General features: G+C 37.0%; 14 protein-coding genes, 2 long non-coding RNA genes and 1 pseudogene across 19 annotated transcripts; 10 read left to right on the top strand and 7 right to left on the bottom strand.

Moving 5' to 3' along the window:
• Nucleotides 1-40,114: 40,114 nt before the first annotated feature.
• On the top strand, nucleotides 40,115-41,047 carry LOC311607390 (olfactory receptor 4C15-like; the record flags this gene model as incomplete). The annotated part of the gene is made up of 1 exon (XM_084799044.1): nucleotides 40,115-41,047. One exon carries the CDS (start codon nucleotides 40,115-40,117, stop codon nucleotides 41,045-41,047), a length of 933 nt encoding a protein of 310 aa, XP_084655170.1.
• Nucleotides 41,048-54,712: 13,665 nt separating this feature from the next.
• On the top strand, nucleotides 54,713-55,648 carry LOC311606835 (olfactory receptor 4C15-like; the record flags this gene model as incomplete). Its single annotated transcript, XM_084798244.1, has 1 exon — nucleotides 54,713-55,648. One exon carries the CDS (start codon nucleotides 54,713-54,715, stop codon nucleotides 55,646-55,648), a length of 936 nt encoding a protein of 311 aa, XP_084654370.1.
• An 11,173-nt stretch (nucleotides 55,649-66,821) lies between these two features.
• Nucleotides 66,822-67,757, bottom strand: LOC311606841 (olfactory receptor 4C15-like; the record flags this gene model as incomplete). The annotated part of the gene is made up of 1 exon (XM_084798250.1): nucleotides 66,822-67,757. The coding sequence occupies one exon, from the start codon at nucleotides 67,755-67,757 to the stop codon at nucleotides 66,822-66,824; it is 936 nt and encodes a 311-aa protein (XP_084654376.1).
• Nucleotides 67,758-68,585: 828 nt separating this feature from the next.
• On the bottom strand, nucleotides 68,586-74,088 carry LOC311606879. Of its 2 annotated transcripts, none has more exons than XR_014782439.1 (3): nucleotides 73,901-74,088; nucleotides 71,900-72,159; nucleotides 68,586-68,799 (listed from the first exon to the last, which is right to left on the bottom strand). It is a non-coding gene; the product is annotated as an uncharacterized lncRNA (long non-coding RNA). The 2 variants fall into 2 exon arrangements; XR_014782440.1 differs by having other exon boundaries at nucleotides 73,920-74,088.
• Nucleotides 74,089-78,434: 4,346 nt separating this feature from the next.
• Nucleotides 78,435-83,863, top strand: LOC311606880. 2 transcript variants are annotated; one of them, XR_014782441.1, is made up of 3 exons: nucleotides 78,435-78,603; nucleotides 80,355-80,614; nucleotides 83,646-83,863. It is a non-coding gene; the product is annotated as an uncharacterized lncRNA (long non-coding RNA). The 2 variants fall into 2 exon arrangements; XR_014782442.1 differs by having other exon boundaries at nucleotides 78,435-78,622.
• Nucleotides 83,864-84,739: 876 nt separating this feature from the next.
• On the top strand, nucleotides 84,740-85,884 carry LOC311606840 (olfactory receptor 4C15-like; the record flags this gene model as incomplete). Its single annotated transcript, XM_084798249.1, has 1 exon — nucleotides 84,740-85,884. The coding sequence occupies one exon, from the start codon at nucleotides 84,740-84,742 to the stop codon at nucleotides 85,673-85,675; it is 936 nt and encodes a 311-aa protein (XP_084654375.1). The 3' UTR covers nucleotides 85,676-85,884.
• Nucleotides 85,885-89,602: 3,718 nt separating this feature from the next.
• LOC311606877 (selenoprotein H-like) lies at nucleotides 89,603-90,305 on the bottom strand (annotated as a pseudogene). Its single transcript, XR_014783673.1, has 2 exons — nucleotides 90,134-90,305; nucleotides 89,603-90,043 (listed from the first exon to the last, which is right to left on the bottom strand). The product of XR_014783673.1 is annotated as a selenoprotein H-like (transcript).
• A 4,193-nt stretch (nucleotides 90,306-94,498) lies between these two features.
• Nucleotides 94,499-95,434, top strand: LOC311606836 (olfactory receptor 4C15-like; the record flags this gene model as incomplete). The annotated part of the gene is made up of 1 exon (XM_084798245.1): nucleotides 94,499-95,434. The coding sequence occupies one exon, from the start codon at nucleotides 94,499-94,501 to the stop codon at nucleotides 95,432-95,434; it is 936 nt and encodes a 311-aa protein (XP_084654371.1).
• Nucleotides 95,435-107,728: 12,294 nt separating this feature from the next.
• On the top strand, nucleotides 107,729-161,719 carry LOC311607389 (uncharacterized protein; the record flags this gene model as incomplete). Its single annotated transcript, XM_084799043.1, has 2 exons — nucleotides 107,729-108,643; nucleotides 160,727-161,719. 2 exons carry the CDS (start codon nucleotides 107,729-107,731, stop codon nucleotides 161,702-161,704), a joined length of 1,893 nt encoding a protein of 630 aa, XP_084655169.1. The 3' UTR covers nucleotides 161,705-161,719.
• Nucleotides 120,193-121,128, top strand: LOC311606834 (olfactory receptor 4C15-like; the record flags this gene model as incomplete). Its single annotated transcript, XM_084798243.1, has 1 exon — nucleotides 120,193-121,128. The coding sequence occupies one exon, from the start codon at nucleotides 120,193-120,195 to the stop codon at nucleotides 121,126-121,128; it is 936 nt and encodes a 311-aa protein (XP_084654369.1).
• Nucleotides 161,720-178,338: 16,619 nt separating the features above from the next.
• Nucleotides 178,339-179,265, top strand: LOC311607388 (olfactory receptor 4P4-like; the record flags this gene model as incomplete). Its single annotated transcript, XM_084799042.1, has 1 exon — nucleotides 178,339-179,265. The coding sequence occupies one exon, from the start codon at nucleotides 178,339-178,341 to the stop codon at nucleotides 179,263-179,265; it is 927 nt and encodes a 308-aa protein (XP_084655168.1).
• A 9,278-nt stretch (nucleotides 179,266-188,543) lies between these two features.
• LOC311606864 (olfactory receptor 4C11) lies at nucleotides 188,544-189,467 on the bottom strand (the record flags this gene model as incomplete). The annotated part of the gene is made up of 1 exon (XM_084798269.1): nucleotides 188,544-189,467. The coding sequence occupies one exon, from the start codon at nucleotides 189,465-189,467 to the stop codon at nucleotides 188,544-188,546; it is 924 nt and encodes a 307-aa protein (XP_084654395.1).
• A 20,701-nt stretch (nucleotides 189,468-210,168) lies between these two features.
• Nucleotides 210,169-211,098, top strand: LOC311606857 (olfactory receptor 4P4-like; the record flags this gene model as incomplete). Its single annotated transcript, XM_084798262.1, has 1 exon — nucleotides 210,169-211,098. One exon carries the CDS (start codon nucleotides 210,169-210,171, stop codon nucleotides 211,096-211,098), a length of 930 nt encoding a protein of 309 aa, XP_084654388.1.
• An 11,393-nt stretch (nucleotides 211,099-222,491) lies between these two features.
• On the top strand, nucleotides 222,492-227,201 carry LOC311606861 (olfactory receptor 4C16-like). The gene is made up of 2 exons (XM_084798266.1): nucleotides 222,492-222,577; nucleotides 226,130-227,201. The coding sequence occupies exon 2, from the start codon at nucleotides 226,169-226,171 to the stop codon at nucleotides 227,093-227,095; it is 927 nt and encodes a 308-aa protein (XP_084654392.1). The 5' UTR covers nucleotides 222,492-222,577; nucleotides 226,130-226,168; the 3' UTR covers nucleotides 227,096-227,201.
• A 6,787-nt stretch (nucleotides 227,202-233,988) lies between these two features.
• On the bottom strand, nucleotides 233,989-234,945 carry LOC311606793 (olfactory receptor 4S2; the record flags this gene model as incomplete). The annotated part of the gene is made up of 1 exon (XM_084798205.1): nucleotides 233,989-234,945. One exon carries the CDS (start codon nucleotides 234,943-234,945, stop codon nucleotides 233,989-233,991), a length of 957 nt encoding a protein of 318 aa, XP_084654331.1.
• A 13,587-nt stretch (nucleotides 234,946-248,532) lies between these two features.
• Nucleotides 248,533-277,822, bottom strand: LOC311606484 (olfactory receptor 4C3D-like; the record flags this gene model as incomplete). Its single annotated transcript, XM_084797759.1, has 3 exons — nucleotides 248,533-248,562; nucleotides 249,023-249,085; nucleotides 276,977-277,822. 3 exons carry the CDS (start codon nucleotides 277,820-277,822, stop codon nucleotides 248,533-248,535), a joined length of 939 nt encoding a protein of 312 aa, XP_084653885.1.
• A 6,063-nt stretch (nucleotides 277,823-283,885) lies between these two features.
• On the bottom strand, nucleotides 283,886-284,836 carry LOC311606483 (olfactory receptor 4C6-like; the record flags this gene model as incomplete). The annotated part of the gene is made up of 1 exon (XM_084797758.1): nucleotides 283,886-284,836. One exon carries the CDS (start codon nucleotides 284,834-284,836, stop codon nucleotides 283,886-283,888), a length of 951 nt encoding a protein of 316 aa, XP_084653884.1.
• Between the last annotated feature and the right edge of the window lie 3,522 nt (nucleotides 284,837-288,358).

Below are 288,358 nucleotides of genomic sequence, written 5' to 3'. Positions count from 1 at the left end.
TGAGTTCAATTCCCAGCAACCACATGGTGGCTCACAATCATCTGTAATGAGATCTGCCGCCCTCTTGTGGCCTGCAGGTGTACATGCAGATAAAACATTGAATACATTAATAAAATTGAAAAGAAAAAAAAAAAAAAGAAAAAAAAAAGAAAGTTTAGATCCGCACACCATATCCAGATTTACTCTGTGCTTCAGATGCTGCAGGTTGAGAATGTGAGCTCTGAGCTTCCTGCTGTGGCTGCCATGACACTTGCTGCATTGCCACTTTCATGGTGATCCCTTTTGCCATCTTAAACCAAATTAAACTTGTATAGCATTGATTTAAATAAAGAGAGACACCATAATGCTTGAACAGATTTTTACGCTTGTCATGTTTCTTCTCAGTAAACAATCTTGTGTAACTGAATGTAAGTGGTAAGTGTGTTGGCCTAGGATTTTACCAAATCCTTGATAGCCCTAGATTCCCTTGTGTGTGAGTTCTTTCAGGTCCTCGATGGCTACTGTGACACGCAGGGGCTTTCATCCGCTTGCTTACACACGGAAGGTTTTTACTCTTCCGTAAGAAAACAAAGTACAAAACTTTACCACACTAACTACATTTAGGGGTCTCTCTGAAGTATGATTTTTTTCTCATGATGACTAAAACTGTTGCCACACACCAAGTCTTTACCACATTGCACACGTTTTCTCTGCAGTGTGTGTTCTTTTATGTATTTGCAGGTAACTGTGTTGTGAGAAGGGTTTGTGACATTGGTTGCACTTTAAGGTTTCTCTTCCATGTGTTCTGTCACACATTCAAATATGTGTATGACTGGTTTCGTATACAGTTTCATTACGGGTATGGAACTATAATGATTGGAAGTTCTACTGCATAGCTCAGGGGCTAAGAGCACTGATTGCTCTTCCAGAGGATGCTGGTTCAATTCCCAGCACCCACATGGCAGCTCACAACTGTCTGTAACTCCAAGATCTGACACCCTCACACAGACATAGACGCAGGCAAAACAGCAGTGCACATTGAAATAAAATTAAACAAGTTAGTAAAAAGATTACTTTTTAAGATAATTGATCCTTTCTTTGTAATCACAAATTGCAGTCTGTCAGTGAAAATCAGCAACTGGCTAAAAAATTATCTTGCTTGCTTTCACTTTGTTGATCTATAACACGCTGCTTAGTCTGAATATATGTAGGTTCTTGGGAATAATTTGTTTTCTTCACCTGCAATGTCAAAAAGGTTTTTGTGTAAAAATATTGGGGTATATACTGTTTTTACATGGCCATTCATTAAAAGAAAAACAGAATGTAATCACATTATAATTTTTTATAATTTATAATGCTTGGAAGGTATTTGTTGGGATAGGTAAGCTATAAGAAAAACTAAAGTTGTTGGAACATGCCTTGCTTCATCTACTGTGTGTGGGCGTGCGTGTGTGGGTATCTGTGTGTGTGTGTGTGTGTGTGTGTGTGTGTGTGTGTGTGTGTGTGTATGTATGTGAGAATATTCCGTCCTTTTTAATTTTCTTCTTTGCTAGTGACAAGCAAAACTGGCCCCCAGCTGCTGGCCAAAGGGAGAACTGGATCCAGCACATCAAGCCAGATTCCATCAGACAAGCCTGGTGAGTGATCAGTCACCAACTCTATGTCCTGCCTCAATTTCCCCTGTAGTGTTCAAGCTGGCCTTCGATGGAATGGGCAGAGGCTTCACCTTATTAAATACACTCACGGGGTTTCTCTCCATTATGAACTCTTTCATGCCTTTGAAGATGACTGGGACATGGGAAGGCTTTACTATACTCATTAAATCCATAGGGTTGCTCCCCAGTATATGTTCTTTTATGATATCGGAAACGACTGTGATGTGCAAAGGGTTCACCATATTAAATACCTTTAGAGCAGCTCTCCACAGTGAATTACATCATACCTTTGAGGATGGCTCTGATGTGCGAAGGCTTTACGACATTGAGTATATTCAAAGTGTTCCTCTCCCATGTGACTTCTTTCATGCCTGCAAAGATAATTAGAGCATGTGAAAGCTTTCCCACATTCATTACACTGAATTAATTTTCCTCTGTGAATTAATTTGACAGTTGGGTCTAATGGTAAAGAGGAACCAGATCTGAAGGTTTTATCACTTTAGGTTCATGGTGTTCCCCTTCTTTATGTGTTGAGTCTCTGAAGATACCTATGGTAGTGAGAGCATTTATTACATGCCTCACATTTACAGCATCGTTTTTCTGTATGATGTTTTTCATATATTTGAAGAGAACTGGAAAAATTCAGAGTTTTGACACTGACTGCATTCACAAATTTTTATATAGTGTAATTTATACCACATTTGAAAACTGAACCAGGACAAACAGAAGATTGTTCACATTCTTAGTACTCATAGAGATTTTCTGTAGTGTGTTTTTGGATGTTCACGATGATGTTGGAAAACCAATTAATTTTAACTTGTATCACATTCATAAAGTCTAATCAAAGGGGGAACTCCTACTTATCTTCTACTTGTTCAGGAGAGAGGTATGTTGCTTCTTTCAATATCCCTATGCTCACATGGCTTATATCCATTGTGACATACAATACACCCATTAAGAATAAAATATGAAAGGTTTCCACATTGTATTCAGTTTGATTCCTGGCAGATATAGTATGTGATTAAGGTTTCTCAACAACAACATTCATGATTATCATAAACTGCCCTCTTACTGATCTTAGCAACATTGCTACAAATCTATGTCTAATACTAGCAATGCTGTGGACTTTTTGCTTATAGAAGGTTTGGGACATATACCTATCACATACTCATTGTGTATTCCTTTTGCAATATCTAAGTGGTATGAAACTAAACAGACTGGCAGTTCTACAGCACAGCTCTAATCAGGCTGTGATTCAAACAGTTACATCTGTTAAGTCACTGTTTCCTTGTTTCAGTTCTAAATGTCTTAAGAACACAAATCAGGGCTAGAGAGACGGCTCAGAGGTTAAGAGCACCTATTGCTCTTCCAGAAGTCTTGAGTTCAATTTTCACCAACCACATAGTGGCTCACAGCCATCTATAACGAGATCTGGTGCCCTCTTCTGTTTAGGAGATGTATATACAGGAAAAAACACTGTATACATAATAATAAATAATGTCGAGTAATAAATAAATAGAGGAAAGGAAAAAAATACACAAATCAGACTCTTGACACTGAGGTGCGTGGTTTAGTGAGAATGTAATAAACGTCACTGAACGTAAAACAGTGGGGCTCTGGTTTTCTCGGGTGTTTTTGTTCATTTATTTTTTATTTTTGGTTTTTGTGAGGGTTTTTTGTTGTTGTTTTGGGTTTTTTTTTGTTTGTTTTGTTTTGTTTTTTTTGAAGAGTCTGAGTTTTATAGCAAACCGTATTGTACAGACTTGGGAGTTTAGGGGTCTAGACTGGCTGAGTCCCCCACTTGCCCCTAGCCGGGGTGCTTTCTTCCCTCCCTCAAGTGCCACCAAGGTCAAGCCTTTCTCCAACCCCAGGCCACCCACATCTGCCTTTGGTCTGCCCAACCCCCACCCCAACTCATGCACCTTCCTGTTATCTGAGGTATGTGGATAGATTCCCCTCTCCCACACCCATGTGGTACAATCCAGTTCCCCCTGGCATAAATTGAGTGGGACCTGGACCCAACTCCTCCCTCAGGCTCTCGAGATTCCACCCCCACACTGGAAGAAGGAAAGGGGTGGGGAGAGGAGAGAAGGGAGGTGCCAAGAGTCTGTTAACTAATTTCCCACAGCAACTAAGAGGGACTGTTTCCAGTCTTAGCGCTGATTTCTGGAAGGGTCCATTGGCTGCTATTTCCATGGCAACCAGGAGTGGCAGTTACCTAGGCAAATGGGACACAAGTGTCCATGACAATGAAAGAATGGGATGGGCCAAGCTGGAGGAGTCCCATCTCACCCATCTGTAAGCTGACATCCCCCACCAGGTCAGAGTGGTGGAGCTGTTAGAGACAGTAATGTAAGAGAGCTGGGGGTGGGACAGTCCAAACGGGGTGCCCACTAGCCCAGGTTAGGTCAAGCTGGTCCCCTCAAATCACAGTCCCCCAGGTCCCAGAATCCCCTGGTTCAGTACAGATTAATGTTCAAGTATTGTGTATAGAGCCAAGCAGGGGTCTGGGCTACCCCTCACCACTCCCCTGGGCCACGAGCTGAACAGCAGGTTGACTCGCAGCCCCCACTCCTTGCAATAGCTGCCATTTTCAGTGACGTTCAAGGAGTCAGGGTCAGGGAAAGAACTGAAATCTGGGCAGAGGGAAGGGAGAGGGGTAATCCCACAGAGAGGGAATGAGCCCCACATCTGCTCCTCTCCCAGCCACCGGTCCTGGCATTTCCTGGTTTGTATCTGACTCCTGGATCCCCAACTGCTCCTCTGGTTTCCCCTTTTTGGACCCCCATCCCATCCAACTGGTCTTTGTTCCCTGAACCCTTGTTGGTCTGCTCTCTGCCCTCCCCACACCCATGCATCACCTCCCACAGCCCCGTGGCTCCCAGTATCCTGCCTCCTCACTCTTCTCTACTAAAGACTTGCACCTTCACCACCTCACCATCCCTTTGGCTCAGCATCTCCCCTGTACCTCTTGACCCACGCCCCCAAGGGGATGGACAACGAAGCAGGTGGAAGTCAGAAATGGGAAGCAAAGATCACCAAAGATATCAGTGCAGGTGGAAAAGGAGAAGGCTGGCTCAAGTCCCTGGGCAGAAATTCCAAGATATTAAACTGAGGAGTGTCAAGTCATGAAGAAAATAACCTGGCCTCACGTTAGGGGGTGAAATGAGGGCAAGAGGTCCAGGAACTGGGAGTCTTTAACATCCTTAATCCAGTGGAGGTCCAAGAGGCCCGGTGCAGGCAGTGGGGTGGAGCCCAGGGCAGAGGCGGAGTGCCAGGACCACTCAGAAAGCACCAACTCCTGCAAGCCTTACAGTCAGTTCAGAAAACACATGAGCTGCTTTTTGTGGAAAGACCTGTCCAGCTGAGGTCCAGAGCACATGACTGGCGGCAAACCACCCCATTAAGCATGGGTGGGGTCAGCGGCTTCCTCCGGCTTAGGTCCATCCGAGGCCACAGAAGCTTGTTGTAGCACCAGCAGCTCAAAGTCCGGCAGACTCGCATGCAGACACATAACTCTTGGAGTCCAAGATGCTGGAAGACATGGAGCCATGCAGCCCGAGGCAGCAGCAAAGGCAGAGTGCCAGGCTCAGGGCTTCAAGGGGGGGCGTGTAACTGTGGAGGCCATGGTGGTGGGGCAGGGCCCAGGGGACAATAGAACAGTGGTCCCCCACTGCCAGGGCATTTAGCCCACCATTACCCCGTGGTTTTCCTTCTCACCAGAGCTGCCCCAGGCTGGCTGAAGGCCATTCCAGGCCTCCCCAGGAGCTTTGTCCTCATTAAGCGATATGTCCTAGAAGTCTGAGTCTGTGTCTGAGTCCTAGGAGGAAGAAGAGGTATCAGGCACCCACTCTAGCAGCTGGCACATACGCTTAAAACACTAAAATTTCTCCCTCTGTTGTGATGGCACTGCCAGGCCCTCAGCAGAAGCCATAGGTGGCTTGGGTTTCTCCCAGTTCTCGGGAGAGAGCCCAGGATGGCAGGTTGAGAATGTCTGGCTGGGATTCAGGACCCAGGGTGGGGCAGAAGGCCAGGGCTGCCTGGGTCTGCTCCTCCGAGGAGGCAGGCATCTCCATCCACCTTCTTCAAGTGCTTCTCTTGGCCTCCTTTCACCTTTTTCCTTGGGGTGGGGGTCTCATTCCCTGCCTCCCACTCCTTCTGTTTGGGGACCCAGACACATGTTCAGGGGGAGGGCCAGCAGGTAAGGGTCCCTTTCTTCTGGGCAGAGGTGAAGGTGGTGGCTCCTCTGTCAGCTTCCATCCACCCCCTCACCACTGTCAACTCTATGGCACCCTGGACCCTCAACTGCATCCTTGTCCATACTGGGTACCATGGGGGCATTCCCAGCAGTTGGGGATCTCTGAATTGATAGCACCCTCATCCTTTCCCATCTTCAGGCAGCCAGGGTGGATGATCCCATTGCAGACTGTACGCTCTATGAGGCTCAAACCAAACTTCTCTTCCTCTCCATCCGCCTTCCTCCTTCCAAGCTTCCACACATAGAAGGCATACAGCAGTGTGTGGGAGCACGGGCGCAGTGCACTGCCAAAGCAGACACGAGTGCTTCATGTGCCTGCACCGCCGACGCCCTCAGCTTCTTCATGTCTACTCAGAAATGGCAGTACCACACTCAGTTCGCACACGCATACAGCTGTGTGTGGGAGCATGGGCGCAGCGCACTGCCCCACCATTTTGGGGGTTCAAACCCTTCCCACTGCTGGTTCACAGGGGAGGGGGGGCGGGGTCGCTGCAACCAGCCACCCTCCTCTGGGTCCCCCTGACCCACCGAGACAGGGCATGCAGAGACTGGTTGGTGTTTTCGTTTTTTTAACACTGTTGCTTTTCTTTAAAAATTGCAGGGAACATTAAAATTTCTTTTGCAAGACATGTATCAGTTTGCACATGAAAATTACCACCCATGTCTTTTAGAACTTGACAACGTTCTCAAATATTATGGTCTCCCAAATTATAGCTTAAAATATAGTACTAGAAAATATATTATATACTATTGGAAATTAGGAAAATTAAAGTTATTATATCCAGAGTCTCTAAGAACCATGCATGATTTCTTTACCTCATTCTTCCACAATCTCATTTGAAATTGCAGAAGAACATCAGTAACAGAGAAACATTTGTCCCATGACTTTAAAAAGAAAAAGATAATTCAGTCCTACCTACAGCAGCTTGGTTTGTGTAGGTCTCCAGCATCACATCCTTGTAGAGACTCTTCTGTGCAGGATCCAGCAAAGCCCACTCTTCCCGAGTGAAGTTCACATGCACAACCACGAAGTCATTAAAGAAGGAAACTGAATAATGAGGTTCATTTCCATCAAGGGCCAGCCTTGACACACATGGCTAGTATTTGGACAGGACACAGTGTTGGCAAATTCCAAAGAACCATCTGATGCTTTATCAATTGAGCTATTTGGTTTCTCTGGCTCTTCTGCTGCCAAAGCCACTCCTTAGCTGTGGAGTCTATTGTTTAACAGCAGGTGGCTCTGACAGTTTCCCCGCTGTAAACAACAGGAGGTTGTAAAAGAAAAACCTTAGTCTGGTTTTAAGCTTAGTGGCTGACTTGGGCATCCAACAGTGGCTTGCTGGAAGCTAGAAACCTGAAAAAGGCCAAGGAACAGTTCTGGACTGGTTTTCTTGTGGCCAGCTAGACAAGGAGAAGGGGGAAAAAAAGAGGAAAAAGAGACTTTACACATACACTCATACAAGTAAAATAAACATGGGCTTTGAACAGCAGATTCCCACAAGCTTTCCTGTGGTGATGGTGTTGATTTTAGCAGTCTCTTTTGCGAAGAATGCAGCAAATCCAGGCCATCCTTGGGGGAACCAGGGCCCAGCTGTGGCTCTTCCACTATATCAGCACAGGTAAACAATGAGACATGCAGACAGGTACACGTTCATACCCACAAGGGAGTTTCCAATTTTACACACACACACAACAACAACAACAGGTAGACATTTAAACATGCGTACACATATCTATTCACATGTGAACATATATACACAGACACATGGTTAATGGGTAGGACAGGCTCTAGCAAGCCCCTCTCTCTTTTATTCTTGTCCTAGGTTTTTATCCCCTATACAATCATTACAGAAAAGAAGTACAGTAGGACTATTGATTTTAAGTTACTTCATTAGAACTATATCTAACTAGACATTTTTTGCTCATTAAAGTTTAAAGAGTAGTTTTATCTATAAGCTCACTGAGTCCCTAGCAGAAGCTTTATCTTTTTCTTATTTCATATGTACATTATGTGTTCCAAACGAGAGTTTTTGGTGTCAAGGTTGTTATCAAGAAACAGTTGTCTGTCCTGTCTTGTATAGAAAACCATTTGTTCTTTGTCTTTATATTCATATGGTCTTTCTTATTGTGGAAAACACCTAGAACTCAATCTGCACTAAACCTAGAATGAATGCATTCCCTTGATCATTAATGTGGTTCAATCTTGGTTTTCTTTCTGGTGTAACTCATATGGTTCGCAGAACTCCTAGCAGTTTTTTTGCTAATTTGTAGGAGGGCTAGAAGTTACTTGAATCTATTCAGAAATCACTATCAGAAACTGTATAATCACCTTCATAAGATTATGCAGGAAATCTACATAATGCATTATGCCTGACACAAGAGAAAAGCATGGAAAGACAGTGTAGCAACAGGAAGCGGTTTTGAGGCAAAATCACTTAGGCTTTTCCTAAACCAGGGATACAGCTGTGAAAAATGAGTGGGCTGACTCCAGAGGCTCACAGGCTTGATTTTGCCAATCCTCCATAGCTATTGGCATTTGTCATTTCTTTGTCCTTTGAACAGGAAATAGCCTTGCAAGAGAAATCCAATTAACAGACAGAGAGAGAGAATCACACAGACACATCAGAGAAATTGTAGGAACAATTACTAACAACAAAAATGATGAGCAAGCTGGGTATACTTGTTCATGCCTTTAATCCCTGCACTCAGGAGGCAGAGGCAGGTGCCAGCCTGTTCTATGCCATGACGTACATATTAAGATTCTGACTCCCTTCAAAAAAAAATCAATCAATCAAACAAACAAACAAACAAAAAATGACAGAAAGAACTCAGAGGTCTTTACTGAAGTTCCTACAAAGAATAATACATTCACTCCTGTTTGATATTCATCTTCCATAACCCTGAGGCATCCCAGTTTACACTGTAATATTAGTAAGACTTTACTAAAAGGGAATGCATGTTTAAACATTTATAAATGAACAGAAGGAATTAATAGCAATATAAATGTAATAAATATAAATAGCAATATAAATAAACAAAATAGGGCAGGAGAGATGGCTCACCAGTTAAAAGCTCTTGCTAGTATTGAAAATAATTGAGGTAAGCTGGGCATTGGTGGTGCATGCCTTTAATCCCAGCACTTGGGAGCCAGAGGCAGGCAGATCACTATGAGTTCGAGGCCAGCCCAGTCTACAAAGTGAGTCCATGACAGCCAAGGGTACACAAAGAAATACTGTCTTGAGAAAACAAAAATAATAATGAAAAAATAAATTAAGAAAAAGAAAAAGAAAAGTGAAGGAAAAAATAATTGAGGTCAATTGTCATTATTTACATAGGGATCACAAACATTCATTATTCCAAGTTCAGGAGTTCTGACAGCAGTGAAGAGGAGGCACACATGATATACATGTTCATGCATACAGGAAAAATACTCATATTCATTCAAAAATTCAGAACAAACACATGTAGGAAGAATGTCACATGCCTGCAATGCAATGACTCAGAAGGCTCAGGTTGTATTAATATCATGAATACATGCCATCCTAAAAAACAGAAAACACTCTCAGCCAAATTTCAAAATTCAAGATGTGGATGAAGATCAGCACAACAGCATATGCTTCCTTGTACAAAAACCTGCATTCCAAGAACTTCCACTAACTTTATTTAAAAATAAATAAATAAATAAATAAATAAACAACAGGGAGCTAGAGAGATGTCTCAGAGGTTAAGAGCACTTACTGCTCTTCCAGAGGTCCTGAGTTCAATTCCCAGCAACCACGTGGTGGCTCACAACCATCTATAATGTGATCTGATGCCCTCTTCTGGCATGCAGGTGTACATGAAAGAAGAACACTGTATACATAATAATAAATAATAAATCTTAAAAAAAAAAAAACAGCCAGACATGTTGGCCCACATCTAATCCCAGCACTCTGGAGCCAGAGTCAGGTGGATCTCTAAGTTTGATGCCTGTCTGGTCTACATACTTACTTTCAGGAAAGCTAGGACTATACAGAGAAACTTTGTTTTCAAAAACGGAAACAAATACAACAAATTAAAAAATATAAAAACACCAGCAATTTATCTTAGCACTAGGTAGCAATTGCTTCTTCTGTATCTTATGTGATTTAGCGATAGAGTGTATACTGATGCAGGCATGACAGCATGAGAAGGAAACTGACTGATCCGTTTTAACCACAACACAGTAGACACAAAGAACAGGAAATGGATTGAGTCTATAGACAAATTTCATCCCCAATAAGGAATTTTGTTGAATAGTTATTAATATTTATAATTTTAAGATAATCAGTGCTTATCCATTAACCGAAACACCACACAGAGAGACTAGGATCTGTTTAATTAGCAGAGAGCATAATACTAAGCAATAATTACCCTATCCTAAACCTCCAAGCTAGTATATCTTCCTCCAATTCAGATTTCCCACATTATACTTGCTTTTTACTGTCTCCTAGGTCCAGTTCATTTCTCCTGGTGTTGCCTGGTCCTCTCCACAGGCATCCTTCCTTTCCTTCCTGATCTTTCTCCTCCCCTCCCTGGACCAGGATGTCCCACCTAGTCTCTGTTATTGCTCAGCACTGGCTAGTTGACTTTTATTGGCAATAAAGAGAACAAAAGGTGACAAAACGTGACACAAACTTGACACCAGAGATACCTGAAATAAACATCACAATCCAAACTAGATAGTGGGGTAAAGAAATCAGCATTTGAATGAACAGGAGTAAACGATACACAATACACCAACAGAATCTAGAAAGGCTCCTCCTACTAAAGCATCCATAAGCTCAACAAAGAAAGACACAAAGGCCAGACAAGTGTTCAAAGACAGCCTCTAATCTAGGAGCTTTTTGACTCAAACAACTGCATTCTCACCCTGGTTACTATAGGTTTATGGTCACCCTGTGATGCAAATGCATTTAGTATAATGGAAATGATCCTATTAATCTGCAACAGCCTGTACACACACTGTGCAAATGCCCAAAGCAACAGCCTGTACACTGTCCAAATGCCCAAAGCAACAGCCTGTACACTGTGCAAATGCCCAAAGCAACAGCCTGTTCACTGTCCAAATGTCCAAAGCAACAGCCTGAACACTGTGCAAATGCCCAAAGTCGCTTCTGATGATTACAACAACCTCTTGATTCACACATCTTATAAAATCATTACACAAGTTCTATCTTTCAAACACACAATGGCACAGAATAGTACTTCTCATTCTGGGAAATATGAATGTGTACACAGTGAGGAAAGATTAGGCCAAGGCAAGAAACTCAGCAGGGCAAACACCAAACTATGCAGCTCTGTCTCACACACATGGATCTTCACGTCAAAGGCCTTAGATGGCCCTATTCCTGTACCTTTTCATACATCCCTCAGTTTGGCTACTTCCTCTCCCTATCTGCATCTCTCCTTGCAGATTTCTCAATGGCTTAGGTGTCTCAGCATCTTGTTTGTGGTCTCAAAATGCAACTCAGGCTTCATCCTCACAGCTTCAATGCAGTGACCTCTCACAGTCTCCTCACTGGGACTATGAAGCTGCCAAACATAAATAGCTGGGACATTGCTGAACTAAAACCACAGAGGAAGAATCTTTGAATCTTGCATCTTTCTTGTTTCCAGAAGCAGCACAATAAGGTGATCATATCAAGATTGACTTCTATGTTTGGATGGACCCTGCCACGCTTGGACCACAGTAGCAGTAGGTTTTATATAAAATTTCTTCCTGGGACTAGGACTCACTTTGCATACTCTTTCCACTTATTTAAGGCTTAGCAGGAGGAAGTATTGCCCTTAAGGCACCTTGTTAGGCTTCCAACCAGATCAAGGGCCCTCTTTCTTTTCTCCTTGAAAAGTCCTGCCTGTTTCAGCATCTGACTGCCATCTGAAACTGCCTTGTGCTGTTTTTCTCTACAAACTGCAGACTTTGTGTTTACTTCTGGCCCACGTTTCACTTTTTTTTAAATGTAGTCCTGAGTGAGTCACAGGTTTTAACCATTCAAAAGGTTCAATATTCCATCTAAGAATCAGCCCACTGATTTTCAATTCTGTCTCAGGGCATGAGCAGAATAAGAAACATTTTGGGAAATACCACACAAATGTCCTCTAGCTAAATTTTTCCCGGGGTCTATTTTCTGCTGAATCCCTATGACCTTAACTTCCTCTTTCTGCACTACTCAAAACACTCTGACCTTCCAGATCCGACAAGAACACCCAATTAAGCTCAATTTCTAATATTTTCCACATTCCTCCCAAAGAGAACTTCCCAAGATCTGTCCAACAGGAAAATCACTTTTTGCATACCATTTTTTGTTTTAACTTGCTCTATCCTCTAATCAAAAGCATCTCAGGTAGTAAGTGGGAGTTTGGGATGGTTCTGTCAGGTCACGGTCCATCATTTTGGGAGCTCAGGATAGAAACTCAAGCTAGAAAGTCAAGGCAAACACCATGGACAAACATTGTTTCCTGGCTTGCTCTTTTGTAAGGTTACCTTGTCAAGTTCGGCTGCCCCAGGCCCATTGGCTTAGGGATATTGCCTCACTGGAAGAGCCTTCTCAAATAAATTGTCAGTCACACAATCTCTCACAGACATAGCAACCATTATGATGAGAGCATGCTGTCAATTGAAGCTCCCTCACATGGCTGTGGGGTCTAAAATGTTGAAAGCTGAAGTTAATTAGGACACAGAGAAGTTAATATATGAGAAAGTTTGAAAACCCCAAATCAATATGTTAACCATATCAATCACTCAACTGGAAAACACAGACTTGCCAAGAAATGAGAGGCAAACCTTTATGATCAAGAGACAACTAACACTGATTCTCCGCATAGAGTTCACAAAGTAACAAACACTAAAGGAACTCATAACACACTCAAAATCAACTAAACAGATACCAAAGAGAAGAGTACAAAGAATCGGGGAGCAGCTGCAGCACCTGAGGCAGGGCACTGAGCAGTCTTTGGTGCAGTCTGGAGCCCTAGCCTCCCTTTCTATTCACATGCCCAGCTCCATGTTCTATGATAAAGATGGAGATCTGGGTCACGAGTTCAGGGCTTCGTGAGGCTGGATTTCCCACCCCCACCCCACCCAAATCCACGTGGATTTCACCAATGATGAAGTGTGAGCCTGTGGCATGGCAGACACAAGCACCCACTGCCCCAGCAAGAAACTCCCAGACTCAGGAGTCAGGCTGATCCCCCAACCCTGAATAAACTAAACTCTGTTGCACCAGAAAACAAACACAACAAAGAATCAATGAAACAAAGCTGATTCATTGCAAAAAAACAAAATAGACTAACCATTATCCACACTAACTAAAACACAGAAGAATATGCAAATTTTAAAAATCAGAAACAGAAAGGACATACAAGCAGACAATGAGTAAATCCTGAGAATAGTTAAGGACGCACTTTAAAAACCTGTACTCCGAAAAATGGAAAATCTAAAAGAAATGGATAATTTAATTGATAGGTAACTCTAACCAAAGTTAAATCAAGATCAGATAAACAACTTAAGTAGACCTATAACTGCTAGTGAAACAGAAAATTTCATTACAGGACTCCCAACCCGCCCCCCCCCCCCAAAAAAACAAAAAACCCAGGGCTGGATGGTTTTAATGCAGAAATCAACCAGACTTTCAAAGAAGACTTAACACCAATACTGCTCAACCCATTATGCAAATTAGAAACAGAAGGATTATTACCCAAGTCACTGTATGAAGCCACAGTTACCTTGATACCCAAAGAAATCGACAAAGAAAGAGCACTGCTGACCAATTTCCATCATGGATATAGATCCAAAAATATTTGCAAACTCAATCAAAGAACAGATCAAACAGATCACACACAATGTTAAAGCAGGTTTCATCCCAGAGATGCAGGGAAAGTTCAACATACAAAAATCAGTAAATGTAACCCACCATATAAATAAACTGACAGAAAAAAGAAAAACACACAGGATCATCCCATTTGCCACCTACCAAGCCTTTGACAAAAATCCAACACCAATTCATGATAAAAGTCTTGGAGAGATTAGGGATACAAGGGACATACCTGTTGTGGTTAATTTAATCAGTATAAACTAATAATGTTTATTATTAGGCCTAAAATTATCATTATGGTGGTATTCTCTAACCTGCTAGCAACCAGTCGAGGTGCAGACACCTGTTATATTTTAAAACAGCCTTAGTTAACCTTGGGCAGGGCAGATATTAAATACCAAAAGTACTTCTTATGCCATCTGCTTCTAATAATTTCTATCAAGCTACCTCCCACCCATAATCCCAAATACTTGCTAATTTTCAGTATCTGGACCAAATCTGCATCATGCTGGCCATCTTTCTCCTTCATACAATCCATGGCGCAGCTTTCTTCTGCCTCTCCTCTCCTCCCAAGATTTTCTGTGTCTCCCAAAGCCGGGGAACCTTAGCCACTCCCATCCCATTTGCCCTGCCCTGGGATGATGGCCTTTTATTAGTCAAACAGGTTAGGCTCTTAGGCAAGATACAAGCAGGCAAGCAGTACTTAGCATCAAAATACACCAGACCCACCTCCAACACATACCCAAACATAATAAAGGGAATCTGCAGCAAGCCTATAGCCAACATCAAATTAAATGGAGAGAAACAAAAAACAATTCCACTAAAATCAGAAACAAGGCAAGGCTGTCCATTCTCCCTACATCTATTCAATATTTTATTTGAAGTTCTAGCTAGAGCAATAAGACAACTAAAAGAGATCAAGAGAGTAACAGACCCTATGGAACTTGAGTTCTGGAAAGATGTCAAGTCCCCAGGCAGACACAGGAAACTGAACCTGGAAACGGCAAGAACAACTACTGCCCTTGACTGCTGAGTCACATCTCCTGCCCTGTAATGGTTCCTTAAGCAGCTACTGTGGACTCTTAAGTCAATGAACAGTGAGTCAGACATGATGGAGCTCCAAGGACGTTTTCCTAGAGCATAAGAGAAGTGACAGCTCAGGAAAGACAATCTCACAGAAGTGACAAAGAGAAGTCAAGAAGTTTGGCAGCAAGAGGCTCAGGTTATGAAAGATATTTGCCCAGAGTTATGTGCCTGAGGGCTTTACAAGCATGTAAACAAGTCAATCTGAAATACTATATAGAAAGAAAATAGTAAGGCTATGCAGAGATTAATGAACTAGATAGAGACTCAAAGACAGTACAATGATTCAACATAACAGACCGGTTTCAGAGCAGAGACTAAAGTACCAGCAAAGCATCATTCACCTAATTCAAACTGGAAAAGTGAATTTATATGTATTAGAAGTAGAGCTAACAGGGGGATACTGCAAGATTTGACAAGGACTTCCGTGTTACCTTGTGCAGTGCTGTGGAAAGTCGTACACACATAAACCACAACTGAAGAAGACATGATGAGTTCCTAGAAACAAGTGACTAAATCAGCCTCCTACATGATACAACTACAACACACAGCAAGCAGGTGCTGAGACTGAAGCAGTAAGAGTTTTCACCAACTGTGTCTGAGGACTGGACACATTAACATGGAATTCCCCTTTCCATTGACAAACCTTATACTAATGACAAAAGGAGAACACTGCATAAAACACAAAAAAAGGAACAATAGAAAGTCCTCATGCAAAGCTGGCTTTACCTCAAAGCACAAAGCAGGTGAGCCCAAACAAATATATGCAAAAGATTAAAAAATCATAGAGCAGTTGCCAGGATTTACACAGACACAGAGATCATCTCTAAATAACACAGAAATGGAAAAATTGAGTTCACACCAAGAGTGCAAGGCTGTTTCAACACCTACAAACAAATCTATGTAAGACACCAAATATCTAAACTCAGTGAGAGAAGGAAAATGGCTATGTCAATAGAAACATTAAAGCCCTTGGTAAAATATGACATTTGCTCAATATAAAACCTCTCAAGGTATGAGGACAGAAGGAACAAACCTCAGAATAATACAGACAGATGCAAAGCTAAAGCAACAGTGTAAAAAAAGGACAACTGGAATAATTCCACTCTAATCAGGACTAACTCAACACAGTGCATCAGTGAGTACATGGTTCTCTGAGAGAGAAAAATGTAAGAGGACAATAGAGTCAGAAATCAAATGGATCTCCTTAAAGGAAAAAAAAAAAAAAAAGAAACAACTCAGGCCAACAGTGATGGCATACACTGGGGAGGCAGAGGCAGGTGGATTTCTGTGAGTTTGAGGCCACCCTGGTCTACAGACAAGGCTACACAGAGAAATCCTGTCTTGGAAAAAAAAAGGAGGAGAAGAAGAAGAAAAAGAAGAAAAAGAAGAAGAAGAAGGAGAAGAAGAAGAAGAAGAAAAAGAAGAAGAAGAAGAAAAAGAAGAAGAAGAAGAAGAAGAAGAAGAAGAAGAAGAAGAAGAAGAAGAAGAAGAAGAAGAAGAAGAAGAACCACCTCAATCAAACCACTCACACTGTCTTCAGATATCTTGGACTACATAGTAATACCATTGACAATGTCAGAAACAGCTATGCAGACTGAGGAGGAGGGCAGAGTCATCAGTGGTCACATCCCAATTTGGATCCTGTGTGCTACAATCCCAATCTGTCAGACATGCCCACTGGAGCCATACTGGCAAGACTATTATTAGTAACAGGTTTTCTGGTTCAATATGAGGGTAATTGCACAAGGGGGAAAATACACAGATTATACTTGGAAACTGACCAAAGCAAATGATAAGGAAGGTCACAGGCCCTAGAAAGGAATGCACTATGACATTTGCTACACACGCAAATGGCTCAGTTCACACCCAAGACCAGGTGCTGCTTTCAGTCTCAGAGACTTTGTTTTCAATGAGCAACAGTTATTTCAGAGACTCAAAACTAATCAATTTCAGGGAACTACTGAATGCTTAATGAACTACCTATAATGGGGAATACATTTTACCACATCTAACATTATTCTCAGTGAAAATTTCCAGAATCACTAATGAAACAGAGTCTTGCAAAATCAATTTCATGTCCTGTTCCTTTTGTCACTTCAGAGCCACCTCACACCATGCTCAACCTGTCTAACATACCTGCATCCTTTGCTACAATCGACTCTGTCCTCACTGTCTAGGGCTCTTAGTTGTCACTCACAGGTGAGCAGATCTGGCTGAGCAGTGGGAGACCCGCCCATGGGAAAGAGGCACAAAGCACTTTATTGGAACAAAACTGAAAAATGCTAACACCTGCCAAAAGGATAACCAGGAAGGAAAGAGAAAATATCATAAAAATATCTCTTCTTCACTGAGGATTTCACTTAGTCTATGAGATGTGAGACTCATTCACCCAGTTTACACACATGCAGAGTCATTTTCTCAGGTAGCCTGAGGAAGGAAGACTGCAAGAAAACTGGACTCTGACCCACAGAATCCAGACTGCTGCACCACTACAACCGGAGGTCTTGGATAGAAAGCCCTGAGGCCAGGGTCCAGGCATTCCCACTCCTGCAAGAAGTCTACAGTAAAAAAACTCAGTGTTAACAAGCCACGAGTTTAAAAACAAGAGTTTGGCCACATGTGCACAGGCACAGTGATTTCCTTGAACCAAGGAAACATATTTCTGATTTAAATTAGCAATCAAAATCACTCAAAAGGTGTATTCTAATTTTGTTGTAATCTATAGTGAGTTTTCTATCTATAATAACAGTGTGGCCTGATGTCATGCTCTCACAGCATGCATAGTGGGCTGGGCTCTCAAAGAGACTCAGGACAAAGGGCTACCTGAGATTAACATGTTAAAGGAGACATTTTTGGAGAGGTGATTTCTTGCTGCCTGGTTCCTCTCTAAACTCTAGTCTCTCCTCCCTTCTCTTTCTGCCCCCATCTCCTTCCCTCTTGGTCCTCTCATGAGCTGACTCAGTCTGGACCCTTCTAGATACATCTGGCTGTTTTCTCTCTCATACTGTAAAACCAAAAATTGACCTGCAAATACCACCTGCCCAAGAACCAGATTAGCTACCTGGAATGCTGGGAGTTGTAGTTCTTCAAAATGCCACATGGGAAAATATGGTGGCATATAGGTTTGTATTCACAAGCCCCTGTAGCTCTTGACCAAAGTCCATTTCTTGGTCAATATTTACTATTTATCATAGTATATGCTCCAGTGAAATTGGTTTTTCTCCAGGGAATCTCAGAATGAACATAGAATAAACCTCAACCATACCCTGGAGCAGTCAGATCTTCAGTTTTCATAAGACCCAAGGTATAACATTAATAAATATGCATTGAAGACACATTTCTGAATACTGTGCTCACATCAAAGATGTTAATGTTTCCAACCATAACTATGGTGCTTTATAAAGTATATTTTCTGATTCAATCAAATCTGCACTGGTTCCACATATGACCAACATGTACAAAGCTTTCTGTGGATGCCTACTCCCCAGGACAAAGAACACGCTCTTAAGTAGGCAAATAGAGGAACAGGGCAGTTAAGAAAGCATGGGTGAATTTGAATTTGAGGAGATTTGTAACTGCTGTAGCAGTGAACTCAGTGTCCAAATACACATACTGCAAATGCTCCATGCATGAGATGATTTTATGAAAATTAACCTGGCAACCATAAAAGAAATTACAAAAAAAAAAAAAACACAAAAAAACCAAAAAAACCTCACAATAAACCCCCTACCCGACAATGGTAAGATATCCTCAACCGAATTGTGATAGTGGCATCCTTAAGAGCAGGAGGCAGAGGCAGGCAGATCACTGTGAGTTCAAGGCCAGCCTGGTCTACAAAGCAAGACTAGGACAGCCTAGGATACACAGAGAAACCCTGTCTCGAAAAACCAAAAAAAAAGAAAAAAAAAAAAAAAAAAAGAAAAAAACCAAAAAAAAAAAAAAAAAAAAAAAAAGGCAGCTGAGGAAATCACACTGCTCCTCTCCTTCCATTTCCCATCCCACAGCCCCTCTGACCTGGGAGAGTCCAGGGCCACCAGGCTGCTGTTCCCGCCCCTGTGCTGCTGACTGGTGACTGTCCCAGGCCAGCAGCCAGGAAACTGCGTCTATGGAGAGTTGTTGGGTTTCTGTAAACAACCTGCCCCCACATGCCGCCCATCCACAGAAGGAAATGGTGCATATTCATAAAGACCCACCCACTATCCCTCAGTTCAGCCACATGGTTCCCCTAAACCTTTTCAAGAACCACTCAGACTCTTTCTCTTCCTTGTCACTCACCTGGTTTTTAGTGTCCCTGCCCTGCAGAGACTGGCCCCTCCCACTCCTTCTCAAGTTGCAGGCCACACAGCTCTGTAGGCTCAGTTCTCTTAACCAATATATTTTATTACAACTTATTAACTGAACCTACTTCACTTATAACCCGACTAACAAAAACAATAGGAAAAGAGGATTAAAGAACACGATAACAATACTGTAAGGATATCAGTTCCGAGGAATGATTCTCCTGGTGTAATCAGCAGGATTTCTTGTGCTGGAACCTGGAGTAACCAGAACCCAGAACCTCAGCAGGAGCCGGAGCCCGGAAGCCTTCCCTAGAGTGGTTCTCTCCAGGAGGGTCTCAAAGTGGAACACTGAACAGCCAAGACTATCCCAAGTCTCCAAAAGCGCTGTCTCCAGTTCTGGGCTCCTTTATATACCTCCTCCCAGCGTCTGGTCACGGGATCTTTTCAGCTGACAACAATCAAGCTCCTGCAGGAGGCGGTTGGTCTTCTAGTGGATTAACCTCACCTGTTCTCTCACAAGACCATTCCGATCCCACACTTGGGATCAAACAGGTTAATCTCTCCTTCACAGCTCCAACTGTCAGGCTGCCCTCCCAGCATTCTTGCTGCCAGCCTAGACCAGAACTGGGTCTAATAGGGTGCTGCACCCCAATATCTGAGTCCTATAGTGAATTCTGAACCCTTCATATAAAAGATAAGCAGACTAACTTCTTAGCTTGGAATACAAGCCTCCTAGGCTAAAAAATGCAGGGCAAAAGACATCCAACACCCCAATTCCAATTTCTTTTGTTCTCATTCACAAAACAAATTATTTTTAAAAAAGTACTAAGTGACAATCACAACCATAGCTGTATCCCCTAAAAAGAGCAATTTAAATAATATCCAACATTCAAAACACAGTGTCATGAAGACAAGCGCAAGGAAAATGGTTGATGGTATGGAAATGTGAGGAAATGGACAGGGGAACTGAGGACAACGTAGGATAAGAAAACTGCCGGGCATGGTGGCACACACCTTTAATTACAGCACTTGGAGGCAGAGGCTGGTGGATTGCTGTGAGTTCAAGGCCAGCCTGGTCTACAAAGCAAGTCCATGATGGCCAAGATAACATAGAGAAACCCTGTCTTGAAAAACCAATAAATAAATAAATGGCTACTATCAAAATATGTAAAGGGAAAGCCTTTGTATATACTGTGAAGGGCACCAGATATTGTCTAACACCCCTTTCAAAAAAACATTTTTACACAAATGGTAAATTTATTTGTTACTGTTACATCTCAGGTTGTTTTCAATTTTTTATACTAAAAAGATTTATGTAAAAATTAAGGTGGCTAAGTATAATCAAAGGCGGATAGCTGAGAGTTCGAGGTCAGTCTAGTCAACAAAGGGAGTCCAGGACAGCCAAGGCTACAAAAAACAAAAAACAAAAAACAAAAAACAAAAAACAAAACAAAACAAAACAAAACAAAAAACTCTGTCTCAAAAAACAAAAAATACCAAACCAAACCAAACCAAAACCCCCTCTTGTTATCTCTTTTTAAACCAAGGAGATAACAGCAGGTCTCCAAGACACTTTGGATTAGGACGGATTTTTATTCTAAAACTTTTATTTAAAAGACCGACACATTTAATAAATAAAACATACTTAATATATAAGATTAATAAAGTCCTAACATTTACACAGATTAACAATTACTAACTTAGAGACTACACGACATTCTAATGTTCTCTAATACTACACAAGAATAATAAACAAAACAAAGTTTCCAATCATTTTGTGAACTATATTTATGGTGTTATAAAATTACCAGTTTCTCTGCTGCTCTCAAGCAAAACTCCAGGCAACGCAGGAGCCCCAGGTTCTGTGTCTCAGTGTGAAAACAAAACTGCACACTTGTGATCTGAGCCAGCAAAGTCACACAGAGGAACCTGGAGTTCCCTCCTGCACTGTCCTAGGACACAGGACTTTCTTTCACCTTCTCTGTTCTCCCCTCTTCTCTCCTTTTTCCTTTCTGGCAGTGAGAACTGAACCAAGGGCTTGTGATTGCCAGGCAAGTACTCTAGCACTGACTGTAACCCTAGCTCTGTTACTTCTTAAAATTAAATATTCTGGATTTTCTCTAAAAGTTAAAGTACAAGGAGGACACTAATAAAGTTCAGTTACCTCCTGTATATTATTCTCTTTAATTCCTATATTTTTCTATTTCAAATAACACCCACTGGAATGTTAGCTCTGGACAGATAGGACATTTTCTGTCATGTAGCTGCTCCATTCCTAGGACAATCAGCAAGCACTGTGACCGATGGTCAACAAATGTTTACTGAATGAATTCTGAACGCATAAATGAACAGTGAGGGAAGGGTAGTGGCTTAGTTTCTGGGAAGAGTCAGGTTAACATAAATAGGTTAGTGCTGCTAAGGCCTTTGCTCTGATGTATATGGAGAGCGGCGCACACAGAGACACAGATAGCTGGGCAGACAGGTGTGAACTCTGTGGAATGGAGAGAAAACACTGTTGAGGAGGCTTATTTTAGGATGAATGGAGAGCCTTGCCGTGGAGCAGGAAGGTGCTGAAGAGGGAAGAGGGTTATCGATGGGTTCATCCCCAATAGTTAATGCAATCTTATTCTCCCCTTTGTAATCAAATCAGAAATTTTTTTGATATATGTCTTCAACTTCTTCTTTGTTTATTTGCTAGAAAAATCCATTCCATGATCCTGTCTTCCCTTTGCATAAGGAGCCCAGTAAGTGAATGTTTTGAAGGCAAAATAACCAGAATGCAACCAAGTTTTGGATCAGTTCTATCCACATATACCTTTTGTAGTTTTTGCTCTACCAGAATGAACTCCTTTTCTGCTTCAGCCATTAAACACCTTGGACTGTTTAAATCTGAATCCCCTTATAACATTTGAAATAAGTTACTTAACTCATAGGTAGCTAGTCCAATTATAGGCCTTAACCAGTTAATGTCTCCCATACATTTTTGAAAATCATTTAGTGTCTGCAATTGATTTCTATGGATCTGTACCTTTTGTGGTCGAATTTTTTGCTCAGTTATCTTATAGCATAAATAGGTAATTGAATCTTCTCTTTCTATTTTTTCTACAGCAATTTTTAATCCCCAGCATGGAAGAATGCTTTGTACTTCTTTAAACATTTTTTCTAAAGTCTACAAATCAGAATCAGCAAACAGAATATCATCCATGTAACGGTAAATGAGAGAATTAGGAAACTGCTTACGAAGTATTTCTAATGGTCTTTGAATGAAATTTTGACATAAAGTGGGGCTATTTAACATTCCCTGTGGGAGCACCTTCCAATGGTATCTCTTTATTGGACCCCTACTGTTCAGTGTAGGTACTGAGAAAGCAAACCTTTTGCTATTTTTCTCAGGCAAAGGTATCATAAAAGAACAATCTTTTAAATCGATTACTATTATAGGACAAGACTTAGGTAACAGAGAAGGTAAAGGAATTCCAGGCTGTAAATGACCCATTGGTTAGATTAACTTATTTACCACACTCAAATCTGTTATTATCCTACAGCTGCATTACTTTTTTTTTTTTAACCACAAACACAGGGGAATTCAAAGGGCTAGTAGACTCTTCTATATGCTTAGCCTCCAGTTGTTCTTGTCCCTGACCCTAATACCGACCCTGACCCTAACCCTTAATCCTAACCCTGGACCTTGACCCTAACTTCAACTCTAACCCTCACCATAACCCTAACCTAACCTTAACCCTGACCCTGACCCTAACCCCGACCTGACCCTGACCCTAATCCTGACCCCGCACCCTAACCGTAACGCAGACCATGACCCTGACCCTAACCCTAACCTTAATTCTGACCCTAACCCTGACTCTGACCCCTAACTCTAATCCCTGACCCTGACCCTAACCCTAGCATTAACCCTAACACCAACTCTAAACCTCACTATAACCCTACCCCTAACACTCTAACCCTAACCCTCTAATACTAACAACAACTCTAACCCTTACAACAACCCTAACCCTCATCATTATTGTAACCCAGACTACATGAAAGAACATCATCAGCATCACATAACCTTCTTTTGGACTTGTCTTCAAAGGTAGCAAACCAGCCACTGGCGAAAATGTCCTCATTTCTACCACAGACAGAATTCTTCCTGAAAATGGTAAAGCTTAGATGCAGGCAGAGTCCATGGCGAACTCTGCCAAGACAGGTTACACAAGTCCACAATAGTTTTTGCCTTGCAAATGTGTCTGTCAGATATATTGGGCTGTAAGGCTGAAGATGATGATCCAATATTATAGAAAGTGTTGTGTGATAGTTCAGGCAGTAACGTGTCTCAGTGGTTCTTTCATTTTGGAAGCTGCTAACCGACACTTCCAGTTCACGCAGATATTCCCTCTCAAGTCTCTGGTTGAAGACCAGATAGTTTAGTCTTACAATTAAGCTTAGTTGGTTAGGGGTTAAGATGATTTTAGATCAAGATAGATGTTTTAAGTTAATAGAGATGAGATAGGATAGATGTTGATTTTCATTCAGAATTTTAGAACCATCAAGATAGGAAAGATGTTTGCTTCAAGTTTGCCAAATACAAATAGCCAGATCACTAAGAATGTAATATTTATATAATTCCTGATTGTCTCATGGTTCTTCCTATTTTATGTAGTTTATTTTATTCTCATGTAATAATATAAGTGTATAGGTTAAAAAAGAAACATAATAACTTTTTAAAAGGGAAAAGATTTTAAAAAATATTTTGTTAATTTATTCATATTACATCTCAATTGTTAGCCCATCCCTTGTATCCTTCCATTCTTCCCTCCCTTCCACTTCCCCCCTACTCCCTTCCCCTATGTCTGTGACTGAGGGGAACCGCCTCCCCCTGTATATGTTCATAGTGTATCGAGTCTCTTCTTGGTGACCTGTTATCCTTCCTCTGAGTGCCCCAGGCCTCCCCATCAAGGGGACATGGTAAAAAATGGGGCACCAGAGTTTGTATGAAAGTCAGATCTCACTCTCCACTCAACAGTGTCCTGTCTCCATCGGCTAGGTCTGAGTAGGGGTTCAAAGTTTACTGCCTATATTTTCCTTGGATGGTGCCATAGTTTGAGCAGGACCCCAGGACCCAGATCTGCCAGTCATAATGTTCTTCTTGTAGGTTTCCAGGATCCTCTGGATCCTTCTATTTCCCCATTCTCCCATGCTTCTCTCACCTAAAATCCTAATAGGATGTCCTCCCCTCTGATCCACTTTCCTGGTAAGTAAAGTCTTTCATGAGACATGCCCCTTGGGCTAGTCTCAATATAAGTGAGTGTATACTATTTGTCTCTTTTTGCTTCTGGGTGAACTCACTCATTATGATAATTTCTAGTTCAATCCATTTGTCCATAAATTTTGGGAATTCCTTGTTTTTAATAGCTGAATAGTATTCCATACTGTAAATGTACCACAGTTTCTTTATCCATTCTTCTACTGAGAGACACTTAGGCTGTTTCCATGTTCTGGCTATTATGGATAAGGCAGTTATGAACATCATTGAGCATATGTCCCTGTTGTATGGTAGAGCATTTTCTGGATATATTCCAAGGAGTGGAATAGCTGGGTCTTGAGGAAGCCCTATTTAAAAAGGGAAATGATTTTTACCAACTATAAATCCAACAAAGGGCTACATCTAAAATATATAAAGAACTGAAGAAAGACATCAAGAAAATGAATAACCAAATTTTTACAATGGTATACAGATCCAAACAGATAATTCTCCAAAAAGGAAACTTGATGGGCTGTGAACCATGTAAAGAAATGTTCAATATCTTTAATCTTCAGGGAAAAGCAAATTAAAACTACTCTGAGCTCTCCTTGCCCCTCTGTGTTCTCTCTCTCTCTCTCTCTCTCTCTCTCTCTCTCTCTCTCTCTCTCTCTCTCTCTCTCCCTCTCCCTCTTTCTCCCTCCTTATCTCCCTCTATCTTTTCTTTTCCTGATGTGATTGACTTTCTATTCTAAGTAAGCCACCCTTACCAGCTGCTGTCTAAGTTTCTTCCTTGTCCAGGCCCCATCAGGCTTTCTGCCAAGAGTTGTGGCAGCACCACGGCAAGTCCCATTCCAGAGCAGAGGTGGTTCCTTTTCTGGGAGCCATGCAGAATTGAGAGACAAACTGCCCAAAGCTACCCTACCCTCCGCTGTTGGGTCCCAAGCTCTCTTGTGGGATGCTATCTGTAGTATTTGGTTTCCAGCACAGGCTGGGAAAATGAGCTCCTCTGGGTCTAAACCCAATCCTCAGATACCCCTTCAATGCCTGCTGTGAAATTTATCCAAACTGAGATGGTCTCAGACCTTAAATTCCTGATTTTCCTTTTTTTTCCTGCGGCTTCAGTACATTCGAGACAACCAACCTAAATGGCCAGCAGAGGGCACTCTAGACTTTAGCGTCTTCACCGATCTTTAAAATGTCTGCCAGCATAGGGGCACATGATCCGAACGCCCAAAGTCCAACTATTTTTGGGAACTGCACTCTTGTCCCTCCCTCTGTAGCTAATATTCTACACTTCAGGTCCTACTAGCATGATGGTCATGCCAGCAGACCATTGCCTCCAAGAACTCAGACCACAAACCCAAGTCCCGTCCCTTGACTGAGCCTCATCTTACCCTCCCCCTTGACTGCAACACACACACACACACACACACACACACACACACACACGCACACACACACACACACACACACACCTCTTCTAGCTGCAACGGCTGCTCTGAACCAAGGTGCTCTCCCTGCCCCCCGCCCTTCAATCTCTTTCTGTACACATTCCAATTTTATTACAAGAGCTTGGCCTCATTCAATATCCAGAGCTTAGTGCATATGATTCCCAAATTGCACTGCCATGACAAATGAGTCTCAAATATATCTAAAATTGCTCTGCAGTATGTTCCCAAAGTCTCTTATTTTTAAGGTTCTACTTCCTCATTCTTAAAAAAAAAAATCTTTATTCTCTGATTTCTTTGTACTCTTCTCTCAAAAAACAAACAAACAAACAAACAAACAAAAAAACCAAACCTTAACATTGTGCCGTAAACTATTATCTAAGGATTTATAAGTTGCTCATTGGGTATGGTTTAAAAATCTACATAATATCCAACAAGACTTGGGTTTAAACTTATAGCAAAGGCTTATAATTATAAATCTACACATGAATATATATATATATATATATGTGTGTGTGTGTGTGTGTGTGTGTGTGTGTGTGTAGACACATACATATAAAAAAACTCTGTGTGTATGTGTTTGTAACCTGAATGCAACTTTCATGAAAAAAATGTATATAATAGGAAAACAAATGTTTTTAAAGAGCAACCATGTAGTTCTCCTTCATCTTGGCTGGTGGCCTCACCAGGATGTAAGTGGCCACAGGGCTGGCAATCTACCATGAGATTTCACCATCTTAAGGTGACCACATGGGATAAAGCAATAATCATAAAACTTCTTAGTCCCAATGAACTCTTTTTTTATTATTGTATCTCCTTTTAGACTAAGAAAGCCACAATTCTCAAATATTTTAGATTAGTTTAGATTTAATATGATGATAGAAATTTAAGGTTATATTTATTACAACATACTGTATAAGTGATTCAAATCTGGCTTAAAATATATTGTATATGATGAAAAAATTAATTTTATAAAGGCTTACTCAAATTAATAAAAGCTATTTTAAGATATATGTCTAAGTACTATGTGTTTGCTAATTGCTCAACACCGAGCTGCTAAAAATGCAGATAAGTAACAATATGTTTGATGAATAAGGTATATTTGATAATCAAGATTTATAAACTCCTAAGGTCTAGTGGGTTCACTGCAGTGTTTATCCAGCTTCTTTGTCCTTTAAACTTTAGCTGTTTAGATAAACTAAATCACACAAAAAAGCTGTAATATTTTAAAATGGTGTATCTGATTCCCCAAGAAAGTATTTTCACAAGGTCAGGCATTTAGACAAAAGCCCCATTCCCTCAGGGGCTTGAAGAAACTTCCTACTTGCTAAAATGGGAATCCTTCTTTTTTATCTGTGTCAGGAGGAACTTGTGGCCCTTCTATTAACATAAAACCCATTAACCTGTCAGGGTCAATGCTGGCCACTAGGTTTTCTCAGAACCTGTTCACAAGCCCAATCCCAGCACATAAGCCTGACTCCTGCTCACAAGCCCCACCTCGGTTCACAAACCCCCTTTCTACTGGACAGCCTTGATTGTGGGAATGGCTATTTTGGTTTCTTTACTGTGCCCATTTTTATGATCAGTAACTTTGCCAGTCTCCCTATGAAACTTATGTATGATTAAAGTTTTGTTTTGATATCAATTGAGCTTCAATTCAAAGACTTTTTGTTTTGTTTTTCAGAGTCAAGCTTTCTCTGTGTAGCCTTAGCTGTCCTGGGTTTGCTTTTTAGAGCAGGCTGGCCTTAAACTCACAGAGATCTGCCTGTCTCTGCCTCTCTGAGTGATGAGATAAGCATGGGCCACAATTTATGGGTTACAGTTTATTTATAAGGCTCAAACTAAACAGGAATAAGTCTGCAAAATCCTAATTTTATATAAGCTACTAATTGTTAAGAATAATTAAGAAATGCAAATTAATAGTCAGTACCTTGCAAATGATCAAATCCTTTAATGACTGTATATAGTCTAACAAATATGGTTGAGCATTATATTTGTAGTCACACTAAGTACTATTGTAATTATTTGCAGGAATAAGCCTTATTTAGCCTCCTGAATATGTTTTGAAAATTAAGCCTAGGGCAGGTAACTAGAAACAAGCAATTTGTCTATTCAGTATGCTTTGATTTATAGGTGGTCAGCAAACTCTTTAGAGATCTTCAGAATACTGGATTTAAAATGTTTAGTAAAAACGTTTTTCATGATAAAGTGATATCGGCTCCTGGCACACCCCTAATCTCCTCCAAAGATGGTGGGCACAGAAGAACCTCCACCTGGAGCTTGCTTTAAATGTGCCAAAGCTGGCTACTGGACTGTAAAATTCCCTTTATATCAACTGCTGACAGCATGGTGTCTGTTCATTGTGGGAACAAGCAGGACACTGGGGAGTTGATTCCCTCATTTTGCCTAGGCAAAGTTGGACAGTCCACACAAGTTCCTGCTTCTTGGGAAAGTCTGTTGGATTTTCTAGGCCTGGCAGCCAAAGGCTCATGCTGTGCTATTAACCATGGAGGAACCTGTAAGTCTGTCACTTTAGTGCTTTCACTTTGCTTCCTGTTTACTCACTTGGAATGTATCCTTCCTGGGTTTCTGATGGGTTTGAAGATTAGACTACTGACTGAAAGATCAGTTTAACAGCAGACACCAAGGCTTAAGCTGCCTTCCTGTTTCTCTTCAAGGCCTCAAGTCTCACTCTCCTAGAGTTACTATTACTAGGTCTAGACACAGTCTACCTCATTACCAGACTCAGAAAAGAAATGTCAGTGTAACTTTTTACTGCTCCTTTATCTGAAGGAACTCACTGTACAGTGACTGCTCCCAGTAATCAAGCACCTGTGTCTCATGGTGAGTGATTGCATAGAAAATAGGTGTAAAGTTTATGTAAGATATGAGGATATGAATTCTTGCATTGTGAGACTCAAAGAAAGTGCTTTAGGACCTAAGAAGGTGTTTTAAGTAAGGTGGTAAGTGCAAGTTAATAAAAGCATAAATAGTCATAAGAAAGTGATTTAAGATACATAAGAGGACTGAAAATGCTTCAAATTTCTTCATGCTATGTTACCATTGTATTAAGACTTCTAAGTAAAGAAAAAAGTAGTAATAGAAAGACTCACAATGATATTCTATTACACTCATAGATCAGTGCCTTGTTCAGCCACATAAGAGAAACTTCCTCTTGCAGCGATGGGAACAAATACAGAAACCCACAGCCAGACATTATGCAGAGAGTAAAAGACCTGGCAACACTGAGGCCCAAACATGATGTCTCTCTATCAAATCCCTTTGCCTCAAGTTTGGGGAACCCTGTGGAAGAGGAGGCAGAAAGAGTATAAGAGCCAGTGTGGGAGGGTAGCTCTTATGACCTCACTGAGACTGAAGCAGCCTGCACAGGAACTGCACTGGTCTGTACCAGGTCCTCTGTCTGAGTATATATTATAGTTTCCAGTTTAGTGTTTTTATGGAACTCCTGAGTCTGTGAACAAGTGGGTCTCTGACTCTTGTGTTTCCTCTTGGGCTCTTTTCCTTCTGTTGCGTTGTCTCATCCAATGTCAAGTTGATGGTTATTGTTTTATCTTACTGTATTAAATTTTGTCATTTTTCATTTTTTATCTCTTCAAGGTTTTTTTTAATTTGTAATGAGAGACAAAAAGGGGGTGGATGTGGAGGGAAATGGAGATGGGAGGAAGTAGAAAGACTAGACAGAGGGAAAACTGGAATCAGGATGTATTATATTAGAAATAAATCTATTTTTATTAAAAGTAAAAAAAATTTTTTTTGAGATGGGGTTTTTCTGTGTGTAGCCCTGGCTGTCTGAGAATCAATCTGTAGATGAGGCTGGCATAGAACTCACAGAGATCCACATGCCTTTGCCTCCTGAGTCCTGGGATTAAAGGCGTGTGCCACCATCAGCTAGCTGAAAATTATTTTTGAAATCACACTTACTATCGTCATAGGTGGAGTTGGATGGGTGTGGAGGTGGGGAGAATCTGGTAGGAGATGAAGTACAGGAACCATCACCAGAATGGATATATTTTATGAAAAAATACTCAAAATATGTGTATTTACTGAGTCATATTATCTCTGAGTATTTCTTTCTATAATTTTCTGCTTCTGAAGTTTTAGTCTATGTAATTTTACAAAATCATTTTCAGAAGTTTTCAAAAATTAAACTGTTCATCTTTCCAAAAATTTATTAGTTTTTACAATTTTAATACAGGAACATGGGATTATAAATTAGTAGGAAATTATGGGATTTAAGATTAATTCTAAAGAGCTGACTGCAATGTTGTATATATTTTCTGTCTTGTGACTCTCTATTCCTTTTTACATTTATTGTTTAGAGTTTTAAAATTTTAACTACACGAATGTTTTGGCTACTTATGTGTAAGTGCATCATGTGTGTGCCTGGTGCCTGCTGAGGTAAAAAGATACAGGCTCCCCTGGAACTGTAAGTGCAGGTGGTAGGTAGTGAGTTACCATGTGAGTGCTGTAAATCACACACAGCCTTTTTGAAAGAGCCATAGTGCTCTTAACTGATGATCCATTCTCCAGCCCCCTCTTTCATTTTTAGTTTTATATTTAAACTTAAAAATGTACACCACTTCTATAATATGAATGCATGTTACAAGTAAGTATAAAATATTTCTTCTATTATCTTTCCAAATGCACTCTCAAAGAATTATTTGCATTTTTACACTCTGCTTTTTTTTTTTTTTTTAAAACAGAACTAGGTGGCAAAGATATAAACAAAGTAGGGGAAGGTTAATATGATTGTGTTAACTCTTTGTTAGTAAGTTGCTAGTAATATAAATTGAGCAAGATACAGAAATTGTTAGTCTCTGAGTGCTGAGCATTTCAGACCACATGTCACCTATTGTGGTATGTATTCATGTCAGGTGATATTTGTGTGCTGGGGCATAGATGTAGCATTTAAGTTAAAGGAAACAAATCAATTCATCTTATGTTATTGGCTGTCAATGCTGGTGCTGCTTCTGAGTACCATTATTCACAATCTTTTCATGAGTCTTATTTTCTACTTTTTACCCTTAAGATAAACAGATACAAAAGGGTAGGAATCAATTCTTAAGAATGGTAATTTAGCATACCCTTCAACCTCTAGAAACTCTACATTTGGATTTTAGCTTATAATACAAAACATGGATTTTGGGAAGCTAAGACAGAAAGATTGCTGTGAACTAAAGTTCAACCTGGGCTATGGGAGGTAATATATAAGCTTTGCTTCCATCCCCCAAATGCTACAGACACACAAGCTCAAGATGCTCAGGGTAAGTAAATAACATTCAAATTAACATATAGCTTGAAGTATTGTTTCTCATAAAATGTTTTTATTTCAGAAGTAGTCTTTACTACTTTATTTCTCAAACAATACACATTTCATGTAGGGATTAGTGTAGGAATTTCTTTTTTTTCTGTTTCTTTTTTTTATTATTAATTTATTATTGTTACATCTCAATGGTTATCCCATCCCTTGTATCCTCCTATTCTTCCCTCCCTCCCATTTTCCCCTTATTGCCCTCCCCTATGACTGTTCCTGAGGGGGATTACCTCCCCCTGTATATGCTCATAGTGTATCAAGTCTCTTTTTGGTAACTTGCTGTCCTTCCTCTGAGTGCCACCAGATCTCCCCCTCCAGGGGACATGGTCAAATGTGAGGCACCAGAGTACGTGAGAAAGTCATATCCCACTCTCCACTCAATTGTGGAGACTGTTCTGACCATTGGCTAGATCTGGGCTAGATCTGGGTAGGGGTCCTAGAAACCTACAAGCAGAACATTATGGTAGGCAGATTTGGGCCCAGGGGTCCTGCTCAAACTGAGGCACCATCCAAGGACAATACAGGCGGTAAACTTTAAACCCCTACCCAGATCTAGCCAATGGTCAGGAATTTCTTTTTAAAGACCCCAGTCACCATGTTTGGTGAATATCTATCATTTTGCTTAAATTTAGGAGAGAAACATTGTATTCCATCTATTTTACAGCACTGTTCTTTTTCTAAATATAGTGTCATATGAAATCATTATCATATAGGGACTTGATAAATAATTCAATAGAAAAATAGCATCAATGGACATTAAAAGTCCTATTTAAAAAAAGAAAATTGGATATGAAAGACAAAAAATACAAAAGTCTTTCTAGTGACAAATTTAAACATTACAAGAAAAAAAACTTGAAATAGCATTTTACAAAAATTAAAATCTTTCTAACTATGGTAATAAAAAGTGATTTAAACAAGCAAGTGCAAAAGCACAAACATTGTGTCATAAACTCAGCAGAAAGAAATCTTGAAAACCCAGGGGAATAAGATCAGTCTCCTAGGCTGGTGACATCTCAGGGAAACCTCTATAAACTCCAGGAGGGAACTTGGGCTTCTTTGTTTATCTTGTGTCCTGAGACCATGCTGATGGCTGGACCAGAGAAGCAATGCTAACATTTGCAACAACTTCCAGAATCACTGTTCTCTCTCTCAGAGGTGGAGAGGAGTTGGATACAAACAAGTGTGGCCACCACTCAATGGGCTACTCCACAAAGAATAGGAGATGCCTGTTCTGAGACATTTCACCAAACGATGCATGGTGATATATGTAAGGTACATTTTGACATTTTCAGAGATGATTTTAAATTATAACAGAGTACCTTAAAAATGGATGCTGTGTGTCAGGCTATTGTGTTTAAAACAAACAGGGAAAATCAGTGCATAACTGGGGGAATCCTGGAAAGCTCCAGAATGTTGTGCCTAGGTTACAGACTCCCAAAAGACCACCAGGACTCAATACTGATGAATACTGGGATTGAGCTCAGACGGCAATCCTTCCTGAAGCAACAGGATAGGAGAGTGGCACAGAGCTTCAAGAACAATGGGTTTATAAAGGGAAAAACCTTAAGTGGGCATTGTGTGTTACAGGAATGTTGACCTTTAGGTATGTCGGATGGAGGCTAAATCACAAGGGAAAGTCTTTTTTTTAATATCAGAGGAAAAATGGGTATTGATTATATCTATTCACCTGGGTGGGGTTTCTGGAGGCTTCTGGCAGATGCAGTTTATGGCAGTATGAGGTCATTCCCAGAATGCAAGAAGAAGTAAGGGTCACCTAGAGGACAAGTTCTCACAGAACGTACATGCCACGGACTGTCTCAGTCAGGTATAGGCCTTTGGGAACAGGAGTTCTTGACACATTGGTGGACAAAGATAGGTGAGGTAACAAACAGACTAACCCAGGGGAAGTTTGATCTGTGTGTATTTTGTAGGCAAGCAAGCTAGATTTTTATACACACTTTTTAAATGGGGAATATTTTTGTGGTTACATTTTTTTCATTCAAGGAAGTCAGTGAAGCAATCAGGTACACACAGTTTAAAATACAGGATGAAAAGTAATAATGTTGTCATCACTCTTAAGTTACCGTTCTTAAGTCATTAGCTTGGTATCAGTACACATGTGTCCTCTTTATCAAAGGTCAATGTTCTTTCATTATGTCAAATATCTTTGTGCTAAGACAGCCTTTTTTTTTAGTTCTTCTTTTTATCTGAGATTCACTATCTGGAGCTTTTGTAAAAATTTTATTTGTAAGTCATAATATAAACTATTAACTGATGGTTAATCCTTAGGCATGTTTGTTTTAACAAGTGGAGCAGAACTTGGTGGTAAACTCCAGGCCTGAATGACCCTTGGCTGCAGTCCCAAATTAGGGCATTTCATAGCAACAAAGTCATGTTTGGAAAGTTCTGATATGAGAGTAGGTTAGGAGAAAAACAAAGGCAGAATATTCCAAAACAAATGAGTAAGAAAAAGAGGCGGGGGTGGGGCAGGGGGAGATGCAACCAGTTACTCCTGGCAGGGATAGCAGACCCTTCAGGAGGCTCTTTCTGGGCAGGGGTCATTGCCTTGGGTTGTGCAGTAACATTTGTCACACAGACTCCACTGGAGGAGTCCTGACACATATAGACCACAACATTAATTACAGAACATAGAGAACATGGCATTAGTTTGGTCCTTGCACTAGGCCTCAGTCAATGACATTTAAACATACTTGGAAGATATTCCCTCACCCATAGAATAATTAAGTACTTTTTTTTTCTTTCTTGTGAGAGGACCCCGCATTACTACATATAACTGAGATACTGTACCACTGTATATAAATTAAGTATCCTGGTACCCTTAGGCCTAGCAAATCAGACACAGTCATCTCAAACACCTCCCCACTATCCAATGTTTATAAGTAAAGGTGGGCTGGCATGTTACTTGTCAGGTGCTTTCCATTCCTCCAATATGACAGTCTAAAACTCCATTTATTCTAATGGAGAACAGCCACTGGATGGCAGAACTGCCATAGCTCAGGGCTGACTTCTAGTGAAGAGCTGCCAGGTCTGCATCTCACTGGACATGCCTTCCAGTTGGGCTGGTTTGGGGCTTTACCCTGCCATGCTTAGCACATAGGGCTGTAACACTTTTTGTGTCATCAAAGGCTTGTGGAGCTCCCAAGTCTCCACTGGCTTCTGATACCAGCAACCTCTTTCTAAGAGAGCTAAACTATTGATCTTAGAAAGCTTGAGCTGTTGGTATTATGTTCAGGAAGTTGTCTTCTGTACCAATGAGTTCAAGGCTGTTCCTCACTTTTTCTTCTAACAGAGTAGTGTGTCTGGTTTTATGTTGAGGTCTTTATTAATCCACTTGGGATTAAAGTTTTGTGTAGGGTAATTCATTGTATTAATTGATATAGAAAGAATAATTTATCATTCTACAGCATCAATGAGTTATACAATATCAATGGTCAACCCAGAGTTACTTCTTTTTGTACTGTGTTATAGTTGGTGAATAGACTCACAACTCTTCCAAGTACAGACAAATAAATAGCTGTTCAAAGCTCAGCCCTAAACAACACAGCTATATTACCCCCTTCAAAACATAGAAAGTATTTTGAAAGGGAGAAAAGAAAGAAATTGAAGTGAGAGAATATTATAAATAACATATTCTGAATATGATACAAATTGGAATCACAAATAAATAGCACATGTCAAAACCTATACAATACTGGTACATGAATCAATACTGTAACATTGCACTGTGGATAAGAGATGGAATCATGTGTTCTCTCTTCTCATTGAGGAGGTATTGGCAATTAAGGATTTATTGAGAAAGGGTATCATTTTCTTTAAGATTGTAACAACAGTAAAGTTGGACAAGCTCCAATACATAATTCCCTGCCAATTTTGTGATCCCACAGGATAGTAGATACACTCTGGATTATGGTATGGTCTGGATGGAATACAGACATGTCCTTAGTACACATCTTCAATCCCTGACAGTGAAGGTAAGGGTAGTTTGTAAAAGGATGCAACCATGTTTGAAAGTGACATCTAACTAAGTGGCAGACTAAGTGATAAATCAGAGGAAGTTTTGACAGAATGAGTCAGAAATAGGATATGTGTACTAATTCTAATAATATCAGACAGAAAAGGGAGGGGAGTTCTATTGAGCTCAATTCAGTGCAGCTAGGTACAGTTCTGCTTAATGCAGTTGAAATCAATTAAGTTCATGTGGTTCCTTCCAGTTCTGCCGAGCCACCTTAAGGCAGTATTTTTATTTTATTTTATTTTTTAAATTTAATGTTATTAATTTATTCATATTACATCTCAATTGTTATCCCATCCCTTGTATCCTCCCATTCCTCCCTCCCTCCCATTTTCCCCTTACTCCCCTCCCCTATGACTGTGACTGAGGGGGACTTCCTCCCCCTTTATATGCTCATAGGGTATCAAGTCTCTTCTTGGTACAGGCAGTATTTTTAAAACCACACAAACTATTCTCATACAACAATTGGTAGATTTCTGATGACAAAAAAAATCAGCTTTTATTTTGGCTGGTACACAGCATTATACTTAAATTCTGCACAGAGATTTGGTATTCCATCTATTATATGTACTTTATTCCTGATAAAGATACTTCATTAAAGATAAATGTGTTCATCTTATTATTTAAACTTGACTTTGGATGAGAATGAAAGTCTTATAAACACTCACTCAAGTAAAAAAGTATACTTATTTATGCCTTGGATACTCCTGGGGCCATACATCATACTAGCTCTCTGGGAGCCAGGAATAGGTCTCACATGTGGATCACCTCTCAAGAAACCCTCATTAATTTCCATTCATTATTAAAGTGGAATCTTGGCTTTTTTTCATTTTGTTTTTATGGTTAAAACACAATGAAGACAACTCGAGAGAAGCATTGATAACATTCTCTTCCTACACTGTGAGAGCTACTCTTCTGTATTACAAATGGAAGAAAGCATTGGCTACAGTGTTTTGGTTACAAGTGAATAGACTGTACTCCTCAGAAAACAGAACATGACTGTCTTCAGGTTTTTTTTTATCATAGAAGTGACATATAGTTAGACATATAAGGTACATTTTTACATTTTCTGAGATGATTTAAATTGTGATAAAGTAATTTATAATTTTGGTGTTGAAGTCAAGAAACTGTGTTTAATTCAAACATTGTTTTTCAATTCATAAATGTGTTTTTGAGAGAATTATATATTCTCTAATGATCAGATTTCTTATCTTAAAGGGGCATTTTATTATGAAAACTAGAGCAAAAAGAAGTCAAGGAAAGTGATACATGTAGAGCAGAAAAAAAAGCGCTTAAAAGTAAGAGCTACTCAAGTGTCCATAAATAACAGTCTTCATATTATAAATTTTTCCCTTCCATCCTCTTTCCACTCCTGTCCCTACCTTTGCCACTTCTTTCTCCTACTCCTTCTCTTTCTCCCCTTCCTCCTCCTCTTCTTTTCTTTCTATTCATTCTTCTTCTTCTGGACATTTCTTAGTTTCTTCTTTTCCTATTCTCTGATGATCATGTATTTCTTCAAGTTTAATGTAAATGATCATTATTTCAAAATTTCATCTTTGTGTTGAAACCAAGTAATGCATTTTACCACCAAGATTTGTGTTTTCTATTATCCCTGCAATTATATGTTACTTCCCCTAAATATATGATTATTTATATATAAATATGCTATCATTATGATACTTGAATGTATAGGTAGGATGCTTTGTAGTTTTGTAAAAAACAGTGATTTAGGTTTATGGCAAATTGAAGTACTATTAAACTCTATGTAATATTAAAAATGAATATTAAGACCATATATACTATACCTAAACATGGCACAAAGAAGGATATTATGGTCAAATTTACCTATGTTACAAAATAAAAGGGCTTCTGATTTATGGCTACTTAAGTTCTCTTAAGTGTTAGGTTTTTGCCTCAGAAACCTTTAGGAAAATCTAAACTGAAGCTTTGAACTGCTTTAGTGTTGGTAATCTTGCCTTGATCACTCTCTCAAAATGAACTGATTCATCAAGTCATCAAAGATGACTTTCTGAGATCCATTAAGGAGATGAGAGGGAACAGAGAATAGTACTTTCTCCAACATTTCAAAAATACTACAATAAGAAAGTGGAGACAATTAGGAACATTAGTAGATTAACACCAACAGAAGAAAAAAATGGATTAGTTATCTTTGGATAACACATTTCCCAGAGAGCTGTATAAAAATTTCTCTTGAGACATAGACAAGAAATACTCCTTTTATTGGTAACTAGTAATCTTAAGTGAAGAGGGTGCACTTGTGGATTTTAACAAGAACAATTTCAAATAAGATTTAATTCATGTTTATAATTTATAATAACAATATTTATTTTTGAAATACATTTCAAAACACCTAGAATAACAACCTTTCTTCTCATCACGCTTATATATTTTAATTTTACAGATATTTATATTAACAAAAAATTCTGTCCTTTGCAGAATTAGCTGTGATGCCAAATTAGTGGGCTCTGCAGATATTTGGGCACAGGGAGGCGAACTTCCCAAAGTTACTGCTCAAAGTTACATTGAGAAGTCTGTACACGTAGACAATATATTTGGTTTTATCGCACTTCCCCTATGCTTCCTAGACTCAAACAGCAGAAACCAAATACTTTAAAAATTTTTACTCTACTTTGTATTTGGTCTAATTTTAAGTTTATGCAAGTAAGGTAAAATGGAAGGCTTCAAAATATCACTGGCATTGATTCACTTGATATGGTCACACAGCTCTACTGTGTATAGATTTATCAAGATAGTAAAGAAAAATGCAAAAATTTATCTCATCTAAATAAATAAATATTTGTTTAGATTAATTTTTAACTATTGTTCTTTTTATGTCACAATGTTCAATTTAATTGAATACCTTATGTTTATCACTTAAATGATATAAAATCACAACCCTGTGATCATAACCACATAACTGTAGTCTCAATTTTGTATGCTTTAATATGAATTGTGTAACTTATTTTATTAGAAAAATGATAGCGTCTTTTTTGTTGTACCTAATGGGAACCTTAGATAGAATGTAAATGATGATGTTAAAATTTACTTAAATTTCAAATTAACACTGAACCTGCTTATCCTGGAACCTATCACTCAGCAATTTTTTCTTTATATTTTACCATTAATTTTAGAGAATATTAAAAAATACTGTGCATTAAAGCCATTTTATTTTGCATCTATGAAATCAAGTATTTTGCCTTGTGAATAAATATGATGTATAGCACTTATCAGCTTTGACTATACAAATCAAGAGTTATATCTAAAATTAAATTCTTTGGTGTGTCATTGTTTAGGGCCACTTATTCTTAGCCTTTACTATATCTTCCTACAATTTTTTGGTTTCATAACTAATTTTTATATGACCACCATAAAACCTTTTTTACTTCTCTCTATGAAATCTTTTTGTGCAAGTGAAACAATGAGACAATACCCATGAGTGACACTTTGACATTTTTTGAACCTCTGTATCATCTTTAGAAGAAAGTGGATGAGCTGTTAATAAACATGTTTTGTAGTTAATTCATACAGATTCCACATCATATACATTGACAAACTATATATTCTGAAAAAGCCATATTGTGTTATAACTGGCAAGTAATTAGGTCCCAAGAGCCTAAATTCTATTCAGTGAGTATTCTCTCTTCTTCAGATATATGCAGCCACCAGCTTTCATGTTTAGCTGATTAGTCTCTCCCTTCTGATTCTTCACCATTTATTCTGTTGCCTTTATCAAGATGCCTTTCCCATATGAACAATGTAATAACGATATTTAACCTGAACAGAGGGAGATGCTACTCTGAAGCTTTAGCTGAAAAAAAAAAAATTCCATCTTTACCCAGCTGGCTCTGAAGAGACCTCCTGGGTGTTGGCATCTGGGTCTTTTAAGATCCCAGAATAATCATCTACTCTTTGTTTCTTTTTAACAATTTCATTATAAATTTTAAATAAATAAGGTAGAATTAATAAACTTTGCCACATGCTTTGGCTAGGGGTAAGTCCTGAATAGCATATAGTAATGTCACTAATTTCATTTAGTTTTCATAAAAGCAGTCTGATTTATTTTTTAGAAGATTCTGGTCACATTTGAAGAGGATGAACTAAAAGTGAAATTTCAACATTTGGAACACAGAAAACAGACAGAATTTTCTTTATTAAAGTGTAAATTGATTCATTTGATGTTTCAATACCCTACATAGTTGTAAAAACATTCGTAGTACACCCAGACTTTCAAGTGAATGATTTACCACATCTTTCTCTCTTTTTAAATTTTAATTTATTATAATTTATTCAGACTACAACCAGATTATTATCCCCTCCCTCCCTCTTCTACCTTATTCCCCAAACCTAGACCTCTGAGAGAGGGGACCTCCTCCCCCACCATCTGACCACAAACTATCAGGCTGCATCTGGATAGCCTGCTTCCCTTCCTGGAAGTGATCAAATCTTACGAGAATTCATGTCACTAGTCTTATCGTTAGATAAGGCAGTGTTCTGATTATTCATTGAAGATTACCCCTCCTGGCCTAATGCATGCAGTATCAGATAAGATGATTAGGCTGCGATCTTTTGTTCATATCTAGAGTACAGTTTCTAAGTGTTTTTTAACTTAAGGTAAAAAAAAAAAGCCAAGATAGTGATAAAATATGACTGTTCAAAGATATATTACTTCTCTTCTCCACTAGAAAGTAGATGCTTTCATCCTCAGTATTTAAAATGTGGCTATTTTATGGTGGGCATTCAAGTTTACATTCCCCTCAATTTTACATGTTGTACAGCTTTACAAACATTCCAATTTTCTGTTTTTAATATTAATAAATAAGTTGACAATTTTGACAAGGGACACACCAATTTGTTCATAGTAATTCTGTAATTGCATTAAGCATTTGTTTTTTCATAATTGTAGACTTAGTTGAACATATCTTACTTTGACCATCGGCTATGAATCATGAAAAACCAGAGCTTTGTCACTGAGTTCATATTCCTGGGCCTTTCACAGAACTCGAAAATTGAGAAAATACTATTTGTTGTATTTTTGTTGATCTACCTTGCAACTATTGGGGGCAACATGGTCATTGTGGTGACCATCATCTACAGCCCTGCACTGCTGGGCTCCCCCATGTACTTCTTCTTGATTTTCCTGTCTTTACTGGATGCATGCACTTCTTCTACTGTCACACCCAAGATGATTGTAGACTTCTTCTATGAGAGGAAGACCATCTCCTTTGAGTGTTGCATGACACAACTGTTTGCTGTCCACTTCTTCACTGGGATGGAGGTGATTGTCCTTTCAGCCATGGCCTATGATCGCTATGTGGCAATTTGCAAGCCCCTTCATTACTCTTCCATCGTGAATCGGAGGATCTGTGGCAACCTTGTGATGGTTGCGTGGGCAGGAGGCTTCTTGCATTCTATCGTACAAATTATCTTCACTTTGCAGCTGCCCTTCTGTGGACCCAATGTCATTGACCATTACATGTGTGACTTGTTCCCGTTATTGAAGCTTGCCTGCACTGACACACATGTATTTGTCATTTTGGTGTTTGCCAACAGTGGGTCTATCTGCATCATAATCTTCTCCATTTTGATTGTCTCCTACGGTGTCATCTTGTTCTCACTAAGATCCCACAGTTCAGAAGGGAAATTTAAAGCTCTCTCCACTTGTGGATCCCACATTACTGTGGTGGTTTTGTTCTTTGTCCCATGCATATTAACATATGCACGACCTACATCTGCATTCTCCTTTGAGAAAAATGCTGTTGTATTTACCACAGTCTTGACACCATTGCTTAATCCTATGGTTTACACTTTTAGGAATAAAAAAATGAAGACTGCAATCAGGAATATATGGAAAAAATTGATAGTTTCTGACAATTATTAAAAATTGCCCTTATGATGCTGTAGAAATGGATTTGTGGGTAAGAATGCTTCATGCTGTGCAAAGACTAGGACATAATTTATAATTTCCAGCACCCATATCAGAATCCAGGCATCACAAGGCCCTTTAACCTAGCGTTGTTTCAATGCAGATAAATTGATCTCAGATGCACAGAAGACTGCTAGTCTATTCAAACACAGAGATCTAAAAGTTCATTCCAGAATTTTCCCAGGGCAATAAGGTAGTTCACAGCAGATGAACATAGCCAGTGATGTGTCATGTATTTGTATGTATGTGCAAAAGCACAGGAAGCATCCTAGCCTCATGTCTACAAACATATATGCTATCTACTTTCTCATCCACTCATCCCCATCCAGATATGAGGAAACAAAGTATACACTTCAAGGATAATGGAATGATAAGCCAATAGTTACCTATGCAGTTAGTACAGTATCTAGGTAACATATAGAACGAAATGAAATCATTCTTTTTAGGGACCTTCAATGTTTGAGGTGTGACCTATTTTATGTTACCTTTTATTTTTGATATTTTAATACAAATATATTACTTTTCCTTTACCATTTCTCCCTTCAAACCTTCCCATATGCACCTTTTTGCTTTCTTTCCCATTCATGGCCTTTTTCATTAATTGTTATTATGTGTATATTTATCTCTCTCCTACATATGTCTCATATGGTATTGGATAACCAATTGGTGTGCTTTTTACAGAAGAAGACTATTTTTTTTCACTGTCTGTCAAGTATGGTGACACACACTGGTATAATATGCTGAAGAGGCAGAAACAGAAGGATTCCAAGTATCTCTTTTTGAGATTACATATTTACTATGAATTGACTATTTAGTATTTTCACATGGCAACACTAGTTCATGTGAATAAAATCACTTGTCTCTACTCTCATAAATCTAATGAAACATTGGAAAAAGTTTAACTATCAGAATCTTGCCATTAAAATAATTCCATATTTAAAAAGTAAGTTGACAAATGTAATGTATATTGAAATTAGAAAAAAAAACCCAAAATTATTCCAAGAGAAAAACAGAATTCTAAGTGGCTTTTTGAGACACCAGAACTTGAAAATGCACCAAAGCATAAATACAACCTAAACTGAATGCTCCTGTATCATTTGATTTAATTTTATAATTGGTTCCATTCTTGTCTGGTAGAATACTCAGAGAAACCAGACTCAAGATTAGTTTTCATAAGAGTAATATATTTGAAATTATTGAGTGGTTTTATATTACTTTAAATTTTCTTTATTTTTCTTTATTTAATTTTTGAACATATACTTTTATATTATTACATATATACAATAGATTACCTATGCAAGAAGAATGATGATACAGTCAGGAATTATATACATGTTACACTCTTAGTGTTTTGGCTATTTGTATTTGACAGCCTTGAGGACATCCTATTGAGACTTTAGGTGAGAGTAGCATGGAAGAATGGGGAAATAGTAGGACCCACAGGGTCCTGGAAACCTACAAGAAGAACTTTATGACAGGTGGATCTGGGTCCTGGGGTCCTCCTCAAACTAAGGCACCAGCTAAGGAGAAATAGGCAGTAAACTTCGAACCCCCACCAAGACCTAGCCGACGAACATGATATTCTCCACCGTTGAGTGGAGAGTGAGATCTGACTCTCACACGAACTCTGGTGCCCCTTTTCTGACCACATCCCCTGGATGGGAAGGCCTGACGGCACTCAGAGGAAGGATAGCAAGTTACCAAGAAGAGACTTGATATTCTTAGAGCATATATAGGGGGAGGAGGTCTCCCTCAATCACAGACATAGGGGAGGGGAGAAGGGGGGAAGTGAGAGGGAGGGAAGAATGGGAGGAAACAGGGGAAGGGCTGACAATCAAGATGTAATATGAACAAATTAATAAAAAAATGGTAAAAAAAAAAAAAAAAGAACACATATTTTGCCATGGACCAGTTCAATTGGGGATAGGTCCTTGGGATCGGGAGTTCTTGGAGTGTCGGTGAACAGAGATAGGCGAGGTGATGCACAGTTGAATTTTCACGTCTGAGTGTATTTTGCAGCTAAGTAGTTTAAGTTTTTAAACATTCATTTCAAAAGCAGGAGAGCTAGTGGTTACATTTTCCCACAGAGAAGTTTCAAGGAAGTCAGTGAGCAACCAAGTATATACTGTACAGCTACAGAGTGCAAGGTTTTTGTGTTGTCATATTCTGAATTACAGCTTTGAATGAAACAATACAAGGTACAGAACACATAGCAGAAAAGACGTCATCACGTCTAAGTTACCGGCTTAGTATCAATATGTATGTGCTTCCTTTGTCCAGGACCAGCGTCCTCTCCCTAAAGAAACTAGTGCCCAGCACTGTGTGCCAGGGCATTTTTTTCCTTTTCTATTTTTCTTGTTCCTTCTACCTGGAGTTTTGAAATACTCCATTTCTTTGTAGGCCATAGTATAACTTATTAACTAATGATTAATTTCTAGTCACGTTTCTATTAATAAGTGGAAGTGAAGCAGAACTACTTTGGCCAGGGTCTCATAGCAACCATTGTTACGCTTGAGAGTCTTGCTTTGGGAGTGAAGTACAGTTAGAATTTAGAGAGAATAGGAAATAGTTGCCAGCAATGAGAGTTCAAACTGCAGTTTTCTCCTGGTAGGAATATTGACCCCATTCCAGGAGACTCTCTCCTTTTCAGGGGTCTTAGCCTTGAAAGGGGATTTTAGTCTCAGGCCTATGTAGTACTTGTCACACAGACTCCACTGGAGGGGGTGACAGTCTTTCCTATCTTGGTGCATCTAAATTTCTGAATGTGAGTCAGTCTCTATCACATATTGTCATTATCAACTTAGATCACCTATCTAGACCTAAAACATCTTAACCCCTAAACAATTAAGCTTCATTGTAAAACTAAGCTACCTGGTCTTCAACTCCCTCAGAGACTTGAGAAGGAGTAAACTAGATTATATGAGTATGCCAGGAGTGCAGGTTAGTAGCTTTCCAAGTGAAAAGATGACAGAGACAGTTTTCTACCTGAATATTCACCCCAAACTCTATAGCATTGGAGCATCTTCTTCAGCCTTCTGGCTCAATATATCTGACAAACATATTTGTGAGGCAGGAACTATTGAGGACTTGCTTACTCTGTCTTGGCCATCGACTCTGCCTGCATCCAAGCTTGCCCCCCCCTTTTTTTGCAGACAGAATTCTGTCTGTGGTAGAAATGAGGACCTTTTGCCTAGTGGCTAGTTTGCTACATTTGAACTATCTCCATAATGACATTCTTTGATGCTCATCATCATCTTTGAAGTAGGCTGGGTGTTGCCAGGAGTTAACCTGCCTCATTGTCAATGAATCTTTGAAGTAATAAAAACCTTTTTAAATGGCACATTCTGCATGTCTCTGGGGATTTTGATGACCTTGTCTTTCGAGAGAGTTATATCTATCTGCTGTACCTAAGATGTATATTTCTGTGATAAAAGTAGACTAACAACTGACATGACCATGATTTAATCTACTAACATTTAATTTGTATAACTTATTTCTCCTAAACAGCTTGATAGTACTTTCAATGTCCAGTATACTGCAAGGAATGCATCTTGTTAGGTCTGATCCAATGTCAATGTCTGGTTCTTTTGTTCTGAAAGCATATAATTTCTCACAAGCATTATATAGTCCTAAAATTATAAGTGTATAAAAGGTGTGCGTGATGCATGGAACAATTAAGGCTGGATTTCTGCTCTTTGTATGAGCAGGGAAAAGAAGACATCTGTAAATCTTTATTCATGCCATATGAAGAATGTCATCTAATAATAATTCATAGGGGTTCTGTAGTCAGCAAGAATCCTTGTCTATGCCTAGACATTCACGTTTCAGCCAGTCTCAGAGCTGTTCCCATATGGTGGGGTTAGCAATATAAGTTAGCTGATTGTTCTGCAGTTTAAATTCTTTATATCCTGATTGTAGCCCCTTCCCTCATTCCCTCCAGATCCCACCTCCCTCTCCTTCCCTCCCTCCACTAGTACTCAGACACAGGAGCCTTCTTCCTCTAATATCTGACCTCAGCCTATCAAGTCTCATCTGTATTAGCTGTAACCTCTTCCTCTGTAGCCTGGCATGACCATTTTGTCAGGGGGAAGTGATCTACGTTCGGTGGCCAGAGTGCCTACTCTCCAGATGTGGGATCCACAAGGAGACTGTGCTACTACATCCAAGCAGTGGGTCTAGGGCCACATCATACGTGGTCCTTGGTTGATGTTTCTGACTCTGTTTTGTAGTGTAGTTATCCTGTATTATGTGGCTAATGTCCGATTATGAGTGAGTATATACCATGTGAGTCTTTCTGGGTCTGGGTTACCTCACTCAGGATGATCTTTTCCATTTCTATCCATTTGCCTGCAAATTTCAAGATTTCCTTGTTTTTAATAGCTGAATAGTATTCCATTGTGCAGATGTACCACAGTTTATTTATCCATTCTTCAGTTGAGGGACATCTAGGTTGTTTCTAGATTCAGGCTATTACAAATAGAGCTGCTATGAACATTGTTGAGCAAATGTCCTTGTTGTGTGGTGAAGCATTGTTTGGGTATATTTCTAAGAGTGGTATGGCTGGGTCCTGAGGTAGAGTTATTCCCAGTCTCCTGAGAAAGGACCAGATTGATTTACAAAGTGGTTGTACATGTTTGCACTCCCACCAGCAATGGAAGAGTGTTCCCCCCTCTCCACATCCTTGCCAGCATGTGCTGTCACCTGCGTTTTTGATCCTAGCCATTCGTATATGTGTAAGATGGAATCTCAGAGTTGTTTTGAGCTGCATTTCCCTGATAACTTTGGATGTTGAGCATTTCTTTAAGTGTTTCTCGGTCATATGATATTCTTCTATAAAGAATTCTGTTCAGTTCTGTACCCCATTTTAATTGGATTATTTGATTTCGTGGTATTTAATTTATTCAATTCTTTATATATTTTTGGATATTAGCACTTTGTCCGACGTTGGGTTGGTGAAGATCCCAGTGTGTAGGCTGTCATTTTGTTCTGTTGACAGTGTCCTTTGCCTTACAGAAGTTTTTCAGTTTCATAGATCCAATTTATTGATGGTTGATCTTAAGGCCTGAGCTGTTGGCATTCTGTTCAGGAAGTTGTCTTCTGTGCCGATGAGCTCAAGAAACAAAAATATTATTATAGGAAATGAATATTTTTATTAATGTATGCATCCTTAGATTTTATACATAAATTGTTTCTTTAATGAACAATTCTTGTTAAAGTTTTCAAAAAAATAAATATTATCCTTACAGATTGATTGATAAATATCTTGCAACAGAATTCAGAGATCATTATTGTTGGTGAGTATGTGAGACTTTTATATAAATGATACACAGGGAAATTACAATCTACTCAGTACACAACTGTTTTCTAATCCTATAAATGAAGGTATATGAAAACGTCTCATGTAGAACCAGACACAAATTTTTTTTAAAACTTTGGAGGGAAATGAAAGTATTACAAACTCTCAAGCAAGTGAAAAAATCCACAAAATTATGTCTCACCATACTCTTGAAGCCAGAAATTGTCTAAACCTTTCTTAGGAAATTGGGAATAACTCTACCACAGGATACAACCATACCACTCTTGGGAATATACCCAAACGATGCTCCACCATACAACAAGGATATTTGCTCAGCAATGTTCACAGCAGCCTTATTTGTAAGGTACGAAGAGCTATGAATAAGTTTCACAGGTAGACGATCTCTTAGGGAACACCCATTAAACTCCAGGTGCAGTTAGGGAGTGAATTTGTGTCCTTCACTTTCCTTTTATTATTAACTTATGTTGAATATGGTATTAATGAAACACTTATGACATCTTCCACATTCACTGCCATAACTGATCTTTTCTTTTTTGTTTGGAAGAGCAAGTTGGCTAAAACATTATATTTTGGTCATCATTATATGAACTTACCTCAGTAGAAAATATGGGATGGTTGTCTTTAAGTGTTTTACACACAGTCAACACAAGGTGAAACTCATAAGCCACATTTCTGCATCTTTTGAAGATGCTTTTAATTTTTAAATTGTGACCAAACACTTTAAAATTGGAACTGAGGTCAGGCTTCTGTGATGCAACAATTAACTTTTCAGTTCATAATTGTGTTCCTGGAAATTTCTGTCAACTGTGTTGTTAAGATTCCTATATTTAATGGGGATTTTTATGGTCAAAGTTATTGCACACAAGAGTGAATGAAATGATACTCTAGGCAACCAGAAAATAGCACTTAAAAGTAATAATTGCTCAAATGCCTAATAAGTTGTCAATGTGTAATCTCCTTGCTTCTCTTCTTCCTTCTTCTCTCCCTCACTCCCTCTGCTCCTTACTTCTTTTCCTCACTTTCTTACTTCATTCTCTTCCTTTTTATGTATTTCTTCAAGTTTAATAAAATTAAAATTATTTTAGATTTCAAATTGAATCCAAATACTATAAAATGTACCACTTTTTCTATACAGTGTCCATTTAGGAAATGAAGTGGTTGAAGCTCTGAACTGCTTGAGTAGTAGTCATGGCCTGGCCTCTCAAGGTGAGCTGAATCACCTAGATATCAAAGGAGCAGTTTCAAAACTCAAGTAGGAAGGAGGTAGGAGAAAACAGCATTCCCCTATATTACAGAAATAGTAAGAAAAGTGACAAACTTGAAGTGGCAAACTTGAAGTAAACATCTTTCCTATCTTGTTGAGTCTAACATTCTGAACGGAGATTAATATCTATGATATCTTGTCTTTATTAACTTAAAACATCTATCTTGATCTAAAAACATCTTAACCCGTAACCTACTAAGCTTAATTGACAGACTAAACTATCTGGTCTTCAAACCCATCACAGACTTGAGAAGGGATAAAACTTAAATACTTGAGTGAACTCAGAGTTCAAGTTAGCAGCTGCCAAAATGAAAAGATGACTGAGACAGTTTACTGCCTGAACAGTCACCCAACACTGTCTATAACATTGGAACACCATCTTCAGCCTTCTGGCCCAATATCTCTGACAGACATATTTGTGAGGCAGGAACTATTGAGGACTTGCTTAACTTGTCTTGGCAGAGTTTGGCCATTGACTCTGCCTGCATTTAAACTTGCCCATTTTTAGGCAGAATTCTGTCTGTGGCAGAAATGAGGACATTTTCCCCAGTGGCTGGTTTGCCATATTTGAAGCCAACTCCATAAGGAGGTTTTTTGGTGCTCATCATCTTCTTTGAGGCAGGCTGGGTATTGCCAGGGGTTAACTTGTCTTGTTGTCAAAGAATCTTCAGAATAATAAAAACATCTTTAAAACCTATATTCTATAGGTCTCTGAGGTTTTTGAAGACCTTATTTAATTATTTTACTTCATATATATATATATATAATCATATGTATCTATTAGACCTAGAATATATATATTCTTGTGGTAAAATTAGACTATCTTTTGACATGAGTATTATTTGCATCAATATACAAAATTTAGTACCATTGAATAAAAAAATAACCTTATTGCTCTTTTACAGAGAGGAAACTAGGTTTGACTCAGTGACGTATCTCTTCTCCTTTATCTTTCTTTTGTAGGTAAGGAGATAGGAGCTGAAAAGAAAGAAAGGGGGACAAAGAAATATAGAGGGAGGATAGAACAAAAAGTAGATTATTGGATCTACTCCTCATCTCAAGGCCCTATTTGTTACTTACAAATAAAAACTTCTTAAGAACGTTCTGCCTTGGTGGCTGGATTTTATAGTTCCAGAATAGGTTATGCAAGTTGTTTTGGGAGAACTATTAATGGTCTTACCAGCTGTGGATATGTCATCCTTGAATAGTGACCCATAAAACAAGACACACCTACTCGTACAATGATAGCATGAATGTTTTGAGGTTAAGCAGTAAGTTTCGGAATAGATTTGGGGCCTATTTCACAAAAGGTATCACATGGCTGTCCTCTAAACTTGGTCATAGGTCTATGAAAAGAAATGTTACTAACCCTACAAGAGCATTTATAGTTGTTTTTTTAAAAGGACAGTTTATAAAAATTTTATGTGTATACCCATTGTCTAGTGTACTTCTTAGATATTGTTTTGAGTAGCTTCTTTTTGCAGTGGGGGCTTAATGTACAGTCTCACAGCTCTGACATTCTGAATTTAAGTCCCTGTTAAATGCTCATTACTCGATGGAACAGCTATGTCATTCCCTCCTAGGTTCAGGAAACATCCTGAATGAGAAAGCAGAAAGAATGCAAGATTTGGAGTATAGGAAAGGATGTTATGAAGTGATTCCTTCTGAATACAACGTCATTGTAATTATGGAAAACAGCACCTTTAGAGAAATGCACAACAATGGCATAAAATTTGGCCTTTCAACATTGCTGCATGGATAGGGAGACACTAATGGCTGCCAACCCTTCATGGAAGAGCTTTGGACAATAAAATATACTTGAAAAGAGATATAATTTTCTTCAGGTAAGTAGCCAGATGAAAGTTTCTATTTTCTACTAGCCATTTTGAGGATTAACTTTGGTTTGAAGTATCATCAATACTCAGGCAATTGCCAAAGTGCACAAACTTATGTCTCTGAAACTCCTGGGGCCATAAATTGTCCAAACCTTTGGGGAGGTAAGACTAAGTCTCATAGGTAGATGGCCTAACCTACATTAAACTCCACTTGTAACTATAAAAGAGATTTTGCTCCTTATTTTTCCTTTATTCTTAAACCACATTGAGGATAGCACAAGAGAAACATTTTAACACTTAATGTATTAGAATCATCTACATTCACATCCAGGATTCTTTTGTTTTAAAAGTAGAAGAATTGGCTACAGTCATAGCATTTTGGGCGACATTGAATAGACTGCTCTCTAGAAAATAGGAGACAGCTTTTCTCAGATTCTCAACAAACTGACACATGGTAAGATTCCTAAGTCATATACTGCATTTTCAGAGGTAGTTTGTGTGTGTGTGTGTGTGTGTGTGTGTGTGTGTGTGTGTGATGAAACACTTTACATTTTGGGTTTGTGTTCAGTTTATTGCAATTGATAAAAATATTGACTTTTCCCTTTACTACTGTCTTCTGGTGTTCAGATGCTTTTAATGGGGGGGGGGAATCTTATGAATAGAATCAGAGCATAAAGCAGTGAATAAAATGTTACACAGGGAGCCCAGAAGATAGCACCTAAAAGTAAGAACTGTTTAAATGTTCAGTAAAAAACAATTGTTGCAATGTAATCTCTCCCTTCTCTAATTCATTCCCCCCCCCCGTCCTTCCTTCTTTCCTTCATTGATCTCCTTCTTCCTTGATAGTTAGTTTCCTTTCTTCCCTCTGAACATGTTTTTACTTTTGTTTAGTTAAATTAAATGTATTTTCAGCTTCATATTAAAAGCAGAGAAGGAAGGCATCAAATTTTTTCTATTGCCTCTCAAATAATACTTGTTTTTTGTTTGTGTAATAAATCCTCATTTACATACTAGGACAATCACTATTCTGATGTTTACATAACTTTGGGATTGTTTAAAGGATGATGATATAGAGTCACAGTAGATTAAAGTGCTGCCAAACTCTCTATAATATTAATTATAACTATAAAATGTCCTATATCCACAGTAACACTTGTACAGAAAGGAAGAAGTTTACTTTCCAAGTGACTTAATTGATGAAATGAATTGCTCTGATTTATAGCCACCTACATTCTCCTACGCATTAAATTTCTGCCTCTAACCTGTTAGGAAAAACTGGATTGAAGCAACGAACTGCTTCAGTTATAGCAATATTGGCTTATCTCTCTCTTAAAATGAGCGGAATCACCAAGACATGAAGAGATTTTTGATAACCCATTAAGAACTAGACCGGGGAAGCAGAAAAGCCCTTTCCATGCATTTCAAAAATGTAAGACAAGTAAATTTCAGATATTAAAGAGACTCAGCAGAACAGCACAGAGAGAAACAAGATTGGAAACCTGAAGAAAATACATCTTCTAGAGAGTGATGTATAGCTACACAATAAGATTTTTCATTGGTAGTTAATAACCTTAAATAAAATATGATGGATTTATGCAGTTTATCATAAGAAAACTTTGAAATAAGATTTTAATTTATGATTCTCATTGCAAAAATATTTACACACTTATTTGAAATATATTTAAAAGGAAAATACTTAAAATGACAACTGCTTTGTTTATCCTTAATGATTTTAAATGTTATATATAATTTACATTAACAAAGAATTTCTTTATCTACAGATAGAATAGTGTAACAACTAGTTTTGTGGTGAAATTAATGGAAAGGAAATAGTGGAAAATATAGACAGGTGGACACATGGAATCATGCTTCCTAAGATCACCTGCCTAGGAGATGACACAGTGACCATGGTTCCGGCCATGAGGGACCCTTGGCTAAGACGGGGCTAGATCTTGATATTTTACTACGTAGTTATTAGGGATAAAGCCATGGGACATTCAAGGGAAAAATAGAGACAGAATAATTTGTTTCTGTGTGGGAAAACTGATTTAAATTCTATGAGTACATGATATTGGATAGGGTTGTCTCAGAATTATGGTCACATAGAAATAGTGTAATAGTACAAATACATTAAAGTGAGGTGTTATGCTCTTGGCATCAGAGTTTGCTGTTGAGACGAATGGTCTATGTTTCACAAACTTTTTCAAAACTTTAAAGTAAATCTGATTTTTTGGGTTTTTATATTGATGTTTAATTTGAAATATTTTTATAATAGTTACAACACATATTGCAAATAAATTTTATTTTATTTAGACAGGGCCTCTATTTGTAGCTTTTAATGTAGCTCTGGGTGTCCTGGAACTTATTGTGTAGACCAGGTTGACCTCAAACTCACAAAGATCCACCTGCCTCTCTTTCCTTATTGCTAGGATTAAAGGCATGTGCCACTATGGCTGGATAATTCTCTGATATTTTTTGTTCTATCTTATATAAGGCTGTAGATACAATATGAATAAATGGGAATTTGATATTCATATCCTTTTCTCATTAAACAATAGAAAACTGCATCATAGTTCAAATTCTTCTATTGGTGTATAACTTATAGTATCATGTGATTGTAATTTCTAATAGTCTTATTTACATACCATACATATTATGAATGTCTTAGTCCTTTGTTCAATACTTTGTACTGAATCACATTCTAATACAAACTTTTATTTTATTTTTAGAATAAAATTTGAAGACTGAATTTATTAGTTCAAGAACTTAAATATGCTTATGGATTTGGGGTTATTTTCTAGTATGTTTTTTAAAAGTATTACTTAAATAATCAATATCATTCTAATTTGTATAATTTTTCAAATGTGATAATAAAACATTTTTCTTTGAATCAGTTTTTATATAAGCATTTGTGTAAGTGCTGTTTAAAGTAATACCGACATCAATATTTATATCCTTTTATATAGTCTGCAGAATATCTTGACATAAATTATAGATTTGGCTGGTTATAGTGACACAAGATTGGAATGAAGGAGAGAAGATCTGGACATTAGAGCTTTTCTAGGGTAAACAGTGATTGGGAGTCTAACCTAGACTACATCAGAATTGTTCAAGCCTCCACCAAAGTGAGGAGCTGGTAGTTTGTCATTCATGGACCAAAACCTGAAGTCTTCTAGTTTGATCTAATTCTAGTTCCTATTACATGTAAAGCCATTTTCAATATTTTTTCTATTTAGGATTTGTGTGTGTGTGTGTGTGTGTGTGTGTGTGTGTGTGTGTGTGTGTGTTGTCAAAGGAACTGATGAATATACATCATATACTTACTATAATTTTAGGTTAACAAAATAATATAGAATAGAACACTCTGAGAATTCAGATGTATGGATTTATTTGATATTGTCAAAATGTTTTATTGTGCATCTTTGAATCAAGATTATGAAGAAAACATGGATACCTTTGGCTAGTCTACATAACAGTGTTTATTTATTTATCCTAAATTTCAACTTTTGCTCTTTTTATGTTATGAGATTCAATTTATACTACACTTTGTATTTGGGCAGTTATCTTTCAAATAGTATAAAATCATCACCCCTGGGATCATAAACTAGAATTATATTGTATTCCCCATTGTGGATATCCAAACAAAAGCTTTAGAAATTGTTAATAATGGAGATATGACAGTGCCAGTTTGTTTGGAATGAATGGACAACTAAAACAATGTGTAAAAGATAAAGCTAAGATTCACTTAGTATTAATAGAAACATTTGTCCTTGTTTCCCTTGGAACTGCTCACTCAGTTTGGTTTTATTTGTAAAAGAAGGTTATCTGAATCAGGATTCCCTTTGAGCATGTTCCATTTACAAGTGAATAAATTACCCCAGAGTTGTAAGATTACCTTGACACTAATAACATTTTGACATGTTCTACTGGACTCTGACAATTTTTGTAGATGAGGGATAAGCTGTTTACAGACATTATTTTTTCATAAATTTATATACATTTAAAATAATATTTTTAGAACTGTTTTTCACTTAGCACAGTATAAGTAAACATTGTATAAATAAGTAACAAACAAGTAAATGTCAAGATTGTAAACTTTATTCAATGAATTGTTTCACCTTTTCAGCTTTACATTTCCACCAAGTATATAGCTGGTTGATCCATGGTCTCTGATTCACCATCATTTTATTTTGTTGCCTTTTTCAAGATGCTGCATTTAAACAGTCACAATGTAAGAGGCTTTGATGCTGATAAGTAGGATCGGCTGGAGTGGAATAGCCCACACACTGAAATTCTTAGTATAAAAACTTCCCACCTTTTCTGCTGTTTATACCTTGGTGAACTCATAGTTGTTAGAGCCAAACTCTAACTGTCTCAGGTTAAGCACCTTTGGTTAATTTTTTAAATAAATAAAATATCAACAATAACCCCTGCAATGTACAACTGAGTAGAATCTTGAGAGCTGAGAGGTAGCTTTTTAAGGAAACATTTCACTTGGTCGCGTAACAACATAATTTTAGTAAAGTTCTGCTCATGCTCTCAGTTGATAATTTTAAAGTGAAATTTCAACACTTAAAATACATATAGCACATGTAGAACTATACAATTCCCCAACAGAGTTTCCCATTCAACAAAAAGAAGATTAATTTATTTGAAGTTGTAATACATGTGCTTGTGAACAAATTAAAATGTAGGTGTTGCTGTCACATATTCCCTACAGGATATTTGATTCTTCTTGTTATTGGCAGGCGAGGCAATGCTACAGTGAATCAGTCATTATAGGCTGCTTAACCCTGCCTATATCATGCTGATAGCAGGCAGGGTTTATGAATTCCATGTTTTGTTCATATCTAGGTTTAATTTCAAATGACATGCTAGTATTTTACTTCAAAAATACTCTAGAGGTTGATAAAAGCTGAATATTCAAAAGTAATCTTTTTCTCCTCTAGCAAACATAGTTTTCACTCAAAATTTGAAACGTAACAATTTAAAAATATTTCATACTTTGTCTCAATTTTCATTCTACATCCTATACCAATTAAAACAGTTTTCATATCCTACTCTAAATGTTAACAAAGTCAGTTATTATAACTTTGCATAAGGATGAACCAACTTGATGGTAATGTTATAAATTAAATGAAACATTTTTCCTTATAATTACAGATTTACATGAACATAATTTTGCTTTAATCTTCTTGAGAATCATGCAAAACCAGAGCTTTGTCAATGAGTTCATACTCCTCAGTCTTTCTCAGAATACAAAAGTTGAGAAAATATTGTTTGTTGTATTTCTGCTGATCTACCTTGCAACTATTGGTGGCAACATGGTAATTGTGGCCACCATCATCTACAACCCTGCACTCCTGGGATCCCCCATGTATTTTTTCTTGATATTCCTGTCCTTTCTGGATGCATGCACTTCTACTGTTGTGACACCCAAGATGATCTTAGGCTTCTTCTCTGAGAGGAAGACCATCTCCTTTGAAGACTGCATGACACAACTGTTTGCCATACACTTCTTTACTGCGGTAGAGGTGATTGTCCTGTCAGCTATGGCTTATGACCGTTATGTGGCCATTTGCAAGCCCTTGCACTACTCTTCTATTATGAACAGGAGGCTATGTGGTGTTTTAATAGGTGTAGCATGGGCTGGGGGATTCTTGCATTCTATCATACAAATTGTTTTTACCTTGCAGTTACCGTTTTGTGGACCCAATGTTATTGATCATTATATGTGTGACTTGTTCCCGTTACTGAAGCTTGCCTGCACTGACACACACATTTTTGTTATCTTAGTGTTTGCAAATAGTGGTTCTATCTGCATCATCATCTTCTCCTTGTTGCTTGTCTCCTATGGTGTCATCTTGTTCTCTCTGAGAGCCCACAGTTCTGAAGGTCGTCGAAAAGCCCTCTCCACCTGTGGATCCCATATTACAGTTGTTGTTTTGTTCTTTGTCCCATGCATATTGATATATGCACGACCTTCATCCCCATTCTCCTTTGAGAAAAACACCCTTATATTTGCCAATGTCCTGACACCATTGCTCAATCCTATGGTTTACACATTTAGGAATAAGGAAATGAAGAATGCCATCAGCAAAATGTGGAAGAGATTGATGGTAGTTTCTGATAAATATTAAAGAATATTTTTACAGTGCTGGAGAGATGAACCAGTGAGTATGAGCATTTGGTGTGCAGTCAAGGGGACCTGAGATCAGTGTGAACACTGATGCAAGAAGTTGGAGATGGTAGCACACCTTTAAACCAACAGTGTTGAAGTGGAGATAAATGAATCTAATAGGTGTGGTGAATAGCTATTTTACTTGACAAACAGCAAGTTCAATGCTCAGGACAGACTTTGACTCAAGAAAATAACGTAGAGGCAGTAGATGGGCATATATAATGCCCTTTTTGATCTCTACATTCATGTGGACAGGCACAAACACCATCCTTAAATCATGTGTACAAACATGTATAAGTAAACCCAACTGTCTCCATACACAATGAGACAAAAACAGTCACACTTAGAACAGTTAATGTAAAAAATATTCAGTATTTACTCACACAGTACATCATGATTTACTCATAGAGAAAAACATTATATTATTTGGTAGAAAGTACATCAATAGTGGGAGTGGTAAATCTCTGAGATGACACATATACTATAAATTGGCTATTTAGTATTGTTCCAAGAAAATTAAAACCATTTCAATTTCATATTCTTTCAAATCTAAGGAAATGTTTGAAAATTTTAACAATTGCAATGTTTGTCATTGCCACTATTTTTATTTAAAAATGTTTAAAAATAAAGTACTTGTATACCTGAAATAAGGGAAGAAACACAAAAAACTATTCCAAGAGGAAATGGGATTCTGAGTGATATTGTGAGATATCACAACCTTGAATTGCAGAGAGTAGGGCAAAGGCAGAGCCTTAAACCTACGTCTTTTGGTGTCAGTTGATTCCATTTGTAAGATGGGTTTCTTCATATCTGGTAGAAAACGTGAATAAGTTTGTCTCTTGCATGATGTAACTGTTCCATCCCAATAAATTCGATGGCCTGATTTCATATAGAAATACCCATGAAGCGCCCTGTTTTATAGATTAAAAAAAAGGCAGATGTTGGGCACCACTTACTGTTAGTAGCAAGACAATATGCTCACATAATGAATACATTACTCCCACTATTTACAGAGGGAATACAGTCCAGAGAATCTATACTTAAAATTAGTATTAAAAAGAATAATACATTTTAATTTTTGGTGATTTTAGGGTTCTTACTTTGTGTATAAATATGAAAATCCTTACAGTCAAGTAATTATCAATAGAAATCAATGGAATTAACACAGATTTTATGTCACTTAATGATTATGTGTTATAAAGTCAACTACACAGATAAGTAGAATGTACAGGAAGTAAATTTAATTACATATTTTTCCTTCATAACCAAGAACACCAGCAGGCCAATTGAATTTTATATGCAAAAAACTAAAAACTCATACTGTGTTTATGTCTCCTTTTCACTCACCAGAGCCAAAGTACATGGCCTTGCAGAGGATGTGTGTCATTGTATTGATTTCTCATTAGAAAGTGTTTAAAGAATTAAGATATTGGTAAAGAAAAATATAGTATGAGAATAAAGTGTGTTGATGAGACCAAATGGTTTTTAAAAAGCATGTATGTATTAGGGTAATTTGCCCATTAATCTGTGTGTATGTCACGTGTCTGACCCATATCAAGTGTGACTTCTTCATGTCCTCACTCTACACATAGAAGCTCTTAGTGTTAAATCACTTATTTGTTCTTATGCATTAATTTTTAAAATGCAGATCTGTTATTCTGTGTTCAATTGATTTATGAAGCTGTGACTCCAATTTTTGAGATGAAAATATGAAATAAAATAATCTAACCACAATCTAATGTTTGACATAGATTTTTTTCATCATGTCAATTTCACATATTACTTTGATTATTTAATTTATTTCCAATATCCAATAGTGGACTCTGGTAAGAATATTCCAGGAAAAAGAAAGTACAAATTTTAGACACAAAATACCACTGAAAGCCATCTGCCTATTTTCATAAACTAGTTTAAAGATTAGAATTTGTTCTGGTATATTGATTTACAGTCAGACTTCTAGACACACCAAAATAGGAAAGATGTTTTCTTAAAGGTTGCCAAATACAAATAGCCAAAACACTATGAATGTAACATTTATATAATTCCTTATTGTTACTTGCTTTTTCTTGATGTAGGTAGTTTATTATATATATGTGTAATAATATAAATGTATATGTAAAAATAATTAGAAAAATAAATATTAAAATGGAATAAAATTTACTTAGATTTTTGGAAGTGAAAAAAAAGAATTTGTTAATATTATCCTAGCAGTTGTAGCTTCAGCCTTTTTTATATTGAAAATACATTTTTAATACAATAGATTCTTACCATGCTTTCTCTTCCTCTAACTTCTTCCAGATCCTCCCCACCTCCCCACTTACCCAAAGCCCACACCATTTTTCCTAAGAAAAGAGTCTAAAAATAATAAAACAAGAGAAAATAATAAAATGAAAACAAAGAGAAAAAAGGACAAAACAAATAAGCAAACAGATGAAAAAAAAAAAAAGAGCCAAAGAAACAGATCAGTAAGATTAAACAAACAACCAAAAAGCCCAGGCAAAGCATTATGAGATAGAAAACCTTCCAAAAAGTTCATTTGTGTGCCTGTATACTGCTGGGCAAAGGCTCCTGAACTTAACTATAGTTAGTACACTAGTGAGACTCCATTGTCGAAAGCTAATTCTTCCTTTCTGAGTGGTTACCAATTTGAGATAAATCTAGGTAAATGTAATTTGCCTGTGGTCCAATAAAAATGCCTAACTATGCTCATGCAAGATACTGCCCTTAAATCCAGTGGCCAATAGAGATAAGCATATAGTGGAAAGATCAGCTGACAATAATAATAGGATCCAGAAGATTGGAAAGAGGATATGAAAAAATTATGGGTAGATACTATGATCACAACTCAGTATATAAATGTATAAAATTATAAAACTAAGTGAAAAGTAAAACAATATTTCTAGAGGAAATAAATGATATTCCTATTAATATATACCACATATATTTATATATCTTTATATATAGTGTTTTGATAGTGTTTCACAAAACAATATATAATTTCCATATAGATAAATTGATACATTATTACTAAAAAGAAGAGAAATTACATTTCATTTATTGTAAAATAGTGTACTATTTTTCAAACTAATGTTATAATAAACTATTAACAAATAGAAGGCTTCCCATAAAAAAGAAGCAACATAATTTTAGACACAGGTGTATCATACTGCATGTGGCTTGAGCCCTAGAATCCTGTCTATGGACAGTGAAGGAATGAAGAAAGGACATGCACACAGATACGTACAAAAAGCTGTGTTCAGGTGGGATGTGTACCCTGTTGAAGCTGAACTTACTACCACCAAAACCTGGAACCCTAGAATGTTCGTTATAAACAGTGCAGAGGAAAGGCTTGGTTGAAATCTGTAGCAGGTTTCTGTAGGTGAGCAGTTTCAGGCTTTAAACATCCAAAGCTGTAGTTCCTAGCTTTTGCACACACTGATTAATCATAAAATCATGTTTTTACTTGGGTTTCTGAAACTGTGGCGGGAAGCGGGCTCTTGCCAACATCCTATGGATAGTATGCCTTGGAGTTCTCTGTATGGTCATCCCTATTTAAAGAAAAAGCACATTCTTTCAAGATTTCACTAACTCAGGTCTTCCTTTGCTCCTTATACACATAGATTCAAGTAAGTTTAAAAAATGCATTGAACTAATTGTGTCTTTGTATCTCACAGGGAAGGGACATTACAAATCCAGAGAGACTAAGAATTCATCTTATATGTTCATGATGTCTCAGGGAAATTTCTTCCAATTTCAGTTGCAGTGAGGGGGGAATTTGGAGCCATCATTCTGTTTCATGTAGCAACCATGATGACAGCACTTGTGAAGCAGATGTAACAATTCCCACCCTCAAAGCAGAGCATCTCTCCCTTAGATGTGGAGGGAAGAGAAAGAAACAAGCAGAGAAAATTGGTCAATACTGACCGGAAAGGATGGATCTCTTTTGTTTGTTTTTCCACTAAAGAGACACATGGTGTGACATGGAAAGTATGTTATGAATTTTCAGAAATGATTTCTTAATTTGTGACAAGGTGATTTAACAATTGGGTACTGTGGGCAGTCGGCTGAGCTTAACACAATCAGGGTCTATTTACTTCATACCTACTTGTTCTGCAAAGAATAGCATAAACCCCAGTGCTTAGATTCCTTTCCTTAATAGATTGTGTGACCAAAATCAGTGTTATAACTGATTAATATGAATAATTAATTGACTAATGATTCTGATTAATATGAATAAGATGATACAAATGTGAGACCAATCCTTCACAAAGGATAATTGAACATGTGCTCACAGGGCTCAAATAACTGTACTTGATGGTTGAATTGAAAAATAGTATTCTTTGATCTTGTGTGTGACAAATAATAACATAGGGACATGATAAAATGAAGTGCTCCTCTGCCTTACAGATGTACTGATAGTAAATTCAAGATGTTCTGTTTCCACAAATACACCTAACATGATCAGGGAATGTCACTAATAGAAATTATGAAAGTCACAAAGTGAAGACATCTTGTTTGACCAATTCCACTTAATTTCCCATAACCATTGGTTTTTATCTTAGCACTCGGACATCTAAATGTTTAAAGTTCTGAACTTCTTCAGTGTGATATTTGTGACTTGGTCTCTCTCTTAAAATGAAAGGAATCACCAAGACACCAAAGAGGACTTTCAGAAATCCATTAGGAAAAACATGAAAGGAGATGGAGAATTTATTTCCCTTACATTTCAGAACCAGTAAGAGAAATAAAGTTTAGACACTTAGGGAAATTAAAAAGCACTATTGAGAAGAGGCAAAAATGATATGAAGAGAATGCTCTTCTACAGAGTTATGAAAAGAAAATTTCTTATCCACAAACACACACAAAAAGTGCAACTTTTATTGAATGATAGTATTCTCAGATAAAAATTGTGATGGGGGGGGGCTGGAGAGATGGCTCAGAGGTTAAGAGCACTGTCTGTTCTTCCAAATGTCCTGTCCTGAGTTCAATTCCCAGCAACCACATGGAGGCTCACAACCATCTACAATGAAATCTGGTGCCCTCTTCTGGGGGGCAGGAGTACATACATACAGGCAAAATACTGTATATGTAATAAATAAATAAATTTTAAAAATTTTGACGGGTTCACTGAGTTAAAAATATGGGACAATTTGAAATAGGATTTCATCATTCATAATAAGAGTATTTTATTGAAATACATTTAAAACCAACATTTGATGATACCCACTCTACTCATACCTCTGATAATTTTGCATGATACATCATATAGTTAACAAAAATATTATTTTATATGTGGATAAATTGATCCTATAATTAACGTTGAATGGGAAAGAAATAGTAGGTGATGTGCATGGTAGAGCTGAGGGGAGGACACACTTCCCTAGGTCACTACTCAGGAAATGGCTTAGTGACTTTACCACAGTTTCTGTTGTGCAGGTATCCTGAGCCAGATAAGAGACAGATACAGAATATTCAAATACATGACACTTGGAGAAAATAAAGTATACCAGAACTATAGAAAAAAATGAGTTGACTTTTATGTGCCAATATAGATTGTTATCAATAAGCATTGTAGGGGGAAAACGTTGAGTCCGTAGTATGGTCATTCATGGAAAGATGACAATAATTTAAAATGTTCATTATAATATGGCATGTAATGTTAGCTCAATTTAATCCATTTTTGGTTAATCTTGTGAGTGGTCTTCAAGTCTCTGGAATTTAATTTTTTAGGTGTAGTTATGTTTAATTTTCAATATTTTGATTAAATTATTTATCATTTTATGTCACCCTAAGTATAAATATATATTATAGAACATATTACATATGTTTATGTATGTATGTTTAATTTTTCTTTTATTATCTTTTTTCCTTTTAAAATTTTGTTTATTGACTTTACCTCCTGATTGTGACCCCATCCCTCCTCCTGGCCTGGTCCCATCCTCCCTCTCTCTCTTTCTCATGCCCCTCCCATTTTCCTCAGAAAAGGGGAGCCCCCTTCCTATCCACCCCAGATCATCAAGTTGCATCAGGAATGAGAGTGAATTCTCCTGTAGGCTGGCAGGGCAGTCCCACCAGGGGAAGTGATCAAAAAGTTGGCAACAGAGGCCATATCAGAGACAGACCCTGCTCCCCTTATAGAGAACCCACATGATATCTGAGCTGCCCATCAGCTACATCTGTGTAGGCTGCCTCAGTCCAGTCCATGTGTGGTTCTTGGTTGGTGCTTCAGTTTCAACAAGCCACTCTGGGCCCTTGTGTGTTGTTTCTGTTCATCTTCTTGCGGAGATCCTGTCATCTCCAGGTGGTCCTTTTATCCTTCCCCCAAATTTTCCACATGACTCCCTGTGTATCACCCAATGTTTGGCTATGAATTTCAGCATCTGTTTCAAAGTGCTGCTGGGTGAAGGTTCTCAAAGGGCAACTCTGCTAGGCTCCTGTGTGCAAGCATAGCAGAGTATCATTACTCAATAGTGCCAGGGGTGGGCTCCCTGCCATGAGGTGGGACTTGGTTTGGGCCAGGCATTGGTTAGAATTCCCTCAATCTCTGCTTTATCTGTTCTATCTTTATCCCTGCACATCTTGTAGGTGGGGCAGACTTGGAGTCAAAGTTTTGTGGGTGAGTTGGTGTTCGCTTCCATTATGAGGAGTCTTTTCTAATTAGAGTGAGTCCTCTTTAGTCTCTATGGCCTCTGCTAGTAGGAATCTCTGCTAAAGTCTACCTCATATCCTCCTAGGAGGATATTCTTGTATCTGGTGAGACTTTGTGTGCAAGTATATGGACAATTTTAGAGAAAATTATGTTAGGTGCTGAGAAGAATGTATATTCTTTTGTGTCTGAGAGAAATATTCTGTATTTTCTGTTAGGCCCAATTGATATATAGTATCTCATAGTTTCATTATTTCTCTGTTTAGTTTCTGTCTGGATAATCTGTTCATTGGTAAGAGTGGGGTGTTGAAGTCTCTTACTTTTAAAGTGTGGTGTTCTATATGTGATTTAAGCTTTAGCAATGTCTTTTTTATAAATGTGAGTGCCCTTGCATCTGGGGCATAGATATTCAGAATTGAGAGCTCATGTTTTTCCTTTGATGAATATGAGGTGTCTCTTTCCATCTCTTTTGAATAATATTGGTTGAAAATCTATTTCATTTAATATTAGAGTGTTTACTCCAGCTTGTTTTTTTGGCCAGTTTTCTTGTAAATTCTCTGTCCAGGCATTTTCTGTGAGTGTCATGACCCCTGCAGTGGAGTCTGTGTGACAAATGCTGTTGCACAACCCGAGGTGATGACATCCTACCCAGGTAGAGCCTCCTGAAATGGGTCTGATGTTCCTGCCAGGAGTAACTGATTGCAACCTTCTTTTTTCTCAATGTGTTGGCATATTCTGTCTTTATTCTTTCTCCTAACCTTACTCCCATCCCAGGACCCTTCAAACATGACAACGTTTCTGTGAAATGCCCTAACATGGGACTGTAGCCAGGGACCATTCATGGCCGGAGTTCACCACCAAGTTCTGCTCCACTTATTAAAACAAACATGGCTAACAATTATTCATTAGTTAATAATTTATATTATGATTTACAAAGAAATAAAGTGTTTTAGAAAGCTCCAGATGGTGGCACTCAGATACTAGAAAGGAGAACTAAGAAAAAAAACTGTCTTGGCACACAGGTGTTGGGCATAAGTTCCGTTAATGAGAGAACATTGACCCTTGACAAAGACGGCACATGCGTACTGATACCAACCAGTAACTTAAGAATGATGACGTCTTTACTTTGCATTCTGTACCCTGTACTGTTTCATTTCATGTTGGTAATTCAAATACGACAACACTATTACTTTGCATTCTGTACTTTGTACTGTGAATGCCTGATTGCTTCATTGACTCCCTTGATTCTACTCCATGGGAAATGTAGCCACAAAACACTCCCTGTTTTTAAAAAATGTGTATAAAAGTCTAGACTGCTTGCCTGCAAAAGACACTCAGATTCAACCCCCCCCTGAGTTTGTCTGTTTGTCAATTTGCCAACTCTTTGTCCACTGATGCTTTGAGAACTCCCATTCCCAAGAATCTATACCTGACTGAAACAGTCCATGTCATCTGAGTTAATGTCTATATTTGTTGCTGAGGTGTGTTTCTTGTATGTAGCACAATGATGAAACCTGTTTTCTCATTCATTCTGTTAGGATAGGATGTGTCTGTTGATTTTGAGAGATATTAATGACCCATGATTGTTTTTGTTTTTTAGAAGGAAGCTGTATTTCTAAAGTACTGTACTTGAGTCACAAGTTTCATTACCTTCCCATCAACTTAAGCTTCTGAAAGCAACATTCCATATAGGTATTAAGATACTCCAGAGTATGTCTCCAACAATTTTATTCTATGATACACTATTTAGTATCATTCATTAACTTGTCAAAGAAGCACTTCTTTACCTTTAAACACATTTTAAAATAAAAAATCAGGTTAAATATTGAGATATTCTATACTCTTTCTCCTGGTAATATCCAATAGTATCACTACTAATTGAAAGTAAGAAATATGATCAGAATAGTTAGCTTAGTAGATGATTTGCCTGCTGGTTTTGAAGTTGGATTTAGAGGCAGCTTTAATCTTCAATCTTCACTGATATTTTTTATACTTCTGCTCTCTCTCTCTCTTAGACAGTGCATTCACTTTATGATGTTCTATAATCTTTGGTTAAAACATATTTGTACAATTAACTAAACTAGTACCTAACATCACTACAAGTATGATTATTATATGTAATTATTGTTAATTACTATTGTTTTAATGTTGGTGTGTGCATGCATGCATGAGTGCATGTGTGTGTGTGTGTTGTTCTTTTCCCTTCTTTTGGTTTTGGTGGTGTGGAATTGTTTATTTCCTGTGTTTTCTTGGGTGTGTTTAGCCTGCTTGGGTTGGGTTTTCCCTTCTACTATCTTCTGTTGGGCTGGATTTGTGAATAGATACTGTATAAATTTGGTTTTTTATCATGGAACATTTTACTTTCTCCGCTTATTCATGATTGAAAGTTTTGCTTGTTATTATAGTCTGGACTGGCATCTGTGGTGTCTTGGAGATTGCAAAACACATGCCCAGGTTCTTTTGGCTTTTAGAGTCTCTATTGAGAAGTCAGATGTAATTCTGATAGATCTGTCTTTATAGGCCAATTGGCCAATTTTCCTTGCAACTTTTAATATTATTTATTGTTATGTACATTTAATGTTTTGATTGTTATGTGGTAGGAAGATTTTCTTTTCTGGTCAAATCCATTTGCTGTTATTTAAACTTCTTGTATCTTTATAGACATCTCTTTCCTTATAGGCTTCACCTTCTTCTTCTTCTTCTTCTTCTTCTTCTTCTTCTTCTTCTTCTTCGACTACTACTACTACTACTACTACTACTAACTACTGTTATTCTTAAGCTTGGTCTTTTCATAGTGCCCTAGGATTACTGGATGTTTTGGGTAAGGAACTTTTTCAATTTAATATTGTCTTTGACTAGAGTATAAATTTCTTCTATTATATCTCCTATGCCTGAAGTTCTTTCTTCCATTTCTTGTACTTTGTTGGGGATGCTAGCATCTCTAGTTCTGCTCTCTTACCTAGGTTTTCCAGCTCCAGGATTCCCTTTTATACTTCTCCCACTTTTTCACTAGTTTGCAAATGCTTCACACAATGTTTGGCTGGGAGTCTCAGCATTTGTTTCCAATTGCTGCTGGGTAGAGCATCTCAGAGGAAAACTCTGATTGGCTCCTGTCTGCAAGCATAGCAGAGTATTGTTAACAATGTCAGGGTTTGGCTTTCTTTCATGGGGTGTTGATTGTGTTTTTATGATATTCCATTTAGTGATCTGGGGTTTTGCAATTGTTTTTAAAGTTTATTTTGGATAATTTTTGGATGTTTTCCCATTGGTTTCTGTTTTTTCTCAGTCTACTGGTCTGAGTGGCCTGGAGTTCCAGTCAGTGACTAGTTAGTCGTTAGGTCTAGATGGTGTTTTCCCTAAGGTTTTGTGTGCTTCATAGCCTCTGGGGTTTTGGGTGCTACTCTTGCTTCTGGTGTTCTGGTGGTGGCAGGACACCATGAAAGCAAGCCAGGTTGTAGGGTGGAATTTGGAGTCAAGAGGGTCAGATCCAGTTAAAGCTAATGTATGTATTTTAGGAGTATATGGTGGGCAAGAGCTTGGGACCAGATCTTATCTGATTGTCCCTAGTGACAACAGGACTTCGGGAATGAAGGAAGAATTGTGGGAGAAGATAAGGGAATGAAAACCACAATCAGAATATATTGTATGAAAAAAGAAAAAATTATGTTTTAACAACAGAAAAAAAAGTCAGATGGTAAAGGTACACCTAAAGGTCAGGTTCTCTTTTAACATCTCTACATTTCTAGGTTCCGTAGTCTCAGGATGTCATGTTGTTTTCTGTTGGAATAACTTCAATATTTTTCTTTTTTCATTTTCAAATACACATTTATTTTGCCATTAGTTTTAACTAAACAGTGTAAATAATAGTCATTCAAATACTTAAACTTTCTCAAATATTTAATTAAGTAAATGAGAGGATAATGTTAACTTAATTTTCATATAAAAATGCTTAGTGGGGTTTCCAAAATAGAGTTGTGAACTCAGAAACAGAAAATCTCACTCCAACTATCTCCTCTGTACTGAAAGATGCCATTATTTTACAAAGAGTTAACAGCATAGTGTATCTCAATAAAATATTGAAAATTTTAATTCATTTCATTGAGTTTCTTAGGTGCTTTGTTTGTTGGTGTTTATGTGGGATATGTGGGCATATCTCCTTGTATGTTATAATGCATATGAGTACATGTGATGGGTGAAAAGTATTTGTAACTGTTAACATTCATTTAGAAACAAAAGAAGTCACTGTTAAAACCGCCTATGGTGTTCTCCCTCATTTTCATAGAGTACGTCTCCACTGAATCTTGAACTCATTGTTCAGCAGATAAATCAACAATGAAATAAAACTCAGATATCTACAAATTTCCTGTACACCAGTACTATATTTAAAATGTACATCTTTGTTTAGTTATGAAAAGTTTCTGAAAAGGAAATCTCAAACCATCATGTTCATATAGCAAGTGCCCTTGCCCACTGAAAATGGAATATTTTAAAATTTATCAGAATCTACTCTCAATCTTTTCCACATTTTTCTGATGGCATTTATCATTTCCTTATTTCTGAAAGTGTAAACCATAGGATTTAGCAATGGTGTCAGGACGTTGATAAATATAAGCATGTTTTTTTCAAAAGAGAAAGCAGATGTAGGTCTTACATATATTAATATACATGGAACAAAGCACAAAAGCACAACAGTTACATGGGATCCACAGGTAGACAGAGCTTTTTTCCGACCTTCAGAACTGTGAGCTCTCAGAGAGAACAAGATGACACCATAGGAGACAAGCAATAAGGAGAAGATGATGATGCAGATAGCCCCACTGTTGGCAACCACCAGAATGACAAAAATGTGTGTGTCTGTACAGGCCAGCTTCAGTAACGGGAACAAGTCACACATGTAATGATCAATGACATTGGGTCCACACAACGGTAGCTGCAATATGAATATAATCTGTACAATAGAATGCAAAAAGCCTCCCGCCCAGGACACCAGCACCAAAACGCCACAGAGCCTCCTGGTCATGATGGAAGAGTAGTGGAGTGGCTTGCAAATGGCCACATAGCGGTCATAAGCCATGGATGCCAGAACAATAACTTCTGCCCCAGTGAAGAAATGAACTGTAAACAGTTGTATCATACAACAATCAAAAGAGATGGTCTTTCTCTTGTAGAAGCAGTCGATAGTTATCTTGGGTGTGACAGTAGAAGAAGTGCATGCATCCAGGAAGGACAGGAATGCCAAGAAGAAGTACATGGGGGAGCCCAGCAGTGCAGGGCTGTGGATGATGGTCACCACAATGACCATGTTGCCTCCTATTGTTGCAAGATAGACCAATAAAAATATAACAAATAGTACTTTTTCCACATTTGGGTTCTGTGAAAGCCCCAGGAGTATGAACTCAGTGACAATGCTCTGGTTTTGCATTATTTGTAAGAAGTCAGTAAAAGAAGACTTTCTTAACATAAAATTCCCATTATGAGAAAAATTTCTTCCATAAATTTGTCATATCACCATCAATAAGATGGTAAATACTTAAAAATTATCTTGATTTAGTCTATTCTAATTGAAAATAAAATGTGAAAATTATTTTTTTTTGAAGGCTATAGTTGTTTAACCTGAAGAATTGAAGTAAAGATGCATTATAAATAGTTGAAAATAGTCAAAATTCAAATATTTTATACAAAGATCTTTACTTCTGTGAGTAGAAATAAATATCTCATTTTGGAATGAGATGGGTTTTCTTCAAGAGAAATATTAAACAATAACCTAAATATAAGCAAAACACAAGAATTTATAAATATTTCCTATAGGCTTCATGGAGTGAGCCATGAAAGAGTAGCTTGCAGTGTCTTTTCAGAGCACTCCTTATATAACAAGATAAGAAGAGGCACAATGAACTTTTGGGTGTTCACAAAACCTTGACCACTTTTAAAGCTTATTTTACCCAAGGAAGCAGATTATTACCACAAATGAATTATTTTTCACAGACACACAAAAAGAACTGTAGGAAATGTCTAGTACTCCAATAAATGAATATATTAGAAGAGTTGAAATTTCAGTTCCATTCCATTTAAAGTGCGACTATAAAAATATGAAAAATACTGTGTTGTCATCACAACAAAAATACCTCCTCTTCAACAAAACAAACAAACAAAACCATAAAGAAATAAAGAAAATGTTGCTGCTCAAGTCTCAAGCTCTTGGTCAACAGTATGTGACTGAGGTTGTTGTTATTTTATTTATACAGTGCATTAATCTAAATTATATTACAAACAAGATATTCCTAATCTCAGATTTTAATAAATACATATTCCAAGACTCTTGAGGCCTTCAAGAAATCAGTTTTTTTGAAAAGGGAAAATTTTTCCTTAGTTGTTACTGCGTTGATGGACATTCTTTCTATTCTTCTTCTCTGTATTAACACAAAAGCATCTTCTTATGTTCTTTATTGTGTGAATGAGGCATCCTGTAAAAGGTAACAGTAAATGATAAATGTTCAGTTGATTGACCAAATGAAAACTGGTGACAATGCATATTTGTAGAAGAGAAATTATTCATTGAATTTGAATTAGACTCTTGAGATGTAATTATTTGCTATTTAATTAGGTACTGTTTACTTGATAAATAAATATTGTTGGTAAGATAAGATACAAAGTTGGAAATTTGTATGAGATTACCTATAAAACATTCTCATAAAGAGTTTATGTGCTCATATTTAAGGATTATGAAAAGGGTCAAATTGAAAATGTGAGAAAGTGATGTTGAAAACTAGAGTAATGAAAATTTCTTAGAATGTTCCAGTTTAACTCTATCAAACACTACTAGTTATACAGGACATGAAAATGGAACTGCTCGTCTTCTATAAACAGCCAAGGCACCAAGTGCGGCGATGGGGACACCAATCAGCCACAAAACATTTGACCTACAATTTGTCTTGCCTGAAGAGTGTGCTAGGAGTGGAGCCTAGCACAATTATCATCAGAATAAGACCACATAGATTAGCAACTGATGGGAATAGATGCAGAGTCCCACAGTCAAACATTAATCATAGCTTGGGGAGTGTTGTATATTAGGGGAGAGGGAAAATCATGGCAGGAACATCACAAGAACATGTTATACTGTGCTTGTTTGATGTCCCTGGGAAGCCTCCTATTGTCAGTTAGAGGCAGATATAGGGAGGATATAGGGAAAGGGAAAGTGGGGAGAAGAGTATAGGGAGAAACGTGGGAAAGAAAATTCAGTCAGGATATAATAATATATGAGATAGGAACAAAAATAAATACAAAAAAATTGTTTCTACAACTGAGTCTCTCAGGTATATAAACCATGCTTATAGGCCCATACCAGGTAGGAGATGGCCAACAAATCTAACTCACTGCCATTTAGAGAGGCTCTTGTTTCCCCACCGTATGCGAACTTAGCTTATCTATTACAACTTCCAGGTTTATCTTTGAATGGGATTCTTATGTGTTGAAGTAGTGTGTCTCTGAGTCAATATGTCTGATTTTTTTCAGTTTCCTATTCTTTTTGTTTATTTAGTTTTATTCCAATTTCTGTTTTGCTGCTGCTGTTGTTGTTGCATCTCATTTCATTACTGTAATATTGCTGAGATGTCTATTTGCTTTATAAAGAAACACATTAATGGTGTAGATCTGTACAAGAAAGGAAGTGGAGGAATGTGAAGGAGTGGCATCGTGGAAACCATAACTGGAATACACTGCATGGAAAAACAATATACTTTCAGGAAAGAAAAAGCAAAACAGAAGAAAAAGTAAAAAAGGAATAAGTAGCCCTAAAGAATGTGATTGATCGCCAGGCATGGTGGCACACGCCTTTAATCCCAGCACTCGGGAGGCAGAGGCAGGTGGATTTAACAACTAATGATATATCCATATATGAATAGAATTTGCATTTGTATTTTTCCTTCATTATCTTGAAAGTGAATGCATGGTAAAGTAGTGTGGCAGTATAAAAAGTATTCTATGTAAGATACCACCTGAACCCTCTGTTCTGTGGTATTTATATTAATCGAAAAATGGACTAAATGAAATATTACTTTAAAATTAAGTAGCTGTTTCTGTACTGCTGTTGGAGGAGCTAGGATATGATTACAACACATTGTGCCAAAATTAATAGAAAATATTCTATAAATATGGTTAACAAGCTAATTTGAAGTGTGATAACAATGTGCTAGAAAACAACTGACAGCAGCCAACATAAATGGACTTTATTCCAATGGTAGGAGAAAAAAAATTGATGTAGCCCAGGACGGACACAAACATACCATGTAGCCTAGGATGGTTATAAATGTATGATCTTCCTACCTCTGCCTCACAGTTCTGGGAGTATAAAGTTCTGTGACTACATTCAGCCAAATGTATAGACTTTTATCACTATAGCTTAAAACCTATTTATTAAAAATACATGTCAATATTGACATCAGCATTGTTTAAAAGCTCCTACCTGCCTACAAAAGCTGAAGAGAAATATTAAATGTATTTAATATTACCTTTTAAAATGAACTCTAATTACTTTGACATTGCTTTATTTGTGCAATAATTTTGGAATATCAGTAAGAAGTAATCATAATCTTAAAATGGTTTTATTTTAGAAACAGTATTCCACCCCCAGAGTTTTATTCTAAATATAAATAATATGAGAGCATTTTACAAAATAATTAATACAGTGTCTAAAAAACTGAAAACTGAGGTAAATGTAAAACAATGATAATAATTAGTGTAGTTAAAGGACACTATTACAAGCCCTACACTAGGGAGGCAGAGGTAGGCAGATCATTGTGAGTTCGAGGTCAATCTGGTCTACAAAGCGAGTCTACGACAGCCAAGGCTACACAGAGAAACCTTGTCTTGAAAAACCAAAAAAATAAAAAAATTTAAAAAAACACACTATTACAAATTACTATCATATAATTCTATAAATAAAGCACCAATTATATATCAGATGGGAGGCTTTTTAAATGTTTTATAAATAGGTGGGCTTGGTGGTACATGCCATTAATCTCAGAACTCAGAGAGGTGGAGAAAGGCGGAACACTGTGAATTCTAGGACAACCTGGACTACAAAGTTAGCCCAGGATAGCCAAGGTTACACAAAGAAACTCTGCCTCAAAGAAAACAGACAGAAAAAATTTTATTGGTGAGAAAATAAGAGAAACATTAAATCACCATTGAATTGTGTGTGTGTGTGTGTGTGTGTGTGTGTGTGTGTGTGTGTGTAATTTTCTAGAAGGAGCTTAAGCTGAGAAACTCCATTAGTAAGAAATATGTTGTTGTTATTTTAAAAATGGAAACTAAACACCAAGATAACATTCAGGATATCTAATTTCTTCTCAGTTTTAAGACCCATGTCTGATTTTATTTCCATCCCTCTGATTAACAAAATTGGAAGTAATGAGTTCACTTAACAGAGCATCTTATAAGGATTACCCCATTATATTATAATATTTCCATTAATGCTCATATATTGGATTTGACCCTATCCCACTCATTGTTCCTTGGTTTCAAATCCATACTCTATTACGGATAACTTCTTTTCTCTGTACTTACCCCAAAATACTCTGTGGTCTTCCCATAGCAGCCATGCATTTGAAAATCCTTCAGGGATAAATTATCTTGCTCAGGGAACACAAAGCAAAAGCTGTAGTCACCGAGTCACGTCCTAAGCAAAGGCCTAGGGAAGGGTGCCTTCCTGGTCCACCATCCACGTTGTCCACTATTTCCTTTCCGTTCATTTAAGCAGTTCAACTAATTGCAGTGGTAGTATACCCTCAGACAGCAATTTGTCTTCATTAACTGTGTGTCATAGACTACATTAAGAATCGTCAAAGGGAGGACAAGAGGGTTATTATTATAAATAGGTGTTTTAAATATATTGATGTCTTTAAATAAATGGCTACTTTTTTTTATCCTTTTCGTACCTATTCCCTCCCTCCACTCCTCCCAGTCCCACCGACCTCCCCTCTCTCCAGGTCCACTCCTCCTTCACTGCCCTTCAGAGAAATAAATAAGAGCAGGCTTCCCAGGGATATCAACCTAACATGGCATAACAAGTTACCTAACACTAGTCACAAACCCTCACAGCAAGGCTCTCAGGAGCGGAACTGGAACACCAGCTCAGCCACAAAACCTACAATCTGTCCTGCCTACAAGGCATGCTGGGGAAGCAGCGGTGCAGAACTCATGGGAGTGGCTAACCGATGACCGCTCCACCTTGAGGCCCCAGAGACCCTGGATAGAACCCTGGATAGAATGAAACACAACTAGCAAAACAACAACAACAACAACAACAACAACAACAACAACAACAACAAACGAAAAAAGAAAGAGAAATAAACAAAAAGGGCAGTTTTCTTACACAAGATGATAGTGTATTAAAATTTTGCATGAAATTTTTCCATATGTTTAATTTCATGAGTCCATCCTCTTTTCAAACTAAAATTATTATCCATCAGTAAAAACCTTCTCTCTTGTGGCTGTGGCTAACCCAGTTCATTTCCTTGACTTTCTGGAAAATACATGCCTTCAGATTACTAGTTTGTTTCTGCCTACCATGTTACTCTTGATTTCTCTAAGTGTCTCAACTTTACTTGCCCTCCTATGTCTGTAATGTAGGGGATAGAGATTTTTTTCTTTCTTTTCTTTCATGTCCTTCCTGGTGGACTTCTGCCGCTTCTTTGATGTCATAGTGATTCTGCTTGTTTTAAGGGAGAGAACAAGCCAGGATCCTAGCACTAAGGCAATCAGAGCCTCATCCACTTATCTTTCCTAAGATCTCAGAGAAAGGACACCAATGCACTGAGGAATCCAAGTGGACGTGCTAGAATCAATGACTTCACTGTGTGAGTAGAGACACTTTCTTACGTTACATTTCCTCTGTGTAACGTAACTAGTGTGTACCTGTAGAGCTAGAACATTTTACATTTGACTTCTACAGATATTTAGGGTAGAGGGAGGATGCTATCTATCATGTTCTTGTGTCAGCATTCTTTATACACCCTCAAAGCATTCTGTCTTTCATTGCAAACTTCAGAATAGTGAGTTACATGAGGATGTTTTGAGATAATCAGTGTACTGCCCAATAGATAGTAGAAAAATATATTCGTGCTGCATTTATAAATTGTTTGATTTTAATATGAAGATGAAAATTTGAAAATATGTTTAATTTCATTGACCCTGAAAAAAAGGGAATGCTTAAATAATTATCTGAAAGGACTTTCATGTATGGATAAATGGATTGAAGGAGTTTGCACCATAACAATAGTTATTTGAGCCCCATGGGATCTTGAACAATTATTATAAGGTGTTAGTCTCTTGTCACCTCACATAACACTTTATTAAATTAATAAAGCCCACCAACTTTGGCCATAAAACTTCTACCAAGATAAGTAATCTGAGCATCAGCATTGATAAAACTCTCTCAAGAATAAACAGTTGTGAGGTGAAAGACACATGATTCTAAATTCAGTAGGCTACACACAACACCCACAAGATAAATAAATCACTTTATCAAAGTTTAAAAATCTTTCATAAAGGTACATAATGTCTTACTTTGCCTCAGCAAATGTACCTTCTGTGAAAAATCTGAGGATAGCTGTCCTTTTTATTCAGTGGTGACCAAGAGTCTCTTGCTTGTTTCTAGCTCTTCCTTCCACATCTGAGGGACAACAGGAGAGCAGCTCGGCTCATCAGTGAGGGAGGAAGATGTTACCTCTGCTTCTTTGTTCCTGTTTTCCTCATGGTTGCTGAGCAAAGCAGAATGAAGAATCCAAAAATTCCCTCCTCATTACAACTGGAATTTAAAGAGGACTCCCTGAGACATCATGAATCTCTGAGATTAATTCTTAATTCTCCCCGGATTTGCAAATTTTATAGCCACAAGAGATTCCAAGAAACCATTTGTGAATTTTCCACTGGTTCCAAAATGTACAGTGCTTTCATGGCCATCCTGTGTTTTTCAATTTAGAGGCGGTTTTATTTGACAATAAGTTCATAAACCATCATTTTTAAAAAGCTTAGACTATTTTCTAATGGATGGCATAGTGGGCTTCTTGCAGAACCTTAGTTAAAATGCTTTCTGTCAAAGGTATATATCAGTCGATAAGCAAAGAAGTATGCAAAACCTGTTCACTAATAAAATATATTTATTTATAAATGCATGTGATACACATAATAAGAGGATCTTTTCCCAGGGAAGGGGCAAAATGAAGGCAGATTCTTAGTCACAATTCCACTTAAAGCTACCTTAGTTCAGTGGCTGATATAATCCTTCTCTGTCTCATGAATCTCAGAGTTGCTCATCTGTACTGACTAGCTCTCAGAGTGCTAGAAGCTGTGAGGTAAGCTATCAGGGGACAAAGCTAAGCATCAGTCTCACCAAACTGTGATACAGAAAGATTTGAAAATTACTGTCCTGAACAAGATACATCCACTGGTGCAATATGGGCATAAAAGCTACTCAAGTAACCAATGATTTTTCTGGTTGTATTTTAGGACTTGCCTCACCAAATGGCACCCCTGCCTCACACTGTTGATAACCAGTAGTTAGATAGGCCTCAGAGATTTAGGAAAGCCTATTATTATTCTTTTAAGTGGACGTTATATTGAAATTATTCTAATGATTTATTGCTATACCCAAGATTAGCTAAGAGATCATTGAAGAAAGTGTGTAGAAAGATTATAAGAGCCACAAATAATGGATCGATGAAGAAAACAACCATTTTCAGACACAACAGAATGAAAGCACGTATGAAATCACATCAGTTATTACAGTCTGCTCATAGAGAATTATTTTCCTCCATTTATTCATTAATCACTTTACATCTCTATTCTACCCACTTCCATCCTCTCCTTACATTGCCCCCTCTCCTTCCTGCTAGATAAGGGAAGGCCCCCACCTAGTAGGAATCCACCATGGTATCTTAAGTCACTCTAGGCCTAATCACATCCTCTCCCACAGGGATGTGACACGGAAGCCAAGCTAGGGTAAAGTGACCCAGCATGAGATAGCAGATTCAGATCCAGGTTTCCTCCTATTGTTAGGACTGCCACACAATGACTAAGCTGCAGATTTGTTACATGTGTATAGGGGTTCTAGATTCTGTCCATGCATGGCTTTGTCTGGTGGTTCAGTCTCTTTGAGTTCTTGAGGGCTCAGGTTTGTTTTCTCTGCAGGTCTTCTTGTGGTGAACTTGACTCCTCCAGCTCCCTCTATCTTTCCTCCCACACTTTCACAGCACTCCCTGAGCTTGGCCCACTATTTTCCCTTCAGCCTCTACATCTCAAAAGGACACTGTCAACTGAACGAAAGGACAAGCTAGAGATTGGGAAAATATCTTCACCAACTCCACATCTGACAGAGGGCTAATATCCAAAATATATAAAGAACTTAAGAAAATAAACAGCAACAAAATAAACCAATTAAAAATGGGGCACAGAGCTAAACAGATAATTCTCAACAGAAGAATCTTGAATGGCCAAAAAGCACTTACAGAAATGCTCAACACCTTTCATCATAAGGAAATCAAATCAAAACAACCCTGAGATTCCTTTGCCTGTCACTCCTTAGTGGTGATATTAAAGGTGTGATCCACTATGTATTAACAGAATGTTTGTAAACAAATCACAAATATGAGAATGAAGGCATGTATGAAGATCTAAGAAAGGGCCACAAAGAGATGGTTTATAATCAATAAAATAACATGTTTCAGAAAATGCTTCTTAAAATATAAATTAGAGAAAAACAGTGCTTTTGTAAAAAAAAAAAAACCTTTAGTAATTATTTCCCAGGGGATCATTACCATTAGCATAGATTTTCTTTTTCTTTTTTTTTTAATTAATTTATTCTTGTACATCTCAATGGTTATCCCATCCCTTGTAACCTCCCATTCTTCCCTCCTTCCCATTTTCCCCTTTCTCCCCTCCCATATGTCTGTGCCTGAGGGGGATTACCTCCTCCTGTATATGCTCGTAGGGTATCAAGTCTCTTCTTGGTAGCCTGCTATCCTTCCTCTGAGTGCCACCAGGTCTCCCCCTCCAGGGGACATGGTCAAATATGAGGCACCAGAGTACATGTGAAAGTCATACCCCACTCCCCACTCAACTGTGGAGAATGTCCTGTCCATTGGCTAGATCTGGGTAGGGGTTTGGAGTTTATGGCCTTGGCTGGTGCCATAGTTTGAGCAGAACCCCTGGGCCCAAATCCGCCCATCATAATGTCCTTCTAGTAGGTTTCTAGGACCCTCTGTATCCTTGTACTTTGCTATTCTCCCATAGCATAGGTTTTCAATCATCCACACACCCATATTCTCTCTTATTCTATAACACTTCTTCCATATCTGTTTTAAAAAATATAAAGTATGAAAATTTGGAGGTGGGAGATCATTCATTTGATAAAGTACTTGCTACAAAGTGTGAAAATCCAGGTTCAGATACAAAGCTCCCATGTGAAAAGACAGGAATAATATAGCATACCTTTGATGTTAGTGTTGGGCATAGCTGAAGTATTGAGGGTATGTTGAAGAAAATCCTTTTCTTCAAAAATATGGTTAAAAAAGAGAAAACAACTTATGTTTTAACTCTTTGAGAATTTCATGCAGTGTATTTAATCATGTTTACCATCCGAACACCTTCCAGACCCACTCCCATCTCCATAGCCACCCAATTTGCTTTTCATTAAAACAAAACCCAACAACTTCAAGTCTACTTTGTGTTGTTCAAGTATGAGATATGCCCTTGAGAATTGTTGACATATACTGGACGACAACCTTAAATAAAACTGACTTGCTAACTCCCATCAACTTTCAAATAGCAATATCGCCTTAGCTTGGGTGACCCTCCACTAACTCCATTCAGGGATTTTTCCCGACTTACTCTTTTTCAGACTGTAATAACTGATGTGATTTCATACGTGCTTCTGTTCTGTTGTGTCTGAAAATGGTTTTTTTCTTCATCCATCCATTACTTGTGGATCTTACAATCTTTCTAAACACTTTCTTCAATGATCTCTCAGCTATGGTGTAAGGAGTGTGATTTAGGCATCCTATTAGGGCTCAGCACTCGAACTGCCAATTCTCTTATTCTTTACAAACTGACCATTTATAGGTATATGTGTTAATTGTCATCCACTAACAAGCTTCTCTGAGAATTGAAAGATGAGAAAATAAGAATAAAAAGGTGCACTAATCTTGGGTATAGCAATAAATCATTAGAATAATTTCAATATAACGTCCACTTAAAAGAATAATAATAAGCTTTCCTAAATCTCTGAGGCCTGTCTAACTACTGGTTATCAACAGTGTGAGGCAGGGGTGCCATTTGGTGAGGCAAGTCCTAAAATACAACCAGAAAAATCATTGGTTACTTGAGTAGCTTTTATGCCCATATTGCACCAGTGGATGTATCTTGTTCAGGACAGTAATTTTCAAATCTTTCTGTATCACAGTTTGGTGAGACTGATGCTTAGCTTTGACCCCTGATAGCTTACCTCACAGCTTCTAGCACTCTGAGAGCTAGTCAGTACAGATGAGCAACTCTGAGATTCATGAGACAGAGAAGGATTATATCAGCCACTGAACTAAGGTAGCTTTAAGTGGTATTGTGACTAAGAATCTGCCTTCATTTTGCCCCTTCCCTGGGAAAAGATCCTCTTATTATGTGTATCACATGCATTTATAAATAAATATATTTTATTAGTGAACAGGTTATGCATACTTCTTTGCTTATCGACTGATATATACCTTTGACAGAAAGCATTTTAACTAAGGTTCTGCAAGAAGCCCACTATGCCATCCATTAGAAAATAGTCTAAGCTTTTTAAAAATGATGGTTTATGAACTTATTGTCAAATAAAACCGCCTCTAAATTGAAAAACACAGGATGGCCATGAAAGCACTGTACATTTTGGAACCAGTGGAAAATTCACAAATGGTTTCTTGGAATCTCTTGTGGCTATAAAATTTGCAAATCCGGGGAGAATTAAGAATTAATCTCAGAGATTCATGATGTCTCAGGGAGTCCTCTTTAAATTCCAGTTGTAATGAGGAGGGAATTTTTGGATTCTTCATTCTGCTTTGCTCAGCAACCATGAGGAAAACAGGAACAAAGAAGCAGAGGTAACATCTTCCTCCCTCACTGATGAGCCGAGCTGCTCTCCTGTTGTCCCTCAGATGTGGAAGGAAGAGCTAGAAACAAGCAAGAGACTCTTGGTCACCACTGAATAAAAAGGACAGCTATCCTCAGATTTTTCACAGAAGGTACATTTGCTGAGGCAAAGTAAGACATTATGTACCTTTATGAAAGATTTTTAAACTTTGATAAAGTGATTTATTTATCTTGTGGGTGTTGTGTGTAGCCTACTGAATTTAGAATCATGTGTCTTTCACCTCACAACTGTTTATTCTTGAGAGAGTTTTATCAATGCTGATGCTCAGATTACTTATCTTGGTAGAAGTTTTATGGCCAAAGTTGGTGGGCTTTATTAATTTAATAAAGTGTTATGTGAGGTGACAAGAGACTAACACCTTATAATAATTGTTCAAGATCCCATGGGGCTCAAATAACTATTGTTATGGTGCAAACTCCTTCAATCCATTTATCCATACATGAAAGTCCTTTCAGATAATTATTTAAGCATTCCCTTTTTTTCAGGGTCAATGAAATTAAACATATTTTCAAATTTTCATCTTCATATTAAAATCAAACAATTTATAAATGCAGCACGAATATATTTTTCTACTATCTATTGGGCAGTACACTGATTATCTCAAAACATCCTCATGTAACTCACTATTCTGAAGTTTGCAATGAAAGACAGAATGCTTTGAGGGTGTATAAAGAATGCTGACACAAGAACATGATAGATAGCATCCTCCCTCTACCCTAAATATCTGTAGAAGTCAAATGTAAAATGTTCTAGCTCTACAGGTACACACTAGTTACGTCACACAGAGGAAATGTAACGTAAGAAAGTGTCTCTACTCACACAGTGAAGTCATTGATTCTAGCACGTCCACTTGGATTCCTCAGTGCATTGGTGTCCTTTCTCTGAGATCTTAGGAAAGATAAGTGGATGAGGCTCTGATTGCCTTAGTGCTAGGATCCTGGCTTGTTCTCTCCCTTAAAACAAGCAGAATCACTATGACATCAAAGAAGCGGCAGAAATCCACCAGGAAGGACATGAAAGAAAAGAAAGAAAAAAATCTCTATCCCCTACATTACAGACATAGGAGGGCAAGTAAAGTTGAGACACTTAGAGAAATCAAGAGTAACATGGTAGGCAGAAACAAACTAGTAATCTGAAGGCATGTATTTTCCAGAAAGTCAAGGAAATGAACTGGGTTAGCCACAGCCACAAGAGAGAAGGTTTTTACTGATGGATAATAATTTTAGTTTGAAAAGAGGATGGACTCATGAAATTAAACATATGGAAAAATTTCATGCAAAATTTTAATACACTATCATCTTGTGTAAGAAAACTGCCCTTTTTGTTTATTTCTCTTTCTTTTTTCGTTTGTTGTTGTTGTTGTTGTTGTTGTTGTTGTTGTTTTGCTAGTTGTGTTTCATTCTATCCAGGGTTCTATCCAGGGTCTCTGGGGCCTCAAGGTGGAGCGGTCATCGGTTAGCCACTCCCATGAGTTCTGCACCGCTGCTTCCCCAGCATGCCTTGTAGGCAGGACAGATTGTAGGTTTTGTGGCTGAGCTGGTGTTCCAGTTCCGCTCCTGAGAGCCTTGCTGTGAGGGTTTGTGACTAGTGTTAGGTAACTTGTTATGCCATGTTAGGTTGATATCCCTGGGAAGCCTGCTCTTATTTATTTCTCTGAAGGGCAGTGAAGGAGGAGTGGACCTGGAGAGAGGGGAGGTCGGTGGGACTGGGAGGAGTGGAGGGAGGGAATAGGTACGAAAAGGATAAAAAAAAGTAGCCATTTATTTAAAGACATCAATATATTTAAAACACCTATTTATAATAATAACCCTCTTGTCCTCCCTTTGACGATTCTTAATGTAGTCTATGACACACAGTTAATGAAGACAAATTGTTGTCTGAGGGTATACTACCACTGCAATTAGTTGAACTGCTTAAATGAACGGAAAGGAAATAGTGGACAACGTGGATGGTGGACCAGGAAGGCACCCTTCCCTAGGCCTTTGCTTAGGACGTGACTCGGTGACTACAGCTTTTGCTTTGTGTTCCCTGAGCAAGATAATTTATCTCTGAAGGATTTTCAAATGCATGGCTGCTATGGGAAGACCACAGAATATTTTGGGGTAAGTACAGAGAAAAGAAGTTATGCGTAACAGAGTATGGATTTGAAACCAAGGAACAATGAGTGGGATAGGGTCAAATCCAATATATGAGCATTAATGGAAATATTATAATATAATGGGGTAATCCTTATAAGATGCTCTGTTAAGTGAACTCATTACTTCCAATTTTGTTAATCAGAGGAATGGAAATAAAATCAGACATGGGTTTTAAAACTGAGAAGAAATTAGATATCCTGAATGTTATCTTGGTGTTTAGTTTCCATTTTTAAAATAACAACAACATATTTCTTACTAATGGAGTTTCTCAGCTTAAGCTCCTTCTAGAAAATTACACACACACACACACACACACACACACACACACACACACACAATTCAATGGTGATTTAATGTTTCTCTTATTTTCTCACTAATAAAATTTTTTCTGTCTGTTTTCTTTGAGGCAGAGTTTCTTTGTGTAACCTTGGCTATCCTGGGCTAACTTTGTAGTCCAGGTTGTCCTAGAATTCACAGTGTTCCGCCTTTCTCCACCTCTCTGAGTTCTGAGATTAATGGCATGTACCACCAAGCCCACCTATTTATAAAACATTTAAAAAGCCTCCCATCTGATATATAATTGGTGCTTTATTTATAGAATTATATGATAGTAATTTGTAATAGTGTGTTTTTTTAAATTTTTTTATTTTTTTGGTTTTTCAAGACAAGGTTTCTCTGTGTAGCCTTGGCTGTCGTAGACTCGCTTTGTAGACCAGATTGACCTCAAACTCACAATGATCCGCCTACCTCTGCCTCCCTAGTGTAGGGCTTGTAATAATGTCCTTTAACTACACTAATTATTATCATTGTTTTACATTTACCTCAGTTTTCAGTTTTTTAGACACTGCATTAATTATTTTGTAAAATGCTCTCATATTATTTATATTTAGAATAAAACTCTGGGGGTAGAATACTGTTTCTAAAATAAAACCATTTTAAGATTATGATTACTTCTTACTGATATTCCAAAATTATTGCACAAATAAAGCAATGTCAAAGTAATTAGAGTTCATTTTAAAAGGTAATTTAAAAATACATTTAATATTTCTCTTCAGCTTTTGTAGGCAGGTAGGAGCTTTTAAACAATGCTGATGTCAATATTGACATGTATTTTTAATAAATAGGTTTTTAGCTATAGTGATAAAAATCTATACATTTGGCTGAATGTAGTCACAGAACTTTATACTCCCAGAACTTTGAGGCAGAGGTAGGAAGATCATACATTTATAACCATCCTAGGCTACATGGTATGTTTGTGTCCGTCCTGGGCTACATCAATTTTTTTTCTCCTACCATTGGAATAAAGTCCATTTATGTTGGCTGCTGTCAGTTGTTTTCTAGCACATTGTTATCACACTTCAAATTAGCTTGTTAACCATATTTATAGAATTTTTCTATTAATTTTGGCACAATGTGTTGTAATCATATCCTAGCTCCTCCAACAGCAGTACAGAAACAGCTACTTAATTTTAAAGTAATATTTCATTTAGTCCATTTTTCGATTAATATAAATACCACAGAACAGAGGGTTCAGGTGGTATCTTACATAGAATACTTTTTATACTGCCACACTACTTTACCATGCATTCACTTTCAAGATAATGAAGGAAAAATACAAATGCAAATTCTATTCATATATGGATATATCATTAGTTGTTAAATCCACCTGCCTCTGCCTCCCGAGTGCTGGGATTAAAGGCGTGTGCCACCATGCCCGGCGATCAATGACATTCTTTAGGGCTACTTATTCCTTTTTTATTTTTCTTCTGTTTTGCTTTTTCTTTCCTGAAAGTATATTGTTTTTCCATGCAGTATATTCCAGTTATGGTTTCCACTATGCCACTCCTTCACATTCCTCCACTTCCTTTCTTGTACAGATCTACACCATTAATGTGTTTCTTTATAAAGCAAATAGACATCTCAGCAATATTACAATAATGAGATGAGATGCAACAACAACAGCAGCAGCAAAACAGAAATTGGAATAAAACTAAATAAACAAAAAGAATAGGAAACTGAAAAAAATCAGACATATTGACTCAGAGACACACTATTTCAACACATAAGAATCCCATTCAAAGATAAACCTGGAAGTTGTAATAGATAAGCTAAGTTCGCATACGGTGGGGAAACAAGAGCCTCTCTAAATGGCAGTGAGTTAGATTTGTTGGCCGTCTCCTACCTGGTATGGGCCTATAAGCATGGTTTATATACCTGAGAGACTCAGTTGTAGAAACAACTTTTTTTGTATTTATTTTTGTTCCTATCTCATATATTATTATATCCTGACTGAATTTTCTTTCATACGTTTCTCCCTATACTCTTCTACCCACTTTCCCTTTCCCTATATCCTCCCTATATCTGCCTCTATCTGACAATAGCAGGCTTCCCAGGGACATCAAACAAGCACAGTAGAACATGTTCTTGTGATGTTCCTGCCATGATTTTCCCTCTCCCCTAATATACAACACTCCCCAAGCTATGATTGATGTTTGGCTGTAGAACTGTGTGTCTATTCCCATCAGTTGCTAATCTCTGTGATTTAGCTGTGAAGATAATTATGCTAGGCTCCACTCCTAGCACACTCTTCAGGCAGGACAAGTTGTAGGTCTAATATTTTGTGGCTGGATTGGTGTTCCAGTCCCTCTACTTGTGGCCTTGACTATCTATAGGAGATGAGCAGTTCAGTTTTCATGTCCTGCATAACTAGTAGTCTTGGATAGGGTTAAGCTGGAAAATTCGAAGAAGTTTTCATTGTACTAGTTTTCTATCTCTCTCACATTTTCAATGTGACTTTTTCCATAATCCCTAAATATGAGCATATAATCTCTTTAAGAGAATGTTCTATAAATAACCTCATACAAATTTTCAACTTTGTATCTTATCATCTTATCAATACTATTTATTTAGCAAGTAAACAGTACATAATTAGGTAACAAACAATTACATCTCAAGAGTCTAATTCAAATTCAATGAATTTTTTTTTTTTTTACAGAATTGCATTGTCACCAATTTTCATATGTGGGCTTTTGGGTCATCACCTGACATTCATCAGTTACTGCTTCCTTTGTCAGGATGCCTCATTCACACAAGAAGAACATAAGAAGATGCTTTCATGTTAGTACAGAGAAGGATAATAGAAATCAAATCAGCTATAACTAAGAAAAAAAAATCCCTGTTAAAAAAATGATTTCTTGAAGAACTCAAGAGTCTTGGAACATTTATTTATTCAAATCCCAGATTAACAATACCTTGTTAGTATTATAACTTAGATTAGAACATTGTATAAATAAAACAATAACAACTACATCTGTCACATATTGCTTACCAGGAGCCTGAGACTTGAGCAGTAACATTTTCTTTATTTCTTTATGATTTTTGTTTGTTTGTTTTGTGGAAAAGGAGGTATTTTTTATTGTGATGACAACAGAGTATTTTTCATATTTTTATAGTCATACTTTAAAATGGAGATGGAGTGAAAATGAAAGTCCAACTCTTCTAATATTTTCATCTTTTGCAGTGCTAGGCACTCCCTGCTATTTTTTGTGTGTGTGAAAAATAAGTCGTTTGAAGTTATAATCTTTTTCCTAGTATAAAATAAGTTTTAAAAGTCATCAAGATTTTGGTGTAGAATGGTGCTGTAAGAAGACAATGGAAGCTACTCTTTCATGGCTCACTCCATGAAGGCTGTGGGAATGATTTATAAATTCTGGTATTTTGCTCATATTTAGGTTATTGTTTCAATATTGTTTTAATATTTCTCTTGAAGAAAACTCAACAGATTTTGAAAAGCTGATACTTCCAAAATGAGATATTTATTTCTACTCACACAAGTAAAGATCTTTGAATAAAATATTTAAATTGTAACTATTTTCAAGTATTTAATAATCCATCTTTACTTCAGTTCTTCAGGTTAAACAACTATAGCCTTCAAAATATTTGTAACTTTTTTTTCAATTGGAATAGGCTCAAACAAGTTAACTTTTAAAATATGTACCATCTTTTGATGATGATATTACAAATTAATACGAAAAGATTTTTCTCATAAGAAAGTTAAGAAAGTTAACTTTTATTGACTTCTTATGAATCATGCAAAACCAGAGCATTGTCACTGAGTTCATACTCCTGGGGCTTTCACAGAACCCAAATGTGGAAAAAGTACTATTTGTTATATTTTTATTGGTCTATCTTGCAACAATAGGAGGCAACATGGTCATTGTGGTGACCATCATCCACAGCCCTGCACTGCTGGGCTCCCCCATGTACTTCTTCTTGGCATTCCTGTCCTTCCTGGATGCATGCACTTCTTCTACTGTCACACCCAAGATAACTATCGACTGCTTCTACAAGAGAAAGACCATCTCTTTTGACTGTTGTATGATACAACTGTTTACAGTTCATTTCTTCACTGGGGCAGAAGTTATTGTTCTGGCATCCATGGCTTATGATCGCTATGTGGCCATTTGCAAGCCACTCCACTACTCTTCCATCATGACCAGGAGGCTCTGTGGCGTTTTGGTGCTGGTGTCCTGGGCGGGAGGCTTCTTGCATTCTATTGTACAGATTATATTCACATTGCAGCTGCCGTTGTGTGGACCCAATGTCATTGATCATTACATGTGTGATTTGTTCCCATTATTGAAGCTGGCCTGCACAGACACTCACATTTTTGTCATTTTGGTGTTTGCCAACAGTGGGGCTATCTGCATCATCATCTTCTCCTTATTGCTTGTCTCCTATGGTGTCATCTTGTTCTCTCTGAGAGCTCACAGTTCTGAAGGTCGGAAAAAAGCTCTCTCCACCTGTGGATCCCATGTAACTGTTGTGCTTTTGTTCTTTGTTCCATGTATATTAATATATGCAAGACCTACCTCTGCTTTCTCTTTAGAAAAAAACATGCTTATATTTGTCAATGTCCTGACACCATTGCTAAATCCTGTCGTTTACACTTTTAGAAATAAGGAAATGATAAATGCCATCAGAAAACTGTGGAAGAGAATGAGAGTGCATTCTGATAAATTTTAAAATATTCCATTTTCAGCAGGCAAGGTAACATGGTATGTGAACATGATGATTTCAGATTTACTTTTCAGAAACTCTTCATTAGTAAAGATAGATGCACAGGAGACTTGTAGGTATTGGAGTTTTATTTTATTGTGGATTTATCTGCTGTGCATGAATTCAAAGTTCAGTGGAGACTTATTCTAAAAAATGAAGGAGAACACAATAGAAGCTTATAGCAGTTATTTCTTTTCTTTCTAAGTGAATTTTAGCAGTTATAAATACTATCTACCCTTCACATATACTCACATGTGTTATAACATATATATAGACATGCTCCCACCTCTTATATGACACCAAAAAACAAAACATCCGAATACTCAATGAAATGAATTATAAATTTCAGCATTTTATTATGAAAATAGTATGCTATAAGCTCTTTACAAAGTAATAGCAACCTCAATACAGAGGAGAATAGTGAGAGTGAGAATTTATGTTTCTGAGTTTACATTTTAATTTTGGAAAACCCATTGAGCATTGTTATAAGAAAATTGAGCTAGTTAACATTATTCTCTCATTTATTTAATTAAATATTTCAGAAAGCTTAAGTGTTTAAATGACTGTTATTGACACTGTTTAATCAAAACTAATGGCATCAATAAATAAACTAACCCAATTAGAAATTGGGTACACATCTAAACAGAGAATTCTCAACAGAGGAATAACTAATGACCAAGAAACATCTAATAATGTTCAACATTCTTAGTCATCAGGGAAACTCAAACCAATAGGACTCTGAGATTCCATCTTACCACTTGTCAGAATGTCTAAGTTCAAAAGTAAGTGACAGCACATGGTGGAGAGGCTGTAGAGCAATGGGAACATGCCTTCATTGCTGATGGGAGTGAAAACTTGTACTGTTACTGTGGTAATCAATTTTGTGGTTTCTCAGAAAATTGTGAATAGTTCTACCTTAAGACCCAGCTATGCCACTTTTGGGCATAGACCCAAAAGATCCTCTACATACCACAAAAACACTTTCTTCACTATGTTCATAGCAGCTTCATTAATAATAGCCAGAAACTGAACACAACATAGATGTCCTTCAACCAAAGAATGGATAAAGAAAATAGGGTACATTTACACAATGAAATATTACTCAGCTACTAAGAAATAACATGAAAATTTCAAAAAAATGAGTGGAACTAGAAAAGATCATTCTGAGGAAGTTATCTAGACTCACGAAACATTCAAGTATTTACTCACTTATAAGTGAATGGTAGCCCTAAAGTGAAGGATGATCATGCTACAATCCACAGACCTAAAGAAGCCAAGTAACAAGGAGGTCCCAAGAGGGAATGCTTGAATCTCACTGAGAAAGTGTAATAGAATAGACATCAGGGGTGGATGGGGGGAGGGGTTAGAAAAGTGAGAATGAGGGATCAAGTTGTAGTAGGCTAGCGGGAGAGAATGGGGTGGGGAAGAGAACTGGAATTGGTTGTGGGGGCATCTCTGAGAGGACCTAAAACCTTAGGACAATGGAAACTCACAGATATTTATGTGCTGACCATAGCTAAGACTCCTAGAGTGGGAGCTATGGAAACAGAAATGGTCATCTCCTGTAACCAGGCAAGACTTACATTGAGGGATTTAGACTACAGCCTTGCCACAAAACCTTAGTCCAACAACTTCTCCAGACAACAAGTTGGGCAATGGTAAAGATGAAGCAGAGATTTTAGAAATAACTACATAATGACTGGCCCAGATTGAGACCCATGTGATGAGATTATTAATGATTATTAGTAATCTGAAATAATTAATGATATTCTGCTATACTTGCAGACAGGAACCTAGTACAATAACCATCTGAGAGGCTTCACGCAGCAACTGATAGAAGTATCAGAAAAACATTAGGCAAAGCTTGGGTATTTCTATGGGAGATTGGGAGGAAAGACTGAAGGAGCCAGAGAAGTCAAGGACACCACAAGAAAACAAACAAAATCAACTGACCTTGGTCCATAGAGACCCACAGAGACTGAACTACCAAAGAGAGAGCATGCACAGGACATATCTGAGTCCTTGACACATATGCAGCAATTGTGCAACTCTGTCTTCATGTGAGACTCTTAACAGCAGGAGCAGGAGCTTTCTCTGATGTTATTGCCTGCCTTTGGATCCCTTTCCCCTAACTGGGCTGCCTTGCCTAGACACAATAGAAGAAGGTAGGCCTAGTCCTACTGCAACTTGATATGCCATGGCTGGTTGATATCCATGGGAGACCTTCCCTTCTTTGAGGAGAAAAAGGGAAAGGGGAATAGGGTAAGTAAAATGAGAGGGAGGGACTGGGAAAAGAAGAGGGAGTATAACCTGTGTTGCCATGTAAATTAATAAATAATAATAGTAATCAGTCCACTCTTCCTAAAAATGAAGTATATGGAGTTATTTTCATATAGAACCCTCTAAAATTATAATAGCATAGAACATAACTTTAGATGGACATGGACACACTGTAAGTTTGGAAACAAGTGCACAGTAGCACAAAATTATGTCATGAATTCTCATGGGAACAGAAAAGTACAAACCTTGGGGAACTAAGAATTAGTCTCAGAGATTCATGATGTCTCAGAGAAACCTTTTTAAATGCCAGATGCAGTGAGGGGGTGGAAGAAATACTTAGATTCTTCATTTATTTTTTACTCGGCAACCATGATTAACACAGAACTGGAGAAGCAGAGGGAACATTCTCCACCCACATTGCCATAGCTCTTCTCCTGCTGCCTCTCAGATGTGGAAGAAGCTCGAAACAAGCAGAACATCTTGATTAAGTCTGAGTGGAAGGGATGGCTGTCTTCAGATGTATGTACAGATGTGACACTTGGTGAATCAAAGTAAGCACATCATGTATGCATTTTTATAAATGCTTTTCAGTTAGTGATAAAGTTATTTAACATCTGGATATTGTATGCTGCTCACTGTAAACTATGATCCTTTAACTTCAAAACTATCTATTCTTGTGAGAATTGTGTAGTCCCTTATGTTTAGATCACTTATCTTAGTAGAAATATTATGACCCAAATCAATGTTTTATTAAGTGAATAAAATATTACATTAAGAGATCAGAGAATATCATTTCATAATATACAATTGTTCAAGTGTCCACAGTGCTCATATAGTGCAATCTCCTTCCATTAATCCATCCTTCCTAGAAATGTCTTTCTATTAATTCATTTAGATCGAGAAGGACACTTTGTCCTAATCAAAGGAAAAATCCACCAAGAGGACATCACTATCCTGAATATCTGTGCTCCAAATATTAGGGCACCTGCATTTGTAAAAGAAATACTTTTAAAGTTTAAATCCCTCATCGATCCCAAAGCAACAATAGTGGGAGACCACAACACCCCACTATCACCAAGGCAGATCCTCAAGGCAGAAATTAAATAGAGAAATAATTAAGCTAATAGAGGTCATGATTCAAACGGACCTAATAGACATTCACAGAACTTTTTATCCAAATAGAAAAGAATATAACTTCTCTGTGCCACATGGAACCTTCTCCAAAATAGACCATTTAATTAGTCACAAAACAAGCCTCAATAGATACGAAAAATTCAAATAATCCCTTGCATCTTATCAGACCACCATGGCCTAAAGCTGAGCATCAATAGAATTAACAAAAAGCCTACAAACACATGGAAACTGAACAGTGCTCTACTCAATGACAACTGAGTCAGAGATGAAATAAAGAAGTAAATCAAAGACTTTCTAGAGTTCAATGACAATGAAGGTACAACATATCCAAACATTTGGGACACAATGAAAGCAGCGATAAGAGGAAATTTCATAGAACTTGCATTTTTTAACATTTAATGAAATTAAATGTATTTTCAAATTTTTACCTTTACAAAAATAAAAAATTAGAAACCAAGCACAAATATATTTTTTCACACACTTTAACTTTTATTAAACCAATTAAAATACTTTTACAGTGCCTTGTTAGAGGGTGCCTCACAACTGAGCCATCACTTCTGGTGAGGAAAGCCGTGGCTTCAGGCACATAGCTTAAGTTTGTCTATGCACCATCATAAATGCTTCAGCATCTCCAGGGACTGAAAACTCAGCGTGGGGACTCCTGCCCAACGGCCTTAGGGAAGGTACTTCTTCAATTCTTTAACTACCTCTTGTGGCTCAGGAAATTTGAGCTTCTGTGGAGGGCCCTTCTTAATACCAGTCCAGAGTTCAGCATGGCTGTTGTCCGGGCGTAGCAAAGTCACCTCGAAGCTGCCCCTCCGCGGCTTGGACGGGTTCACCTGCACAGGCAGCTCTGGGGCCTCCAGCTGCAAAGCCTGGCTCAGGGCAGCAGCGTGGCGGCCGTACACGCGTCAGCTAGTGCTGCGGACACAAGACATTGCAGATGGGGTCTCAGGCCCCGGCGACAGACAGGCCTACGCTTCCGGCCCTCGCGGACTGCCCACCGCTTACCAGTGCTCAATGACCACGGCGGCGCCCTCCGCCACTTTCCTTTGTTTGTCTGCCGCCCCCCCCCCCCACGCGGCCTTACGCTTCCTTCCTAGAGGGGCCATGGCACCTACCCTGGGGTCCCAGCCCGTGTGGGGATGGGGCGTCGGCGGAATACAGTGACACGCAACCCCAGAGCAACCGCACAAATGTATTTTTCTCTTATCTTTCTGATAATACATTGATTATCTGAACATAGCCTCATGTAACTCACCATTCTGAAGCTTGCACTGAATGGCAAAACGCTTTGAGGTTATATAAAGAATGCTGACATAAGAACCTGATACATAATAACACCTTGTACCTTTATTATCTATAGAAATCAAATGTAAAATGCTCTAGCTCAACAAATACACACTAGTATATCTTACACAGAAGAAATACAATGTAAGAGAGTCTGACATAACTCACGTAGTACAGTTTTCTGACTTAAGCATGTCCACTTAGATTCCTGAGTGCATTAGTGTTCTTTCTCTGAAATCTTAGGAAAATGAAGTGGGTGAAGCTCTGATTGCTTTAGTGCTAGGATTCTGGCTTGTTCTCTCTCTTAAAACAAGCATTATCAATAGGACGTCAAAGAGGCTGCAGAAATTCATCAGAAAAGAAAGAAAGAAAAATCTCTTTCCTCTACATTTAGACATCAGAGGGCAAATGAAGTTGAATCCTTTAGGGAAATCAGGAGTAATATTGTGGTCAGCGGTAAGATTAGTTATTTGAAATGAACATATTTTTCAAAAAGTCAACAAAACGTGTCTGGTTAGCTACAGACACAAGAAGGGTGTTTAACCTCCAGTATTTCAATTACAGTAACGGCATGTTTATCTCTAATAAACCCTATCATATTATGCTTCTTTCTAGAAAATAGAATGTATTTATCATCTCATATTCTCATTCTTACTTAACAATGTTTTTAAATGCCTCTTTTTATATTTTATACTTAGGTTTTTATTTGTAGTATCATGTGATAGTAATTTGTAATTAATAGTCTTAATTATGTATCATAGCTCTTATTATTGTTTTATATTTTTTCTTTTAATATTTACACAGTGCAACACATTATATGGTAAAGGCTTCTCAGCTCCCTTAATATTTAGAATAGAAGTTTAGGGAAGAGCTCTGTTTGAGAAATAAAAAACATACTTAAAGTTCTTTATAATATCTAATATGTGTCCTACATTTACTGAATTAGTAAAGTGCTGTTAAAGTTGTAATTAAGTTTAAAGTGTTATTTTTATAAAGACATTTTCTTTTGACTGATTCAATATCTTATTTGACATTAACATATATTCATTTGTCAAGATAATGAAGAAACATGTGAACATTTATCTGATCTTAACAGCAAATTTTACTTATATTTGGATACATTTTTACTATTATCCTTTTTAAATTGTATTTACTTTTCAAATTGAAATATTCAAGTAACATTCTTTTTCCTTTTCTACCTCTAACCCACCCTATGTCTTTGCTTCATTCTTTTCATATCTTCATTTTCACCACCTCTCAGATTGATGGCCCTTTAAAAACTAATATCGTTAGGTAATATATAAATGCAAAAATTTAAAACTACAATCTGTGCATTCTGTTGATTGTTGCAGGGTTTTGAATTATATCAGGGCTGACCACTTGCTGTTTGACACCTAACTGAGAGCTCATTCTTGGGAAAGAGTAATTCTAACTTCTTTAGCAGTCATTGTTTGCATGTGTTCTTTGTCTAAAGGTGGGGCTGAAGAGCCTTCTCCTTCCACATTAGCATGACTATTGCTGTCTTCTCCATTAGTCAGGTCTCATTTAGGCAGCCATATTGCTGAGACAACATAGGTGTAGCTTCTCTGTCATTTCTAGGAAACACTTCTCACAGGAGAGTTTCTTGTACTGTAATTCTTACAATTTTTATGTACCTCTCCAAAAATGATCCTTGAACCTTAGCTGTTGAAAGTGTGTGGTAGCTGTATCTGTTGGAATTTGGTTCTCCATGAGTAGTCTGTCTGTATATTTTGATTGTTTTTTTTGTAGTGGTCTCATTTGCTGCAAAGAAAAACCTCATTGGTGAGGGGTGAGTTCTACACTTACCCGTGGTTTAAGGATAATTTTTAGTATTCAATTAGAAATTGAGCTGGTCTAGCAAAGAAGTAATAATAAAATTTCCTCTGAGACACTAGTTGGCTAGTAAATGGGCATAGTTTTGCTCCTATTGAATTTAGTCTTTAAGTTCAATTAGAGAGCTGCTGGTTATTGCTAAAATAAGAGTGCCTCATTATTCTTCTAGCATGTCTTACCACATTGACCATTGTTGTCCATAAGAATCAAACTGATTATGACAATTGATTGCTACTCCACCTTGCAGCTTGACAAACAAGTTCCGGCCTAATGAAAATTAATATTCCAGGAGGTTGTTTTCAGGTCATCTAAAGCTTATATCTTACTATTATCTTTTTTATTTTGCAGTATTCCATTTAGATTAATACTGTATCTTGTGTCTAATTGGCATATCTTTTAACTGTTAAAAATATAATCATAAACCATAAGTACACTGTACTCCCATTTCATATATTTTAATGATAAAGAACATTAGGATGCTAAGACAGTACATCATTGTAGATAAAGTGTTTGTGGCTGGGTTGGTGTTTATATTTCTCTTTTCATATCGTGCAAAATATGTTCCTCTATAAAAGATGCTGAGTCATAGGTGTGAGAAGTCTATGTAGGCATTGACTCAACTTCTCCATCTTTAATGAGTTGTGTAGATTTTCCAAGTAATATTGTCTTTCTTTTGAATTGTTGTCATTAAGATTACTATAATGTTTCTTTTTTATACAATTGCATTATTTTTACTCACAGATTTATTTTGCCAAGAAATATGTATAGTATCTATGTATGTATCTATATGTATGCATTTATAAATCAGGCAATATTCACAAACTGAAATATTATTTATAATGAAATTCAGTTATGTAGATAGGAAAGGAAACAAAAGGCCTTTGAAACTATGAGTAGGAGGGCAAATGAATGCAAGATATAGAATATTCCCTTAATTTCTATTAAAGAGCCTACTATGTGTAAAGCATACATTTTTCATAAATGAATGAAACCTAGAACTTTTAGGTTATGTGATCCTGAGAAACATTTTCACATATTTGATTTGATTTTTTTTCTGATCTTTGGAAATGAGCAGTTAAGCTCTTTATGAAAATGTTTATAATAAGCTTGCATAGTTTTCCAATCATATGTCTTATCAAACACTTGATTAAACAACTTAACATAGTATCAGTAAGTAATATAATTTTGTCTTGGATCTCCAAAATTAACTCAATAAATAATTTCTCTTTTTCAGTTATGTGATATAATCAATTTTCCTATGTGAGGTTTTGGTCCATCACCTTCTGAATCTTCATCATTTGCTGTTGCCTTTGTCAAGATATCTCATTCACCTAGGAACAAAGTAAGAAGTTGCTTTCATGCTAATTCAGAGAAGGAGAATAGAAAGAACAATTATTAGTGCTGCAATAACTGAGATAAACAATCTCACTCTTCACCAAGTTGATTCCACGGAGACCACATGGTTCTTGGAACACATGCCTCTTAAAATCCCAGGCTGATTGTTTCTTGTTTCCTTGGTTTATACTTATATTTGAACATCAGACAAATTAAAAAGTAACAGTGGCATATACTGTTAACCATGAGCTTGAGACCACAGCAGAAGACTTTTTTTGAGGTTGTATTTCTTAGATTTAATGGCAACAGGATTATTTTCATAAGGTTATGGTCACACTTTAAAGTGCAAATTTAACCCTTTCAACACACACATGTTTATTTGAAGTTACAATACATTTTATATGTTTAAACAAAATTCAAATGTAGTCAGTATTTTGGTGTGTGCTCAAATGTACATTTTGCCTCTTCCTCTATTTCTGTGTAGGGCAGTGCTCTGACAAGTCACTGCAGGCTACTTAACACTGGTCTTTTATTCACATCAAAGCTATGATTTAAAAATGTCCTTTAATATTTATTTCAAGAAAACCAAAAAGATTTTTACAAAAGCTGATGATTCAATGTTACACCATTTTTCTCCACTCATACAAGTGGATGTATTCATGACTGAAATTTGACACATGGCTTCTTTAAAATAATCAATAATTTATCTTTTCCTCAATTCAGGTTGCATGACTATATCCTTCATTTTTCTAATATTCTATTTTAAATTGCAATAGGCTAAATCAAGAAAACCATATCCAATTTACATAAGGATATATTATCTCACTGATGGAAGTCTTTTTTCATATGTGAAGTTTTACGGGAAAAAAGTTTACTTGCATTGTTTTCTGGAGAATCATGCAAAACCAGAGTTTTGTTACTGAGTTCATAATCTTGGGGCTTTCTCAAAATCCAAAAGTTGAAAAAATATTGTTTGTTGTATTTTTATTGGTCTATCTTGCAACTATTGGGGGCAATATGATAATTGTGGTGACCATCATCTACAGCCCTGCACTGCTGGGCTCCCCCATGTACTTCTTCCTGGCTTTCCTGTCCTTCCTGGATGCATGTGTCTCTACTACTGTCACACCCAAGATGATTATAGACTTCTTATATGAGAAGAAGACCATCTCCTTTGGCTGTTGCATGACACAACTGTTTTCAGTGCATTTCTTCTCTGGGGCAGAAATGATTGTTCTAGCGTCTATGGCCTACGATCGCTATGTGGCTATTAGCAAGCCCTTGCACTACTCTTCCATCCTTACCAGGAGCCTCTGTGGCATTCTGGTGGCAATATCCTGGGCAGGAGGCTTCTTGCATTCTATCATACAAATTATATTTACATTGCAGTTGCCTTTATGTGGACCCAATGTCATTGATCACTACATGTGTGACTTGTTCCCATTGCTGAAACTTGCATGCACTGACACTCATATATTTGTTCTTTTGGTCTTTGCTAACAGTGGGGCTATATGCATCATAATCTTCTCCTTGTTGATCGTCTCCTATGGCGTCATTTTGTTCTCTCTTAGAGACCACAGTTCTGAAGGCCGACGTAAAGCTCTCTCCACTTGTGGAGCCCATGTTACTGTTGTAGTTTTGTTCCTTGTTCCATGCATATTAATATATGCACGGGATACATCTGCATTCTCCTTTGAGAAAAATACACTTATATTTGTCAATGTCTTGACACCGTTGTTAAATCCTATGGTTTACACTTTTAGGAATAAGGAAATGATAAATGCCATGAGAAAAATGTGGGGTAGAATTAAAGGGTTTTTTGTTAGATTTTAATATTGCTTTTACACTGTTGGAGAGATGAATCAATGAATAAGAACACTTTCCATAGCAACATGCAGATATGAATTTTATTTTCCAGAACTGATCTCAGAGTCCAAGCATGCAAGCTCACTTTATTCTAGGACTAGTGAACAAATTTGTGAATACCATGGCTTTACTTCACTGAAGACATATTTGACAGTGAGTAGCTCAAGTTTCAGTGGAGTCCTGCCTTAAGACAATAAGGTATACAATGCTGTAAGTGCTCATAGTCAGTCCTTCTTTTGGCTCTGCATGCATGTTCATGAACATCATGTTTTCTAATGTGTACAACACACACACACACACACACACACACACATACACACACACACACACACACACCAATATAAGCAAACAAATATACAGTTAAATATAAAGAATAAAGAGCTCAATATTTTATTGGGCAAATAAAACATTAAGTTTTTTATGAATAAACAACATAATTTGATACAGAGAATATCAATAGTGGAGTTGCAAATATATTTCTATATTCATATTTTCATTGTGAATAGGCTACTCATCATTGTTATGTAAATGATTAAAGGTAGTACAATTTTTATATTCTCATTTATTTTATTATATATTGATGTGTTTTAACTGCTTCAATGCTTTCTATTAACAATCTAAGCTTTATTTAAAAATTTGACAAAATAAATGTGTATTTGGACAAAAAAACCTCTAAAGTCATTCCATGAGAAAATAAGTTTATAAATGACACATTGAAACTTTATAACATGTAAATGAAGAGAGAGAGAAACACAGAACCTAACCTCTAAGTGTTCCTGCACCATCTGATGCCATTTTAAGCTGAGTCCATTCATGTCTGCCAGAAAACCTGAGTGACTTCCCCAAGCTAGAGAAAGTACATGAGATCAGTTGGGATTTCTCTTGGATGATGTGACTATCCTATTACAAGTACAGCTGTACTTGACTACAGCTCTAATACAACAAAAAATGCTTGTAGGTACTACTTTCTTAACCATGCCAAGAAAATTATATAGTGAACACACATTCCCCACTCTTTGCATAGAAATTAGAATCCAGAGTAAGCAGATTTAAAGTTAGTTTCCAAAAAATGTCAATTAATTTCAACTTATTATGTGATTTTAATATTCTTAACTTTGTATATACAAATGATAATTACAGTTTTAATATTTATCAATGGAGATTATTTATATCACTTCATGGTTAGGCTTTGTTACATTGTCAAGATAAATTTATAGGAAATAAACTTACTGTTAAACATCTGCTCAGAATCAACAGCACTATCTAGCACTATTTGGTTATGGCTAAAATAACTCCCTGTTGAATGCTATTATTTGGTTTGTCATTGATTTTAACTGCCTGAGACAATACATGTGAAGCTACAGAGTACGCATGAGACTTCCCATTGGGAAAAAATACAGAACTAAAGTTTGGCGTAATAGTTAATGATTAAATAAACCACACAGGAAGTATCAATATGTGTAGATATCACATGAAGGGCCAGAGACTTAAACTGTCTTTTGGAATAGTTTGACAAAAAAATGAGCTCAAAATTGAATTCTTCATGTTTCTTCCTCTTTTTCTGCCTGTCTGTAGATGGTGGTGACTGGTGTGTCTGTTGTCCGTTGTGTGTTGTGCATGTTTCGATTCCACAACTGCTGATCTCCTCTGTGTCTATTCCTATGGAAGGGGCTTGCTCTGTGTTCATTGAAAAGCACAGAAATGTGATACAGGAAAGAAATAAGAGATTTTTACAACAAACTTTAACAGAATTTTACAGAGGAAGAAGTTACTTTAATGACTCCAGATGACCCAGAAGATTATCAAGTTGCATGTATATGTTGTCGGCCTATATGGGCATGCTTTTTCAGCATTTATAGATTTGTTGATGTTGTTGTTTAAGATTGTTTTCACCTTTTGGCTATTTTCAAAAAATGAATATCACAACACAGACATTCATTACTCTTTGTCTAGGGCATAAGAGGGTATATAATATAGTATTAAATATATGAATTTATCTTAGAATGAGAAAGCTTATTACATAGGAAATCCAAAAGATAGTATAGTAATTTACATTTTTGTCACAGAGGCAATTTAAACTTGAACAGGCTGAGTACACATTACAGAGAAGGTTAAACACACATTCAAATGATCTCAAAGAACATTATTACTAGCTTGGTTGAGATACAGCAAAATTTTAGTCTCTCTGATATCAAGAAATATTTTCAGAAAAATATCACAATTTGTGTCAATAATAGTTTCTGAACAGAATATATAGAAACTATCCGAGTCAAAGTATTTTCTTATTTTCAGATTATATTATTCTACATGCACGCACACACACACACACACACACACACACACACACACACACACACACACACCCCAAGACTTTTCTGTGCCTGATTAAAAATATTCATGAAAGTAGCAGGACATAATACAGACATGCACAATATCAATACCTTTTCTATACCTAAACAAAAAATCTACAAAGGAAGAAATCAGGGAATGAATATTACTCAAAATGCTTCAAAATCCATCTTGGAATAAATATTACTAAGATGTAGCTGAAAGGCAGTTCACTCGCCATGTGGGTCCCCTAGTAAGGGGAATGGGGGCTGTCTTGGCCATGGACTCTGTTGCTTGCTCTCTGGTCACCCCTCTGGCAGGGCAGCCTTGCTAGGCCCCAGAAGAGGATGCAGGCAGTCCTGGTGAGACTTGATAGAGTGGGATCATCTGGTAAGGGAGGAGGACTCCCTCTTTCTGAGGATTCAGGCAGGGAGATGGGGGAGTGGGAGGGAGGGTGGGGCCAGAAGGAGACAAGGGAAGGGGCTACAATCAGGATGTAAAGTGAACAAATATTAAAAAATTTTATTTGAAAAAGAAGTAAAAATTATTTTTAAAAATTCAATTGTTAATAAGTTTTTGTTTTGTTTGTGGATAAGTTTTTGTTGTTGGTTGTTGTTGTTGTTGTTATTGTTTGTTAATTTGACACAAGATAGTCATCTGAGCAGAGGGAAAATTAATTTGGAAAATGTTCCATCATATTGTCCTCAAGTCAAGCTTATGGGAATTTCTTGACTGATAATTGGTTGGAAGGGTTCACCCACCAAAGTAGAACAGTTCCTAAGCACAGGGTCCTGAGTTTATAAGAATGCAAATCGAGCCTTCTAGGTGTGCATGCCTGTAAGCAACTTTCCTCCACAGTCTTTGCTTCTCTTCCTGTCTCCAAATTCCTCCTATAGTTCCTGTTGCAACTTCCCTCAGTGATAGAAATGACTACTTCTCAGGTGCATTTTGACCATTAAAAAAATCCTAGCAATAAATTAAACTAAGACATTATTGAAATTTCAAATGTAATACATCAAGATGGAGTTTTACATAACTAGAATATTCGTTGTGTCCTACAAGGGGTAAGTGGCATTCTCAGCTCTCCATTGCTTATATGTCATAGGCTTTTGATACCATCTATCATTTTTATTATATCTTTTGAACTTTAGAATACTGAAACAATTTTTATGACCTACTGTAAATACATTTTTGGGGGGTCTGCAGAAAGCTCAGTCTTAAAAGCACAAATTGTCCTTGCAGAAGTCTCAAGTATGTAACTGGATCAATCATTGCACGACTTATTTCCAACTACAGTAGTAGTTATGACACTCCTTTGTGATAGATTACATCCCGAAGCTGCAAGCCACAGTAAAGCATTTCGACTTTAAGTGTCTATTGATATGAAGTTGACTTCAGGAAGAAGAAAAGTAAGTAATATGATAAATTGGTACAAGTGGTGAGGTTATACTTTTGATAAACATGACCAAAGTTTGGGAATAGTTTGATACACAGTGTGCTAGCAAAGCATTCTGAAGGTAAAGATTTTTGGATGACCACTTACTGAAAGAAATTCAGACAGCAGAGGACTAGCTCATGAGGTCTTCAGGGAAACAAAGACTGTCTCCTGAAATTGAGAATTTACCTTTTGTGTGATATACTTGACAAGGATCTTGCTTTATTCTGCCCATGTTCTGTGTATTGTGTATTTAAGTGAAGTTGAGTTTAAAACTAACGAGCTAGTTTATTTGGCAGAGGAAATTTCAGGACAAATGAACATTTGGATCTTTCTTGTCTATATATTATATCACATATCACAGTCTTCAGTGAAAGAGAGCAGAAAATTTGGGTAAAATAGTTTTTTAAATGTGTAGTTTGTCAAGGAAGAAAAGAGCCTTTCTTTTTAAAAAATATGATATATTTTGTCACATAAGAAAAAAAAGCATATAGCAAATTGTATCTTTACAAAGAAGTCATATTTGCTAAAAAGAAACACCCTTTTCTGCACTGTGATAATGGTGAATGAGCCTAAGGTATGGTTCCACCCACAAAAGGCTCCAACGTGAGAAAAAAAGTGAACTTGCTTGAAAAGAGAGAGTGTGATAAGAGAATATACCTAGGAGAATTCACTGTTCCTGGAAGGAATTCCCAAGAAATAACTTTCCATTTTGGAGGACATAAGAGCTCATATAGGTATGGTCCAACGGGTTCAGGTCCCATCTTCAGGTGTCAGGTGATGTTAGTACTATTGCACATTTTGTACTGTCCAGGATTCATGGAGGCCAGCACCTAATTTTCTGATAGGGACTGAATCTTAGCAATGGGCCAAAGATGTGGGTCACTTCAGGGAGCATCTGCTAAGTCATTGCTTAAAGCTGTGAAGGTAATGGAGATACTAGGGTGCTGAGATTTTAGGCCTTATGACATAGACAGAGCAAGTGTCCAAGCTTCGGTTAGAGATGACTCCTGAAAGAATTTGCCTCTGTGATTGTCAGCAGATTTGGAGTAGTTGAACTACTGAATCATTATTGATCTTAGTGCTTTCAATATAAAATGACAGAGACACGGATCATCAAAAGTAATAATTTTTCCATTGGATTTTGTTATTGCTTTAGTTTGATGATTCTTTGCTGTGTCCTCACTCCTCTCCTTTGGGATAAGAATATTCACTCTGTGCCACTATCAGTGGGAAATATGTAAATTCATTTCAATATCATAGGTGCTCACACTTCAAAAATTTCTCAAAATATTCTTTTTTGTTGGCTAGTGTACAAAGTCTCAGAAAGTATTAAATAGTCTCTAGGCAGGAAAAAGAGCAAAAAAAAAAAAAAACATAAAACAATCAAATTTCTTAGGCACTGTGGATGGACCCTGCATGCTTGAATACTGACCTATCAGGGGAGATATCTGTACCCACAGGTGTTCTGATGACATGAATGTTTGTAGGTTAATTGTCGGGTCCCAGCCCGCAGGAAAAATTGAATCAGGGGTCACCTGAAAGAGGGAGTGGGGATTGAAAGTAGGATACAGAGACAGGAGAGATAATGAATCAAGTAAGAACATTTCTGATCAAGATTCACTTTATTGCCGACTAGCAGGAACATATATAGGGCAAGGTCAATAGGATCTATTCTTATCTCACTCACCCTAGCCCCCGGGCAAGAACGCAATAGCCTAAATCGCTCCCTGTAGAACTTCCTAGTTCTCTGAGTGGTTCCAAGTTGATCTCTGCTTCTTTCAAAGGTAAATAGTCCAAGGATAGCCTAGAATACAAGACCGCGTGGTGAGGTAAAGGTCAGCAACTCGAAGGTCACAGCATGTAGCCTAAGCACAGGATTTCTGACATGGCAGAATTTGTCATGGGTCCCCACAGTTAATAAGCACATCCAGATAGTATTTGACACTTGCTACACAGGAGAGTAACACATATGTAGTACCTAAATCCTGTTAAAGGATATGAAGAAAAATCAACTTCTATTGTTTAGCTAAAAGAACACAGTGGCAGGCCTCCATATCTTTCAGCTGGTGTAACTCTTAGCATTGGTCAGAGAAGCTTCCTTTCACATTGTGTGATGATAGAGGGACACCTAACCCTGGCAAGTACAGAGAGTATTTATATATGGCTGTCCAAAGCTCACCACTAACACCTGCTTCTAGGAGTAAGAAATATCTTGTATAAGAGGGCAGAAACAATGTAAGAAATGGAGGATTAGGAAGAATGCTACGGAATTCTGTCTTCTGGTCAAAACTTAGCCACTGCAATTATGAACATACAGCACCTGTGTATACCTGCTCAAGACTGAGAGAGGATTGGGCCTTTCAGCATGGAAAGAGGAAGGAGATACTGACAGTCAAAGGTTATTAAGAAATGAGTATCATTTTCCACAATGATGTAGTCATAGGGAAATTGTACACGACTTGATAATCCTCTACTCATGTTTTATAAGCAACTCTAAAGTCAGTGGGTCAAACACGGAAGACAGGCTATAGAAACACTGTTTGGGGAGAAGGTCATCATCAAGGTTGGACAATGTTAAGAGAGGGTAATGTGTGTATATTATGATACATCATACATATGTGCAAAATTGTCAAAAAATGAGGCAAAGTATCTTAGAGGAAATAAAGACATTGCTATTACTGCATGATGTCCTTATTAGTGTTTCCCCAGAACAGTTCACATTATTCTTACAGATTATCACATAGACTCAGTAGGAAAAAATTCATCTGTTACATTGGATGAGCATACAGGAATTTCACTTAAATTCTGTATAGAGACACCAGCACCATATCCTCTCCATTACTCAACTGATGTTTCCTGACATTGTGGTATAAAACAGCACCATCAGTAGAGCCTCCCAAAGCTCTTTTTAAAGTTGAATTTGGATATAAATAGAAGTATGAACACTCTAGCTAGTAAAACATGTATACAGTATTGTATCTCAGCAACTCATGGGCAAGAAATTGTTCAAACCCTGGGGGAGCTGAGGGTAATCTCAGAGGCAGAGCCTCTCAGAGGGAAACCATGTTAAATTCTAGTTGCAATTAAACAGGGATTTTGGTTCTATTATTTTTTCTTTTATCCTTAAAATGTGATTAAAGCTGTGTGAGAGGAACACTGGAAATGTTCACCTTAGGTTGGAAGGAAGAGTTGGGTACAAACGTTGCCTTTGGTGACACCAAGTGGGGGTATTCTCGATAGAGAGTAAGAGCTGGCTATCTCCAGGTTTTTCATCAAAATATCACATGGTAAGACTCATAAACACATTTCCACATTTTAATAGATTTTTTTAATTATAAAAATAATTTAAAATTTGTTTTTGTGGTTGGGACATTATGTGTTTAATGAAAATATTGAAGTTCTTGTTTCATAACTGGGTTCTTGAAGGCAATACATACATACATTACCTTATTGGTAATTCATATTTTATGACCCAAATCAACACATATAGAAGCTAGTAAAAGTGATATATGAGGACACGAGAAAACAGCATTTAAAATCTGTAACTGCCTAAGTGTCCAATAAATAAATAATTGTTGGAGAGTAGAGTCCTTCCCTCCTTCCTTTCCTCCCTCCCTCCATCCCTCATTTCCTTCCTTCCTCTTTTCCCCCCTCCTTCTTTTAATGCTCCTTGCCTGCTTTCATGCTCAGCATTTCTTCCTTCCCATTGACCCTCAATTTTTTTGTTTGACATAATTAAACATATTGCACCTTTTCATTTTCCTGTAGAAACCAAGTAATGTAGACAGCATTAATGCTTTGAGTTTTACATTATCTTTGCAATAATACATTACTTTTTTTCTAAATAAATATTCAATTAAAGTGAGCAAAGTCATCTGTCTTATGTTTGGGAATCAATATTTTATGCTTCGAGACCCTATAAAGAATGCTAATAAAGAGTCCTGGTAAATTGACATGCTCTTAAACTCTATAATATTGAAAACAAATATAAAAATGTTCTTTTTACACTCCTACCCAGAAACAAAAGATCCAGAAACAGTCATATGGTCAGAATAAAGTCACAAAATGAATTAAGTATACTTAATTTCCCCTAAGAATTATGTTTTGCTTCAGGAAAATCTTAGATGAAATTCAGAACTGCTTTAGTGCTTCTAGTCCTGGCTTGATCACTTAAAAATATCCAAATTACCAGGACATCAAAAGAGAAGCTTCAGAATCCATTATGAGGAAGATGATTATAAGCAGGGAAAAGTCCTTTCCTCTACATTTCAGAAATAGCAGGACAAGGAAAAGTGAGACAATTAGGGAACTCAGCAGAGCATTCTAGAAGAGAGAGAGAAAATGCATTACCCCAAAAGAAAATAGCACCTGGAGAGCAGCTAAAACGAGTTTTCATAGTTACACATAAAGGCAAGCAATATTTTATTGGAAGTTCACAGTCTGAAATAAAAACATTATTGTCTTTTGAAATTTGTCATAAAAATAATTTTAAATAAGATTTTAACTTATTATCATTGGCACTCACAATATCTTTATAGGTTTGAAATATATTTGAGTCAACTCTTGGATTATAATGTCATTTCTGTGGGCTGGAGAGATGGCTCAGCAGTTAAGAACACTGACTGCTCTTCCAGATGTCATGAGTGCAATTCCCAGGAACCACATGATGGCTCACAACCATCTATGATGTAATCTGATGATCTCTTCTGGCCTGCAAGTGTACATGAAGATAGATCATTGTATACATAATAATAAATAAATCTTAATAATAAAATAAATGGCAAGTAATAAAGTGATCTTAAAAAAAAGAATATCATTTCTGTTCATCCCTCAGATAGCTTTGAATGTTATTCACACTTTCCAATTAACAAAGAAATCATGTTATCTATATATAGATTGGATGTTCTTTGGTGGTGCAATTGCTTAGTGCATGGTATTTATATACACGGATTGGCATGACAATTAGCTTTGATGCTGTCATGGAAGGGAAGGGAATAGTGGGGCAATGTGCATAGTTGGGCACAGAGAAGAGAGTTCCCAATGTCATGTCTCCAGGAGACTACACAGAGACCATAGTTCCTTTTATGACATCCATGGAAAAGATCAAGAACAGCCTTTGAATATTCAACTACACGACTTTTAGGGGCAAAAAGGGCATGGGAGGTTTGAGGAAAAAAAAAACACTGAAAGAGTCAGTTAACTCTTCATTAAAATGTGGATTTGAAATTCAAAAGTATATGGAAGTGGAAGATGGTTGTCTCAGCATTATGGTCATTTTATGTAAGATTGTAATTGCTCAAAATATTAATGTGAGATATTATACTGTCAATCTATGAGCTCAGTGCTAGGGTGAATGACTTGCATATTTCACAATCTTTTCAGATCTTCAAAGAAAATTAATTTTTTGGGTTTTGATTTTGATGATTAATTTTAAATGTTTTTATATTAGTAACAATGTCTATATGACAAACTAAATAGCATTTCATACATTCAATTTTAAGTTACAAAATTTAGTATGTTTCCCTGATCCCATAAGGTCATCATATTTACGCTTTATTTCACTATGAAAATGCTTCATACTTGAGGTCTTTAGCTTACAAGTATTTCATTAATTGTATGATGTGATGGTAATTTGTAATTGTATTGTTCATAAATCATCCATGTTATGAGCATTTTAGAAATTTCTGTGTTCAAACTTGACACTGTGTCATCTTACTTCATTTTTAAAATATCCATTGAAGACTAAATTTACTAGTATAAAAATATAAAAAGTAGTGTTGTTTGGAGATGATTCCTGATATGTTTTCTAAAAGTATTACTGGAATGAACCAATTTTATTATAATTGGTATAACTTTTAAAATACATAACTAAAATATCTTTGTCCTTTGAGTAATATAGTTTTCACATTACCATATATTTCAGATGTTTAAAATAATGCAGAAATCAATACTTGTATGTTCCCTGCAATTTACTGTCTGCAGAGTATCTGGATACAAAACTATTGATTTGTCTGGATGTAATGGCACAATGTTTTAATTCCAGTATTTGAAGATGGAGGAGAAAGTATCAGGAGCTTAACGTTACCCTAAGCTAATTGGTGAGTTTGAGCCCAGCCATGTCTACTTTCGATGTTATCAGTTTTCCACCAAAGAACTATCAATTTTTCTTTCACAGACCCAAATCTTTTGTTTTGTTTTGTCTTTTTCTGTGACAAATTCATATTGCACTGAACCTGTTTTGTTTTGTTTTTTATTTGTTTGTTTGTTTTTTATTTTTTGCTTATTTGAGACTAGGAGTGGTCAACTTCCCTTCTACATACTGTTACATTTGACCTAATTTTATCATAATTTCAGTTTTTCTATATATTTTAAAAAGTTGCTGTATATACACAATTAAACATTAGCATATCTACACTTATTCCTCTCTTTGAGTCCTCCCAAGTCAACTATAACACATCACAAAATCATGATTCTTTTCATTTTAATTTTTTGATAACTTAATATGTCTAGTTAGTGTCCAGATCCTCAGTAAACAATGGTTGTCCATCTCTAGCAAATATCAAGTGTGAATATTACCTCAGAATTAGGAGTGGTGGAAATCTTCCCCATTCATGCTGGGTTTTCTGTTCCTTGATCTTTTACAGATAACTATACTTGCTATGAGGTCATGAAGTTAATAGATACATCCCATCCAGAGGGTATTTTATTGCACTTCTTCCTGTTCTCTGGCTATTACATTTCTCCCACTCTTTTAATATTGTTCTCTGAGTACCAGTATTGGGGTGGAAATAAATATAATTTCCCCAAGTAGCAATGATCACATAGTCTCTTATCCTTAGCATTTTTATTCTTATTAATTTAATATAGTTACTGATTATATTTATTTGATAATTTATTAATTCATATTAACACAAACAGTACGTAATAGAATTATCTTAATTTCTATTTAATATTCTCTTACTGTTAAAGGCTTGTGTTATGACTCAATACCCATAATCCTTGTGATAATAAAACTGTGACCCTGATATACACTCCAGTGGACATATTAACACAAATTTTAGAAATTGCTTTGTTGGAAATATGATGACACTGTTTTGTTTGTAACTACTGATTATATTAAATAGGACAGAAAGGAGTTGAAGTTTACCTATTTTTTAAGATGAATGTAGGGCTTTGTTTTCCTTACAATCTCCTACTGCATTTGGTTACTTGCAGGAAGGTTATCTGAAACCACTGTGCTGCCCAATACGCCCCATTGATCCTCCCTCCTATTAGGAGCATTTACAGATGTTAAACCTGAGGTTTATAATGTGTAACCTAATTCACGACACAGTAAAAGGGGAGTATCTGGATCTGAGCACTAATCTAAAAAAAATGTTGAAGTAAATTTTTATATACACCTTCCCTTTTTCTTTTCCATCTTTCTTTCTTTCTTTTTTAGTTTAGTTAGGTTTTTAAAATTTTTTGTTACAAACAGTTATACTATTTTTTCCTTTTCATTCCTTTAAGTCCTCCTATCTTCTTTCTCCCATGACCCACCATTAATCCTTCTGGAGTTTCATTACAACATTTTCATGAAAGTATAATATGCCATACTTTGCAGTCCTTTGTCCATCTTGCTTTAGTTCCCATAAACCTAATGGACGAACTTTTAAGCTGTTAATGAACATGTTTTATCATAAATTAATAAAAATCTGTAGCCATTTCCACTCAGAATAGTATTTTCAAGAGAGTTTCATTTAAAAATATTTATTTTAAATGTATATTCATGAGTATTGTGTCTGTATGCCTGTATGAGTGCTCATCTCTGGTTGGTCCACACATAGTCCAGAAGAGGACGATGGGCCTCCTTGGATATAAGCCACCATTAAGCCACCATATGTGTGCTGGGAAGTGATCACCTCTTCTGGAATAGCATCAAGTACTTTGAAATGTTGAACCATTTTTTCCAGCCTGCACCCTATTTTGCATTTTATAAATCCTTGACAAATAACCAAATCACAAGAGTCTAAATTATATTCAACTAATATAATTGCATCACTTCAGCTCTATGGTTTTCAGTACTTTTTATATGTTGCTGATTGGCTCATCTTTTACTCTGTTGCTATCTTCAAAATGTCTTATTCACACATGAACATAGGAAGAAGGTTCCTTAAGTTTTAAAGAGAGAAAGAGACTACAGAAAAACCAACTGAAGATCTCATTAATAAGAAAAAAATCTCATCCTTAACCCTGTTGATGCATAGGCAAAGTATAGAACTAGCTGCTTTAAAATAGTTAAGCATCTTTTGTTGTTTAAACTTTCCATTTTATTTATAACTTTTTAAATAAAAATAGCAACATAACACATATTGTTGACTAGGACTCCTGTCCTGAGCAGTGGCTATTTTGGACTAATTTGTTAATGCTGGTGCTACAAATTTTGTGAACTGATATCTTTTCATTATTACAGATTTATGCGAGCAGACTTTACTTTTACTGTCTTCCTATGAATCATGCAAAACCAGACCTCTGTCACCGAGTTCATACTCCTTGGACTTTCACAAAACTCAAAAGTTGAGAAAATACTGTTTGTTGTGTTTTTATTTCTCTATCTTGCAACTATTGGGGGCAACCTGACTATTGTGTTGACCATTGTTTGGAGCCCTGCACTGCTGGGCTCCCCCATGTACTTCTTCTTGGCATTCTTGTCTTTACTGGATGCATGTGTCTCTTCTATTGTCACACCCAAGATGATTATAGATTTATTCTATAAGAGGAAGACCATCTCCTTTGAATGTTGCATGGCACAAGTGTTTTCTGTTCACTTCTTTAGTGCTGTGGAGGTGATTATCCTGGCAGCCATGGCCTATGACCGCTATGTAGCCATTTGCAAGCCTTTGCACTACTCTTCCATTATGAACAGGAGAGTCTGTGGTGCTCTGGTGGGGGTGGCCTGGGCAGGGGGATTTTTGCATTCTATCATACAAATTATATTCACTTTGCAATTGCCCTTCTGTGGACCTAATTTTATTGATCATTTCATATGTGACTTGTTTCCGTTGCTGAAGCTTGCCTGCACTGACACACACATTTTTGTCATTTTGGTTTTTGCTAACAGTGGGTCTATCTGCATCATTATCTTTTCTTTTTTGCTTGTCTCCTATGGTGTTATCTTGTTTTCTCTGAGAGCCCACAGTTCTGAAGGGAGACGTAAAGCTCTCTCTACATGTGGGTCCCACATTACTGTTGTGGTTTTGTTCTTTGTACCTTGTATATTAATATATGCACGACCTACATCACCATTCTCTTTGGAGAAAAATGTATTTATATTTGCTGATGTCTTGACACCATTACTCAATCCTATGGTTTACACTTTCAGGAATAAGGAAATGAAAAATGCTATAAGAAAAACATGGAGATGTTTAATAGTGACTCCTGATACATATTAAAATAATTAATGCATTAGGCTGTGGAGATGGTTCTGTTGGAAAATTAAAGCTTGCATTGTGTAACCATAAGAACTGTTTTTGCATTCCCATTGCCCACGTCTGTAGCCAAGTACAACAATGTGCTTTTAATGTAGTCTGGGTATTACTGAGACCAGTGGGATGTAGTTAAACTTTGGACAGCTAATTTATCAGAAATACAGCATATTCTGGGTCCATCAACAGACTTGTTTAAAGGAAATAAAACATTGTGAACCAGATGAAGATATTAATTTCCTTTCTTGGTCTGTGTACACATGAATGAACACTGGCAATGGCCCCTTCATTGCATGCACACAGATACAGACATACACACAGACACAAAGGAGGAGGAGGAGGAGGAGGAGGAGGAGGAGGAGGAGGAGGAGAGAGAGACAGAGACAGAGACAGAGACAGAGACACACACACACATACAGAGAACATATACATATAAGCACCCAAACAAGCCAAAAACATATTTAGCAAAAATATAAAGAGAGAGTACAGAAAAATTAGAAGAGTTAGAGGGTTCAAGTGTACTGGTACAAGACATTGCTATATTTTTTTCTTCTTAGCATGACAGGTAAGGTACAACATGTAATATCAGCAATAGAGCTGCCTAAACAAAATTTGAGTAATGGCAACACTGTAGGCTTGCTGTATATTGCCTTTACTATGTTTAGGTATGTGCCTTGTATCACCGATCTCTCCAAGACTTTTAACATGAATAGATGTGGGATTTTGTCAATTGCTTTTTTGCCATCTAAGGAGTTGATCATGTGTTTTTTTTCTTTCAGTTTGTGTATAAGGTGGATTACATTGGTAGATTTCCATATATTGAACCACTCTTGCAAGCCTGGGATGAAACATACTTGGTCATGGTGTTGATATTTTTGATGTGTTGTTTTTTATTATTTATTTGTTTTTTATGTATATAGTGCTCTGCCTGCATCAGGCCAGAAGAGGATATCAGATCACATTATAGATGGTTGTGAGCCACCATGTGGTTGCTGGGAATCGAACTCAGCACCTCTGGAAGAGCAGTCAGTTCTCTTAACCTCTGGACAACACATCCTTTGATGTGTTCTTATATTTGGTTTGTGATGTTTTATTGAGTATTTTTGCATCAATGTTCATAATGTAAATTGGTCTGAAATTCTCTTTCTTTGTTGGGTCTTTGTGTGGATTGGGTATTAATGAAATTGTGGCTTCATAGAATGAGGTTGGTAGTCATCCTTCTGTTTCTATTTTGTGGAGTAGTTTGAGGAGTACCAATATTAGTTCTTCTCTGAAGCTCTGGTCGAGTTGTGAGATAAATCCATCTGGCCCTGAGCTTCTGTTTGGTTGGGAGACTTTTGATGACTGATTCTTTTTCCATAGGACATATAAGACATTTTAATTTCTTCACATCATCTTGATTCAGCTTTGGTAAGCAGGATTTGAAAATTGTCCATATCATTTAGATTTCCAAATTTTGTGACATATAGGCTTTAGAAATAATACCTAATGATTCTTTGGATTTCCTTGGTATCTGCCATCGTGTCTTCTTTTTCATTTCCTATTTTGTGATTTTGATACTCTGTCATTGGCGTTTAGTTAGTTTGGCTAACTGTTTGTCTATCTTCTTGATTTTATCAAAGAAGCAACTCTTAGTTTCATTGCTTTTGAATTGTTGTCTTTGTTTTTAATTTATTGATTTCAGCCCTGAGTTTGATGATTTCCAACACTCTACTCCTTCTGTGTATATCTGGTTCTTTTTGTACTAGAGCTTTCAGGTGTGCTGCTAAGTTGCTATTACAAGATCTCTTTAATTTCTTTATGAAGGCGCTTAGTGCTATGGAATTTCCTCTTAGCACTGCTTTACTTGTGTCCTGTTGGTTTCATTATGCTGTGCAGTCATTTTCACTGAATTCTAGGAAGTATTTTACTTCTTTCTTTATTTCATTCCTGACCCAGTTATCCTTGAGTAGAGCATTGTTCAGTTTCCTTGTGTTTTTAGGGTTTGTTGTTGATGTTCAGGTTTAGTTTATGGTTGTCTGATAAGATAGAGTGGATTATTTCAATTTTCTTCTATCTGTTGAGGCTTGTTTTGTGACTGACTATATGATCCATTTGGGAGACGGTTCCATGATGTGCTGAGAAGATACATTCTTTTGTGTTTGGGTGAAAAGTTCTGTAGATGTCTGTTAGGTCCATTATGTTTCTAGTTTCTGCCTCGATGCTCTGTCCACTGGAGATCCAGTAGCCTTTCACTCAGCTATTTTGCTGCATCAGATCCTTTGCTCCCCAAGGACTCAACTCATATATGTCAGTGTTCTATGTGAAGAGTGAAAGTAGCTAGCAGTTCCTGGTTCTGATGCCCAGGCCCTGATGTCTGGCTGCAGGCAGGACTCTCTCTCTCTCTCTCTCTCTCTCTCTCTCTCTCTCTCTCTCTTTCTCTCTCTTTCTCTCTCTCTCTCTCTCTCTCTCTCTCTCTCTCTCTCTCTCTCTCTCTCTGATTCTCCCCAACTCCTGGGTTGTTCTGTTCAGTGTGAGAAGCTCCAAGTCAGTGTTTTGATTCCAGCAGTCCAATCACTCACCACTTTCACTGTGTTGATCCTCTGTTGCCCACAGGGCCTGGAGCCTGTACTTGGCTAGAGTATTTGGAAGAGTGCAGGCTGCTGCACACCTGAACTTGGGAGACATCTGGCCACAATGGGTGTGAGGACTGGTTCTGATCCTCCCCAACTCCTGGGTTGCTCTCTTCAGTTGGTTTCACAGCCTTCCATCCTCTGCTCCCTAGACCCTTAGTTTAATATCTTAACCTGACTAACAGAGAAGCAGTCGAGACACTTTTACATTTGTTTTTAAGGCTTTACAATACAATCTTGAGCAATGTAAGTCTGTCCTGACTACATCTTTCCCCAAATCCCTGTTACTTGTTTTTTTCTTTTTCTTTTTTGTTTTCTGTTTTCTGTTTTGTTTTTGTTTTTGTTTTTGGCTGAGGGGGATGCTTTTGGGTATGCACTAGAATTGATGACTGTACACACCAGGCTGCGTATACTTTTTTCTTCTCTTTTTTTCCATTTATTATAATTTATTCACATTACATCCTAAATGCTGTTATCCCCTTCCCATTCCCAACCTCCTTGCCTCTTCTGTCTTGTTTCCCCTCCCTTATATCTCTGACAGGGGCCCCCTCTTCCTCCACAATCTGACTAGAGTCTATCAGGTCTTATCAGGGTAGCCTGTGGCTGAACCTTTTTCATCTTTCCTGAACCTGTTCCCTTGGCTAAATCCCCTATTTCCTCTTCTACCTCCTTCTCCCCTACCTGGCAAGTAGTGCAACCCAATTCTCTCCCATGGTCAGCAATTGGCTGTAAGCTGCTTTATTGATATACAAGGAGACTATTGCAGAGCAGAGTTTGCACAACATTGAGACAAGAGATTCTCAAAACAAGGATTGTAACTAGATATGAGAGATTCAGAAATCAGTATTTGAATTACACAATAACCTCATGCATACAATTCACTCAGTCACTTTACATCCTGGATGTAGACTAGTAACTCTATTAGTATGTACTTAATGTACAAAATGAGTAACATTTTTAAAATTTTAATATAAGTGATGAAAAGGCCCACTATGATCCTGCAAGATTTTTATCTCACATACTACAAGCTAAGTATGCTCATCCTATCTCCTTGGCCCAGTTTTCTATGATCTCCTTTTCCTGTCCTTCAGGTAGGCTCTGTCCTTATCTTCCCACATACAACCCATATCCCTTCAAGTTTCATCTCTCTAATCAGCTGTGTAAACATAACTACTTAACGCATAGGTTTCCTCAGCTATGGTGCACCCTAGTGCTGCTATACTGGCCACTTCTTTTACCAGAATCCCTGTCTGCAGACCTCAAACCAGGTGTATTCTGCCTGAATGCATTAGCCACTGGCTTCTCTAGGACAACACTTCTTAGTGCCCCTCAATGGGATATAGTTCCTCCAGAACCCATAAGCTTTCAGAACACACATTCTGCTTTCAAAGAACCCAATATCTTTTTAATTTCAGCTTACTCAAGATAGAGGAACCAGATTTGGAGATCCATGCCAGAAGAAGATAGGAACACAGAATACCTGCAAGGGATGTGTTCTCTCTTGGATAGTGTGTTTTCACACAGACAGAAGGGAGGTTGTTTGTTGTTGTTGTTTTGGTTTGTTTTTATAGATGGCTGAGGATATATCTTGAAGCCCTCAGTGTGAGTTCCCTAAAAGAAAACCTTCAGAAGTAAAACTCCCTGGGTAGAAAAAATAGTAGCACAAAATTTCAAGACAGCATAGCTCTATTTTTCAAAATTACTAACCCCACAGTAACTAACCTCAAAAAGGATGATCTTGAAGATCATACAAAGAATTCAAATCATGATTTTAAGTATATTTAAACAACTCAAAAAGATATGAATATTCTTCCATAGATCAGAAGCAAAATGTTGGACAAAATGCAAAGGACAATCAAGGTATGAAAATATAATCCAATATATATAACTTCTGAATAAAACTAAATTGATGCTGAAAATAAAAAACTCAAATGCCAGGTAAAAACTTCAGTGTAAAGCTTCACTAATAGATTAGGTGAAGAACAGATTTAGAGCTGGAACACAGAGTAGAAGATTTGGTTCATTCAGTAAATTTCAATAATAAACAATATATAAGCAGAATATTAGAGAGTTTCTGGAAATAATAAAAATGTCTTAAGTTTGAAAATTATGGCATAGATAAGAACATCATAATGAAGGCAGGAAGAATACATTCAATAAAATGATAGAAGAATATTTAGCCAACATAAAGAGATGCCCATCTAGGTAAAAAAGGGGCATACAGAAGCCCAAATAAGACCAGAGTCAGAACTCTTTACAATCTATTATAGCTAAAAAAAAACAAAAACAAAAACAAAAAAAAAAAAAAAACCAGAGTCTAATAAAAGAGGATTAAAAGATGCAAGGGAGAAAATTCATATAGCTTATAAACTCAGGTTTATTACAATAACAATCGACTATTAAAAAGAAATCTATAAAACAGTAGGGTCTGAAGGAGTCCCTGCAAGTTCTAAGAGATATCACCTGTCAACCTGGAGCACCATACTCAGAAAAACTATCTGAAGAAATAAAACTTAAGAAATAAAACCTTGCCAGTATAAAAACAGATAAAAAATTATCATTACTTAGTATAGAATGCTTCAAGGAATACTTCAATAGAAGAGGAGGATAATGATACCAAATATGTCACAAGAAATGCAGATTATAAAAATAAAAACAGGTTAATTAATAACAAGTAAACTATAATAGGAAGCCTTATGGGGAGAGATAACTAACATTTCAAACTTTTGAAGAAAACATAACATAGAAACCCACTAGTGTAGAAGATTCCTAAAACAGATATATAATAAGAGGATTTTAAATGGGGTTTCCCTATACTGAATATTTGTGGTAAGAGTATGTATAAGACACAATAGAGATGTTGCACATATGAACTCAAAGAAGCTGTGGTTACATGTATAACATCTGCTCAAGATCAAGGCAGCCTCCTAGTTTAGCTGAAGGTGATGATTATTAAGTTCCTCCATTAACTGAGGAACCATTGGAAATGAGTGTATACTGTGGGAGGGAGTCATTTTTATTTAGGGATATGGCCTCTGAAAGGCTAACCATGCTCCCAGAAGATGCTCACACACACACATGTACACATCTACAACACTAGATGTACTCATTGGGTTGATAAACAGATCACATGAAAGTGGGAGAAAGATGCAGTAGGGGGGTTAGAAAATTAGAGGGCATGGATTTGATCAAAACATATGCATATATAAAATTATCAAATAGTATAAGGTCAAGCTTACACTTAATAACAACAAACAGAATGAAACAATTTAGGAAAAGAATTTAAAACCTACATTAAAATATACTCCTTTGCTTAAAGTCATTTTGTCATTTTCCTTTTCATACACAAAATGTTTTCTTTGAATATTTCACATACATACATTATTCATATCTACTTCCTGCTTTTGTGTCTCTCATTTTTTATGAATTCCATGGCTGGGATCTTAGCTCATTCACATTTTGCATTTTATTTTCTCAGATCTTCTGACTAATTCTCACTTTTTGGTGATTGTCTGAGGCATTATTATTTTCATTTACTCTTTAACCTATAACTTTGTATATGTAAAGTGTGTAACATTTAATTTCATAGGGGTTCACATTTGAGAGCGGCTGAGAGAATCCTTTCTTCTGGCTAGCAATCCTAGGAGATGCAATACAGGTTTTTAGAAGGAAAGAGACATCAAATGTCATCCTCAGCTGTGGAGTTCTAGAACATGGATGTTTCAGGCAAGCTATGCCTATTGGTGTGATAATGCCCTAAGTATTTGGAGGGTAATCAATCACTGCCATATTGCATTTGAAACATGTGCTATAGGAGGTATTACATACTTGGTAATGGAAAGTTGGTCACATTGCTATAGCTGGTGAGGTCACAGGCCTTTAGAGAGAAACTGCTACGATTCTTCTAAATGAACAAAATGTCAAACTACTTTTAAAATATTCATATTTATATATCTCAACTATTTTCAGGGTTTGACAGATATGCTTCTTTTTTACAGTGTGTGGGGTCAATGCAGACATCTTCAGTTAAGTGCTGAGAATGAGTAAATGTTCAGTGCTCATAATAAGTGGGACATCTATATCAACCCTTCACAGATCAAGAAGTAGCTAGAAATAGTGGACAATGTAGAAAGTAATAGCTTGGGGATTGGTAGGTGTGCCATGAAACAGTCTCTCCTAGATGTGATATGGCCATGCTAATCCTAGACAAGCAGGTTGTAGATACCTGCCCAACACTGACACAAGATTTATTCTTCAATATTCTTTTATGAATAGCAGAAGGACTCATGAGTTTCTACCCATTCTGAACTTAACAGCTCTTGGTAAAGATATCTACATGTGTGCAGCCACCAGTGCATTTCCAATGGCTCAGTTATAACTTTCTATCCATGTTCATGTGAGCAACCATAATTAAACTCATAGATCAGTAAAAAAAGATATAAATATAGGAGGAGCTACTGGAAAAGAAGAAGAGACAATTATATTGTTAATATGATCATAATAAACTATGAACATATATGAAATAGTTAAAATTAGTAAAAATAATGCAAAAATACTTATAGGAAATAAAAATATTTTTATTAATATTATTATATATGATGTTTTTCATTAAAGAAAAATTTTATAGTGTTCCCCAAAACAATGAATATTTTCTTGACAGATTGATTTTTAAAAAAAAAATTCCTGTGATTGAAAGAAGTTCTGCACAGAGGTGTTGTACTCTATCAATCATAAAACTGTGTTCTTTACTAGAAAAGAGGGTATACTAAAGCATTAGCAAACATAGCCTTAGTGCAATTTTTAAAAACATAAAACATAAGTTTGGATGGGCATAAAGCATTATTAATGCTGTTATAAGTTTGAATGAACAGAACAGTAAGTCTTAGAATCTCATGAGAGTAGGCATTTTCTAAAACCCATGGGGAAATAGAATCATTCTCACTAATTCACAGTGTTTCAGAGAAACTCCTTTAAATTTTGGATGCTTCATTTATTTTTACTCAAACAGTTATGTGAACACAACACTTGAAAAGAAGATGTAATATTCTCCACTCTCAACGATAGAGCTTATTTCCTGCTGTCCTTTTGATGTGGAAGGAAGCGATGTGAACAAACGAATCTTTGTCAAGACCTATGGTCACTATACTATAGAGAATAAGAGACATAGATCTTTAGAGTTTTTATAGTACTGACATATGGTGAGACTCATAGGGCACACCATTGTATTTTCTAAAATGAGTCTAAGTTGTGATATTAATTTAATACTTAAATTTAAAGGAAAACTTTAGTTGATGTTTAGTTTTAAGTAATTTGATAATAACAAGGTATGTGTTACAAATGAAGTATATCATATTTACTGTTCCCTTCTAGATTATATATTATTTTTAAATTCCTAAGAATGAACATTTAATTTTTATCACTTAACAAATTATTAAAATCCTTCACCTTTCACATTTCACTGTTTTATTTGTACAGCATAAATAGTTATGTGTAAGATTCTTATCTTCATATTATACCCCTTACAAATGTTTTCCATGTTTCTTATTGATACTTTTGATAGCACAGTACTTTAATATAAGATTTCTTCATCTCATTTTTTTTTCAGAGTACACTTTGGGAACTGTAATACTCTTTCAAAATTATAAATAGGATTCTGAAATAATTTCTAATATTTTAAAAAAGTATTAAATAAGTAATTTTTTCATTGTAATAACAATACTTTTTATTTGAATGATTAAATATTTCATCCCAAAGTAGTTATGTAGGCACTGCTAAAATAATGTTGGTATCAATAGTCACAAGTTATTCTTGAATTATGGTTTTTAGAATATGGTTTAAAAACTGAATTTAGCTGCACGTGGTGACACAAGATTGCCTGATATCTAGTAGTTTCTCAATCACAAACTGTTTACAAGCAAAACTGCTTTGTTAACCATTTTAAAGATATAGTTATTGTTTGAAATTTTCATGTATACAATGTACCGTGTTCATATGCACTCCCATCCTATTACTCCTGGGTCTTCCCGAAGCTGAGTGAAGTAATGTTGAAACATTTTCTTAACATTGTATCCATTCTCATTTTAGATGAACACAAGTAAGGCAGATGCTTTCGGGTTACGGTTTGTTGAGTGTCACTTGACATTGCCACAATACTTTAATGAGGTTACTTGGCAAGACCATGAAATAAATAAAAAAGTATTGGTCTTAACTAAAATTTTATGTGTATTTAGTTTAATTTTCAACTATTAGTCATTTTATCTTATAGGAATTTATTTAGGCCACAGCTTCTATTTAGGTTTATCATCTCCTCAGTAATATAAAATCATAACTCTTGTGATCATAAACCATAGTGACTGCACTGTATTGTCCATTATTGACTTCATAAAATAATTCAGAAAATTGCTTTCTGGAAATTGACAGTATCAGTTCAAACAGAACGAACAGGCATCTTAAGTAAGCCCAGAAGATTAAGCTAATGTTTACTTAAATTTTAAGTTAACATTGCCCTTGTTCCCTTGGAATTTTCCACTCAGTTTTTCTGTTTTGTTTTGTTTTGTTGTAGAAGATGGGTGTTAAAATATGAATATCTGTGAGTGAGGACATGAGATTTAGAATTTCATTTCACCATTGATTAAGAACATTGGTCCATGCTATGCATTGAAAATACCATATTATAAATGGGAGGGAGGGAAGAATGGGAGGATACAAGGGATGGGATAACCATTGAGATGTAACAAGAATAAATTAATAAAGGAGAGAAAAAAAGAAAATACCATATTATACTACAACCAATAAAACCAAGAATTTTACCTGGTGAATTAATACAAAGGAAACATAAACTTATCAGGTTTGGCTATGTAAAAGCAAGAACTTGATATAAAATAATCTTTCCTGTTTTGCATCATTATCTGAGATCCCTTTTCCTTTAATACTCAATATCTCCCCCAATATTTTTGTTTCCGCCATTTTATATGATTATTATAAAAGAATTTTGAATGTCCCCAGGCTTATTAAATTTTAGGAACTTCATGTAACCAGACCCATTCTATAGAAAAAGGTAAAGGTCTATATGTAAGAAAATAATCTAAAAAATATGGAGCAGTTTCTCTTTTATTTCCATGTATTGTCATTGTAAGAAATGCTAAGTTTTATTCTAATATTTCATGCATGGGCACAAAGCACTGTGATTTCATTGTTGATTGCAGTTCTTTACCCATCCTGATTCTGCACAGAATGACAATTGGTAAATTATATGGTGACCATCATAGTCTACCTTAAAGGATTACTACCTAATCCAGTGGCACAGTGATTTTGTAAGGTGTTTTGTTTGTTTGTTTGTTGCTGTAGCTTATTTATATTTGGAAATAGAATTTATATTATATATACTATTAAAGAACTGCCTTAGGAACATCATGGTTGTCTCAAAGTATACTTCTCCTCCTAATTGCAATTTTATCTGCTCTCTGTAAAAGCCAGTCATTAAAATAATCAAATTTTTCTTCTCTGTATAAGTACATTAATACTTTATTCACAGATACATAATAACACATACATATATAAATGTGTGTGTATTCATGCATACAGCTATTCACACAGAATATATGTTTAGTGAAAATATTTTAGCTATATTCAGAAGAAGATAAAAATACCTTTTAAACTGTGATTCCCTGAGGAAATTGAGCTCAACATCTGTAATATTTGACCCACATGAAGTAGCTGGACTTACAAGTGAGCTGGTTACTCCTAGGGTTATAAGAGCAGTGCCAGAAGTAATATATTGAGATTGTTGACAATCACAATCAATAACTAATTTCTATTCTTCAGGTATAGTTTCCACTAATAATCATACAGGCAATTGATTCATCATCTTTTGATTCTCCATCCTTTACCTCGTTGCTTTTATTAAAATACCTGATTCACACATGGACAAGGGAATAAAATGCAGTACATTTATAGGTAGAGGGAAACTGTATAAAGGTCACCTCTTCACTGAATTCTCACCTTAAAACAATTTCACTCTGCCTTGTTGATCCTCAGGAAAAGTCATGGATGGTGCAGCTGTAGGCTCTTGAAATCCAAGTTTAAACATTTCATTTCTTTTGAACTTCAGTTTTTAGTTAATAGTTTTGTACTTGTTACATATTGTTGTCAAGGAGACTAATACCTGTACAGTTGCATTTTTCACTCTATTTAGTTATCATGACAGCAGCATCATTTTAATAAAGCTCTGGTAACACTGTAAGTTGATGAATTAAAATGAATTTGCAACAACTTATTCATTAGCATCATGCTATTGGTAGTTACTGTTGTACAGAACTTTCTGTGTTATTAATATCAAATTACTTGATTTGAATTCTAATGTACTTCATGTTTTGGAACAAAATTTAAAATGTTGCCAGGGTTTCCAAAGTATGCGTTATCTCTTCTTCTATTGCTAGATGAAATTTCAACTCAATACTATAGATAATTCAACTCTGCCTTGTTCTATGTGGATGGTAGACATGACTAAGAAAGTGTAGTTTTATTTTATTATCAAGGTATGGTTTCCAATTGCCTTTCAATATTTTACTACAAGAAAACATTTAGAGAATGATAAAAATTGAAAATTGAAATACATGTTTGCTTCATAACACAAATAAGTGTTATTCCCAAATATTAAAAATTATGGCTATTTTAAATTATTCAATAATTTCAATGTCTTTTCTATGTGAAATCTAATGATATTTTCAAAAATACATTTTTAATAGCAGTAAAATGCATCAAGATAATATTTTCATAAAGATATACCATATTGTTGATGCTAATGCTATAAATTTATGATATATTTTTCTTATAATTGCAGAATTTCATAAATACATTATTCTTTCAAGTCCTCTGGAAAGCATGCATAACCAGAGCTTTGTCAATGAGTTCATACTCCTGGGGCTTTCACAAAACCCCCAAATAGAGAAAATATCATTTGTTATATTTTTATTGGTATATCTTGCAACTCTTGTGGGCAACATGATGATTGTGGTGACCATTGTCTACAGTCCTGCCCTGTTGGGCTGTCCCATGTACTTCTTCTTGGCATTCTTATCCTTCCTGGATGCATGTGTCTCTTCTGTTGTCACACCAAAGATGATCGTAGACTTGGTTTATGAAAGGAAGACCATCTCGTTTGACTGTTGTATGACACAGGTGTTTGCTGTGCACTTTCTTACTGCAGTGGAGGTTATTGTCCTGGCAGCCATGGCCTATGACCGCTATGTGGCCATTTGCAAGCCCTTGCACTACTCTTCCATCATGAACCGGAGGCTCTGTGGCGCTCTGATAGGAGTCGCCTGGACTGGAGGATTCTTGCATTCTATCATACAAATTGCCTTCACTTTGCAATTGCCTTTCTGTGGCCCCAATGTCATTGATCATTTCATATGTGATTTGTTTCCATTGCTGAAGCTGGCCTGCACTGACACACACATTTTTATACTTTTGGTGTTTGCCAACAGTGGGTCTATCTGCATAATTATATTCTCCTTTTTGCTCGTCTCCTATGGTGTCATTTTGTTCTCTCTGAGAGCTCATAGCTCTGAAGGGCGACGCAAGGCTCTGTCCACATGTGGATCTCATATTACTGTTGTAGTTTTTTTCTTTGTTCCTTGTATATTAATATATGCCCGACCTACATCTGCGTTTTCATTTGAGAAAAATGTGTTTGTGTTTACAGATGTCCTGACACCATTGCTCAATCCTATGGTTTATACTTTCAGGAATAAGGAGATGATAAATGCCATTAGGAAAATGTGGAAGAGACTGATATTGGTTCCTGATAAATATTAAAACATCAGACTTATAGGACTGAGGAGCTGACTTAGTGGACAGAAGTACTTGTTGTGTAAGAATAAGGACTGTTTCGATACTTACCAGTTTTCTCCAAAGCCAACTATAGTAGGTCATTTTTAACCCACTGTGGGCGAATCAGAATTAGGCATACCCAAGCCATAAACTGGACAACTAATCTCTGAATGATATAGGTAGCTCAAGACCCAGTCCCAGATCTTTCTCAAGTAAATGAGGCAGGAAGGTAGACAAGGATATTCAATGCCTCCTCAAGGCTCTGCTTGCATGTGCATGAGTAGCACCACTTCCTTCATGTTCACATGCATCACACACACACACACACACACACACACACACACACACACACACGTCTATACAAACAAATCTGTTAATTATACTTAGATAACTTAATGTAAACAATAATGAAAAACTGTATTTACAATAAAAGCCCTTCATGATTATTCCTTTTAGAGAAGTACATGAAACAATTCTATAGATAATGCATTAACATTGTATGTGAGAAATCCATTTGTGAGATGACATTTTCACTGTGAATTGAATAGTTGGATTGTGATATAAAAGTTAAAGTCAGTTTCAATGAGCTGTTAAAATTGGCATTCAGAGAAGATGCTGTAAAACTTCACATTAAATTTTTTTTTGTTTCAGTATTGAATATATGTTATACACTTATCCATGAATAGATGTTTGGAGTAAAAATATTCAGCATTATATCCTTTTTCATAACTCATGAGTTGCATATATGTGGGGATCTGATTATTTTGGTGTGGGATATTTTTATTTATTTGCAAATATTTTTAAACAATAAAGTATTAAAAATAATAGAAAAATAATGTAAGTTGAGTTCTATATTCTCATAAATCTGAGGAACTATTGACAGAAATTTAGCTATCAGAATGTTCATTAAAAACTGGTTGATGAGTCCAAGTGGATTAAAGACCTCAACATAAAACCAGAGACACTAAATCAGTTAGAAGAAAAAGTGGAGAGGAGCCTGAAATACACTGGTACAGGGGACAACTTCTTGAACAGAACACCAACAGCCCAGGTCTCAACATCAACAATTAATAAATGGGACCTCATGAGGCTAAGAAGCTTCTGTAAGGCAGAAGACAGAACAAAACTACAGCCTACAGACTGGGAAAAGATCTTTACCAACTCTACATTGGACAAAGGTCTAATATCCAAAACACATAAAGAACTCAAGAAATTAAACACCACAAAACCAAATAACAACTGAGAAATGGGGCTTGGAACTAAACAGAGAATTCTCAACAGAGGAATATTGAATGGCTGAGATATACTTAAAGAAATGCTCAACATTCTTAATCATCAGGGAAATGCAAATCAAAACAACTCTGAGATTCCATCTTACACCCATCAGAATGGCTAAGATCAAAAATTCAAGCGACACCACATGCTGGTGAAGATGTGGAGAAAAAGGAACACTCCTCCATTATTAGTGGGAATGCAAACTACTACAGCCACTTTGTTTTTTTCCAAGATATATATTATTTTATTAATTTGTTCCTGTTACATCTCAATGGTTATCCCATCCCTTGTCTCCTCCCATTCTTCCCTCCCTCCCATTTCCCCTTATTCCCCTCCCCTATGACAGTTCCTAAGGGGGATTTCCTCCCCCTGTATATGCTCATAGGGTATCAAGTCTCTTCTTGGTAACCTGCTGTCCTTCCTCTGAGTGCCACTAGGTCTCCCCCTCCAGGGAAAATGGTCAAAAATGAGGCACCAGAGTACGTGAGAAAGTCATATCCAACTCTCCACTCTACAGAGGGTCCTAGAAACCTACAAGTAGAACATTATGATAGGCAGATTTGGGCCCAGGGGTCCCGCTCAAACTAAGGCACCAGCCAAGGACAATACAGGCTGTAAACTTTAAACCCCTACCCAGATCTATTCAGCCACTTTGGAAATCTATCTGGCGCTATCTCAGAAAACTGGGAATAGGGCTTCCTCAAGACCCAGCTCTTCCACTCCTTGGAATATACCCAGAAGATGCACCAGCACACAACAAGGACATATGCTTAACCATGTTCATAGCAGCCTTATTCATAATATCCAGACCATGGAAACAGCCTAAGTGTACCTCAGTAGAAGAATGGATAAAGAAACTGTGGTATATTTACACTACGGAATACTACTCAGCTATTAAAAACAAGAAATTTCCAAAAATTTTTGACAAATGGATTGAACCAGAAATGATCATAATGAGTGAGTTAACCCAGAAGCAGAAAAACTCAAATAGTATATGCTCACTTATAACTGGACACTAGCCCAAGGAGCATGTCCCATGAAAGGCTAAACTTACCATGAAAGTGGGATAGAGATGAGGACATCCTATTGAAACTATAGGTGAGAGAAGTATGGGAGAATGGGGAAATAGAAGGATCCAGAGGGTCCTAGAAACCTACAAGAATAACACTATGATAGGCAGATCTGGCCCCAGGGGTTCTGCTCAAACTATGACACCAACCAAGGACAATACGTGCAGTGAGCATCAAACCACTACCCAGATCTAGCCAAGGAACAGAACATTCTCCACAGTTAAGTGGAGAGTGGCGACTGACTTTTACATGAACTCTGGTGCCCCATATTTGACCATGCGCCCTTGATGGGGAGGCCCAGTGGCACTCAGAGGAAGGATAGCAGACTACCAAGAAGAGACTTTATAGGTGAGGGGAATAGGGTGAAAGCGGGAGGGAGGGAGAAATGGGAGAATACATGGGATGGGATAACAATTGAGATGTAATGTGAGTGAATTAATAAAAAATTATAATGCAAAAAAACTGCTGGGTGAAATAAATATCTTTAAATTGGGAGAAAAATATATTAAAAATATTCCAAGGGAATCTCTCTCTCTCTCTCTCTCTCTCTCTCTCTCATATATATATATATATATATATCTTAGTGACTTGAGATTTCATAAACTGGAAATATACAGAGGATTATTTTTTAGATTCAATATGTGAAGACGGGGCTTAGTTTTCACACAAGGTTTCACTCTATATCCCTGGCTAGCTATGTAGACCCAACTGGGTTCATATTCTAGGGGATCTGTCTGCCTCTGTTTATAGAGTGCAGGGATTAAAGTTGTGCATAAATGTGCCTACAGGAGATGTGGTTTTAAATTGTAACATTCTGTGGGATGTTAGATTTAGGAGGGCTAGCTGTCCCCTCAAACACTATTGCTCATAACACTTGATTGCAAGTACCTCTGTCTCTTTTTAATTTTATGTTTTGATTTTTAACATTTATACTAATTTTAAACTGTTTAAAACTATACCTAATACTCTTTATAAATGCATTTTCACACATTGATGTTGGCTAGTTATTCTATTCTGTTCTTAACGGAAACAAATATTCAAACACTACACAAAGCAGGTAGAAAAAGGACAAGAATGGTTTAAAATGATTATCATGGATACAGAAATGTTAGTATCTGGTTGCTGACCATTACTTAGTAAATATTACCTGCTGCTGAGTATAATTCATGCCATTTTATTATTTTGTATTGGAACACAGAAATAAAATTTAAGTTAAAAGAAAATAAGGCTGTGTCTTGTATACATTCCTTCTAGAAATCATGTTTCTGAGAACTAGTATTTCCAAGTTTTGTTATTGCTGCTGTTTTATGAATCATGTAAGTTCTACATTTCCAGTGCTTTGTTAGTAAAATAAAAGAAGATGTGTGTAAAAACTGTTAAATGTGCCAAAGTGTTTAATATGTTCCTTCTCTGAGTAGGGTCTAATGTGAAAGTGCAAGTTTTCCCTCAAGATGTGGACTCAATGCTTTGTCCCCTCATGTAAACATGCTTTAATATCATCCCCCCCAAAACATGGAAAGAGAAAAATTTTCCATTCTATAGTATCTTTATTTTTTGGCTTAGAAATATGACTAAAGCCTGATGTACTGATTTGTGTCTTTAATTCTACTACTCAGAATGTTAGATGAAATTGATGCAAGTCCAGGCTAGCATGGTTTATAGAGTGAAGAATTTCTCAAAAGTCAAAAGCGTTATGCATTCTTGAAAACAAAGTCCTTAAAGGGAGAAAAACTTTAAGCATTCCCACTAAATCCAGAAATAAAACTAGAGTGTCTACCCTCTCTATTACTGTTCAATATAGTAAGGCAACTCAAGTAAATACTGTAATAGTGTCGACAGTTAACTTGATGGTATATGGAAGCATCAAGTTAATAAGCCCATAGATGTACATGTAAGGAATTTTTTTTATTAGGTTAGCCTCTGAGTATGCCTGTAAGGATTTATCTCTATTAGGTTTATCTTTATTTGTTGACATGGAAGAGTCACCTGAGCTTGGGTATAAGAAAGTATATTCATTATTATGCTTCTGGACTGTGAGTTTAATATTATCTGCTACTTTCAGCTCTTGTTAAGATGCACAATTATAGTGCATTTACTATTGAATGATGAGCCATGTGAAACATTTCCTTAATTAGGTTATAGTCATCTGGAATTCTGATGCAGAAGAAGGAATAGAAAAGGTAACAAATACAGAAAATTGGTATAAAGAGTGCGGCTTTTGCTTTGATAAACATAACCATGTGCTCTTTTAGGCATTTGGAATTGATTTTGGGTTGAATGTAGAAGACTAGTATATTAGACCAAAATATCCCTAGAACTCCTGAGGTAGTATTTAACAGGACCATTCTGATGTGATCTCAGAAGAAAAGAATGCTGAAGGAAGTATGGACTGGAATGGTTAATGCTATGAGGTTTCAGTCTTGTGGAAGGATTCTATCAAGAGCTGTATTAGCAACCATCATGCGATATATTCTTCCAGACTTGGGCTTTGTATTTATCATTGCATTAGTCATTCGTGTGGCCCAGAGTTAAGGTGGGTCTTTCTATGTCAAATGATTTAATTACGGAAAATTCCTCACAGGTGTACCCAGGTGCTTCATTTTTACTTAATTTCAGATGCAGTCAAATTGACAATCAGGGATAGCTATCACAATCATCTTCTGAGAACAATAATACCCCAGGACTTAAAAATAATGGACTAATTTACTGAACAGAGAATCTTTCAGGACAGAAGTATATTCAGTCAATGACATGAACAAATTAAAATTTTTTATATTTATTTATATTATTATGTGTATGAATGTTTTGTCTGCTTGTATGCACATATGCTATTTGTCTAGAACTCACTGAAGTCAGAGGAATGTGTTAAGTACCTTGAAACCAGAATTACAAATGGCTGTCCCATAGTTAGTGTTGGCTGTCAACTTGATTCCATGTATAATTAAATTCTAAGAAGCTGATCTGTGATTTATCTCATAATCACATTCATTTTTGTTGAGTATTCAGTATTGTCACGTGAGTCAGTTCAGTTTTATAGTTTGATAAGTCTATTGAGATTTAACCTATTAGAATGCTTTCCATTCACACTATGTCTCATAAAACTTTCATTGAAAAAATATTTACTTGAAGTATGTCAAGCTATTCTGTGTGAGATGAAGTCTCTATGGAGCACTGTGAGACATCATACTCTACAGAAACAAACAATACAGCATAATTAGAAACCAACCAACACGCCTTGCTATCTTTTGATTTTTATTTAAGTTTATTACTCTTAGCACTTAGGCAGCCCCAGTAGCCTGCCCCTAAGGACCTAGTAACCTCTGACATCTTCACCTCCCCATTAAAGGTGCACACCAGATGTGTGCCCATTATGAGGGTCCTGGTTGCCATCCCACTCTTTTGATCTCTCTCCTGGTCTCTCTCAGTTTCCCTTTCTTGGCTTCTCTCTCCCTCTCCCTCTCCCTCTCCCTCCCTCCCTCTCTCTCTCTCTCTCTCTCTCTCTCTCTCTCTCTCTCTCTCTGTTTCTCACCCCCTCTCTATCTCTCTCTGATCATCTCTGTTATAGGCACCCTCTCTTTTTTTCCCTCTTCCCACTTTCCTACAATAAATCTCCTCTCACACCAGATCTGTTGTGTGAGATATATATATATATATATATATATATTAACCTTTATGTTTAAAAAATAAGAAAATAAGATGACAGGCAACAGATATTACATGGAGGTTTATTATATGAGCATGAGGAGAGAAGGAAGAAGGAAGGGGTACCCCAGAAAGAGACAGAGGAAGAGAGGAGGAGGGAGAAAGGTGAGAAAGATGAGAGAGAACGGTGTGTGTATGTGTGTGTGTGTGTGTGTGTGTGTGTGTGTGTGTGTGGTGGTGGTGGTGGTGGTAAGAGGGAGGGGCAAGGTGGATCTGGCCTTTTATATACTGGGCAGGGCCACACCCCCATGGCAGATAGGCGGGCTGAAGCAGAATCTTAACAATAACACCCATTGTCTATTAAACAATCTGAGTTATTTATTGACATTGTTTACAGATAAAATGTGATTAGCTTAGCCTGCCTAAGGTGGAGTGTCTGTTGAGTCATGTGACTACCTCATTAAAACCTGATGAAAGACCAGATTATATATTGAAATGCCCATGCCCAGGTCTTAAGATCTAAGGTAGAGCTCAAGACTCACTCGGTTGGCAACACCTGGCCTCAAATGCTAACACAGTGATCCTACTTCTACTCTGTGCAGCAGCAATACATCTAAGAGAAATCAAATTTAAACAGATTCTTTTACATTTCAATTTTTGTTGATTTTAACTTTTTTATTCTTAACTTTTTACATATGGCTGAAAATAATTACATTCAAGCAATTATCAATAGATATCATTAAACTTTATTTTGCTTCAACTGTTTGACAGTGTCGTAAATTTATATAATGAAGTTTAGTCTATTTCACACTATTCTCTACTTTCTTCTCTTTTTCCCTCCCAGTGAAATCCTTTTGACCAACCAATCTCCCTCTTCTCATATCTTTTTGTCCGTGACTCAATGAGCATAATCAGAGTTTCTTACCAGACAGTGGGTAGAAATTTATTACAGATTCAAGGACAATTTATCAGTGACTACAACCCTGAAGAAACTGACATACTCCTCCAGTAACAGTTAACTATTAAAAGTTGCTTAGGAAGATAGGACCCCTAAAATGGATTAGGCAGAGGCTCAATCTTATGCAGATCTTCTGAGTGTTTAGGAAGTACTTTAAAAAGGAGTCCACTTAACAAACCAATAGTTGCCAGTTTTAGCTGCATTTCTTCACTTTTGGTGTGTGTGTGTGTAATATTGTTTGTCTTAATATTTCATGTAGAGTCAAAGTAGACAAGCATGCCAAACACACAAGAAAGTGTTGATTTTTTTCAGCAGAAAGAATGTGAGAAATTAAGATTTGGCTTCAAAATATCTGAACAAAATAAGTGTATTTTATAGGAACAAGTGCATAGCAAAGGTACGGAAGTGCTGGGTATTTTTCTGACTTCTCGTCTATCTATCATTTGTCTACACATAGGAGGTCCTGATCCTACCCTCCTTCTTTAAATAGTAATTCTTATTGTGACGTAGATAATTTTTCCCTGAGAATTAGTTTGAGGAATGGATAGCTGGCATAGCTTACCCAGTTACTTAATGGAACTATGCTTGCAACACTTAAAAGAAACTACAAAATAAAACCTTATTCTGGCTTCAATGTTGCAAACAGCACAAGTTAATTCTGTTCTGTCATATTTCAAACTTAAACATATTATTGTTTTAACACAATTTCAACGGGGACTCTGATACTTACATATAAAGAAAAAGAAATCATAATATTCAGTAAAAGAATAATAAAGAAAACTGCTGATGCTTACCCTGAGGAGGACAAATTTGAATAAATTTGTCAGGCCTGACTTCATTGCAGGTTTTAGATTCAGCCCAGGCTAACCAGGCCTGAGTTTCCATTCCCCAGGAAATGAAACTGCAGTTCCTGGAAAATCCACAGCTCATGGGAAGCCAATCAGCTTCCAGGTCAGGTTGACCAGAAACTATGTCTATATCACTTCATGGCTTTGCTTTTCCCAGGAAAGAACACAGCTGGCCCAAACCAATCAAATTAAAGGTCAACTCCTGAGTAGAAGCCAAAACTCAATGACTCAACAAAATTCCCAGTAATTTGCTGGTGTCTCACATCTGCTTTCCTAGCTCTTAGAGAGCTGAAACAGGAGGATCATTGCCAGTCCAACATCAGCCCGAAAGTTCGAGACCAACTCTTTACTATAGAGAGACTCGTCTCAAAAAAGCTAAGCACTCTTTTTGAGTGAGTTCTCTCAGTGAGCAAAGGTACTTACTACCAGGCCCAGTGACTGAGATTGATTCTTAGGATTCACATGGTGGAAGGAAGTAATTAACTTCCACAGGCTGCCTTCTGACAACCATCCTGAAAGCTGTAGCTTGAATGTGCTAAATAAATGAATATAATTTAAAAAATTAAGGAATCACAAAAAACAATATAGTATTAACTTAATAAAAGATATTAAAGCAAAAATAAAGATATATTTAGAAATTACATAATTTAAAAAACACTAATATTTTATCTATTTTTTCCATATACATTTATTTTATTACTCATGATAAAACAATGCATAGAGAACCATGTGACAATCATGAGTTCTATAAATGTTACATTCATAGTGATTTGGCTATTTGTATTTGTCAAACTTGAAGTAAACATCTTTCCTGTCTTGGGTCCAAATTTCTGGATGAAATTCAATATTTATCCTATCTCATCTCTATTAACTTAACTCCTTTATCTTGATGTAAAAAAATCTTATCCCTAACCAACAAATTTGATTGTAGAACTAAACTATTTGTTCTTCAACACCCCTCAGAGACTTAAGAAGGAATAAGACTTAAATTCTTGAGTGAACCAGCAGTGTAGGTTAGCAGCTTCCAAAGTGAACAAAATAACTGAGACAGTTTGCTTCCTGAACAGTCACCCAGCACAATAATGTTGGAACCTCATCTTCATCCTTCTGGCCCAGGGTCTCTGCCAGACTTATTTGCAAGGCAGGAACTACTAAGGACTTGCTTACGCTGTTTTGGCAGAGTTTGGCCTTTGACTCTGCCTGCATCTAAGCTGCCCAATTTTAGGTAGAATTTTGTTTGTGGCAGGAACTGGGGGGGGGGGTGATGAGGAGGGATTCAGGGAGGGGGCTACAAGTGAGATGTAAAGAATTAAAACTGCAGAACAAACAGGTAACATAATGTATATTCCTAATCCCACCACATGGGAATGGCTCCGAGACTGGCAGAGGTACGAGTGTCAATGCACAGAGAGGCTTCATTTTGGCCTCAGGTGTTGATCTGCATGGCCAAAATTTTTTTTTTGCAATGATAATGTAAAGTAAGCTATTCTATGGAAATGAAATACGTGAAAGATTTTTATTTAGAATTTGAATGCTAAATCTTGTACAACAATTATTTTCTATATATGAAACATAAAAAGTAACCATCTTACAGATCTAAAACAACTATAAAAATCAATCATTAAGTGAAATGCAATATGTTTTCAAGGTTCTTTTAACTTGTTAGTATTGGTTTTATTCCTTCTCTGTGGAGATGAAAAATTGTGCTAAATACATCAACATCTTGAGCTTGGTGTTCCTAGTAAAGTTATTTCTGAAGATGCTTTTGGTTATTAGAGAATAGAGATGTTCATGAATGTTTCTCTAGAGAATCTGCACTCATATCTGATTGGAATGCAATAGTTATAGGGAATGCAACAGTTATAGGACCCAAGAAAAGCTTATCCATTAGTAGACAGAGCTAATCATATTTTATCTGTCAAAATATCCAAGAAATACCTACCATATTTTGTATGACATTTTTGGACCCACTTCATGAATTAAGTCAAATGATACAAGATCATCAACTCTTTGAGTCTTGAGTGTTCTCACCTCTCTGTCTTTCAGGGTTTTGGCCTTTTATAATGACAATGTCACATAAATGCACAGTTTCAATTGGCATTATTTCAGTACATTTATTTCCTAATTTTAATACATTTTCAATTCAACAAGAGTTTTAAAAATCATAGTGCTACATGCAAATATTATAATAGGTAACATATATACCAATATTCCATTTGAGTTGCAAAAGTATAAAATTAACCAATATGGATTTTTGTATGTAATACTGATGTATTAGTTACTATCTAGTGCTATGATAAAATATCATGACCAAGGCAACTTATATAAGAAAGAGGTTATTTGGAGCATATGGTACCAGAGGGTTAGAGCCCATGGTTAGGGAACACATGTAACAAGCAGCAGGTAGCTGCTGCAACTGAGAGATTATATCTTAAACCACAAACATGAAGCAGAGAGAGGTAACAAATTGAAAGTGTCTTCTGGAACTCCACATCTCTGGAAACAGCCACCACTAAAGATTAAGTATTCAAATGCCAAACACTTTAAGGGCACATCTCATCCAAACTACCATAAGTGAGTAGTCAGCTCATAATGCAAGGGTTAATCTCCAGTTAAAGATAGTATTTCAGTCTACAGTATTGATGATTTCTCTACAGAATGGTGTCTTCTTTTTCTGTATAATGAACAAATCATGAAGTACTTGTTGAAGTAAATATTGACTTCTTTGTTCTGTACATTAAAGTTTGTAAGTATAAAGCTTTACATTTTATCAGAGACCACCCTGAATCGTTTCCACATTTTCCTAATGGCATTTTTCATTTCTTTATTTCTAAAAGTGTAAATTATAGGATTGAGCAATGGAGTCATGATGGCATCAAATACAGCCACCTTTTTCTCAAAAGAGGATGCAGATGTAGATCGTGCGTATATAAATATGCATGGAACAAAGAATGAAACCACAACAGCAATGTGTGAGCCACAAGTGGAGAGAGCTTTCCATCGTCCTTCAGAACTGTGTCTTCTTAGAGAGAATAAAATGGCAGCATAGGAGATAAGCAACATAGAGAATATTATGATGCAGATAGACCCACTGTTGGCAAACACTAGAAGTCCATAAACGTAAGTGTTAGTGCACGCCAACTCCAGTAATGGGAACAAGTCACACATGAAGTGATCAATGACATTGGGTCCACAAAAGGGCAGCTGCAAAGTAAAGATAATCTGTATGATAGAATGCAGGAATCCCCCTGTCCATGCTACCCCCACCAGAGTGCCACAGAGCCTCCAGTTCATTATGGAAGAGTAGTGTAAGGGCTTGCAAATAGCTACATATCGGTCATAGGCCATGGCTATTAGGACAATCACTTCCACTGCAGCAAAGAAGTGTTCAGCAAAGATCTGTGTCATGCAGCCTTCAAAGGAGATGGTTTTGCTGTCATCCAGGGAGTTAGCAATCATCTTTGGTGTAATGACTGAAGTAATGCATGCATCCAGGAAGGACAAAAATGCCAAGAAGAAGTACATGGGTGATCCAAGAAGTGCAGGAGTGCAGAGGATAGTCACTGCAATTATTATGTTGCCTCCAATGGTTGCAATGTAGACAAACAAAAATACAACAAATACTATTTTCTGAATGTTTGCATTCTGTGAAAGTCCCAGGAGAATGAACTCAGTTACAATTGTCTGGTTTGGCATGATTATCTAGACAAGTTTAATATAATTTTTATTTATATATGTATTTAGTTATTTTTGTATGTATATGGATGCTTCTGTACCTTGTGGTGTGTGTGTGTTTGTGTGTGTGTGTGTGTGTGTGTGTGTGTGTGTGTGTGTGTGTGTTTGTGTTCAGGTCCTATAGTCTTGTGTAGAGGCCACAGAACAATTAGCAGAATTAATTTATTTCTCTACTGTGTGGGTTCTGGTCTTTGAACTTTGTCTTGACAGAAGAAACTTTAGCACTGAGCCTTTTCTCTAGTCAAATTGTTGTCATTTAAATCTGTAATTATGAGAAAAAGTTGTTTATGAGAAAAACAAGCTTACAGTACTTTTAACAGGTTTATGCACTGATATACAAACTTACATTGTTTAATTCTATCGATGTTTAGAAAATTATAATTTTTGAAAGGATCAGTTGATTATCAGGTACAACTGCGATGGAGAGAAATTACCAAATATTCTAAATAGCCTCATTTTTATTATAAGTGTTGAAGATAACCTTCTTGGTGTAAAGACAGAAACAGCTCATCTTTCAAGTGTCAGATTTTCTCATTCTCCAGTGGTTTTCTGGTGTGAAATTTTAGAAGACATCTTAAAACTATATTCCACTTATGGACAGAAACCTCACAATTGATTAATTATGTCTGACAGAACCTATCCAAACACTCTACTGTACCAATTGAGGAAGTGGTAAGATGTAGTTTAGAATGCACATGGAAATCCTGGATGCATTTCAAATTTTCTTTGATGTTTGGAATGAATTAAAACTTAAATTTGATTAATTCATAGTTTAGCACACAGAAATGTCTTTAGGAAGTATCTAATTTTATACACAGTGAACAATTTAAAAGAGTTCGATGTTAATTTTAATTCAGCATTTTAAAATGTGAGCATACCTTAACACAAGTGATGTCTGTTATTATGATAACTGACATAGTTCAAAGATAGCTATTCCTAATTAAAATGCAAAAGAAGTCATGACGTTGGAAGGATGATGGGATGGTGTTGTCTGTGGGAATCTGAAGTGAGTAAAGGTAGATTTGATCAAGATGCATTTTGTACATGTGTCAAATTAAACATAAAAATTTAAGGCAATGGCCAAGCACTTCTGTGTAAATTGGCTACATCCAACTAGACATACACTGGAGAAACACAGCAAGTGCACTATAATATAGAGTCTTGACCTTTGAAAACCTTCTAAAATATAGCACGATCCTTGGTTTTAGGAAATATAATTCTGTGACTTATAATGGTTTAGAATCTGTATGAGTTTAGTATATGGGAGATATTTGTAAACAGCTTATCTGTTTAAGCTTGTGGAAGACAAATTTGAAAATGTTAAAATGCTTCTCTTCACAACCTGTCTTTACAATTCTAGTCACAATTTATTCTTTTGAAAGGCCAACTTCCTTATTTACTGAAATTCTTTCATGAATTATCCAGATAAGTAGACTAGCCTTTGAGCTCATTTTTCTAAAAAATATAAAGCTTGCAAAATATTCATTTCCTTTCTTGCATATGAAATGCATGTGTCTATACATTAAAATTTTGGTATATGAATAGTAGTACATGTGCATAGATATGTTTTTTCTTAAAATCTGTGCATAAAATAGTAATGTATTTGTACTAAAAGAAAAAATTAGTTAATTTTAATGACTGCCCTTTAGACTATATAAAAACTATTTTAGATGTTTATGAACGTATGAAAAAGTATTGTTTAATACTTTAAAACAATCATTTCCATGTGGTCTTAAATCTGTTCCTCACCAATATTTATAATATAAACTCAGTATCTATACAAATACTATAGATAAAGAAAAAGCAGCTTAAAAAATCTTATAATGTATCATCATCTTTCTAGATAAGAAATGTACTATTCTTATCTAAATGTAGTATGACAGTATCAGTGCAACCAAATGACTAACATATTGGAATTTATTTTCTACTACTTCTGTTAATCTTAAATTGAATAAATAAAATATTAAGTTAAAAACTAAATTATTATGTCTACTATCAGAAAAACTGAAAAATCTTTATATATGATAGCAAATTGTTATTGACAAACTACTTCACACCAAAAATTTTGGTCCATAATAAAACACGGACAATAATATTCTTTTAAAGATGATACTAAGATAATGTCTCCTGTGGCTCAGGCTGGTCATGAGTTTGACCTCACCATGCTCTAAGGTTGGCCATGGACTTTTGATCTTGCTGTTCATTCCTCTCAAGTACTGGGATTACAAGCTTGTGCCATCACACCCAAACAAAAAAACACAGTTTCTATTGACGTATTATAAAAACTAAGATACAATGAAACATATGAAGATTTATGACAGTGCATACACACCGAGAGATAAAATTGAAGTAATCATAAGAGTAAATGTGTGTTTTTAAAATCACAATTTAGAAGTTATATCAATTACAATAAAATCAGTTCATCCCAGTAATAGTTTTAGGCAATATATAGTAAGTGATTATAGAGTTATAACCATACATATATTTTTGTATTAGTATTTCTAGTCCTAAATTTTATTAGAAAAGGAAGAGATGAGGAAATTTGGCCGTAATATGATGTGGTACCAAAAAATATCAAAAGTATCTAAAATTTTCAAAAATGGGGAATTTTAATAAATATGAATGTTACAAATTACCACCACATGTTACTCCAAATGAAACACTAGGAATCGGAAGTCATCAGATATAGCATTTTAATGCTGTGTTAAATGAGTAAACAGTAAAATTTGAAAACAAATATTTATTTATAGATATTTTACATATATAATCTAGACAAGAACACACAAAATAAGTTTTAGCAGAAATATCTATCTTGGTACTATTATTGAAGTACCACAGAAATTTTAGAGCTGTACCTACCTTTGCTGAAGAGTCCTGAACATAATTGCTTTTTAAATTGTGAGGTTTACGTAAAATTCAAATCTATCAAAGGGACAAGTCACAGTTTGTCCTTAGATGTAGGAGATTTTAAGGAGTGGAGATGCAGCTCTTTTTGTAGAGGGCTCACCTACCATTACTAATCCTCTGGATCTGATCCCCAGCACCATACAAACTGGGTATAGTTGGATAAACCTCATGTACCTGCAATCTCAGCACTCTGAGCATGAAAAAGGGAAGGCAGAGATTCAGTGTCATCCTTTGCTATATAAAGAGCTCAAGGCTAGCCCGGTGCATATGAGACCCTGTTTAGAAAGACAGAAATAATTTAAACAAACCAAACTTAGATCAATAAATAAGCTATCAGGTATTTCAAACAAATAGTCATTACATATGAGAACAATAAGTTGAAATCTTATTTGAAATTACCCTTTATGTTTATTCTTTATATATATCATACTTTTGTGTAGGATTTTACCTTCCATAACAAATGGCTTTCTTTGCATGTAGTTAAGCAAACCTCTTTCCATTACTGGGAAATAGATTCTATTTAGATTATCAACCCTTTTCAACTGTCTTCAGTGTTGTTTTATTGATTTCTTAAACATCTCTGCCTTACTCAAGTTATAAAATGTAAGAGAATCAACTTTTTTGTTTCCCCTTACTTTTTTCATTAGATGCCTGAATTTTTTTTATTGTTTTTGTTGTTGTTGCTATTTTAATAAGAGAACAAGCTGTGACAATGACAACAGGCACTAAAATTATGCAGAGACTCAACTACTTGCTTTTTCCTGAAAAGTCCTGAAGTGGGAACTTAACTTAATAACAAGTCAGAACACTCCCCTTTCATCATTTCTAAACCTCATTATTCTTCTTTGTGCTATGTGTCCATGTGCAGTTGTGAAAAAAAATCATATTTTATGTTTGCTATCAATCATTGATATTAGTGGTTCTCAACATTTCTGATGCTTCAACCATTTAATATAGTTGCTCATATTATGGTGACCCCCAACCATAAAATTATTTTCATTGCTACTTCATAACTATAGCTTTGTTACAGTTATGAATTGAACTGTAAATATTTGTTTTGCAATGGTCTTAGGCAAACCTTATGCAAGGGTTATTTGACTACCAGGGGTTTGCAACCCATAGGTTGAGAATCACTGATTTATAGTAAAGCAACAGTTCATACTATGGTGTTCTAACAGCAATCAACAACAACCACCAAAATATTCAATTAAAAAAATGTCAGAATGGTTTGTAGACCAACATAGAAATAAGAATGTGTTTAGAAAGAACAAAGCAAGCACTATTTGAGAGACAACAGGCAAAGGCGCATATGTAATTTTAATGGACTTGGTTTCAATGTGAAGATGAAGGACTGTGGATATATTTAAATTACTTATAATTCAAGACATAGCTACTTGGGAGAAAGAGATGAGGGAAAAAGTAATAAAGGAAGAGAAGAAGAGAGGAGAGGACAAAAGCAATGAGAGAGAAAGAGCTTTGCACACTCTATACCGTTTTTGGGGATCCTGCCACTCATTACATTTCAGGTGCTGTGATCCGGGCTCCACATGCTCTATATTGTTTGCGTCTATATCCCGAGACCTTGTTATACTATCTCCAATGAAGGTGAGGAGTTTGAGCTCCGTAGCTTATGCAATTATCTGAAGAAAGTACAACTACAAATGAAAAGTCCGAGAGCATTAACCATAGTACCCTGACCACAATACCCAAAATTTAAACCAGTTTATCACAATTTAAAATCCTCTCTCAGAAGATAAAGTTGTGGCTTACAATGTAGGAGCCAAAGTTTCCTGCATAACTGCAAATGAAATTTAAAGAGGCTTCTCCCAGAGCTTGTGAGCCTGTGAGATTGATTCTTAGTCCTCCAGGATTTGGGAAATATCTTGTCACATGGGTTTTTAAGAGATGATTTCATATGCTTTTTAAATTATTTGGGTAATTATAACACTTTGATGTGTGAACCAAGTTACTGTTCGATTTTACTTTTCTATAGTTCCTATTTAATTTTCTATGTATTCAATATCATATAATGGATGGGATATCATGCTTTATTGAAGCATACAGGAAAGCAGATTTTTTTGTAAGCAATCCATCAACCTATTAGAAACATATGTTTTATTATGGAGAAATAGTAGAAAATATTTTATGTAAAAATATTAAGAGCTGTATATTAATTATAATGCTATTCGTTTGCTTTAATACTATTGATTTCATGAATTGTCAATTGTTATTTGTTTGTTCGTGTGTGTGCAATTTTTCTGGACAAAAGGAGCCAGTCTGTAATCCAGGACCTGGAATTCACCGAAATCCTCCTGTCTCAATTTCTGAAAATTGGGGTTAAAGGTTTTATTAATTATCCTATCTTACTTGGATCATAATTTAAAAGTAAAAAGTACAGTTTCTGGAGGTTGCAAGAATTTTTGTCTTTTCATGTCATCTGAATGATGACAGGAAAGGTCTGTTTTATGTAAGGGGACACAGCATCAAGAACGAGCATGAGAGCAAACATGGAAATTACTTCTTTGACGTTCTCAAAAAGATGCCATATGAAACAGTATGTTATTATGTTATATTATACGGTTTTAGAATATAGTTTTAAAGAATCTTACTTTTTACTATGTGTTCGAGTCTGTGCCTCTGTGTACATGAGTGCAGTGACCTGAGAGTCCAGGGGTATCAGAATCCCCTGAAGCTGGAGTCAAGGCAGTTGTGAGCTGCCTCACATAGGTGCTAGAGACCAAACCGGAGTCCTGTGTAAGAACAGAACATGCTCTTAATCTTTGAATAATCTCTCAAGCCTCATATTATATAGGCTTAAGGTATCACATCTTTGTATGTATTCATACACACAAGAAAATGCAGAATTTAATTAATTCATAAAATTTTAAAGAAAAATAATAATGTAGCCTAGAACAATAATGTACATAGTTTATAAATTTAAGACACAGAGAATATTTTCTTTTAATTTAAATATTAAATATTAAGTATATTTTCCAATACAGCAGAATCTCTGATATAGATTTCATATTTCACTCTGTCTCCAGTTCTAATTTAAATTTTTCTTAGAATCTATTTTAAAAGAGTGATTCTCTATCTATGTTCTAAAGAGGCAGAAACTATTTTATATTCAATTCTTGATACTGTCTTACTTCGCCTTCAACTATCTATGTCCATTAGAAAACCAAAGTGCATTACCATAGAAATAGTATTGTGAAAATGAATCAGGACAGAAAATATAAGAAGCGTTTTTTAAACAACTATAAACATTGGGGAGAACCTTTAATTCAAATTATTAAGAAGGAGATCCATATCCAATAAATTGTAAGCGATTTGGGTTTTGGAACATAAGTTAGGCTTACCTGAAATAGCCTTCTGTTTTAAAAATCCTAACCACATCATTTATTATGAAAGGAGCTATCATGAAAAAAGTTTAGAGCTCATATTACACCTCAATTGTTAGCCCTTCCCTTGTATCCTCCTATTCCTCCCTCCCTCCCGCTTCCCCCCTTCTCCCCTCCCCTATGTCTGTGATTGAGGGAGACCTCCTCCCCCTATAAATGCTCTAAGATTATCGAGTCTCTTCTTGGTAACTTGCTATCCTTCCTCTGAGTGCCTCCAGGCCTCCCTATTCAGGGGACATAGTCAGAAAAGGGGCACCAGAGTTTGTGTGAGAGTCAGATCTCACTCTCCACTCAACAATGGAGAATATCCTGTTCATCGGCTAGGTCTGGGTAGGGGTTTGAAGTTTACTGCCTATATTCTCCCTGGCTGGTGCCTTAGTTTGAGGAGGACCCCAGGACCCAGATCCGCCTGTCATAAAGTTCTTCTTGTAGGTTTCCAGGACCCTCTGGATCCTTCTATTTCCCCATTCTTCCATGCTACTCTCACCTAAAGTTTCAATAGGATGTCCTCCCCGCTGACTCACTTTCCTGGTAAGTAAAGTTTCTCATGGGACATATCCCTTGGACTAGTGTCTCGGAAAATATATTTTTAAAAAGCCAAAAGGTCAATTTTAAAAGGAGGGAGTCATTTCGGTTTGTGTGTGTGTGTGTGTGTGTGTGTGTGTGTGTGTGTGTGTGTGTGTTTAGCCTTCTTTGTTTTTTTTTGTTTTTTTTTTTACTGTCTTCAACATGTGCATATTATCTTTTTTTCTCCTTTATTAATTTATTCTTGTTACATCTCAATGGTTATCCCATCCCTTGTATCCTCCCATTCTTCCTTCCCTCCCATTTTCCCCTTATTCCCTTCCCCTATGACTGTTCCTGAGGGGGATTACCTCCCCCTGTATATGTTCATAGGGTATCAAGTCTCTTCTTGGTAACCTGCTGTCCTTCCTCTGAGTGCCACCAGGTCTCCCTCTCCAGGGGACATGGTCAAAGGTGAGGCACCAGAGTATGTGAGAAAGTAATATCCCACTCTCCACTCTACTGTGGAGAGTGTTCTGTCCATTGTCTAGATCTGGGTAGGGGTTTAAGATTTACCACCTGTATTGTCCTTGGCTGGTGCCTTAGTTTGAGCGGGACCCCTGAGCCCAAATCTGCCTATCATAATGTTCTACTTGTAGGCTTCTAGGACCCTCTGGATCCTTCTACTTTGCCATTCTCCCATGCTTCTCTCATCTAGAGTCCCACTAGAGTGTCCTCCCCTCTGTCTCAGTTTCCTGGTAAGTGAAGGCTTTCGTGGGACATGCCCCTTGGGCTCATATGCAGATATAAGTGAGTATATACCATTTGAGTCTTTCTGCTTCTTGGTTAACTCACTCATTATGATCATTTCTAGCTCAATCCATTTATCCACAAATTTCGGGAATTCCTTGTTTTTAATAGCTGAATAGTATTCCATAGTGTATCTGTACCACAGTTTCTTTATCCATTCTTCTATTGAGGGACACTTAGGCTGTTTCCATGTTCTGGCTATTATGAATAAGGCTGCTATGAACATGGTTGAGCAAATTTTCTTGTTGTGTGCTGGAGCATCTTCTGGGTATATTCCAAGGAGTAGAATAGCTGGGTCTTGAGGAAGCCCTATTCCCATTTTCCTGAGATAGCACCAGATAGATTTTCAAAGTGGTTGTACTAGTTTGCATTCCCACCAGCAATGAAGGAGTGTTCCTCTCTCCCCACATCCTCGCCAGCATGTGGTGTCACTTGAATTTTTGATCTTAGCCATTCTGATGAGTGTAAGATGGAATCTCAGAGTTGTTTTGATTTGCATTTCCCTGATGATTAAGGAGGTTGAGCATTTCTTTAAGTGTTTCTCAGCCATTTGATATTCCTCTGTTGAGAATTCTCTGTTGAGTTCCAAGCCCCATTTCTCAATTGGGTTATTTGGTTTGGTGGTGTTTAATTTCTTGAGTTCTTTATATATTTTGGATATTAGACCTTTGTCAGATGAAGGGTTGGTGAAGATCTTTTCCCAGTTTGTAGGCTGTCGCTTTGTTCTCTTTACCGTGTCTCCTGCCTTACAGAAGCTTCTCAGCCTCATGAGGTCCCATTTTTATTAATTGTTGACATTAATGTCTGGGCTGTTGGTGTTCTGTTCAGGAAGTTGTCTCCTGTGCCAATATGTTCCCGGCTCTTCCTCACTTTTTCTTCTAAGTGACTTAGTGTCTCTGGTTTTATGTTGAGGTCTTTAATCCACTTGGATTTGAGTTTTGTACAAGGTGACAAATATGGGTCCAGTTGCATTTTTTTACACATAGACATCCAGTTAGACCAGCACCATTTGTTGAAGATGCTATCCCTTTTCCATCGAATGGATTTGGCTTCTTTGTCGAAAATCAAGTGACCATATGTGTGTGGATTCATATCTGGGTCTTCGATTCGATTCCACTGATCAACTGTCAGCGCCGCACCGTCCAGCGGAAATAAGACGCCAACAACCAGACTTCTTCTCGAGATCTTTACTCAGGATTAAGCTCAGTGTGAATGGCCCTGAAGAAGGGAAGGGCCAAGCTTAAGTACAACTCAGGGGCCAATCAGCTCATGCCAGGTGCCACCTCCTCATAGGTCCGCGTCAGAGCAGGACTGCTAGTCATCAGATCACCAGTTACCCTTGCACAGCCTTTTGCCATATAAGGACGGGATGGCGGAAACCTGCGCCTTGTTAAGGCGCGGCACCTCGCAGCTCTCCACAATCAACCAGCCTGTTGCTGTGCTAGTACCATGCTGTTTTAATTACTATTGCTTTATAGTACAGTTTGAGATCAGGTATGGAGACTCCTCTGGAGCACCTTTTATTGTACGAGATTGTTTTAGTTATTCTGGGTTTTTTGTTTTTCCATATGAAGTTCAGAATTGAACTTTCAATATCTTTAAAAAATTGTGTAGGTATTTTGATAGGGATTGCATTGAATCTGTAGATTGCTTTTGGTAGGATGGCCATTTTTATTATGTTAATTCTCCCGATCCATGAGCAAGGAAGATCATTCTATCTTCTCATGTCATCTTCAATCTCTTTCTTTAGAGTTTTGAAATTTTTTTCAAACAAGTCCTTCACTTGCTTAGTTAGAGTAACTCCTAAGTACTTTATATTGCTTGTGGCTAATGTGAAGGGTGTAGTTTTCCTAATTTCTTCCTCTGCAAGCTTGTCATTTGTGTATAGGAAGGCTACAGACTTTTTTGAGTTAATTTTGTATCCAGCCAATTTGCTGAAGGTGTTTATCAGCTGTAGGAGTTCTCTGGTGGAATTTTGAGGGTCACTTATGTAGACTATCATATCATCTGCAAATAGGGATAATTTGACTTCCTCCTTTCCCATTTGAATACCCTTGATCTCCTTTTGTTGTCTTATTGCTCTGGCTAGAACTTCGAGGACTATATTGAAGAGATATTGAGAGAGTGGGCAGCCTTGTCTTGTTCCTGATTTTAGAGGAATTTCCTTGAGTATCTCACCATTTAATTTGATTTTGGCTATTGGCTTCCTATATATAGCCTTCATTATGTTGAGGAAAGTGCCTTGTATTCCCGATCTCTCTAAAACTTTAAACATGAATGGGTGTTGGATTTTATCAAATGCTTTCTCTGCATCTAAAGAGATGATCATGTGGTTTTTTATTTTCAGTTTGTTTATGTGGTGGATTACATTGATGGATTTCCATATATTAAACCATCCCTGCATGCCTGGAATGAAGCCTACTTGGTCATGATGGATGATATCTTTGACGTGCTCTTGTATTCGTTTTGCAAGTATTTTATTTAGTATTTTTGCATCGATGTTCATAAGAGAAATTGGTCTGAAATTCTCTTTCTTTGTTGAGTCTTTGTGAGGTTTAGGTATCAACGAGACTATGGCCTCATAGAATGAATTTGGTAATGTTCCATCCCTTTCTATCTTTTGGAGTAGCTTGAAGAGTATCGGTATTAGCTCGCCCTTGAAGGTCTGGTAGAATTCTGCACTGAAACCATCTGGCCCTGGGCTTTTTTAGGTTGGGAGACTATCAGTGATTGCTTCAATTTCTTAAGGGGAAATGGGACTATTTAGCTTGTTTATCTGTTCTTCACTCAACTTTGGCAAGTGAAATTGATCAAGAAAATCATCCATTTCCCTTAGATTTTCAAATTTTGTGGCATATATGCCTTCAAAGTAGGATCTTATGATTCTTTGTATTTCTTCAGTGTCTGTTGTTATGTCTCCCTTTTCATTTCTGATTTTGTTGATTTCAGTACTGTCTCTCTGCCTTTTAGTTAGTTTGGCTAATGGTCTGTCTATCTTGTTGACTTTCTCAAAGAACCAGCTCTTGGTTTTGTAGATTCTTTGGACTGTTTTCTTAGTTTCTAATTTGTTAATTTCACCCCTGAGTTTGATTATTTCCAGACGTCTACTCCTTTTGGGTGTTTCTGCTAATTTTTTTTCTAGGGCTTCCAGTTGTGTCGTTAAGGTGCTTATGTGCGATGCTTCCAATTTTTTTTTAAAAGGAACTTAGTGCTATAAATTTTCCTCTTAGCACTGCTTTCAATGTATCCCACAAATTTGGGTATGTTGTTCCTTCATTTTCATTGAATTTCAGAAACTCCTTGATTTCTTTCTTTATTTCTTCCCTGACCCAGGTGTCATTTAGCAGAGAGTTGTTTAGTTTCCACATACGTGTAGGCTTTTTGTTATTTCTCTTGTTGTTGAATTGCAGCCTAAGCCCATGATGATCTGATAGGATACAAGGTATTATTTCAATCCTCTTGTATCTGTTGAGGCTTTCTTTGTGAACTATGATGTGATCAATTTTGGAGAAGGTTCCATGGGGTGCAGAGAAGAAGGTATATTCTTTCTTGTTTGTGTGAAAGGTTCTATAGATATCTGTTAGATCCATTTGACCCATGGCATTGGTCAATGATGTTATTTCTCGGCTTAGTTTCTGTTTCAATGACTTGTCCTTCAGTGAGAGTGGGGTTTTGAAGTCTCCCACTATTATTGTGTGGGGATCGATGTGTGGTTTAAGCCTTTTTAGCAGATCCTTTACAAATGTGGGTGCCCTTGTATTGGGAGCATAGATGTTCAAAATTGTGATGTCATCTTGGTTGACTTTACCTTTGATGAGTATGAAGTGTCCGTCCTCATCCCTTTTGATTAATCTTGGTTGAAAGTCTATTTTGTTCGATATTAAAATGGCTACGCCTGCTTGCTTCTTGTGACCATTTGCTTGGAATATTTTTTCCAACCTTTTATCCTGAGATAATGCCTATCATTACGTGTGAGATGTGTTTCCTGAATGCAGAAGAATGTTGGATTCTGTTTATGCACCCATTCAGTTAGTCTGTGTCTTTTTATTGGAGAATTGAGACCATTGATGTTGAGAGATATTAATGACCAGTTACTGTTAAGAGTCTTAATTTTGATTTTGGTTCCAGTCGAGCGTTTGTGTGGTTGTATTTTTGCCATGATATAGTTATCTATTTCCTGAGTAGTTTTGGTTGTAGCTTGACCCTTTGGGATGGAGTTTTCCTTCTAGTACCTTCTGTAAAGCTGGATTTGTGGATAGGTACTGTTTGAATTTGGTTTTGTCATGGAATATTTTGTTTTCTCCACCAATGGTTATTGATAGTTTTGCTGGGTAAAGTAGTCTGGCCTGGCATCTGTGGTCTCTTAGGGTTTGCAGGATCTCTGTCCAGGCCCTTCTGGCTTTGATGGTTTCTGCTGAGAAGTCAGGTGTAATTCTGATAGGTTTGCCATTAAACGTTATTTGGCCCTTTTCCCTTGCAGCTTTTAATATTTTTCTTTGTTCTGTATGTTTTGATTATTATGTGATGGGCAGTTTTTCTTTTCTGGTCAATTCTATTTGGTGTTCTGTATGCCTCTTGTATGTTTATAGGCATCTCTTTCTTTAGATTGGTGAAATTTTGTTCTATGATTTTGTTGAGAAGAGTTTCTGGGCCTTGGAGTCTGATATCTTCTCTTTCTTCAATGCCTATTATCCTCAGATTTCTTCTTTTCATGGTGTCCTTAATTTCTTGGATGTTTTGTGTCAGGAGTTTTCCAGATTTGGCATTTTCTTTAATGGTTGCTTCAAGATCTGTGATTGTATCTTCCAGACTTGAGATTCGTTCTTCCATCTCTTGGATTCTGTTAGAAAAGCTCAGCACTGTGTCATTCACCTTCTTCTCTGAGGTCTCACGTTCTCGTTTGTCTTTTGTCTGTGTGTTTATCATTGAATCCATTTTCATCTTCATATCTTGAACAGATTTTTTGATTTCTTTCATCTGGTTGTTTACATTTTCCTGAAAATTTTCCAGTTCCACTCTATGTGCTTCTTTTATGTCTCGCATCTGCTTGGCTGTGTCTTCCTACATCTGATTTTGAATTTTATTTGTTTCCTCCATTATCATCCTCATTACCAAGGATTTGAGGTCATTTTCTTGTGTTTCCATTGTATTTGAGTTCTCTGGGTTGTTTTCTTTGGGATAGCTGGAAACTGGAGACGCCATATTGTTTTGGGTTTTTTTGCGTATGCTTTTACACTGTCCTTTAGACATATTGCCATCTCTGTTTTTGTTGGGTAACTTCCAGAGTTGGGTGGAGGGAGTCTGATGATAGATTCACTTGTTTTCTCATGATTTCTGTAGGCTGGAAGCCCTGATACTTCACTGGTGTGGATGGCAGGACGTTAGCCCTGTCGTTTTGGGCTCTCACAGCCAGTGATCCTCAGCTCCCCTTTGTTGTGGGTTCTGCAATCGTTCTGGGTCTCTGAATGGGTGTTGGATGAGGCCAAGGTATTCACAGCCTTTTGAGTCCCCTGCCAAGTCCAGCCAGGGATACTGGGCCTGAACCACGCGTCGAGCTCAGGTAGATTCTCAGGGCCTGAACCGTCTGCCACAGCAGGAGAAGTGCGACTGCGCTGAGCAAGCACCTAGGGTAGAACTGAGCGCTCTGCCCAGCTTGTGTCACAGCAGGAAAATTGCAGCTGTGCTGAGCTGGTGCCTAGGGTGGAAGTGAGCGCTCCACCCAGCCTGCATCACAGCAGGGAAACTGCGACTGCGCTGAGCAAGTGCCTAGGGTGAAACTGAGCACTCCGCCCAGCTTGCATCACAGCAGAACTGCGACTGCGCTGAGCAAGCGCCTAGGGTGGAAGTGAGCACTCAGCCCAGCCTGTGTCACAGCAGGGGAGCTGTGCCTCAGGCAGAATTGTTTGCTGAGCTGAGCCAGCTTCTCCACGGCACAGCTCACTGAGCAAACCCAGGACTCTGGGGCTGAACTGTCTGCTGAGTCCAGTTTGGGTCTCAAGGCACCACGCGACCCAAATCCTGTGCAGACTCCCCTCTCCCACAGCAACTCCCACCATCCACCACACCAATCGCCTCCACTGGAAGGCTCTGAGCTGCAAACCTCAGCCACCAGCGCTGATGCCGCTGGAGCCGCTGGTGCTGCTGGTGCCGCTGGTGACACTGCTGTTTCTGCCGCTGCTGCTCTGATCCGAGAAAGTCCGTGCTCCTCCCATGTGCAGGGGCAAGCAGGTCCTCTGCACCCTGGTCCCTCCGAACCGTGGAGCACTTCTGCTGCCGTGGTGTGGGGACCTTGGTGTTCCTGGCTCAGAAATCTGTGCAATTCCCTGAATTGTTCACTGGAGCTTTCAAACACGGTCCACACTGCTCGCCGCCGTCTTGGATCTCGCCTTCTTATCTTTGACTATGGAAATGAAAATAATTATAATGGAATAATTAGTAAGATGCCCTTTCAGTTCAGCTACATCTTACATATCAACCCCTCAGCTGAGTTTATTTAGTCTCAGCTAGCCATGTGGTTTCTGAAATAAATGATTTTTTTTCAGGAAAAAACAACCTAAATTTCTCTTGCTAAAATTCCAATTAATCACATAATGTGGAAACAATACTGAAAAATCCATTCTATTCTTTCCTTTATCTTTTATACCAGTTCAAAGCAAAAGAGTGCATTTTGTTTGACTCCTTCTCAAAATAAATGTGGCATAAGATTTCTCCAATATTAAAATGAAGAATTCATGGGATATTGTGATTAGGGTCCAAACACTCACCTGAAGCATGCTTTTATATTAGTTGTGCCCACATGTGTAACAAGAACCCAGGGACTCCAATGGAGCTCACATCTTAATTTATGTGCTTCATCATCTTTCTTCCTCAGAACAAGGTTGGATTCTTGACGTCTTTTTCACTCACACAATAAATTTTTGCTCTTTATCATTTCATTGATTTATGAGTACTAATAAAAAACTAATTTGGGTTTAGATGTTTTGTGATTCTTTGGACTCATACTTTGGAATACAAAATTAATCTAAACAAAACAACAAAACCTTATTCAAGATAGACTATAGTGATAGATACAGATATATATCCAAATTCACATGCATTTAAAATTAAGCACTGACTTAAAAATTTATCCTTTCACCTTTCTGTGTAGACTCTGACAATGATATACAAAGAGATATATTCATAATACATTTCAAAAAATAAACAAAAGCTGAAGGAAGTTTTACTCAATATTCTCCACTATTAATAGTTAAATCAAAGTTCTGGTGAAACTTTATAACAATTACTGAGTTTGGCTCTTTATTTATATAGTATGTATGTATGTATGTATGTATGTATGTACATATGTATGTATGTATTTACTTTATATACTCATCGGATCCCCATCCTTTCTCACCTCTTAGTCCTACACTCCTTCATCTCCCCAATGCCTCTCCTCTACTCCTCAGAATGGGGCACCCCTCTCTGTCAGGGACTGGTTCTTTGCCATGGGAAGTTTTGAGCTGGGCCAGGCACTGGTGGACATCTCCTCAGTTTCTGCTTTATCTGCTTTGTCTTTATTCCTGCACATCTTGTAGGCAGGGTGAGAGAGGGAGGGAGGAGGGAACGGAGAGATACAAGTAAGGGGATAACAATTGCGATGTAATCTGAATAAATTTATTTTATTTTTTATTAATTTATTCATATTACATCTCAGTTGTTAGCCCATCCCTTGTATCCTCCCATTCCTCCCTTCCTCCCACTTCCCCCCTACTCCCCTCCCCTATGTCTGTGTCTGAGGGGGACCTCCTCCCCCTGTATATGCTCATAGGGTATCGAGTCTCTCCTTGGTGAGCTATTATCCTTCCTCTGAGTGCCACCAGGCATCTCCATCCAAGGGACATGTTCAAATATGGGGCACCAGAGTTTGTGTGAAAGTCAGATCTCCTTCTCCACTCAACAGTGGAGAATGTCCTGTCCATCGGCTAGTCTGGGTAGGGGTTCGAGGTTTACTGTCTATATTTTCCTTGGCTGTTGCCATAGTTTGCGGAGGATCCCAGGCCCAGACTCACCTGTAGTTTTCCAGGACCCGCTGGATCCTTCTATTTCCTCATTCTCCCAGGCTTCTCACACCTAAAGTCTCAATAGGATGTCCTCCCCTCTTACCCACTTTCCTGGTAGGTACAATTTTTCATGGGGACGTACACCTTGGACTAGTGTCTCGATATAAGTGAGTATATACCACTTAGCTCTTTTTGCTTCTGTGTGAACTCACTCATTATGACAATTTCTAGTTCAATCCATTTGTCCGCAAGTTTTGGAAATTCCTTGTTTTTAATAGCTGAGTAGTATTCCATAGTATAGATGTACCACAGTTTCTTTATCCATTCTTGTACTGAGGGACACGTAGGTTGTTTCCAAGTTCTGGCTATTATGAATAAGGCAGCTATGAACAAGGTTGAGCATATGTCCCTGTTGTGTGGTAGTGCATCTTCTGGGTGCTGGTCTAACTGGATGTCTACATGTAGAAAAATGCAAATAGACCCCTATTTGTCACAATGCACAAAACTCAAGTCCAAGTGGATTAAAGACCTCAACCTAAAACCAGAGACATTAACCCAGTTAGAGAAAAAAGTGGGGAAGAGTCTGGAACACAGGCACAGGACACAACTTCCTGAACAGAACTTTAACATCAACAATTAATAAATGGGACCTCATGAGGCTGAGAAGCTTCTGTAAGGCGGGTGACACTGTCAAGAGAACAAAGAGACAGCCTACAAACTGGGAAAAGATCTTCACCAACCCTTCATCTGACAAAGGTCTAATATCCAAAATATATAAAGAACTCAAGAAATTAAACACCACCAAACCAAATAACCCAATTGAGAAATGGGGCTTGGAACTAAACAGAGAATTCTCAACAGAGGAATATCAAATGGCTGGGAAACACTTAAAGAAATGCTCGACCTCCTTAGTCATCAGAGAAATGCAAATCAAAACGACACTGAGATTCCATCTTACATCCATCAGAATGGCTAAGATCAATAACTCAACTGACATCACATGCTGGCGAGGGTGTGGAGAAAGAGGAACACTCCTTCATTGCTGGTGGGAATGCAAACTAGAATGAACCACATTTTCTGTATCCATTCTTCAATACAACCACTTTGGAAAGCTATCTGGCGCTTTCTCAGAAAAATGGGAATAGGGTCCTCAAGACCCAGCTATTCCACTCCTTGGAATATACCCTGAAGATGAATAAATTTAAATAAAAGAATGTTTAAAAAAAAGAACAACACAACAAATCAATGAAAGCAAGAGCTGATTATTTGATAATATCAACAAAATAGAGAAATGCTTAGCCAAACTAACTAAAAGGCAGAGGGAGAGTATCCAAATTAATGATCTCAGATATGGAAAGAGGATATAACAACAGACACTGAGGAAATCCAAAAAAACAATAGGTTTTCAAAGCTGAGTTTTCCATAAGCATAGTGAAACACATTCTAATATTTTTAGCTCTTGGACAATACATTTGGTGAGCTCACAATAAATTAGTTAATTGCAGTTACTATAAGTATTTACATAATTTATTTCCAATATTAAACTGTAGAATAAAAAATGTCTGGAGGCAATATAAATCCCTAGAATATTCTATATATGTGTATGTATTCAATATATATTGAATATATGTATGTGTGTGTTTACACTTTCACACTCATGTGCACACACACACAGAGGCACATACAGAGGCACACACATACACACACACACACACACACACACACACACACACACACACACACACAGAGTATGTCTTGAATAGCTTAGGTTCTTCTTGAGTATTTTAGTTAGCTCTGCCCATGATTCTGATATCCTGAATTCATGTACGAAGTGCTGAAATTCAGGCATTTGGCATTGTGGCTTGTTCTAGAAGTGCTCTCAAACAACCCAGAGCCTTGTATATGCTAGGCAAGTGTGTGTCTTTCTCTTAAGGTTTCTTCTGACTGATTTAGGGTGAAAAATACCTTTGAAGGGGCAAAAAAAAAAAATGGGAGAAATGATTAAGGAAGCCAGGGATAGCATTTGTGGTCCTTTCTAAATGTTGATAAATTCCAGGTTTAATAGGAGTCCTGTGTGGGACAGTCTGAAATGCTGGACCAACTGGGGTCAGAAGCTTTCTACAACACTGTCCTGAAAGCTGTCTGTTCTGATGGGTAACAGCAACTGAGACGCCTAGGGATGGAGCACTAAGGATGCAGGATGTCAGCATCCAGCATTCTGAAAGGAATGAATTCTGTCAGGTCTGATCCAGCATAAGTGTCTGGTTCTTTTGTTCTGAAAACATAATTTCTCACAAGCATTACACAGTTCTAACATTATAATTGTGTGAGGTTTGTGGGATGCACAGAACATTTAAATCTGATTCTCTGCTCATTGTATGAGCAAAAGTAAACATCTGCAACTCTTTCTTCATGCCATACTAAGAATGGTCTCTAATTATAAGCCACATAGAATTTGTGATCAACATGAGAGCTTGTCCTTGCATTGACATTTGTATCTTGACTAGTCTCACAGCTATTACCATGTAGTGGGATTAGCAATATAAGTTACCATATTGTTCTGCAGTTTGAATTCTTTACATATCAATTGTGCCCCCCATCTCCTTTCCCTCCCCTCCCTAGTCCTTAGAAAGGGGAGTCCTCCTGACCAAACATCTGACCTTAGGTTATCCAGTGTCCTCTGTACTACCTGTAACCTTTTCCTCTGTGGTCTGGCAAGGCCACCCTGCCTGGGGGGAAGTGAAGAACATTAAGAGGCCCCAGTGCATGAGAGAAGGGGTCTCTACTCCCAATATTGTGGGACACACAAGGAGACTGTACTGCCTATCTACTACATCTAAGCAGGAGGTCTAGGTCCACAACTTACACGGACCTTGGTTTGCATAGTAGTCTCTGTATTGTAATGTGCTTAACCTTATTTAAGTGGCTAACATCCACTTATGAGTGTCTTTCTGGGTCTGAGTTACTCAGGATGATTGTCTCTCCATCCATCAACTTGCTTGCAAATTTCAAGATTTCTTTGATTTTGATAGCTGCATAGTATTCCATTGTGTTAATGAACCACAGTTTCTTTATCCATTCTTCAGTGGAGGGACATCTAGCTTGTTTCCAGATTCTGGCTATTATGAACAAGGTTGCTACAAGCAAATGTCCTTGTTGTATGGTGAACATCTTTAGGGTATATGCCCAGGAGTGGTATGCTTGGGTCTTGAGATAGCGCCAGATTGTTTTCCAAAATGGTCGTACAAGTTTGCACTCCCACCATCAATGGAGGAATATCCCCCTTTTCCTGCATCCTTGCCAGCATGTCCCCTCACTTGAACTTTTGATCTTAGCCATTATGATGGGTGTAAGATGGAATCTCAGAGCCACTTTGATTTGCATTTCCCTGATGAGTAGGGGTGTTGAGCATTTCTTTGAGTGTTTCTCAGACATTCGATATTCCTCTGTTGAGAAATCTCTGTTTAATTCTGAGCCCCATTTCTCAATTGGATTATTTGGTTTGGTGGTGTTTAATGTCTTGAGTTCTTTATATATTCTGTATATTAGCCTTTTGTCAGATGTAGGATTGACTGATGTATTAATTTCTTCATTCATATCTTCTATCTCTGATATCCTTTGTTCTATCTCTTGAGTTCTGTTGGTCATGCTTGTGCCTGTAGATCCTGTCCTCTTCTCTTAGGTTTTCATTTCCTGGACTATCTTTCTGACTGTGGGGTCTGCCTGGTGCTAGAACCCACCAACCCCGGAGATTTTGCAGTCTCAAGCTAGTTCTATGCCACAGGGAGTTCAAGAGCTGTGCACTAACCAGCCATGTGGGGTCCCATGGGTGTGCTCTGGGTGCTTAGAAACCCAGGAGTTTTCTGGGAAACCTGAGATCTGATCTGCTTGTGATCCTGACTGTGGGGTCTGCTCAGTTCTACAACTCACAGACACTGGTTATTTTGCAGTCTCAAGCTATTTCTGTGCCATAAGGTGTTCAAGAGCTGCTCACCAGCTAGGTGTGTTGTGCTAGCCTTTGGAGGCTGTGCACCTATTTTTGTGGGGACTGGGGACATTGTGATTTTTGCCCAGTGGCCAGAGGCCAGGCACAACTATGCTCCACAAAATTTGGATCCCTCTCACCTGTGGATCACCAGTGTTGGTGTTTCGTGGTTCTCAGACCAGTCCTTAGGTTGTTGAATAATCACTGCTGTCCTGCAGTTCAAACAAGGTATGTGTTAGGTGCCACCGTCTTGGATCCCCTATGGCCCTCATTCTTTATCAAATCAAAAACAAAGTATTATTGCAGTGTAAATATCATATCCCTTAAGGAATTGTATTGTGTACCTGCATCTATTTGGATAAGTACATGTGTTAGTAAACTTTGCATTACATTGACAAAATGCTCAAGATAAACAACTTGAACAGAAGAAAGGCTTATACTGGGTTATAGATTAACAGGTTTCACTTTATGTTTCTTTGGGTATGTTGTTTGAGTATGCAGCAGAACAGTAAATTACATTGAAAGTATCAATAGAGAGTTAAATAGGTTTATTTAATTCCTGGAAGAGAGAGAGAGAGAGAGAGAGAGAGAGAGAGAGAGAGAGAGAGAGAGAGAGAGAGAGAGAGAGAGAGAGAGAGACAGAGAGAGAGACAGAGAGAGAGACAGAGAGACAGAGAGACAGAGAGACAGAGAGACAGAGAGAGGAGAGGGAGATCCCAGTATTTTCTTCAAGGGGATACATGTATGAACCAACTTCTTTCTAAAAGTTCTTTCATTTCCCATTAGTCTCACAGGCTGATGACTAACATTTAGTACAGGCATTTGAGTGGATAATCTTGATCAAAACTTCAAAACAAATCAGTAGCAAAATACTATTCTAATCTCACCAGAACCTTTTATTAATTAGCTTGGGACAGGAACATGAAATAATAATCTATTGTTTCTCAACATGGTATTGTTTTAAAACTAAAGAGAAGGAAGGTTGTACAATTTCATTTTGCTTGGTACCCTGTTCAGGTTTAACCCTGATCTGAATCACAGACACAGTTACAATGGGTTTGGCTATGCTTAAATGTTCAAAAACAAGTCAGTATTATTACTATTATTAGTATAAGAATATCAATCTGGTTAATGTTTTATATAAAACAACATTAAGAAAATATAAAATGAGATCTACACTCACATTACATGCAGGGTGTCCATCAATATTGGAGAATACATAATTATAGATTGACAACAAACCAAATCTCTATGACTAGTAGTAATAGTACCATTGTGAATCCTGGAAATTTAGTAGTATGTACAGTTCTTTTGTTGAAGGACAGAGGTATAAAAATGACAGTCATTACAACCATAGGCATCACAATTTCAACCTGTCAAATGTTGGTGTCAAGACTGATAATTGTCTGAGGCTAAGCATCAGCACATCTCTACTTAAAGGACTTCAGTAAGAACTCAAGTTGAGGGAAAATGTGGATAAACCACAAGATGTTCTTAGATGCCTTGAATATAAATATAGGAACCTCCATGGAATGCATAGGTTTTGAATGAGGATTGAGATATGCCATGTTCTGAATGAGATGAGGGGAAAAGAGCCATTTCAGGAAGAGCTTATTGTAAAAACAGACCTGGCATGGATTCATGAATGGGAAGAAAGGAGAGAAGTAAATTGCATTAATGAGAGAACTTGACCACACAGGACACTGGAGACATAAACATCACACAAGACTGCCCACATAATGAGCTCAGAGAATCTTTTATTATATTTGGGGAATTGAGCCCTGCTTGCAGAAATCATTTCAGTAGCCCAACTCTGAAGTTTCTTGCCAAACACTACTGGCAACAAGAAGCATCATTGGGGAATTGATAAACAATAGTGACTGTTAGTGTAGAAATGGTTTTGGCAGCAATTATTACAAATAATTAAAGTATTGCATCAGCTTTGGAGACTAAGAGACCATGTGGGAAGAAGATATTGACCACTGTGTGCCATACACCTCTGGGGATGTTCTGGTACCTCCATGCATGTATGCCCAAAGCAGAAGCTTGAATTCTAAAGGGTCTGTGTTTACTATTGACTTGAAGAATGTGTCTTTATGAGCATCACCCGCATATAGTTTTCAGACAAGATAAATAATGCCACTGAGAAATAACTGGCTTATGCATATGCATCTCTGATTATCTGCAAATGAGTGATTTATAAATTATGACATATATTATTATATAATATAATATACATAATTTATGCTATATATTCATATATATTCATATATATAATATATATTTTATGATATACACTAAATATATTTTAAGTTAGGGATTTACTAATTCCACATTTAGAATATTAGATTACAGATAAAAGAGTTTGCATACAGAATCTGACTTTATAAGTTACAGGCTTATTAAAGATATAATTAGAGAATTCCATTTGTTTATATTTTTTATGCTCCAAGTTGACATTAGGAAAGAAAGAACTATAGTCAAAGACGACGTTTGAAGAGACAATTCTTTCCTTCTGTCATTTTGGTTCCAGGGATCAAACAGATTGTTAATCATGGTGGCAAATTCTTGCTTGCTAAGCAATCTCTCCAACAGGAAAGTTACAATTTTAAACATATTTATCTGTTTACTGAATATTTTCATTTGCATATAACATAGTGACCTGGAGCTTACGATTTTATTGCCTTATGATAATTTAACTTGATATACCATTTTTTTTTACTTACTGGAAAATATTTTATAATCACCATTGATTCCTATAATTCTCTAGTTTTCATTTTAGTCAGAGTAAGGAAAGCACACAGAAAGAGAAAAACCACAGAACACTAATCATTAGTGGATGTCTTCATAAACATATAATCAGGGAACTGCTTAGTGCCTGTGAACTTTAGTCTCTTATATCTGTAAAGTTCTTGTTAATTCCTACATTATGAAACAACCATAAAAATTAAAAATATAATGTGTGTAGTTATACAAAATATTCAGAAGATACTTCATGAAACAAAACTTTTCAATAAATTTGTTCTTTATTCAATTTTTACTGACATGAATTATTAAAACTAATGAAATTAAATTGGAAGGATACAGAGTTAGATGTTTCTTTATTGTGCATGTTATTCTTCAGAATAATTTTAAGTATAAATTTTGGAGTTCTAGGAAGGATATGTCTGTAAACTAGAGAACAGATTCTACTTCCATTGTATTACCTTGGTTTTCATGATTTAGATTTGAAAGCAAGAATTACAGGTGCAATAGTGGCTGACATATTATTGGAGTAACCATTTTTTTATTTTGAAAATAAAAAAAAGAGTTTTAAGGCACACTCCATGAAATTGAGCTCATATTGACACTGGTAATGTGAATAAGTACCTGAGGCTCTCCAAGTCAAGGACCATAGGGAAAGCCTACTACTGTCATTCTACTAAAGGAACATAGAAATAAAATGACTTCTACAACCTATTACGGTACTCATATATAGTGCCTTGATCAACCTTTATTAGAGAAGCTACACTTTGCAGTGAATGAAAATTAACACAGAGACCCACAACGGAAAAAAAATGTAGAGAGTGAAATTCTTTGAGTACTCAGTCCCAGATGGAATTCCTTAATCAAGCATCTCCCCTCAAGGTTCAGAGATCTATAAAGAAGAGGAGGTAGAAAAATTGTAGGTGCTAGAAGTGGTAGATGAATCCAAGGTAAGAGTGTCTTTCAAAAGCCACAGGATTCATTCATATATGAACTCACAGAGACTGTATGAGAGTGCTTAGGACATGTACAGATTCAAGCCAAATGGGACCTCAACACTGAGAAGAGGGAGTGGACACTGGTTCTCACCCATAACCAACACATGGTCTGTAATTGATACCAACTGGCAAAGGTGTAATCAATTTGCTTCAATAGAGTGTCATGTATATCTCAAGCACACTCTCGGGCAGGCCCCATTCCCAGGAGTAGTTGAACAATAGAAAAAGAACCATGTATCTTGAAGGACATTTTGTTTCGTTTTGACACTTTTTATATTGTTTTTTGTTTGATTTTTTTATATTTTTATTTCTCGGTTATAGAGAGAAAAAATAAGATGAAGTTGGCTGAGTAGGGATTAGTAAGAATTTATGGAGGGGAAACTTGACAAAATATGTATTATATAAAAATTAAATAAGCAATAAAATAAATTAAAGGAGAAAACAGCAGACATTATATTATATGAGCTTGAGGGGTTGTCTACTAACATCCTGTAGTGACAGCTTAAAACACTGGTCAGAACAGGAATATTTCTTCATTGTCCATTTATTTCACTAACAATATTACTTTCTATTTTCTACTAACATCTTCATATTGGTTTTTTGAGCTCAGATCATTATCACAGGCATCGCTTATTGTGTGTGTGTGTGTGTGTGTGTGTGTGTGTGTGTGTGTGTGTGTGTGTGTGTTTATGTCTGAAGCTTCTAATCCCTCACCTTGGTTTCTATCTTGTTCTCAGGTGAGATAAGAATTACTTCGATGTTCTTGTGGGCTAAGTAGATCTCAAAGTTGAACTTACAATAATCAGTCAAGTATCATCTGCAAAATAATGACAACTTTTGGGACTAATTTCTTTTAGAATATTGATATGTTATATCATTATGTGTTAAAAATTCCCTCTGGGATGCAAAAATAAATTTTATTTACCTAGTGATCTATAGAAAAACTGCCTGCAAAAGGCAATGGACAGAGAGTGGTGTTAACTTACTGAGCCCTGTAACTGGTAAGTGACAGAGAATTTTTTTGTTTGTTCATTTGTTTTGTTTTTTGAGCTCAGGTCATTAACACAGGTTAATTCAGTATATCTTAATACATACACAGAACTAAATATGAGTTATCCTGACATCCTATGAGCAAAGTATAGAAATAGTAAAGCACAATACTTTTAAAAAGTTAACTGATATAAAGAGCATAAGTCAAGGGAAATACAAGGATTTGTACAAAAATAATTTCCTTGATGTTGACAGAAGCTTTAATCAAACACCAGGTATGTGAAAAGCCATGTGGTGGGAAGACAAAGATGTGTTCCAGAAGTTAAACTTAATCATAATTTATTGGCACAGGAGAGTGTAGAATAATCCCAAATGCTTTACTTGTGAGGTGGTGGAATAAGATATGATATTACTAAGAGATATAGATACCAAAAATTGAGAGATTTTTGTGCTTTGTGAACTATAAAGGGATGGTGAACAAAGACAAGGAGCCTTGCTGAGTCTTTTGGGTGACGGCAGAATTTCCATCTCTAACTGACAAGAGATGGATAGAATACTTTTACCATGCTTCTTCAGTATCGTGGGATGATGATTTATAATTCATTTATAGCTGAGATTTGTTTGAAAAGTGAACAACTACATTTCAAAAAATGTCCAGGATAAATATTTTTAAAGGACTCTAAGCATAATATGAGCAAGATGTAATCTATCTAATAATAGCATGAATTAATGGCATATAAATATAAATATATACTAAAGGTGAGAAAAATGATATAAGAATAACAAGAAAAATCCTTAACATTTTTAGGTAAAAGTCTTTCTTTTATCTTAGCGTTTGTCGCTAGTCAACCTTTTTTGTTTGTTTGTTCAGTTGGTTTTTAATTTTTTATTTATTGATTTATTTTTTCATACATTACTTCCTGACCTCAGTTTACCTTCTCTTCTCTCCTCTCAGTCCTTGCCCCCAATATAATCTTCCTGTTTCCCTTCAGAAAACAATAGGTATTCCAGAGATAGCAACAAAATATAGCATGTCAATTTGCAATAAAACTAACCACCTCTTCTCGTATTAAGACTGGATGAGGCAATCCAGTAGGAGAAAAGGGGTCCTAAAAGCAGACAAAAGTATTAGAGACAGTCCTTGCTCCTACTGCTCAGGGTCCACAAGAAGACCAAGCTTCACAACCATAACACATTTGCAGAGTTCCTGGGTCAGACCCAGGCAGGCCCCTGACTGTCAGTTCACTCACTCTAAGTCCCAATGAGGCCAGGTTAGTTAATTTTATCGGTTTTCTTGTGCTGTCCTTGACTCCTGTTTTTTGAAAATATTCTCTTATGATTTACTCTTGCCTGCTTAGCATTATTTGAAAGAAACATAACTGCATATTAATTTCATGCTAGTTAAGGAAACTGGTATACAATGAATACATTAGAACTCTGGAATACATAATGAGTGCTCAGGCGAGCTGATCTCCTCATATCGCTTTACCAAGAAGGAAGAATAACACTCTTTATTTTGGACCATGGGAAGGATTAAAACTTCCAGAGAAATATTTTTTTCCTATGGGTAAGAAAAAGCTATTTTTCCTTTCAGTGAGAATGGTAACCTCTTCATGGAAATAAAAGGAATATAGGGGTTTTCTTTTTTTTTCCTTTATTAATTTATTCTTGTTACATCTCAATGTTTATCCCATCCCTTGTCTCCTCCCCTTCTTCCCTCCCCCCCATTTTCCTCTTACTCCCCTCCCCTATGACTGTTCCTGAGGGGGATTACCTCCCCCTGTATATGCTCATAGGGTATCAAGTCTCTTCTTGGTAACCTGCTGTCCTTCCTCTGAGTGCCACCAGGTCTCCCCCTCCAGGGGACATGGTCAAAGGTGAGGCACCAGAGTATGTGAGAAAGTCATATCCCACTCTCCACTCTACTGTGGAGAATGTTCTGTACGATAGACAAGCAGTATAGCTGAGTTCCCATGGCACATATACAGTGCAGCAGCGAGCTGTGGGAAGAGTCACCACACACTTTTTCTGTTCTTCTCCTCCTCTGGGCTGCTTTTCATTCAGCTCTTTTCTGTCACTTACGATGTCATCAACTCATTATCTGTTTCCTATTGTATTGATCTCTTATAGCTGTTCTAGAGTCTCTTCAGCTGTTTAATCCAACCCTACTCTGTTTTCAGACCAGTGCAGCAGAGTTTTCGTACTAGATTCCTTCAGAACGTGCTGAAAAATGTAGTGATTCTGGAGGGGAAACGGACATAGGATTATATGTACAGATGTGCACAAAAGAATAAATTTTATTGGGGCATGTGAAAACGTCAAGGTTATTCACGTAAAAGACCACAGCCAATTGTGCAAATGTTCATTTTGTAGGGGCCAGAGCTCTGGTAATATCAGCATGATGTTCTTTAAAACACAGCATATTGTATTACAGTCCTTGCTGTTATTTCACCAGTCTTGGGTTTTAAAAAGAAATAAATTAAGAGAATCTTTTCCTGCCTTCCATACATAGTAGATGGGAACCTCAATCAAATGTAGGATTTCAATATGCTTTAAAGCTAGAAAATCACTAAGATAATCAGATAAATGCTAAATTTTAGGTATTGGTGTGTGTGGTGATGTTTGCTCATGTATGGAGGCAAGAAGTTGACATAAACATGTCTTCTTCAGTGGCTTCAATTATCACGAAGTTCAGTGTGGCTAGACTTGCTGGGGTGCCATCCTGGGATCTCCATGTCTCCACTCACCGGCTCTTGCAATGAGTACATTCCAACATGCTTAGCGTTTTACATGGTAGAGATTTGTACTCAGATCCTTTTGCCAGGCAAGTACTTTGCCCATTGAACCATCAACCCAGCTACTATGTAAGTATTACATTTTAAGAAGCAAGAGATAATGTTCAATTTAAATGTTTAGGTTTTTATATATACAAGATGTTGAGTTTGCGACAGTGGAGTGTGACCATGGATTGGGATCATAGATTTCCTACTTGTTTATTCCAGGAAGGAAAATAAGGAGCCATTCAGATAATTTCAATGTTCAAGTACTTACATTAGTACAACAAATCCTGTGAGGAAAAGCCATTTACGAATCAGAGCTTATTTTCCTTAAAAAGCTTCACTGAGAATTTATTTAGAACTGAGTCCCAAAATACCAAAATGGTTATAAGAGCTATAAAGAAGTTCCAGGAAGGAGGATGATTTCTGACTACTGATAAAAATAATTGTTAAGTGTTTGATGAAGAACTATAACTTTTACCAAGTTTATTAAATCTAGTACTTTTAATTTTTTATATATAAAAAGTCTGTGTACATGTTTGAAGTTAATACTGAGTGAGCTATGCGCTTCACTGTTATTTGAACATAAAAATTAAACTTAATGATAAAAATATGATAGGTAACATATTGTAAGTTTATATTCATTGTTGTAAAATTAACCATAATTCTGATAACAGGGATATGAGTTTGAAGGGTGCTATGGGAAACCATTCCGAACCATATTTGCTACTCATAACAAAGCAAGTAACTGGTCACTAAAATTTGAGAAGTGTTGAAGTGTTGAATTACTTATTAAGAAATAACAGACAGAATAATATTAATGGGGTTACTTACTTTTGATTAAGATGCTCTATAGCATCACATACCACCCTCAATATGAATGTCTTTTTATTTTTCAGATAAAGTGTTTCACATTTACCAGTTTTCTGATCACTGATGAAACAATGTGGCTGAATAACAATGTGACCGAATTCATTCTACTTGGTTTGACACAGGATCCTTTTAGGAAGAAAATCCTATTTGTTGCATTTTTGCTTTTTTATATAGGGACTTTGTTGGGTAACTTGCTGATCATTGCTACCATCAAGACAAGCCAGGCCCTTGGGAGCCCCATGTACTTCTTCCTGTTCTACTTATCCTTGTCTGACACCTGCTTCTCTACAACTATAGCCCCTAGAACGATTGTGGACTCTCTCATGAAGGAGGCCTCTATCTCTTTCAGTGAGTGCATAATCCAAGTCTTTACATTTCATTTCTTTGGCTGTCTGGAGATCTTTATCCTCATCCTCATGGCTGTTGACCGCTATGTAGCCATCTGTAAGCCCCTGCACTACATGACCATCATGAACCGTCGGGTCTGTGGGATGCTGGTAGCCATAGCCTGGGTGGGATCCTGTGTGCATTCTTTAGTTCAGATTTTTCTGGCCTTGAGTTTACCTTTCTGTGGTCCCAATGAGATTGATCACTATTTCTGTGACTTGCAGCCACTGTTGAAACTTGCCTGTTCAGACACATACATGATCAATCTGCTTCTGGTGTCCAACAGTGGAGCCATTTGTACAGTGAGTTTCCTCATGCTCATGGTCTCCTATGTCATCATTCTCCGTTCCCTAAGAAATCACAGTGCTGAAGGGAGGAGAAAGGCCCTATCCACCTGCATCTCCCACATTATTGTGGTTATCCTTTTCTTTGGACCTTGCATATTTATATACACACGCCCTGCAACCACATTTCCTATGGACAAAATGATAGCTATATTTTACTCAATTGGGACACCTTTGCTCAATCCTCTGATTTACACACTGAGGAATGCAGAGGTGAAAAATGCCATGAAGAAATTATGGGGAAATAAATTGGTCTCAGATTATAGAAAATAAATGGAGGTCTTCATTTTTCATAATTAACATTAAATTAGAAGGCAACAATTTTAAATATAGTTTATTAATTTATTCATATTACATCTCAATGGATATCCCATCCCTTGTATCCTCCCATTCCTCCCTCTCTCCCATTTTTCCCTTACTCCCTTCCCCTATGATTGTGACTGAGGGGGACCTCTCAAAATTTTGTTTTTATTATCAGTTTGATATATCAGTTTCTTAGGCATATAGATTATAAATTCATAGAGTAAAGACACAATGTGAAAAATACCTCTGTTGAGCCAATTTTATGTAGTCTGATAAAGCATGAAATACAAATCGGTGTGAAAACCTTTGGTTTTTGTTCACATTTGATGCCTGCTTTGTCTCTGGCTCTCCAGTCTTTCTTCCCAACACCACTTGTGGCTGTGATTATAATGTTCTACCCTTCATCCTGTTGACTTCTAAAGTGTCCTTCTAATAATACCTGCCTATATAATCACATCTTCTATTCAACTCCTGATAAGGATTACCCCTCCCAGTTATTTTTATTTTATTATTTTATTTTTGTGATTTTAATATAATTACAACAGTTCTCTTTCTTTCCCTCTGTAAAAGCCCTTCCATTTAAACCTTCCTGTTGTCCTTTAAATATGTGACTTACTTTTTCCCTGTTATTGCATACATGCATGTATGTGTGTACATATATATTTCAATTGATTATTTTTTATAAATGTATCAACTTATGTTATTCTTTGGACTCAATATTGCTCTGGATTGAAATAGTTTTAGCAGTTGTGTCACCCCCTCCAGTGGAGTCTGTGTGACAAGTACTACACAGGCCTGAGACTAAGACCCCTATTTTAGGCTAAGACACCCGAAGAGGGGAGAGTCTCCTGGACTGGGGTCAATGTTCCTGCCAGCAGAGAAATGTCAGTTTCAAAACTCTCTTTTCTGGGAACTATTTTCTGTTTCTCTCTAAATTCTAACTGCATTTCACTCCTAAGGTAGGACTCCTCAAGCATAGCAATGGTTGCTATGAGACCCTGGCCTGGGACTGCAGCCAGGGACTGCCCGTGGCCGAAGTAGTACTGCTTCACTTCCACTTATTAAAAGAGACAAGACTAGAGATTAATCACTAGTTTAATAGGTTACACTATGGCCTACAAAGACATGGAATATTTCAAAAGACTCCAGGTAGCAGTTACGAGAAGAATGGAGAAACGTCCTGGCACAGAGGTTCTATGCACAAGTTTCGTTAGGGAGAGGACGTTGGCCCTGGACAAAGAAAGCACATACATATTGATATCAAGCCAGTAACTTAGGAGAGATGATGTCTTTCTGCTATGTACTTTGTATTGTTTCATTCAAGGCTGTAATTCAAAAAATGACAACACAATAACTTCGCATTCTGTATCTGTACTGTGTATGTTTGATTGCTCACTGACTTCCGTGAGACTGCTCTGTGGAAACTGTAACCACCACAAACGCCTCTGTTTCAGAAGAAGAAATGTATATAATGCTAGACTGCTTGGCTGTAACACGCACTCGGATGAAGACTTGTCTGTGTCTCACTTCACCTTATTTCTGTTCACTGACGCTCAAAGAATCCCCAATCTCAAGGACCTAACCTCGACTGAGCTAGTGGTCCGTGGCAGTTCCTGGTATAGGGGAAAATGCATGCACGTGATAGGATCTCTCTTCTGTTTCGAGATTGACTGAGAACTCTTACCTTGTTTATTTATATAGAACACTAACAGGATACTGAGAGAGAGATTCACTCTTGAGAATCTCTGATGCTCTGCTCTCAATTTTTGGGTGGCAGTCACAATGATTCTTTTGTAACTCATTACCTTCTTCTGACTTGATCCCTTTTAATTTAACTGTTAAGCTTTCTTCTGAACATACTAATTATAGAGTTTTACTTATAGCAAAGTGTTAGAGTAAGTACAGGCTATGTACTTATGGCTTACATCCTTAGGATAGTTTGAGGTAAAAATGTCTATGTTGGTTAGAACCAAGAAAACAGTCACTTCATGGTAAGGCATTTAAATATATTAACAAAATTAAGTAAAACCAGGATGACCCAAAGAAATATTTCAAGTTTTGAAACAAAAATTTTATATTGCATTGAATTTTTGAATTGAATCCCAATGAAAATAATACTAGTAAAGGGAAGCAGACTTTTTTACATTAATAAATATATTAATTTTATCATTATTAATTAACACTTCAATATTGAAGACTATTAGTGCTAAAAATTATACTGATAATTTTGGAATTTGGTTTCTTTAAAAATCATAAATAGTATAGTATGTTTTAATTTTAGTTAGTGTGTGTCGGGTATGGGAGTGCTTCAGATTGTCCTGAGCAGGAGACTATGCTTTGCCTTGTGTTCTAGCAGGGGTGTGGTTTTTTCCAGAAGCAATAGTTCCTGTGATTGTGTGACAGCTGGAATTCTGGAGAATTTTCATAGGGTATATAAATGCTAGCCCCCGAGAGGTGATGTGGATCATGGTTGTGGGGTTGGTGGTCAGTATACCTTGTGGTTTGTCAGTAGGTTGTCACAAAGAAGAAATAACAAGAAGTAAAGGCTAGATATTCTGACACCAAAGATCAAACTTGCTCCTAGGCACTAGATACTCCTAATCTGTAGAAAGAAAGTAGTTTAATGAAAACATCACCCCCTTTCCAACACCTGACTTTATTCAGGGATCTCTTTCATTTATTCTTTTTTCTCTCCTATCTAGTGTTAGGGGGTGAAAGGGTGGAATAATAAGAGTATAGAATGGTGAAAGAAAGAAGACCCACTAGGTAGCGAAAGACCAGCTATAAGGAATATTTCTATTTTTAATGTTATTTTTCCTGGTTTTACTCATAGAAAAAAAGTCAAACATGGATTTTTTTGTTTAAGACTTCTATTACTTTCATTAACTAGCAAAATTAATAACAAAATGTGTATCAATTTTGTTGTACCAGAAACTACAAATTTTCTTGCTCTTTTTTCTTTTCCTCTTTTAAAATTTATTTTTTATTTTTAAGTATATATTTATATTATCCCACACATATAAAATAAACTACCTATAGCAAGAATAATCATGACACAATCAGGAATTATATAAATGTTACACTCTTAGTGTTTTGGTTATTTGTATTTGACAGCCTTGAAGAAAACTTCATCCTTATCTTGGTGCGTCTAAAATTCTCAATGTAAAACATTCTCCATTGCATCTACCATTATCAAGTTAAATCATCTATCTAGACCTAATAATATCTTAACCCCTAAACAAATAAGCTTAGTTGTAAAACTAAGCTACCTGGTCTTCAACTCCATCGAAGACTTAAGAACGTCTTTTTTTTTCTTAAAAAACAAACAACAACAACAACAACAACAAAACAAAAACAAAAAACAAAAACTTTTATTGATTGAGTGTCATATTATGCACCCAAATTCCAAATTAAGACGGATTGTACATACTAAGTTATAAGACTGTGGTTAGAGGGCTTGTGTCATGTGAGTTGTTGCAGGTGACATGAAAACAGAATTCCTGGAAAATAAAATATGACTGAAAGTTAAAAAAACTACTTTTATCCCCATAACCTACATAAATAAACTACTTTTATCCTCATAACCTACATATATCCCAAGCACTTGCAAATCTGATCCTACTCCCTAGATATCTCTCCCCAACCTTCCCCTCACTTATGCCCCCCCCTTCCACTGTCCACTCCCTCCAGGCTCTTCCCACCTCTCATGGAAGTCCCACCTTCCACTTCCTGTCCTTCTGCCCAGCTGATTGGCTAAACAGTGCTTTATTGACAATTGCTACATTCACTCTAGGCATTCCTGCACAGCTACATAGCTCTCCTCTTTCATGCCTTTGGTGCCATCTCTCCCAACTACTGAAGGTGGCAAAGGCAGGAAGGCATCACAGAATAATAGTGGTGAGGCTATATCTCCCATGTTCTCCACCTTGGGATGGTTCACCTGTGCTCACTCCATTAGGGCCAGCTCTATTGTGCTGCTCAGGTGAGGTCCAGGGCTTGCTCTCCCAAGTGCTGCACCCTGAGAGGGCCAGGAATAGCTCTCCTGACCTCATGACCCTGTGGGCAGCTTCTCAACTGCTGAAGTTGAGAAGGATTCGAAGAGGAGGGCATCACCTCTGTGCCTATGCCATCCCATGCAGACAAGTGTTAGAGTCAGCTCTCCTATACACATGCCTTCAGGGTTGGCTAACCCACAGCCCCGGCACCAGGGCCAGCTCCACTGTGCTGCCTGGGTGAGGCACAGTGCTGGCTTGGGTGGGAGGTGGGAGGTGGGAGGTGGGGCCATCTCTCCAGAATGCTGCAACCAGTGAGGGGTGGGGCCAGTTCTTCACAGCCCTTGGACATCCACATGGTTCTCAGTGGCTGCCCCTACCACTGATATACCCTTGTTTCCAGTGGTAATATGAGCAGTGAACATCAATACCAACCCCTGCCTCTGCAAACTCACGGACTCAGACAGGGCCCTCAGCTTCAGCTCCTGCTGGGACCTCATCATGGCTCCAGGTGGCAAGGATGACCACTCACAACAGGCTACTCCCCTATGCCCTCGAGCCTCCAGTTCCATCTCTCTTCACAATGCTCAAGCTGGTCCAGTTTTGTGTCTCTCCAATCTGTCCACCACATATACATTGTGGTGGCTCCTGCTGCAGGCTGGCCGGGTGGCTGGTGGGCCTTTGGGTGACATCCTCCTTCTTCGTTGCATGCTAGAGCAGCAATCAAGTTTGCACAGCCTGACTGTGCACTGTACTGAAGGTCAGGTCTGTGGGTGGCATGGCTGTCCTCAGGTCTCTGCTGATCTTCCTGCTCCCATGCTGTGCTGCCTGGATTTGATTTGATTTGATTTTATGTGTCCTAGGCATACAATCTTAGGCTACTAAGCCAGGCACCAACCTAGAATGAAACAACTGTCATCTGCTTTGCCTCTGACTCATATAAAAACAATACCACCAACAATGTGTCTCTTTGCCTGTTGCCAGGGAGTTTATTCTCCCTTCCCCTTTCAAAATTCCTTTCATTTTTAGTCTTCTTGAGTACTTGGGATTGAGTATAAGCCTTCACTCATGTTGGTCATGGGATCTACCTTGTGATATACCTCCATTGTGATATAGCTCAACCCTAGAATTGCTTTATTCCAAAGCAATTTTGTGTGCATGCTTGTAGAAATCTGTAGAGTCTACAGTGTACTATATTGATATGTGTAGTATATTGTGGAGAGCCACAGATAGCAGTGCCCCTTGCTGCTTCCCCGGCGCAATGCGCCCCCTTTTGCGCATGCGCAGTGAGTAAACCTTATGCGCATGCTCAGTGAGCAAGCCCCTTATGCGCATGCCTGAAGGCATGGCGTGAGGTGGCATGATTCAAACAAGTCATAGCGTCAGGTGGTGTGATCTGACAAGGCATGGCGTGAGGTGGTGTGATCCGAATGCACCAACCAGGAGTGGCAACATGGCAGTTTCTGATAGGACAGGCACACTATAAAGGTTCTGTGGGAGCTTTTCCTGGGGTCACTCCAGGATCTTGAATAAAAACTGCTGCAAGAAGAGTTCCCGGTGTTGGTGTCTTTCCTGCTGGACAGGAGCGGCATCGACATTTTGGTGACCCATACGGGGAATCTCAGAACTTGCGGCAGCCAGGGCAGCTAGCTGGTAAGTTCCCGGTCAGTGGGACATAATTGTTAAGTTCTCAGGCTTTGAGACAATAAAGTTCCGGGGTTCAGACAAAATGGGGAATTAAGTTCCCGGGAGGTAGGACATAACTGTTAAGTTCTCAGGCTTTGAGACAATAAAGTTCCGGGACTCGGACAAAATTGGGAATTATATTTTGGGGAAAGTGAAAGAGGAACAGTTTGAAGGGGACGATTCTGGCCCCGAGGATGAAGAATTAGAGGAGTTGGCTGAACAGCTAGATAGCATTATTATACCAAAAAAGAAGGAGACCAAGATTATGCAGCCGTCAGCTCCTGAACTAGAATCACCTAAATCTCCAGGCGGAATAAGACCCCCGCCCCAAATACCAGGGGGAGGTAGGTCTGCCTGTCCTGAGGTATGGAGGCAATTTCATTTGCAAAATGCCCCTCATTGTTACCCAGTTTTTCAGAATGCACAAGGGAATCGTTATCACGAACCCTTGGATTTTAAAATTGTCCAAAGACTGGCTGAGTCTGTTCGTGCTTATGGCACAACCGCAGCCTTTGTTATGGCGCAGTTGGAATCCCTAGGGAGGTATTGCATGACACCCTCAGATTGGCAAAATTTAGCACGAGCCTGCCTTTCACCTGGCACCTATTTAGATTGGAAAGCTTATTACATTGAGTTCTCAGCTGAGCAGGCAACTGCCAATGCAGCTAACGGACCACCGGCATGGGACCAGGATATGCTTATGGGGCAGGGATGTTTTGCTAACCAACAGACAGGATATCTGGCGCAAGTTTTTGAGCAAATTAATTTTATTGGCACAAGGGCATGGAAAGCCCTTCCTAAACGAGGGGAAGTATCTGGAAATCTCACAAAAATTATTCAAGGAGGCAATGAAATATTTGCCGACTTTGTGGCCAGATTAGTTGATGCCGCTGGAAAGATCTTTGGCGACCCAGATACTGCAATGCCTTTGATAAAACAACTTATTTTTGAGCAATGTACCAAGGAGTGTAGACAAGCTATAAATCCATACAAACATAAATCTTTAGATGTGTGGTTAAAGATCTGCAGAGAGATAGGAGGATCATTATCAAATACAGGATTGGCTGCAGCCATGATGCAGGCAGCCCAGGGAAGGAATAGAAAGAGAATTACTGGTCCTCAAAATTGCTTCAAGTGTGGCAAAGAAGGACATTTCAGACACCAGTGTCCCAGGGGGATTAATCAGAATAGTCAAAATCCTCCTCCACGTACACCTGGCCTCTGTCCCAAATGCAGGAAAGGTCAGAAAAGATATTAATGGTCAACCACTAGCAGCAGGATTTAGGGGAGCATGGCCAAAAAATGGGACATGGGGTCCTCATCCTCAGGGCCCTCAAATATATGGGGCAATGGAGGAGACCAGGGCTCCAGAACAGTGGCCTAGTCTGCGTTCTCCCATAGAATGGCAACGCCCCGGAGAGCTACTAGAGGGAGTGCAGGCCTCGACCTCTGTTCCACCACCAGACTCGTACTGACCCCACAAATGAGGCCTCAGTTGGTAGCCACTGATTTCACTGGCCCTCTACCAAAAGACACAGTGGGACTACTAATTGGCCATAGTTCTACTACATTGCAAGGCCTTATTAACATTCTGGGCTCCATGACACAGCCTGAGTATAGGTAGAGAATCTTGTCGGGTTTTCCAAAACATACAACTGCAATTTTCCCAAGAATCTTCACCACCAATGTTTCGTTAACAAAAGAGATTTCACCTGATACAGAAAATATGGGCTTTCCCCTTAAAGGAAGCTTATGTTTTCAGATTATTAACTTGTCTAGCAGTCTCTCCCAGTATCTTGCAGGTAACTGGAGCAGAAGCCTGGATAGTCCCCTGCAGGAACTGCGTCTCTCCATGATGTACATCAATTCTACACGAACTGACGTCTCCATGGTCTCTGGGCTGTCGCAGTGGTTCCAGAACACCTTCTCTCATCGGCAGGAAGGATGCAGATGTCACATCCAGCATGCTGAGAGGATTGAATCCTGTCAGATTTGATCCAGTGTCAGTGTCTGGCTTTTTGTTCTGAAAACATAATTTCTCACAAGCATTATACAGTTCTAACATTATAACTGTATAAGGTGTGTGTATGGGTGGATTTTAACCTCAATGTATCTCTGGGAGTTATATTTTAGTCTTCTGAAAAAACAGCATGCACGTTTAAAAGCTGAATAATCTCTCCAACCATGTAAGTACCTTCTTAGAGTCTATTACTTCTGGACCTACAGAGAACGTAAGGCCCCCATGTTTCGCTACGGGCAAATGAGGGCTTTTATCTGATGAACTTTTTCAAAATCCCTGGGATGTCATCAACACTTTCCTCTCCCTTGAAAGAGAAATGTTTTCATGTGTAGACAACACTGTTACCCCTGAGAAGAACCCATTATTCAGTAGCATTTGCTTTCTATATGAGCATTTTCCTACATCACTTATTGTTTACAAGAGCAAATGAAATAAACATCTTAAGGAAGCCAGTCTAGGAAAGTGCAAACTTACTTGACAAAGATACAAGCCATATCAGGAAATAATAGGAGTTAGCTAGTATAGGGATGAGGCCAATGAGAATTTCAGTATGGCTGTAAGTTCTGAAGGTTTTCAGAGATGTCAGAATACATGCCTAGGGAGAAAGAAATTGACATGCAACACCCCAAAGTGATGAAAATGTGTATTACTGCATTTCCCTTGCTTGTCCATAGAAAATAATGAAATGAACCCTGATTCCCTCAGACTGTGGCTTTATTTAGAAAGAATGCCTACAGAGATAATAATGCTGAAACAAGCCTTCATGAAAATCCTTGTATAAAGGGAAATTAAGGCATATAGATCGGCACACATGGAGAATTCCATATGCAAATGATGACAGATTGAAATGGTGCTTTTATGAACCAAAGAACATCCACATATGCCAATGAACTCCTAGGCTGTAGGAGATGAATAGAACAAATTCTCCTCAGAGTTCTGAGCAGGAATCAACCCCACTGGCAGTGTGAACTCAAACTTTAGCCTGCAGAACTGTGAGAAAATAAGTTCCTATCCAATATGCCACCCAGCTTGTGGTACTCAAGTACACCCTAGGGAACACATTGGAAAAAATATTTTGAGATCCTAAGAGATGGCACTTGCTATCACATATAGGTGGACAGTCATATTATTTTCCTATTTTGGCTATAAGAAAGTAATAGCAATTTGGTAAAGTAAAGCACATGCATTTATTATGTAAGTTTCACATAGTCTTGATGGTAAAATATTTTGGCAGAGATCAAGTTCAAGTTTTATTTGTTGCCATTTGCCCAGCCTTGTCAAATTACTTCCTTGTACCTCTTTGGAAACACTAAATATCATACCATTCATTAAATAAAAATGTATACATTAAGTAAAACTTTCTTGTAAAATCCAAACACAAAATCTTATTGCAATGGGTGTTTAAAGTTATAACTTTTACTTCTGAAAGCATACAATTTAAAGAATTTCCTAAAAAGCAAGAAAAAATAACATTAATTTCATTCAGTAAGATGTTTGTTAAAAATGCAGGAGCTGATCTTCTTCCACTCAGTAAACAGGAGTAGTGGTTAAATGGTGGTACATTTACACAGTAGAATACTGCTCAGGCATTGAAAACATGTAAATCATGAAATTTGCAAGCAAATATGTGGAAATATAAAAGATCATCCTGATGAGGTAACCCAGACCCAGAAAGACACACATGCTTTGTACTCACTTATAAGAGGACTTTAGCCACTTAGTACCGAATAAGCACATTACAATGAATAGACCTAAAGGAGATAAAGAAAAAGGAGGACTGCCAGGGTCCTTCCCTGAGATGAGGGAAGGGCTTGAAGAAGGTTGGATGCTATGAGGTAAGGATTGGGGATCAGGAGGAGTTTACAACTTGACTGACTGGCAGAGTGCTTCTTCATTTATACAGAACTCAGTAGGCAGGGTTAGATGACCTTTGTTTTGGAACAATGGTCATATCATTTTTGTGCCCAAAGATGTGTTTTAACTTCCACTTGGTCATAAGTTTAGCTATCATTGATAAACTGTGACAGAATGGAGTTACCTTTTACAATTATTTTCCCTCATCAACTCATAGCCCAACTTTCAACAATATTGAAGTTTCAAGAGCATATTTTGTCAAAACTTGACAGCTGTTCTCAGGCTGGTCACTCTTGAGGCTTCAAGGGCATGAGACAGAAAGGAAATCTCCAAGCCAGCCTGGGAAGATGGTTATGTCCCAAGCATGCATTATCAACTTTTAATAGTCAGAGTGCAAATTTTCACCAGGCCCAAGAAAAATCTTCAAGGAAATGTTTGCTGAAGTTATTATTCAATTTCTTCCATAATAAAGTTTCTATTTTATATATTTGTAGAATTTATTTATATATCTAATCTTGGTATTCTTTGTTCCTTAGTCATATGATACCATAGTGGCTCCGTATAAGTTAACATTTTCTAGGAAAGGAAGGTCTTAATATTTTATTCTTTTATCATTAATCCACACCATCCTTTGTTTATCATTCTAGGGAAGAGGCTTTTAATTTGATCTGCTGCTAACTTCTTTAGCCTGTAGCTGGATATTGTTTACCTTTATAAGTTTACTTTGTTTTAATTATCTTGTTCCTGAGTAAGGAACATCCAGGGACTGATGTGCCAAAGAGTATCTTTGAGTCAGATAATTATTTGATAATTATTTGAATCACAGCTTCCAAGGCATAAGGAAGACCTTCAAGCAGGACCAGATAAAGATATCTAAAAGTGGGAGGGCTAGTATGATCAAAAGAAAGGGCATAAATGAGTGATAAGAAATTTTTGTCAATCCAATACCCCCAGCTTGTACAAAATAATAAAAGCCTCCAAGCATCTAACACATAGAGATCAAGACCAAAAGTTGGAAGATTTACAACAGCAATTGTACCTCTCAGCTCAACTTTGCTGGAGCTTTGTCAAACAGCTGTGCTGGCTTTATGACTTTCACTGTTCCCATTAGATACGGCTATTCCAGAGGACTCAAGGGAAGATGTTTAAATTTCACTCAGAAGGGCAAAATAGAATAGACAGAGGTAATGAGTAAAGTGAGGGAACAAGAAAGAAGAGGGAGCACAGAAAGAAATAAGGGTGGAGTTGACACCTCTGGAGAACAGAAGTGGAAGAACAAAAGGCACGCAAACAGAAGAGAAGCTCTGGGCAGGGGCATGTCTGTGACAAACTGAAGACCTAAGTAGAAGAGGTCTTTGGGAGGATATGAAGGGGACTGTATCTGAGACTCCTAGTAGCAGAGGCCATAGAGACTGAAGAGGCCACCTTTTAACTATACAAGACTCCTAATGGGGGGAGGAGAACACCAACCCACCCACAAAAACTTTCCCCAAACTTACCCTGCCTCTACGACGTGCAAGGATAAAGTCAGAACAGACAGAGCAATAATTGGGGGGAATGTTCAACCAATGTCTGGCCCAAACCAAGACCCATCAAATAGAAGAGATCAAATCTCTGACACTGTTGTTGATACTCTGCTCTGCTTGCAGTCAGGAGGCTATCAGAGTTGTCCTCTGGGAGGCTCCATCCAGCACCAGTTCGAAACATGCTCAGATTCACAGCCAAACATTGGATGAAACATACAGAGTATAGTAAAAGAGTCAGGGGAAGTATAAAAGGATCTGGTGGTCACAAGATCCCCACAAAAAGATCAACAGAACCAACTAATCACGGCTCAGAGAGACCTGTGGAGCCTGAAGCACCAAAGTCTGTACTGTAGACTGTACCTACACCCACTACACAGATGCAGCTGATGGGCAGCTCAGGCTTTATGTGGGTCCTCTAGTAAGGGGAACGGGGGCGGTCTCTGAAATAGAGTCTGTTACCTACTATTTGATCACTTCGCCTGATTAGATTGCCTTGCCAGCCCTCAGGGGAAGAGGACAAACTCAGTCCTGATGAGAAGTGATGAGCTAGTGTGGGTGCATAGGGGAGTTCTACTTTTCCAAGGATTAGGGGAGGGGAGATGAGGGAGGGTGGGACTGGTAGGAGAGGTAGCAGTGGGCTACAACTGGGATGTAAAGTGAATAAATAAGTACATTAATTCAAAAACTACAGGGATCTAAGGTGTGCTGGGAGTGGGAGAAATGGTCTTCTCCAAAGAAGACTATTACCAACTGGTTATCTATTATCTCATGGTCAGCCATGGATACGTAAATACAAGTAACTACACAGAGTAGTTTATGTTTATGTATTTAGGAATATATACGCTCATATATCATATACAAATACATATTCATTTTGACAGTTAATGAAAAAAGGCCATAAATCTGATAAAGCACAAGAATGGGTATATGGGAGGAAAGGGAGAATGGTGTAATTACACTCTCAAATAAGAGAAATCAGTAAAGAGAAAAAAATCAAGAAAACAATAATATAAAACAATGAAATAAAAGATATAAAATGAAAAAGATCAAATGATCTGAAAAAATTAGGTATTGTACATCTGATGAGAAAACTTGGAGCAAGGAATGACACTGTAAGAGGGGCATCTTATGAAGAATTTGAAATAGACGCATTTATGTTTTACTCTAATCATATCAAGAAAAAGACAAACTAGCTTACTATTAATAGATTTCAAGCCTTTATAATTAGGACGACCATCAATCAATAATATATGCGTAAAGATTTTTCCTATGTAGACAGTGATAAATGTTTTAGAATGCTTCTTCCCTTCACATAAATGCTGCAGTATGCTGTGTTGTATATCTAAACAATGTAAAATGTTTTAAAAGTCAACCTGAAAATCTAAATATGGTACTGAAAATCACATGAGGTTCCTTTTGACAGATTAATTCAGGAATGTCCCTAGGGAGAGTCAGTGGGGCAGCATCCAAGTCTCTCCAGTGCCCTTAAGCTCTCTTCTGGTGGACTCCTGCTGCTCCAAAGCTTGGAGCCCTACAGTCTGGACTTGGCATTCACCATCACAGAGAAGGAAGGAAGGTAATGGGCTCCCATGTATATCACATTACTCACGTGAATTTGACATGCCTCTCAGTCTCATTCTTAGTACTGGCAGAGTAAGTTTTAAAGACATCATTTATTTTAATGACAATTTGATAGCAATACACAGAGAATACTGATTATTTGACTTCATTTTTATAACCTCTTGAAATATCTACTTGTTATTTCATGTTAAAATATACTTCTTAAATTTATTGTCATAAACTAAAGAATTACAGACAATTTCAAATGCTGATAGAAATCAGCAAACATTTGCAGTGTAAGTTTTGTTATTTAACTTTATCTCACCTTTCTTTCTTTTGCCTTAAAAATACTGTCTAAATAAAAGTCATAGAATTCTTTATCCTTATTTTCGTTCTTTACAGCAGAATTATAATTTTCATGAACTATATATTGTGAAAAGTATAGCTGCTTGAAAATTGCTTTCCATAACCTTAAATTTTTTCATTTATATCCTAAATTCACATTTTAATAGTTTGGTAGAAAATTTTAGAGGATGTATTCCAACAGAATTTCATTTATTCTTCATATATTATTTATTTATTTTTTAGAGTTGTAAAGAGGGGAAAGGAAAACTTCAGGTGAAGTTTCTTTTTTTTTTTAGGTTCAACTTTCTTTTTAAAAATTTTCTCTCTAACACGTATGCACATGTATACATTTATATTATTACACATATATACAATGAATTCCATAGAGCAAGAAGAACCAGGAAACACTCAAGAATTATATAAATTATATAGTGTTTTGGCTATTTGTATTTGGCAAATTTGAAGAAAACATCTCAATTCTCTGATGGGGTTGAAGACCAGATAGTTTAGTTTTACAATTAATCTTAGTTGTTCAGGAGTTAAGATGTTTTTAGGTCTAGATAGATGTTTTAAGTTGATAGAGATGAGATGATAGATATTTACTTATATTCAGAATTTAAGGTCACCAGGATAGGAAGTCTTAATTTTAAATTATGAATATTATAGAATATGCTTTTAATGACTTGAGATATATAAGTAATGATGAAATCAAACATTTGAAATAGTATAAACAGGTAATTTAAAGAACAATAAGCAAATATACATAATAAATCCCACAAATTTCTAAATAACCAAATAAATGTCATAATACAGAGAGTAAAGTGCTATTTAGACCACACTTGTTTGGTCTAATTATTTTACACGCTAAGGGGGATTTTCTTTTGTAGGTATTAGATTTGGGGTTCTTATGTAAATCTATTACCTGATTTTGGTTTTTCCATCCATGGTCTCAGGTTTTACTATGTTCTTTGTATTTTTATTAACAAAAGAGCTTTTCTAAGAAGTAGTTGTCAAAATGGGTTATGACTTATATAGAAATCCACATTTGGGGATATATTAAAATCACTGAAGAAAACATATCCTCAGAACTTTTCTTGGGTATTTAGTGTGTATACTTTCTACCCTGTGGTAGAAAATATTAGATAGTATTAATTTACATGAGAAAAATCAAAGCTTAGAGTTATATAACAACAGATAAAAGCCAATTTCATGCACAGTCACAGTGCTGGTCTGTCTTCCTCAGCGACATAACTTGAGATTGTGCCATAGAAGTTAATTGGTAAACTTATTACTGAAGAAAACAATTTATTGAAGAGAAAAAGTTTCACCCAAACTGTAACAGTCTGATGCTGGTTTTTTTTCCTTTAATTTTTTAAAATCCACAATATCAACTTTAGATTTAAGAAATTTTGCGGTTTTTTAAATTGCATTTTATTTAAATATTATTAAATATTTAAAAGTGCAAAAGGATTTAGTTTTCTTCATCCTGAAATGGAAAAATAGTGGTATTTGTTTAAATGTGGGTGCTGATAAAATGTGTTCTTTGTGTCCTTATGTGGACTATTTCTTCTGTCATTCATTCTTGGGCTGGAGTGTACCTACTTAGACTTATACCATGTGTGACAATTTACAGATTATAATGCTTAGGCTGTTCCTTCCACAGCTACATTTACCTTAGTAAAGGAGGAAATTATATATTAAATAATAAATAAATGAGAGCTCCAAGTTTTTGCAGAATTTCAATAAAAGATTGTGATTTTTTTCTTTATTGATCTAAATTCCCCTTGATATACAATGCATTTTTCTGAGGCCATATTAAACGATGTAGTTAGCATGTTCAGTTAAACAAGTTAGGAAACTCTCTCTGGTAAGAAAATCAGCAAAAAGTTTGATTATAATATCCTTTGATCATCACCTCCTTTATTCCTTAGATGTAACCATGTCATTCTACACCTTTTAAAATACATTTATGAATACTCAAGTACTCATAGAAATTAGTTGTGTATGGCTTTTTCCCTAGCTATTATTAGACTTGTGTCATCTTTGAGACTCCTTATGTTTTATGCTTGCAGTACATGGTTCTCCTTACTGTCATACAGATCCAGCTAAGATCTGGTTTGTATTCCACAGTGAACAATGTATTATGCTCTATTTCTGCTTTGTTATTTTTTGCATTTAGATTTTTTCCTCTTTTCAAATGTTCACAAAGTTGCAATGAACATTCTTTTGAATGTTTAAGAGGTCCATTTAACAGGGTAAATATTTATTCCCTAGTCTATCAATACATTTTGTTTTAGAAAACATTTTAAGTTATATGTGTGCAATGCTAACAACTCAGAGTAATGTGACATTTATGTTTAATTTGCATTTTTGATTTTAGATTAGCAACTGGACCTTATTTCATGTGACACTTTCAGAGACTTGGGGAATAATTGGGTAAGAGTGTATTAACTTGAGATCAATGAATGGAGTTTGAATCAATCTATAAAATGCTATCAAATCCATAATATCTTTTTGTGTCAAATGTGCTTTTCCTGAGGATTTACTTTTATTGCTATACTATGCAAAAGGTATTGATCTATCACTGTTCTAACTCTTTGTAGTATAGTGACATTTCCATTCAAGAGTAAGGTTGGTGAATTAATTTACTCTTATAAAGATGTCTTGAATTGAGTATTTGTGTGACATGTTTTAGACCAGTTACTACAGTTACAGAAAATAAATATGTAAAGAAGGAAATATTCTATATTATTTTCACTTACATATTTTAGGCTATATCAACATGTAGAGCATCTAGTAGAGTAAAAACATGTGGTTCAATTTTAAGATAAAAGTTGTTGAAACAGATGATATGAGGCGCTCCTCTGTATGTACTTTGTGTTTCTGCAGGTGCTAACTTCCAAGATGATGCCAGTATGTGAGTAAATTATGATACCTTATGAGACTCCAGGTCAGACCGGAAAAGAAACTGGGAAACAAGTGAAATCTAGGAACTCATAGTCTCTCTGGAACCCAGAAAGAAGCCACCCTCTTCTCCAAAGCTTTGCCAGCTGTTCTTTATCACCTATCTTATTTATTTATTTCTTTGGTAGGCGTCAATGGTGCTTCTGAGATTGCTGTGAAGATCCTCAATAACTTGACATATTGTATCCACTGACATAGAGTGCTAACACACATTTTCAGAATTCAGTAATTGTAGTCATTATGAAGGACTGAGAATTATGATAACATTCTCACGTTTGGGGAAAATCACAATTTCGTGCTATAAATATGTGAACTTGAATTTCAATTTTCATCTTAGAGTATGTGTTTAACTTTTAAATTATCTACCTTGCTTTTACTGAGTGTAAAATTTTGGATTTTCCTCAAGCAACTAAAATTAATTTATAATTTACACTCTAATTAATTTATTAGTATCACTCTTGTGCATCCGTTCTAGTATCCATACATCTTAGTAATTGCTCTACTTATAGTAACAGATTTACACTTGAAGTATCTTAAACAGCCAGGACATCTATTCATTGGTTTAAAAATGACTTGCAAAATAAATCAAAGACCTTGAAAGACAAATGGTTTGAGCACAGTATCCTCTCCCTCTATAAAATCAATCACACAGAAGCAATGGGATATGGAAACCTCACAGAATTTATCTTACTGGGACTATTCCATAATGAGGATGTCAAGGCATTGTGTTCTGTGCTGTTCTTGCTTTGCTATCTTGCAATTCTCTGTGGAAACCTGGTCATTCTTCTCACAGTCAGGGGCAGCCATCTTAGTGAGCAGCCAATGTATTTTTTTCTCAGCTACCTGGCCTTCATGGATGTCTGCTTCACTTCCACAGTGGCCCCTAAATTGATCATAGACTTACTGATACAGTGTAACACTATCTCTTACAATGGCTGCATATCACAAATGTTTTATGCCCACTTCTTTGGTGCCACTGAGATATTTATCTTGGTGGTCATGGCCTATGATCGCTATGTAGCCATTTGCAGACCCCTTTACTACATGGTCATCATGAACAGACAGGTATGTTACATCCTTGTGATAGCCTCAGTTGCTGGTGCTTTAATACACTCACTTGTACATGTATTGGTTATTATTAGACTTCCTTTCTGTGGCTCCAATGAAGTAGACCACTACTTCTGTGACATATTCCCCTTACTGAAATTAGCCTGCACTGACACAAGAGTCCTAGTTATTGTAATCATTATCACCACAGGCGTGCTGTCCATTTTGACCTTTGTTGCCTTGGTCATTTCATACATCATCATTTTGTCCATCTTGAGGACCCGGTCATCCAAGGGCCGCCGCAAAGCCCTTTCTACCTGTGGCTCACACATCACTGTTGTTTTCATGTTCTTCTTACCACTCATATTTACCTATGTCCCAATGGGTGATTCTGTTGGGAACGACAAGGTGTTTGCCCTGTTTTACACCATGATTGCCCCCTTGTTCAACCCTATTATCTACACACTGAGGAATACAGACATGAAGAATGCCATGAGGAAGGTATGGTTTCAAGACAAAGTGTTTGACCGAAGTTGAAGCCTCTGATGGTGAAACTTTTTTCTAAATCTTGTCATCTACACAATAAATGTGAGCAATACAGCAAAATAGCAAGGCAGCACATGGACAACGAAAGTTGCAAGCTTTGAAGAAATAAAGATCCCTTGTCATAGAGACTATGTACATGAGCGAATCAATTAAGTCTTTTCCATTTTAGATAAATTGAACTTATTTTGCCCTTCATGGTCCTAAACATGATGGCTATTATTATGTTATTATTTGTGCAATTTAGAAACTGTATAGTTTGGTAATCTTACTCTACTTTGGGAAATTGATATTTTGTCAGAGATACCTGTTATAGATAGAGAAGTCCTATCGACAAACTTTCTGGCTCTTCTACTATCGATAACAAAATAAATGTGGAACCTCCCCCTCCACACACACTGTATTTGGCCCATGGGTGTCCCCCTTATTCACCTTATGCTTTACAATCAGATTGGTCAGACTTTATTGTAGTGGATGTAAACATGTTTTGATTTTTACCCCAAGAATGAGATGTGAAACAAACTTGTGTGAGGGTGTGCGGTGCTGGTCTGTTGAAAACAGACATTTGAGAGAACACGTGGTGTTTGTCCACTATAAGAGGAACTACTTCTTGTGGGGGAATGGTCTTTGCCAACGGATAAATATCTTAGTACAGACTCAGAGGATATATATATTCTTGGCTTTTTGGTCCTGGCATCATTTCCTATCATTTGGATGTTCATCTCTCTGCTTCAAGATGCTCATAAAAAGAAATACTCAAAAAAAAAAAAAAAAAAAAAAAAAAAAAAAAAAGAAATACTCCCTAGAACCTTCAAGGCTAAAGATTTTGGCTGTTGCTCTGGATTCTGGCTGCTGCCGGTTTCAGTCACATTTGCTGAATTGCTCCTTTGCTTTTTAATGAGTCTGCTGAAATCCTGACTATGAAGAGTGAATTACTTCAAGGGCCTGACTCTAAAAAGGTCTACCTCTCCTGTTCCCACTAAGCTCTTCTCTCCTATCTAGGGTTGATGAGTTGGAAGGGAGGTATATGCATTAAAGAAGCCCAAATGAAGTAGGTTTGAAAAAGTTCAAAGCCTACACTTTATGGACATAGCTTCTAATATTATTAGGAGACACAATCACATGGCAAACTCCTTGATCCCCTGGCTTTCACAATCCTTTTTCCTCTCTTCTGCAATATTGCCTGAGCCTTAGTTGCTAGAATATTTTGTAGATATGTCCATTGAGACTAGGATCCACAACTGTGCATTTTCATTGGTTGTTGGTTTCTATAGGGGTCTGTATCTTTTGCAAAGAGAAATTTACTTGTTGAGGTGTGATGAATACATTTATCTGTTGGTATAAGGACAAGTGATAATATTGTTTTTAGGGACTGTGATTGTTACGTAAATTAGTGGTTGTAGATTCTCTTCCAATAACCATGACCTCACTAGGACTAAGTTGTTAGATAGCTTTCCAGTACCAGGTTTGATTTCCATCTTGTTAAGTAGGTCTAAAGTTCAATGAAATGGTAGTTACTACCAAGGTCTTTGTGTCATTATTACACCTTAGGTCTATCATGCCATGCTTATGGTCAATGTGGTGTATAGGTTGCACATCTGAGTAAGACTTTGTTTCCTTCCTCCTTTGGGAGTGGGAGAGTGATATTATACTCCCCACCAGAAGCATAACAATTGGTTGTCCAAAGCCAAATGGTGATCTCCAAAAAAAACTTGCATACAAGTAACAGTTTATGAACTGAACAAGATACATGTTAGATTCACACACACACACACACAAACACATGTGTTTGTGTGTGTGTAGTGCCAAAAGATATAATGAATTTAAATAAAGAATACAAGGAAGGGGGATATGGGAGCTTACAAAAAGAAAGTGGAAGGGAGAAATGTAATTATAATACAATCTAAAAATTCCTGTATTTGTACATTTTAACTCTTTAAACAATTTTGTTTCTAAAAATTGTTCAATGCTGTGATAGTTATATTCATTGCTTTATTTGATATGTAGAATTATTCTTCCTTATAGGATTATTTTTCGTTATTTTAAAGATTTATGGAGATGGCTTCAAATGTGTCAAAAAAGTCACTAGGCAAAATGTCCTCATTTCTACCACAGACAGAACTCTGCCTCAAAATGGACAAGTTTGGATGCAGGCAAAGTCTACGGCCAAACTCTACCAAGACAGGGTAAGCAAGTTCTCAATAGTCCCTGCCTCGCAAATCAGATATATTGGGCCAGAAGGCTAAAGATGATCCTCCAACATAATAGTGAGTTTTGGGTGACTATTGAGGTAGCAAAGAGTCTCTATCTTCTCATTTGGAAAGCTACTAACCTGCTCTCCTGGTATACTCAGGTAATCAGGTTTATTCCTTCTCTAGTCTCTGATGGTATTGAAGACCAGATAGTTTAGTTTTACAATGGAGCTTAGTTGTTTAGGGTTTAAGATGTTTTTAGGTCTAGATAGATATTTTACGTTGATAATGATGAGATATGATGGATAGTGATTTACATTCAGAATTTTAGATGCACCAAGATAGGAAAGATGTTTTCTTCAAGGGTGCCAAATACAAATAGCCAAAATACTAAGAATGTGTCATGATTCTTCTTTATATATATATATGTGTGTGTGTGTGTATATATATATATATATATATATGTATGTATGTACATATATATACATATATATGTAAAAAATAAAAACAATTAATAAAAAAGGAAAAAGGATTATTTTTTTAGTTGTTTTGTTAATTTTATTATGCTTAACTTTCAGTGTAAAACAAGGACAAGTGTCAGGCTGGGTAATTGTGCTCATATAATGACTTTAAGCTTTCTCTGATACCAAAATAATTCTGCCATCTTTGATCTCATCTTGCCTCATTTATCCCATCCCAGTCACTGGGATGGGTCCCCAGCCCTAGGCATCTGGCCACTACCATTGACCTAGCTGCCATTCCACATTCTACAGATACTATTTTGGGACAGAACGCAAAGACTGAGTGTCTCATCTCCCGTGTGCCAGGCACGAATTTACCGTCAGAAGTGGATGTCTCGTGTGCTCACTTTATCTAGTTAGATTAAGTCACAAATTAGTCAAGAGATAATCTTTCCTTTGTGTTGGAGTCACGACCATCAAGTGTTGTTGGATTTCTTCCTGAGTTAACAGTCATGAAAATTAGAAGCTTGTTGCTCCAAGCAGTAGAAGGCCCAAAGCATTCAAAGCCAGAGACAGAATTCTCTAGGTTCTCAAGCAAGAAGCATATTGCTCTGGGCTATTAGTATTAATGGCTTAGCATTTAATATGAATTTTAAAATCCTCCATCTTCAGATGCTGAGGACCCTTGAAATTTATAGCTCTATGGAACTCTATCAATAAGCTTTGCAACCATAGCTGCAAGTAGTCTCTTTTATTTTCTTTAAAATCAGTTTTCTACATTCTCTGATATGATCACTCCCTGAGCTTTTCTGCTGCATCCAAGCCTTGGAAATATGTGTGGGTATAACTTCTGAAATAACTCTCATGCTTCTTTCTAGTTTTTGTAATTGAGTAACTATAGCTGAAAGACAAGCATTTAATGTGTTTTCAGTGTTACTGGCTCAACTTCCTCCATATTTTTTCTATTTTAATTATTTTTTATTTTTGATATTATAATTTCATAATTTTTCCCAACCATTTTCTCTAGAACTTTCAAAATATTCATGATTCATTAATAATTACTATATATAATCATATATAGGTATATTCTTTCTTATGTGTGTAAACATAATTTGTATAATGTTACTTATTTGAATGTCTTAAGGGCTAACCATTTGGTATTGGATAACCAATTGGTGTGCTCTTACACGGTCCAGACTCAGTATTCCTTAGTTCTCTGTAGGTCTTTATGTTGAATTGAGGACTTCTGGACTTCCACATGCATGTTAGCTTGTTTATAATACCTGTTGCTTTATTAAGCTAATGTTTAGGCAGTCATGTTTGCCTGAGACTCATTGAGGTAGCTTCTGACATTGTTAGGGGACCCAGAGTTACAGCAAACATCATGATCTTATAGCATAATCTTTCTGCCCAGGGTTTCAACCTGATCCCTTTTTGATCATAAGCTTCAGAATTTTTATTGTATAAAAACACAATAGGTAATAAATGGCTTTTCAGGAGCTTCAATTAAGACTTGTAACACTCGGTCTAGTAGATACAAAATAAAATTCGTATTAACATAAAAACAATGGAAACCAGTCTCTTCAGGAGGATAATGGTATGTTTATGCCTCTCTCTCTCTCTCTCTCTCTCTCTCTCTCTCTCTCTCTTGTTTTATGATCAATTAAGATGTATTTGCTCAGCTACTTTAGCCAATATGCCTTTCATACTAGACTGGCTGGCCAGCTCAGCATAGCAATTTTCTGGGTTGAAACATGTTCCCTCTTGGAGGAATAAGGGAAGACCATGAGGTTCAGAAAATGAACCACTCACAGATCTTTGGAACTTCTTTAAACTAAAGAGATTCATCAAGTGCTCCCCTTAAGATTATGGGAACAGTGAATGATTACTGGAGGAGGTGACAAGTTGACCAACCAAGCTGTATTGAAGAGATTACCCAACCTGCCACTCTCTACGTGCCACTCTCCTGGATCTTATCTCACAGTCAGTGTGCTTTCCAATGACACAAGTACACTTCAGTCATTCTGTAAACAGCCCATCACCCATACTGTAAACTATCTCAGTATATGCCGATGAACTTTGCTGGAATAATTACCGTGGTCTGTTGCTACTGATTCCTTGCTTAAGGTGAATAGACACTTGATCACAATGCCCCAGAAAAGTTTCAAAGCCTTACACAATGCCCATCATATGAAGGAGTCCTCTTATCTCCACCTCTGAAGTGCTTGATTACAGAACTCGGCCACTATGTCACCCTCTCAAAAGTATGGTTCTGAAGGCTTGAATTCAGGTCTTCATATTTGTGTAACAAGCTCTTTATTGGTCTTCTCAATGTGAAGGAATACATTTTAATGCAATAATTTTATTTATCTTAACATATATTTATACTATACATACTAGCCTATTTTATATGAACAATAGATATGTATGTGAACAAATATATATATATGTGTATGTTGCACATATGAACTCAGAGAGACTGTGGCTATATGCACTGGTCCTGCATAGATTCAAGCCAGATGAGGTTCAGTGCTGGGCTAGGAAAGTTCACACAGAATCTCACCCTAACCAAAAAGCTATTTACAATCATCTTGCTTGCAAAAGATATTTTAGTTTTCCCCAATGGGGTGTCATTGGTTATATAAGCCACACTTCAGGGTAGGCCCCATTCCTGGAAGTAATTGGCCAACACAAAATAAACTTAATAGTATTTTGGTAGACTTTTTGTCTCATATTCCATTTCTTGGACATTTGTTTGGTCTTATTGTTCTTTTGATTATATATTTTGGTTTTAGATTTAGTGTTTTTGTGGGATATGTGTGTGTCCATGGGTGTGTGTGTGTGTACTTGCATGTGCATATGAGTGTGCATGTATGTGTGTTTGTTGTTTTTGTTTGTTCACTTTTGAAAGAGAAAGGAAAAGAAACAGTTGAGTTAGTTGGGTAGGGCAATGGGAAAGGTCTTGGAGGAACTGGGATAGGAGAAAAGTAAAAAAAAAAAAGAATAAAGTATATAATTTAAAATATGAAACATACTATCACTTCACACAAGTATTAGCTATAATTTATTTAATTATTCTGTGATTACTGCATTAACAATGCTATTTCACATGAGATAAAGCTGACTCACAGAAGTTAAGTATCTCGTAAGGTTATATATCTTCCCTTGGGCACTGTGGCTCACATATATCTATACATGCATACACACAAATAAAATAATTAAAAGAAAAATTATAACAGATATGAAAATTAAACTACTAATTTAGATATCTATGCCTTGTACCTGGAAAATCTTTATTTAAAATTTTATGGGATAGAGAGTCTCTAGATATACAAAACTGAAAGATTTGACACCAGAATTCTCCTATAGAAAATTCCCATAAATGGAAGTAGAGAGATGGCACAGCAGTTAAGAATTCTTGCTGCCCTTATGGAAGACAAAAAATGGTTCCCAGCACTTACAAGGTTGTTTACAGCTGTCTTTAACTCCAGCTGCAGGACATCTGACACTCTCACCTTATTTATGCTAAGATCCAACATGTGTGTAGTGTACTCGCATGCAAGGAAACTTTGATACATATAAAAATTAGGAGACAAAAACGTTACTCATGTATTAATTGCTGGAATTTAGCTAACCAAAAAAATTGGAGAGAAGAACAATTCCTACCAGAGGCATTTTAGTACACTGAAGGTGGACAGAGTTACTTCAATGTTTTCATATATAAATATCTTCATGCTCAACTATTTATATAAGGAAATGTTGAAGAAAAATGCATCCTCATTATTTAGTTAGATAATTAATTTCAATTGTAAGTCAATAGACTGTTATAAACAGTTCGTGTAGTTAGAGGTTAAATGGAGAACTCCTAAGATGGTTGCATGTATCTGAGTGCTAGCATTTTTTATACTTGTATCTGATCATCAGTAACTGTGTAAAAACAATGTAAACCAGACCTATTCCAGAGTTATAGTAAGGTGATGGAATGATAATGATAATGTAATGATAGTTTCTGGAAATTAATAAAATTTTTAAAAGAGAGAAACAGGAAAGACTAATATTTTCAGTTTAACATTCATTCTAATTATTAATGAGATCCTTTGAGTTTAAAAATCTTATCCTATTAATATATTCTAATGGAGTTATTAATGAAAAATATGAATTTACTTTATTTTACTTCGAAAATTCTATTTTTGACAAAAATGTCACACATTAAATTTCCATTTTAACATTCTTCATTGTATTCAATCTTCTTTAATCCTCATGACAAATGAACAAAACAGGAAGTAATATCAGTTTTGATTCACTTGTGAGATGAGAAACTAAGATCACTATTGCCTGATTAGAAACTTAGGAATATAATCTTGTGCATATTAGAGAGGACTAAAGCCAGAAGGTCATTCATCACAGCAAAGCATTTACCACTGAGTCATAGTCTTATCCTAGACTGTAGACTAAAGCATCACAACACACACACACACACACACACACACACACACACACACACACACACACCATAATGTTAAAATAAATAAATGCAATTAACAATCATTCTACCAATGTTTCTAATTTTCTCTGTTTTTTGATTGTTTGAAAAACATTTTAAAAGAAATGACTTCTGATTAAAAAGCAAATTATACCAAAACCTGATTCTGGGGCTGCACAGAGGCATGTCTGCACTGGCTTGTCTGAGGTCCTACCTTCAGTCCAAGATATAGAAACAATAAAATGAAAAGCCTCTTAGTGTCTGGAACTTTATAACAAAACAATCACAAGTAATTATTTTCTTAGTTTTATATTTTTTCATATGTAAAATTTAAAATAACTAAGTAACTCACTTTGATTGAGTTACAGATATGATAATTTAAAATATATTTTGGCACAGTGAACTACAAATCCCTAAAATACAAAAATATTTAGAATTCATAGCTATTTCTCTCAATCACTTATGAAGTTGTACAATAACTCTAAAATTGTCCTTCAGGTGGATATGCTACCAAAGCATTTTAAATATAAAGTTTTACTTTATTTTTCCTGTTTTAAATTAACAACTAGTAATTTGGAAATTCAGAAGACTTTGTGGTTTCCCACCTAAACAGCTTTTTCTTTTACTTTCAAGTGCTGATTTCTTTACTGACCTTCTGTTTGATCCTTTTCATTCCACAGTTCCCACCTTCAATTATGTTTCCCAGAACTTGGATGTGTGTATGTCTGGATGTGTGCAGATGTTTTGTAACAAATTAAACAAAGATTGACTTATATTTCCACTGTTTGTTACAATTATTTGCCCCCCACCGCCTTATGATAGACAAATCAACTTTTGGAAACTAGTGCAAACACTGAACTTAAGAAGTCTTGATAACACAAAGATATGAATGCACAAATATTTTACATTGTTTTATTAAATTTGCTGCAAGTTTCATCTTCAATGGGAGACATGGTTGAAAATAGTAACGCTTTTCTGTTTGTTAATGAAGAGCAAGAGTGAGATAAAATAAAATCTGCTATTATTCAAGTTGACATGCAATTAAATAAAACAAAATAAACAAATATTAAAAGTTCATATTATACTTCAGCGATATTCTAACTGTGGTGCACAAACTAATTTTCTATAAGGTTTGGATGTAGAGATTTTTAATATCTTACGTATAGAATCATTTTAAAGGAATCCTTCAAACAGAAACTAGAGGCAGAATGGAGATTATCACCTTCATACACTGTCTCAGTAAATATGCTAAGTAAGTAATGATGAGAAAGCTGAAAACTTCAATGGAAATGGACATTAAAGGAAGAAAAATTGGATAATTATTCTACAGGAGTTTGAACAGTTGTAATAAACACCTGTCTATTTATCAAATGTATGTGTTTGCATATGGTTGTGATAAAATTTAAAGGAAGCTTTGCTAAATTTAAACATTCAAGGGGAAAAAGACCCCAGGCATAAGTTTTCAGAGAAGCTACAAGGATGCTTCCAGAAAACCAACCAACCAACCAACGAATAAAACGGAAAGAAATTCTAATGTACTAGATTTTTTTGTGTGTAAAGGTGGGCACTTTTAAAAGCTGGAGACTGCCTGCTTAGAAAGAAGAATTTAGTAGAAAGACTACTGATGCACAATTTTATGAATTAACCTATGCTATGTCTAGTAATGACACAAAATATTATACCTAGAGATTTATTATAGCCATTCATCAGGAATATTTTTAAGGATAATAATTGGTAAATACATATTTTATTGAATAGGGGAAAATTACAATTTGAATTTTAATTCTTTCTTATTTTTACTGGTAGCTACAAATCAATGCCTTCAAGTCTATCTATTGTATTTTCCAGATACCATGTATTAATCTTTTCAAAATGCCCTTTTCCTGTCTAGTGACAGTAGTAAAATATCTGTCTGATTGTATTTAATTTATTTAAAAATATTTGTTTATTCTCTACATAGCTATTTCAATCAACATTTCTCAATGTATATTCAGAAGATAATAGAGGAATATAGTTTTCTTTTTTCTTTAATTTTTCTCTTTTTTTTTATTTAACCAGGAGTATTAAAAACTGAGAAAGTTTATGTTATAACATATAGCTACAACATTCAGGCATGGTAATATTTGATTTATGGACTTATTCAGTCATTATTTTAACATGCCATAGCTTTTTCATAGCAGTTTTTACTTCTGCATTTCTTAATGTATAGATTAGTGGGTTAAGAAAGGGTGTTCCAATGGTATAAAATACTGCTACCATTTTGTCCATAGGAAAAGTAGTTGGTGGTCGCGCATATATAAATATGCAGGGCCCGAAGAATAAGATAACCACTATTATATGAGAAGTGCAGGTCGAGAGTGCTTTTTTCCTTCCTTCTGCGCTATGGTTTCTAAGAGAGTGTAAAATGACAAAATATGAGATCATCAAAATTATAAAACTACTTGAGCAAATTGCACCACTGTTAGACACTAACAGCAGGTTTATCATATATGTGTCCATGCAGGCAAGTTTCAGCAAGGGCTGCAAGTCACAGCAGTAATGGTCAATCAAATTGGGCCCACAGAATGGAAGTCTCAAGGCCAAAACAATCTGAGCAGTGGAATGTATAAAAGAGCCTATCCAGGCAAGAATAATTAAGATGACACAGACCTGCCGGCTCATGATGACTGGGTAACGCAAGGGTTTACAGATGGCCACATAGCGGTCAACAGCCATGAGAATGAGGACAAATATCTCCATACAGCCAAATAAATGCAGAGCAAAGACTTGTGTCATGCATTCATTGTAAGAAATGATGTTCTTTGTAGAAATGGCATCTACAATGAGTCTGGGGGCTGTGGAGGTTGAAAAGCAGGAATCAGCAAAGGACAAATAAAACAGGAAGAAATACATGGGACTCCCAAGTGTCCGGCTGAACTTGATTGTCACGATAATGAGTGTATTCCCCACCACAGTCCCCATATAGAAAATTAAGAATATTATAAACACCATTTTCTGCTTCAGGGGATCCTGTGTCAACCCTAACAGTATGAATTCAGTGACACTCCTGTTCTGCTGCATTGTATAAGCCCGTGAGAAGAATCACATGCCTGAAATAATCTGAAAAAGAGAAATGAAAAGTATGAAATGCATGCCAAATTTGCAGGTTCAATAAGATCTTTCCTTGGCTTACTTTTTTTTCTGAAAATATCAATTTCATACTTACTAAATAGGCTATACATTCAAATAATGAAAGAGCCAATATGTTTAAAAATAAACACTAAATTTGTAGGTGCAGTTAGAATAGGTATCTTTCTGAGTGATATGTGCCTTTTTGGTTTTAGCAAGATCTATTCAAATTTAGTATATTGACAACATTAAAAATTTATTTTGCATGTTTATATGCTTTTTTATTTGAACCCTGTAGCTGCACAAGAAGAAAATTACATGCTTTATATTTGGAACATTAAGGCAATGGTTATTTAAATATGTGAGACAGCCAAATGAGTAGTAATGAATGTAAAATTTTATCTTTGAAGAATAGCCTTGTCTGTCTATTCCACAATAAGTAAGATTTAATTACCTTTCCAAATTTAATCTGTTCTGCTTAAATATGTCTCAAACTTTTATTAGAAACATAGATGTGAGTATTCAGGAATTAAGTCAGAACTTTCCTTAATTTTCAGTACATTACTGAAATTTTGATGTAATTCACATTATACTTACTATGGAGTATTTCATGCACTAACACACATATATGTTTTTTGGGTACTATATAATTATTTCAGTTAACTTATAACATGTATGTATATTCTAATGGTAGCAAAATCAAAACCAAATTTATCAAAATAGTAAATGTATTTATCAAATATACACATATAAACCATTTTTCAAAGAAATACCTTCTCTGGTTTAGTAGATTTATATGAAACATAAAGTTTTACCTCTTCTGATATATATTCAGATTCCAGATGGAAAGCTTAACATAACAGTGCTTTCAGACAATGTCTTTTAAACAATGGTGGTTAAAAATATTTGAGAAAGTTAAAGTCACATTTGTTTGTGATGTGAGATCAAATGCCATGCTTGTAATGTGTAAACGAGGCTGCAGTATCGGTACACAGATGCAGAAAGCAGAAAGCCACTTACTCTAGGTATAACAACTCACAGGAACAGAAAATCTCTGCATCCATTTAAACAGAAGCAAAAGTCAGAAAGAACTTGAAAGTCACAAACAGCACGACTGTATTAAAATAAACCTATGAAGACTCACTTTGGGAGATCGTTGGTCATATTGGATTGTCACTGGCCCATCATGTATCCTCAGTTGTAGATAGGAAGCTTTGTGTCATTTTTAAGATGAAATGAATCTCTGGAAATACCATAGATGAGTCAGCTGTGAAGATTGATCTGAAACTCAGTATGCTTTAAATACTTCATACACAATTACCTGGTAGATGTTAACTGAAGGCTCACTCACATTGTTGGATGTATTCCAACAGCCCTCTTTGTGAGGTGTCTTAACAAACAAAAAGTTTGGGGTTGAATCAATTAAAGTAAATATGTATCAATTCCTATCATTGTGGATAGGTCTAGTTCAGTAGGCAAACTTGCAAATTTGCACAGTATATATAATTATTAAAAATATTCATTCATATGAATTATAGGCAAATGGATATACTGTAAGACAGATGAAGTGGTACTTATTTGTAATTATAGCACTTGTGATGCCATGACAAGAGGACGCAAAATTGAGGCCAATCTTGGCTAAACCTGAGACTTTTAAAAACAATAACGTACAAATAATTATAAACATGCTGACATGAAGAAACTTCATAGGATTAACCAATGCTCTATAGACAGATAATAATCATGTTCTAAGATGTTTTATACTTAGCTGCCACCAAGAAAATGTATGTTTCTATTGTACTTCCATTCATGGCTAAATCATAACATTTCATAAGAAATTTTCTAGAAAATCCAATATGGATACTATTTTTAAAATCTACAGTATTCTGTTATTATTAACCTAAAGTTACTTAATAGTGCCCATACATGTGTTTAATTTTTATTTTATCACTTTAGATTGCAAAGCACTTCTTCAATAAAGTTTCTAGATGTCTTGTACTTCAAAAGTGCATGTCATGTATTAGACAATAGCCATGACATTAGTATGATTAACCTGCTGCAGGTGGGAAACATGATTAATTTAATATAAATCTTACCTATTGGGTAAGAGATTATGTAAGATTATATATAATGAGAAAAAATGCCAAAACATTGGGATATAACCTAATAGTATAGACTATGTATCACATCCCTCATAGTCATACATAATTGATCAAATAACTGAATAAATTGGGGATAATAGACAAAGATCCACAGGACACAATTTTCAAATAATTTATAGATGTGTGCACTCCAAGAATTAATATGTTCCTTAATCATGTAATCTGACCAGGGACTGCCACCAAAAATTACAGTGGGAAAGGGGAGATAGAGTCCTTACAGAGGAGGTATAAAGACTAATTTTCTCAAATGATAAATGTTAACAACAGCCATGTTAAGACATTTTGTAACACGCACCCATCGGTCAGACATAAAGAAAATGGCACACTGGGTCTTTGGAATTTCATCCCAAACCCACAATTCCTAGTTGACCTTGAGAAAAATATCTAATAAGATCAATTGAAGACGTCTTACTTGAATCCTTGAAAGTTAAAAAAAATCTTCAAAAACAAGGAAAATATGGCACTGTTAAGATACGCTGAAGAAATTCATGCTCCATAGCACACACCTGTAATCCCAGAACGCAGGGAGATGGTAGCAGGCAGATCTCTATAGTTTCAGCCTAGCCTGGTCTACAAATCGAGTCCAGGATAGCCAAAGCTACAAAGAGAAAACCTGTCTCAATAACAAGGAAGCAAGAAAACAAACAAAAAGCAAAACCAAAGAACATACAAAAAGACACATTGAAGAAAATGGGCTACTCAGTCAGTAGCTGTGTAGGACAGAGAACCAGGATGATAGGTAAAGTGAAGAACTCAGAATAAAGTAAGAAACTTGCTTAATATCATATTTATAAGCCCATAGTTCTAATATATGACAATTAGAAGCAACATACAAGTTGATGAAAATGCTTTGTATTATTTTCACATATGTCATGAAGTTATAAATTATGAATCTCATATCTTTGTTATCAGACAGGCGAGACAGAGGGCAGTTTTTCAAGGAGTCCTACAGAGATTGAATCCTCACATAAAGGCTGGAACGTGTTTTCTCCATGTAAGAAATCAGAAAGTAGTATCATCCCTTAGAGAGACATGGCAAATAGGAATCCATTGAACTGATATTTCATCACCGAAGTCCTGGAAAACATACATCTGGTGAGGATTTAAGATCCAGGTGACAGAAGAAAAAATAATTTAATGATAAAAAGATAACTTAAAATAAACAGTTTTCCCATTTATCAAATGAGATTTAGGAAAAGGAAAGCATACAAATAACAAGAACATGAAATTATCCAGGTGCAGTGGTACCTGCCTGTAACCTCAGCTTGGGGAAGCAAAAGTATTCATGTATCTGTGAGTTCGAAGCCAGCCTATTCTACAAAGCAAGTCCAGGATATTCAAGGCTACACGAGAAAATTTGTCTTAAAAAAAAAAGAAAGAAAGAAAGAAAAAGAAAAAGAAAAAAGAAACAGAAAAATGAAAATTAAAAATCACAAGGAGGCAGTACTTTTCACAATGATAATGGCTTCTATAAATAATGCCAAAGATAACAAAATTGTGTAAGAATGTAAAGATATTTCAGCCCTTGTAACACATTGTCAGAATGTAAGTTAATTTAGCCATTATGATGGACATTTTGGAGTTTCCTATAAAATGCAACATAGACATGCTGGGGACATATGCACAGGAAAGGAAATCAGTATGCCCTAATACACAGCTGCATTACTATGATCACTGGTCATTGTAATTTTATTAACAACACCCAAGATATGGACCCAACCATATCAGCAGTGTTCTAAATTGTTTGCCATTGTTATAAAAAATGGATAAGAAAGTTCTTATTTAGATTACAGATTAGAGCACATCATTGAGAAAAGCCAATATAGGAACTGGAGACAGAAACTGAAAAAACAAACAAATAAACAACCACCACCACCACCACCACCAAACCATGAGGAGTTGTGCTCCCTGGTTTGGACTTTAAGTGATTATAGAACCAATATAGTTGACATCTAAGATTTTTATCACTCATAAAAAATAGCATAAAGATTCAAGCATCCTCTCTTGGGCCCTCCTTGTTACTTAGCTTCTTTGAGATTTTGAATTGTAATACGCTTATCCTGTACTATGGCTAATACCTCTTATATGTGAGTACATAACATATGTGTCATTCTTAGTCTGGGTTACCTCACTCGGGATAATCTTTTCTAGTTTCATCCATTTGCCTGTAAACTTTATGGTTTCCTTGTTTTTAATAGCTAAGTAGTATTCTATTGTGTAAATGGACCACTGTTTCTTTATTCATTATTTGTTTGAGGGACATCTGAGTTGTTTCCAGTTTCTGGTTATTAAAAATAAAGCTGCTATAATCATAGTTGAGCAAATTCACTTGTTGTATATGGGGCATCTTTTTGTTATATGCTCAGGAGTGGCATAGCTGGTTCTTGAGATAGAGCTATTCCCATTTTTCTGAGAACGCTCCAGATTGGTTTCCAAAGTAGTTGTATGTTTCCGCTCCCACCAGCAATGGAGTTGTGTTCTCCTTTCTCCACATCCTTACCAGCATGTGCTGTTGCTTAATAAGGAAAAAGGGACCTGTTTCTGACATGGACTTTCTTGTATTACTTCTTCCTGGTGGGTCTGCCTTGCCAGGTCACTGTGGTGATAAAGGATGCACTCAGTCCTGATATGACTCTTTATGATGTGTTGGGTAAGCTGGGGAGGCTCTCCTTTTCTGAGGGGAGGGAAAGAGGGATGAGGAGAGGAGGGTCGGAGGAAAGGTGGAGCCAGGAGGAGAGGAAGAAGGGCATTAGGATTGGCATGTAAAATCAATAAAAATTAATTTTAAAATTGCGTAAAGAAAAGGTGGCATAAACAAGCAATAAAATGATACTCAACCAAAATAACAAGGAATTCCTTTCATTGCCAGCAACATGGGCAAATCTGGAAATTATTATTCTAAGTGAAATGAACACAGACATAGAAATGGCACAATTTCAGTTATACTTAAAACCTAGGATATATCCATAACACAGTGGGATGGAGAAGGCAGGTATTGGTCAGAAGACAAAGACTCTAGTAATAACTTGATATTTATTATACAAATATTACCTGTAGATAATAACAGTATATTTCAAAATTGTCAAAGAGTACATTTTAAACATAATTACCATAAAATATGTGAGGTAATGAATCCGTTAGCCTTTTAATTTAAATAATGTCTGTCATCCTGATTTCTATGTACCTTTTATCTTCTTCTATATATCTACAGACTTGTCTGTCTTTCTTACCTCTATCACAGCATCACTTTTTAACTCATAACTATATATAATTTTAATTAATTATAAAATAAATGCTTTTATCAGAGTAAAGCAAATTAAGATGAAAACTTTCACATATACTTTATTTCATATATTGATAATCAGGAGCTTTAATAGTTGCAAGATGAATTAAGAATTCAGAGAATTTCCAACAGATACTCAGTTCAATTACTTCTATTAGAGTCTCACTGGAATATTAGCAAGTCACTTACACTGGCCCAGATTCACCATGTATGTTGTGAAATCCATTTTCACACAGGATTTTGATACAGTGATTTTTCTGTTTGCATTCCCAGAAGGGTATTAAACACTAATGATGCCATATGTAGGAGTGTTAGGAACATCAGTTTGTAATGTGTCCCCTTCTTCTCAATGGGATAACCATTGAGATGTAACAAGAATAAATTAATAAAAAAATGAAAAAAGTAAAAAAATTATATTAAATAAAAAAGAAAAAAAAAAGAAATCTAAGGCAGATATACTGAAAAACTTTCTTTAATTTATCTTCTTGTATTATGATAAAACTGACGATATCTACTTACAATTAAAGGTAATAACTAAGGAAACACATTAAAATAAAATTTGAAAGCTAGTATCCACATTTGCTATTTTACTGCCATTCATCATCAAAGTGAATCAGGACTTTTTATAAAAATGATTGAACATAAGAAAAGCTTGACCCATAAAAGTGTCAACATCTCTTCAACATACTTATTTCAATCCCCTTGAATATAGCCATGATTTCAATACCTATGAGTGAGGTTGCCTGATGAGATGGCAGTTCTGTTTTTTAAGTTTTAGAAGATGGTCTGTAGTAGATACCATAAATATTGTACTGGGTACATGTTTCCAATAGTGCTAATCATCACATTTGTTCGAAATCTTTACAATCACATGCTATCTTTAGCCTTTTTTATGATATTTATCTTTGTTTTAATTTATTTATTCACTTTACATCCTGATCACAGCCACATCCCTCCTCACCTCTTAGTCCTACCCTCCCTCCTTTCCCATCCCCCTTCCCTTCTTCCGATATATATCCATCCTGGCTCATTCAATCCCATCAGGACTGAGCATGTCCTTTTCCTCTGTAAGCTGGCAATGCACTGCCACCAGGGGGAAGTGTTCAAAACCTGGCTAAAGACTCCATGTTAGAGACAGCCCAACTCCCCTTACTAGAGGACCCGCATGAAGCCTGAGCAGTTCATTGGCTACGTCTTTGTAAGGGTCTATGTTCAGTCTGACCATAGTCCTTGGTTGGTGCTTCAGTCTTCAAAAGCTCCTCAGAGTCATGGTTAGTAGGCTTTGTTGGTCACCATCACACCCTTTCCTCCTCACACTCCCTGCACCCAGCTTTTACACAAGACTCCCCACACATTGTCCAATGTTTGGCTATGAGTGTCAGCATCTGTTTAGAAGTGCGGCTGAGTGAGCCTTTCAGAGGACAACTCTGGTTGACTCCTGTCTGCAAGCATAGCAGAGCATCCTTAATAGTGCCAGGGGCTGGCCTCTTTCCCACGGGTTGGGTCTTGGGTTGGGTCAGGCATTAGTCTCACATTCCCTCCATCTCTGCTCTATCTTTATCCTGGCACATCTTGTAGGCAGGGTAAACTTTGGGCCAAAGATTTTGTTGGTGAGTTGATTTTACCCTCCCTTCTTCACTAGGAGACTTGTCTAGTCACAGGGTGTCCTCTTCAGTCTCTGTGGCCACTGCTACTAGAAGTTTCAGTTAGATTCCCCATCATGTCCTCACAGGAACCTGCCCTGACTGAGGTATCCAGCTCGTCACAAGGATTTTCCCTCTCATAGTTTCTATTTTCTCTACAGGCCTCTGTGCCCTTCCCCTGTCCCCAGTTCTCATTTCCACCCTCACATCTCTCTGTGCTCCTTCCTCTCCTACCTTGTTCCCTCTGCTCAGTCATCACCTCTGTCTGTTCTAGTTCCCATTCTGTGTGAGATTTAAGCATCGTCTTTAGAATCCTCCTTGTTAGTTATCTTCCTTGTGTCTGTGCACTGTAGTATGTTTATTATGTACTATATTGCTAAAATCCACTTATAAGTGAGTAGTTATCTTTTTAAATTAGACTTACTTAGAATTACAGTAATTAATAGTGTAACCACACAATTTCTATCCCTCCCTTGTACATAGGCACAGATAAAATTAAACAGCCAGATTTATGAGGCAGGAACTATTGAGGGCTATCTTACTCTGTCTTCGCAGAGTTTGGCCGTCAAATCTGCTTGCATCCAAACTTGCCCATTTTTAGACAGAATTCTGTCTGTGGTAGAAATGAAGACATATTGCCCAGTGGCTTGTTTGCCACATTTGGAGCTATCTCCATAAGGAGTTGTTTTTTTGTTTTTTGTTTTTTGTTTTGATGTTCACCATCTTCCTTGTGATAGACAGGGTATTGCCATGAATTAACCTGTCTCATTGTCAATGAATCTTTAAAATAATAAAAATATCTTTAAATGCTATATTCTGTATGTCTCTGAGACTTTTGAAGACCTTATCTATTTCACCTTATCTTTCTAAAGAACCATATCTATCTGTTACACCTAGGATGTATAAAAGTAGACTTGTGATAAAAGTGGACTAGTAAATGATATGACCATGATTTGGTCATATCAACTAACTATTAACTTGTATAACTTACGTATTCTAAATAGCCTTCAATAGCACTTTCAAAGTATTGGAAGTAAACTATAAATTTTGTATTATATTTGAGTTGTATGGCTACAATACTGCATATATAATGTGTAAAGATGTTTTCTTCAAGGCTGCCAAATACAAATAGCCAAAATACGAACATAACATTCATATAATTCCTGATTGCTTCTGTAGTTCTTCTTGATGTAGGTAGTTTATTTTATATATGTGTAATAATATAAATGTATATGTAAAAATTTTAAAAATAAAAACAAAATCTCAATAAATATGAATCATAGTTAACAATATTTTTGACAAATGCAACGTACTAAATATGAGATGATAACTTTGGAAATCCATATGACCTACATTTTAAAGCATATAATTCATTATTATATCCAGTTATACTGTTTGTAAATATTGACCTTACTGAAGTCAGAATTATTTTCATCTCAAAAATTTAAATGGAAATAATTAAATAATTCACCATTCTTCCTTTGGTCTTAAGCAGGCATAATTCTACATTTTGCGTCTATGGATGGCATGATTCTAGATAGTTGTCCTAACCAAAAATAACTTGAGTAGGAAGGATTTATTTCATCTTATATTACCAGGTGAAAGTCCAATTATGGATGGAAGTCAAAGCAGAAACTCAGGTAGGGAAGGAACTTGGGAGCTTGAACGGATGTAGAAATTATGAATGAGTACTGGCACTGGCTTTCTCTTTCTGGCTTGCTTAGCCTGCTTTCTTATGCATCTCAAGACCACCTGAGCACCTCCCATAGTGGACTGGGTACTCCTGCATCAGTCATTAATCAGATTATACCCTATCACAAGTATGATGTCACATTTACTCAATTGAAGTTCCTCTTCTGAGACAGAACTGTATTATGTCAAGTTAATGATGAGTAAAAGAAAGAGGAGGCAAGAAGCAAGAGTGAGCAAGGAAAATAAAAATAAAAATGAAACAATCAACTTACTGAATCATGTAAATGGAAATTACATGTCAGTCACAGCTTTGTGAAGTCGTTTCAATATTCTGAGATTTCATTTATGTTTTAGCTTTGCTAGAATTTCTTTTTCACACACTCCATCTTCTATATTATGTCCATATAACATTTTGTTTTTCTATTCCACTGCTTATTAAAATTTAGTTTATTACGTTTGTTATTTATTCTTTGAGATTACAGCATATTTACAGCATCTTTCCCTCATTGTTCTTCCCTCAACAGCCTCTCATACAGCTCTCCCTGCTCTCCTTCCAATTAACGGCCTCTTTCTTTCACTAATTGTTATTATATGCACACACATATATGTGTAAACATATATATTCCTAAATATAACCTGATAAATCATACAATGTTACTGGTATGTATGCTTCAGAGTTGGCAATATGGTAATGCACAATTGGTGTGTTCTTTCCCAAGAAAAGCCATCTCTCCTGCTCCCAGCTCTCCTTGGCTGCCTATAGTTCTTTGTGTAGGGTGTCACCTTGTAGGATTTTCCTCGCCCAGTTGGGCCTGGCCATTGGTGTTATCTTGTTTAGCTCATGCCTGGACAGTGCTGTTAATTACTATGTAATTTTAAGGCTCTTTTGGGGGGTGTTGTGACAGGGTTTCTATGTGTTGTAGCCTTCATTGTCCTAGACTCGGTTTGTAGATCAAGCTGCCTCAAATTCACAGAGATCCACCTGCCTCTGCCTTCCTGAGTGCTGCGATTACAGGTGTGTGCCACTGTGCCTGTCCATGACTTGTTTTTGATTTGCCAATTCTTCTACTTTACTAAAGTATTCAGGTTTAAGTTCAATGATTATATTTTTGGCTCCAAGATCCTGCTGCATTTTAAAATTTTATTACACTCATGATAGTCTGTTTTGCTCAGTGTTATTTGCCTCACTTTGCAGAGCTTATTTATGGTTTTATTTTTAATTATTTCCAGTTAATTTATATATCTCTGATCCTGTAGTGTTTGTTAATTTGTGAAAATTGATTTCATTCCTATATTTGGAATATGTACTTATGTTTTGTATGCCTTATGTTTTTCTCTTAGAGTGCTCATAATAATATATTATGATTATATATATACATATATACATATATACATATATATATGTTAATGTATGTATCACTCCAGTGCTATGAACAAAGTGCATTAATGGCATTTTGTGAACCAATGAGTGTTTTGAAGGTTGTGTGCAGGAGTATTGGAGAGGGGTTACTTAGAGGAGCAGAAATGGCTCAAAGACAGGTGCATCACCAAAGCCTGTCCCAGCATGCATGACAGATCACAGAAGCTGAAAACCTGGAGCACACTCAACCTGTGTGCAGCTGAACATGTTGAAGAGTGTCCTTTTCAGGTGGCTCAGTGTTCCAAACCTCTTCCAGGCAGCTGAGGTCATTTCTTGCTTCTCCAGGCAGCTGAGATTTTTCTCAGTCTTTGCTGTTTGCTTTGTAGAGAGTGATTCTCAGCAGTCTTTATCGTTTACTCTTGGGAGGAAGGGGGGTGAGAGACTTAGATCAGTTTCAGGAACTTTCTAAAGCTATTCTGATTTATTTATTTTCTGTCAGAAGGAGCTTCTCTGTAGGATGGTAAATCTCTGAGGAAATTTACACAACATAAAGTGTCAACATTACCAGTCAAAGTGCAAATGTAAATTGCAAGAAGATAATATTTCATCCCCAATACAAATTGTTTCTATCAACAATGCTAATGATTACAAAGACTGAGAAGAATATAGATATAGTTCAACCATTATAACATATTGAGAGATGTAGATTAACATATAAAGAACTGTTTGTGGAGATTTAAAAAAAAAGTAGACACAGAAATTCCCATGACCAATAATTATGCTACTGACTGTTGGGAGCAAGCAAAAGAAACGACCATTTCAGACTCCATTTAATCACAGGGAGAAACTAAATTCAAGGTCCCAGGCCCTAGAGGAGCTGTGGACTTTCCAATAGCTGAATAGCTCCTGTTATAAGGAGACAGCTGTCTGAGTCCAGCCATTTCAAGGACACCTTCATTTCAATAGCAGAGTCCAGCAAGTTCATGTTCTCAGGCCCAGAAACTTCTATTCTGATTAATGGAAACTCCCTTGCTCAACCCCCTGTGTCAAAATAAGATTGGACAGTGCTACAGCCCACCTAACTCCCTCTCACTTTGTGATTTCATCCATTGACTATTGTTTACAACTTTCCTTCAGGGTCCTAGTTCATCCCCCTAGCCTGTTCTGCAGGGCTGATCAATCAGTAGCAGCTTGATTACAATACACGTTTGTCACCTGCATTTACCTGGAGTTTGAATTATGTTGGCTTTAAGTGGACCCCACCATACTGAGTACATATACACATGAAAAGATATCATTATACCTATGGCAATATCAGCATACCTACAATTATTTTATTTTTATTAACAAGAAAGTATGGAAGGCATTAAAGGCTAATTTTACACAGAAAATTGTAGACAATGAAGTGCTATGCATTCATAAAATACAATAAAATTCTGTCATTTACAATAAGATCAAAGGTCGAGGGGGGATTATGTTGAGTGAAATAAGCTGAGTTGGATACTACATGGTCTCAATTATACTTGAAATGCATAGTAGAAATCAGAGAAATAGTAGAGTCATGGTTTCTAAAGGATAGGGAGTTGTGGGTAGACGTAGGCTAAAGGACAAATTAGACACAGAGTGATTTCAGATCTATTGTACAGCACTGTGACTAGAGACACAATATAGTAGTGTATCATATATTTTAAAATAGAGTACATTTTCAACTATCACCTGCCATCTTCTATTTGCCAATTCATCATGCATGCAGCTATTTATCACCTTTCTTGTCTCTATCAAAATTTTACTTTCTAACTCATAGTAATGTACAATTTCAATTATTAATAAAAAGAAAGGAATGTATTTGAGTAAAGCAAGGTACTATAGAAAATTCATATAAGCATTATTTCACATATTAATAAAAGCAGAAAGTTAAAAATTGGTTTAGAGTAAAATGAGAATTCCGATATTTTCCTGTAGCTATGCGTTAGAATGAACATTACAAATGGTTAAATTTTACCTGATTTATTATGGTTATTCTGAAATCCATCTTCACACAGGAATTTGATGAAGAATTGTTTCTTTTTGTCTTCCCTGGGGGAGTATTTAGCATTAATGATGTAAAACATAGGAGTCTGGGGAAAGTAATTTTCATAATGTGTCTCCTTACTTTCAATTAAGAAATATGAGCCAGATAATGTGAAGAAATTCCTTTTTGTTTTTTCTCTTTAGATTTTTGGGGAAAACTGATGGTAAGTAACTATAATTAAGGGTATACTATTTTCGGATATAAATCAAGCAAGCATTTTTTAAATTGACAAGATGAGTTTTCAGTTGTTTTTATTTTTCTATGTGTATAACTGGTTTGCTTTCATATATGTCTGTGTATTGCAGGTTTGAAGTGCCTATGGAAGACAGAAGAAGGCATTATATATCCTCTGAAACTAGAGTTATTGATTGTAAGCTACTAGATAGATGCTAGGGAACAAGAATTTAAACATAACATTATGGAAGACATTTCCAGTTCAAACTATAATATCTTCCTGATCCCCATAGGTTATGGCCATCTCATGATGCAAAAAGATGTGTTTGTTTACTGCCTATATTTTCTTTGGCTAGTGCCATAGTTTGAGCAGGAAGGACCCCAGGACCCAGATCCGCCCATCATAATGTTCTTCTTGTAGGTTTCCAGGACCCTCTGGATCCTTCTATTTCCCCATTCTCCCATGCTTCTCTCACCTAAAGTCCCAATAGGATGTCCTCCACTCTGTCCCACTTTCCTGATAAGTGAAGACATTCATGGGACATGCCCCTTGGGCTAGTGTCCAGATATAAGTGAGTATATACCATTTGACTCTTCCTGCTTCTGGGTTAACTCACTCATTATGATCATTTCTAGTTCAATTCATTTGTCCACAAATTTCAGGATTTCCTTGTTTTTAATAGCTAAATAGTATTCCATAGTGTAAATGTACTACAGTTTTTTATCCATTCTTCTAATGAGGAATGCTTAGGCTATTTCCATGTCCTGGCTATTATGAATAAGGCTGCTATGAACATGGTTGAGCATATGTCCCTGTTGTGTGGTAGAGCATTTTCTGGGTATATTCCAATGAGTGGAAAAGCTGGGTCTTGAGGAAGCCCTATTCTCAGTTTTCTGAGAAAGCGCCAGATAGATTTCCAAAGTAGTTGTACCAGCAATGAAGGAGTGTTCCTCTCTCTATATATCCTTGCTAACATGTGGTGTCACTAGAGTTTTTGATCTTAGCCATTCTGATGGAACCCCTACCCAAACCTAGCCGATGGACAGGACATTCTCTACCGTTGAGTGGTGAGTGAGGTCTGACTTTCATACAAATTCTGGGACCCCATTTCTGACCACATCCCCTTGATGGGGAGACCTGGTGGCACTCAGAGGAAGGATAACAGATTACCAAGAAGAGACTCGATACTCTATGAGTATATATAGGGGGAGGAAGTCCCCCTCACTCACAGACATAGGGGAGGGGAGTAGGGGGAAGCAAGAGGGAGGGAGGAATGGGAGAATACAAGGGATGGGCTAATAATTGAGATGTGATATGAATAAATTAATTAAAAAATTTAAAAAAGATGTGTTTGGTCCAACTTTAAGAGTTCTCAATGCAAATAATGCACAGAAAAAACATTTCTTTAACAAAAGGAAAAACAGGATGGTAAGAATAAAGACAAGCAACTTGTTATAGAAATTAAAATTATAATTAGAAAGAGATAGACCCTAAATACCGGCTTATATCCCTCCATGAGTAAAAAATAATATAGCAGGAAAAGATGATTATTTGTAAAACTTAAAAAAAGTGTCTATATATGCAATAGAACTATTTTCCACTGCAACTGGTGGTGTGAGCCTAGACTTTAAAGGCTGAGCCTCTCCAGCTCCACTGTGATTAAGCTCACCACACCCACCGTTGTCTGTTCCCAAACCCTTGATAAGTCCACTGCTTTCCCACATTCCCATGCTTCTGATTTTATCTCCTATTTTTCTTCCTCTTCCTCTTCTCTCTAGTCTTTCTTTTCTTCTTTGTTCCGTTCTGATTCCTCATTCTCCTCTTCTTTTTCTTCTCTCATCTTGATTTTTTTCATCCTTCTGGTCCATCTCATCCTTGTCCTCCACTTTCTTCTTCTTCTTCTTCTTCTTCTTCTTCTTCTTCTTCTTCTTCTTCTTCTTCTTTTTCTTCTTCTTCTTTCTTCCTCTTCTTCTTCTTCTCTTCCTCCTCCTTCTCCTCCTCCTCCTTTCCCTCCCAAGTGCAGCAATTAAAGGCGTGTGCCACCACACCTGGTTCTATATTTATTTACTTACTCTATAGGTTAACTCTTATTTTCTTTGTAATATGTTTGATTACCAAAAGTTTTAAAATCAGCTTTTTTCCAATATTCTCTTGAACTTTAGATTCAAAAGAATTCCATGAGGGCACTTTGAAACAAAAAATATTCAACAGTAAACCATGCCCAGGAAGTTCTGTGGAAGAGTGGGAGGAAGGATAGAGGGAGCTGGAGAGGTCAAGGACAAGAAGACCTACAGAATAAATCTGGACCCATTAGGGCTCATGGAGACTGAACCACCAACCAATGAGCATACAGATGTGCAGCTTGGTCAACATGTGGGTCCTTTACCAGTGGGAGTAGGAGCTGTCTCTGACTCTGTTGCCTCCCTCTGGATCCTCTTCCCTTAGCTGGGCTCCCTTGTTTGGCCTCAGTGGGAGACGATGCAATTAGTACTGCTGCTATTGAGGTGTCTGGGTGGGTTAATACCCCTTGAAGCCTCTGCTTCTCTGAGGCGAGGAGAAATGGAGGGATGGTATTGTGAGAGTGGGATTGGGAGGAGAAGAGGGAGGAGGCTGGGATCAGGCTGTAAAGTGATGACATAAATAAATAATAAATAAAACAAAACAACAACAAAAAACCCCAAATCAAAGATCCGAATGAGATGTAGGTACTTCAAGTAATTTAATTAAGGAAAAAGAAATCCCTCACCAGTGTGCCCACTTGGATTTTATTTCATTCTAGGGGTGGTCAAGTTGACAACCAAGAATTGCCATCACATTTGGATTCTTCAATTATGGGCTAAACTCAATTATCTCCATAAAGAGTGCTATTTTTTTTTTTACTTTTTATTTATAGATGCACATATTTCTCCCTTATGTTTTCAACTCCAGTTTGAAGTAATACCAAAATTTATTTGTCTCCTTGATTACAGTCAGAAAGAAAATATCAAACAATTATAAAACACTTTAAGGTATCACATATTTAAACCATATTAGAAATTTTAGTAGTCTTCATTAATTGAGAAAATACTGTCTCAAGTTTGTAATAAAGTGTAGCTATAAAGTAATTAAATTACTTATATTAGTAATCAAATTACATGAGGATGTTTGTTAAGCCAAATTAGTGTTTTGCTTATGAATAAAGTATTTTTATCTTCTTTTAAATGAAAATTAAATAAAGAGTATATATAAGGTGCTATAAAGTGAAGATATGAGGAATAATTTCTATTTATGGAAATATCAGACAAATGGATATAAATTGGACTAATTAAGGGAGGTAAAAGGGAAGGAAAATGGAAACTAAAATAATTTTTAAACTAGTAGGGTGAAATATACATGAACATGTGGATAATGAACTACATATAAATATGTGAGAATGGCATGTTAGGGCAAAATTTCCCAGAATTTTAGTAAATAGTAACATGTTAACCACTGAGATACAGAGACTTATCATGTAGTTCTGACTGGAGGAGCACTCAGGAGGTAGACCAAGTTGTCTTAAAACTCACAGCAGTCTTCCTGCCTTAGCCTCTGAGTTATGTATGACTGCAGATATATGCCATTATGACATATGTCCATGTCCATTTACAGTTTCATACAACGATATTATCATAAGTGGAAAAATATTTGGTAGAGCAACTGAATCATAGGATGTAATTATTCATAAAAATACACAGATTTGGTTGCACATATCATTTGAACTGCTTCTGATAAGAGGAAAAGTAATTCCACATACTATGGCAAAGACAATAGATTGATTAGATGTTGTGGAATTTTCCACTTTAAGCATTACACTAATGCTAATGAGTATCTATTAACACATATTATTATGCATGTTTTCTAAATTTCTAGTGGGCATAATTAAACGCTGAGAAGGTATTTTCAAACCTTTATACTATCAGTGATTTTAGGGTAATATTAATGTGAATAATGTTAATGGTCTTAGGTTAATCTCTTAACACAGTGATATGAGAAGTAATCCAGCATTACATCATATAAACAGCAGTGACTTTATGAATTGAATTTATAAGTGGAGTTAACCACTTATACCAAATTTTATGCAAAATAAAATAAGTACTCTGAAGATTTTATTACACTCATAGCTTTATAATACTAACTTCATGGTGTGTGGGACATATAAACGTATATCATATAAACGCCAGCAACATAAGTCTTTGAAGAAAATTTCTGGGAAATGTTCACAGAATTTCATCTATAACAACAGAAACAACAGAGCACTTGTGCCAGAGTCCTAATAAATGAATAAAAAGAAAGGCTTAATATGTGATGATCAGATGGTGTTGGCTTTACTCACACCTATAACTACAGCTTAGACTTCTTGCAAAAAGTGCCCTTGAGGCTCTTCCCCTTGGGGTTTCCTGTCTTTTAGCTTACAGTATTTCAGGCAGTGAATCTTTAAAAGCTACATTGTATTAAAGATTCTTGGGAGAGATAGGTGCTTCCCACATTTACTGTTTTGTTTCATCTAAAGGTCACAGAAAAGAAGAGGAACTACTTTAAAGAACAGATGGCATCCCAGAAAAAAATGGATCCTGACAGAAATAAGTATTATGATTAGTACACACGCGCGCACACACACACACACACACACACACACACCACCACCACCACCACCACCACCACCACCACCACCACCACACCACCACCATAAAGATATTATTATAAAGCTATGAGTGTAAAAAAATCTTCAGGGTACTTATTTTAATCTGCATAAAATTTGATATTAGTTAACTTCACTTGTAAATTCAATTCATGACATATATTTGCTAATAGTTATTTTAAATAATACATTTAAAAATTATATAGAAACTATAGGAAAAATTAGCTTGACAGCCAAGGCTTTATGTCCTTCTTATTTAAGTATGATCTTCAGAAATATACAAACACTGTTGAGATACAGATCCCCTGCAGCCCTGTCCTGTTGTACATCTATTTAGAAAACAGGTAGAAACATGACATAGGGCTCATCAGGTCTTGATGAAGAAAAAATAGGAAAAGTGATGAAAGTTATTTAATACCATGGTCAGAGCATTATTACTGTAAATATAAAGCATGTAAACCTTTCTTTTCCTCTATTTGAGTTGCACAAGGCATTGAGATTAGGTTTTGCTGCTTTACAATTTTCCCTAATAGGGTTAGCTTATTATAAGTAACAGCATAGAAAATTCTTTTTTTTTTTTTTTTTTTTTTTTTTTTTTTTTTTTTTTTTTTAATTTTTCCACTTTACCTTTATAGGGAAACATTCTGATTTTTTTTTTTCTAGTGTTTTTTTTTTTTTAATACATTTTTATTAATTTATACATATTACATCTCAGTTGTTAGCCCATCCCATGTATCCTCCCATCCCTCCCTTCCTCCCACTTCCCCCCCCTACTCCCCTCCCCTATGTCTGTGTCTGAGGGGGATCTCCTCCCCCTGAATATGCTCATACGGTATCAAGTCTCTCCTTGGTGACCTATTATCTTTCCTCTGAGTGCCACCAGGCATCTCCATCCAAGGGATATGATCAAATATGGGGCACCAGAGTTTGTGTGAGAGTTAGATCTTCTTCTCCACTCAACAGTGGAGAATGTCCATCGGCTAGTCCGGGTAGGGGTTCAAGGTTTTTACTGCCTATTTTTTCCTTGGCTGTTGCCACAGTTTGCGGAGGACCCCAGGGCCCAGACTCGCCTGTAGTTTTCCAGGACCCACTGGATCCTTCCATTTCCTCTTTCTCCCAGGCTTCTCACACCTAAAGATTCAATAGGATGTCCTCCCCTCTTACCCATTATTCTGGTAGGTACAGTTTTTCATGGGGACGTACACCTTGGGCTAGTGTCTCGATATAAGTGAGTAGAAAATTCTTCCTGATGTTTAACACTATTCACATATTCTTATGATCTCAGCCTTTTATTTGTCTCAAAGGTTACACTTCAATGCTTTCCTTTCTTTGTATTATCTTTCAGTCAAGATGCAGTTGACATGGCTTTGAAAACAATATGTATCAGAAGATTTTCCACTAAAAAATAAATTTCAGAACTTTAGGAAATATGGTTTAAAGAAAAGGTATGTTACTAAATAAGGTAAAAATTTATTTATTCTAAACATGATTATGAAAGTGTCTCTCTCTCTCTCTCTCTCTCTCTCTCTCTCTCTCTCTCTCTGTGTGTGTGTGTGTGTGTGTGTATGTGAAAGATAGAGAAAGAAAAGGACAGAGAGGATGAGAATAAAAGAGAAGAGAGAAAGAAGGGGAAATGTGAAGAGGGGAGAGAGGTGCTACATGGCTACCCACTTCATGCTTTTGACTCCACAGTTAGAGCCTCTCCCGCTCTGTATCTTCTTTGCCATGATCGATTGTATTCTCAAAGCTTGGCCCTTCCTTCCCTCCCCTTCCTTCTTTTTCTTTTTACGTTTCCTTTGTTCATTCCTCTCTTCTTACCTCCATTATTCCTTCCCATCTTCATTCTTTTGTTTCCTCCTTTCTTTTCTTAAATATAAAATTAAAAAGAAAAGAAAAAAGGGACTTTGGGGGAGAGTAAACCTATGGATGATCCAAAATTATGAGATGTTTCATTGGACTTCTACAGACTCTGTGGAATAGCATTGAGACATTTCTGTATTCACAGATCTGCAATTGCTTAGACAATTTGATCATTGAGAGTAAAATAGCCTGGGTAATCATGATAAAAAAGTTTCATATTTGCATCTACAATTTTGATTCTCTAGTTTATGGTTCTCCAATTCACAGATTATCCCATATACTATGACCCAACTTACATAATGTCAATATTTTCTTTTGTGTACTTGATAGTTGTTTAACGTGATTGTTTCCCACAATCTCCTTGTGGGAAAACACAAAATCAGGGCATTAATCCCTCTCAACAGTTGATGTAAGGGTATTGCAGCTAATCTCACTTATAGAAATAGAAATTCACAGCATCTGAGCATTAAACTCCCATGACAAGATTCTGCCCGTACTGTCTCTTCTGAAAAATCTGTATAGATCTATGGTGTATTAGATGTAAGATATAGTTTTGCTGAGAAGAACATTGAAATAATGTTACAACATGATACAGTATACTTACTCCCTTGGTGTCTCAAGATATCAACATAATCATGGCTATAATATTCTAAGTATGAGATTAAATAAGCAATACAGGTCACTAGGAAATGGTTAGGTCTCTAGAGTGACTCTAACACAGCTGTTAGCTCTAAAATGTGCCTTTGAATTCTTAGAGAAATATAAAAATTAAGCTTTCTATTAAAATATCAGACATAGTTACCACAAATTCTTTGTTCCTAGACAGTCTGTCTTGAGCATTTTTTGGAATTATTCAAAGAGAAACACTGAAAGCACTGTCAGCTTATTCAGGCTATTTCACTGTTATAACTAATATCATTTCCCTGTTTGGAAAATTACTATCAATTCTATGTGATGTGTAAAATGCTAACTGTGAGATGGAAATATTGTATTTAAATCATGTGTGACATACAGAATAATGAATTCTCAAACTTTATAGACTTAATAAATTCCAGAAACAATGTAATATATGCAATCCTTATTTATTATTAAGGAACAAAAAATGAGTAGAAATCTTTAGATTGAAAAATATGACAAAGGAATTAGTAGAATGGAACCAGGCAAATAATACAGTGCTTAGATCTGTTTCATTCTAAGGATTTTCTGTAATTAATTTTCCTGCTATTTTTGTATTTCTTCACATGTAAAATGTGTATCAGAACAGAATCAATTTGTGTCTATGAGATTTAAATATGTACAAAATATTTATAAAATTTATAGGTATAGAAAACTATTATTAATAACATTTAGTTAAGGAGGACAGAGAGATGGCTCAGTGGTTAAAAGGCTCAGGTCCTCTTTCAGAGGACCTGAATTCAATTCCCAGCACCTATATATCAGCTCACAAATATCTGCAATTTAGCTTCAAGTGATTTGATACCCTCACACAGGTATATGTGCAGGAAAAACATCAATGCACATAAAATAAATAAATAAATCATTAAAAATAATATTTAGTTAAGTTTTTGGATTATAATTGTACGTTTTCTTAAAAGATTTAATTAATGGGTATGAATAAATTTAATATGACTACTGTTATTCAATTTATACATTTCTATAAAAATAAAAATGTGTATAAAACTAAAAACATGTTTTATTTAATTTCAGATAAACTAAGTTTCACTTGTGCATATGGACTCACCTAGAATTCATGGAAAATCATAAAAATGTCACAGAGCTTATTTTTATGGGCCTCTGGGAAGAGAGACAAATAGAGCTTCTGTTCTCTCTCTTATTCCTGCTTTGTTACCTGGCTGTCTTAATGGGGAACTCGGTCATTCTTCTCACTATCACCTGCAGCCACTTAATCGAACAACCAATGTATTACTTTCTATGCCACCTTTCCATCATGGATCTCTGCTACACCTCGACTGTGGTTCCCAGGCTCATCAGGGACTTAGCTGCAGTAAGAAAAATCATTTCCTATAATGAATGCATGACCCAGCTCTTCACTGTTCATTTGCTGGCAGGTGTGGAAATCTTCATCCTGGTGTCCATGGCCCTGGACCGCTACATTGCCATTGTCAAACCCCTGCACTACATGGTTATTATGAACAGGAAGCAATGTGATGTGCTGATTTTCACAGCTTGGGCAGTGGGGTTCTGGCACTCCATTGCTTTACTGCTTATGATGCTCAGCCTGCCTTTCTGTGGTCCCAACCACGTCAATCACTACTTCTGTGACGTCAAGCCCCTTTTGAAGCTGGTCTGTAAAGATATTCGTGTTGTTAGTATCTTAGTAATTGCCAACTCTGGGATGGTGGCTGTTGCTATTTTTCTTGTACTAGTTGCTTCTTACGTACTTATTTTGTATAATCTGAGGACACGATCATCAGAGGGGCGACGGAAAGCTCTCTCAACCTGTAGTTCTCACATAATGGTGGTAGTTTTATTTTTTGTGCCCGGTATTTATACCTATGTTTTACCTGCAGAAAGTGAGAATAAGGATAAGGAAATGTCTGTGTTTTACACCGTGATTGCCCCTATGCTGAATCCCCTCATTTACACTCTGAGAAACACTGAGATGAAAAGCGCCATGCACAAGGTATGGTCTCGAATGTTACATTCAGCCTGGAAATAAACGAAACAATCTTCTGTTTCTGGTCACATGTTTCCAGGTCAGCTATCATTTGAAAGGTCACAGAGAGCACGAGCTATTTGGGGGGAAGTTATAAGTTAAAGACGCAACTTACTGCTATGTCTACTCTGTGATTCATCTTAAAAACAAAGTCTTCACAGTTAGATCCAGCCAGGTTATGAGAATAACAAGAATATATCACTTGAAATAATTGTGTAATTTTGCTATCTTATTTTTCTTAAAAATGGCTCATGAAAATAAGCATTTGTATGTGTATATATGCTATGGTTTTTAGCTTGGTGATTTTGTGGGCCTCCGAACAGTGACAATTGTGGTGTCTCTGGGCTCTTTCATCTACTCTTGGGACCTCTTTTTCTCCTATTGAGTTGCCTTACCCAGCCCTGCTATGAGGATTTGTACCTAGTCTTATAGAAATTTGTTATTCTGTGTTCAGTGGCTATGCCTGGGAGACCTGCTTTTATTCTGAAGGGAAATGGAGGAGGAGTGGAGAAGAAGAGATGTGGAAAGAGGTGAAATTGCAGTTGGGATGTATTAAAATGAGAATTATATAATTAAAAAAAACCCAAAACAACAAAAAATTTAAGAGCCAAATAAATACACCAAATGATATGAAATGATTTTGATTTTATTTGTTTATGTTCATCAATTTTTACTTAGGATTTTTAAGTATACTCAACATTCACTATAACACTGAGCTGAAGCTCAACTTTTATTTTTTATAATCACTATACATACTCTGCTTCTAATTCTAGATTATCCTCTAATGCCACTTAATGTCATATATGAGAAATAAATTTTTAAAAACTGAAAACAATCAGCAAATATCTCCATTTACTTGTTTAAAAAACCAGAATCCTGCCTTTGCACAGTTCTTGTAAAAACTCACTTATTTGTTTTCTGCGTTAGAGAGAAATTGCTGCTCTACTTGCAGATGTTCCCAAGTGTTACATAATATTGCCAGTATGCACTCTCAATCTCAGTTAGGTGTTTTACTGCCCTTTGTTAGGACATTTCTCTCTACTCAAGCATTTGTCTTTCCTTGGTCATAATCCCTGGATTCACTCTTTATGTATTTCCCACAGTGAGATAGTCTTCTCTTACAGTCATGTAGGAATTGCTCATGGAGATAATCCCAGAGTCAACACAGTTTGTCATTCACCTAAATTAATCCTTTAACCATGCAACTGCTCAAAAGTCTAGAATATGAAATAAAAATATTTTGCCCCTTCTAAAATAAATAAAATATGCATTATTTATGCATATGCTTTCTTTTTGACACTATGTGACATTTTTCCTTGGCAGTGGGATTTTAAGTGACAAAGCATAGTGTGCAGATTTGTGCTTGAATGATGAATCTACACATGTTTTTCTTACTTGGGATATTTGATGATTTAGAGGATGAGTCATAAGAAGCTTCTAGACTACCAGAAAGACTGTTATTCAGGAAAACAAATCACAAGAAGAAATATCATGCCAAGATTTGTTTTCTTTTCTCAGATAAGTTTGAGGGGTAGGATAAGATATTATAATATTAGATTGAAAATTATATTGAACTGGAATTAATTTTCTACTTTTCTGTGTTATTAATAAAATTTGCTTTCTGATAAATTCATTTTGAAATATTGATTTATCTCTTTTTGATAATATGGTATCAACAATACATTGAAGAATTTTTTTCTCTCTTTTATTGTCATGGATACAGGGCAAACATTCTCTGGGTCACCACAGCAACACCTATTTATGAAAGTCAACACTTATATTATGATCCAAATCCTAATAGTCACTACACTGCTGCTTTTCTCTGGCTCTTACAATTTTCCTTAACCTCTTCCAAGATTTTCCTTGTGCCCTAGAAAGGTTTATATGTGTATTAACCTTTTCTGAACACTTGACTTCAATGCCATTGCAAGATTTGTTTTTGTTTTTTTTTGCAAGATTTGTCTATTTCAGTCTTTTTATCAGTTCTGATTCTATGTTGTAAACTGCCTCCCATTAAATAAAGACTTTTTTTCATGAACAAGGTTGATGACAACAGTAGTTAACTAACATAATCACAATATTTAGAAGACATTTGTCATACATACTATACCTATTTACAAAACAATAGAAATCGACTCCTTGATGGGACCTATGGCGGCTCCACAGAGGTTCATTAGTTCTATACCCTGACTCCCAGTACCGTCTCAGGGTCCCTCACGTGGAGTAGGCCTAAGGTCCAGTTAGAGTATACTATGCTTCTACCATAAAAGTCATGACGTTACGGCACCAGTGGGGGAATCTGGTGGTGATGAATAAAAACACACGTGGTCTTCAGTCACAAGTAACTATATTAAAAGATTCACAAAAAATCACTCAATACACTAAGAATGCCATACAACTCTGCTTTCTGAGCTGAATCTTAACAGCTCTCAGGCACTTTACGTTTTCCTGACTCATAACCTGCCTTTCCTGATTTATTTGTATCAGTATAGGACGTAGGAGCTCCAGAAATTGATGTCTGTTTTAGTATATAAAAAAGAATCAAATTGGTTCTTATTATAAACTGAAGTCTCTTGCTTTTGAGATATTCGTTAATATCCCCCCGCCAAAAAAAATTACTGCAAGCTCTTTGCCAATGTTCATTTTTCTGCCCATAATGAGGCAATTTCAGCATTAGTAAAAGGTACCACAATTTCTGCTTGGTCTATTCCTGCTTATTGACAAAATATCATTCTTCCTTTCAGAATCAAATCAGAAACCTTTTCTACATAGATACTTAATCTTTACTCTGGTTGTGTGCTAAAAATATCCATTCCTAAGATACTATCTCCTCTCTGCCTAAGAATTCCTGTGGGAAATGAGGAGAAGGCAAAATAACAAAAATACAGTTCAGCTTTGGCTTCAAGTGATACACATGTGCATCCTATAATTTCTTTCACCAGAGCCAATTCTCTCTCAGCCTCAGCTTATATTTTTCTTGCATTATTTAAGTCTTTATTACCTTGTAAGGTTGGAAATAAATTACTTAGCTCTTGAATAGTTAATCCAATTGCAGGCCACAGCCAGTGATGTTTGAAAACCAGTAAGAATTTGCCATTGATCTTTCTTGATTTGTACTTTCTGTCATTGAATTTTCTGTACCACTATCTTATATTCTAGGTAATTGATGGAATCTCCTCTTTGTATCCAAGTTATCTCAGCTTGTTGCTGATATAGGAAAAGCTCTCTGCAAGGTAAGACTGACCAAAAACTACATTTATGTTCAGCATACCCGTGGCCTTGCTATTCCTGGAAACTCTCCAACCATAAGCACAGCTAGCCCTAGCTGCTAGCCTCACTCAAGGTTAGTGAAAACTGATTTGTCTAATTAACAGAAATAACTTGAGTTAAAACTGAACACCCTGTTCCACTGTCCACCCCCGACACCCTGCCACATGAACTAATTAAGGTTTTTGCTTTTTTAATTTGTCTCTAAAGAATGCTGGGGGTCACAGTTCAGGTCCTGAGTGTGGGCTGCATCTTTGATCATGATAAATCTTCGGGTGTGCAGCCAATAAACCAGCAATATCTGACTGACATTGGTATCTGAGTGGTTTGGGCAGCCTCCTCTGTGGGTTTGCTGCATTGGTCAGGAAAGCCCCACACTCTCGACTGTCCCTGTTTGATAAATGAATGCCACCAAACTGACCAGCTCTTCCATGAGGCAGTAAGTTTTCTTTACTTGGATTCTTGGTGTTTTATTTTTTTCTGGGGGGGTGTTGTTTGGTTTTGGTTTGTTTTTATTTTTTACATTTATATATTTATTTGTTCATTTTTATATATTTGGTTTCTTTATATGATTTTGGTAAAGTCTAGACCCTTAGTAACTCAGAAAGGAAAAGGCAGATTCAACCTTACTCCACTGAGTCAAAAGAAGCCACTTGACTTGGTGAAAGGGAATGGCTTACAATTCACCCCTTTGGACTTAGGTAGAACTTTCATCTGAGAGTTCCAACAGGAAATACTCCTCTGTCCTTTACGTTTCTTCTGTTTTTGTCGCCATTCTTCTCTTTATAATTTTTAACTTTCTTACTATGTGACCTCTGGTTCCCTTCCCTTCCTTACTCTATTGGTAGTTCTTTGTGCACTAGTTTGTCCATGTCTGTCAGCTTATATCTTTGGTTTTGTTTAATTGATTAACTGTTGCTCCGAGTTTCATGTTCGGAGGAAAAGGCCAAACTCCATCTGCTGGCTGTTTACCCCTTGACTTAGTTTTAATTCATTTCAATGATTTTCCAAAAAAAAAAAAAAAAAAAGGTAGCTAAATTGCAACAACAAAAATGGATAAACTGACATTGCCCTTGGAGTCCTGCACCTGCTGCTAGGAGTCTGGAGGAGCCCTGCCTTCTGGCCTGGATCAGGCTGAGAGCAAGCCTGGGGCTGCCTGATCAGTGCTAGCTGCTCTTAAAGGGGCACCATCAGCTTCCCAACTTCTCCGGTAAGAAAACTGATGGTTAATCCTGCTTTAAAAAACCATGTTCAGGGTTCAGTTCTATAACTGAACAGGCTTAAATGGTTTGGTCTGATGTTCTGTCAGCTTTTCTGCTGATTATTGACTGCTGTTTTAAATATCTTTCAACTCAATGCCCCTCCTTCCTATTTAATTCCTGTCAGCTGGTTTTCTGCTCCTCTTCTTGAACTACAGGCCTGTGAGCTTGGTTTGACGATTCTCCTGGTTTAAGAGCAAAAGGAAAGAGGGGTAAATAAAGATATTAGAACAGCCAGGCCTTGTAGCACAAGCCTTTAATCCCAGCAATCAAGGAGGCAGAGGCAAGCTGATTCTGTGAGTTCAAGGCCAGCACGATGGGGGTGGGGGTGTGTGTGGGAGTTGGGGGAGTCCTGTGTGCCTGGCTGAGTAACTTGGGCTTTGAAATAAAGGCACTGATTCTTGTTAGACAGTTGAGGAATTGCAGAGTCTCTGAGCCTGGCCTGCTGAGTGCACGGCACATAGAAAAGCCAGGGATGCACAAAGCAGGCAGAAAAAAAAAAAAATAAAGGACTCATTTTGCACCAGGGATTATTTTTTCCAAGACAGGGATTCTCTGATTAGCACAGGCTGTCCTGGAATGATGGAGGGTGGAGGCAGCTGGTCTGATGAGCTCACTGGACCGGCTCTATATAAAATCCAACAGGCATTGGGTTCAATGGGACAGGCCCGACTCAAAGAACAAGGTGTAGGAAGATAAATAGAGCGAACAGGCTAGATGCCTCCATTCAGCCTCCGGATATGTAGGCAGGTGTGTGGGCATACCCACCCAAGCACATGGAACGCACTCTTAAACATAAGGAACTGACAAATAATCACCCGGTTTGAATGTTGTTTGACTCAGTTTCTGATAGACCTCTGTAGAGTCCAATCTGCGAGCTAGGAAGAAGAGAAAGGACAGCAGGATTTAAACTGAGAGAGGGATCAGAGCGATCAGAGGGACGGAGTGTTAGCTGAGTCAGAATGGGACATGAAGTCTGCCTGGAACCCTGGCTCCACTGCTGTGCCCGGACCCGCGAGACCCCTAAAAGGATCACCAGGACTCGATTCCTATGCAAGCACAAGAGGACCTTTAATTTGTGAGCCGAGCTGGGCTCTGACAGTCACCAACACAGTGATATCTGGAAAGAACACCGAACTCTGAACTGAAGGTAAATTTATAGGTTCCTTTCCCTCCTAGCATGCCCATAGCCGAGGAGTCCCAGCCTGGCAAGTGCCTATTGGTTGAGATACAAAAGAGGTATAAAATATGCTTTAAAATGATTGTGAGAGGGTACCGAAATCACAAATGGTCCTGGTTTTCTTTGTTCTCTCTCTCTTTCTCTGTTCTGGTTTCCCAGCAACTTTATCTCCTGTGGGGGGAAAGGAATGCAACAAGACTCCCTGTTGGTTCTTCCCTGCAGCTGGCCAGATTATCTCCTGTAGGCCTGTTTGTCCCAATAACCCTGAAATCCGATTTTAGTTCTTCTGGTATCTCCCCGCTGGGAGGGGAAAGATAGGAAGACTATTTGGGTTTGACAGTCTCCAGCATGTGAGCCTATGTTCATCAGGAGACCATGTCTCAAGGGAATACAGTGGAGGGCAGATTATGTCCTCCTGATTTCCTCATGACCTTACATGTATGTACAACCAGAGGAATGAGCCTGTACCCTCCCAAAAATATGTGCATGCTGCATTCACACACATAAAATGCACATATGCACAAGTAATTAATTACGAAATAATGTATGCCTAGGTGGTGGGTTGTGGAGATACAAACCTTTAATCCTGGCACTCTAAATCAGGAATTTCTGTGAGTGCAAGGCCAACCTGATCGAAAGAGTGAGTCCCAAACCCATCCTTTCAAAAGAAAAAACAAAAACAAAAAGAAAAAAAAAAAGAAAAAGAAAAGAAACAATATGTGATTAAGAAGAGACTTGATAGCCTATGAACATATACAGGGGGAGGTAATCCCCCTTAGGAACAGTCATAGGGGAGGGGAATAAGGGGAAAATGGGAGGGAGGGAAGAATGGGAAGATACAAGGGATGGGATAACCATTGTGATGTAACAAGAATAAATTAATAAGGTAAAAAAAATTAAAAAAAAGAAAAGAAAAGGAAAGAAACAATATGTGATTACTTTCCAGTAAAAAGTTGAACATTATTACACTTTTAAAAACTCTTTTCAGGTAATTAATAGAAGAATACACACCCTTGTCCTCGGTCCAATGTGTGCTTCCGCTGCTTTTATTTGGTTTTGTTCCTAAGCATCATTTCCTACACAGACACCAAAAATGAATCTCATGAAGAGCTTATGATAAAAATAATAAAATTATTTGTAGCACCTAGGGTGAGGAGGAATTGAGCAAACCATAGACACCAGACTCCAATCTGACATAGGAAGTCATCAACACAAAGACTTGGTGCTATTAGCCCTAAATGCCAAGGATATTTGCTAACCTATTCCTCTTAAGCCTGGAAGCTTCAGCTGGCTGGTGGGCCTCTGTGCTGAATCTTAAATGCAGCCATTATCATGGGGCCTCTCCCTGGGCAGAAGATTATCTGAATGGGCTCCAGGTGATGGCCTGGGGCTCCAGAATGCTGAGGGAGTAAGCTTTAAAGGTTTGACACCAGACCTCCTGTTTGTGCAACAAATCCTTCAGGGACTTGGCTGCCTCCATGACTCCAACCTCAATTCTCCCACCCCACCCCCACCTCAATGCCACCCCCAGGTCTAGCCAAGGGCTTGGTATGTGACATCCTGGGGACTTGTGCTCAAGCTGTGGCTTCTGGGCAGCTCAGTTCTTATCAAGGACTCATCCCCCAGTAGGTCTCCATGAGCCAAGAGTTTTCTTTCCATTTATTGCTCATCCCTGCATGCTTTGCGGTGCATAAAGTCCTTTGAGGAAGATTTTGGAACTGATCATGTTATTTAAATTCTATGAATATGCCAAGGAAAAAAGAAACAACATTTATATTTCAACATCTTTCCTTTAATGTGTGTGAATCCCTTTATCAATGCCAAATGTTATTATATATATAATTATATAATGTTGATGACAAGACAGTGGGGGTGGGTGAGTACCATGATGGGTTAGAGGCAAGGTGTACCTCCCCTTGAGGAATTATGTCATCCAAAATATTTGTTATCAGGGATGGAGAGGAAGTGACCACCCAAGGGAGAGAGAAGGGGGGAGAGAGGGAGAGAGACAGAGAGAGAGTGAGGGAGAGAAAGAGGGGGAGAGAGAGACAAAGACAGAGTGAAAATGTGGGGACAATAGGAATCTGGAACAGAGAGAGTGGGGTGGTAGGTGGCCCTATCTGGCACACACCTGGAACACCTGGAATACCTGGCCTAGGAAGGTGATAAAGTAAGCAATTACTAGGACCCTAGAGGCCCCTGAAGGCAGGCCAGCTGAATTGCCTCCAAGCTGTCACACTCATCAAAGACAAACACACAAAAGCTCTTAGGAGCCAGCTGGCCACATGACAGGGAAACAGCCAGATCACATGACAGGGAAAGAGTCCGAGGGTCATGTGACTTTGAAGGAGATAAAGGGACACATGACAAGGGAACAAACAGAAGGTCACATGACAGGGGAGGATCCACTGGGTCATGTAACAGGGGAGGACCCCCGAGTGTTCCAGAACTATAGAGACAAAACACCATTTTTTTCATGCCCACTTCTCTCATAATTTCTACCTAATTTTCTTCAGAAAGTAGTGTACCAGCATGCACCAGTATGGGTAGTTTCTACCTCCCTTTTACTAGAGAATGTTAAACAGCCTTATTACTACCACGGAGAACTGGAGATCACTATGTGTTATGGTTGGTTCACAGTCATGGCTACAGGCCAAGCATACTGTATATTATTATAGCAACTTTTGTCTTAATGGTTGGTGATGTGGTTTCATCTACACACGGTGTTAGACTAGTTGTACCTCAGCAGAAAGCTGCATAACTTTATAGTTTCAGTCTCACTTATATGAAGTATCATTTTGTACATCATGAAATAGCAATATGGTTGAAAATATAAATGTATATAAATGTTATAATAGGAAATCATTAAATGAAGACTTTAAATGTTTTGCACGTTCTTCTAAGAAAATGGCATTTTTCAGTATGTCTTTTCACTGAAATTGCTAGGTAGCTAGTTTTATGTCTTTTCACTGAGATTGCCTGGTCTCTAGTTAAAAATTATTATGTTTGAAAGTTATTAAGGCCTAGGTACTTTGCATGCATTGTCCTTGGTTTCTGTATCAATTTGTGTAGGCCTCCTGGGTTCAGATCCGCTGGGCTTGCTGGTCTCCCTGTGGATTTCCTGACCCCTCCTTGTCCTTCCATGCCCGCTCCCTCTTCTATACAACTCCCAGCTCTCCTCCCAAAGTCCAGTTGCAAGTCCCAGTACCTGTCCCAAACCCCCACTGGGTGGAGTCTCTTAGAGGACATCTATGTTGGGCTAATATCCACTCACAAGTGAGTATATATCATGCGTGGTTTTCTGGGCCTGTGTTACCTCACTAAGGATGATCTTTTCTAGTTCCATCCATTTGCCTGCAAGTTTCAAGATTTCCTTGCTTTTAATAGCTGAAGAGTGTTCTATTGTGTAAAGGTATCCATTGTTTGGTTGATGGACATCTAGATTGTTTCCAGAATTTATTATTAAGTCTCTCTGATTTATTGATTTATAACTTAGAAAACATAAAAGGCCTAATTTTCTCTGCTTATTCCTTCTACAAGAAGTTGGAGATGTCTCTAGATTGTCTACTCAATATTTTTTCCTCTAAGTTCTGACTCAATTCACATCAAGTTTTTTAGTTACTTTAAAATTCTTTTATCTATAAGACTAAGTAACCTTACAAAAGGAAGAGACATTCTGTTACCAATGACATTAGTTAGTTAAAAAAAAAGAAAGGACTCATTTCTTAATGTGAGATTATTCCGAGTTCTAAATTCATACTAATCCTTGGAGAAATGAACAGTTTGGGGATATGAAAAGTTATCTTTTATAGGTCACAGAATCGACTTGTGGTTTTGTCATTCAACACTTCCCTCCCTAACTATATTACAAAAACTTTGTAAGTTTGCTATGGGAGCTACAACATCTTCCTTCCTCTGTGCTTCTTTCCTCAACATAGCTTTGGGCAGTTCGTGGAAGCAGGGACTCACTATCAAAATTCTATTTTACTAATTATGATTTTATATCCTTTGTTATCCTCTGGCAGTTTTGATACAAACGACAACACTGCTTTACCCTAACTCATGTCTTGTTACTAAATTCAAGAATGGTTCATTTAATATGGCTATAGTCTAACTAGACAGCTCAAATTAGATTCACTCTAGCCTCTAAAATGTTTTTGAAGATCTGATGAAGGAAACTCTAGGTGATAATGCTGACTACAATGTCAATGTCTTGTACAATTATGCATTAACATATTCCCTCTGTAGACAGAAATAACTTTTTTCAACATCCTGTGAGAAAGCTGCTATCAAAAGATGCTGGGCAGATGAGACTGATGTAGCTAGTCTTCTGACAGGTGAGATTTCCACATTTGTAATTTCAGAGAAACATCATTCCTAATTTGATAACATGTATACTTAATATGGTTTTATATACTGTATGTATATGTGATTAGAATACTCTATTGGTCACTGGAAAAGAAGTGACCAAATTTATTAAAATAAATTTAATAGCCCAGTATATTTTTAAAGGTTTACAGTTATGATAAATATGAAATATTATCTTTGGAATAAAATGTTTTTCTAACGTCAATTATAAGAAATAGGTATGTGAAAGGCCATCACTAGTGTATAAGAAGAAAAGGATGTACTTTATATATTAAAATTTATGACAATTTCAAGAGGTACATTTCTTAAATGTTATCATATAAAGTGACTAAACGAGATTAGGCTAAGCAAAAACTATATATGTGCACCCAAAATTTAAAAAGATATCATGTTGAACTAAAATTTAAAGAAAAAGGTAATAGACAATAATGATCTTGACAAAACTTCCAGAGAGTGTCAGCTTTTCATAAGAAAGTGCAATACTTGAGCAGATTAGTTTATATTACAGTGTAGGATGATTATTCTTTACAGGCTTCTAAATTGGTGTTACAAATCTTTTACTTACAATAGATATGCACCTGAAATTTACATTAATAACTTGACTAAGTACTTCCTAGATAAAGTTCAGACCAACCATAACACTGAACATCCTAAAGTATATGGAATGAAGTTGAAGGAAAATACCATGTATGGGGGGGTTGCAGATATCTCACTAAGTAGCTACTTCTTCACAAAGGTTAGGTATTATTTTATACACATTATTGTGGGAAAGAATGTAAGCTTTGTCACACATTATGCTCTTCACACTGTACCTGCTTTGTGTCTAGTAAAACTCAGAAAAAAAAATGGTGACGTAGTAACTTCCTGACAAATGAGGAAACTAGATACAAAAAGTAGATATGACAGGTGTTGAATTGTGTGAGTTTCTGTTTCTTTGCCCTGTTTCTCAGTTTTCCTTTGGTTGAGGTATGAATCACGAGATTAAGCTACACACTGTGAAAGACTTGAGGAGAATTTATTATGTAATACTTTAATTTAAACTCTTACAGGCTAAGAAAATTGGATCAGGTGGTTAATATTCCAGGAATATGATAAGCTATGCATAGAAGTAAAATTTAGTGTGAGGGGCTGAAAGACACAAAGCTAGTGTTGCTGAATTCAGGACAGGCTATTTTTAAGATGGCTTCCCGTCAAATCAAAGTCTTCCCTCTGGGGCTCTTCAAATAGAATAAATCCATGAAAGGATCCACCAGACACCCATTTTCACCCTCTTCTATTCTCTACCTTTTCTGGTTTGCTATCTTTCAGATCTTCTCCAATACCTCCAAAACCTACATAGTGTGTGTTTACTATTCTTCTGACTGACATAACCAATCTAAAGTTGTTCCATCTTGTTTGAAAATTTGAGGTAAGTACAATTTTTTTCCTAGAAAATACACTGTATTCTGTTGTTTTTCTTAAGGACATTGAAGTACATGTTAATGCCTGATGAAAACCCAATGGATTGTATTTACTGCTACTTTTGGAAAGGTACGGGAGCAGCTATGGTTCACAGACATGGAAAACAAAACAAGTCTCTGATGGGGCTGAGGACTGGATAGTTTAGTTTTACAATTAAGCTTAGTTGTTTAGTGGTTAAGATGTTTCTAGGTCTGGATAGATGTTTTAAGTCGATAATGATAAGATATGATAGATATTGATTTACATTCAGAATTTTAGACTCACCAAGATAGGAAAAAAGTTTTCTTCAAGGGTGTCAAATACAAATAGCCAAAACACGAAGAATGTAACATTAATATAATTCGTATTGTTTTGTGGTTCTTCTTGATGTAGGTAGCTTATTGTATATATGTATAATAATATATATGTATATGTAAAATATTAATTAAAATTGTAAAAAAAGAAAAAAATTTAAATTAAAATGAAACTAAAACAACAAAAATCCCAAATAAAAATAAACAAAAGTTAATTGAGCAGTCAAAGGAGCATATGTGATTTTAATATTCTCTTTACATGCCTCAAAGGTCAAGGATTCATATCTAACGTTGTAGTGTTAGGGTAGTCATTCCTATGGAAGTCAAGATCTCATGTTATGCAAAGCTGGACAAAGCATTGGATCTTCCATTCCTAGTCACTTAGGAAACTAAGATATTTTGATGAGCGTCAATTTTGTTTTTGCTTAATTTTCAGTTTTGTCTTATCTTTCTAAATGATGAATGCAGTTGCCATCAACTATACATGTTAGATAAAAGGCCACAACAAATTAATTATCTGGAAATATCTTTATAGCCTGAATGACATTAGCAATATTAGATAAGTAGCTCTGCATTCAAAATGTAATACAGAATATTTCACTTGAAACCATTGAGACTTTACATTGCAAAGTCACTGAACTTAGATTTGAGGGTAATAAATACAGGAGATATGTAGATTTCCAACTCTCTATGTACAGAAAGTTTCCTGTCTGACACTTTAAGATAAATGTAGTGTGAATGGAAAAATGATCAAAGAAGGAAGAGAACATTGACTATATCAGTTATTAAATATTTAATGAAGACTCACAATTATTTTCAATTTAATGAAATATGAATCTATGATTTTTTTTTTTTTTTTTTTTTTTTTTTTTTTGGTTTTTCAAGACAGGGTCTCTCTGTGTAGCCTTGGCTGTCCTGGACTCGCTTTGTAGACCAGGCTGGCCTCGAACTCACAGGGATCCGCCTGCCTCTGCCTCCCGAGTGCTGGGATTAAAGGCGTGCGCCACCACGCCCGGCTCCCGAATCTATGATTTTTAATTTATTTTGAATAAGTTCATTAATCTTCTGAATCCATAAAGAAAATATGGTCATTGTAAACATTCATAGTATACAGATTGATGATAAAATTATCAAAAGTTATACAGTCCATGACATGGTTAAAATCATGTAGAATTTGATAAGGGTGAGTTTTTCCACATAATTTGGCTTTGAAAGACCACCAGGTTATTGGGGGTAATTATTTATATTATATCACATTTTAAAGTGAATATTGAAACTCAGATATCAAAACTATGTTTTCTTGTGAACTTGATTATAAATTTTCATAAGGTTTTAAAGTAGTTGAAAAGAGGTCTGGAAAGATAGTGCAGCAGCTAAACACACTTATTGCTCTTACAGAGCACCTGGGTTTGATTACTAGCACCCACACTGTGGATCACAATCATCTACAACCTTACTTAAAGGGGAGCCAAAGCCCTCTTTTGAACTTCTCAAGAACTAGGAACACACACACACATGGGAGGAACACACATGGCGTACCTAGACACGTTCAGGCAAAGCAGTCATGTGTCTCAGAAACTAGGAATATACATGGTATGTATATAATATTCAGGCAAATGTTTATCCACATGAAATAAATTTAAATATATGGAAAATAGTGAAAGAAATATATCTTTCAAATTTGGTGATGTGATGCAGTTACCAAGGGTTAATTAAAGCATATGTATGAAGGGATTTTGTATCTGTCTCAGTTATCAGAATTTGCCTTAGATGAGTTCACAGAACTTACCACAATGTAATGCAGGCATCACAGGGATTAGAAAGAGCACAGTGGATAAGTGTGCCTTCCAGAACACATATAAATGTTCATTTTATATGATTATTTTTATATAATATCCACAACTGGTGATGCTTTTTCATAAGCAAAAGGTAGATAAAGTTTTGGGTTGAGAGTTTGTTATGGGGCATTGAAGACAAGATAGTATAGTTTTATAACCAGGTTTAGCTGTTTAGGGGACAAGATTGTTTTAGATCAAGATAAAGAAGTTAAGCTATTAGAGTTGAGATAGGATAGATATTGAATCTCACTCAGAAATTTAGACCCAACAAGACAGGAAAACACTTCAAACAAGACGGGTGCAGATGGCCAAGTCAGTATGAATGTAACATGTATAGAACTCATTATAAAAAGACATTATTAAAAGAAGATATACTTCATGCTTAAATTGATTATAAAAGTTTCCAGATCTGAAAATAGGTTGAACAAAAAAATCAATTATAGGCTACTATTCATCCCTATTGTAAAGCTGTACTTACCTTCATCTTTGCCACATTCCTGTGACCTGAGACTGTAGAATTTTTAGATGCCTTAATAGTACAATGCTTTGCTGGATATAACAATTGTCATATGATACTATAACAAATTATCCTATATATGAGGATATGTAGTGTGCAAACATGTACTTGTAGATAATATAAAATACCCATTCATTTGGATGTAATCTCAGAGAATATGGATAGTCTAAAATGTGCTATTGGAAGTAGAAGACAAATAGACACTGAGATATTTAATAGTTACTATCAAGAAACATGTTTTCTGCCTATATATACCATTTACAAAATATTATGAAGAATATTTGAAGACCCTACCAGATTATTTGTAGGTGATTAGAATTTATTGCTCATCTTTTAAGGAATATTGCCTAAGAGTGAGTGAAGTATTGATTGTAAATCTATTATATATAAAATATAGTCTATAAAATTCCTATTTTCCAAATTTCCAAAATTATATATATATATAAATGGAAAATAGGAATTTTATAGAATGCGAGGGCTAGGCAACTTTACATCATCATTGCCAAGGACAGTTAATTTTTTCTATATAAAGAAGAATTAATTATATAATCCATTGCCACTAGAAAATTTTACTATGAAACAATAAGGTACATAAATGTAACATAAAGGTTACATTTATTAACCTATAAAATTAATCAAAACCATACTAAAGTCACTAAGCGGAGAGTGCTGTGGAGAAATTGTCAGTTTCATCAGCTTTCTTAACACTAAAAATACCTTGAAATTGAAAACCAATAGTGGGAACAGCAGTTTAATAATCAAGAAGTATAATACTTTTATGATAAATAAATATTTTGTCTAAAATAATCTATCAGATTACAAGGCAAAACTATTTTTTTTATCTTTTGCAGATAAGAGATTTCATACTCTTTCCTTCTTATTCTTGAACCATGCACCTGAATATCAATGTGACCAAGTTCATTTTTCTTGGCTTGACACAGGACCCCAGTAGGAAGAACATAGTGTTTGTCATTTTCCTGTTATTTTATATGGGGACTTTATTGGGTAACTTGCTGATCATAGCTACCATCAAGACAAGCCAGGCCCTTGGGAGCCCCATGTACTTCTTCCTGTTCTACTTATCCTTGTCTGACACCTGCTTCTCTACAACTGTAGCCCCTAGAACGATTGTGGACTCTCTGATGAAGGAGGCCTCTATCTCTTTCAATGAGTGCATAATCCAAGTCTTTACATTTCATTTATTTGGCTCCCTGGAGATCTTTATCCTCATCCTCATGGCTGTTGACCGCTATGTAGCCATCTGTAAGCCCCTGCACTACATGACCATCATGAACCGTCGGGTCTGTGGGATGCTGGTAGCCATAGTCTGGGTGGGATCCTGTGTGCATTCTTTAGTTCAGATTTTTCTGGCCTTGAGTTTACCTTTCTGTGGTCCCAGTGAGATTGATCACTATTTCTGCGACTTGCAGCCACTGTTGAAACTTGCCTGTTCAGACACATATGTGATCAACCTTCTCCTGGTGTCCAACAGTGGGACCCTCTGTACAGTGAGTTTCCTCATGCTCATGGTCTCATATGGCATCATTCTTTATTCCTTGAGAAACCACAGTGCTGAGGGGAGGAGAAAAGCTCTGTTCACCTGTGTCTCCCACATCATGGTAGTCATCTTGTTTTTTGTACCTTGCATATTTATATACACACGTCCTGCCACCACCTTCCCTATGGACAAGATGATATCTGTGTTTTACACAATTTGTACACCCTTTCTAAACCCTCTGATTTACACACTGAGGAATGCAGAGGTGAAAAATGCCATGAGGAAGTTATGGATCAAAAGAATCTCAGATGATATATAAGGAATAAAAATCCATATTGATTTTAGTAAAGAAAATGCTAGTTTTCAGTTATGTTTAGAGTAGTTCGGTCTTAGGGAAGGAAGTTTGGTTGCTTCTAGAGATGGACAAAATGAATGTATTATAAATAAATATATCAAATTACTCTTCTGGAAAAGAAGAGGTAGGAGGAAGATGCAAATATTTATCTCAGTCACATTCTTTTTTTTAAAGATTCATTTATCTACTTATGTATTATATATACAGGGTTCTGCCTGCCTGTACACCTCCATGCTAGAAGAGGGTACCAGATCTCATTGTAGATGGCTGTGACCTGCCATGTTGTTGCTGGGAATTGAACTCATAACCCTTGGAAAAGCAGATAGTGTACTTAATCTCTGAGCCATCTCTCCAGTCTAGTCACATTCTTTTAAATGTCGATCATTATTTGGTCCATGTTTATGTCTTACAACTTATATTTAGAGCCTGCAATGTTTACTGTCTATTTTATTATATATTTTTCTCTATGATGGGTTTGCATTTCTTTATGATGTTTTTATTCAGGTCTTCTTCAATCAAATTAATACATTATATTCACAAATTTATAGAAGTGTTGTTTCAAGGTGCAGTGTGACTATGTTGTATGCATGTATGTGTGTGTCTCTGTGTGTGTGTGCACATGACCATGTTCTTCCTCTTCACACACTTCCTATTCTTAACAACTAAAAAGAAAACATATTGAAACATAATTGTTATTGTGATCATTGCTATGGCTAGATTATATGTGTGAATATCTATCTATCTACACACACACACACACACACACACACACACACACACACACACAGAGTTAAAGGAGATACATACAAGATACATGTACATGCATATGGGTATCCTAGATAATTTACCAAGTAGTCTTCAGAAGATGCTTTGTAGGTTATTTTGTATGCATGTCATTACTCAGATCCCACAATACTATTAAAACAAGTAGAGAGAACTAGAAATTACTCATTTGCAGAATCCTTCTAAGTTTAGGAAGATTACTACTTGTGGCTTTACTAACATTATATGTTTAAATTTAATAATCTGACATCTTTGAGCTTTGGGGAGCATTGTTTCATCTTGAAAAATAAACATGATAATTACTTTTTCTAATGAAAGATTACTATGATTATAGGATATTAAGGTTTGGGTTTGAGTTAAGAATAGATATGTACCACCATATGGCTGCTGGGAATCAAACCTGGTCTGCCTTAAAAACTTTCAAAATAAGTTTATTGTTTGAAGTGTTACTAGGTTATAGACGTTGAGTTATTAATCCATTTCTAGTTCCATTCCTCAAGATTTCTGGCTCAGTCTGATACCATGTAAAAATGCAGGGTCATGTTCCAGACACCGAGGATAGAGCTGCTTCTATTGTCTTGCCTCCCCTGCAAACATTGGACTGAAAGTGTTCTGAATCATGAACCATAATTATCTTTTCCTTCTTTAACATGCTTCTGTCAATATTCTGTCACAACAATGACAAAAGTGCTAATATATTCTATACATGTCTCTAACTCAGATATAAATGTTTATGTGGACTGGAATTTAATAGTGTAATTAATTATGCTAGGAGATGTGAAAATAATAATGAACAACCTAATCACATGGCATACTATTCTTTTTTTTTATTAATTTATTCTTGTTACATCTCAATGGTTATCCCATCCCTTGTATCCTCCCATTCTTCCCTCCCTCCCATTTTCCCCTTATTCTCCTCCCCTATGACTGTTCCTGAGGGGGATTACCTCCCCCTGTATATGCTCATAGGGTATCAAGTCTCTTTTTGGTAACCTGCTGTCCTTCCTCTGTGTGCCACCAGGTCTCCCCCTCCAGGGGACATGGTCAAATGTGAGGCACCAGAGTACGTGAGAAAGTCATATCTCACTCTCCACTCAACTGTGGAAAATGTTCTGACCTTTAGATGAGAGAAGCATAAGAGAATAGCAAAGTAGAAAGATCCAGAGGGTCCTAGAAACCTACAAGTAGAACATTATGACAGGAAGATTTGGGCCCAGGGGTCCCGCTCAAACTAAGGCACCAGCCAAGGACAATACAGGTAAACTTTAACTTTAAACCCCTACCCAGATCTAGCCAATGGTCGGCATACTATTCTTACTATTAATACAGAAATTGTTATATTGCAGATAGGAATTATCTTATAGTTCTCAGCGCAACCAGCAAAGAGTAGCTGGAGCATAAATGGAAATATTAAAGTTAAAGGCACATTATAGTAATGTGGATAGTTGTTGTTTTTGTTACTATACATCAACACAGCTGTACAACATTTATATCATAGGTATATATTCATAAAGACCACATACAGAAATGGTCTACAAATGGCATAGCATTGATAGCCATGACTAACATGATGCAGGCTTAGAGTTATCAGGACATGAAGTGTGTGGGATGTACAGCAATTGTAATAGTCACTGAATTTTGCTGAGCCAATAACTCCTTGCATCATCTCATTCACCCCAAGGACATGCACATCTAAGATCTTTCTCAAAATCGTTGTCAATTATGATGTATACCGCACTATTTCATTTGTTTTTTTAACCATCATCTTCACTTTTGTCCTTATGTTTAGTTCTGGCTGTGATAACAGAACACTTGCTTTTTTTATATCATAATTATCCCTACTATAACTCCTAAATTATCTTTTGGGAAATACAGGCATGATGAATGTCATGTAATATGGGTGGTTCCAAGTCAAGGTGTGGGAGTTCTTTGCTTTGTATTACTCTAGCTATTAAATCGATGATGTCTACCTTGCATTGGTACAGAAAAATGGCCAGCTTTCAAACTGTAACCTTTGAAGAGAGGAGATGGCCATTGTGGACTTTTGTATTACTTTCATTCTCTGAGATGGTACACAGGAAAAGTACACTACATGATCTGCAGCACTGACACACTTGAGCTTCTGCCTGTTCATGGTCCATGCACAATGAGCACAACAATGTTCTTGCCAGGAAAATTGGGAAATATATGTAGATGTGCCTTGCACATGTAGATTTATTGAGCTATTGGCCATGAATAAAAAGAAGTTCTAACACTTTCACTTGAGGCTTGCATGAATTTTTGAAAAATATAAAAACTGTACATGTTGCAGACAAAAATCTTTTTAAATATACATATTTCTGAAACTGTAATTCCATGTAAACTTCCCCACTCACATATTACTTCTGAAATATATATATATATCCTTAATTATTATATATTCCACCAATTAAACATTTCAAATCAGATGATGAACATTTCTAATTTCAAGTTTGTAAATGAGATTCTACTTACAACTGCACTTAAAAAGTATAAGTGTATATTCATGTTGTTTTACTGTATGTAGCCTATGATTTAGTATGTAATAAAAATACAAAATTTTGAGAAACAATAATAACCTAAAATCTTTTAATTAGGAATGGTATAGGTTTTAGTAAATACCACTGATCCAGATTGTACTGGCTGAGGCTCCGTAATTCTGAAATGCCACTGATATTTATTAATGCATGAGAAGTAATTATCTTTCAAATTGGGGAATTTCTTAAAGCAAAGATAATGAAGATAAAAATTGTTTGAGTACTCTGAATTAAGAGAACTTTGTGATGTATTATTCTTCCAAGGTAGTTATTGATGAACATTACTATATAGACAGAAATCAACCCCTGCAAATCTCCTTTAATAAGAAACTATGAAAGCTATAGAAAGCATGCTGCTTTCAAAGTCAAAATTTTATCAATAATTTAAGCAGGAAAAATTCTTTGAAAATGAACATTCTTGTACATACCTTTTATATATTAAATTTTTATTGCTATACTTCTATTTTTAATATTTATATTTTGGTTTATTAAAAATATTATTGAAGAATCAAATATATATAGTTTTGTTTGTTTTGTTTTGCCTTGTTTTAAAAATGTACAGTGTAGCATCCAAAGGGTCCTAGAAACTTACAAGAAGAACATCATGATGGGTGGATCTGGACCCAGGGGTTCTGCTCAAACTACTGCACCAATCAAGGACAAAATATGCAGTAAGAGTTGAACCCCTACTCAGATCTAGCCAATGAAGAGGACATTCTCCACAGTTGGATGGAGAGTGGGGGCTGACTCTGACAGGAACTCCAGTGCCCCATATTTGGTCACTTCCCCCTGATGAGGGGGCCTGGTTGCACTCAGAGAAAGGATAAGCAGGATACCAGGATGAGACTTGATAGGCTGTGACCATATAGTGGGGAAGGAGATCCCGCTCTGTCACAGACCTAGGGGAGGGGAATAGGGTGAAAGAGGGAGGGAGGGAGGAACGGGAGAATACAAGTGATGAGGTAACAACTGAGATGTAATCTGAATAAATCAATTAAGTAAAAAAATGTACAGTATAGGAAGTTTTCAATATTGTGAAAGCTTCTGAAATTAGAAAAATGTAGAGATGAAGAAATGACAACTCCTTAGGTACAAATTGTTAATCTTTACTGAATATGCAACATAGAAAAAAAAGAAGGTTTTGTTGGGCCTTTTAAGCTGTGTCAATGTTCTCTTTACACAAGTTTGCCCTGTCCTTATGCAGTAAGAAGATCCTATGGCAAAATAACAAAATACATTATAAATACACAATGACTATGGTGATGGATGTCCTAATTTATTTGCCTTTTGTATTCATTTTCATTCTTTATGAATGTTGAACCATCTATACACATCAAATAATATAATTCCATTAATAGTGCAATAAAACTGGAAGGGAAAAATAAAATTGGTGAAGCTATCTCATTCTGGGGAGTATGTTAATACACGACAATAATAGGGATTCCTTTTATTTGTCGTTACAGTTTTGGTGTACTGGGCAGGATCTCTGGTTCCACTATGCTTTATAGCTGATGTCCAACCAATGACTAACCAAACCTGAAACCCACCCCATAAGAGAAAGCCAAGTACTGAGACTATTAATGATGCTTTGCTATGCTTGCAGACAGGAATCTAGCATGGCTGTCCTTTGAGAGGCTTCCCTCAGCAGTGGATGGAAACACATGCTGAGAATTACAGCTATACATTAGGTGGAGCCCAGGGAGTCTTGTGGAGGAGCTAGGCATGGAGGCAAAAAGGTTATAATAAGGTCCTGGAGGGGACAAGAACTCCACAAGATCAACAGTGTCAACTAACATAGACCCACAGGAGTTTACAGGGACTAAAGCACCAACCAAAGAGTATGCATGGACCTATGGTCCACACACATGTTACTGATGGGCAGCTTGGTCTCTGCATGTGGATTCTCTAGCAAGCATTGTGGACATTGTATCTAATATGGATTCTGTTGCCTGTTTTTGGATATCTTTCTCCTAGCTGGGCTGCCCTGTCTGGACTTAGTGAAAGAGGATTCCTTAGTCCTGATTTGATGTGTTGGGGTAGGTTTGTAGGGGAGGATCCCCTTTTCTGAGGAGAAGAGATGGGGGAAGGGAGAAAGGGTGAAAGGGTGGGACCATGAGGAGAGGAGGGGGCACAGCTGTGATCAGGATGTAAAATGAACAAATGAATAAATTTAACAATTTTTTTAAAAAGGAAAAAAAATTAAAAAGGAAAGTGTATTGAAAGCCCTTCAAGTATCTCTAGCCCCTTTGTAAAAGATGCTACATTTAACAGACAGGAACACATTGTTTTCAAAAAGGGTCTACAAAGTGACAAAGATTTTACTGTGATTTTTTTGTTTCTAAATTATATAGTAATGTATCCTTTTTGGAAAATAATAGGGACTTTAGAAATGTAAGAATTTAGATAAAGAAATGAAAAGGAGGTACAAAGATCTAGTCAAGTTTCAAATTTTGTTTGCATGGAAAGAAGGAAGCTTCTTGTAGGATTATCTGATTCAGGTAATGATTCAGATGAGAGGTCTCATTCTTTTATGCTGCCCTGAGATTTGCAAAGTAACCCAGGTTGAAGATGATATCCTGATCCTCATCCTGACTCTTCCCCTACCACATCCCCCACCCACATATACATTTTTTTTTCAGAGTTGAGGTTTCAGGCATATCCAGTGAACACATTTTTAAAAAATCACGTGTTTGTAATAATGTTATTTTTTAGGAATTATAGCCCTTCCCACAAGTAATGTATATTCCATCCTCAGTTTCATCCAAGCCTATGTATAGGTGGAAGTAGTAGTATGGATGATTCAATTTTAACAAAATACAATGAAACAATGATAAAGACACATTTGCTCCCAATAAATCTCAGCTGGTGGATCCCAGTGAAGGGAATGCTGGACTCAGAACTTTATGTCCAAAATAAAAATGGGATGAATGTGATGGCATAATGAAAAGAAGAATCTCACAGTTCAGTTTGATCTTTTAATTGCTGGAGTAAAGGGAAATCATTAATAAAGAATGGAAATTTACCAAAATCAATCAATGAAAACTAATCTTTTGTCTCTAAAATATGTTATTTTTACATTCTCTGCCAGCTGTCCCCCAGTTTTAACATTATAAGCTTAATATGCTCTCTCTCTTTTGAAATCATGTCAAGAAGACCTTAGCTTGGATGTGGTGCTTTGCATGTGTATGAACATTTATGCAATCTCTAAATACCACATATAAAATGAAAGAAACAGCCTTAAGTATTTCAATAGTTTGTTCTCACTTAAAACAATAGATAAGTAGGAAGAGCACACAGTAATGGCTTTTATAAGAGAATTCTTTGTCATTCACATTTCATAAAATTACCTGACCATAACATATTATTATATGTCATGAGTATCATACTTTATTTCCGTATAACACAGAGCCCCGTCATTTCTCTCCTGATTCCTATGACATTGCTGTTATTGTTTCCTAAATAATGTCATTAGTCAAGGGTGAAGAAATTGAAGATTTACAACTTAAATGATAAATTTGGCTATTTCCCAGGAGTCTCCCAGGAAACCTTTCTAGTCCACAGCTTCCTCATTGCATTTTTTACTTCTGCATTTCTTAGAGTATATATCAGAGGATTCAGCATGGGAGTGATAATGGTGTAAAATACAGCCACCATCTTGTCCTCTGAAAAGGTAGTGTCAGGCCGCATATACATGAAAGTACAGGGACCGAAAAAGATGATGACCACAGCAATGTGGGATCCACAGGTAGAGAGCGCTTTGCGCCTGCCTTCTGATGACTGCTTTCTCAAAGACACGAGAATAACTGTATATGAGATTAACAAGATGACAAAACTTCCCAGTGCAATGGTACCACTGTTGGCTGTTACAACAACACCAACAGTGTAGGTGTCTGTGCAGGCAAGTTTCAGAACAGGGTGTACATCACAGAAGTAGTGATCGATCTCATTGGGTCCACAAAAGGGGAGCTGCACCACCAGAGCCACTTGGACAATAGAATGTAAGAACCCACCCACCCATGTTCCTAGTAACATCTTATTGCATCTCTCCCGGTCCATGATAGTCATGTAGTGGAGGGGTTTACAGATAGCTACATACCGATCATAGGCCATGACGGTAAGGATGAAGATCTCAGTGCAACCAAAGAAATGAACGCCAAATAGTTGTAACATGCACCCCACATAGGAGATAGTTTTTTTCTTCACTAATAGGTCAACAATCATCTTAGGTGCTGTGACTGAGGAGTAGCAAATGTCCACAAAAGATAGAAAGTTAAGGAAAAAATACATGGGAGACTTGAAAAGATTGCCCAAGCAAACGGTCAGCATGATGAGGAGGTTTCCCAGAAGAATTACCATGTAAAAGAAGGAAAACACCACAAAGCATACCTCTTCAACCTCTGTGTTCTGAGAAAGACCCAAGAAAATGAATTCAGTGACATTGTTTACTCCTTTCACGACATAAGTCCTTGAGGCCATATTCCCAAAAGGACATTAAAATACCTGAAAGGCAAATAGAAAAGTCACCAACATTCATTTCTATTTCAAAACAAATAAATACTTATAGTGACTGACGGTGGACGTTGAGCACTTATGTTCCTCATTCTCAGGTTTCAGTTTAAGTGCGTATATTCTGAACAACTTACCTCAATGTTATATCCTGTGATTTTTCAATGCAGGTGGGAAGTGAAGTCCAAAGACATAAGACCAATTCTTGTGGTCTCATGTGACTTTTGCAGAACTGTCTCTTTTCTACTTTTTACTTCAGCTTCTACTTTTTATGCATCAGATTCTAAATGTACTTTTTGCTTATTTTGTGTTATATTTCTATTACACTTCAAACAAACTTCCCTATTTGAAACTATGGCAATACTTATATACCCCCAAATGCTTGCTGTATTGTTGTACAGAAATGAGAAAATTTGGTCAGATTTGCTCTGCTTCATACTTCCCTTCCTGGATGTCACATCTGCTCAGAATTCTCAAGTAGCACAGTTCCAGTGATTCCTGTAGGGTTCCTTTCTCCTAAAAGTTGGATCTTCTAGAAGTAAAATTATGGCCTTCATCTGATCTCAGAAGTTCAACATCACTATGTGATACTGTAAAAAGAAACTTAAATTAGACATATTTGACTCTGAAATAATTCTACTGACACCCAAATGAATCATTTAACTTTATGAAACTTCCCTTATTTAATTTGTGATATAATGAATTCTTAAGTCATTATCATTTGTCATTAAAAGCCACATCTACAGTGAAATTAAATCACTCCATAAGCTTAAAATAGCCGAAAAATTCTGAGGAAGAGGAAAGATAAAAGAATATGCAGCAATATAATAAATATTAATCATAATAGAAGGAGAATCTTGTGTGGATGAAGTCAGCGCTGCCTACTTGATCAACATGGAAGTAAAGTCCCAGGTAATTTCTTTAGCTGCAAATGGAGTTATTCTAGAATTTCTCCCTTGCCTTGATATTTAAATGTCTACCTGGAACAAAGACATAAACAAAAGAGGAAGGAAAGGCTCTGCTTTTTAGCTCAATGTTTCTTCATGCATCCTCTTATTTCTTGCTTTATGTTAGCTACACCATACCATTCGGTGTGGAAACTGTGAACCCCATAATTCTGGAAGAGGTTATTTTTCTGTTGGGCTGGAATGAGTCTCAGGAGAGGATGAAGTTATTTTCAACAGAAGAATCTTTAGTGGTAGAGCTGCAGGCATTCTAATGAGGTGTCATTGATGTGGAAAAACAGCTATGGATAAATTGGGATTAAGACAAGTTCTACATTCCTTGCTGTAGTGAAGGCTATCCCTTGGGAGCATATCTCTCAAGGTCTGCTGTGGCTATGTCTTTCAGCCACAGAACCCTCCATTTTCAGTTGTCTTTTGCAGAAAGAGGGGGCCAAACCATGAGCTTCTGAAAAGCCATGTGTGCTGTGAGCCTTCAGGTCTTTGTCCTAGTATTGTATAAAAGTCATGATAGATCTATTTCCTTTTGTGTATTACAAATTAATGGGGAAATGTAGAAGAGAGCAGCAGTAGTCTAATCAGATTTTAATCAACATCAATTCCATGGCTTTATGAACTGGCACTCTTCTACTGATTTTAAAATTACAAATTATTCAACACAAATGACCTCATATCGCAGAAGTTTAAAGCAATTGTTATATTATTTGTTTTCCTAGAATAGATACTCACATAAAAACTTGATACTATTCCTCTAAGTTCTAAAGCACAGAAGAATGGGGGAGGCACCCTTTTTCTAAGACAGTGTGTATAAAAAAGCCTACTTTTCAGCACTTCAGACTTAATGATGTTCTTTCCAATGACTAGTACTTTTATTCCCCTTTATGATTCACTATGTCTAAGGATATATATATATATATACACACACACACACACACACACACATACATGTCATTGTCTTTATAATCCCATACTTCCTTTTTTTCCCCAAAATCCGGGGTATATAAATATTATGATAAATTAAAAAAGAGATGTCATCCCCCTCCTTTCACAAACATCCTTTTCTTAGTTTGAAAAAGAGAAATCTGCTGATATATTTCAAATGGGTTTAACTCACATTATTTCTTTAGGTTCTCCTTATACAGTGTAGAAATCCTAAATACTTACGAGCAGCTAATAACAGAAAATCCTTAGTCTCCCAAATGCAGGATGGCAGAACTGAATCTTCCTTGTTCTGCATCCTCTCACTTACTGAAATCTGCCAGGTCATTGGGCCTTTGGTAATAAATGTTTCTTCTGCTTCTTATGTAGTCTTGTTAAGGAGAGAAAAGAAAACGGTAATGAGCTTGGGGAAAAGGTATTCCCAGAGTCTTTCTGCATGGTCAGAATAAAATTGCATGCCTAAAATTGACTTTAAATTGTAATGTCTATTGAACTTAAAACTAAATAAATATTTAATTAACAAAAATAATTGGAGAAATAGGCACTCTTTTGTTTGTTTGCTTATTTTTCAAGACAGAGTTTCTCTGTTGCACAGAGCCTTGGCTGTCCTGGACTCTTTTTGTAGAGCAGGCTGGCCTTGAACTCACAGAGACCTACCTTCCTCCGCCTACTGAATGCTGGGATTAAAGGCATGCATCACTAAGTCCAGCTTGAAATAGTCACTCTTAACATATTTGGTCAAGCATGGTAGTGCAACTTTTGATGCTAGAACTTGGGATGCAAAGGCACGAGGTCTCTATGAGTTCAAGGCCAGCCTGCTCTACACAGAAAGTCCCAGGCAAGCTATAGCTACATAATGAGACCCTATCTCAGATTAAATAGCCAAAAAACAAAGAAAGAAAGAAAGAAAGAAAGAAAGAAAGAAAGAAAGAAAAGAGGGAAGGAAGCCCAGAGGTAGGAGATGAATTGAGGTGAGGTGTAGCTAAATGATTCACCTCAAAACTTATGGGCATATATACCCACACACAGTTGAGTATTTAAACTCCATTAAAATGTCATTGACAGAAAATAAAAATAAAGAAAATTAAAACATAAAGATAAAGTAAAGCACCACAACTTTCATCACAGTTCTGGGGCCTCTCAATGACACATTAGTTTTCTCTTTGACTCCTAGGCAAAATATTCATACCAAATGGGGTAATTAGGAAGAGTCTTTGTTTCTGGAATAAGTGACATGATTTTATGGGTCTGTTTTACTCTTATAACATAATGTTATGGAAGTTTATCATGTAATTGAATTATTGGAGAGTTGTCCTTGTTTATTGCCAAATGGTATTCTACTCTGTAGTTATTCCCTTGTGGGTATTTGGATATTTGTATTCCCTGCTTAGGGATAAAATGAACAATTCTTCTGTGAAACTTATGTGCAATTCATGTACGCGCACATCTTTGGTTTTCTTTAATAGGAACTGTAAACATAAAAAGAATGAAATTATATCATTTGCAAGAATGTGGATGGAGCTGGATATCGTTATAAGAAACAAAATAGCCAGACAGAGAGAGAAAATATATAACATTTCACATTTTCTCTTTAATGGAGCACAGCTATTATCTATCTATCTATCTATCTATCTATCTATCTATCTATCTATCTGACTGACTATCTATCATATATCTATCATCAGTCTATATATTTATCTATCTATCTAGAAGAGGAGGTATGTATAAAAAGATTCTAAAGGGAGCTGAGATAAAGGAACAAAAAGGTATAGAAGTGAGAAAAAACAAAATATGATGCATTGCCATCATACTATACTATAGATTTATCAGGGTACAAACAACTATGGGAATTTGGAACCTTGGTCAGTACATGAGTGGTGACTGAGCCTATGCAGAATATTGGGAAGAGACACTGGAAACAAGACTCAAAGCGCAGATCTAACATTACTGTGCAGTGTATAAACCTTTAAAGACTGAAAGGCCAATAAGACCATGCAATGCTAGACTTAATCACAAATAGCAATCAATCAGGTTGATGTAGCCATAAGAAAATGTGTGTGTGTGTGTGTGTGTGTGTGTGTGTGTGTGTGTGTGTGTGTGTGTGTGTGTACGCTCACGCATATGTGAATGTCATAATAAAGACCAGTGTTTAATTTCAATGATCTTTTATTCATTTATTTTAGAGTGGCATAAGGTGAAGGCAGGCATAATATGGGAGTGAAGATCAGTGTCCAACTTGAAGGAATAGGTTCTCTCTCCTATTACTTGGGTCCTGGGGATCACAAATCTTCAGGCTTGAAAGCAGTGCCATAACACCAACCCGTATAGCCCACTATATTCTATTCTAGCTAAAAATTTTAACTGAGAATGTGCTTGTTGAGTCTTATTTTAACTGCATCCTCCTTTTTCCTTTTAAGGAAGCCTCCTAATACATGAAAAAAATTGTGACATTGTTTACAGAAATGTCAAACTTGGCATTATCAGTCTTTTAGTATGTGGCTGAGCTCTTAATAATCATCTTTTAATAGATGGATGGAGAAAGCTGTGTGGGAGAAGGGGTAAGGAGGGCAGGGAGGGCAGGGATCAGGTATGGGGAGAGGGGGGTGAGGAGTGGGTGTGGGTGGGAGAAGCAGGACCTGGAGAGAGAACAGAAGTTAGTGGAGGGAGCATTTCTGGGACAAAGGAGGTGACAGTAGCTAAGATCTCTAACAGTGGGGGACATGGAACCTGAACTCACCACCACCTGCCACCAAGTGGAATTTCTGGTGGAGGGAAGGTGAAATCAACTCATTCATAAGACCTTCGATGCAAAATTTGTCTTACCTCCAAGAAGTGTAAAGATAAAGATGGAGCAGAGATTGAGAAAATGACAAATTAATGACTGACCCAGCTTGAGACCCATCTCATGGGAGAGAGCCAAACTCTGATACTATTAATGATCATCTGCTATGCTTGCAGACAGGAGCCTAGCATAACTGCCTTCTGAGAGGCTTCATCCAGCAGCTGATGGGAAGAGATGCAGAGTTCCACAGCCAAACAATAGGCTAAGCTTGGGGAGTTTTGTGGGAGGAAGAACTGAGGGAGCTGGAGAGGTCAAGGAGACCACAAGAAGACCTATAGAGCAAGCTAACCTGGGACCATGGGAGCACCCAGAGACTTGCATGGGCTGGACCTAGATACCTGACATGCACACACACACACACACACACACACACACACACAAACACACACACACACACACACACACACACACACACACACACATACACAAACACATGATGTATTGCTTGGTCATTATATGGGTCCTCTACAATGGGAATTGGGGCTATCTCTGACTCTGTCACGTGCCTTTGGATCTCTTTTCCCTAGCTGGGCTGCCCTTTCTGGCCTCAGGAGGAGATGTGCTTTGTCATGCTGTACTGTGACTTGAGGTGTCAGGATGGGTTGGTACTCCTTAGGGGCCTTTCCTACTCCGAGAAGAAGGAAGGGTAAAGGAGGAAGAGGTTGTGGAGTAGAGACTGGGAGAAGAGGAGAGAGGGGTCTAGGATCAGCCTCTAAAGTGATTAAATAAATAAAATAAAACAAAACAAAGCAAAAAATAATAACTTGCATTTCTATAGGATCTAAGCAAGTAATATCTAATTCTTTATGTATTTGATGTTTTCTTTCTGCATCAAAAATAATGTCTTTGTAAGAGCTCACTTGATAAATACTTTATGGTAATTGTTTATATGTCTGTATGTTTGTGTGAGCATGTGTACTTGCCAGGGTATGCAAATGGATGTGATTGAACATTTTGGGAATTGCGTTTCTCTATCCACTATATGAGTCTAGAAAAAAAGCTCAGGTTAATAGAGTTGGTGGTTGGTGCTTTTACACAATGAGTTATCCCACTAGCCCTGAGGTCTCATTGTTACACTCTGTGTGTTTGGCTGTGTTTACCTCTGTCACTATTGTGAACCTTTACCTTGCCTTGTTAATGACTCATTCCTTCTCTTACTTGAAGCCTTTTTGCAAAAGATTTGCTTTAGAGTTGTGTCAAAACTGACTTAGTTTTTTTTTTCTTTTCTTTTATTTATTTATTTATTTTTTAATACATTTTTATTAATTTATACATATTACATCTCAGTTGTTAGCCCATCCCATGTATCCTCCCATTCCTCCCTTCCTCCCACTTCCCCCCTACTCCCCTCCCCTCCCCTAAGTCTGTGTCTGAGGGGGACCTCCTCCCCCTGAATATGCTCATACCGTATCAAGTCTATGGGCCAGCCCCTGAAGTCAGGTTCCAGAAGAGGAGATAAGGAAAAGCAGAGAGGAGTAATGGGAGAATAAGCCAGAGACCATAATCGGGGAGAATCTGGCATCTCTGACTGATTAGCACCCAGGATGTTTCTTCCTTTCTTCCTTCCTTCCTTCCTTCCTTCTTTCCTTCCTTCCTTCCTTCCTTCCTTTCTCTATTTATTCATTTTTATTTGTTCACTTTACATCCTGATGGTTACCCCTTCCCTTGTCACCTCTTGGTCCCACCCTCCTTCCTTTATACCGCCCCCTCCCTTAGTCCTCAGAAAGGGGGAGCCCTCCTCCCTTAACATCCGACCACAGCCTGCCAGCTCTCATCTGGTTTGCCTGTATACTCTTCCCCTGTCACCTGGCAAGACTGTTCTGCCCAAGAGGAAATGATCAATGTATGGGGGCCAGAGTCCATATCAGAAGTAGTCCCTACTCTGCATATTATGGGACCCACAGGGGGACTGTGGTGTCTATCTACTACATCTGAGCAGAAGGTCTATGTCCTCTTTGTGCATGGTCCCTGGTTGGTGTATCAGTTTCTGCAGCGCCCCTTCTTCCACCCAGATTTGTTGACTCGATTGGTCTCTTTGTAGAGGTCCTGACCAATCCATGGTCTTCTATTCTCCAAAGCTTCCATAAGACTTCTCTGCGCTCCAACCTGAAGTTTGGATGTAAGTCTCAGCATCTGCTGTGTGAATTCTTTCAGAGGACCTCTATGGTAGGCTCCCTTCCTGTTCCTTCTCTTCAACTGCTTCCCCTTCCAGTGGTGTCTATTCTATTTGTTCTTCTGAATGAGAATTAAGCATTCTCCCTAGGGTCCACCTTGTTATTTAGTTTTTTTAGGTCAGTGTATTGTAGTGTGGTTATCCTGTATTATGTGGCTAATATCTACTTATAAATGAATAAAGACCATGTGTGTCTTTCTGGGTCAGGGTTGCCTCACTCAGGATGATCATTTCTAGTTCCTTCCATTTGTCTGCAAATTTCAAGATTTCTCTCTTTTTAATAACTGAGTAGTATTCTATAGTATAAAAGTACCACAGTTTAACCATTCTTCAGTTGAGGGACATCTAGGTTGTTTTCAGATTCTGGCTATTATGAATAAGGCTGCTATGAACAAAGCTGAGAAAACGTCCTTGTTGTTTGGTGGAGAATCTCTCCAGTATATACCCAGGAGTGGTATTGCTGAGTCTTGAGGTAGAACTATTCCTAATTTCCTGAGAAAGCACCAGATTGATTTCCAAAGTAGTTGTTCAAGTTTGCATTCCCACCAAAAATGGAGAAGTGTTCCTCTTTCTCTTCATCCTCATCAGCATGTTCTGGCATTTGGAGTTCTTTATCTTAGCCATTCTGATAAGTATAAGACGGAATTTCAGGATCAATTTGAATTACATTTCCTTGATAACTAGGAATGTGGATCATTTCTTTAAGTATATACAAATTTAAAAGGAAGAATTCAAGTATCACTATTTGCAGATGATACGATAGTATACTTAAAGGATCCCAAAGATTCCACCAAGGAATTCCTACAGATGACAAATACCTTTAGCAAAGTGACTGGGTACAAAATCAATTTTAAAAAATCATCAGCCCATATTTACAAAAGACAAACAGGCTGAGAGAGAAATTAGGGAAACAACACCTTCACAATAACCAGAAAAAAACATAAAGTATCTTAGTGTAATGCTAAACAAGCAAGTGAAATATCTGTATGAAAGAACTTCAAGTCTCTGAAGATAGAAACTGAAGAAGATATCAGAAGATGGAAAGATCTTCCATGCTGATAGATTAGTAGAAGTAACATAGTAAAAATGTCTGTCTTACCAAAAGCAATTTACAGATTCATGTAACTGCCATAAAAAAAAACTGCCAAAAAAACTGTCAAGGTACTTACAGACCTTGAAACAATTTTCAACTTTGTATTGAAAAATCAAAAAACCGTGACTAGCTAAGACAATCCCACACAATAAAATATCTTCTGGAGCTATCTCCATCCCTGATCTCAAACTGTACTATAGAGTAACACTAATAAAAACAGCATGGTTCTGGCATAGAAACAGATAGGCGAATCAATGGAATCGAATCAAAGACCCAGAAGTAAACCTACACACTTATGGACACTTGGTTTTTGACAAAAAAGCTAAAACCATACAATAGAAAAAAGATAGCATCTTCAACAAATGGTGCTGGTCTAACTGGAGGTCCACTTGTAGAAAAATGCAAATAGACCCTTATTTATCACCATGCACAAGACTAAAGTTCAAGTGGATTAAAGATCTTAGCATAAAACCAGACACACTAACTCTATTAGAAGAATAGATTAGGCTCTAAGATTAACAATTAGTAAATGGAACGTCATGAAACTGAAATGATTCTGTAAGGCAAAGGACACTGGTAACAGAACAAAACAAGAGCCTGCAGCCTGGGAAAAGACCTTCACCAACCCTACATCTGATTGAGGGCTAATATCCAAAATATATAAAGAACGTGTTATGCCCAGATCTTGAGATCCCCAAAGACCACTCAGCCACTTCTGATGCAGGTGCATGAGGGTTGTTTATTAAAGCCCAGGCAGGGACTCCCACCCTCACCAGCACAGTGGATTGGGAATGTAGCCTCACGCTCAGATAAAGCACGGTTCTTATACTGGTCACAGTAAGCTGGGGAAATTCCACTGGGGAGTGTTAATCATTGGCTAGAGCTTAGGGAAGACACAGGTAATGGGGGTCTTGTCTTCTGATTGTCTGCTACATGTAACTTTAGCCACAACTGGTAACAATGTTATTAAAAAGTACACATGGTGCCTTGCCAGGTCTGGACTTTGGAAAATCTGGCTCTCAGGCCTTTCTTGACATTTTACGATAGGCTGTTGCTAGGGGCAGTTACTAGGGAACAGATGCTTAGGCTATTCTGTGGTTTTCTTTGTAACTGAAGTTCCTTTTCTTGGGAAACAGAAACTCCAGCTTATGATGCATTAGTGAAAACTGAAGCCTTTCATGGAGTCTACTAGCTTTTTAGAGAATGGATTCTGTCAGACTCCACATTCCCTTAAAACTGGAGTTTCCTTTTCAGAAATAGGGTTACACAGTCTTCACAAATTCGAGAAACTAAATATCAACAAAACAATCCAATTAAAAATGCGGTAAAGAACTGAACAGAGGATTCTCAACAGAGGAGTGTCGAATGGTTGAGAAACAGGATTTTTCTTTATTATACATATTTCACAAAGCATGCAAACTTATTTTTAAAAAATACAGATCATATCATTTTGTCCCTAGACATGTGTTACAAGTACAGAAAGAATAGGTATTATAAATCTCAATGAATTTTCACTATGTAAGCATTTATGATATATGATATTATATTCTTCAAGAAAATTAAACAGATAGAAAAATATCTGAGTCAGTCTAGATGAGTTCCCAAGCCTTGAACAATACATAGTGGTTGACCTACAACTTGTGAGTTAACCTCACTAAAATTTGAAATCTCTCCCAGGCTGCAAGCTAACTTTTTCTATTCATTTTTTTCTCTTTGTTTTTTAGGGTTAGGGTTTGGTTAAAATACTTCTCTATAACTTGATGTGAGCCAGTCTCCTTATGATTGGCAAATTCATATACTTTTATATTAATTTTGTTATCTATCCAGCTATCTATTATCTATCTATCTATCTATCTATCTATCTATCCAACTATCTATCTATCCTTCTGTCTGTCTATCTGTCTGTCGGTCTGTCAGTCAGTCAGTCCGCCTGTCTATTGTCTACCGTTTGTCTATATAGTCAAAAGTTGTTTTAGGCAAACACACTTTATTAAGTTTTTCTTTTCTGGGGGTAATGTCCTATAGACTATATACAGAAGGAAGCCTTTAATCTGATCTGTTGCCAAATCTGAGTTTGTTTAGGGGCAGCTATGCCAGAAGAACTTTAAGGTGATCCAGCTTTTTTGTGCTTTTTAAAATTTTCATGGCAAGGAGGACTCCTGAGTATGGGAAAATAAAGTTACTTCTGTGAGAGCAAGAAATAATTTTCTGGGGAAAGGCATGAATGAACATAATATAAAAACTCCCTATAAATGCAACATGTAGATATCAGAAACCTCCAGTGAAAGTCAGCACAGTGATGAAATCAGCATTTGGTTCAGCTTTGCTGGGCTGTGTCAAACAGCTATGGCTCTTCATGCCTTTCCTTGTTTTTTACTAGTCATACTGTGCCAACAAGCAATCACTTCTGCTTCAGAGAAGACATTATTTGATAAAATTTCCCAGTGGTGATTATCTAGGTGTTAATCTTGTTAATATAACTGTATAATGTATTCTGGGAGGTGTTTGGTTTGATTTGTTATTATCCCCAATGTATATATGGCTGTTTCTAGAGTACTCTGTTGATTTTTTACAGAATTTCAGCAATATTTTTGTTCATTAATATATACCATATATAATTGCTTAAATCCTAGATAGGCTACCTTGTTTACATGTGTGTAAACCCCCTACTTCAATCATCTTAAAGTTTTAATATGAATTATCCAATCTTTTAAATTGAATACATTATACCTGACATCAGTGACATACCAAGAAAGAATATTGACATGCATAACAACCCTGAATGGAGTCCTACCAAACACTAAGAAACAAGAGACTAAGAAGATTAGACAATGTGTATTTATATCATAACACAGTATCCATAAACAAAAGGACAATCAAATAATTCATAAACACATGGATTGATTCTCACAGGCTATCATACATTAATATGATGAAATGTAATTTATGTGGTGACATTATAATATGCTAACTTATAATAATATCATGACTCTAACTTGTGTAATTTGTGCTATTTTAGTCTTACATGTATAACAACTTGTCAAACAGATTGATTTTTTCCCAATTTTTCTTTATTGAAAAATAGAATCATTCATATTATATCTCATGCATCCTCCCATTCCTCCCTCCCTCCTGCTTTCACCCCACTCCCCTTCCCTATGACTGTGACTGAGGGGGACCCCCTATCCCTGAATATGATGTTAGGGTATCAAGTCTCTTCATGGTAGGCCAAAGTTTGATTTTGTAGATAAGATTCATAGTTACGTTTGGAATAACCAATTCCTAAAAGGAATGAAGAAAGCTTCTTTTGGAATGTTAAGCCAGCTTATTAATTTACTTGTTGGTTATATAAAAATGCTCAGTGTATACCAATTCATAAGTAGTACATGAATTTTATGTGCAATATCCTATAACTTTAATGTCTGTAATAGCCTTTCAAATTTGAAGAGTTTTTTCTCATTTGCTTTGTGTTGCTCTGATAAGATACCATGACTAAACCCAACTTACTACATTTTACAGGTTAGACTCCATCATTGAGGGAAACAGAAATGAACTCAATCAAATAGTGGGGATAAGAACTGAAGCAGAGACCATGAAGAAATGCTGGTTTCTCCCTTGTTATTCAAGACATTTGCTGTTTGTGTTCTTTTACAACCCATGACCACCTGCCTAGGATGGCATTACTCTGAGTGAGTAGGATGCTGTCACATCAATCGCTAATCAAGAAAATGTCTCATCAACATGCTCAAGATAGGCTGATGGAGGAAATTTCTCACCTTTGCTTCCCTACTCTCAGGAGACGAGTTTAGAACAAGTTGTCAAAAATAATCACATTAGTGTTGAATTTATCTTTTAAAGTTGTTAAAACATTATATATATATATATATATATATATATATATATATATATGAATTTTTAATAAAATGTGTAAAACTGTTCTGATGGCTATTTTTAAATTTTATTTTATTAATTTATTCATATTACATCTCAAAGGTTATCCCCTCCCTTGTATCCTCCCATTCTTCCCTCCCTCCCATTTTCCCCTTACTCCCTTCCCCTATGACTGTGACTGAGGGGGACTTCCTCCCCCTGTATATGCTCATAGGGTATCAAGTCTCTTCTTGGTAGCCTGCTGTCCTTCCTCTGAGTGCCACTAGGTCTCCCCATTCAGGGGACGTGGTCAAATATGAGGCACCAGAGTATGTGAGAAAGTCATATCCCACTCTCCACTCAACTGTGGAGAGTGTCCTGTCCATTGGCTAGATCTGGGTAGGGGTTTGAAGTTTACCACCTGTATTGTCCTTGGCTGGTGTCATAGTTTGAGTGGGACCCCTGAGCCCAAATCTGCCTATCATGATGTTCTTCTTGTAGGTTTCTAGAATCCTCAGGATCCTTCAACTTTGCCATTCTCCCATGCTTCTCTCATCTAGAGTCCCAGTAGGATGTCCTCCCCTCTATCCCAGTTTCCTGGTTAGTGAAGACTTTCATGGCACATGCCCCTTGGGTTAGTGTCCAGATATTAGTGAGTATATACCATTTGACTCTTTCTGTTTCTGGGTTTACTCACTCATTATGATCATTTCTCATTCAATCCATTTGTCCACAAATTTTGGGAATTCCCTGATGGCTACTTTTATGGCTTCTTAAAATTACATTTTAGAGGGCTGGAGAGATGGCTCAGAGGTTAAGAGCACTATCTGCTTTTCCAAAGGTCCTGAGTTCGATTCCTAGCCACCACATGATAGCTCGCCACCATCTATAATGAGATCTGGTGCCCTCTTCTGGTGTGCAGGCAGAACACTGTATAACAAACAAACAAATAAATCTTTTAAAAGAATTATATTTTATATAAATGTTTGAAGGTATGCTAGCTGGAGTGACAATGTACCTCCTGAAACTATACACTAATTTGCAAAAACCCCAGTATTAGGAATGGAAAATCTCCAAGAAACCACAGACAATATATGCTACTGCTACTGTCCTTGGTGCCTTCCAGAATAAGAAGGTTAAAAACTCTATTTCTGATGACACGACACTCTTCACACACATCTGAGCTGGAAATCTCCTCACTCAAGGGTAGCTTTCGTAGTTTCAGGAAGATCCATGCAATCTACCAATAGTGAAGGTCCTATTCCTCAGCAGTGCCTACAAACCACAAAAATAACAGTATGGCAAGATATCCTGAAAACACAGTAGTGGCACTTGCAATGAGGGAAAGCAACAGCCATCTAAGTAGACTTAAGGCCCACTCAACAGAAGGAATTTCTGTGTGACACTGTATATTTAGCCAACCGTTTATAGATCACAAGGCCATGAAACCTAAATGAGAACCTACTGCTACCAGGCTACTAAATCAGCACCTTTCTGCTGAATTTTAAATACTTGTCATTATATCCACAAGTAAGTGTATCTATCATGCCTCATCATGGAAGCTTCTTTTTGCAGGAAACAGAAACCATTACAAAATCATAAATGGTGAAAATATAGAGATCAGCAGATCTTAGAGTGGCCACCCTCAACTGATATATTTACAGCACAACCCCAGTACTTAAGTCTCAGGTGACATCACAAAGATGGTCTGAAAAGACAAGAGACAGAGGACAAAAACAATCTTTTTGAGAAATCCTTTTGAGACAGGCTCTTCTTAAAACAAAAAAAAACAAATAAGGTGTAAAGGTGGAAGAAGCCGAGAGTATGTGTCTGGGATGAATATGAGAGAAAATTTGGATACCGTCAAGATATGCCTATGAAATTCTTTAAGAATCAATACTCTGCTATATTAATTATATTATATTATATTTTAAAACAAGCTCCTTTAGATGCTAGAATACAGTCCTAATGATTAAGGAACTTAGAAGAGGATTTATGTGATAATAATGCCCAGTTTATTGATGAAGGGTTCATGTAGAAATGTAATTCAAGCAAGCAGATTGCTATCTGACCACTTACATTTCCAAAGTGGAAAACACAATAGGGCATTTTATATGCAATGATTCATGTAACCAGTTATCGAAAGCAGAAAGAGCTCAAAAAAGTACCTTTAGAGGTACTCGATGACCCCAAACTTTCCATAGGGCATTCTTCATCTCTGTGTTTCTCAGTGTGTAGATCAGAGGGTTGAGCATGGGAGCTAAGATGGTATAGAAAAGGGCAAACACTTTGTCTTCTGGGAAGGTGGTTGCTGGTCTGATATAAATGAATAGTGCAGGTGCAAAAAACAGTACTACAACAGTTAAGTGGGAACTGCAAGTAGATAGAGCCTTGCTCTGGCTTTCCACAGAGTATGCCCTTATGGTATACAAAATGAAAAAATAAGACAACATCAAAACAACAAAAGTCACCAAAGCAATTAAGCCAGAGTTAGCAATGACTAAGAGACCTATTATGTGTGTATCGCAACAGGCCAATTTCAGCAAAGGGTACACATCACAGAAATAATGATCTATCTCATTTGGGCCACAAAATGGTAGGAAGACAGTGAGAAGAAGCTGACTGGCTGAGTGTACAAATCCTCCAACGCAACAAGTCATGATGATTTTGTTACACCTATGCCTGCTCATGATGATGGTGTAATGCAAGGGCCTGCAGATAGCCACATATCGGTCATAGGCCATCCCCATGAGAATAAAGATTTCAATTCCTCCAAATAAATGAGTTGTGAAGAGCTGTATCATGCAATTATTATATGAAATGACTTTTCTTTCTGCCAGCAAGTCAATCATTAACTTAGGGGTCACTGTGGATGTGTAGCAGAGGTCAGAGAGTGAGAGGTAGTTGAGAAAGAAATACATGGGTTGCTCTATGAGCTGTGTGCATGTAATAGAAACCATTATGAGTACATTGCCCATCCAAATAGCAATATAGCAAAATAAAAAGAATACAAAATAGAGGACTTCAGTGTTCTTATTTTGGGAAAGTCCCAATAGAATAAAGACTGTGATGTTACTGCTTTTATCCATGGTTCACTGCAGACTGAAAATGCAAATCACCTGAAATGACATAATTGAGGAGTTTATGTTTAGAAGGATCTCCTAACACTTTCTTGGCCACATGCTTTCTGATTTCCTAACTAGGATTTCTTTACTTCATCCAAATAATTCAGATAATAAAAATCTAGTACTCAGTTGTAATAGCTTTCAGGATTCTGTGACAATCTAACAATTGGTTTTGAATAAATCTTAAATAAATTTGAGATTTGTGATCTGTAATTGTCCAGTGTACTCCTTTATCCAAACCCATGTTTGGACAGACAGTGAAAATCACAGACTGTGGTTAGCAGAGCAGTTTCAACGTAGGCTGTGCTCCCTTTAGTCTTCTACAACGGGACTTTACAACAACTTCATGTGATTCTAAGAAAAGCATAAAAGAGTATCTTTATAGATAATAGGCTTATAGAATTCACAGACTAATAAAGTGATTTATTTATAAACCCTAGAGTCATTTACATAGTTATCATTATGTAAGTGTGAGGAAGAACAATTTGGTACACTTAACTCTCAAAAAACACAATAGCATTTGGGAATGTTAAAATATTTTGAGACTAGTGTCTTGCAGTCTATTTTCAAACTGTCTTCCTTCACAAAAGGGAATTTTTATTTTAACCCATATACAATGTATTAATGGTGTTATTCTCATTATCAGTCAATATAAATAATAATAACTTGAAAGATTTACCTACACAAACTATGGAAATTGTAGTAAGTAGTAATGAGATCCAGTGTTAGGCTGTTAGAATTTTGGACAAGGATGAGTTATTAAGAGTTTGTACATATAATTTTCAAAACTTTTAAATGAATATATTAAAATTAATTTTACTAGTCTCCAAATGTTTCACTTTAATCTGCATTTTCTTCTCTAAGCTCACATTAAGATTTTCAATGAAACACTATTTAAATTTCCTCTACTACTTAATATATTTTTAAATAATACTGCCATACTTATAAAAATATTGCTTTTTATTGAACAAAGTTTTGCATGGCTTCTCCTCCCCCAACATCATTGTCACCTTCTTATCCACACCATCCCATTCCAGTTCACTCTCTTTACAGAACTAATAAAGAAACAAAAGTAAAAAACAACCCAAAGAAAAACATATTTTTAAAAATAAAGAAAAAACAAAAAATAAACACACACATGAACACACACACACACACACACACACACACACACACACACACACACACACCATAAAAACACAAAATTGGAAACTGCTATTTACAAGCAAGAGACCAGTAAGACAAAAGTGTCAAACTTTGTAGTAAGTAATGACAAGAGGTAGTGTTAGGCTGTTAGAACATCAGACAAAACATTTACAAAAATAACATCAAGTCCTTGCTTTTTATAATACTGAATTATAAAATGAAAACTTTCATTTCCATAGTGTAATTTTAAGAATGAGAATTAGACTAAACACACAGGAATTTTAGAAGTAATTTATAATCTTCTCCCAAACAGACAATAATAATACTTTACTATTAAATAAGAAAATATATGCTTTATTTATTCTTAAATTAGGTTAATATGGATATTGACATTTATAAGCAGAATCACACACACACACACACACACACACACACACGCACACGCACACGCACACGCACACGCACACACACACACACACACACACACGCACACACACAAACACCATTAACACTTATAGAAAGATTCAATCTATAGCTCTTCATTTATTTATTAGGCACTTATTGGAATATACTCCTGGAATTTTGAGTTGCCTTGACTCAGAAGGCCACAGTTGAAGTTTAACTTTCTCCCTGAAATTTGGTTTCTTTTCTATATGAAATTTTGTTTATTTTTTAATATTTTGAGACAAAAGATATAATTACAACATTTTCCTCTTCTTTCGCCTCCCTCCAAACCCTTCCCTATAAGCCTCCTGTTCTCAATCAACACCATGGCCTCTTCTTTCCCTTTGATTTGACCTCTTCATGAACATAGAACTGTTGAGTTTAACTGTCATTCTGTTCGTTATTCTTTATAGTTTAGATACTTCCCTGCTTACACTTGATAAATCAGTGTCTGATTTCACTTATGATAATTGTGGATTCAAATAATAAGTCATTTGTTTTTTCTAAAGTACTTTAATGTTGAAATAAAGACAGGAAATATATCTTACTTCATTGTTAGTGATTGGTTCTGAGTTTTAACTTTCATAATAGATAAAAAGAGACTTTAAAAATATTTTTGAATAACATTATTGTGATAGTATTGATTTGCCACTTAGAGATCTAGACAAAAATAGCTATCATCCTTTTCAGGAAGATACATATGCATCATAACATGGCCAGCATATAGTCAACCACATCTTGAAATCACAGTTTTCTGACTACCGATCCTGAATTCATAATCATCTCTTTTTATGTCCCACACAAAGTCAAGAAAAAAGTAGAACTAAATTGAACATTAATTCTGTCATGTCAAACTTTGGATTTTGTATACATGTTTAAATAATTTAAGCAAACTAGTACATTTTCTGAATTTCAATATTTTCTTCATAGCCAATTATTTTAAGAAGAATATTTTTTGACCCAAAATGTTAGGATTTTATTTGCAAAGCTGGACTATAAATTAATTTGAAGACTGTTCAGAAATCATGAAGTGAATCACTTCATTGATCTATGCCCAGGTCTAGAAAGCCACATGTGTATAGTTCTTACAAGGTTTTAGGCAACAATATCTCTTACCTCCTCAAGAATGATTAGCAATATTACTTAAGAATTATTACTGATGTTACATTCTCAGATCCTGGTCAGGAGGGGGCAGAAAGTTGAGTCCAACTTCTAATATTGCCACTTCTTAGATTCAGGACTTTTCATTCTTAGTTCATAAAATGAAGGAACTATAATGAATGGTCTTTGAGAACTCTTCCTATACAGATTATTAACACAGGAGTAAAAGCTACTTTTAACATCACATGTTTAGGAATAATTGCTATGAAATTATTTACTTATACATGGCCTACTCTTAAATATGTAGTTATTTTGCTTTATAATCATATCTATCCCTCTGTCACAGAAATAGTTGTGTAACTGATTAAATCATTTTCTTGCAATTTCTGACTTAAAATAATCATATTGATATTTAATTTCTATTTTTCCAAACTTATACATGAAAAAATATTTAATGACTATCTGTCAGCTATCAAACTTCCAAACCAACAAATACAGGAGGATGTCCATTCCAGAGAGAAAGTGTTTTTGTAAACACACTCAATAATAACTGCTATGGAACCAATTTATTTCAAATCATTTCAAACTCAACTGTTAATCAAGATCTTTAGGAAAAATTTTTAAATGTTAATTTTAATTTCCCTTGAAGAGAGAATTTAAGAAAAGCTTATCATTCACATATGCTTAAGTTTCCAACTCACCAGGTAGCTTCATCCTTTGAGAGCCAAGATATCAGAGCAAGTCTGCAACAGAATCATAAATGATCTGTGAAAAGCATGTTTCTTGTTCATAACAAAATTTTAATAACTTATTGGCAATTAGCTGATTGTGCAATTTGAGTCTCTTTTCCCTTTCTGTAGTATGGGAGGAAAACTATAGTTATTCTCATGCTGAGAACTTGTGTACAGCAGCTCATACATAGTATTTTTATTATGTTCTCTGGGGATATTCTGTGTATTCATCTGTGTCCTGTGTATTTATTTTTACAATTTTGGAGGTAGAACCCTGGGTATTACATGTGCCAGGCAAGTGTTTTGGTACAGAGACATACAGGCCTTGGTGCCTTCTGTGTGCCAATACATTTCAAGTCAAGTATGAATAATAATCAATGGTGAATGTTGGAAATAATAGGCTGATAAGAACATGTGTAACTCATTTTTAGACAGACTTTACTATAATTATCTAAAACAGATGCACAGATTATTTCTAAGTCTACAAACAACTATAGATACTCTCCATACTAAGGTCAGTGTATCCTCTACAACCTACTCTAATTTAAATAAGCTTACATTTAATTTCCATTGCCTATATTATATTTGGAAGCTGCTAACCTGCACTTCCAGTTCCTCAAGTAATTAAAATTCATTCCTTCTCAAGTCTCTGATGGGCTTGAAGACCAGATATTTAGTCTTATAGTTAACCTTAGCTATTTAGGGGTTAAGATGTTTTTAGGTCTAGATAGATGTTTTAATTTGACATAGATGAGATATAATGGATATTGGTTCTCATTCAGAGTTTTGGAGTCACCAAGATAAGGATGTTTTCTACTAGGCTGCCAAATACAATTAGCCAAAACCCCATGAATATAACATTGATATAATCCCTGCTAGTTTTGTGGTTCTTCTTGGTGTAATTTTTATTTACATGTAATAATATAAATGTATATGTCAAAAATTAAATATTTTGAAAAAAATGCCTATATCTCAAATATAAATATTGTTTCCAACATAATGGAGTCAAGATATAAGGAAAAATGTATTGTTCTAGGGTGAGTGCATGTGTATGTTTGTGTATATGTGTGTGTGTGTGTGTGTGTGTGTGTGTGTGTGTGTGTGTGTGTGTGTATGTGGGTAAAGACAGCTTTAAGACACTTCAAGCACTAGAAATGTGTGCACCAAACTAGATACTCAACAAAGAAGCAGAAGGCCTGACATAAAAATGCTCCCAGTTGAAAATGTCCGAGAGAACAGTCCAAAATAAGTGTGGTGCTTCATTAAAATTTAAAGAATAAAGTATAAATTAGCATATACTAATAAAAATAAATGGATAGACAAATAACAGTTTGTACAATTTACTACAAAAATTATAAAAATTTAAAAAATCTTAAATAATGGATGGCTAAATTTAGAAGAATGCAAATGGATCAAGACTCAGCATAAAACCAGGTACAATGAACCTAATAGAAGAGAAAGTGAGTAACAGCCTTCAACTCTTTGGAACAGAAAATACTTCCCAAATTGATTACCGCTAATATATATATATATATATATATATATATATAAAACAATTAAAAATGGGACTTTATGAAACTGAAAAGCTTCTGTAAGACAAAGAACACTGTCATTCAGACAAAGTGACAGGTACAGAATGTGAAAAGATTTTTGCCAACTTCATATCTGATAGAGAGATAATATCATATATATATATATATATATATATATATATATATATATATATATATATTACTGGAAACAGACAACTGATCAAGAAGCAATAATTGCACATGCCTTTAATTCCAGCACTCCAGACGCAGAGGCTCATGGATTGTTGTGAGTTCAAGGCCAGCCTGGTCTACAAAATGAGTCCAGGACAGGCAAGGCTACACAGAGAAACTCTGTCTCAGAAAAGAAAAAAAAAGAGAAATAATATCAAAAACCAAATAACCCAGTTAAAATCTTGGTAAATATCTAAACAGACAATTCTCTAAAGAGGAAAATTAAATGGCCTGTAAGCAATTAAAGAAATGTTCAAAATCCTTGGTTGTCAGTAAAATGCAAATCAAAACTGCTTTGAGATTTTATTTAGTGCCAGTCAAGCTGGTTAAGATCAATAAAACAAATGACAGCTCATATTGGCAAGATTGTGGAGTAAGGGATACACTCGTTCATTGCCAGTGAGAGTTCAAGCTTATATAGCCTTATGGAAATCAATGTTGTGGCTACTCAGTAAGCTGGGCATAGATTTACCCAACATCCAGATAACACCTACACAAGTCATTAAATACTGAGAAATTGAGCTGGTGACTATCTAGAGCCTTTAAACCTATGGATAGTGTTCATAATACTGAAAGATACTCTATAGGCTACCAAAGGCATAAGATAAATGTCAATTCTGCTACAAAGTCTAATCTACAATGAAGACCTGCCTGCAAGTGGTATTAATCAAACACATATTCACATAATATTTTCATTGATTCTTTTGGAACTTCACATCATACACTTTGATCACACTCTCTTCCCAGTCATTGCATGTCTGAAACACTGTGACCTCCCCTCTACTCCTAAAAAAACCCCAAACACCTAGTCAAATTTGTGTTGTCTAAGCACTCACTGGAGCATGGTCAAACTCTCAGTGGCCTGCCCCTTAAATAAAACTAAGTACTTCCCTTCCCACATACCTACCAGAAGCCATCAATTGTTGAGACCTTCAACATCATTATCACCCTTTTCAATAGTTTTCCTTTATGGCTTCCTGTTTCAGCTGTTATTTTCTTGGGGTGAAAGTTATGGTTGTCACAGAACCCACATCCCTCTTTTTCTACTGTGCATCTGCAGTCATTGATATCACTGGCAAAGTAGCCTTTTTTGTTCTTTATAGTCAACTGGAGCACAGATGCTGTGCTAACACAGCCCCCAGCTTTTATGGGACCACAGATCCAGACAAGGCCCTCACATGCAGCCTGGAACACAGATATCAACATGAGCTCAGTTGGTAGCACAGCTACTCACATCAATATGATCTTCTGAGGGACATCGATGGCTTTAGGCTGCATCCACAGACATGGACATCCACTTGGTCTTCGGTGGTAACAGAAGCCATGGACATCCACACAGACCCAGGATACAGTATGACCACTGGCACAGTGATAGATCTAGGCAGAAGCATGGACTGACCTCTCCATGGCCCCAGGTGCCACCACAGGGCACTCACATCAATATGGACCCCAGAGGTTGCAGCAGCGTCCATGAACATCACCATGTTTTCAGGCTGCAGCACAGACCCCAGACATCCACATGGCCTCTGGTGGTGACTTGGGCCATGGATAATATAGACCCTAGCTGCAGTAGGACCATGGACCCAGACATGCTGTTAGGACATCAACCTGGTCACCAGCCTTCTAAAGATCATGGGCCCACACAGGGCCCTCAGCACTTTCTTGGTGGTCTTCCCAGAAGGCTCTGTTCAGGAAGTGTGTCCTTCCTCATCTTGGGCCTCAGTCATTATCCACAGGCAGAGATGTCACACCAGAATCATCATGAGTTTGAGTCTTTGTAAGGTGCAGGCTCCTGTACACCACCCTGCTGACCCCACCTCTCTCCTACCTGCCACTGCCTTCTTGTCCCCAGATCTGCCTCTCTCCCCAGCAGACACATTGCTCTGCTTTTCCTTTTTTCCTGCCTCTCCATCACACATTTGTTCCTTGTAGTGGCCTAGATTGCTTCCACTATCCCTATGCCTGTGCTAGTGGGAGTGGCCTTAACCTTGTGTGAGTAATCAGGCAGTATCATATTTGAAGCCCACTTCATGAGATTCCACCTAGACCTAATGCTGATTGGGTGACCAAGAACCTGAGACTAGATAGATAAGGGATCTAGCAGAAAAACAATACTACTGTTTTCTAAACAAATGGAGCAATAAGATGACTCCTAGCAACATCCTCCTATACTCATCAGAGAAACTTCCTTATGCCTAGATGAGAACAAATAGAGATCCACAGCCAGAAAAAAATAGAGAGTAATTTATTTGGTACACTCAGTCCTATAAGGGATGTTATTAAATCCATCCCTTCACTCAGGGCTCAATGAACTCTGTAGAAGAGGAGGCAGAAAGAGTATAAGATACAGGGAGGATGGAGGACATCGTGGAAACAAGGCATTCTAAACTCAGCTGATACACATGCATAGAAACTCATAGAGACTGAGGTACCATGTGTGGGTCTCCACCAGATGGTGGCCTAGGGCTAAAAGAAGTGGACACATGCTGCCATCCCTCACCCAGAAGATATATCCAATTGATAACCACTTGCAAATGAAAAATTAGTTTTCTCACAAGCAATCTCAATAGGAAAACAAAACACACTTACAGGTAGGTCCACACCCAGAAGTAGATGGCCTACACAAAATAAACTCAGTGACAACTTTAGAGGTTCTTAGTCGTCTCACAATGTATGTCAGGGTCCTCTTCCTCTCTCTCTCATCTTACAGGGCCGTTGCATGTATTCTATGGTTTGTGATTCTGTGTTCTTGTGGGATTCCTGCATGTACAAACATGTATCTCTGAATGTATGTGGGTTTCTTTTATTTTTCTTTGACTCTTTTTATTCTGTTTATTTGTTCTATTACAATCTGTTTGTTTTTTACTGGATACTGTTGTGTTTTTAATTTTATTACTATTCTTTAGATTCCTGATTGTTTTCTAAGAGACAGAAAGGGTATGGATCCAGATAAGTGTGGGGTATGGAAGAACTGGATTTTCAATGAATATTTTCAATGAAATAAAAATGTATTTAATAAAAAATTTCAAAATTTACTACTGCTACAGAATATGAGACTCAAGTCACACATGTCTGCACCATGAGTCAACTAGAATTGGTAGCTTATTTTCAAAAGACAGATTACGGAAAAGAAAGATGGCAATATTCTTGTGGTATGACATGGTAGTCACCTTCTTAACCTCTTGATTGACTGTGAATCCGGGGTTATAAGAGGTGATGTAATGCAGCTGAATACCTTGTACCTCTATAATATTATCTAAAAATAAATAGCTCAGATTAGTGACATTCAATAGTCTATCAGAGTCCTATTGGCTTAAACAACAACAGAAACCCAGAAAATTGAGAAAAGTTTAATATCAGAGAAGACTTATAGAGAAAACAAAATGTGGTATGATATTGTGGTTCATATTCTTGATACTAATAACATCCTTGGTGAAATTCAGGTATATTCTATAGTTCAGCTAAAAGGGCTGTCTTAATGCCAGTTTATGAATGCTAACTAGTGAGTTTGACAAGGAGGATGGTGCACGTGATTTATATGTGACTGTTTATTCCTTCAAGCGTTCTGCATGTCGAAAATTATTTCAAAAATAGGTTTAATTTAAAATTTTTCATTAAAACTTTATTACAGTGACCATACTTAGCTCTTATTCAAAACTGTTGCTCTAATGTATTTCAAATCAGAAGTAAGAAAAAGAATAGATGGTGAATGGTAAAAATAATAACTAGACTATTCAGATCTAGCCAATGGACAGCTCATTCTCCATGGTTATGGGGAGAGTGAGGACTGCTTCTGACATGAAATCTGATGCCCCCTATTTGACCACTTCTGAGTGATGGGGAGGTCTGGTGGGGCTCAAAGGAAGGGGAAACAGGCTATCTGGATGAGACCTGATAGGCTGTGATTATATGGTGGGGGAGGAGGTCCCTTTCTGTTACAGGTCTAGGAGAAAGGAATAGGGTGAAAGAGAAAGGGAGGGGGAATGAAAGATACACATGAGGGGATAACAATTGGGATGCCATCTGAATAAATAATTAAGAAGTAAAAATACATGGGGTACTTGATACTGGCATCTCAGGCTCAGTTCTGCCTATCAGACACAGTGTGTAGTTGGCACTGCCATCTTGGATCCTTCCTTCTGAGAATCTGGGACCCCCACATATGTGTTTTATAAGCATATAAATTCATAAACATCTTTTCTATGACTCTAAAAGTTCATGTACTCCTTTCCATGGCAGAACAGGCCATTCAGAGTAACTTGAATGCATGTTCTCACATCATGGATTTGGCTCCTTTCTTTTATGCAGAGTTGTTATTAGTATGTTGAGAGAGGACAACCCTGCTGGTTCCCCTACCACTGGAGGAAAACCTTCACTCTTGCTGCTGCCCTCACTGCTTTTTGGTGTGTAGTTATTTTTGTCAACTTGGCAGAAGTTGCAGTCATCTAAGAAGAGAGACCTACAGGTGAGAGAACTCATAAGATTAGCCTGCACAACATTGTCTTCATTGATGATTGATGTGGAAGTGTCCATCTTTATACAAGAGGTTACTTTCCTGGGAAAGTTGCCTGGGTGTATAGCAACAAATCAAGGAAGCCCGGAACAGTGAACCAGTGAGAAACATTCCTCCAGTGCCTTTGCTTCAGCTACTGCTTAGCAGTTCCTGCCCAGACTTCTCTAGATGGGGGATTGAATTCTGTAAGGTGAAATAAGCCACCCTTATCCCTCAAAGTTCCTTTTAGCCATTGTGTTTTATCAAAGAAAGAAAAATCTTAACTGAGACACCAGATTTGGTGCTGTAGAGAATAATATTGTAGTCAAAGTAGAGATAAGTAAGAGCTCTCAAGGTCTTTCAATTAGAGAAAATGAAAAATTCTTAATCTAGAAACTTAAACATAACATATGCAATCTAAAAACATCATATGGGTAGGATTGTAGCTGACGATTTGTATAGTATTATAAAAAAACTAATATGTAAGTAATACCTTAGTTTATGAGAAGGGAAGAAATACTCATATAATTTCATACGAACATCAGTCAAAGTCTTTTGGACATGAATCCATTACTGGCATTATGTTGAAGTTCACGTTAATGAGAAAAACTGGTATGAAGTCCATGTATGTAGACTCCTGATTGTGACCCCTCAGGAGATATTCTACCTTGTTCCCTTACTGAAGAACTTGGAGAACTCTAACACAAACATGACAAGGTATTGAGTCAAGGAAAGCAAATTACCCATTCGCGTCTAACACATAACATCCAGCGTATCAGTTATATCTCTCATATCACATAGTGAACTAGTCATATAACTAGAAAGGGACAAATATTCCAGATAATCAGAGCAGCTTATGTGAAACTCATATAACAAGATCATGTCTTACAGGTAAGAGGACCAAAAATGCACCATAGGTCCTGGCGAAATCACTGAAGGATAACTTACTTCAGAAAGATTATCACATAACCAGATATGGTTCTTACCCTAAGAATAAAGGACATGAAGTCTGTCCAAATTTATGTATTTGAAAGACACCTAGCAGGTTACCAAGAAGAGACTTGATACCCTATTGCACTATCACACTTTGAACTTATGTATAAAAAACTAAGTCTTCTTTACAAAGGGCCTTGCACGTCTTCTGAAATTCCCATGTTCTTTACCTCCACTAGGTGAACTGATATTCGTTTTTTCTTTATCATGCTTGTTTCTACACATATTTCTTGTGTGTAGAATGTTTGCAACATCAAGATTTCCATTTTGAAGTTATTCAGAAAAGTCTCACTCTTACAAGAGATAGCACTGGGGGAGGAAACTTGCTAAAGGAACTAGGGCTTATATGGCAGAAATTAGGTTTTATTACAGTTCTCTGTGAATGGGAGTGGTTTCACAGCACAGAACTCTCGCCAGACTCTCTACTTCACTGCCAGAAATGAAGGACATGGGTGGGGAGAAGGAAATGGGTCCACCAATGTCCTCTGTGATGTAAATATACATTCTCAGGTTAAGAATATAGACACCTAATGCTGGGCATGGTCGTGCACACCTGTAACCCCAGCACTCAGGAGGCAGAGGCAGGCGGATCTCTGTGAGGTTGGCTGATCTACAAAGTGAGTCCAGGACAGCCAAGGTAACACAGAGAAACTCTGTCTTGAAAAACTAAAGGAAAAAAAGAATATGGACACCTAGAAGACAGTGATCTCAGTAGAATGCCTATGAATATCTTTGAGAGAGGAAAGACTGTTTTTTTAATTTTTAAATTTTATTTTATTAATTTATTCTTATTACATCTCAATGGTTATCTCATCCCTCGTATCCTCCCATTCCTTCTTCCCTCCCATTTTCCCCTTACTCCCCTCCCCTATGACTGTGACTGAGGGGGATTACCTCCTCCCCCTGTATATGCTCATAGGGTATCAAGTCTCTTCTAGGTAGCCTGCTGTCCTTCCTCTGAGCCACCAAGTCTCCCATCCAGTGGTCAAATATGAGGCACAAGAGTACTTGTGAAAGTCAGACCCCACTCTCCACGCAGCTGTGGAGAATGTCCTGTCCATTGCCTAGATCTGGGTAGGGGTTTGAAGTTTACGGCTTGTATTGTCCTTGGCTGGAGCCATAGTTTGAGAGGGACCTCTGGGCCCAAATTTGCCCATTATAATGTTCTTTTTGTAGGTTTCTAGGACCCTCTGGATCATTCTACTTTGCTATTCTCCCATGCTTCTCTCATCTAGAGTCCCAATAGGATGTCCTCCTCTCTGTACCAGTTTCCTGCTAAGTGAAGATTTCCATGGGACATGCCCCTTGGGCTAATATGCAGATATAAGTGAGTGTATACCATTTGACTCTTTCTGCTTCTGGGTTAACTCACTCATTATGATCATTTCTAGCTCAATCCATTTGTCCACCCATTTCGGGAATTCCTTGTTTTTAATAGCTGAATAGTATTCCATAGTGTAAATGTACCACAGTTTCTTTATCCATTCTTTTACTGAGGGACACTTAGGCTGTTTCCATATCTGGCTATTATGAATAAGGCTGCTATGAACATGGTTGAGCAAATTTTCTTGTTGTGTGCTGGAGCATCTTCTGGGTATATTTCAAGGAGTGGAATGGCTGGGTCTTGTGGAAGCCCTATTCCCAGTTTTCTGAGATAGCACCAGATAGATTTCCAAAGTGGCTATACTAGTTTGCATTCCCACCAGCAATGAAGGAGTGTTCCTCTCTCCCCACATCCTCGCCAGCATGTAGTGTCGCTTGAATTTTTGATCTTAGCCATTCTGATGGGTGTAAGCTGGAATCTCAGAGTTGTTTTGATTTGCATTTCCCTGATGATTAAGGAGGTTGAACATTTCTTTAAGTGTTTCTCAGCCATTTGATATTCCTCAGTTGAGAATTCTCTGTTTAGTTCCTAGCCCCATTTCTCAACTGGATTATTTGGTTTGGTGGTGTTTAATTTCTTGAGTTCTTTATATATTTTGGATATTAGACCTTTGTCAGATGTAGGGTTGGTGAAGATCTTTTCCCAGTCTGTAGGCTGTTGCTTTGTTCATCTAGAACTGCAAAAGCCAGCTGATCACAGTAGAATCTATCAGAGCTTTCATTTACATTTGCATTTCATTTACAAGGCATCCTTTAATTTCTTGAGTTCTTTATATATTTTGGATATTAGACCTTTGTCAGATGTAGGGTTGGTGAAGATATTTTTCCAAGTCTGTAGGCTGTCACTTTGTTCTCTTGTCAGTGTCTCCTGCCTTACAGAAGCTTCTCAACCTCATGAGGTCCCATTTATTATTTGTTGACATTAAGGCCTGGGCTGTTGGTGTTCTGCTCAGGAAGTTGTCTCCTGTGCCAATGTGTTCCAGGCTCTTCCCCACTTTTTCTTCTAAGTGACTTAGTGTCTCTGGTTTTATGTTGAGGTCTTTGATCTACTTGGATTTGAGTTTTTTTGCAAGGTGACAAATATGGATCCAGGTGCATATTTTTTACACATAGACATCCAGTTAGACCAGCACCACTTGTTGAAGATGCTATCCCTTTTCCATTGAATGGATTTGGTTTCTTTGTCAAATATCAAGTGACCATATGTGTGTAGATTCATATCTGGGTCTTTGATTCGATTCCACTGATCAACCAGCCTGTTTCTGTGCCAGTACCATGCTGTTTTAAATACTGTTGCTTTATAGTACAGCTTGAGATCAGGTATGGAGATTCTTCTGGAGGATCTTTTATTGTACAAGATTGCTTTAGCTATTCTGGGTTTTTTGTTTTTCCATATGAAGTTCAGAATTGAACTTTCAATATCTTTAAAAAATTGTGTAGGTATTTTGATAGGGATTGCATTGAATCTGTAGATTGCTTTTGGTAGGATGGCCATTTTTATTATGTTAATTCTCCCGATCCATGAGCAAGGAAGATCATTCCATCTTCTCATGTCATCTTCAATCTCTTTCTTTAGAGTTTTGAAATTTTTTTCAAACAAGTCCTTCACTTGCTTAGTTAGAGTAACTCCTAAGTACTTTATATTGCTTGTGGCTAATGTGAAGGGTGTAGTTTTCCTAATTTCTTCCTCTGCAAGCTTGTCATTTGTGTATAGGAAGGCTACAGACTTTTTTGAGTTAATTTTGTATCCAGCCAATTTGCTGAAGGTGCTTATCAGCTGTAGGAGTTCTCTGGTGGAATTTTGAGGGTCACTTATGTAGACTATCATATCATCTGCAAATAGGGATAATTTGACTTCCTCCTTTCCCATTTGAATACCCTTGATCTCCTTTTGTTGTCTTATTGCTCTGGCTAGAACTTCGAGTACTATATTGAAGAGATATGGAGAGACTGGCCAGCCTTGCCTTATTCCCGAATTTAGAGTAATTTTCTTGAGTATCTCACCATTTAATTTGATTTTGGCTATTGGCTTGCTGTATATAGCCTTTATTATGTTGAGGAAAGTGCCTTGTATCCCCGATCTCTCTAAAACTTTAAACATGAATGGATGTTGGATTTTATGAAATGCTTTCTCTGCATAAAGAGATGATCATGTGGTTTTTTATTTTCAGTTTGTTTATATGGTGGATTACATTGATGGATTTCTGTATATTAAACCATCCCTGCATGCCTGGAATGAAGCCTACCTGGTCATGGTGAATGATACCTTTGATGTGTTCTTGTATTCATTTTGCAAGTATTTTATTGAGTATTTTTGCATCTATGTTCATAAGAGAAACTGGTCCGAAATTCTCTTTCTTTGTTGGGTCTTTGTGAGGTTTAGGTATCAATGTGACTATGCCCTCATAGAATGAGTTTGGTAATATCCCATCTATTTTTTTAAAATTATTTTTTATTTTTTTAAATTTTTTATCAATTTATTCATATTACAACTCAGTTGTTAGCCCATCCCTTGTATCCTCCCATTCCTCCCTTCCTCCCGCTTCCCCCCCGCTACTCCCCACCCCTATGTTTGTGACTGAGGGGGACCTCCTCCCCCTGTATATGTTCATAGGGTATCAAACTACAGATGGGTCTGGGCCCTGGGGTCCTCCGCAAACTATGGCAACAGCCAAGGAAAATATAGGCAGTAAACTTCGAACCTCTACCCAGACTAGCCGATGGACAGGACATTCTCCACCGTTAAGTGTAGAAGGAGATCTAACTTTCACACAAACTCTGGTGCCCCATATTTGACCAAGTCCCTTGCATGGAGAGGCCTGGTGGCACTCAGAGGAAGGATAATAGGTCACCAAGGAGAGACTTGATACCATCCATTTCTATCTTTTGGAGTAGCTTGAAGAGTATCGGTATTAGCACACCTTTGAGGGTATGGTAGAATTCTGCACTGAAACATCTGGCCATGGGCTTTTTTTTTTTTCTGGGAGACTATCAATGATTGCTTCTATTTCTGTAGGGGAAATGGGCCTATTTAGCGTGTTTATCTGTTCTTCACTTAATTTTGGCAAGTGAAATTGATCAAGAAAATCATCCACTTCCCTTAGATTTTCAAATTTTGTGGCATATATGCCTTCGATGTAGGATCTTATGATTCTTTGTATTTCTTCAGTGTCTGTTGTTATGTCTCCCTTTTCATTTCTGATTTTGTTGATTTGGATACTATCTCTCTGCCGTTTAGTTAGTTTGGCTAATGGTTTGTCTATCTTGTTGATTTTCTCAAAGAACCAGCTCTTGGTTTTGCTGATTCTTTGGACTGTTTTCTTAGTTCTAATTTATTAATTTCAGCCCTGAGATTGATTATTTCCAGATGTCTACTCCTCTTGGGGGTTTCTGCTTCTTTTTTTCCTACGGCTTCCAGCTGTTTCATTAAGTTTCTTACGTGCAATGTTTCCAATTTCTTTTTAAAGGCACTTAGTGCCATGAATTTTCCTCTTAGCACTGCTTTCAATGTATCCCACAAATTTGGGTATGTTGTTCCTTCATTTTCATTGAATTTCAAGACGTCTTTAATTTCTTTCTTTATTTCTTCCCTGACCCAGGTGTCATTTAGCAGAGAGTTGTTTAGTTTCCATGTATGTGTAGGCTTTTTGTTATTTCTGTTGTTGAATTGCAGCCTAAGACCATGGTGATCTGGTAGGATACAGGGTATTATTTCAATCTTCTTGTATCTGTTGAGTCTTGCTTTGTGACCTACGATGTGATCAATTTTGGAGAAGGTTCCATGGGGTGCAGAGAAGAAGGTATATTCCTTCTTGTTTGTGTGAAAGGTTCTATAGATATCTGTTAGATCCATTTGATTCATGGCATTGGTTAATGATGTTATTTCTCAGCTTACTTTCTGTTTAAATGACCTATCCTTCATTGAGAGTGCGTTGTTGAAGTTTCCCACTGTTATTGTGTGGGGATCGATGTGTGGTTTAAGCTTCATGAACAGATTTTTTACAAATGTGGGTACCCTTGTATTAGGAGCATAGATGTTCAGAATTGTGATGTCATTTTGGTTGACTTTACCTTTGATGAATATGAAGTGTCCTGAGGAAAGACTGTTATAGGTATTATGGTCTGAGCCTTAGTCTACCTGGATTTTAATATTATGTTCTTGCAGCATACTCTCTAATCTATTGAATGAATAGTTAATTTTTGAGAAACAATTCTCTAATATTTTTATTTATTTTTGTTATTATTAATTAATTTATTCACTTTACATTGTGTTTGTTGCATCCTCTGTCCTCTCTTCCCTGTCCCACCTGCCCTTCCCCACCCTCCCTCCCCTATACCTCAGAAAAGGGACTCTGTCCTACCCACCCACCCTAGCTCATCATGTTACATCAAGACTGAGCTTGTCTTCTTTCCCTATGGCCTGCAATGCAGTCCCACCAGGGAGACGTGATTGAAAAATAGGTGAAGGATTCTATGCCAGAGACAGCTCACTTTACTAGTGGACCCACATGAAGCTGAGCTGCCCATCATCTACAACTAAATAGAAAACCTAGGTCAAGTCCATGCAAGGTCCTTGGTTGGTGGTTCAGACTCCACAAGCAACTCTGGGCCCTGGTTAGTTGGCTCTGTTGGTTTTCATGTGGAGCTCTTGTGGAGCTTTAGTTTATTTTATCCTTCCTCCCCACTTTTTCACTAGACACTGTATGGTTTGCCCAAAGATTAGATGTGAATCTCAGCATCTGTTTTGAACTGCTGCTGGGTGGAAACTCTCACTTCTGTTAGGCTAACTTCTGTTAGGCTCCTGTCTGCAAGCATAGAGAAGTGTCTAAATAGTGTCAAGGGTTTGCTCTTTTCCATGGCATGGTTATTGACTTAGGCCAGGCCTTGGCTGGATATTCATTTAATCTTTGCTCTATCTTTATCCCTAAATGTTCTGTAAGCAGGCTTAGTTTTGAATAGACTTTTTTTTGGTGCATTGGTGTTCTTTTCCCTTCACTATGGGTCTTGTCTACTTAGACAATGTGCTTTCAGTCTCCAAGGCACCTGTTACTAGGAGTCTAAGCTAGACTCCCCTCATATCCTGACTTAGGCCTCCAGGTTATCACAGAGACGTCTCTTTTTTCTGTATGCCTTATGTCCTCCTGCCTCTACTCTCTCAAGATTGGAACTCCACCCTTATTTCTCTTTGTGCCCCTCTCCTACTTTGTTTCTTCTCCTTAAGCATTATCTCTATCTATTCAATTTCCCATTTTGAATGACATTTAAACATCCTCCCTTGGATCTTCCTTGTTGCTTATCTTCTTCAGATCTATGTATTATAGTATGTTTATACTGTACTATATAGATAAAATCCTCTTATAAGTGAGTATATACCATATATGTCTTTCTGGGTCTGGGTTATCTCACTTAGTATGATCTTTTTCTAGTTCCATTCATTTATGCAAATTTCATGATTTCCTTGTTTTTAATAGCTGAGTATTCGATTTTATAAATATACCTCAGTTTTTTTTTTATCCATTTTTGGTTGAGGAACATCTAGATTACTTCCAGATTCTGTCAATTACAAATAAAGCTGCTATGAATATAGTTGAGCAAATCATTGGAACAGAAGACAACATTCTGAAAAGAAGACCAACATCACAGGTCTTAAGATGAATGATTAATAAATGGGATCTCATGAAATAGAAAAGCTTCTCTAAGGCAAAGGGAACTGTCAGTAGAATGAAATGGCAGTCTACAGATTGGAAAAACATCTTCACCAATCCTACAGCTGGCAAAGGGCTAATATCCAAAACACATAAAGAACTCAAAAAGTTAAACACCAACAAACAAAATAACTCAGTTGAAAAATGGGGCACAGTTCTAAACAGAGAATTCTCAACAGAGGAGTAACAAATGGCTGAGAAGCACTTAAAGGAGTGCTAAAGGTCATTAGTCATCAGATAAATGCAAATCAAAAGGACTGAAAGTCCATCTTACACTTGGCAAAGGTAAAAAAAAAACCTCAAGTGACAGCACATGCTGGGGAGGATGTGGAGAAAGGGGAAAGCTCCTCCATTGCTGGTGGGAATACACCCTTGTATAATCACTTTGAAAATCAATCTGGCACTTTCTCAGGAAACTGGGAATAGTTCTACCTCAAGACCCAGCTGTACCACTCCTGGACATGTACCCAAAAGATGCTCTACCATACAACAAGGATAGTTCCCTTAATTTTATTTTTTTTATAAAACAGACTCTAGCATGTTTAATGAAACAAAGGAAATATAGTCTCATCTATCACTTTGAATATCCTCTTCAATGAATGATTATTTCATGTATGGTTCATATTTATTAGTAAGCATTTAATACCTACATATACGGTTATGCTTATAGTCATGCAATAATATTTATTAGGTACTTACTGAGTTACAGAGCATTTCTTTAAGTGTTTCTCAGCCATCCGATATTCCTCTGTTGAGAATTCTCTCTTTAGCTCTGTATCCCAGTTTTAATTGGGATATTTAGCTTGGTAATTTTTAATTCTTGAGTTGTTTGTATATTTTGGATTTTAGCCATTGCTAAGATGTAGGGTTGGTAAAGGTCTTCTCCCAATCTGTAGGCTGTACTTTTGTTCTATTGACTTTCCTTTGCCTTACAAAAACTTTTCAATTTCATGAGGTGCCATTTATTTATTATTGATCTTAGAGCCTGAGCTTCTTGTGTTCTGTTCAGGAAGTTGTCTCCTGTGGCAATGAGTTCAAGGCTCTTCCTCACTTTTTTTTCTAACAAATTTAGAGTGTTGTTTTTTTTAAAGTTGAAGTCTTTAATCGACTTGGACTTTAGTTTCATGCACAGTGATAAATATGGGCCTATATGCATTCTTCTACATGTACCCTTCCAGTTAGACCATTTGTCAAATGCTCTTTCAGCATATAAGGAAATGATAATGTGCTTTTTCTTTAAGTTTGCTTATATGATATATTATATTGATGTATTTCCATATATTGAGCCATGCCTGCATGACTGGGATGAAGTCTGCTTGGTTATAGTTGAGGATATTTTTGATGTATTCTTGGATTTGGTTTGTGACCAGTGCCTAATTGAGTATTTTTGCGTCAATGTTCATAAGAGAAATTGGCTTGAAATTCTCTTTCTTTGAAGAGTCTTTCTGTTGTTTAGATATCAAGGTGACTGTGGCCTCATAGAATGAATTTCATAACGTTCCTTATGTTTCTATTTTTTTTGGAGTAGTTTAAAGTTAATTGGTATTAAGTATTCTTTGAAGGTCTGGTAGAATTCTGTGCTGACTCCATGAGGCTCTGGGCTGTTTCTGGTAGGGAGACTTTGATGACTGCCTCAATTTTCTTAGGAGATATATTACTATTTAATTTGCTTACCTATTCTTGATTCAACTTTGGTACTTGGTGAATATCAAGAAATTGTCCATTTCATTTAGGTTTTCAATTTTTGTGGCATTTGGCTTTTGAAGTATGACCTAATTATTCTTTGGATTTCATCAATGTCTGTTGTTATGTTTCTGTTTTCATTTCTGATTTTTGTTGATTTTAATACTCTCCATTTGACTTTTAGTTAGTTTGGCTAAGGGTTTGTTTATCTTGTTGATTTTTTCAAAGAACCAGCTCTTGGTTTTGCTGATTCTTTGCATTGTTCTCTTTGTTTCTAATGTATTAATTTCAGCCCTGAATTTGATGATATCCAGCCATCTTCTTCTCTTTGTTGAGTCTGCTTCTTTTTCTTCTAGAGCTTTCAGGTGTGTTATTTAGTTGCTAGTATGGGATCTCACCAATTTCTTTTATAAAGGCACTTAGTGGTATGAACTTTCTTCTTAGCACTGCTTTCAATGTGTGCCATAATTTTGGGTATGTTGCAATTTCAGTTTTATTGATTTCTGGGAAGTTTTAAATTTATTTTTTATTTCATTCCACACCCAGTGTCATTAAGTAGGGAGTTGTTCAGTTTCCATTGAGTTTCTAGGATTTCTGTTGTTTTTGTTGTTAGTGAGTTCCAGTTTTAGTCCATGGTGGTCTGATAAGATGCAAGGGATTATTTCAATCTTTTTGTATCTGTTGAGGTTTGCTTTGTGACTAAGAATATGGTCAAATTTGAAGAAAGTTCTGTGAGGTGCTGAGAAGAAGATGAATTCTTTCTTTAGGTTGGGAAAGTTTTCTTCCATGCTTTCATTGAAAATATTTTCTAGGCTTTGCAGTTGCGAGTCTACTTTTTCTTCTATCCCTATGCTTCTTAGGTTTGGCTTTTTCATAGTGTCCAAGATTTCTTGGATATTCTGTGTCAGGAGCTTTTTATAGATTTAGCATTTTCTTTGAGTGCTGTATCCATTTCTTTAGTCATATCTTCTATCCCTGTTATTCTTTCTTCCATCTCTCTCTCTCTCTCTCTCTCTCTCTCTTTTTGGTTTTTGGTTTTTGGTTTTTGATTTTTCGAGACAGGGTTTCTCTATGTATCCTAGGCTGTCCTGGACTCACTTTTGTAGGCCAGGATGGCCTTGAACCCACAGCAATCCACCTGCCTCTGCCTCCCAAGTGTTGGGATTAAAGGCGTGCGCCACCACACCCGGCCTCTTCCATCTCTTGAAATCTGTTGGTAATGTTTGTGTCTGTAGATCCTGGCCTCTTCTCTAGGTTTTCCATTTCCTGGATGATTTCAGATTATGTTTTCTTCTTGCTTCTATCTCCATTTTCAGGTCTTTAAAAGTTTCATTCATTTCCTTTTCTTGTTTGATTATAGATTCTTTAAGTAATTTTTTCAATATGTCATTTCTTTTTTGTGTGTTCTTATTCTTGTTTGAGGGATTTATTTTTCTCCTTTAAGGCTTCTATCATTTTCGTAGCCTAAAATTTGAAATCCTTCTCTTGTAGGTCAGATGTGATAGTATCACCAGGGCTTATTGTGGTGGCTGGACTGCTGGTTTATGGTGGTATTAAATGGTCCTGGGGATTGTTGCTTGTGTTCTTATGCTGACCTCCTCCCATTATGGTTTCTCTGGTTGTATGTGCTCAGTGCCTGATTGGACCCTGGAACTTAATTGCTGGGTGGCCTGAGGTCAGATCCACTTGTGTTCCCAACTGTTGTGCCTGATTGGTGATAGAACTCACAGATGCTGCTGTTTTTGTGTGTCAATGCTCACTCTGTTTCTTGGGATTTCAGAAGCTGCCTGGCAGGTAGATGTGTGGCACTAGACTTAGGAGGCTGCACATCCATTTCTATGAGGGGCCCGTGACTTTTCTGTAGTTTTGCCAAGTGGCTGGAAGCCTGACCCAACCATGCTCCACACAATTTGGACCCTTCTCACCCATGGGTCACTGGTACTGGTGTTTTGTGGTTCTCACATCAGTCTTTAGGTTTCTGCATAGTCACTGCTATCCTGACAATCAAACAAGGTGTGTGTTAGGTGCTGCCATCTTGGATATCAGATGCTCATTTTTAAATTTATTTTATTTTGTTTATTGAAGCCTCTACTTCACTTCTAGCAACCTCATAACACTGGATATGAGAAAGAAGGTTATTGCAGAGAGAGGTCAAAAGTCCTTTTACTTCTTCTGAATGTTTAGGGTCAATAGGCTCTTATTAGGACAATATCAATCTGAGTCAACAGCAAACTCGATAAACAGTTGAGTTGAAATGCGCCTCTCCATCTCCAGTCTACCACACTGTCCATATCTGTTCTCTTCAAATTGCTACACACCACAAGCCACACTTCCTCTCTCCAGGACCACCTACTCCTCTTCCTCAGGAGCTGAGACCATGCCCCTCTCCATGCTGCATAAGGCAGGCCATTAGTAACTGGCAAAGGCTGTGCCCCACAGGAGGGAATTATCCGCTATGGACATACCAAAGCCCAAACTAAGATTACGTACTTAGAATTAAAACAAAAACATATTTAAATAGCATAAATGAGTTTACAAAGAAACCAAAACTTCCATTAAAGATTATTCAGTCTATTTCCTGAAGTTCTTTTAGGTAATTAATCCTTCACTTATAGTTATATATTTTCCTCTTAGGACTGCTTTCAATGTGTCCCAGAGGTATTTGTGTGTGTGTGTTAAATTTTATTATTTTCACAAATAAGATTGATTGATTGATTGATTGATTTCTTCTTGGACTCATTCATCATTCAGTAATGAGTTATTTAATTTCCTTGAGTTTGTATATTTATTAGTGATTATTTTGCTATTGATTCTAAGTTTTATTTAATTTGGCAAGATAGGATATAAAGAATGATTTCTTTGTTTTTGAATTTGCAAAGATTTGTTTTATGTCCCAGGATTTCTTCTAAAATAGAAAAATTTCCATCTCATAGATGTTAATAAGTAGAATATGCTTTCTTTGGTTGTGTTAAAATATTCTATAGATATCTATTAAGCCTATTTGATGTGTTATGTCTGTTAATTCTTATGTTTCTCTGTTTATTATTTGTCTAGGTCACCAGATTGTTGTAGAAAGTAGGACATTGAAATAACCTACTATTACTAGATTGTTGTTAACCTTCATATTTAAATACAACAATTTTAATGAGATGGGATGCAGTGGAATTGGGGCAAGTATGTTTAGGATACCAATGTCTTCTTGTTTAACTGTTTCTTTGATAAGTATGATGTGTCCTCTCTATCTCTTCTGATTAGTTTTAGCTTGAAGTCTATTTTGTCAGACGTGTACATTATATGCCTTAGTGATTAATATTGAGTTACCAATAATACATTGATGTTAAATGAAGGAAAGAAGTACAAGCACTTCCCCTGGAGTAATTTAAACAGCACGAGTCAAGATTTAAAATTTCTGTTTTATGCTTCATGTGTCTTCTCTTCTCTGTCTGTTTTACAAGTATGAATCTGTGCCTGCCTGAAAGTTGCTTTGTGCTTCTAGGTGGGTGGGCCTGTGTCATTACTTTGTGTTTGTCTGTGACTGTGTGCCTCTAAGTTCTGGTGTGTATTTGATTGATCCATGTGTCTGTCCTGTCTGTGTATGAATTATGGGCATCTCTCTGTATGTGGCTGTGAATGTATCTGGATGTCTTTCCTGAAAAAAAAATTGCTTCACTGTGTTTTTATTGTACAGCACATAATGCATCACATGAGGGAAAGAATGAGATAATTTACAGAAATCTTAAAGAAGTTTTACAAGTGATTAAGTGAATGGCTAAAATTGATTCCACCTGATCCAGATGACAGCATTATTAACCAAAGTCTATAAATAGTTGTTTTCAACATTTAAAGAAAATTTTAGGATGTCGTTTTCCACTTTTCATTTCTGTATTTGCTATTTTCATCAAATGAAACATGTACATTGTCAGAGTCAAAGGCATGGAAGTGTATGCAAGTTAACATTGTAGTTATGCATTAGCTTAGGTTGCAAAAGATGATCACATGGGAAATCCAAGACAAGTTGACTGTTAAACTTTTCTGTTAAAATCAGGCCAAACAAACAAACTGAATACACAATATGATGGCAGTCTTAAGTCACAAGTACTTCAAGGTATATTATTAACTCTGGCTATGAGGTCTAGCAAAAGTTCGATTCTCTTAGAATATAAAATATATTTAGAATGTTACATTCCCACAGTTAGCTATTAAGGATAATAATGCCAAATACTGCCAAACTTTTCAAGGTTCACACTGTTAAAAATATATTTTTTATTTTGGTTTAGTTTGTGTGCCTAGAGACTTGAGAATGAAAGCGTGTAGGCTGTAGCATAAATTTGATGGTTTGATGTGCTGAGAACAAGACACTAACTTGAATAGGGGGTACACTGATATCTTTATATGGTTCTTAAGCTTGAAAGATGCCCATTGGATTTAGACTTCTAATGGAGTAGAGTTAATATAGAAGAAATATATCTGCTGGCTTTGTGAGCAGTATTATTTTCCAAAGTAAGCTAGTGACCACCCAGTGTCTCTTGTTTTATCAGAAGCCTCCTTAGGGCATTTTTCACCTCTGCATTCCTTAAAATGTAGATCAAAGGATTTAACATTGGTTCAATAATAGTACAGGACACAACCATTATCTTGTCTACTGGATAAGTGACGACAGGTCTGACATACAAGAAAATACAGGGCACGAAGAACAGCACAACCACTGTGAAGTGGGAAGTACACGTGGACAGGGCTTTGAGCCTTCCTTCAGAGCTACAGTTCTTTAGGGAGCAGAGGATGATCACGTAGGAAGCAGTTAGAATAAGGAAAATGGCCGTACACATCACTCCACTGTTGAGAATGACTAAGAGACCTAGAACTAGGTGTCCATGCAGGCGAGTTTCAGTAGTGGAAACAAATCACACATAAAATGGTCTATAATATTGGGGCCACAGAAAGGTATTTGATACATGAAGAGAATCTGAATGGTTGCATGAGCAAATCCACCCACCCAACTCCACCCCACCATCAGGCAGACCTGATAGGCTGTGGTCATGTGGTAGTGGGGGCATGTCCCCTTCTGTCAGAGGTCTAGGGGAAGGGAATAGGGTGGAAGGGTGGGGGATGGGAAGAGACAAGTGAGGTGATAACAATTGGGATGTAATCTGAATAAATTATGATGAAAAACTTCTAAAAAAAGAATTCTTTTAAGTATCCTTTTTTTAAAAATTGTATTCCATACTGTTTTAGATACTAAAGAGAGTTGTTCATTCAAAGCGTTGAATACTAACTGCTTATTCATGCAGAGGAATCATATTAGACTGACATTAAAAGATAGTAAGTTTCCAAACTACAAATGATGTTTTAACCCAAAGCTCTCAATTTTTTTTTGTTCTTGAAATGTTTGAAAGACTTACTATGGCACCAACCAAGGACAATACGTGCATTAAACATTGAACCCCTACCCAGATCTAGCCATGTCCCCTTGATGGGGAGGCCTGGTGGCACACAGAGGAAGGATAGCAGGCTACCAAGAAGAGATTTTATACCATATGATAATGTACAGGGGGCGGGGGTCCCCCTCAGTCACAGTCATAGGGGAGGAAAATAGAGTGAAAGTGGGAGGAATGGGAGGATAGGAGGAATGAGAGGATAGAAGGGATGGGATAACAACTGAGATGTAATATGAATGAATTAATAAATAAATACATTTTAAAAAGAAAGAGAATTATATTTAGATATAGCAAAATGAAATTGGTCACCAATTCCTATTAACTTTGGCCAGGTATTTAATTTTGTGAAGTCACTTGCATTTATCAATAAAACAAAACATTCATATTGGTTTCTTCCTCTTAAGTGAACTATTAAGAGACAGTTGGGAGGTCTAAGGAAGAATTTAATATACACTAATCTGAATTTGTCCATGATCAAACTTGCTGAAAAATAAATATGAAATTACATAAATAAAAATTCATTAACTTTACATTTTTATGCCATTCTTTGTACTGTAAGAAAACATGTAGGAGGCATTTAGGTCTTTGTGCTCAAAAATGAGGACTAAGGTGACATAGAATATTAATCACACAGAGTTTTTCATTTAAGGGAAGGAATAATATACCTATTATCTGCTCAGAAGGCTGGGAACATATGTGTTTACTAGCATTAGGAACGTTCCTCTGTCTATTTGGCTATACACTATTCTAGCACTGAATCCTCCCCTTGATCTTCACTGTAAATTTGTTTTTCTTAGGCAATCTGTAATTCCTATCGTTATAGACTTTACAAAGAGTTTTGGTGTAGTCATGTCTGACCTGTATTTAGCTTACTTTGTTCCTCAAAGAGACTTATGTTTGCTTTGTTGTGAACATGGGAGTGAGTTAGTTACTATCAGAATAAATTTCCACCAAGTTGTATTGTGCTTAAACATGGCTAAAATAAACTACTTGAAGTCAGATTCCCAACTTTGAACCAACACCAGCTGCTAAGTTTCTCTGAACCAAACCGCCTCCTTGACTCCCATGTATCATCTTTCTGCAGGGTTGTAAAAGTCACCAAGATGTCTGTAAAACCTCACACCATCCCACTGGGTTACTTCTAGGACACAAATAATATGTTGACACAACTTATCTCTGTTATAATCTCCACTTGCCCTCAACATTTAATAGGTATTTATTTATGCCCTTTTTAATTGATTTTGGTTTCTTACATGCCTTTCTCCCTGCTCTATCACAATCCTTTCTTATATTAGGTAGGAAAGAAAAATAATGTCGTGGGGAAAGGTGAGCTCTTTTTAGCTACTTCCTGCATGTTAGGGTCATTGGGCTCCTTGGGGCAAGTCAATCGTCATTTCAGGATAACTCTAACTTCTTCTCATCAAACTGCATCAACAGCAAACAGAAGCAGCAGGGCGGAGCATCAACATTCTTCTTTCTTGAGCCACCTGTCTCTTTCTGAACTCTGGCACTTCTTCTCTCTCCAGAATCTTCAGAATTAAAGTAACTGCAACTGGCAAACAGCCCCTCTCAGAGTCCACATGAGGCAAGTAGTCTGCTGTTGTGGACAAACTAAATCAGCCCTATATCTCAGACCCAGGATTAAAACACAAACATATTTATAACCTAAGTGTGTTTTTAAAGAAACGAACACTTCCATTACACATTTAAGTTATAAGATTCATCATAGGTATCATATGATCAATTTTTTTCAAGTAACCCTTATTTTACATAATAATGTCTTCAAATGACAAAATTGTATTACAATGTCATATACTTAATTTATTACTATTGTTTATTTCATAGTGTGATTAATTTATAAGTGGGACTTAGTTATCAATGTATATAGAAAAATACACGCACACACAAACACACACACACATATATATATGTATGTATGTATCTCATACTGGCATCCTGTGAAGGTCATGAAATTTATCACTCATATATAAAGTGACTATTCTGATGAAATACAAATTTGCAAAGAACATAGGAGGAAGAAAATATAGTGTGCCATTTTTATTCAAAATTGCATTTTTTAAATAGCATCCTAATGGCATTTTTAACCTCTGCATTCCTTACTGTGTAGATAAAAGGATTTAACATGGGTGTGACAATAATATAAAACACTGCTATTGCTTTATCCATGGAAAAAGTTGTCACTGGTCGCATATACATAAAAATACAAGGCACAAAAAACAATACAACCACTGTGATGTGGGAGCCACAGGTAGAGAGGGCCTTTTTCCTCCCTGCAGAGCTATGTGTCCTCAAGGAGAACAGAATGACCACGTAGGACATCAGCAGCATTGTGAAGGTGATGACAGGGATGACACCACCATTGGCAGCAACCAGGAGACCAAGGAGGAAAGTGTCAGTGCAGGCAAGTTTTAGCAAAGGGTAGATGTCACAAAAGAAGTGATCCAAGACATTGGGGCCACAGAAAGGGATCCAGAGAGTAACAAGTATCTGCCCAAAGGAATGAAGAAAACCAACTATCCAACACATTCCTACTAGGAAACAGCATGTACGGTGGTTCATCCTGGTGACATAGTGCAGAGGTTTACAGATGGCCACATAGCGGTCATAGGCCATGATAACAAGGAGGACAATCTCTGAAGCTCCTAAGAAATGTTCAACAAAAAGTTGCATCATGCAGCCATTGAATGAGATAGTTTTTGTCCCTGATAGCAAATCTGCCAGCATCTTAGGAATTGTGCAAGAGGAATAGCATGCATCTATCAGCGATAAAAAAGCCAGGAAGAAGTACATTGGGGAGTTCAAAGTCTGGCTACAGACTATGGTCCCAACAATGAGCAGGTTTCCTGTGACAGTGACAATGTAGGTGATGAGTAACACCAGAAGTAGAATTCTCTGAAGCTGGGGATTCTGTGTCAGTCCCATGAGGATGAATTCAGTCACATTCATTCTGTTTTCTTTCAGGAATACTATGGTGGAGCTCAGAACTGCTGGGTTAGCCAGGAAAATAAGATCTTAATAGCAAACTTCATGAGAAAATTTTGTAGTTTTCAGATAAGAAGAAAACATTTTAGTCATATGAATTATTTGTTACATGGTATGCAGAAGAGAGAAACACACTATGTCATATATTTTATAAAAAGAAATTAGAATTGACCTCAGCATCTTATAGGGATTATTATTTGAAGCCAAGTACAAACAAAATATACCATTAAAGAACTGTTTTTAATATCTCAAATTAATTCCTATTCAGCCTCAGCTATTCTATGCATACTTATCAATCAGTATGAAATGAATTTCTTGAAGAAATTATATTATTTTGTACATGGTATGAATGCTTGTGTGTGTGTTTTTGTATGTGTGTGTATGAGAGAGAGAGAGAGAGAGAGAGAGAGAGAGAGAGAGAGAGAGAGAGAGAGAGAGACAGACAGACAGACAGACAGACAGACAGAGACAAACAGAGACAAAGAGACAGAGAAAGAGACAGACAGAGAGACAGAGAGAAAGAAAGATTGAGACAGAGAGAGTTTCTGTGTACACATGCAGATACTAAGAGTTAGGTAGATGTAACACAATGTTAATATTTGTTTAGTAGTTAACTTATGAGATGATTTATACATTAATTATCTCTAGTAAGTGAATATATAGTAATCAAAAATACAAATCAGGCTATTTCCTTTCTTCATGGAGACAGGAAATAGAAAATTTAAAAATAACATTATATATAACATATCTGTTTATAGTACTTACCCTGAAAATGATATGGTAAGATTAGCCAAATGTAGAGTCTTAAGTAAACAATCACGTTCAATAGAGTACTCAGAGAACTTCACTAAAATTGAATTTATAACTAGTATTGAGAGTAAAGAGTGAGCTAAATGAATTCCTAAAATAAGGCTTCAGACAGAAATATCCTAATGGAAAATTACTGTGGAATAAGATGAGTTAAATTCAGTGACTATGTCGGGGTTGGGATTAGCTTGGGCAGAGTAAACAAGGACAGGTTGGTTGCAGATCTTGCACACCTTTAGATCACTGTTTAGGGCATCATTTTATGATATATGATTAATGCAAATCTTAACTGTGTTGAAGCTTCATCTATCACAGACAACATTTGTATTAGAATTTATCAAGGGCAAGATTCATGTATCATCATGTTGACTGTCTTAAATTATTCTTATCCTCGTAGTTGAAATAAGACTTAGAGAATGTGAGGAGCCTATTCAATATCACTCATCAGTCTTCAACTGTAGCCTTATTTTGAGATGAAGAGCAAACATATTTCATAAAATATAAAAGAATAAACTAGTTTCTGTAAGATGAAGATAATTGACCAGATCAGCTACTTTGAGAATCCAGGGAAACAAATTCACCTATTAACACAAAATAGATATCAAGTAAGCAGTTGTAATATAAGCTGCTTAACTAGTGCCAATTTTTTTTTCAAAGGAAGTTGTACTATCACTACCTACTGTGAAAACTGAAGACATGGACTCATGACTGTGTTGCCTGAGGCCATATATATACATAACTTACTAAGAAACACCAAGTAACATAACAGAATATTGCACCTGAATATCATTCATCTTCTTCTATTTTATTCAGTATACATATATGCTTATGTTTTTATTTAACTACATGATTGTTGATAAAATATTTAATATATGCATAAATATACAGCAGACTTACTAGTTAATTTTTCATCAGGTAGTTAAGAGATAAAGAGTTTTTGTCACAAATAATTAGATTTCTAACATGAGTTGCATGTGGGATTTTCTGGAACAAAGAAACAAATGTACGTACAAAGCTTGTTGCTATTTGTTATTTTTCCCTTTAAACCTATTTTTTCTTCTTTACCTATCAACAATTTCTTCTGTAAAATTTCAGTTATTCACAGCCCCCCCCCATTCCCTTCTAATACTTCCCGATGATTTTTATACTGAAGATAAAATGAACACTAAAACTCGGAAATTGAATGCTAACTACCCATTTGAGAGAATTCACCTGGGCTTCTTCATACATCAAAACACAAATAACTGCTGTAAAAAGAAATTTTGGATTTTGGAACAATGGGGCTGCAATTATTTTCTCTATTTCATCAAGATTATCATGTCCCTTGGGGAGAAAGGCATTCTTAGTTTGGTTCATTTCAGGAACGTGCATCTTCCCCTAATTATTATGGTGTTTTCATTAACCCATCTCAAACAGCAGAACACACACACACACACACACACACACACACACACACACACACACACACACATTTATATATATGTTAATATATATAACAGCAGGTCACATATATATGCATGTATTTATTTAATCTATGTATGCATATGGCTATATCAGTATCCATGATTTACTGTTCCTATTTTGTCGAGAGAAAAATGAGACATAGAGAGCTTAAGCCTTGTATTCCGGAAAGAACACATCTTAGCAACACAGACTCAGGTATCTCTCCATTAAGCCTTGATCTCGACTTGGTCCCACAGAACTTCTCATGTAACTACTCACCTAGACAGGTTCTTCTTTACTAAAAGCAGCTTTCAGGTAGGCTTAAGATGACTTCCTCTCATCCTAATTCTTAGAAGAGTAATAGGAAAAGGTGATTGGAAAAACACTTGAGAGTTTGAAGTACATGAACTCTTAATAATCCTATGAGAATTTGTCACTTCCACTCTCGGGAGAATTTATAATTGCCAACTTACTTATTTTGCAAATTTAATTAATAATGCATGATGATCTCTACTTAAAGATCATTCCCTATCTGGTCTAAATTCACAATTGAAAGAAAATATACATTGTTCATATTTTATTTTTAAGCCACACCTATATTTGCCACACAATAACTTTATTATATAATTATATTTTTTCCACTTTACACAGAAACATTAGGCTTAGATTCATGTAGAGGAATTTTAGTCCAACAACATGGCTGTTCTGAATACATCCAAAAACCTTTTAGGTCAGTGCGATTCAGGTGAATTCAGACATACTCTTAGTACACTTTTATCATTCTGGCTGGAATCCTTTAGTACACACATTTAATCCCAAACAATGATGTCTAATTAAGGGGCAGACAAAGTGATGAATTGGAGAAAGACCTGAAAAAATGAGTCCAAGATAGGAAATGTCCAACTCTTAGGAGAAAATCTATTTAAAAGCAGTGCAGCGAGAGAGGGTCATTCAGTTCTGTTCAGTCAGTGGAGTCCAGTGCAATCAGTGCCTTGCTGTGTTGAGGCAGTAAGTTCGTTAGTGCAGTCAGTGCCTTGCTGTGGAGCTGAGTTCCTTCTTGAGCTCATGCGGTTTAATGCCTGTCATGGGACAGTTGAAATCAAGAGTAAGAAGGAGCACGATTAGAACTAATTTCCAGTTAGTTTGAGGCCAAGCAGAGTAATTCAGTCAGAAACTGGCAGAAGCCAGACTAGTCAGTTTTCAGAGGAGTTTGATCCAGAACAGCTGAGTTAAACAATCCAGCCAGAAAGAGCTAGAAAAGTGTGAATTTACTCAGCAGTAAGTCTCTGAGACAATTTACATCTGGTGAGTAAAAGGATACATTCACAGAGTAGTTTATTTTGATTACCAAGTATATTATAACTAAGAAGACTTAAAATTTTAATCATTTTTTACTTCTGTTATCCGCCTAATTTACAATTTATCCACATTAGAGTCTTTAGAAATTGATGGACCATGTCTCATTTTATGGATTTTGCTTCTCTTTCCTCCTTCTCTCCTATTCCTCTTCCTCCTCCTCACCCTCCTCCTTGTCCTCCTCCTTCTCCTCGTCCTCTTCATCCTCCTCTTCCTCTTTCTTCTTCTTCTTCTTCTTCTTCTTCTTCTTCTTCTTTTCTCTCTCTCTCTCTCTCTCTCTCTCTTTCTCATTTTTTATTATTTGTTTGTTCTAACATAATCTCACAATTATCAGGCTAGCTGCCTCAAACTCATGATAGTGCATCATCCTTTCATGTAGCTGGCTCAGCCATTGCATGCAGCTCATGTTTCATCTTACAGAGAATAATAATCTGTATGTCCTATTACTTTACATTGAGCAATTTGAAAATTCAAGAACATGGCAGAGCAGGCTTTTGAAACTTCAGAACCTACCCCAAGAAGAAAACTTCTTTTTTAAATAAAAAAGTATTCCAACATGTGTATGTACCACATTTTTATTATTTATTCATCTGTTGAAGAATATTTAAATTGTTTCTGTCTCTAGATATTGTGAATAGCAAGTGTGTATGGAGTAAGATGTCAAGTTCTTTAGGAATATGCCAAGGAGAAGTATAGCTTAGTCTTGTGATATATGGTAATATTTTATTTTGCTTTTGTTTATTTTGCAAGCTTTATATCAAAATTTGTTTCAGAAGTTGAGAGTACTGGGGTTAAGGAATATGCTTCTGGTGGTAAGTAGTATGATTGATGAATTAACTAATTTGTATTGGTATTTTTATTAATTCAAAATCTTAGAAACATACAAGAGAAAATATTTTCCAAAACTAACAGATCATTCATAATTTCAGTATGAATAGTCAGAACTGTTATCTATATAGTTATAAGTAGAGATTACAGACCTGATTCTGATAGCATATACTTGTTTCTCTACAGAATGACAGAAGAAGATAAGAACAGTGATATTGTGATGACTTCTGTATCAGAATAGTACTCTATTAAACTGAGATTTTCCCCAAAAGAACATGTGGAATCATTCAAATTAGGATTTTGATTCCTAAAGAGCTTTATATACCCATATTCTCTACCTTGTTCTTCATGTTTATTTATAAACACTTAATATTATAAATTTGAATTTTACTTATATTTATTAAAGATATTTGTTGAATACATATTATGTGACTAGGTATTCTCTTAATAATCAGAGTGGCGATAACAGAAAAGGATAAATATAATTTTGTTTTGGTGAGAATTACAGTTAGAAAGAAGGAAGACAATATAAAATCCAAGAGAAATGTATGTGTGTATGTATACGTATGTATGTATGTATGTATGCATGCATGTATGTATGTGTATATGTATGTGCTTTCATTCATGTCGTGTTCATGGTGGCTATCTAGGTGCAAGTGAAAGTGTGTATGTGTGTGTGTGTGTGTGTGTGTGTGTGCATGTGTGTGTGTGTGTACATGCCAAGGGTTTACATTAAAGGTTGTAATTCAAGACTCCATGAACTTAGGTTGTAGAGTGACTGTCTTTGTGTATCCTAAAACTCACAATTTTGGCCAGGCTAGCTGACAAGCAAGTTGCAGAAAATTTTCTGGCTTGTCTCCACCTCAAAAACTCTAGGAATATAAACATAAGAATCATGCCAAGTATGGCTAGCACACTATTGCTCCAGCCTCCAGAAATATTTGTAAAATATAAGCTGTGATCATAAATCCTCAGGCTACACCTTGGGTATAGAATTAAATATTAAATAAAAACAATGAACAGAGAAGAGGGGGAGACCTGGTGACAATCAGAGGAAGGACAGCAGGTTACCAAGAAGAGACTTGATGCCCTATGAACATATAGAGGGGGAGGTAATCCCCCTCGGGAACAGTCATAGGGGAGGGGAATAAGGGGAAAATGGGAGGGAGGGAAGAATGGGAGGATACAAGGGATGGGATAACCATTGAGATGTAACAAGAATAAATTAATAAAGGAGAAAAAAAAGAATTATTCTTCTTTCATTTTCAAATAGGAATATATCTAGAAAAAACTATAGAAAGACAATCAAACAAATCTTCTGGAATATATTTTTCCAGCTAACATAGAAGAAAAATATAAGAAATGCCTCTAAATCTTAAGAAGTTCACATTTTAACTGCATGAGAAGAGATATTTCAGGAAGATGTAGTACAAAATATGCTTGTGTGGAGATACTTGATTTTGACATGCATAGAAAAGCCACTCTTGCTAATTCTTTTGGACAGGTTTATAAGCTTAAATGCTATCTCTGACAGCTATATTTCAGGAGAAATGATAGTACATCTAAAGTTTGATCTCTCCAGCTTTTGGGGTGTTATTTGGTCCTTACCATATCAGGTTTTACCACTTGAGTTCCCCCTTTCCTCCACAGTTTCCTCAGTGCATTTTTTACTTCTGCATTCCTCAAGCTGTAGATCAAAGGATTTAACATTGGCTCAACAATGGTAGCACACACAGCCATTGCTTTATCTACAGGGTAAGTGACCACAGGCCTCATGTATAAGAAGATACAAGGTACAAAAAACAGCACTACCACTGTGAAGTGAGAACTACATGTGGAGAGGGCTTTGCTCCTCCCTTCAGAGACACAAGATTTTAAAGAGCAGAAGATAGCCACGTAGGAAGTGATGAGAATAAGGAAAATGGTCACACACATCACCCTACTGTTGAGAATGACTAAGAGGCCCAGGATCTGTGTGTCTATGCAGGCCAGTTGTAACAATGGAAACAAATCACACATAAAATGGTCAATGACATTGGGGCCACAGAAAGGTATTTGATACATGAAGAGAAGCTGAATGGTTGCATGAGCAAATCCTCCCACCCAAGCCCCTCCCACCATCAGCCAGCACACGTGAGGATTCATGATAGTCACATAATGCAGGGGCTTACAGATGGCTGTGTAGCGGTCATAGGCCATCACAATGAGGAGGATAATCCCCACACCACCTAAGAAATGGTCTGCAAAGAGCTGGGTCATACATCCTTCAAAGGACATGGTCGTTCTGTCAGAAAGGCCATCCACAATTAACTTGGGAACAGTGACAGATGAATAGGTGACATCCATGAAGGACAGAAAAGTGAGAAAAAAATACATGGGTGACCTCAGACTGTGGCTTCTGGTAATAGTTATGATAATGAGTACATTTCCCAACACGGTGGCCATGTACATGATTAGAAACAAAGCAGAGAATACTTTTCTCAGTTGTGGATTAGTTGTAATTCCCAAAAGAATAAATTCAGTCACATTGTTTGAATTCTCCATTTGGTGGGGAAAGCATGAATCGCTGAACTGGGGAATCTGAAAAAAAATGTTTTTGTTTGTTTGTAACTTTCTTTTTTATTTAATTCTTTCACATAATATATTTTAATCATTTTCTTTCCCCTTTTCCAACCTCTCTCATATCCTACCTTCCCTCTACACATATAAATTTATCTTAATTTCTGTCTCTATCTCTCCTTTCCTCTCGCTATCACCTTCTCTTAAAAACAAAATACAAAAAAAAGATGTTTTAGTTTGAACTTTTTATATCATAAGAATGCTATTTTTAGTGAGTAATCCATGGACACATTGTTCACTTCCCCAACTCCACCCCATGGTTGTCTTCATCTGGAACTGCAAAAGCCAGCTGATCACTGTAGAATCTAACAGAGCTTTCATTTGTACTGATCCCTTTACAAGACATCCTTTAATTTCTTGAGTTCTTTATATATTTTGGATATTAGACCTTTGTCAGATGTAGGGTTGGTGAAGATATTTTCCAAGTCTGTAGGCTGTCACTTTGTTCTGTTGACAGTGTTTTCTGCCTTACAGAAGCTTCTCAGCCTTATGTGGTCCCATTTGTTAATTGTTGACCTGAAGGCCTGGGCTGTTGTTGTTCTGTTCAGGCAGTTGTCTCCTGTGTCAAAGTGTTCCAGGCTTTTCTCTACTTTTTCTTCTAACTGATTTAATGTCTCTGGTTTTATGTTGAGGTCTTTAATCCACTTGGACTTGTACCCAATTAAGAAATGGGGCTCAGCATGGAAGAATGGGGAAATAATAGGACCCACAGTGTCCTGGAAACCTACAAGAAGAACTTTATGACAGGCAGATCTGGGTCCTGGGGTCCTCCTCAAACTAAGGCACCAGCCAAGGAGAAACAGGCAGTAAACTTCGAACCCCTACCAAGACCTAGCCGATGAACACGATATTCTCCACTGTTGAGTGGAGAGTGAAATCTGATTCTCACATGAACTCTGGTGCCCCTTTTCTGACCATGTCCCCTGGATGGGGAGGCCTGGTGGCACTCAGAGGAAGGATAGCAAGTTACCAAGAAGAGACTCGATAATCTTAGAGCATACATAGGGGGTGGAAGTCTCCCTCAATCACAGACATAGGGGAGGGGAGAAGGGGGGAAGTGGGAGGGAGGGAAGAATGGGAGGAAACAGGGGAAGGGCTAACAATCAAGATGTAATATGAATAAATTAATAAAAAAATGGTAAAAAAAAAAAAAAAAGAAATGGGGCTCAGACCTAAACAGAGAATTCTCAATAGAGGAATATCGAATAGCTGAGAAACACTTAAAGAAATGCTGACCATTAGTCACCAGAGAAATGCAAATCAAAACGCTCTGAGATTCCATCTTACACTTGTCAGAATGGCTAAGATCAAAAATTCAAGTGGCACAACATGCTGGCAAGGACGTGGGGAAAGAGGAACACTCCTTCATTGCTGGTAGGAATGCAAACTTGTACAACCACTTTGGAAATCTATCTGGAACTTTCTCAGAAAACTGGGAATAGGGCTTCCTCAAGACCCAGCTATTCCACTCCTTGGAATATACCCAGAAGATGCTCCACCACACACAAGAACATATCCTCAACCAAGTTCATAGAAGCCTTATTCATTATAGCCAGAACCTGGAAACAGCCTAAATGTCCCTTAGTTGAAGAATGGATAAAGCAACTGTGGTAAATTTACACCATGGAATACTATTCAGGTACTAAAAACAAGGAAATCCTGAAATCTGTGGACAAATGGTTGAAATTATCATACTGATTGAGTTAACCCAGAAGCAGAAAGGGTCACATGGTACATACTCACTTATAATTGGACACTAGCCCAAAAGACATGTCCCATGAAAGTCTTCACTTACCTGGAGATTGGGAAAATGTGAGGATATCCTATTGGGACTCTAGGAGAGAGAAATATAGGAGAATGGAGAAATGGAAGGATCTAGAGGGTTCTAGAAACCTACAAGAACATCATTATGGGTGGATCTGGGCCAAAGAGGGTCTGCTCAAACAACTGCACCAACCAAGGTCAATACAAGCAGCAAACATCGAACTCCTACTCAGATTTAGCCAATGGACAGGACATTCTTCATACTTGTGTGGATAGTGGGGACTGACTCTGACATGAACTCTGGTAACCCGTATTTGACTACTTCCCCTTGGTGGGGAGGCCTGGAGGCACTCAGAGAAAGAATAAGGAGGCTACCAATATGAGACTTGATAGCCTATGACCATAGAGTGGGGGAGGAGGTACCCCTTGGTCATAGACCTAGGGGAGGGTAATAGGGTGAAAGTGATAGGAAAACAATTGAGATGTAATCTGAATAAATTAATTAAAATTAAATTAAATTAAATTAAAAATGTGTCTTTTGTTTTCTGTTCAGATAACTTGGGAAACTTCATCATTTTAGTTTGTACATATTCATGGGAATATTATATGATTAACAGCCTTGGGGAAATCCTAATCAGTAGTGGATAAAAGCAAAGATTAAGAAATAACTAATTTAGGACACCAGTGACTTAATCTTTTGTCTATTTTCTTACACACACACATACACATATCATACAAATACACATAAACACACATGACATACACAGGTAAACACCACACACACACACACACACACACACACACACACACACACACACATACACACATACCACGAACAAAAAAAAAAAACCCCATGTATAAGATCTAGTTAGTTCCTCTTTTGTCAGCTTGAATATAAGGGCTGACTTTAATTTATTAAAAAATACACCAAAACTCTTGGAAAACATGGTAAAACTTAATATCACATTATATAATTTAAAGTGTTTATGAATGTTTAGAAAAACTTAAAACTCCTGGACCCTCATCCTGCAGGACAAAGCTATATCACATCAATGGAGTCAGTATGTCAGGGAATGATACAGTAGTGAGGAACTCATGATGTCTGGATTTCACTCTTCAGGAAATTGTGAGAGATGTCTGGGCATCATGGTCCACACCTGTAACTCCAGTGGTGTAGCTCCAGGTTTGAAGCCCAGATTAGATATAAAATGAACCATTGTATCAAAAGGTAAAAAATAAACAGAACTAAAAGGATCTACATGAAGAATAGTTATTGTCTTATTGTCAGGGTTTGTAAATTAATCTTAGTAAACTCATAAAAGAGATTTGCTCCCTTTTGTAGATATGTGACCATGTTTATAGCACCAACCATTAGATAAACTCCTCAATTTCACTAAGAATTCTGGCTTACTTTGTAACACTTTAAAGTACTATTTTTTCCTTTTTTTATTAATTTATTCTTGTTACATCTCAATGGTTATCCCATCCCTTGTATCCTCCCATTCTTCCCTCCCTCCCATTTTCCCCTTATTCCCCTCCACTACGACTGTTTCTGAGGGGGATTACCTCCCCTTGTATATGCTCATAGGGTTTTCAATAATCCACCATGATTATTTTTCTAAGCTTCTATACCTATTCCTGCCTCTGCTTATCCAGTCAGCTAACAGGTTTTTAACCCCTCCT

This window comes from Acomys minous (genome assembly GCF_964271855.1).
Source record: "Acomys minous genome assembly, chromosome: 10".
Taxonomy (NCBI): domain Eukaryota; kingdom Metazoa; phylum Chordata; class Mammalia; order Rodentia; family Muridae; genus Acomys; species Acomys minous.
This window is presented reverse-complemented; position numbering and strand designations above follow the sequence as displayed.

Excerpts from the sequence above, each read along its gene's own strand:
- LOC311606861 (XM_084798266.1), top strand. The coding sequence starts at position 226,169 with ATGCACCTGAATATCAATGTGACCAAGTTCATTTTTCTTGGCTTGACA.